At 35.3% G+C, this 288,358-nt stretch overlaps 13 protein-coding genes across 16 annotated transcripts in view; 8 read left to right on the forward strand and 5 right to left on the reverse strand.

The window, feature by feature from the left end:
- Positions 1 to 35,469: 35,469 nt before the first annotated feature.
- LOC101890032 (dnaJ protein homolog 1) lies at positions 35,470 to 171,702 on the reverse strand. Of its 3 annotated transcripts, none has more exons than XM_011293589.3 (8): positions 171,456 to 171,694; positions 167,700 to 167,716; positions 131,271 to 131,289; positions 97,017 to 97,208; positions 96,534 to 96,936; positions 94,022 to 94,250; positions 93,564 to 93,921; positions 35,470 to 36,864 (listed from the first exon to the last, which is right to left on the reverse strand). In XM_011293589.3, exons 5-8 carry the CDS (start codon positions 96,757 to 96,759, stop codon positions 36,637 to 36,639), a joined length of 1,041 nt encoding a protein of 346 aa, XP_011291891.1. In that variant the 5' UTR covers positions 96,760 to 96,936; positions 97,017 to 97,208; positions 131,271 to 131,289; positions 167,700 to 167,716; positions 171,456 to 171,694; the 3' UTR covers positions 35,470 to 36,636. The 3 variants fall into 3 exon arrangements, with proteins under 3 accessions (XP_011291891.1, XP_011291890.1, XP_058980534.1); XM_011293588.3 differs by having other exon boundaries at positions 93,564 to 93,933; XM_059124551.1 differs by lacking the exon at positions 35,470 to 36,864 and adding an exon at positions 89,785 to 89,943 and having other exon boundaries at positions 93,564 to 93,933; positions 171,456 to 171,702.
- A 5,289-nt stretch (positions 171,703 to 176,991) lies between these two features.
- On the reverse strand, positions 176,992 to 186,412 carry LOC101889866 (RNA-binding protein 5). Its single transcript, XM_005182011.4, has 14 exons — positions 186,209 to 186,412; positions 183,247 to 183,328; positions 182,895 to 183,176; positions 182,602 to 182,824; positions 182,477 to 182,546; positions 182,141 to 182,214; positions 180,167 to 180,241; positions 179,932 to 180,090; positions 179,761 to 179,872; positions 179,292 to 179,528; positions 178,723 to 179,229; positions 177,797 to 178,658; positions 177,492 to 177,732; positions 176,992 to 177,424 (listed from the first exon to the last, which is right to left on the reverse strand). Exons 1-14 carry the CDS (start codon positions 186,213 to 186,215, stop codon positions 177,311 to 177,313), a joined length of 3,045 nt encoding a protein of 1,014 aa, XP_005182068.1. The 5' UTR covers positions 186,216 to 186,412; the 3' UTR covers positions 176,992 to 177,310.
- A 1,728-nt stretch (positions 186,413 to 188,140) lies between these two features.
- On the forward strand, positions 188,141 to 190,221 carry LOC101889410 (uncharacterized). The gene is made up of 4 exons (XM_005182008.4): positions 188,141 to 189,149; positions 189,218 to 189,332; positions 189,399 to 189,924; positions 189,999 to 190,221. Exons 1-4 carry the CDS (start codon positions 188,308 to 188,310, stop codon positions 190,157 to 190,159), a joined length of 1,644 nt encoding a protein of 547 aa, XP_005182065.1. The 5' UTR covers positions 188,141 to 188,307; the 3' UTR covers positions 190,160 to 190,221.
- On the reverse strand, positions 189,971 to 191,347 carry LOC101889581 (zinc finger matrin-type protein 5). The gene is made up of 4 exons (XM_005182009.4): positions 191,050 to 191,347; positions 190,768 to 190,926; positions 190,565 to 190,699; positions 189,971 to 190,398 (listed from the first exon to the last, which is right to left on the reverse strand). The coding sequence occupies exons 2-4, from the start codon at positions 190,895 to 190,897 to the stop codon at positions 190,193 to 190,195; spliced, it is 471 nt and encodes a 156-aa protein (XP_005182066.1). The 5' UTR covers positions 190,898 to 190,926; positions 191,050 to 191,347; the 3' UTR covers positions 189,971 to 190,192.
- Positions 191,348 to 191,886: 539 nt separating this feature from the next.
- Positions 191,887 to 193,774, forward strand: LOC101889236 (protein pelota). The gene is made up of 2 exons (XM_005182007.4): positions 191,887 to 192,172; positions 192,330 to 193,774. The coding sequence occupies exons 1-2, from the start codon at positions 192,135 to 192,137 to the stop codon at positions 193,453 to 193,455; spliced, it is 1,164 nt and encodes a 387-aa protein (XP_005182064.1). The 5' UTR covers positions 191,887 to 192,134; the 3' UTR covers positions 193,456 to 193,774.
- A 3,224-nt stretch (positions 193,775 to 196,998) lies between these two features.
- On the forward strand, positions 196,999 to 200,535 carry LOC101889159 (cysteine-rich protein 2-binding protein). Its single transcript, XM_005191909.4, has 11 exons — positions 196,999 to 197,503; positions 197,563 to 197,616; positions 197,673 to 197,770; positions 197,910 to 198,072; positions 198,151 to 198,666; positions 198,738 to 199,328; positions 199,384 to 199,627; positions 199,689 to 199,841; positions 199,902 to 200,037; positions 200,095 to 200,276; positions 200,337 to 200,535. The coding sequence occupies exons 1-11, from the start codon at positions 197,118 to 197,120 to the stop codon at positions 200,508 to 200,510; spliced, it is 2,697 nt and encodes an 898-aa protein (XP_005191966.1). The 5' UTR covers positions 196,999 to 197,117; the 3' UTR covers positions 200,511 to 200,535.
- LOC101888978 (probable ATP-dependent RNA helicase DDX23) lies at positions 200,518 to 203,227 on the reverse strand. The gene is made up of 2 exons (XM_005191908.4): positions 201,338 to 203,227; positions 200,518 to 201,260 (listed from the first exon to the last, which is right to left on the reverse strand). The coding sequence occupies exons 1-2, from the start codon at positions 203,122 to 203,124 to the stop codon at positions 200,597 to 200,599; spliced, it is 2,451 nt and encodes an 816-aa protein (XP_005191965.1). The 5' UTR covers positions 203,125 to 203,227; the 3' UTR covers positions 200,518 to 200,596.
- A 2,755-nt stretch (positions 203,228 to 205,982) lies between these two features.
- On the forward strand, positions 205,983 to 217,180 carry LOC101890737 (solute carrier family 12 member 9). The gene is made up of 9 exons (XM_005192153.4): positions 205,983 to 206,896; positions 209,258 to 209,392; positions 209,460 to 209,797; positions 212,045 to 212,929; positions 212,992 to 213,380; positions 213,443 to 213,634; positions 213,704 to 213,989; positions 214,055 to 214,188; positions 215,868 to 217,180. Exons 1-9 carry the CDS (start codon positions 206,614 to 206,616, stop codon positions 216,064 to 216,066), a joined length of 2,841 nt encoding a protein of 946 aa, XP_005192210.1. The 5' UTR covers positions 205,983 to 206,613; the 3' UTR covers positions 216,067 to 217,180.
- Positions 217,181 to 224,310: 7,130 nt separating this feature from the next.
- LOC131800456 (solute carrier family 12 member 9-like) lies at positions 224,311 to 228,488 on the forward strand. Its single transcript, XM_059124659.1, has 6 exons — positions 224,311 to 224,554; positions 224,617 to 225,005; positions 225,068 to 225,259; positions 225,329 to 225,614; positions 225,680 to 225,813; positions 227,507 to 228,488. Exons 1-6 carry the CDS (start codon positions 224,414 to 224,416, stop codon positions 227,703 to 227,705), a joined length of 1,341 nt encoding a protein of 446 aa, XP_058980642.1. The 5' UTR covers positions 224,311 to 224,413; the 3' UTR covers positions 227,706 to 228,488.
- A 17,280-nt stretch (positions 228,489 to 245,768) lies between these two features.
- On the forward strand, positions 245,769 to 249,050 carry LOC101891087 (basic helix-loop-helix transcription factor amos; the record flags this gene model as incomplete). Its single annotated transcript, XM_005192155.3, has 3 exons — positions 245,769 to 245,795; positions 247,964 to 248,059; positions 248,107 to 249,050. Coding segments are annotated over 3 exons (948 nt in total), but the record flags the coding sequence as incomplete, so codon positions are not given.
- A 22,315-nt stretch (positions 249,051 to 271,365) lies between these two features.
- Positions 271,366 to 280,954, reverse strand: LOC101895805 (regulation of nuclear pre-mRNA domain-containing protein 2). Its single transcript, XM_005191564.4, has 11 exons — positions 280,446 to 280,954; positions 278,512 to 278,638; positions 277,997 to 278,453; positions 277,777 to 277,938; positions 277,613 to 277,715; positions 276,801 to 277,550; positions 276,394 to 276,500; positions 276,212 to 276,337; positions 276,103 to 276,133; positions 275,884 to 276,033; positions 271,366 to 272,750 (listed from the first exon to the last, which is right to left on the reverse strand). Exons 1-11 carry the CDS (start codon positions 280,612 to 280,614, stop codon positions 272,164 to 272,166), a joined length of 2,769 nt encoding a protein of 922 aa, XP_005191621.1. The 5' UTR covers positions 280,615 to 280,954; the 3' UTR covers positions 271,366 to 272,163.
- Positions 272,757 to 275,421, forward strand: LOC131803368 (uncharacterized). 2 transcript variants are annotated; one of them, XM_059124581.1, is made up of 2 exons: positions 272,757 to 275,238; positions 275,310 to 275,421. In XM_059124581.1, the coding sequence occupies exon 1, from the start codon at positions 273,339 to 273,341 to the stop codon at positions 275,151 to 275,153; it is 1,815 nt and encodes a 604-aa protein (XP_058980564.1). In that variant the 5' UTR covers positions 272,757 to 273,338; the 3' UTR covers positions 275,154 to 275,238; positions 275,310 to 275,421. The 2 variants fall into 2 exon arrangements, with proteins under 2 accessions (XP_058980564.1, XP_058980563.1); XM_059124580.1 differs by having other exon boundaries at positions 272,759 to 275,238; positions 275,330 to 275,421.
- Positions 280,955 to 283,872: 2,918 nt separating the features above from the next.
- Positions 283,873 to 288,358, forward strand: part of LOC101889333 (novel acetylcholine receptor chaperone) — a 15,294-nt gene continuing 10,808 nt past the window's right edge. Inside the window, exon 1 of the mRNA XM_059124714.1 lies at positions 283,873 to 284,596. Coding sequence (XP_058980697.1) covers positions 284,477 to 284,596 — 120 coding nt within the window. The 5' untranslated portion in view covers positions 283,873 to 284,476. The remainder of the gene's footprint in view (positions 284,597 to 288,358) is intronic.

Here is a 288,358-nt window from a genome sequence, read left to right on the forward strand (position 1 = left end):
AGATTGTGCATTAGAGTCCTCATAAGTCCCCCTAACCATGTCAGTCTGTTTGTCCGCCAAAAGGTGGACTTGAGAGGGTATTATAACATGGATAAAAATTCTAAAATTTGTAGATATGTTGAAATTTTAGTGTAAGATTTTCACCCCCCTAATACGCATTATTAGCCAAATTCTTTGAAATGTGGTTAAATTAGGAGGTACCTTCTTTATATGGGCACTACTCCGAAACATCGACCTACATTGAAAACTTTCTTCTACCCCTTATAATCCAAGATGACAAATAGAGGCCAAATCAAAAATATAGCAGAACAATATAGCATGTCATAGCATTTCGCGTGATTTAAATAAGTAAAAATAGTTTTATCCACCTCATAATTGAGGGCAGAATGATAAGATGGGAATTAATTTTATTTGCCATTTAAATTGTAAATTGGAGACCCCATAAAGTCCATATTTTTCATCATAGTATAATTCAATGACGATTCAACAAATATTCGGTCCCGTGCTACTTTCTTACATTTGTAATTTCTTCATGTTTTCACAATTTATTTCATATAGATGTACATCCCAAATCTACGTTCCCAACCAATATTCTCTTGGGGGACTTGGGGATACTCCAATGTGGGGACTTTACTTAAATAAATTCCTATGTGGCAATTATCTGTATGATGGTTCCCTACCCCAGGGTGGCATAAATAAAATTTTTTAGCCAAATCAATTGATGAATGTGGTCAATACCAATATGGGCCCTACTCTGAAAATTTCAAATTTTATGCGAAGAGGTTATCTACCCCCTTAGAAACAAAAATGTCAAATAAGGGCCAAAAAATGAAAAAAGTGGCCGGCCAAGACCCCAAAAATAACTTAAATCATAGATGGTTATATAAATATGAAATCGGGTTGTTCCCTTATCTATGAGTTATGATCGATATAAAGACCTGCAAAAGTGATTTTAGGTATTTTGAATGTTTGGGAAGAATTTCTGGAAGGATATAAAACCTTTTCTTACTAAAAGTCCCATTCGCTCTACTATTTTGCACCTTTTATTTCAATATTGGTATATTACTTATTATTCTCCCAAAGAATTTTGCATTTTGAGCTCCCATTGGACGGATCATTGTCACGCTTTGAAATGAGCCCCATTAAGCTTTTTCGGTCATTTTTGTTTGTTTAAACGTGTTCGCATCTTCCAGCTAACCCACGATGTAGGCCCTGGAGTTGAAAGGTAGATGTCAGTTAACATCCTATTTCGTACTTATTCAATTTTTTTAGTGAAAAATTATTCTTTATTTTGTTCACAAAAAAAATTGACAAAAAAAAGAATAACAAATTGAAAAACTCTTCAACTTTTTCGCTGATTTTTTACAGCAAATGTTTTAAGATCCTTCCTTACAAAGTATGTCAATAGAATGTACTATTACTTTAAAATTCGATTCCATTGAAAATGTTTTTTTTTTTGATTTTTGCAATGAGATCTCTTTTTCATGATTTTTCAGCGATTTAGAAAAAGTAATTATCTTTTAACTTTGGTGTGACCGCGTTAAATTATTTCGATATCATCTATTCCGTTTCGCCACCACATAATTCGCTACTACACTTCCATGTAACCCGCCATCAATTTCAGTTCTCAAGAAATCAAGTCAATTAAATAAATTGGTATAAATATTCGAATTCAAAAATAAAATATAAAAAAACACTACAAATGTACATTAGAAAAAAGTAAGTCAAAATGGAAAAAAAATCATGCAAAATAAAACATTACTATTGTACATTTGAAAAATCAAAATGAAAATGTTAATATATCACATTTTTACGCGATTTTTTTGGATATTATCCTTTTCGGAGAGTAGACAGCTCCGAATTTGTGTGAATCGTTAAAATTAATCCAGCGGTTCTTAAGTTATAAGCGTAGTAACTAACACAACTTACATTTATATATATAGATAGATTTTTGAATTCGAATATTTATACCAATTTATTTAATTGACTTGATTTCTTGGCCGGCCACTTTTTTCATTTTTTGGCCCTTATTTGACATTTTTGTTTCTAAGGGGGTAGATAACCTCTTCGCATAAAATTTGAAATTTTCAGAGTAGGGCCCATATTGGTATTGACCAAATTCATCAATTGATTTGGCTAAAAAATTTTATTTATGCCACCCTGGGGTAGGGAACCATCATACAGATAATTGCCACATAGGAATTTATTTAAGTAAAGTCCCCACATTGGAGTATCCCCAAGTCCACTTTCACATCTAATGTGTGGTCAGAAAAGAAAATTTTGTATTCTATTGAATTTATAACCCCCAAGAGAATATTGGTTGGGAACGTAGATTTGGGATGTGCATCCATATGAAATAAATTGTGGAAACATGAAGAAATTACAAATATAAGAAAGTAGCACGGGACCGAATATTTGTTTAATCATCATTGAATTATCCTATGATGAAAATATGGACTTTAAAATTAAATTTAAATTGTAAGTTGGAGACCCCTACTTACAATTTAAATGGCAAATAAAATTAATTCCCATCTTATCATTCTGCCCTCAATTATGAGGTGGATAAAACTATTTTTACTTATTTAAATCACGCGAAATGCTATGACATGCTATATTGTTCTGCTATATTTTTGATTTGGCCTCTATTTGTCATTTTGGATTATAAGGGGTAGAAGAAAGTTTTCAATGTAGGTCGATGTTTCGGAGTAGTGCCCATATAAAGAAGGTACCTCCTAATTTAACCACATTTCAAAGAATTTGGCTAATAATGCGTATTAGGGGGGTGAAAATCTTACACTAAAATTTCAACATATCTACAAATTTTAGAATTTTTATCCATGTTATAATACCCTCTCAAGTCCACCTTTTGGCGGACAAACAGACTGACATGGTTAGGGGGACTTATGAGGACTCTAATGCACAATCTAAGTTGCTAATGGGTTTAAAAATGTAATTAACTTTGGCTATTCTTAAATCATTCAGCCCTCAATTATGTAGTATACAAAATACAGCAAATTCCAAATTACTGCTCATTTGACTGGAAGATTTTGCTACGATTTTTACCATATTAAAAATTAATTTGATCCCTTATATGGCGATAAGATTGATATATACTTTTTAATAGATTTGTATAGCACATCCACACAGTTGAAGCCCACGGTTTAAATATTGAAGCCCACTGGTTAAAAATGGGTACAGGTATTTTAAAACACTTTAAATCGACCTGTACGTGAACACTTATATCAGTCATATCTGTGAATAATTATGCTTGGGAATATATGCATAATAGACAAAAACTACGGGCCGGCAACGCGGACCGGGCCAGCTAGTATATATATATATATATATATATGGGAGCTATATCCTAATCAGAATTCGATCTCGATAAAATTTGGCAGAGGTATTTTCGAGCAGCATCTGATGACCGGTAACAAATATAATTTTTCTGGAGAGCATATTAGGCATGTGAGGGACTTTAAACCCCAAATCGGAGGAAACATACCTATGGCAGCTAATTGGATTTACTTGCTTCTAGACTGAATTCGGTGGGATGTACCAAAAAAAATGGATTTATATTAGCCATTTGGTTCATGATTAACACGAAATCGGTTAAAGATGTATTGTAGCTTTATCTAAATCTGATCTGATTATCACCAATTTCAATAGGGTTCGTCCTTGGGCTAAATAAATACTGTTCGCAAAATTTCATCTCAATCGGATAATAAATGCGACCTGCATTTTGTTTACAAGAATACATGGACGGACGGACAGACAGACTGACATGCATAAATGGACTCAGAAAGTGATTTTATGAAGATCTTCAAATATAACTATGGGTCTATTTCGCTTCCTTCTCCATGTTACAAACAAATGCACAAAGACATAATACCATTACCAATATGGGGTGTAGGGTATAAAAATTACAGTAACTTCAACCTGTAAAGAAAGTCCTAAAGTCGGGCGGGACCGATTTTATGATACCCTACACCACTTTGCTAATTTAGTTGAGCTCCACATAACAATTAAAAGTTTGTATGGGAGAATTCTATCATACTTTGATTATAATTGTAATTTAAAGTTCAAAGGACTAAATGTGCCGAAGCATTTGTATCTTTTAAATTCGGACTTGTATTGCCCATTTGGTGCAAAATTATTTTGAAATCATATAAAGATATATATGGGAGCTATATCCAAATCAGAACCGATCTCAATAAATTTTGGCAAAGATATTTCTGAGCTGTATTTCATATATTTCCCTGAATATCGTTGTTACGGAGTGCATATTATGGCTGTGGGTAACAAATATGACAAATGGGATGAACAGTATATATGGGAGCTATAGCTATATCTGAACCGATCTTCACCAAATTTGACATACTAGCTTCTAGACTCAATTCGGTCAATTCGGTAAGTGCCAAATTTCATCCAATTTGGGCAAATATTAGACGTTTGGTGCACAATCAAAGGTAAATCGGATTATATATGGGAGCTATATCCAAATCTGAACCGATCTGGATAAAATTTAGCAAAGGTATTTCTGAGCTGCATTTGATATATTTCCCCAAAATATTACGGCTGCGGAGGACAAAAATAACAAATCGGATGAACAGTATATATGGGAGCTATAGCTATATCTGTACCGATTTCGATCAAATTTGGCATACTCATGTTTAGGCCTAATTTGGTTCTATGTGCAAAATTCCATACTATTCGGGCTGATATTACACGTTTGGTGCACAATTAAAGGCAAATCGGACGAAGATATATATGGGAGCTATATCTAAATTTTGACCGGTTATCTCCAATTTCAATAGGGTTCGTCCTTGGGCCAAACAAATGTTGTTTGAAAATTTCATCTCAATAGGATAATAAATGCGACCTGCATTTTGTTCACAAGAATACATGGACAGACGGACGGACAGAGGGGCGGACATGCATATATCAAGTCAGAAAGTGATTCTATGCAGATCATCAACATGAACTATGGGTCAATCTGGTTTCCTTTTGCCTGTTACAAACAAATGCACAAAGACATAATACCCTGACCAATTTGTGGTGTAGGTTATAAAAATCAACATATTTGAAACTAATCACTCATTGGAGTTCATCGAAATATTGCATTCTATTTGTACAGCTGATAATTATAAATTCTACACCAAAAGAACAATCAAATGAAAATAAATTATTTGTTTTACCCTTCAGTTCTAAAGGACTTCAGTTTTTTCTCTTTGTTTTGTCTCTTTTTTTCTCCCCTATAATGGTAAGAAAACGTAGCCAAACAAAACCCCGGACCGAACGAAAAACTACGTCAACTCATTAAATAGTAATAAATTTAACACTCTGAAGTCTGAAAAGTTGTTGCCACTTTGCATACCAAAGCAACACGAATTGGAAAATAAAACAAAAACAACGTTCATACCTCCATACACTTCCAATACATTGCAATGTTCTTTTCGACTTCGACTTTGGAGTTTTTTTTTTCGGTTTCATGGACTCAAGTGGAAATCAAAACAAAACATCAAAGTGAAGTTAAACAAAACATCAACAACAAAAGCGAAAACGTAAAATAAATATTAATTTAACAAGACTTTGAAAACTACCAAAAACAAAAAAACAAATCGACCAGGGATGAAGAAGTACTGCTGCAGTAAAGTCCAACAACAACGACATTTATTACGAAAAAAAAGAAAGCTCGGAACATCGAAAAAACTTAGAAAAAATTTACATGTTCGTTTGGGTCTGTTAACAAAAAATCAAATTAAATTTTTTGGCGGTTTCTACATGCTTCGCATACAAAAATGGCATTTTGAAAACGGAGCGTTTTTCTTCATCTTTTTTGTACTCCCAGCCGAAAATTTCTCCTGCCACTTGAAACTCAATATCGAAATTGTTTTCAGTTTTGTTTTGTTAGAAACTGCGCAAAAAACTGCAATTGATACAGCATCGTCAACAAAGCAATCTACCAACCAACCAGCCAACCAGCCAGCCAGTCAAACCACTTCGACTCAGTCAAAACCATAGACATAGTCAAGTATCTAATGGCTAGCCATCATCATTCGCATCCTCTGCCATCCTCGTTATCATCGATGATGCTGCTGATGACGATGATGCGAATGATGTTGCGGCGGCGATGGATATCTCCTCGTCGTTTTTTTTTTTTTTCCTCGAAATTTTCCACTTATTTTAAAGTACATCATGTTATGCATGCTCCTTTTGTTTGCAGCCCTTAGTCAACATTTTCAAGGCTCACACGCTCTTTCCAGCCACATATTGGGCGCAGTACAAAAACAGACATCGCAGCATTTGAGGTTAGAAAAAAACGACTGCTTTACTACACAATACCGTGACCGTGAAATAAATAAGTTTACGATATTGTCTGCCAATCGCTGTTACGTGCCATTGAGTGACAGTCAATTCCGGATTAATGGAAATTGGTTGTGTGAATTTTGAAGTGAAGGTCGGTAAGATATGACAACCTTAAAAGTCATTTGAAAGAAATCCTTATGTGAAAAGTAACCTCACCTTCCGACATCCATTTGGTGGCCGGAAAATAGGAGTGATACCTAATGAAACAACCTTATTCAGATGCGACTGTGTGATATTGAGTTTGGCTTTGAAGTTGCTAACATGATTAGACAAGTTTTGTATCTACTACTCCTTTTTCCAAAAAAATGTTTGTAACGGCATAAAGATGTCGATGCCACATGCAGCAAATCACAGTCAACCAACAAACCGAAACAATCACTGATATTGGCATTGTAAGTGTCATGCTTAGCAATATCATCAATGTTATTCCATGTGACTTCCTGGTACAGTGGTTAAAGAGCAAGGATTTAAAAAGGTATTCTGTGTAAAAAAGGGCAAAAAAAGTGCGGTCGAGTAGACATTTCTATATCCTCCACCGTATGATAACTGTGAGAAGTTTCTATATCTTCTACCCAGTGATAACTTTAATGTTTGTCTTAAAATTCTCAAAATTTGAGACATGCCCCAAAATTGGGGGCTAAAATGTCGGCTATATCTAGCAAATTTTGGTGAGGATGTTTTATAATTTATAAGAAACAAGTAAGCAATGGCTATAATAGTGCAGGGCCGACCATGTGATACCCTACAACACTACAATATGGTAGAAACCCCTTATGTTCAAATACATTTTGGAAGATTTCGCTTTTGAAATTAGCTTATATAGCATTGCCCTCAGCTTTTTGATCAGGGACATTTGCCCAATATTTGCGCACTCCGTCGTGCTGTTAGTTGGTGTGGTCCATTTTACAGCTAAATATAATCCAATCGTCATCCAAAATGCTAGAATTCTTCCCTGTCCTTAACTCTCTTCTCAGGCGTGTCGATTGCCTTAAATTTTGTGATCAGGAAATTGTTTCTGTTTTTGGTTCATTTGAACCCCTAAATATTTTGCCATCATCTCCAAAAGCAAGAGATCCCTCTTTATCAACAAATTTAGACTCATCTATATGATCAGCATAAAAAGCCAGAAGATCGCCTTTTGTGTATTTCGGATATCGCCTGTAAGTAATGTTGGTATTTTTTTCATACAAAAGTAGTGATCCATTCTACCCGCGGTCCTAAACTCTAACATAATGCGAGACTTCGTGTCCTTTGGTTTCTATTTGTGACCTTTATAACGGCTGCAAAAAATATGAAAAAATAAAAAATGTCACAAAAAATCGGTCCAGCCATTCTTGAGATATAAGCATTCCAGCTAATATCCCCTTCCTTAGTATATATACACTGTATATATTTCGCTATTTATATCCGACATATTTACTATCGGCATCAACGTAACGATCAGAATTTTTCTATTTGTACTTTCGCCGACATTAAAAATATTCGCGGTTTAATGAAAAATTTAACTTTTATTTATTCTGGCTCTAAATTTCTTGAATCGGGCCGTAATTGCGACCTGTAGAGTGATTACAAATTAACATGGACAGACGGACATACATAGCTATAACGACTCAGCTCGAGGAGATAGGAAGATCCATATATACTTTCCTATGTGGGAAACCAAATCAAATTTATAATGCCCCCAACACATCGTGTTGTAGGGTATAAATAACATTATCTGTGCACTATAGGAAAACGTGGACCAGGATATTCAATGTTCTGTCACCAGAGCTTGAACCCATTACGAACTACAAATACCAATTATTAGAAAAATCCGTATAAATTTTTCAAAATCATCAACATGCTAAATATCGGGAGGTAACTTTATATAGAGACTATATATACAATGATACGTCACCGGAGGTGAACTACAAATACCATTTCTTAGACAAATCCGTGAAAAATGTAACACAAATTATCAAAATACCGAATATGGGAAGGTACCGTTATATGGAGGCTATACAAAAAACGAGGACATATAAATAAAATGTTCTGCTACCGGAGCTAAAACTCATTTCGAACTACAATTTTTTTTCTAGACAAATGCGAGGAAAAATGTGGCAAAAATCAAAATACCGTGTATCGGGAGTTACCGTTATATGGAGGCTAAACAAAAACGTAGACTTATATATAAAATGTTTCGCCGCAGGAGCTAGAACCCATTATGACCCACAAATACCAATTTTTAGACAAATCTGTGAAAAAATGTGACACAAATTATCAAAATACCGAATATGGGAAGGCACCGTTATATGGCGGCTATATCAAAACTTGGACTCATTTCTCATTTTTAATACCAACAATTCCAGAAACAATACAAATTGTTCTGCCAAATTTTGAAGCTCTACATCAAATAAAAGTGATTCAATGAAGATTCGCAAACGTAACTATGGGTCTATCTCGCTTCCTTCTCCATGTTATAAACAAATGCACAACGACATAATATCCTTACGACTATGTGGTGTAGGGTATAAAAATCGCATGCGATAAAATATGACAAAAAAATTAAAAAATGTAACAACAAATATTCACTTTTGACAATAAGTCATATTTTTCGCGATTTTCATAGATTTTATCCTTTTCGGGCAAGAGACCATTCCGAATTGATGAGATTTGATAAAATCAATCCAGCTGAGAATAGGTATATATTTTAGTATAGTCCCCATGTAACGATACCTCCCAGGTCCAGTAATATGAGCCAGATCTATGAATTATTATGCTTTAAAAAATATGCATTAAAGCGGACCCGGCCAGCTAGAAGAATATAATAAAGAATATAAATCCGAAGTCTTTATACCCTACAACACTATGTGTTGGGGGTATTATAAGTTTGATTGGGCCAAAAATTTTGTAACACCTCGAAATATTGTTTTCCCACATAGGAAATATATATGGATCTTCCTAGCTCGCCGAGCTGAGTCGATCTAGCTATGTATGTCCGTCCGTCCGTCTGTCCACGTTAATTTGTAATCACTCTACAGGTCGCAATTATGACCCGATATTCACGAAATTTAGAATGGAGGTGGGGATAGGGCCAGAATAGAAGCCTATTGCTTTTGGAGATGATCGCATAATATCTAGGGGTTGAAATGGACCAAAAACTAAAAAAAGATTTTGCAGCTGTTCTACAAGTAACATTCATTTCATAAAACACTGTCACCTCCATAGAATCGCCTAGAAAACAAATTCCAAAATGTTGGTGTGTGAATTGAATTTTTAAATGGTTTTCAATACGTTTTTCCATTTTCCCTAAAAAAGAGTCTACCTAAACCGTACATAATAATAACAACTGGAAAACAAGGAGCCATCAATTCTTTACAAAATACATGGAATACCCTCCCACAAGCTACTACAGAATCCTTTTTTTCTTCACTGATTTTCTTTTGCCGCTGTTTTTCGCCAAACAACAAACACGGCGTACGTGCCCAGCTCCATGACTAAAACTTAAAATAACGCGAGCAGCATTTTTGTTCTATTCAAATTCACTTTGAATTGGAAATCTATACGGTTCTTGGGAAAACGATTTGGAAATTCCCAAAAAAATATATTGTCAATTCAAATCACATGCCTAACAACTACAGTTCAATGCAAAATGGCGAAAGCAAAAAATTGTGGATGTTGGCGGGTTAAATGTTTTTACCATTAGTAGGCAGTTTTTATACCCTACACCACATAGTGGTAAGGGTATTATGTCTTTGTGCATTTGTTTGTAACATGGAGAAGGAAACGAGATATAGCAAGCATATATATGTTTCATCCGATTTAGTGTTTTAATCCCTTACATTCGTAATGTTCACTCCACAACCGTGATATTTGGTACCAGGTATTAGATGGAGCACAGGAATAGCTGTTTTAAATTTTATCGAAATCGGTTCAGATTTGGATATAGCTCCCATATATATCTTCATCCTATTTCGGGTTATTGACCACCAAATGGCCGTAATAGCATCAATTTTGGCAAATCCGACCGAAACCAGCTTAGAAGCAAGTACACCAATTTTAGTAAAACTCGGTTCAGATATAGCTATAGCTCCCATATATATGTTTCATCCGATTTCGTCTTTAAATCCCTCACATTCGTAATATGCAGTCCACAGAAATGATATTTGCTACCAGTTATCAGATAAAGCCCAAAAATAGTTGATTTTAATTTTATTAAAATCTGTTCCGATTTGGATATGCCTCCCATATATATCTTCATCCGATTTCGTGTTAATTGTGCATCAAATGGCCAATATCAGCCCAAATGGCATGAATTTTGGCAAATCCGACCGAAACCAGCCTATAGGCAAGTACACACATTTTAGTAAAAGTCGGTTCAGATATAGCTCTAGCTCCATATATATGTTTCATCCGATTTGCTCTTTAAGTCCCTTACATTCGTAATATACTCTTCACAGGAATGATATTTGGTACCAGATATCAGATAAAGCCCAAAAGTAGTCGCTTTTAATTTTCTCAAAATCTGTTCAGATTTGGATATAGCACCCATATGTATCTTCATTCGATTTCGAGTTAATTGTGCAACAAATGGCCAATATCAACCGAAATGGCATGAATTTTGGCATATCTGGCCAAATTCAGCCTAGAAGCAAGGACACCAATTTTAGTAAAAGTCGTTTCAGATATAGCTATAGCTCCCAAATATATCTTCATCCGATTTCGGATTAAATGTGCAGCAAATGGCTAATATTGGTACATCAAATTTAGTGAAAATCGGTCGGATACAGCTATAGCTCCTATATATACCTTTCATCCGATTTGTACTTTAAGTCCCTCAAATTCGAAAAATGTACGATACAAGAATAATATTTGGTATCAGATGCAGCCAAGAAATATCTTCTTTTTCAGTTTTACAAATATCGGTTCAGATTTGGATATACCTCCTATATATATCTTCATCCAATTTCGTGTTGATTGCGCACCAAATGTCCAATATCAGCCCAAATGTCCTGGGTTTTGGCAAATCTGACCGAATTCAGCCTAGAATCAAATACATCAAACTTGGTGAAAATCGGTTCAGATATAGCTATAGTTCGTAAAATGCACGATAGAATTAGATAGATTTTGATTTTGTACCAAATATCTCATAGAGCTCTGAAATGCTCTGTATAAACCTTTTTACGAGAGCTCTACTAAATATGCATAGTGGTGTAGGGTATCATATAGTCGGCCCCGCCCGACTTTTGAGCTTTCCTTACTGGTTCTTTTTAGGCTACCACGATGACACTGGATGAATTCCAAGGCCCTACAGATATTATATTTTCTTTTCGATCGTTCAGACCCTCTAAAATATTTCCTACATAGAAGCCAGTCAAACGATCTCATCGGTTTTCCATAGAAGAAAGGTCTTAATGGGAGTTGCTCTGAATATAGACCTTGCTATCATCACTTAATTCAAGAAATACTTCTTCACCCCATTATTTGTTGCACCCAAAACGTCCGTTTATTTTGCACATTTCCCAGCTAAAATATTTACCGCTCTGATTTGATTAGAATTTGGTTTTTTTGTTGCTTGCTCTTCTTTCGCATTCCAATGGCCACGCTTTGTTTCAAGCTCCCGGGGTTTATTTAGTTTTCAACTTTTGCTTTTGTTCGCATTTGCCACGATTGCCACCAAACGTTTTTGGTTACAGATTTTGTTCTGCTCGAGAATAATAGTAGTTCTCCTTCTTCCATTCGCTGTTGTTTGTTGCACGTTTGTTTTGACAGTGGTTGTATGCGAAGCTTGTTCGTTTGAGTCGAATTTGATTTTGTGGCCAGTGGTATGGCGAAGGATATTTGAATTGTACATATGGTTTACTCTTGGTTCTCTATCTTAACACGTATTCCGGAATTTTACTCACGTACAGGAAGTTTATGCCATTAGCGATAAGCTGGCGCTATTTTTTGTTTTTCTTCAACCCCCCTCCCTCAATAGATAGGACAACAGTTTTACAGGCAAGTGTATAGGAAAAATACCATCTATGCTTTACAAATACATTGATGAACAAACGTAGCAAAGAAATAAAAGATAAGGACAAATATTTGCAAGAGATTGGTATTTTAGTTAAATATTGGAGATAGAAATCTGACTTATGACAAATAATAAATAGCTCAAAACTAAAATTTTAATTCTATTGCATATATATGTGAAAACTATTGTCAGAAGCCCTTAAATGACCACACTACATTATGTAAGTAGGAAAAGTAAAAGGCGCTAATTTTGCCAGACGGAACTTCATGTATCCTTCACCATTTAACAATTAATATTGCGAAATAAGTCCGAAATGTAATGTAATGTAACTATAAATTGAAAAGAAAATAAATCAAATGAAAGTATGGCCAAAATAAGTAAGCAAAGGCTATAGTCGTGCGGAGCCGACCATGTGACACTCTACAACACTACAATATGTGGGAAGCCCCTTTAAGTCCAAATCCATTTTGGAATATTTCGTTTTTGAAATGATGTCATAGAGCCCTACCCAGATGATACTCTAAATTTGCGCTCTCTGTCGTGCTGACAGGTATTAAATACCTGCTAAATATAATCCAATGGTCATTCCAAAATGCTAGAATTCATCCCTGTCCTAACTCTCTTCCCATGAAAAATTCCCAGTCGTTTAGTTTCCAATTGTGATCTGTAGGGCGACTGCAAAATCAGGAAAAGTTTAATTTTTTTGTCCCATTTACATCTTCAAACAAATTAAAAAGCAGTAAGTTCGGCCGGGCCAAACTTTGAATACGTGGAAAGAATTTGGAAATTTGCAAAAAAAAAAAAAAATCCTTAAAAAATTCTGTTAAAATATAAAAATACCACATATAGCCGTTATAATGGGGTCTACACGACGAGGACCTACAAAGGCATTGTTTGTCATAAGCCATTACCATATTAAAATTCGAAACTTGAAATAAACCGTGAATAATGGAGCTTTAATCATCAAAATATCATATAAGGAGGTACCGTTATATCGAAGCTGTGGGAAGGCCAAGACCAGCATAGCCAATTTCCTGTCATAGGCTGAAGCATCCATTAAGAACTTCAAATACGACATCTCAAACAATTTCGGTGGGTATTGTACCTAAACTCGTCAAAATACCGAATATAGGGAGGTACTGATATATGGGGCCTATACGAAGACCTGGACCTGCATAGACAATTTTCTGTACAGATTGTAGTTCCCGTTACGAACTCTTAACATGTAATTTGAAACAATTCCGGTGAATAATGACACTAAAATCATCAAAATACCGAATATAGGAGGTACCGTTATATGGGGGCTATACGAAGACGTGGACCTGCACAGACAATTTTCTGTCTTAGGCTGTAGTATCATTTTGAACTTCAAATAACAAATTTGAAACAATTCCGGTAAATTATGTCGCTAAAATCATCAAAATACCGAATATCGGGAGGTACCGTTATATGGGGGCTATATGAAAACGTGGACATACATTAACCTACTTACTGGAAAAATAAACATGTGTGCAAAATTTTAGTCCTCTATCTCAATTCGTTCGAAAGATAGCGTGTTTACAACAGACAGACAGACGGACATCGCTAAATCGACTTAGAATTTTACGCTGATCAAGAATATATATACTTTGTTGGGTCTGACAATTGTGGCCCGTAGAGCACTCTAAAATCAGGAAAATGTACTGTTTTTGGTCCATTTCAACAACTAAATATTGCTCGATCATCTCCAAAAACAATAGGACTCTATTCTGACCCTAAGCCCACCTCCATTTTCAATTTCATTAAATTGGGACCTGTAGCATGATTACAAATTAACATAGACAGATGGACATACATAGATAGATCCACTCAGCTCGGCGACATAGGAAGATTCATATATACAGGGTGAGATGAAAAACCTGTAACCAACTTCAGACTGCTGTCATTTCTAAGCCATTCTTCCGCCAAGAACGGAAATGTGCCAAAATACCGCAGAGAAACATTGGGCAGCGTGTGAAGGTTTCATTGGCTGCTTGAAGGCCATAATTCGTGCCAAAGGTGTCCAACTCGAACAAGTCTAAACTTATTCTTAAATTTGATGCTTTTTCCGAAATTTTTTGTTTTCATTCAAAAAAAATTAAAAAAAAAAAAGTTAAAAAGCAGTAAGTTCGGCCGGGCCGAACTTTGAATACCATGATTTGGCACGAATTTGGAAATTTTCAAAAAATAAAATCCGTTTAAAATGCTGTTAAAATCTTAAAAATACTGATTTTCTGTCCTATGCTGTAGTATCCATTTCGAACTTCAAATACCAATTTTGAAACATTTCCGGTGAATAATGCCGCTTAAACCATCAAAATACCGAATATCGGGAGGTACCGTTATATGGGGGCTATATGAAAACGTGAACCTACATGACCCATTTACGAACTTAACCTGCCTACTGGCAAAATAAACATTCGTTCGAAAGATTGCGTGAACGCATTTCCACTCATTTTTAATATTTAATATAGATATATTGCAGATTGATCTGGAACTTAAAATAGTCCTTTGACTCTGGCCATGTTCATCCGGTGTAAATTAATAATTATTACAAGTACCTTAAAACACTACTCAAAACACCGGAAATGTGGATGTACCTGAATGTGTCAAAATGGACCGATATCTCCCCCTTTTCAGTATCAAACATCCCAAGGGTAACAATAATGTCTGAGTAAAATTTCACAACGAAAACAATAATTAATCTTAGTTTTTGAGGACTCACTCCGTCGTTAATTCAGACCGAAGCCACACTCTACTCAGAGTTAAGCTCAATTGTTTAGCTAACTAAAGCTCAATATTTTTCACAACTACACTAAAATCCAAAATTCCCATATGACCAATGCCCAGATTCTAGGAACTGGAATTAATCGTATTTGCCATAAACAATTTACTAAACAAAATTCCGATTTATGAAAAATATTTTTATACCCTACACCACAAGGTGGTCAAGGTATTATGTCTTTGTGCATTTGTTTGTAACAGGCAAAAGGAAACGAGATAGACCATAGTTCCTTTTGATGATCTGCATAGAATCACATTATGAGTCGATTTATGTATGTCCGTCCGTCCGTCCGTCCGTCCGTCTGTCTATGTATTTTTGTAAACAAAGTACAGGTTTTTTTGTCCGGATCCAGATTAAATTTTGCACAGATCATTTGTTTGGCCCAAGGACGGACCCTATTAAAATTGGAGATAATCGGTCAAAATTTAGATATAGCTCCCATATATATCTTCGTCCGATTTACTTTTTATTGTGCACCAAACGTGAAATATCACCCCGAATTGTATGGAATTTTGCATATACGCCCAAATTAGGCCTGAAAATAAGTATGCCAAATTTGATCGAAATCGGTTCAGATATAGCTATAGAACCCATATATTTTGTTAATCCGATTTGTTATTTTTGTCCTCCGCAGCCGTAATATGCACTCTGCAACAACAATCTTTGGGGAAATATATCAAATACAGCTCAGAAATACATTTGCCAAATTTTATCGATATCGGTTCAGATTTGGATATAGCTCCCATATATAACTTCGTCCGATTTACCCTATTTTGTGCACCAAACGTCTAATATGTGTCTAAATGGGATGGAATTTGGCACTTACGGCCGAATTGAGTCTAGCAGCTAGTATGTCAAATTTGGTGAAGATCGGTTCAGATGTAGCTATAGCTTCCATATATATTGTTCATCCGATATATTGTATTTGTTACCCACAACCGTAATATGCACTCCGTAACAACGATATTCAGGATTTGGATATGATTTGGATATATATATCAAATGGGCAATACAAGTCCGAATTTAAAAGATACAAATGCTTCGGCATATTTTGTCTTTTGATCTTTATACCCTACAACACTATGTGTTGGGGGTATTATAAATTTGATTGGGGCAGAATTTATGTAACACCTCGAAATATTGGTTTCCCACATAGGAAAGTATATATGGATCTTCCTAGCTCGCCGAACTGAGTCGATCTAGCTATGTATGTCCGTCTGTCCGTCTGTCCGTCTGTCCATGTTAATTTGTAATCACTCTACAGGTCTCAATTATGGCCCGATCTTCACGAAATTTAGAATGGAGGTGGGGATAGAGCCAGAATAGAACCCTATTTCTTTTGGAGATAATCGCATAATATTTAGGGGTTGAAATGGACCAAAAACTGAAAAAATTCCTGATTTTGCAGTTGCTCTACAGGTCGCAATTATAGACCAATCGACTTCGGATGTAGCTAGAGTTTAGGGCGGGGAAGAAGCCTACCAATTTTTGTGGTCATCGGATAATATTTAGCGGCTAAAATAGACCATATATTTTGTGTTGAAAAAATTCAAAAATTTTCTTTAAACCGCGAATATTTTAAATCCTGGCGAAATCACGAAGCCATGACAAGGTTACTTCTGATCTTTACATTGATGTTAAGATCCAACAAATCAGATATATAGCAAAATATGTGCGATATATATGTCTATCAAAGAAGATATGCTTGAAAGATCTCTTATATGTCGAGAACGGCTGAACTGATTTCGACAGTTCTCATTAATTCAGAATGGCCTCTTGGCAGGAAAGAAAAAACGTCTAAAAAATCGCATAAAAATATCTCTCTAAAGATGAAAATATTGAATTTGTAAAATTTTCTCATATTTTTTCAATTTTGTCATATTTTTGGCATATTTTCATTTTGAATTAAACATTTGGTAATATTTCTACAGCTAACAAAACTAAGTAGTTAGGATATCAGGATATCATATACAGATCGCATTTATGGCCCGATCCTTACGAAATTTTGCATGGGGATAAGATGAGGGTCAGAATTGTAGCTTTCTCTTTTTGGAGATGATCGGGGTTAAAATGGACCAAAAAACTGCAAAATTGTCAGCAGGTCGTAACTATCGCCCGATCCTTACGCACATTTGAATGGGGGTTACCGGACATTGCAAAAGCCAAGCAGTTTTGGATGGCCATCCAAAAATATTCATTGTGTGAAATAATTTGCCAACTTTTGTAGACAAAATACGAAAATGTCCATTCCAGTGACTTTTTGGAGAATTCACAAATACAGAAAAGACGCACTTCCGACTATTTCGTTAACGCTGATTTCGTTGAAGAATATAGTCAAATGTCTGTATCTCATATAGATGCGTTTCAGTCAAAAACCAATAATAAATGTTCATCTTTTGCCACTTCTGAGAGATTATAGGTCTTAGGGAAATATTGGTTCCAGATCTAGCAGGACCATTTAAGTGCAACATCTACCAATAAATTGGAAATGAGCAAATAAGTTTAAGTTGCTTTTATTCGAAAATTAGAGAACGAAACCTGATGGTATTCTTTTATTATTTGTCACAATATCTTGTGCAATTCTTTCGAGTATCTCGCCTATATAAACTGTATCGTATCGGGTATTCAACGGTCGGTCCCGCTCGACTGTAGCCTTTGCTTACTTGTTAAATTATGGTTATAATCATAGCGCGTATGATTGAATTCTCCCATAAAAACTTTTAATTGTTATGCGGAGCTCTACTAAATTAGCAAAGTGGTGTAGGGTATCATAAAGTCGGTCCCGCCCGACTTTAAGACTTTCTTTACTGGTTTTAATTGATTTCCGTCTATTATAACCCTTTCCAAAATACGAATACCTTCAGATTCACAACTTCACAAATTCCACTACAAATGATTTATATATACCGCTGTATATTCCACCACAGTTTCATTCTATCGATGTACATATGTCCCCATCACGTTCCAAATGATTATAAACGGATTTCATTGACATGGAATTTATGAGTCCGCATTTGCGCCCACATTCATAACTAAGTTTCGGTTAAATTATTTAACCGTTTCTTGACAAATCGCATGGAGGCACGCAGTATTCACTCGCCAGCATCTATTCGAGGAATTTTGTGTGAGTGTGTGTTGGTGGAATATCATGTTGGCTTTGATGTGCTAATGAGGACGAGGACATTGCTATGTGTATATGTATGTGAGTGTATGTGTGAGTGTGAGTGGATGCTTGAACGGGTGAGTATTTTGATCAACCATAAATATTCAAACATTCATTTCATGCATTTCGTGTTGGTAAAGATGAAATGGGGATGGGGACAGGAGAAGACGAAGTAGAGGAGGAACACATCCCGCCTGATGATGTATGGAGAAATGTGCTGGGGTAGTCGGTGGTGTTAAAGAATGTCAGCATTTGAAATTCAATGAAAATGCTTATGAAGCCACAACTACACACTCGTGCATAGTCAACCAACAAACCAGTCAGCCAGCCAACCCAGCAGTAGATTCGAATGACAGGTATGTGAATTCGAGCGCACACACACACACACGCAAGCTGCTGGCAGGTGTAGATGAATTTTGTTTGCATGTATAAGTAGGCGAGTTAATTAAACTGATACTTAATTAGTTGTGTAATTGTAGTTAATTAACCATATTTTTTGTTGTTGTTGTTACCGCCTATAATTAAATATTAACAAAATGTTGTAATGGGGTTAACAGCTATCATTAGTTGCAAAGCAAATATTCATTACTTGCTGCCGAGGTGGGAATAATATTTTGCAAAATATGTATGTAATGAGGTTTCCATGGCATGCCATAATTAGTCAGATCGAGATCGCAACTATGTTTGACAATTTGACTATGTGCGACTGTTATTAACATTTGTGACATATTTATTTTATGATATATTAAACTATTGGATACAGGTAAAAAATATAGTGTTTTTGGAAATGTGTACTAAGTGTAACCAATGTACTAAATGGTACTAAATTAGAAACAATATGGTTGATTTGGAATTTGATATGGAATTTCAAAATGTTGGTAATGGAATCTCTGCTTGTGGGTAGGGTTAAGATAAAGTATTGGGCTTGGCAATGCATTCAGCAAGCGTACTAAAGGTAGCAAATGGTACTAAATCTGTTATTGCGTGGACGGATACGGGTAAGATGAAAATGAGAGATGAGCTCTAAGATGAAATCTGAAATTGGATTTAGGTGTGTACAGGGTGAGATGAAAAAATTACGAGTGGGCTGTAGTATCCATTATGAACTTCAAATACCAAATTTGAAACAATTCCGGTGAATAATGCCGCTTATATTACCAAAGGACCGAAAATAGGAAGGAACCATTATATGGGGCTATACCTTAATGTGTAGGTTTACGTTTCGGTATAGCCCAAAAGTCCTGCAGATATTTAAGTAAAATTTTATCAACCTACTTCGATTAATTCGGAAGCTAGAGTTATTTCTACAGACGGGCCGTCATCGTTAAATCGACATAGAATTTTATGCTGATCAAGAATATACAGGGCGAGTTGAAAAACTGCAACGAACTTCACAATGCTGTCATGTCTAAGCCACTCATCCGACAACTGTTAAAATTATTCCAGTGACAACTCATTATATTGTTTACAAGCGTACAAAAGCATTCTCCAGAAAAAAAGTTATTTGTGACGGTATTCAAGCGTGATAGTGTGATTTCTTTATATTTGGCTGGAAAACCCCAAATGGCTATCGTTAGAGCACTACAGCATTTAAATATGAATGAATATTTTGAGTCTCGTACCATCACTCGTTACCGTGATACTGGTAGCGTAGCCCGACGTCAAGAAAGTGGACGGAAGAAAAAAGCAACATCAGCAGAAATGGTTCGAAAAGTAAAGAAGCGACTTGATCGAAACCCGCGTCGCAGTGGCCGAAAAATGGCTCGTGAGCTGAACGTATCGCATATATCCATTCGGCAACTATTGAAAAATGAGCTCGGGGTAAAACCATTGAAATTCCAAAAAGTGCAAGAACTTACACCGCAACAGTAAGAAAAGAGACACAAAAGAGTTAAAGAGTTGCTTTGCTTGGCCGAAAGTGGTGATTTACCGAATTTGGTTTTCTCCGATGAGAAAACATTCGTTGTCCAGCAGTTTGTAAACAAACAAAATGATCGTGTTTACTTGTCCAAGAGGTCAGCTGAAAATGTGCACCTTCGGTTGGCCACCAGAACTCAAGCGCCGGCGATGGTCGCTCTCTGCTCGTATTAATCGACAGTGGCATCAGAATAAATGCCGAATAATATCGCGAAAGTATTCTGGAGGGTATATTAAAGCCTTGGATACGCAAACATTTTGGCCGCAGACCTTGGACATTCCAACAGGACTCAGCACCATCGCACTCAGCACGCGCCACCCAAGAATGACTACAAAATGAGGTTCCTCGCTTCATTTCCATCGCACAATGGCCACCAAAATCTCTGGATACCAACCCGTTGGACTATTATGTCTATTACGTGTGGAGTATTTTGGAAAGCAAGGTTGGCACTAAAAAAAACACAAAGTGTCGATCACCTCAAGCAAGCGCTTCGCCGGGAATGGGCCAAAATACCGCAGAGCAACATTCGGGCAGCGAGTGACGGTTTCATTGAAAGTTCGAAGAGCATAATTCGTGGCATAGGTGACCAATTCGAAAAAATCTAAACTCATTCTAAAGTTTTTGGAAATACATATTTATGCAAGATATTGAGTTGGAATTGTAAAGTTTGGCATCCGCATCACCTTCAGTGCGCTTTAGTTAATACATTACGGGGGATTTGGGAATACGTACTAAAAAGTACGTAATAAGTACTAAATAGTATCAACTTTGGAATTTGGGAAAATGTCTTTGATGTTGTGTAGTGGTAGGTTTTGTATTAAGAAATGGCTTTGGAAATGCGTACTACAGGTGCAAGAAAAGTACTAAATAGTGTGATATTTGGTACAATTTGTCATAGGGTGAGCAGATAGTGTTGAAAATCTGAAATTTGGTATTAGAGTCGCTGAATAGTGTGATATTTGGTACAATTTGTCATAGGGTGAACAGATAGTGCTTGAAATCTAAAATTTGGTATTAGAGTCGCTGTTCATTTTGGAATCCCTGGTATTCCATATTTGGTTTTGGGTAAAGATATATATAGATTACAGATGGTATCTGAGTTTGAGATTTAGCGGTGATTTGGAAATGCATCCTATTTTTTGTACGAAAAGTGGTAAATGGTACTATATTTGGTATAGGGTGAAGGGATAGGACTGGAATGCTCTATTTCATATTATGGTCTCTGTTGGTATCGAGAAATGGTATCTGGTGGTATTTTTGCAAATACGTACTATAATTGTTAAAAAAGTAGTGTCAACCGGGCTGAGGATTCCAATGGACTCAGATTTCTTTGAAAGAACTCTACGATATCTGAAGTTGTCACAGATATATTTTACTGACTCAAAAAAAAAAAGACAAAACCCATCGCATTCTTCGCAGTTTTGAGATATAGAAAAGTTATAACGTAAGCTTAGGGGATTTTCAAGCAAGGATTGGGTAAAAGTGATAACGACATTTTGTATGTACAGGGTGAGATAAAAAAACTGCAACAAAGTCAAATGCCATCATTTTTAATTTTTTTTATTTCATTAAATGAAAGAAAAAAATGTTGGAAATAGCATGCAATTTTAGAATAAGTTTTGATTTGTTCGAATTGGTTACCTTTGGCACGAATTATGGTCTTCAAACGGCCAATGAAACCGTCGCACGCTGCCCGAACATTGCTCTGCGGTATTTTGGCCTATTCTCGGCGAAGCGTTTGCTTGAGGTGATCGACACTTTGGTATTTTTTAGATCCAACCTTGCTTTCCTAAATACTCCAGACACAATAGTCCAACGGATTGGTATCCAGAGATTTTGGTGGCCATTATGCGCTCAAAATGAAGCTAGGAACTACATTTCGTAACCATTTTTGCTAAGTGCTATGGTGCTGAGTCCTTTTGGAATGTCTAAGGACTGCGGCCAAAATGAATATTTTCGCGATAATATTCAGCATTTTTTCTGATGCCACGGTCGATTAATACGAGCGGAGAGCGACCATCGCCTGTTATGGGCCGCCATAAAACATCACCATGGCCAGCGCTTGAGTTCTTGTGGCCAACCGAAGGTGCACATTTTCAGCTGCAAGTAAACACGATCATTTTATTCGTTTACAAATTGCTGGACAACGAATGTTTTCTCATTCGGCAGTTCACCACTTTCGGCCAAGCGAAGCAACTCTTTAGCTCTTATGAGTCTATTTTCTTTTCGTTGCAGAGTATGTTCTTGCACTTTTTGGATTCAATGGCTTTAACCTGAGTTCATTTTCCAATATTTACCGAATGGAATATTGCGATATGTTTATCTCACGAACCATTTTTCGGACACTGCGACGCGGGGTTCGATAAAGGCTTTTCGAACCATTTCTGCTGGTTGCCGTTGTTGCTGTTTTCTTCCGTCCACTTCCTTGACGTCGGGCTACGCTACCAGTAACGCTATCACGGTAACAAGCGATGGTACGAGACACAAAAGATTTATTCGCATTAAAATGCTGGAGTGCTCTCACGATAGTCGCTTGTGGTTTTCCAGTCAAATATACAGAAATCACACTATCACGCTCGAATTCCATCACGAATAGCTTTTTCCTGGAAAATTCTCACCAAAATGCTTTTGTACCCTTGTAAACAATATAATGAGCTGGCACTAGAATAATTTTAACAGCTGTCGGACGAGTGGCTTAGAAGTTGAAGTTGGTTGCAGCTTTTTCATCTCACCCTGTATTTCAAAAACCTAATTTTAGGGTACTTTTATTATGCTCCAAGAAAAATGGAGAAGGTAATTATAAAAATTACCCTTAAAATATTGTTGCTCAACATTGTAAAAACGCATTTTAATACTCAATATCCTTGTTTAAAACATATTCCCAAATTTTTCAGTTGCAAAGATTCTAATACATATATTTTTTTTTTTCAAATACATCCTCACACACAGAAAACAGCACAAATTAATAAATTCAATTTTTTTAACAAAATAAAAACTAAAATAAATCCCCCCAAAGAGGCGGACGTTCTTTCTCTCGCTCTCCCACGCTCTCCCATTCTCTCTCACACACACACACACCAACATTTCAGTGACAACACACACGTACCCTATTATCCCGACCGTTCACATTTAAATGCATAAAATCCTTTTGGCGATTTGCGATATCCATGGCATGTTGCAGCTGCACCAGTGACGCCTCCATGCCACGTTTAATCTTCAGAAATTTATAGTTGATGCGACGATTACTGCCGGCCAGTTCATTGGTGCTGCGTCGTTTCAACGGCAATGTGGGATGGAGGCCGGCCAATGATTTCGGCGAGTGCCCACCATCGGCTGAGGCCCGAGCGACGCCTGCCGCTTTATTGATCTGCGATAATTTATTTCGTGTCAGCAATGTAGGTGACTGTGTCGCAAGTAAACTTTCATATTGGGCCCAAATATTGGCCACATAGGCATTGTAATTATTGACAAACCAATCGGTGTTGTAGCGAATATTTAGGCGTCGCACTTCTTTAATCGAGTCGTAGAGGGAGCATTCCAGTTGATGGCAGGATTTCAATGCAGCTTCTAGGACTCTTGATTCCTCCATGGACAGATGAACATAGGGGGATAACCGTTTGACTGCTGCGACGGTTTGGGGGATGCTTTCGGGTATATTTATTGAATGATTGATGTTTGCAATTTATAATTGCTTTTGCGATATTTTAATAACACATTTTCTAGGAGTTTTCGGTTTTTTTATAAAGTTGTAAAAATTATTAGTATTTATTATTGTGACAATTTATTTTTATTTCAAAATATTATGTGTTGATAAGTCCCTAATGAGACAGGGAAAGTCTACGAGAAATAGAATACGTTTTAACCCATTCGTTGTTGATTTTTATTTATTTTTATACCCTACACAATGTTATGGAGTGTATATTATGTTTGTCATTCCATTTGCAACACCTCGAAATATACATTTTAGACCCCACATAGTATATATATTCTTAATCGGCATAAAATTCTATTTTGATTTAACGATTGGGATGTGTGAAATTTGAAGGGAATCGGTAGCTTGCTACGCATTTCAAAGCGTATTGGCTATCCAAAATGTTGGTTTGATTTATTTCATCTTCACGCCAGGTCTTGTGTTAGCAGAAATATTGGGATGTGCTGAGTTTGATTGGATGCTCATTTCGCGTGTTATGAGCTTCATAGTTATTCTGTGAGAAGGAGTGATCTAATATATTTCTTCTTCACACCAGATTATGTGTTGATGGATATATTGTGATTTGTGAAATTTGAAGAGAATCGGATTTATATTTTGCATCTTATAGGAGATATAATTATTAAAAATTTTGACCGTTTGTGTGGGAGGTACATGTTGGAGTGGATCGATCGATACCGAATATAGGGAGGTATAGGAGTTATAAAACGTGGACCTGCACAGACAATTTTCTGTCATAGGCTGTAGTATCCATTACGAACTTCAAGTACCAAATTTGAAACAATTCCGGTAAATAATGTCGCTAAAAGCATCTAAATATTGAATATCGGGGGTACCGTTATATGGGGGCTATACGAAGACGTGGACCTGCACAGACGATTTTCTCATAGGATGTAGTATTTCTGAGCTGTATCTGATATCTGGTACCAAATATCATTTCCGTTTAGTATATATTACGCATGTAAAGGACTTAAAACCCTAAATCGGATACGACATATATATGGATGCTATAGCTATATCTAAACCGATTTTCACCAAAATTGATTGACTTGATTCTAGACTAAATTTCGTCGTATGTGCCAAAATTCTGGTCATTTGGACTTATATTGGCCATTTGGTGCACAATCAACCCGAAATAGGATGAAGATATATATGGGAGCTATATCTAATTTGAACCGATTCTCACCAATTTTAATACGGTTCGTTCTTGGGCCAAACAAATATTGTTTGGAAAATGTCATCTCAAACGGATAATAAGTGCGACCTGCATTTTATTCATAAAAAAACATTGACATGGACGGACATACATACGTATATCGCCTCAGAAAGTCATTCTATGAAGATCTTCAAAAGTAACTATGGGTCTATCTCACTTCCTTCTCCATGTTAGAAACAATTGCCCGAAGACATAATACCCCCATGACTATGTGGTATAGGGTATAAATATAATACCATTTAGTACTTTTTGTACGTTTTTTTTTTAAATCCTCAACTATATATCAACCCCGCCGCAAAATATGATATTATTTCCAAATTTTAGATTTTCAAATCCATTCCCTTCTTTAAATACCAAATGTACTACAATTTAGTACCTTTTCGTACTTCTTTAGTACATATTTCCAAAATCAATCCGAAACCCTAATAGTAGCCCCAATATTTTTTTCCAAATTTCTAATTTCATCCGTTCACCACAATCACAATTGTAACAAGTTTAGTACTATTTTAAGTTTAAACAGCCACCGTATATCGACCGTCTTTCCCCTACCTAATTCTTATATCTAAAGTCAAGATTTAAGCTCTATTGTTCCAATTTCCCAAAACCCTTTACTTCGTACATCCTATACAACATCAAAGACCCTCATTTCAAATTTTTGACATCCAGCTTTGTCTCTTCCCTAAAATGCAAATATACATAATGCCATTTAGTACTTTTCATACTTTCTGTACGTTTTTCCTAAATCCGTCTTCATACATCAAACACGCGCACAAAAAGTGATCCGAATAATAAAATTAAGATTTCAACTCTATTCTCTTCCTAAAATTCCAAATGTGACAAAATTTAGTACTTTTCGTGCTTTTTTAGTACATAGCTGGAATTTATATTGTCCCATGTGTCGACTGGATTATATAGAATTTCATGCATTCATTGCTATTTAAATATTTAACCCCCTTCTTTGACATATCTTCCCCATACTCTTTCATTCTCCATATTTCACAGATAGTTCGTGCCTCTCCCCCTTCATATTTCGTAGATAGTTCGAACCTTTCCCTCTCCACTCCTACTTCCGCCTTGTCATGATATTGCACATTTTGGCAGATTCTGAAGAAGAAAAATCACACCTCAAACCCACAACATCCTCCCTCCCCCAGTGGCAAGCAATTCATTACAAACAACAGTGGAAAATCTTTTGCCATGAAATTTCCACAAACCTGAAGAATAATTCCCGTTAAACGAACGGTAAAATACCACAACAGCCGCGAAACAACCACAGCACAGCGAGGTTTTTCAACCAGCATCGTGTCATTCATTCACTCGTCTCACTCGCAACTCAATTCTCGCAATACTGAAGTGCATGGAAATGATAATTGAATCAATAGCCACAGATTGATGTTGAATTGCATTTTCCGTGAAAAGAGGGAAAATGAAGAAAGGAATCGCCGAGCGTACGTACCAGGAGATGGTAGGACACAAATTGACCCAAAAACGTCAAAATACACACATTTTCTGTGAGAGGAAAAAAATGGCAGAGAAGAGCTCTTTCTTCATTTACCACCGCAGCAGAATTGCCATTCCATCAGGAATTTTCTGCGAAAATTTTGCCAACGCTGCCATAATTTGTCTCTGAAATTTCATTAAATTATAATAAATAAATTCTTTCAATTCTCTCCTCCCACCACCACCTCCGCGACGGCACTTGCCTTCGAGGAAAAGTAATAAAATAACATTGCTGAATAATTTGAGTGTCATCTTCGCGGGGAGAGTTTATTAAGGTTTCGCGTGTCCTTCTCCTCCGTGTAGAGTTTATTAAAGAAGCGAATGGGTGGTGGCAAAATATTTTTCTGGTTCCCTTATTATTAGGTCAGCGAAATGTTCAGCTTATTAAAATATCATCAATCGACGATGTAGCCATTCAATTACTCAATTTCTTTTACATTTCCATCTCCCCTCAAGTATATTGGCAAGAATTTTTTAAATATTAAAGTTATGATAATATTTAATTAGTTTTTATTTAACAAATTTTCTATTAATTTTTTGGATGAGGAAATATTTGTTATGGTCAGAGAATTTGGATTGAAGAAGAAACGGAAGATTTTATATTGCTTATCAGAAAAAAAAAACTTAAAATATTTAAATGTATAAATGGAAGGTATTTCCCACTTGCCAAGCAAAAACCAATGAGATAAAAAAATCGGTGCCAAATCTTGGGCGAATATAATTTTTTTATAATTTTTAAACCCTTAGTCTTGTGGCTACTACCATTTAGTCCAAACTTTGCCAATACTGGCCGTAAAAAGCCAACCGACTTGGTGAAACTTAATATTTTCACCAGGCTAAGGTTCAGTGAAAAACTAGCAATATCGGTCACAAGATGTAAAATATTTGAATAGCTCGTATAAAACTCCAAATGATACCCAGATTTTTTTGCAACTGCAATGTTAAGTTCGGTGTAAAAATTGGATATATCGTTACAGCTTCTGAAACCTGCTCTACGACCATCATTTTATCGTCGAATGTGCCAAATTCCATCCAATGAGGCTGATATTGCACAATAGAATAAGATATATGGGAGGTATATCCAAATCCGAACCAACCTCAATAAAACTAGGAAAAAATACACCTTACGCCTTTTAACAAAATTTGAATGGTGATTGTTAATTTTAAACCCAACAAGTAAAAAAACAACATTAAGTTCGGTCGGGCACAACTATCAATACCCTTTAGTAAAAAATATAAATAAAACACGTAAAAAAACATTAAGTTCGGCCGGGCCAATTTATTTTTAGACAAATCAGTGACAAAAATGTGGCAAAAACCATCAAAATACCGAATATCGGGAGGTACCGTTATATGGGGGCTATATCAAATCATGGACCCACACATGCAATGTTTCGCCACCGGAGCTGGAACCCATTATGACCAACAAATACCAATTTTCAGACAAATCCGTAAAAAATGTTGCAAAAATCATCAAATTACCGAATATCGGGAGGTACCGTTATATGGGGCCTATACCAAATCATGGACCCATACATGCAATCTTTCGCCACCGGAGCTGGAAACCATTATGACCCACAAATACCAATTTTTAGACAAATCCGTGAAAAAATGTGGAAAAAAAAACTAAAATACCGAATATCGGGATGTACCTTTATATGGGGGCTATACCACAACGTGGACGTGGATGCAATGTTTTGCCACACGCTCAGGGACCCGTTATGACCTACAAATACCAATTTCCAGACAAATCCGTGAAAAAATGTGGCATAAATCATCAAAATACCGACTATTGGGAGGTACCGTAATATGGGGACTATATCAGAACGTGGACCGATATATCTAATTTTCAATACCAACCATCCTAGACACAATGCAAATAGCTCTGCTAAATTTTGGCGCTCTACGTCAAATATTGTGGACTGTATCGTGATTTCAACAGACAGACAGACGGACATCGTTAAGTCGACTTAGAATTTTATGCTGATTATGAATATATGTACTTTATGGGGTCTAAGACGAATATTTAAGGATGTTACAAACGGAATGACGGAATGAATGAAGTTAATATAAGTAGACCTTAATCTCAATTTTTTTCCAAGGAGACACTAGACCTACCGAAAACTTCAACTGTCAAGTTTCATATACTTGGGTTGAAAATTGTGGCAGAAATCTTAAAAATACCGAAAATCGGGAGGTAACGTTATACGGGAGCTATATCTAAAACCTTGTCCCCATATATTTGTACCTCCCTATGTTCGATATTTTGATGATTTTAGGGACATTATTCACCGGAATTGTTTTAAATTAAAAAAAAAAAATACCGAAAATCGGGAGATACCGTTAATACCGAAAATGGGCGCAATACTTAAAACCTAGTCCCAAATATCGGTAATTTTTTATATTTTAGGTATATTATTCACCGGAATAGTTTCAAATTTCGTATTTGAAGTTCCTAATAGGCACTACAGCCTGTGACAATAAAAGACCTGTGCAGGTCCAGATCTTCAAATAGCAATTATATATCGGTATTTTGATGATTTTAGCGAGATTATTCACCGCACTTGTTTCGAATTTGAATATTGCAATGGCCTATTCAAAAATGCAGGTCCATGTCTTCGTATGTACTACAATATAAAGGCTACTCCCTATATTCGGTAGTTTTCTGATTTTGACAGTATTTTTAAAAGATTTTATTTATTTATTTATTATTATTATTATTTTTTTTTTTTTTTTTTGAAAATTTCCAAATTCGTACTTAGTACTTAGTGTTTTTTAATTGTTATATAATAGATTTAAAAACTAATTTCTTAGGGTTTTAGAGGCAGTCAACAGTATCTGGTATACTGCTTTTCAAACAATATCTTATTTTTTTTTTATTATTATTATTTTTTTTTTTTTTTTTGAAAATATAACGATTTTAAAGAAAAATCATAAAAAGTGGGCGCACTAAGTTTTTCTTTCCATAACAACCTAAGTTGGGGTATGACGAACATTTAGAAAAAAATATCGAAATTGATTCAGCCGTTCTCAACTGATTCAATTATCCATGAACGTCATTTGTTTTATATATATATATATATATATATATATATATATATATATATATATATATATATATATATACACTGGTGGCCAAAACTAAAGCAACTAAAATAGCAAAGACAATAAATGCCCTGTAACTTCTACAAAAATGAACAAATCGTAATTATTTTTCCAGTTTTAAATGAGGTACTTAATTCACTTTTAAAAGACTAAAAATAAAAACACAAAAATAGTTTTGAATGAAAAATAATATATGGAAAACTAAAATGACCCAATTTTTGCTTGGTCAAAACTAAAGCAACTTTTTGATTTTTTATTTTGAAATAATTAAATTTTGGCTAGTAGTCGATAGCATCCATTATTTTTGATAGCAGCTGCACCCCTACCAGGCATTGAATCTATAACACGCTCAATTTGATCCTTGGGTATGCTTTTCCAAGCACCCTGAATTCTTTAGAAAATGTTGTGTTTATTTCTTTCCGAATCTCGCTTGATCTTCCTTGCTACGGTACTCCAAAGGTTTTCTATGGGGTTTAGGTCAGATGATTGTGCCGGCCATGACAAAACACCGATTTTTGACCACCGCAACAAATCTTTGGCAAGTTTTGATGCATGTTTGGGATCGTTGTCATGCTGAAACGCCCAAAAAAACCAACTACTTTCCTCAGCGGAAGGGAACATCGTGATTTTTAACACATCTTTGTAAACAAACCGATCCATAACTTCCTTTACTTCATGGATAGGCCCAAGTTCACAGAAAGAAAAAAAGTTCCACACAATTTTTGTCCCTCCCTCATTTCACTGTACCCTTGCCACACTGCGGCTCGTAAAATTATTCATGTCTGAGCCTTTAATATTAAACGTAGACTCATCCCAGGATAAAATGTTTTTCCATTGTGCTGGATTCCGATTAATATTATCGTTTCTGAAAGCCATCCTGGCTTTCCGATTTTTTCAGATATAAATGGCTTTTTTTTATGGCTTACGGACATGCAGACCAGCTGCCACCACTCGTCTACGCACGGATCATGAGCTCAAATCCAATGATCTCTCTCTCACCAATCCAGTTGAACTCTTAAATTGTTGTTTTTTATTTCTCTCACAATTTGTTGATCAATACGTGCTGAAGTTTTTCACGGCCTTCATCCGTTATAGACTGTTACTACTGATCCAGTTTCAAAAAATTGACTTAGTATACAAGAAATCGCAGAAATATTTATGAAATATTTCTCGGATATCATTTTCTGTGATAGCTTGTCTTCATAGTCACTGATAATTTGCTGTTTTATTCAAGTACTGTATTTGCTTCTAGCCATTTTTAAACTATTTTTGAACAGTATTTAAAAAACGGAAACAAACACGTGCTGTTGTAGAAAACTTCTCAAATTGTTGAAGGAAGCGAAAAGCTATAAATATAACAGTAAAAACATCTGAAATTGCCGCGATCATATGAATGTACAATAGAGTTGCTTTTGTTTTGTCCACGTCAAAATCGGTTTAATTGACTTTACCATAAATTATTTTTTATATAAAAACTAATTTTGGTTTTATGTTTTAATTTTTTTTAAAGTGAATAAAGTGCCTAATTTAAAACTAGAAAAACTTTCGCTTTTTCTTAAATTTGAAAAAAGTTACAGGGTATTCATTCTCCTCGTAAGTTCAGTTGCTTTAGTTTTGGCCACCAGTGTATATATATATATATATATATATATATATATATATATATATATATATATATATATATATATATATATATATATATATATATATATATATATATATATATATATATATATATATATATATATATATATGTAATAGATTATTTAAATTTATGTTCAACTACACCACGGAATAAAACATTTTTTCTTCAACAAAAAAATATTTAATATGTGCACCATACACTACATAGTAATATATAGATCGGACGAAGATATACATGTGAGCTATATTTGAACCGATTATCGCTAATTTTAATAGGGTTCGTCCCTGGACCAAACAAATGATTTCTGGAAAATTTCATCTCAATCAGACAGAAAATGTGACATAGACAAATTTTTTTATTTATTTACCAATTTTATATCATTTTATTCTATTTACTTATTCATTAATTTATATATATTTTTTGTTAACCATCTTTACGTTAGAACTTTTTGCTTGGTTAACCTACTTTAAGAGGATTTATTTTATGTATTAGTAATTATGACAATTTTTATCCAAAACCAGTGGGTTAACCGTACTGTTAGTCGACTCTCATAAATGTTTTTTTTTTTAACTTTATTTGACTCTGGCAATGCTTATTTGCTTAGGCATTGCCACACACCGATTCAAATATACGGCAATGCCTTCACTTGTAAATTGTACTATTGCGCCTTAAGGTATGTTACACTTTTTATCGGAGCAAGTAGCAAAATAATCTAACCGACATATCACATCTTCAAAACAGATGTTATTTGAACAAAGGCAAATATATGTGCGTAGCTTGCAAAAATTCTTATGAAAGTTATTATGGAGGGTATACTAAGTTTGTCAATACGTTTGTAACACCTCCAAATATACATTTTAGACCGCACAAAGTATATATATTCTTGATCACCATAAAATTCTATGTCGATTTAGCGATGTCCGTTCATCACTCAAGCTTCCGAACGAAATGACAAAATTTTACTCAAATGCATATTACGTCTGCAGGACTTTTGGTATTTAAAATGGGTCATGTAAGTCCACGATTTGGTTTAGTCCCCATATAACGATACCTTCCGATATTCGTTATTTTGATGATTTTAGCGACATTATTCACCGGAATTGTTTCAAATTTGGTATTTGAAGTTTGTAATGACAGAAAATGGTCTCTGCGGGTCCACGTCTTCTTATAGCCCTCATATAACGGTACCTCCCTATGTTTGGTATTTTGATGAGTTTAGCGACATTATTTAACGGAATTGTTCCAAATTTGGTATTTGAAGTTCGTAATGATCACTGCAGCCTATTTTGTTTTACTTGTTTGAAAAAAGAATCGTAAGGAATGGGACAATATTGCCCAATTCGCACCTGCATTATGGGATTTTTTATTTATTTATTAATTTATTTTTTGTTTTTGAGATTCTGGATTTTTGATATTGACCGAAATATTGAGATGTGAGTAGTTTGAAAGAAATGGGACAAAACGTAGCATATTATCAAAATGTTAATCTTTATGATATGCCTGAATATTTTTAAAATTAAATTCGAAGTAACTTTTTTTCTTCAATTCAAAATCGTATTAGTTCTTTTCTAGTTTTAGACCCTAGATCTCTTTGGAACAAATCCGTTTCAGGACATTTGGAGTCGATAAATCTCGAAGTATTATCTCTCTTGTAATATTATTATAAAACATAGATCTGGTGTAAAGATGGGCTATATCCTTCTGGTGACTCCCCCACAGGGCTACTCCTTCTGTTAAAGAGGTCGAAATTTTCAACAAAAAAAAATTTACTGCACAGAAAGGGAAAGCATAATCTGATCTGTGAAATATGATGTAATAATCCGATTGTCTTAAAATTTCACACATCCCCAAATTTCTTTAAACTCAAGTTCAGGCGTTAAGATGGAATATATCGGTCCACTCCTTCCGGTACATCTCCCCCCCAAAGGATCGAAATTTTTAATATCCATTAAGCTCATTAAACGCGAAATTAACATCCGATTCCATTTAGACTTGACACATGGGAATATTTCCATCAACACAGGATATGTTGTAAAAACGGTGGAGATCGGACCATTCGTTCAGAAACATCCCCTACAAAGGGTCAAAATTTTGTATATCCATGAAGGTCATAAAACGCGAAATAAGCATCAGGTTATCTTTATATTTCACACATTCCATTATTTCAACTATCACAAGATCTGTTGTGAAGATGGGATATATCGGTCCACACCTTCTGGTACCTCCACACAATGGTTCAAAATTTTGAATATCCATGAAACTCATAAAAAGCGAAATAAACATCCAACACAAAATCTGTTATAAAGATGGTAGAGCGGACCATTTCTTTTGCTACCTCTCCTGGGTTCAAGATTTTGAAAAACAAAACGCTCAAAAAAAGCAAAATAAGCATTAAGCTCTCCTCAAATTTCACGCATACAAAATATTTTTGATAACACTAGATCTGTTATGACGATAATATATATTGGCGAACCCCTTCTGGTACCTCACCCACAAAGAGTCACCATCTTCAATACTTTTATCTGTCATAACTTGCGAAACAAGTCTGCGATTCTTTACAATTTTCCATATCTAAATAATTCTCTCAAGCAGAAACCAGAGATGTATATGGAATATGATTTCGCATAAAATTGGATATAAATGTTCGATTTTCTTGTAATTTAGTCCATACCAATATTTTTATTTGTATTAGATGATATATAACACGTTAAGTTCGGTCGGGCCGAACATTGAATATAATATATTGAATATAATATAAAATAAAGTCCTTAAAAAATTCTGTTAAAATTTTAAAAATACCGAATATGGCCGTTATATTTGGTTCTATACGACTTGGACCTACAAAGGCCTTGTTTGTCATAAGCCATTACCATATTGAAATTCGAAACTTGAAATAAATGGTGAATAATGTGGCTAAAATCATCAAAATATCGTATATAGGGAGGTACCGTTATATCAGAGCTGTGCGAAGACCTGGACCAGCATAGACAATTTTCTGTCACAGGCTATAGCATCCATTAGGAACGTCAAATACAACATCTCAAAAAATTTCGGTGGGTATTGTACCTACCGAATATAGGGAGGTACTGATATATGGGGCCTATACGAAGTCCAGTACCTGCATAGACAATTTTCTGTCACAGACTGTAGTTTCCATTACGAACTCTAAATACGTAATTTGAAACAATTCCGTTAAATAATCATCAGCTAAAATCATCAAAATACCGAATATCGGGAGGTACCGTTGTATGGGGGCTATACGAAGACGTAGACCTGCACAGATAATTTTCTGTCATAGGCTGTAGTATCCATTTCGAACTTCAAATACCAAAGTTGAAACAATTCCGGTGAATAATGTCGCTAAAATCATCAAAATACCGAATATCGGGAGGTACTTATATGTGGGGGCTATATGAAAACGTGGACCTACATGGCTCATTTACGAACTTAACCTGCCTATTGAAAAAATAAACACGTGTGCAAAATTTTAGCCTTCTATCTCAATTCGTTCGAAAGATAGCGTGATTACAACAGACGGACGGACAGACAGACGGACATGGCTAAATCGACTTAGAATTTTATGCTGATCAAAAATATATATACTTTGTTGGGTCTGACATGAGTATTTCGAGGAGTTACAAACGGAATGACAAAGTTAATATACCCTCCATAGTATGGTGGAGGGTATAAAAACAAAATACTGCGGTCGACTATGTTTGGTACCTCATGCAGATTTTAACATTTTCTACAAATTATCATTTTTCTCATATAAAGTGAAGGAAGTAGTCGATATAGTCCAAACCTGGCACGTCGCAATCTTTATATCATATTTATTTAGGTCCGATACGAAATTGACAATATTGGTCCATTCCTTCGAAACCTTTCCATAGAGGGTCATACATTTGAATAATCAGAACAGAAGTTAAAATATATTTAAATAATCGAACATTGGCCTAGTGTATACATCTGTCGGCAAAACCGACTGATACTTTTTAGCTTGTTTAATATAACCCCAATAATTAATACCAACCCAAATTAAAAGCACACAATTAATTTTCGTTTTTTATTTCAGTTTTTGTTTTTAAACATCTTTTTGTTATTGGCTTTAAATCTTTTTTTATAAAAACGAAAAAAATGTAAAGAAATTGTTTCTTAATAAAAGTTTTTCTTTTATGATCGGCATTAGAACAAAAAAAAATTATATAAATAAGGACAAGTAAAATAATTAAAATTAAACAATAAAAACACATTTAGTATAAAATAAATAAAATTATAAAGTCATCAAAAAGGGCACGGGGGAAAAGTGATAGATAGATTTTCTTTTTATTTTCAATTTTAAAGCAAAGGATACAACTTTTAAATTTTGTTTAAAAAATTAGTAAAATTTGTTTGTCAAATTAGCAGTATTTTTTAGGAGGAAATTAGAGTTTTGTCAAAGGCAAAGGAGTTGGTATAGTTAGATATTTTGTGGTGATGAAAGTGGTTAACATTGTCACATAAAAGTCAAATATTTCCCCCAAAATTTGGAAACTCTGCGGGAGAGAACTATTTTGGGAGAGAATTTTTAATTTTGAGAAAACGTAGACCCCTTCACCTTATAATCTTTCTACACCAATTAGAATCTAGCTTTGAAGACTTTTTAATATCCAAAATTGAGAGAATGGTGGCATAGAAACAAATAGAAAGAGAGCCTATGTTTAAAATTTAAACATTAAAAAAAAATTAAAACAAAATTAAAGGATTTTTTTTTCATTTCCATTCAGTTAGTGAGCATTTTATGATCATTTCATTGCATCATATAGTTTTTGTTGTTGTTGTTGTTTTTGATTTAAGTAATTAATTTGTTTTAATTAGCTTTCCTACTAAGAGATGACCCAGCTGGGGGTTGCCTTCTAGAGAGCGTTACATTGGCTTGAGCTAAATGATTATTTGTTTTTGTTTTTAGTATGAATTGTTGTTTGTTGTTCTTATTGTTGTTGTAGCTTATTAATTAAACAATTATTATTATTATTATTCTGATGTAGGATTATGAATTATTTAAACATTTTATGTATTAGCTGTTTAAAATAAAATAAAAAACAAACACAAGGATGGCTTCGCTGGTCTAAAATTTAGTTATCTTTCATTTTGGGGGAGAAGGGAGTGGGTTTCTTGTGGCATTTTCAAGCTCAACCATCAACTTGAGCCACACAGCTGGATTGCCGCCACACAACTCATCATAACATATCCCTGAGTAGTTCCTTTTGAGCTGCTGTCAATTTCTCGGGGAACTGTATGTCGAAGGCCACCAACAGATCACCCTTGCGCGATGTATCCTTGGGGAATGGCAAGCCATAGCCCTGTATACGTTTCACAGTATTCGGTTTGATGATTTCCTGCATGGTACTGATGCGCAGCTTATCACCGGACATTGTAGGAACTTGAAACACAACACCACATAAGGCCTGGAAAGAGAGGGAGAATTAATTAATTAATAAAATATAAATATTTAATATTTAATATCCATTGCTCAAATGGTTTTTTGTCCACAACTATGGCAGCGTCTCAATATATAAACCCGAGAAAACAAAAGTGATCTCAGTATCAAATTTCACCTCTATCCGCTCAACGAATACCAAATTTAGTAACATTTAGTACGCCTATCCAAAAAATTCAACATCTCTCCATCCTTGACACCAACAGTGATCGAAAATTATTACCATTTAGTACTTTTCGAACAATTATAGTACGCATTTCTAAAACCATCACCAGATATAAGCAGAGACCTCAATATAGAATTTCAGGATTCCGGCAATGCCAAATAACAAATTTAGTAGCATTTAGTACTTTCCGTATAATTTGATACTTTTCGCATAATTCCATATCGCCTTTCCAAATATCAAAAACTTATGGCAATATAAAATTTCACAGTTTCAGCTATATCCCTTCACCTAATATCAAATTTAGTACTTTTCGTACAATTATGGAACACAAATTGAAAACGACGTCTATACTTCAGTTCCAAACATCAACAGAGAACTCAATATTAAATTTGGGGATTTCAGCTCTATCCCTTCATGCAATATGCAATTAGTACCATTTAGTACTACTCGAACAACGCATAGCACGCATCTGAAAAACCACCTCCATATCTCAACACCAGAATTAAAGAGAAACCTCGATATCAAATATTGGGATTCCAGCTCTATCCATTCAGCCAATACCCAATTTAGTATTTTTCGTACAATTGTAGCACATTTCCAAAACCACCTCCTATGTCCTAACAACAGACATCCACAGTGACATCTCTCACAAATTTCAGGGTTTCGTGTCTACACCTTCACGCAATACCAAATTTAGTACTATTTAGTAATTTTCGTACAATCATAGTACACAAATCCAAATCCACCTCCATTTCTCAATGCCAGATACAAAGAGAGACTACAATTCCAAGTTTTGGGATTCCAGCTCTATCTCTTCACCCAATCCCTGATATCAACAGAGACCTCAATATTAAATTTTAGGATACACCTATATTCTTTCACCCAATACCAAATTTAATACTGTTCAGTACTTTTCGTTCAAATAGGACACATCCCCAAACTACCTCCAGGTCCTAAACACAGATACCATCTATAATCCGAATATCAAATTTCGGGATTCCAGCTCAACCTCTTCACTCAATACCCAATTTAGTATCACTTAGTACTTTTCGTACAATTGTAATAACCAAATCCAAAATCACCTCCATATCACAATTCCAGATACCAATAAAGACTTCAATATAAAATTTCAGGATTTAAGTTCTATTCCTTCAACTAAGTGCAAATTTAGTACCGCTTAGTACTTTTCGTACAATTGCACACATTTCCAAAACCAATTCTACATTTCAAATTCAGATACAAACGAAGACCTCAACCTCAAATTTGATAATTCCAGCCTTATTCCTTCACCCAATAACAAATTAAATACTGTTTAGTACTTTTCGTACAAATGTAGGACCCATTCCCACACCACCGCCAAATCTTAAACTCAGATACCATCAGTAATCTAAATATCAAATCAGGACAATTTTATAGAATAAAAAAATTAATCAATATTCCTTCGCCAAATACCAAATTTAGTACCTATAGGTACTTTTCGTGCAATTATAATACACGTTTCCAAAACCACCGCCATATCTTTACCACAGACATCAACTGTGACATCTCTAACAAATTTCAGGGTTTCACCTCTATTCCTTCACCCAATCCCAAATTTACTTCCATTTAGTACTTTTCGTACAATTGTAGTACACAAGTCCAAAACCACCTCCATATCTCAATTCCAGTCACTAACAAAGACCTCATTATCAAATTTGAGGATTCCAGCCCTATCCCTTCATCCGAAAAACAAATTCAGTACCATTTAGTACTTTTCGTATAAATATAGGACATATGCCATCAGTAATCTAAATATAAAATTTCAGAATTATATCTATATTCCTTCACTTAATACCAAGTAAGGTACCATTCAGTAATTTTCGTACAGTTATACACATACACATTTCCGAAACCACTGCCATGTGTCCAGGCTACACATGAACAGCGACTCTAATACCAAATTTCAGATTTTAAGCACTATCTGTGCAGCCAATACCAAAATTGTGGTAAATATAGTACCATTTAGTACTTTCACTTGTAGTACACATTTCGTTCACCCTAAACCAAACTGTTCCTAATTTAGTACCATTCAGTACACGAAAGTACGCATTTTCTAAAATTCCTATATACACCAATCCTACACACTTAAAGTAATCCCCATTTAAAATTTCACGATTCTATCCCTAAAATTTCGCTGAAATACAAATTGTACCGAATTTAGTACCATGTGGTACACATAAGTACAAATACCCAAAATTACTTTCATATTACAATCCTACACTCCGACAGTAATCTTCTTTCCAAATTTCAGGATATCATATCTATTGATTTACCCAAATCCAAATTGTACGGAATTTAGTGCCATTTAGCACAATTAAGTACGATTTTTCATAACTACCTATATTAAAGAGTCCAAATTTCATGATTCCAACTCTACCGGTTCCCCAAAAATTAGAATTGTACCAAATTTAGTATCTTTTAGTACAAATAAGTACAAATTTCCAAAACTTCCTACATAACCTAATTCTATACTCTAACAGTAATCCAAATTCCAAATTTCAGGATTCCAGCACTATCGATTTATCAAATCCAAATTGTACGAAATTTAGTACATTTTAGTATAAATAAGTACAAATACAATTTGTACCAAATTTAGTACCATGTGGCCATTTAGCACAATTAAGTACGATTTTTCGTAACTACCTATATTAAAGAGTCCAAATTTCACGATTCCAACTTTACCGGTTCTCCAAAAGTTTGAATTGTACCAAATTTAGTATCTTTTAGTACAAGTAAGTACAAATTTCCAAAACTTCCATTAAGTATACATAAGTACAATTTTCCATAACTACCTATATCATACAATCCGAGAGAAATCTTATTTCTAGATTTCAGGAATCTTACTCTACTAGTTTTCCCAAAATTAAAATTGTACCAAATTTAGTACCATTTAGTGCATATAATTACGAATTTTGAAAACTTCCTACACAAACCAATCCTAATAGTAATCCAAATTCCAAATTTCCAAGGATTCCAGCTTTATTGCTTCTACGAAATCGGAATTGTAACAAATTTAGTACCGTTTACTACTTTTCGTGCACATAAGTACATATTTCGAAAACGTCTTCCACATCCCAATCCTACACCCCGCCAGTAGTATTTATTTCAAATTTCAGGATTCCAGCTCCATCCGTTTCTCCAAATTCAAATTGTACTACATTTAGTACCGTCTAGTACATTTGCGTCGACTCTACTTCTCAACCTTGATTCTCATTCCAAATTTCATGTTTTTAGCTCTAGCCATTCACCTGATACGAAATGGTACCAAATGTAGTACATTCTTGTACTTTTCGTAAACTTATAGCACGAATTTCCAAATAACTTGTGGTACATCTACCATACACTCTATCGGTGACCCTCAATCCAAATTTAAGAGTTCCAGATCTACTGCTTTCTCAAATACAAAGGGTACAATATTTATTATCTTTTAACACTTTTTGTACAGTTCTAGTACGAATTTGCAAAATCCCAGCCATATTTGGCACCTTCGAACCAAGAGTGAGCCTCAGCCAAAATTTCAAAATTCTAGCTTCAGCCATTTCGTCTGGGCGTTGATGAATCATTATGTCAGTCAGTCAGTCAGTCATGACTTCACTCTTTTATATTTATGGATACATATTTTACATTTAGGCAGATTCCCAATTACGACTCCTTTTTCAGTTTGTAACAAAACTTCATCCAATGTCATCTTGATCTCTTTAATCAAATATTATTGTTGTTGCTGTTGTAGTTCGTCGTATCGGTGACATGGCTGACCCTTGACCACTACTGACAGCTTTATTTATTTCATTTACTTAAGTTGTTGACATATTGTTAAGATTTTATCTTAATGTGTACTTCTTCTTCATCTTCTTCTTCGGCGTCAATATACGCTCCCCTTGCATCCATCACATATGTATATATAAGTTACAAACACATACACACACCCACACATTGTTGATTCCATTTTATTGATTACGCAGTGTTTGTGTTGTTCTTACATGTTAAGGCCAAGTATTACTCGATTGAATGAATGATTCTTATCCTTAATAAATACCATGATACACAGATACATACATACATACATCGATACATGTGTGCGTACATAAAGATATCATCATGTTGATATGTTTACATACTCATGTTCGTTATGTCTTTTGCGGATGTAAGTCGGAATTGATATGAGCTATTGGCAGATAAATTTATTTTCTAGGCGGCGAATTAAATAAAAATGGGAAGAAATTTTAACGGGTTTCTATACCCTACACCACATAGTGGTAAGGGTATTATGTCTTTGTGCATTTGTTTGTAACATGAAGAAGGAAGCGAGATAGACCCATAGTTACTTTTGAGGATCTCCATAGAATCACTTTCTGAGTTGATTTATGCATGTCAGTCCGTCTGTCCGTGTATTCTTGTGAAAAAAATGCAGGTCGCATTTATTGTCCGATTGAGATGAAATTTTTCACATATCATTTGTTTGGCCCCAGGACGAACCCTATTGAAAATGGAGATAATCGGTCAAAATTTAGATATAGCTCCCATATATATCTTCGTCCGATTTGCCTTTTATTGTGCACCAACGTGTAATATCAGCCCGAATAGCATAGATTTTGCACATACAACCAGATTAGGCCTAAAAATAAGTATGGCAAATTTTATCGAAATCGGTTCAGCTATATCTCATATATATTGTTCATCCGATTTGTTATTTTTATCCTCCGCAGCCGTAATATGCACTCTGTAACAACAACATTTGGGGAAATATATCAAATGCAGCTCAGAAATATATTTGCCAAATTTTATCGAGATCGGTTCAGATTTGGATATAGCTCCCATATATATCTTTTTCCGATTTTAAATTAATTAAGCACCAAATGGGCAATACAAGTCCGGATTTAAAAGACACAAATGATTCGGCATATTTAGTCCTTTGAACTTTAAACTATAATTATAATCATAGCCTGTTTGATTGAATTTTCCCATAAAAACTTTTAATTGTTATGTTGAGCTCTACTAAATTAGCAAAGTGGTGTAGGGTATCAAAAAGTCGGCCCCACCCGACTTTAGGACTTTCTTTACCGTTTTTCTTTTCATTTGGAAAGTATATCCATGGTGCATGGATAGTGTGGTTGAGATTATTGCTTCATTTCATTTAAATGGATTAAATGGAAGAGGATTCCAGAGTTGGACCCTTGAATCCAATATAGCTTTATATGAGAATTTAGCTTTGTCAGAACTTTTCTTAATCTTAGTGTCTCTGTCTCATCTGGGAGTCTTGTGTATCGACATATGTATGCAAGTGAATTTACCAAAGCTATTAACAACACTGTGCAACAGAATAAATTTTCCGTAAAATTACAGGAAAACTCAGTAGATTATGAACAAGTAAATAAGCAGCTAACTGTGACCGGGCCGAATATTTAATACCCTTCACCATTCGGAAGGAACTCGAAATTTTTCAAAAAAAACGGCGAAAAATACCGCTAAAATGAAAACCTTTATATGGAAGCTATACAAAGATATGGAGCTGCATAAGTAATTTCTTGTCATAGACTGTGATTACGATTCCGAACTTTAAATACGACATTTGAAACAGTTCTGGTGAATAATATCGTTATCATTGTATGGGGCTATAGAAAGACGTAGACCTTCACAGACAATTTTCTCTAATAGGCTGTAGTATCCATTATGAACTTCAAATACCAAATTTGAAACAATTCCGGTGAATAAAGTCGGTAAAATCATAAAAATACCGAATATCGGGAGGTGCCAATTGGTCCAAACTAAAACATGGACCAGCACAGACAATTTTCTGTCATAGGCTGTAGTATCCATTACTTACATCAAATATAAAATTTGAAACAATTCCGGTATAATGTCGCTTATACGACCGAAAATAGGAAGGTACCATTATATGGGGCTATACCTAAATGTGTAGGTTCACGTTTTGGAATAGCCCAAAAGTCCTGCAGACATAATATGCATTTGAGTAAAATTTTATCAAGCTATTTCAATTCATTCGGAAGCTAGAGTGATTTCCACAGACGGACCGTCATCGTTAAATCGACATAGAATTTTTTGCTGATCAAGAATATACAGGGTGAGATGAAAAAACTGGAACCAACTTCAGACTGCTGTCATTTCTAAGCCACTCGTCCCACAGCTGTCAAATTATAACAGTGACAGCTCATTTATTGTTTACAAGCGTACAAGAGCATTTTGGTAAGAATTTTTCAGAAAAAAGTTATTTGTGATAAAATTCAAGAGAGATAGTGTGATTTTTTTATATTTGGTTGGAAAACAACAAGTGGCTATGGTTAGTGCACTCCAGCATTTAAATGTGAATAAATCTTTTGTGTCTCGAACCATCGCTCGTTACTGTGGTACTGGAAGCCTAGCCCGACGTCAAGGAAATGGACGGAAGAAAACAGCAACATCAGCAGAAATGGTTCGAAAAGTAAAGAAGCGACTTGATCGAAAACAGCGTCTCGGTGACCAAAAAATGGCTCGTGAGCTGAATATATCGCAATATTCCATTCGGCATCTATTGAAAAATGAGCTTGAGCCATTAAAATTCCAAAAAGTGCAAGAACTTACACCGCAAGAGAAAGAAAATAGACTCAAAAGAGCTAAAGAGTTGCTTCGCTTGGCCGAAAGTGGTGAACTGCCGAATTTGGTTTTCTCCGAATAGAAAACATTCGCTGTCCAGCAGTTTGTAAACAAACCAAATGATCGTGTTTACTTGACAAAGAGGTCACCCGAAAATGTACACCTTCGGTTGGCCACCAGAACTCAAGCGCCGTCAATGGCATGGTGAAGAATACAGGTAGTCACATCGACACAGCTGCTGGGACAATGAACTGTCAAACCGATTTTGGAATTGAAAATCTTGAATGTAAAATTATTTAAATTTGTAAAAATTGTTGAAAAATATATATCATTACAACCTCCGATTTGCGTCGTATAAGATAACATATAAAGATCTACTTATTTTTAATAAAACACTCTAAAAAAAATTGACATATTCTTCTACTATGGTCCATGGATATAGTATGGGCCGCCTTAACAGCTGATGGTCGCTCTCCACTCGTATTAGTCGACCATAACATCAGAATAAATGCCGAATATTATCGCGAAAATATTCTGGAGGGTATATTAAAGCCTTAGGCTCGCAAACATTTTGGCCGCAGACCTTAGACATTCCAACAGGACTCAGTACCATCGCACTCAGCGAGCTCCCCCCAAGAATGGTAACAAAAAGACACATTGGCCACCAAAATCTCCGGATACCAATCCGTTGGACTATTTTATCTGGAATGCAAGGTTGGCACTAAAAAATACCCAAGTATCAATCACCTCAAGCAAACGCTTCGCCGGGAATGGACCAAAATACCGCAGAGCAACATTCGGGCAGCGTGTGCCGGTTTCATTGGCCGTTTGAAGGCCACAATTCTTGCCAAAGGCGACCAATTCGAACAAATCTAAACGTATTCTAAAATTTGATGCTATTTCCGACATTTTTTGCTTTCATTCAATAAAACTTAAAAAATATATAAAAATTATGGAACAGTGTTGGCTTGTTTGTTCGGGATACCGTAGTATTATGTTGTTGCAAAATGGTCAGGCTTTATCCCTTTATTGTTGTTTTTAAAAAACAACGTATATTTATAAGTGGAGAACAATGGTAATGTTTACCAGGGGGTAAAGCAGGGAATACCTAGGTTTCGGAAAGAGCAACCAATTCTCATCAGTTCCCTTGTTTTTTGTCTGGGATATTCTCCCCAGAAGCTATTTTAAAAAATAACTTCTATGACAAATAAAATTTTTTACCCAAAGAAAGAATTAAATAAAACTAAAATTATTTTGGAAAGTCTTCTAAATCTTACAACCGCACATATAAACATTTACATCTTTCTCCACTTGTTATGCTTTCGTTCAACCTGAACGTTTGTTTATGGCGTTTGACTTTGTTGCCGTTTTTTTATCTCACCCTGTATATACTTTGTGGAGTCTAAAATACATATTTCGAGGTGTCCCCCTTACTATGGTGGAGTTTATAAAAAGTATACGCCTAAGAGTATGCTATAAAAATGTTAAATGCAAAATAAAAACCAGTAAGGAAAGCTCAAAAGTCGGGCGGGGCCGATTATATGATACCCTACACCACTATGCATATTTAGTAGAGCTCTCGTAAAAAGGTTTATACAGGGCATTTCAGAGCTCTATGAGATATTTGGTACAAAATCAAAATCTATCTAATTCTATCGTGCATTTTACGAAATATAGCTATCTCTGAACCGGGTTTCTCCAAATTTGACGTATTAGCTTCTAGATTGAATTCGGTCTTATGTACGAAAATTCATGCCATTTGATCTGATATTGGCCATTTGATGCACAATTAACACGAAATCGAATGAAGATATATATGGGAGCTATAGCTATATTTGAACCGATTTTTACTAAAATTGGTGTACTTGCTTCTAAGCTGGTTTCGGTCGGACTTGCCAAAATTGACGCTATTACGGCCATTTGGTAGTCAATCACCCGAAATCGAATGAAGATATATATGGGAGCTATATCCAAATCTGAACCGATTTCGGTAAAATTCAAAACAGCTATTCCTGTGCTCCTGTGGTACCAAATATCACGGTTGTGGAGTGAATATTACGAATGTAAGGGACTAAAACACTAAATCGGATGAAACATATATATGGTTGCTATATCTATATCTGAACCGCTTTTCACTAAATTTGATATACTTGCTTCTAGGCCGAACTCGGTTGGGTGTGCCAAAATTCAGGTAATTTGGACTGATAGTGGACAATTGGTGCACATTTAACCCGAAATCGGATGAAGATATATATGGGAGCTATATCTAAATTTGATCCGATTCTCACCAATTTCAATAGGGTTCGTCCTTGGGCCAAAAAAATATTGTTTGGAAAATTTCATCTCAATCGGATAATAAATGCGACCGGCATTTTGTTCACAAGAATACATTGACAGACGGACGGACAGACGGACTGACATGCATAAATCGACTCAGAAAGTGATTCTATGAAGGTTATCAAAAGTAACTATGGGTCTATCTCGTTTCCTTCTCCATGTTACAAACAAATGCACAAAGACATAATACCCTTACCACTATGTGGTGTAGGGTATAAAAAACATTTTACATATGACTCTAACATGATGTGTAAATTAGGCGTAATCTTAGAACGGTGTCGACCTGTTCTAGTAACATTGTCCTTCAATACTAAGAACGTCATCTAGAATCCTTACCTTTGGGATAACCAGAAAGCATTATATTCTATTTTCAAACGGTCTTTGAAGTTCCTTTGACCTAAAATACATGTGAAAAACATCCTATATGCAGTTTTATAGTTACACCATGAAACAGGAAAATTATTAACTATATTCCATCACGGCTATAAGATAGAATACCGCCGTTATTCTCAAGTTCTCGTTAACTTTTCCTGTTATTGGCCCTAGCATTTTGGAGGCAATAATGTTCAAAGGAAACATTTTAGGAGGTTTGTATCCTGCAAACCGTTTACCTTTCACAGAAAATCAAGGTCCATTTTTTAAAATTTTTTCTACGGTTCTAGTCTATAGATAGGAAAATATTGAAATATTTCTTAAAAAATAATTATAGTTTTATAAAATATATTTTCTACACATATACCTTTAAAAAATCTTCTATAGAATATAGTATTAAATGCCTCATATTGCAAATCTTAATAACTTTATGTTTGCCCACATACATACGATATGTATCTATGAACAATAAAATAAATCCGCTTTAACATGTATTTGTAATACAATCCAATATTTCTTAGATCATCACGACCCCTACCTCTCCAAAAATGACCCCATCCACAGAAGTGCTAACAAACTACACATATATCTCTCCCACTTAGTTATACCTACTTTTTTTTTGTTTATATTTCCCTTTGTTTTGATTGTTGTCGCTCCTCTATTCTTCTCCTTCTGATGTTGACATTTTCATTTTTATCTTAAGCCCCCTTCCCAAAATGAAATAAGTTAAAGAAAACAGGCAGGCAGAAGATGCAATAGTCCTTGTCAATTGATTTATTTCTTATTGCTGTGCGAATCCTATCATCTTCACTCAAAGTCATTCATCAATCAAAGGATTTTGTTGTAGTTGTTGTTGTTGATTTTTTTCTTCCTTTCCTGACCAGGCGGCTTTTCATTCGAATATTGATACGAATTGTTTGTTGTTGGCATTAAAATAAAAACAAAGAACCGAAGCCGTCATGTCATCGATAAGGATTTCAACAAGATGTTAAAATGGAAAGAATGGAAAAACCAAAACATTTCAATTGATGTGTCACAGAGGACTAAAGGGGGCCAGTAACATGTTGAATATGGTTTGACCGGAAAAACTCAGCATGATTAATGTTTGGTCAAGTAGAAAGGGCACCAATACATTGTGCGCTTAACATGGAAAGCATGAAGAAGGTTGACAATAAAGTTGACCATTTTATACCAGTCTTCCAATAGCACAATTCCAAATAAATCACATTTGGCTGCTCTGAAAACCTAATCCATTTACTCTATACTTTGTACTATCTATGGTAAGTAGAAAAAAACACCAGTTTCAGTACTTTTTGTACCGTTTTAGTACAATTTTTTTAAAATCTGTCGCATATCTAATTCTTACCTCAATAGTTTTGAGCCCAAAAACGCAGTTTTAAGTACCTTTTAGTACGAATTTACAACTTTCCACCAGCAGGTACCAAATTACGTTTAATTTAAGATTCAAAGCCTAAATCTGTCTGCGGGGCGTTGATAAAACAATCTGTCACTCAAGAGCAAAGTAATTGACTGACTGACTAAACGATGTATCAACGCCCAGACGAAAGGATTGACTCTTGAAATTTGGGGTGAGGGGTCAGATTACGCTGGGTTTTGGAAATTGGTACTAGAACAGTCGAAAATTATTCAAAAATACAACAGATCATCATCGCCCAGACGAATGATGATCCTTGAAATTTTGGTTGAGGGTCACTCTTGGTCCAAAGGAGTCAGATTAAACTGTGTTTTTGAAAATTGGTACTAAAACCAAAAATTATTAAAAATTACTGAAGATGGTACCCTTTGTATTTGAGGAAATAGTAGAGCTAGAGCTCTTTAATTTCGAATGAAGGTCACTGGTGGAGTGTATGATGGATGCACCAAAGGGTTTTTGGAGATTCGTACTATAAGTGTATAAAAAGTACTAAAATGTACTACGTTTGGTACCATTTCGTACCCTTTGTATCTGAGGAAGTAGTAGAGCTGACTTAACGATTCATAATCGCCCAGACGAATGATGATCCTTAAAATTTTGGGTGAGGGTCACTCTTGGTTCGAAGGGGTCAGATTAAACTGTTTTTTTGAAAATTGGTACTAGAACGGTACGAAAATTATTAAAAATTACTGAAGATGGTACCCTTTGTATTTGAGGAAATAGTAGAGCTAGAGCTCTTTAATTTCAAATGAGGGTCACTGGTGGAGAGCATGATGGATGCACCAAAGGGTTTTTGGAGATTCGTACTATAAGTGTATGAAAAGTACTAAAATGTACTACGTTTGGTACCATTTCGTACCCTTTGTATCTGAGGAAGTAGTAGATCTGACTTAACGATTCATCATCGACCAGACGAAACGAGTGATCCTTGAAATTTTGGGTGAGGGTCACTCTTGGTCCAAAGGGGTCAGATTAAGCTGCGTTTTTGGAAATTGGTACTAGAACGGTACGAAAATTATTAAAACTTACTGAAGATGGTACCCTTTGTATTTGAGGAAATAGTAGCTAATAGAGCTAGAGCTCTTCGAATGAGGGTCACTGATGGAGTGTATGATGGATGCACCAAAGGTTTTTTGGAGATTCGCACTATTAGTGTATGAAAAGTACTAAAATGTACTACGTTTGGTACCATTTTGTATCATGTGAACGCTTACAGGTAACAACTTGAAATTTTGAATTGGAAATTAAGGTTTAAGATGTAAGAAGATAGTTCTGGAAGTGTGTACTCATGTACACGAAAAGTACTAAGCGGTACTTAATGTATTACAATTTAATTTTGGAGGTACGGGTGGTGCTGGAATCTTGAGCCGATGGATCCAGGATTCTGAATTTTAAAAATAAGATTGCTATTGCATTCTAGGACTGAAGAAGTAATTTTGGAAATTCGTACTTATGTGTACTAAGTGGTACTTAATTTCGTACAGTTCAAACATTGATAGAACCAATTGAGTTGGAATCCTAAATTTTGAAAATAAGATTAGTATTGCATTCGAGGACTGAGGTATGTAGATAGTTTTGGAAATGCGTACTTAGGTGTAATAAATTGTACTAAATTTGGTACAATTTAAAATTTAGGTGAGCCAGAAGAGTTGGAATCTTTAAATTTGAAAATAAGTTTTCTATTGGACTGCATGACATAGGTAGTTATGAAAATTTGTACTTAAGTGTACCAAATGGTACTAATTCTGGTAGAATTTGAATTTGGAGGAACGGATGATGCTGGAATCGTGAAATTTTAAATCACCATTTGTAGCGGAGTGTAGAATTGGGATATGGAGGAAGTTTTCGAAATTTGTACTTATTGGCACGAAAAGTACTAAATAGTACTAAATTTAGTAGATTTTCAATTTAGGTGACCTGAAATAGCTGGAATTTTGAAATAAGACTACTATTGAATTCTAGGACAGAAGAATGTAGGTAGTTTTGGAAATACGTACTTATGTGTACTAAATGGTACTATATTTCGTTCAATTTAAACTTTGGGAAAACCAATAATATTTGGAAATAACATTTCTATTGGGCCGTATTATGTAGGTAGATATGAAAATTTGTACATAAGTGTACTAAATTGTACTAAACATAGTACAATTTGAATTTGGAGCAACGGATGGTGCTGGAATCCTGAAATTTGAAATTAACATTACTGGCGGAGTACAGGATTGGGATATGGAGGGATATTTTGAAATTTGTACTTTTTTGCATGAACAGTGCTAAATGGTACTAAATCTGGTACAATTTCGATTTGGCAAAACCGATAGAGTTGGAATCCTGAAATTCGGAAATAAAATTATTTTTGCATTTTTGTAAGCAGTTTTTGAAATTCGTACTTTTGTGTACTAAATGGTACTAAATTTAAATTTTAGGTGAGCCGGTAGTGTTGGAATCTTTAAATTTGAAAATACGATTTCTATTGGGCTGTATGTACTTAAATGTAATAAATGGTACTAAATCTGGTACAATTTGGATTTAAGTAAACCGATACGAAAACGTGGACCTATATACAATGTTTCGCCACCGGCGCTAGAACCCATTCCGATATTTTATGACAAATCTGTGAAAAAATGTGTCAAAAATCATCAAAATACCGAATATCGGGAGGTACCGTTATATAGGAGCTACACAAAAACGTGAACCTATACAGGGTTGCCCATATTCGACGGACCCATCTGGCAACGCCATAACTTTTGACAGAGATGTCACATCGCTTAATGACATACCGCGTTTGAAGCGTCAGTCCAAGCAGAGGCCATATAAAAGTCGACCAATGCGATCGGCCGACAATATCGCTGCCGTACGAGCCAGTGTTGAGAGGTCCCCAAGAACATCCCAAAAACGCCGTTCTCAGCAGTTGGGCATGGCTACAAAATTCAACTGACACAAAGAATGAATGACGCAAATGGCCATGCTATTGCCATCAATCAGGAGCGTTATCGCGACATGATGACCAATTTTGTGATGCCAATCGAAAGTGTATGAGGCAGTTCTGGTTTCAACAAGACGGCGCTCCACCGCGCACAAGTCGCATAACAATCGATTTTCTGAAGAATTTGTTTCCGGGCCGTTTGATGTCGAAAAGTGGTGATTTGGACTGGCCACCGCGTTCGCCCGATTTGACGCCGCCTCACTTCTTCTTGTGGGGATATTTGAAGTCAATGGTATACGTTAACAAGCCAAGGACCGTAGACGAGCTCAAGGACAACATTCGTGAAGAAATAGCCGAAATGTTGGCAAAAACGATGGAAAATGCAGCAAAAATGGCACAATACGTCATCAACGCCAGAGGCGACCATTTGAGAGATATCATATTCAAAAATTGGTGTAAACAAATTTACTTGCAACAAATTAAATGATTAATATTGCCAACCGCCAAATTTTTATTTTTTTCTTTGACTTAAAAAAAAACATGGGTCCGTCGAATATGGGCAACCCTGTACATACAATGTTTCGCCACCGGAGCTAGAACCCATTATGACCTATAAATACAGATTTTTAGACAAATCGGTAAAGTATGTGGCGAAAATCATCAAAATACCGAATATCGGGTGGTACCGTTATATGACGGCCATATCAAAACGACGAATATTTAAGGAAGTTACAAACGGAATGACAAAGTTAATATACCCTCTTTTCAAGGTGTAGGGTATAAAAATCATAACATGAACAGTTGGAATGAATCTAAAATTTTCGATGACAAAGTAGAGGGCACATGCTGCTATATAGATGAAGAAATAAATCAGTTTCGCAAATCGATTATCATTATCTCTGCAATACAGAAATATTTATATGTAAGTCCCCTTCTCCAAGCTCTCGTTAAGGAAATCTAAAAAATCATATTTTTTACAAAAAACGACTAAAATTTTGTGTTTAACATTCGGCACTTTAAGTTAATTAATATTTACAAATTACAAGAAAATTGTTGTATTTTTTCAAAACACTCAACATAGCTGAGTGACTGCACCGGCTGTCATGCTGGTAATTTATGATCTGACCAAATATGTCAGGCAAAGCTTTATATGAACATATCCATATGAAAACACATAAAAAGTCATTGCATTTTTTTCAATTCCATACTTAAAAAGTACGATATGAAATATAAGAAAAAAAACTACAAACTATGCCAAAGTGTTAATAAAAATTTCAAATTTTAACGCTTACTTTTTTTGGCACAGCCGAAAATCCCATTCACATGAATTGCCATTGCAACAGAGTTGCAACGACTTTAATTTTTTTATTCGTTATTTTGGAGATTGGTTTCTTTGCCAAAAACTTATGATAACTTAATAAACGTTGAGTGATACCTTAAAAGGTTGGCAAACATAAAAACAGATACAGCACCTCCCCCACCCCCTGTTAAAACCTCCTCATCGGTAATAAAACTGTAATGCAGCTAAAAAATTATGACACGAAATCAAAAACACCAAAATGTAAAACGTACGCAACGCTGAATGTTTGTCTAGGTAGACAGTCGATGGGACAGACAGATATCTAAAGATCAGATCATGCGCATAAAAAATTCTGATCAGATATAAATAAAAATTCAATTCACTTGTAATTCCATAGAGTCAAAAGTTTTCATCACCAGAAAAAAAACGAATTGCATTGGCGTCAACCATCAACGCAATGACTGAAAAAATACGTGAAAAAATTTTGATTTAACAAAAAACAAAAATGAAACTCCTTTTGCAATAGAAGTTACAGACAATGTATATGACGTATTGTAATTTTGCACAATGGGCCGATATGAGTAATTATTTGAATTCCTAACAGAAGAATTCCATAAACATCTACCTTTCGAGACTCCACCTTCAGAGAAATCGACATTTCTAGACTCATACTTAAGATAAATCTAAGTTATAGATGTTCTTTGCATTTGGAAGAGCTTCGTAAAGTCTTCATAAGCCAAGAAATATTAATATGGGTCTTTATGAACTAAACGAGCCTTAAGAGCCCTACTAATGTTTATACCCTACACCACATAGTGGTAGGGGTATTATGTCTTTGTGCATTTGTTTGTAACATGGAGAAGGATGTGAGATGGACCCATAGTTACTTTTGACGATATCCATAGAATCACTTTCTGAGTTGATTTATGCATGTCAGTCCGTCTGTCGGTCCGTCTGTTCATGTATTCTTGTGAACAAAATGCAGGTCGCATTTATTATCCGATTGAGATGAAATTTTCCAAACAACATTTGTTTGGCCCAAGGACGAACCTTATTGAAATTGGAGATAATCTGTAAAAATTTAGATATAGCTCCCATATATATCTTCGTCCGATTTGCCCTTTATTGTGCACCAAACGTGTAATATCAGGCCGAATAGTATGGAATTTTGCACATACTACCAGATTAGGCCTGAAAATAAGTAATAAAGTAAAGTGGGGCAATATATCAAATGCAGCTCGGAAATACCTTTGCTAAATTTAATCGAGATCGGTTCAGATTTGGGCATAGCTCCCATATATAACTTCGTCCGATTTACCTTTTATTGTGCACCAAACGTCTAATATTGGCCAAAATGGGATGGAATTTGGCACATACGACGAAGATAGTATGTCAAATTTGGTGAAGATCGGTTCAGATATAGCTATAGCTCCCATATATATTGTTTATCCGATTAGTTATATTTGTTACCCACAGCCGTAACGATATTCAGGGAAATATATGAAATACAGCTCAGAAATATCTTTGCCAAATTTTATCAAGATCGGTTCAGATTTGGATATAGCTCCCATATATATGAAACGAGCAATACAAGTCCGAATTTAAAAGATACAAATGCTTCGGCATATTTATTCTTTTGAACTTAAAATTATAATTATAATCATGGCGTGTATGATTGAATTCTCCCATAAAAACTTTTAATTGTTATGTGGAGCTCTACTAAATTAGCAAAGTGGTGTAGGGCCCCGCCCGACTTTAAGACTTTCTTTACTGTAGAAAGAACATCTATAACTTAGATACGTGGAAAATATCCTCTAGATAAACTGAAGGCCTTCAAGGGTCCTTCTGAAGATCTTCAAGACGTCTTCTATACAAAAGAAGATAAGAGGTCTTGTATGAGGTTCTGTAAACAAAATACCATCAGAAAATTTTTCAGATACCTTGTAGGTCCACAAGAATATTTCTGAATATGTAGCTCCAAATTGAAATCATATTCAAAAGGAGCTTTCCAGTACACATAAACCTTAAAGAGCACTTGCCTAGACCCAAACCATCGGAAAACAATAAATTTTTTGCTAGTTGATCCATCTCTCCGGAATTATGTAATTTCAAACTACATTCTGGCCACGTCGCTGCTTTTAACAGGTCATCTGTAGACCTTGGAATTTCAAACTACATTCTGGCCACGTCGCTGCTTTTAACAGGTCATCTGTAGACCGAAAATCTTTAATAGAGTTATTTAGAAACAAGAAACTCATGAGAACTTCTACTGACTAAAACCTCATTAAAAGGGATTCAATTAGAGAGAGAGAGAGACCTTCTAGACGACTTCCAACAATTCTTTAGCAGATGATCTTCTGTACAAAGAAAATATTCAGTTTATTGCCCCATTGGAAGTCTTCGATAAAAAAATTCTTAAATAATTTTTCAAGACGTAAGAAAAGAACATGGATTTATTTATGTCCTTGTCCTTGAAGGAAGTGAGATAGACCCATAGTTACTTTTAAGGATCTTCATAAATTCACTTTCTGATTCGATTTATGCATGTCAGTCCGCCCGTCTGTCTGTCCATGTATTCGCATTTAATATTCGATTCGATTTTCCAAACAATATTTGTTTGGCCCTATTGAATATGGTGATAATCGGATCAGATTTAGATATAGCACCCATTTATCGTCAGCCGAATTAAAGTTAATTGTGTACCCAATGGCCAATATTCTAGAAGCGAATTCAGTCTAGAAGCGAGTATATCAAAATCTGTTCAAATATAGCTATAGCTATGTTTCATCCGATTTAGGGTTTTAAGTCCCTCACAAGCGTAATATGCACTCCACAAGCGTGATATTTTGTATCGGACATCAGATACTGCTCAAAAATACTTCTGTAAAATTTTATTGATATCGGTTCAGATTAGGATATAGCTCCCATATATATATATATTTATCCGATATCAGGTTTATTGTGAACCAAATGGCTAATATCAGTCCAAATGAACTTAATTTTGGCAATTACGACTGAACTTAGTGAAAATCTGTTCAGATATAGCAATAGCTCCCATATATATGTTTTATCCGGTTTGGAGTTTAAAGTCCATCACAAGCGTAATATGCATTCTACAAGAATGATCTTTGGTATCAGATATCAGATACAGCTCTGAAATAAGTGTATAAAAAATTTTCTCAAGATCGGAAAATCGGTTCAAAAATAGTTACAGCTCCCATATATAAGTTTCATCCGATTTGGTGTTTAAGTCCCTCAAATTCGTATAATACGTTCGATAACAATATTTGGTATCAGATATCTTATAAAGCTCAGACAGACCTTTGCCAAATTTTATCGAGAACGGCTAAGATTTGGATATAGCTGCCATATATATCCTTAATCCGATTTCAGATTTATTGTGCAAATAATGGCTAACATCAACTCGAATTGAATGCATTTTGGGACATACGTTTCTGTTTTGTGCAACTCGGCACCGAAATATTTTTTTTAATATAACCCTTCTTCAAGTGATATCATGCACTCTATAGCAAACTATAACTGGTCTAAAGCCAAATGTTGGTAGGTGGTATGATCTACTTGAAATAAATAATTTTGTAATGGGAGTGGTGTAGGGTATCATATGTATAGTCGGGCCCGAGGTTTTCAATGATCTTTCTCATGTAGAATATATATAAAGAGATCTTAGCTCGGAAGGCGTGCTTACCAAAGACCAACTCTTCCATTCACGTACAATTTCATGTGACACCTAATAAATACCCAGTAATTATTCGAGATATTTTATTTGGCCATAGCAATTCTACTATGCTGAAAAGCGGGAAAAGTGTTGCATCCAAAACGTCTCCTATTTGTTAAAAAGCAATTGAAGAAGATATCCTCTCACACCCCATTGTTCAGCAACGACGGAAAAATTGTGATGACTATTATGATTGGATTGTGATATAACGATTTGTGTTGTATTTGTTACATTACTGCCAGACAATCACGACTCAATGAATATACAAAGCTGCACTTTGCCGCACCCCCCTTCCCCACTTCCTCTAAACAATGGATGGTTGAATGACTGACTCTTAGGGCGGAGAGTTAGACTACTGCAACAGAAGCAGTAGCTGTAGGAATGATAGCAGTAACACTGCCATCATCATCATCATCATCGGCATCATCGGAATCAAAAAGAAAACAAAACAAAAATCAATAGCTATGGCAATGCAAACGCTTTTGCCATCCGCCCATGTCTGAGTTATGTGTCTATTTGCAATTGTTACTAAAGCTCTAGCTCGTGTAACTACTATCCATGCCCTATTCCCCAATTGATGATGTCGGGAATATTTCGCTTTTTTCATCGAAATATAAAAGAGAGCAATCAAAAGTCTGGCTGACTGCCTCGCCTCTTTGTTGTATGGCAAACAGTAAATGAATGGGTGAAAATAGTGAGGGAATAGGTGGGAATTCGGTATCCACTTCCCCCTAACTCGTTGATGGTATCCATTAAAATGTAAAAATCACAAGTAAAGCCGAAACGTTCCATTTCGTTACGACTGTTTCTACTTTCCAGTCATTTGTTGCAAATAGTCGCGATTTGTAATCTGTTATTGATGCCATTCATTCGATGCATTTCACTTTGCAATCGTCATCGGCAACATTCGGAGCGCATAGAGCTATAAATACCAGGAAAATCCCAGCAGCAGGAAGGGCGAAACGACCATCGACAATGCTCTATGGAGCATTGAAACAGAGTTAGTACTAACGGCAACAACAACAAACAGAAACAAAAAATAAATTACTAAGAGTGATCTAAAGTTAAAGAACTTTGACACCATAACGTACCAGCTTCATTGGAGGTATGAGATTTGATTGTGCCACAAAAAAAGTTCTTATTGAAATTCATTGACATTTTCAAAATAAATATTTTAAATAACAAAATTTAATGTTCCGATATGAGACACTATCATTGCAGAAGACCTTTTTTATACCCTACACCACATAGTGGTAAGGGTATTATGTCTTTGTGCATTTGTTTGTAACAGGCAAAAGGAAACGAGATAGACCCATAGTTACTTTTGATGATCTGCATAGAATCACTTTCTGAGTTGATTTATGCATGTCAGTCCGTCTGTCCGCCCGTCCGTCTGTCCATGTATTCTTGTGAACAAAATGCAGGTCGCATTTATTATCCGATTGAGATGAAATTTTCCAAACAATATTTTTTTGGCCCAAGGACGAACCCTATTGAAATTGGTGAGAATCGGATCAAATTTAGATATAGCTCCCATATATATCTTCATCCGATTACGGGTTAAATGTGCACCAAATGTCCACTATCAGTCCAAATTACCTGAATTTTGGCACACCCAACCGAAATCGGCCTAGAAGCAAGTGTATCAAATTTGGAGAAAATCGGTTCAGAAACAGCTATAGCTCCCATATATATGTTTTATCCGATTTGGTGTTTAAGCCTCTCACATTCGTAATATGCACTCCACAAGAATGATATTTGGTACCAGATATAAGATACAGCCCAGAAATAGCTGTTTGTAATTTTATCGAAATCGGTTCAGATTTGGATATAGCTCCCATATATATCTTCATCCGATTTCGGGTTAATTGTGCACCAAATGGCCGATATAAGTCCAAATGGACTGAATTTTAGTACATCGGACCAAATTCAGCCTAGAAGCAAGTATATCAAATTTAGTGAAAATCGGTTCAGATATAGATATAGCAACCATATATATGTTTCATCCGATTTAGTGTTTTAGTGCCATACATTCTTAATATTCACTCCACAACCGTGATATTTGGTACCAGGTATTAGATGGAGCACAGGAATAGCTGTTTTAAATTTTATCGAAATCGGTTCAGATTTGGATATAGCTCCCATATATATCTTCTTCCGATTTCGGGTTAAATGTGCACTAAATGGTCAATATCAGCCCAAATCACCTGAATTTTCGTAAATAAGACCGAATTCAGTCTAGAAGCTAATACGTAAAATTTGGAGAAACCCGGTTCAGAGATAGCTATAGTTCGTAAAATGCACGATAGAATTAGATAGATTTTGATTTTGTACCAAATATCTCATAGAGCTCTGAAATGCCCTGTATAAACCTTTTTACGAGAGCTCTACTAAATATGCATAGTGGTGTAGGGTATCATATAGTCGGCCCCGCCCGACTTTTGAGCTTTCCTTACTGGTTCTAGCTATGAAAGAATTGTCTTCTAGTTTTCTAGCTACAAAAAATTTGAAGGCCTGGAAAAGGTCTTTTGGTTATAGGAGACATTTAGCAGCTATTTCAAATATTGCAAACACGTAAAGGGTTTTCTAGTAATAGATCAAAATATCTATACAAAAAGCCTCACGACTACAGATGAGCTATAAGAGGTCTTGTAGCTAGTGCAACTCTGTTGAGGTTCTTCTAGCTATGAAAAACAAGAAAAGTGTCTTATAACCATAGAAAACCTGCAGAACATGTTCTTGCTATGGAAGACTAGAAAAATATAATTTGGCTGTTGAAGACAGTCTTTAAGCTATAGGAGATATATAATCTGCATTCTTGCTGCAATAGAAGTCTATGTAGAGGGCGAGATGAAAAAACTGCAACCAACTTCAGACTGCTGTCATTTCTAAGAAAATAGACTCAAAAGAGCTAAAGAGTTGCTTCGCTTGGCCGAAAGTGGTGAACTGCCGAATTTTGTGTTCCCAGATTTGCCATGGCTGATGTTGTGGGCCGCCATAACAGCGATGGTCGCTCTCCGCTCGTATTAATCGACCTTAACATCAGAATAAATACCGGATATTATCGCAAAAATATTCTGGAAGGTGTATAAAAGCCTTGGGCACGCAAACATTTTGGCCGCAGACCCTGGACATTCCAACAGGACTCAGCACTATCGCACTCAGCATGCACCACCCAAGAATGGCTACAAAATGAGGTTCCTCGCTTTATTTCTAGCCCACAATGGCCACCAAAATCTCCGCATACCAATCCGTTGGACTATTGTGTCTGGATTATTTTGTCGATCACCTCAAGCAAGCGCTTCGCCGGGAATGGGCCAAAATACTGCAGAGCAACATTCGGGCAGCGTGTGACGGTTTCAATGGCCATTTAAAGGCCATAACTCGTTCCAAAGGTGACCAATTCGAACAAATCTAAACTTATTCAAATATTTGATGCTATTTCCGATAAAATTAAAAAAAATATATATGTAAAAATCATGGCGTTTGACTTTGTTGCAGTTTTCTTATCTCACCCTGTAAACTTTTATTTTTTACTCGTAGCTCTACTAATAGTGGTAGGATATCATAAAGACGGCCCCTCTCGACTTTTAAACTTTCTTTACTGGTTTAAGTCATAAAAATGGTTATGAAATATTATTAAAAAAATATTTGTTTTTTTTTTTGTTTGAATAAGTCCTGAAAAGTTATTGAATAAATACAATCTCAGGTCCTGAACATTTATTTCAAAATTTACGATCTCAGGTTTTGAGAAAAACTCTGGAAATATATAAATAAAGCCTAGAAAGGTAAGGATTTTAAGAGAATCTTGAAAAATCATCTGAAAACTCTTATTTTGGCCCTTGAAGAACTCCTAAAAATTTATTGAAAAATCTACGATTTTACGTTGTGGAACAATGCCAAATAAATGTTTCAAAATCAATTTTTTTATATCTTGAGGTATTCCAGAAATACAGATGAAAATCACTCGTCTTTAATAGAATTTATTTCACACACGTTTCTAGCTTTTTTGAATGAAAAACAGCAAAAAAACGTTAGTTCTTAGATCCGACATTTTTAAAGCTATGCACTTGATTCTACACCAAAAATTTTATTTCTCAAATTTTACATTTGTGAGTTCCGTTTGAAATATATCATCAAAATATCCATGAAAAATAATGGAGTTTCACAAACACACACACACACACTGTCGCTGCATTTTCCGATAACATCTACATATTGACATTACAAGCTCATGTTCATGCCAAATTTGGTCAAATATTATTTATGGAATGTATATTTTGTTTACAATTTTGGGTTTGAATATCAGTTTTCAATACCATTAAAGACGTGCACACACACGCAGAGACTAACGACATGGTATAATTTTCTAACTACATTTGGCAACAATCTTTCGATATGAGTTTCCATGTACGGAAAATTTTAACAAACCAATAAAATGTGAAATATTTGTAAAACAACAAAAACAGCAACTAAAACATCAGCAAAATTATCTCGCACAAAATTCCAAGTTTTAAACAACTTAAACATGAAATATGCGTAGAGACTCAATAATAAATTGTTGCCTGCTGATACAGTGGTCAGGTCGTTGATGCAATCATTTGAGATTAACTCGAAAGAAGAGATGAGTATCCATTAGTTCAGACATTTTGATTGCATTTTTAAATAAGAAATCGAAAAAAGTGAATTTCTAAAAAACTTGAATTAAAAAAAAACATTTTTCAGGAAATATTAAAAAATTGACATAACACATGGATTTTTGAAATAGTCTCAATGTCTCAAATTTTTAATGGAGCCCCTCATGGCTTAGATTATGGATTAAAAAAAAACGTATTGTTTAACAACAAATACCCAAATTTAGCAAGTTTAAAAGGTTTTGCCGACAGCTTCTTGGTTATTCAAAATGTTGACCCTTTGCGAGGCAGGTACCAGAATGAGTGGACCGATATATCCATCTTCACAGCAGATCTTCTGTTAATAAAAATAATGGGATGTGTGAAATAAGAAGATAACAGGATGATTATTTCGGATTTTATAATCATTTTACGATTAAGAAAATGGTTCGATGGCTCCCATCTTTATAACAGATCTTTCGTTAATGGAAATTTTGAGATATACCAATGCTGAATGCAATCGGATGTAAATATTATAAATTAGGATTTATCGGTTTAACCCTTCCGTTTCTGTGCAGTAATATATATATATATATATATATATATATATATATATATATATATATATATATATATATATATATATATATATGTATATATATATGTATGTATATATATATATATATATATATATATATTTTTTTTTTTTTTTTGTGATCTTGTGTTAATAGTATGAAATATGAAGTACCCGGATTCTTATTTCGGATTTTATAATCGTTTTGGTTATTCAAAACTTTCATCCTTTGTGGGGGAGGTACCAGAAGAAACGGTCCGATCTCTACCATCCTTATAACATATCTTGTGTTGATGGAAATATTTAGCTGTACCAAGTCTGAATGGAATCGAATGTTCATTTCTCGTTTTATGAACTTCATGGAGATTCAAATTCAAATTTGAATCTTTGTGAGAAGGTACATGATGGAGTGCACCGATATTGTCCATTTTCGCCAGACCAGACCTTGTATTAATAAAAATATTTTGATGTCTGTAATTTGAAGACAATCGCACTCTTACATCATATTTTATAGGAGTTATAATTATTCAAAATGTTGACTCTTTGTTGGGGGGGAGGTACTTGATGGAGTGCACCAATATTGCCCATTTGAGCAACTGGCCTATCAGTGATGCAAATATCAGGATTTGCAATGTTGGAGCAAAATCTCTTTTTGTGCAGTGTAAATAAATTTTTGAAAATTTTGACATTTTGGGAGGAGGTACCAGAAGAAGTAGGTCGATATCGTCCATCTCCGAACTCGATCTAATTTTAATAATAATATTGCAATGTACCAAGTTTGGATCAAATCGGAGTTATCGTGCGCATCAGATAGAGGAACGGACAGACGGATATCGCTGGATCGACTCCAAATGTCCTGAAACGGATTTGGTCCAAAGAGACCTAGAGTCTAAAACCGTTATTTCCATGAGACACGTTGAGACAATGAAGACTAACCACAGGTCTAAAATGCAAATTTTATTTTTTTTTCTAGAGCCTTGCAAGGATCAATTCAACATTACATAAATGTATTACCCACATCAAGCAGTAGTGTATTTTAGAAAAACAATATTTTTATTACTTAATGTCTTCCTTAGGTTTTATACATTTTCTGCTTGACATTTACAACGTTTTAGACATCTGTAAAATGCACATATGCACCATATATGTTCCAAAAACAACAACAAAAACAAAGCATATAACTTAACAGCATCTAACACCCATTGCTCGCTGTTACCCTGGTCTGGCCTGACAATTGTCAGTAATGGCAATAATTGATGTTGTCACTGTTGCTAACACCAATCAAACGCTTGAAAACCGCAACAAAATATGGCACATTAACTGAGATTTGTACACAAAAATGAAACAATGATTGCATCAACAGCAAAAAAAAAAAAGAAAAAAACAACAAAACTCAACAACAACAGACATGTTGTTCAACTGTTGCATTCAATTCTGTGTTTGGTATTTGAAATTGCCACCATTGTCGGCAATTATTTAATGCACTCCTGTCAACTGCACCAAAAACTTAATCCAATTAACAACATTTGTTTTTTTTTTTTTTTTTCGTTTATACATTACATTATCTTACAACAATGCCGAAAACGTGATGAAAATACATATTAATATAGAAAATTTTTAAAAAGTTACTTTTGTTTGAAGAAAAAATGTGTTACTAATAGCCGTATAATTCATAGAGGCGAATTATCTGAAAAGTAGAATGTTCCATTATACTCAAAATTACAAAAAAGTAAAATAGATGTATAATTCAGCCGGAACTATATTTGTGTACCCTCCAGTATAGGAAAACTTACATTATATCGATTTGCTTGTAAAATCCAAAAATCTAATGTTACTATTTGGAAATTTGAATGGAGCCTTTAGAATTTCAATAATTGGGAGACTACCAATGTATAGGGGGATATGCCGAGTTAGGCCACATCCGCTTATGTTGGAAAATAATCTTCAAAACACACAAAGTTCGCCATTATTACGCACAACTCGAGTCAAAATTATTATATTCATTTAACGAATCTAAAATTCCGAAATGAAAAAACCCTTTTATACCTTCAGTCATATGGCTGAAGAGAGTAGATATAATTTGATACTGCAAAAATGTGCCTCATCGAAATAACGGATTTTGGAGTCGACCTAGAGATGTCCGTCCGTCTGTCGGGCTCGTTGCCTGTTGTGCACGATAACTCTCGAAGGAAATATTCGATTTGGTCCAAACTTGGTACATCGTAAGATTATTATCAAACTTAAATCGAGTTCGGAGATGGGCAATATCGATCCACTCCTTCCGGTACATTCCCCACAAAAGGATGCATTTTTCAAATGAATGTTTTTACTGCACAGAAAGAAAAAGGATAATCCGATTTTGCTCCAAGTTTGCAAATATTAATACCTGCATCAGTGGCGTAAACTGACAATATCGGTCCACTCCATCAAGTACCTCCCCCACAAATGATAAAAATTTGGAATATGTATAACCCCCATAAAATGTGAAATAAGGTTCCGATTGTCTTGAAATTACACACATACCAAAATTTTTATTAATTCAAGATCTGGTGTAAAGATGGAATATATCAGTCCACTTCTTCTTGTAAATCCCCCACAAAGAGTTAAAAAATTCAAAAAATCATGAAGCTCATAAAACGCGATATTAACATTCTATTTCATTCAGACTTGACACATCTCAATTTTGCAATCAATATAAGATCTGTTAAAAAGATGGTAGAGATCGGAACATTTCTTCTGGTATTTCCAATACAAAGGAAGAACATTTTGAATAACCAAAACGATCAATAGATAAGCGAAATAAGCAACCCGTTCTCTTCAAATTTCACACATGCCATTACTTTTACTAACACAATATCTGCTGTGAAGAGGGGATATATCAGTTCACGTCTTCTGAAACCTCCCCAACATAGGGTCAACATTTTGAGTATCCTTGAAGCTCATAAATCGCGAAATTAACATCTGATTCCATCATATTTATTTAGGTCCGATAGGAAATTGGCAATATTGGCCTATTCATACGGAACTCACTCCATATAGGGTCAAACATTTCAACAATCATAACAGAAGTAAAAATATATTTAAATAATCGACCATTGGCTGAGGGTGTACATCTGTCGGCAGAACCGACTGATTCTATTTAAAAGGCATAAACAACCAGAAACTCCAATTAAATCGGTAGAAAACTTCATCTGAAATCTCCAAAAGAAGTTTGCTAAATAAATGGATCTAAATGGTGACATCGGAAAGTTAGAAAACACGTAAAATTCAGGAAAACAAGTTAGAAAGTAACAGTCGGGTTTGCCGACAGATGTATACCCTCAGCCTATGTTCGATTATTTGAATATATTTTGCCTTGTGTTATGATTAATATTATATAAATATTGCAATGTGCCAGGTATGGACTATATCGGTTTCTTCCTTCACTTTATATGAGTAATGTGATAATTTTTAGAAAATGTTCCATTTTTATTCCATTTCCATTTTTATGCTTCATCTAATACAGATAAAAATATTGGTATGCCAAAGTTACAAGAAAGTCGAACATTTATGTCCAATTTTATGCGAAACCATAAATTCCATATTGATCTCAGTTTTCTGGTTGAGAGAAATATTGAGGCATAGCTAGTTGTAAAGAATTGCTGACATGTTTCGCAAGTTATGACAGATCTTGTGTTAGCAAAAATGTTTGGAGGTGTGGAATTTTAAGAGGGTTGGATGCTGATTTCGCTCTCTTCCTTAGCGTTTTGTTTTTCAAAATATTGAAACCTAGTTCCAGAAAAAATGGCTCAACCTCTGCCATCTTTATAATAGATCTCTTTTATCTTTATAACAAATCGTGTGTTGATGGAAATATTGAGATGTACCAAGTCTGAATGCAATCGGTTGTTAATTTCGCGTTTTATGAACTTCATGGACATTTGAGCCCTTGTGTGGAGGTACCAAAAGGAATGTATTAATATATCCCATTTTCACAACAGATCTTGTGTGGAGGTACCAAAAGGAGTGGATTGATATATCCCATTTTCACAACAGATCTTGTGTTTGTAGAAGTAATGGGATGTGTGAAATATAAACAGAACCTGATGCTTATTGCGAATTTTATAAACGTTTTTGTTATTCAAAACTTTGACCCTTTGTGGGGGAGGTACCAGAAGGAATTGTTCGATATCTACCGTCTTTTTAACAGATCCTGAGTTCGATATAAGTGGAATCGGATATTAATTTCGCGTTTATGAGCATAATGGATACTCAAAATTTCAACCTTTTGTGGGGGAGGTACCAAAAGGAGTGGACCGATATATTCCATCTTAACACTAGGCCTGGGGTTAATAAAAATATTGAGATTTGTGAAATTTGCGATGTACAAAGTTCAGACCAAATCGGGTACTCCCTTCCAGAGTTATCGTGCGCACCAGCTAGACAAACAGACGGCCGGACGGACGGACTAACGGACATCACTAGATCGAATCCAAATGTCCAGAAACGGATTTGGTCCAAAGAGACCGAGAGTCTAAAACCTTTATTTCGACTAGGCACGTTTTGACCGTATCAAATGACATATACCCTCCCTAGCCATAAAGCTGAGGATATAAAAATCGGGAAATCTTTATTTGAAAATTTGCAAATGTGTCCATCCGTTTGATCCGATTTAGGCATATATTCCACGGATAAATACTTTAATCTTGTCTACAAATTGTGTTAAATCACACGATCTACACGATCAATTGACAGGTCCCGAACTTAAAATAAAATTTTAACAAAACTTGCCTCTCAATAAGTCCAATGTTATGTGTGGTGTGCGGCACCATATGCCGAAAACACTATGGACGAATTCTAAAGAGTCTCAGCCCAAAAATATTTAAAAATTTGAAAGTGGGGGAAATTTGCCGCCTTTTTTTAAGTTACTTTACGATGCAACCATTCAAAACGCCGATACACGTGTCTTTTCTCTTCTTTCATAATCTACTGAGTTTGTCCTGTAATTATTTTTGTGTTACAGAGTATAATCAGATAATATGTTGTGATGTCGTAATCGAAGTGCTCTAGTGTTGCTTTGCCCTTTGTCATATCAACATGCGCCAATTTTTTTGACATACTTCCTTAGCTTTAGACCAAATCGGTCCGTCTTATGTTTTTACGAAAGGAGGTGATCATTTCTAAACCGACTGCTACGGAACCAACTATTTATTAGCCCTCGTTTTTAGCCCTTTATCCAGAAGCCGGCGATTTCTGAAACGACCGCTTCATTACATCAGGTTTATCTTTCCATCGAACATTAACAGAGGATTAAAAACTCAAACAAAAAAAAAATCCGTTTTCTCTTTGGGTATTTCCGTTTTCGAGTGGAGTAAATATATATCTGACCATTTTAAACATTTCTCAAATTTTTAATTTCTTTTTTTCTCTCAATTCTGAAAAGATTTTATAATACCCTATACTACAGCATCACCCTTATCATAATTCATCTATGACAATTTAGATGTGTCTGTGTGTGATTTATAACCAATTTACGTGCATTTCAATTATATTTGACACTAAGGACCACTGCTTTCCACCAATCCACTGCCCAATATTATTTCAGCTGTTTGTGTCCATAGCATGATGTTGTTCAGTGATGACGTGCCAAGTACGCACGCAATTCATTTTCAGGTGTGAATTTCCGTCAGAGGAGGAAGAGGGAGAAAATGGAATTCTATTTTCATAACAATTTTTCCAAAACAAAAAAGAAAACCTCTACAAATTTGTAAAAAATTGCCGGCCTTTTTTTAGAGTTTCATAAATAATTTATTATATCAATCACAACAGCAAACAATGAGTCTCCCGAGTATTTCTCAGCTCAGAATAGCCCCTTATGGGGAGGCTTCAAAGAAAAACACTGAAAAATGAATATTTATGAAATTAATTGATTTATAATGGTTGAAAACAAATATTTGATTTTATTTTTCTCGCAGAACATAGCGGCGACTCATTTTGGCATTTGGGGTCATTTGTTGGCTATAAAATATAGATTTTTGTTTTTGTTTTTTTTTTTTTTTTTTTCTTCAAAAACAATTTTTGTATTTTCAGTTCTGAATGCCAAAAAACAACAACAACACAGATGTTTGATGTTATAAATTTGTACGCTCTATAATATTGATCGATCGATGACGTGATCATTACATGCTCTGGGGCTTGTTTTTTTGCTTGCGGCTGATTCCAGTTGTCGTTGTTGTTTGTTTTAATTTATTTTTCGATTTTATTTTTTTGTTGAGTGTTTCAAAATTCAATCCATTTTGAAGTTTATGTTGTCGCTGTTGTTGCTATTGTGAGTTGACTGGTTTGTGGTTTTGATGTTCTTACCATATTCGGAGGCCAAACACAAAAAAAAATCCGATTCGAACTGAAATGTTTGTTGTTACAAATTTTTGGTCCGCACAACTTGAGCCGGCAGTGTGCTGTTTGTGGCCGTAGATATATGTGTGTGTGTGCGGGCATGTAAAACGCTACCGAGCTTAAATTGAATTAGATTATTTGTTGTAAGTGTAGCGAAAACGTGCGTGAGTGCGTGCGAGCTTCGCTCGTACCATAAACCACGTCATAATTAAAATTTATGATTATTTTCATAAATACCTTGTAAATGTTCTTCAAAATAGCCATTGTCACAGCATTTGAATTCATGAATATGTTCCTATTTATGGCCGTTGTTTCACTTTTGGGGCGGGCAATTTAATTCATACAAATGTAATGGCATTATTTTGCAAGATATTCATATATGATTTGTAGTTGGCTGACATGAAGAATATTTATTTAGAAATTGAAGAAATTTAAAGAAGACTAGATTAAAACACTCTCGTACTATTTATTTCTCCAATTAATAATCAAATTTGAAAAACTCAACAGATTACGGAAGTAGACCTAAAAATAGAAGATTCATGTATCGGCTTTTTGTAAATTTACATCGTAAAGGTACTTTAATAGAGGGGACAAAATCTGCCACATTTTCAGAAATATTCAACCCTCGAACGAGTCACCAAAGGGGTACTTTTTTGTCTTTTTTTCATAAAATGGTTAAAAATGGTCCATCCAAGCAAGTCAAAATAATCTACAAAATTATTTGTCACAAAATATCACCACAGGTCTCAGAAAACATCAAATCTTACCTAAACGCGAGGAATTCATATATACCGAATTCATATCGACCGTAGTATTCCAGTTTCATACCTCATCTTATACAGATAAAAATATTGGTATGGACAAAATTACAAGAAAAACGAACATTTATATTCAATTTTATGCGATATCATAAATTCAATATTCATCTCAGGTGGTGGAGTGAAGCGATATTGTCATTTTCGCAACCATATTTAGCACTGATCCAAATATTTGGATTTGAGTCGGATTATTCTTTCTCTTTCTGTTCAGCAAAACTTATTTATTTATTTATTTATTTATTTTTTTTTTTTTTTGAAACTTCGACCTTTTGTGTGGGAGGTACCAGAAGGAGTGGACCGATTTTGCCGATCTCCGAATTCGATCTAAGTTTAATAATAATATTACGATGTACCAAGACACTCCCTTCGAAAGTTATCGTGCGCACCAGCCAGCCAGACAGACGGACGGACGGACTTCGCTAAAACGACTCCAAATATCCTGAAATGGATTTGGTCCACAGAGGCCTAGGGTCTAAAACCGTTATTTCGATGAGGCACGTTTTGACAGTATCAAATAATATATACCCTCTTTAACCATATGGCTGAGGGTATAAAAAAGTGCAAATGTACTGTTATTTCGAGATTAGATCAAAACTTGGACCTATATGGAATGTTCTCTACAAGGATGTTTTCAATTTACAGCAAATTCGGGATATAATTGTGACTAAATCAACCAAAACACCATAAATCTTCCGATACAATTATATGAGGGGTATATCAAAACGCGAAAGTATATAATCCATTTTCAGCATTTTATAGCATACTTTTAGGGGTTAACTAGCACTATTTATCCAAAAAGATATGCTTTACGATATATACCATAGAATATATAACAAGTATAAAAGCAGGTAAATTCGGCCGGGTCGCAGTTTTAATACACTCCACAATTTCGAAAGATTTTGAAGAACTTCAAAAAAATGCCGCTTAAGGAAATACCGTTATGTGGGGGCTGTACGAAGACGTGGTCCTGCATATTAAATTTATTGTCATGCATTGTAGTAGCCATTACAAACTTCAAATACGAAATTTGAAAAATTCCGTGTGCTATACGAAGTCGTGGACAATTTTTCTTCATAAGTTGTAATACTCCTTACGGGCTTCAAACTTTAAATTTCAAACAAATACCGAATAACGGGTGGTACCGTTATATGGGGGTATACGATATCATAGGCCTATATAGACAATTCTCTTGCCGGGGGGTAAGTACTCAGAAGGAACTCCTTTCGTTGATTTTGAGACAATTCCATGGACAAATTTTTCTAAAATCGGAGGATACGATTTCGTGGACAAATATAGCCCATCTTCGAACTTTACCTGCCTGCAGACAAAAGCTTTTAGCTACCTATCTTAATTCGTTTTGACTCTAGCGGAACAGACGGAAGGACAGGGCAAAATATACACTTTCTAAAGTCTAGTTACAATCGGAATGACGAACTTAATACAACCTCCATATTATGCATGGAGAAGGATATAAAAGAGTAAAATTTAATTAAGAGCAATGCATAGCATAAAGTTTATATATGGTATAGCGTTACTTTTAACTTTAACAATTGCTGGCAGCTCAAGATATGCTATAAAAATTTAAATATTAAATGTAAAAAAGTCATCTTACTCTAACATAGTGTGTAATCGGGACTTTACTGAACAAATTCTCAGTCAACATTATTGCCAAAATTTCGCTCTTCACTGGTTCATTGAATTTTTATGCAACATCCAAAAGAATGAGGTTCTACGAATATCATATTCCTTACTGGTGTCCTAAAGAAAAAAGATTTTATATATTTTTCCTCGAAAAATTTGGTGCCTATTTCTTTAATATACACTATTTTATCCCCAAATGTCCATAAAACATTTAAATAAATTCTCTAAATTTAATATCCCATCTTTAAATTTTTTTAGCCACATTTCAATTCAAAAACAAAAAAAATCTTTCTTTCCCAATGACCTGTTTTGCCATCTAATGAACGATGACCATTCGTTAACCTTTTACACCTTGATGACAGCTAAATTGTGCAGCGGCGCAACAAAAACCATAACAACAGTGCCAATATAAAAAAATCACACAACACCACCAACAAAAAACAAGGTTTAAAACTACTGCTGGTCACTCAGTCGAGCGTTTATGTAAAGAATGAAATATTGCGGCACTAATTGCTTGAATTGGCCAAATAAAAATATGAACATTATTGGTAAATAACAAATAGGGCCAACGGACAGCAAAGCAAACGAACAGACATACAGTCATACAAAAACAAAACGACCATAACGGTTCATAAACTAAAAGTTAATTTGGTTATCAAACAAACAAAAAAAAATATTGTCAATTTTTTCATAAACACGAATATAAGTCGAATTTTTTGTTGTTGTTTAAATTTATTTTAACTTCTTTTTTTTGGGCGGCGAGATCATTTTAATGGCAAGGTAAATATGTGTGAAAAATGTAACACCTTGAACAAACAACAGATGGTGACACAACAGCGACAGCAGCATGTACGGAAATATTTATAACCAATATGATTGGGTGGGTTGGTGGGTAGGTTCAGGTAGGTCATGGCACAGTGGGCGATGGGGTATGAGCATTTAATTCTTAAAGAACAACAAGTAAAAAAGTAGAAAGTTTGGCCGGGCCGAACTTTGAATACCCTCCACTATTTGGAACGAATTAGAAAATTTTCAAAAAAACAAAAATAAAATCGATTAAAAATTCTTTTAAAATCTTTAAAATGTCTAATATAGGAAGGTGCCGATATATGGGGGGATATACCATATTGTGGACCTATAAAGACAAATCTATGTCTGCGTGTAAATTACTCACAAGGAACTCCTTGTGTGGATTTTCAGATAATTCCATTGGAAAAAGTGGCTAAAATCATCAAAATATCGAATATAGGGGAGTACCGTTATATGGGGGATATACGATATTGTGGACCTATATAGACAATTCCGATTCAGGGGTAAAGTGCTCACAAAGAACTCCGTGTGTGGATTTTCAGACAAATTGATTGGAAAATGTGGCTAAAATCATCAAAATACCGAATATCTCGGGGTACCGTTATATGGGAGCTATACCTTATCGTTAACCTATATAGAGAATTCTCTGTCGTACAAAGAACCCCTTGTGACCATTCCGTTGAAAAATGTGGGTAAAATCATCAAAATACCGAATATCGGGGGGTACCGTTATATGGGGAATGTACGATATCGTGGACCTGTATAGACAATTCTCTCTCAAGGGGTAAAGTACTCGCAAGGAACTACTTGTGTGGATTTTCAGACAATTCCATTGAAAAATGTGGCTAACATCATCAAAATACCGAATATCGGGGGTACCGTTATATGGGGGCTATACGATATCGTGGACCGATATAGCCCATCTTCGAACTTGACCTGCCTGCAGGCAAAAGAGAGATCTGTGCAAAATGTTAGCTTCCTATCTTAATTCGTTTAGACTGAAGCGTGATTACGTCTTAGAATTTTTCGCTGATCAAGAATATATATACTTTGTTGGGTCTAAAATGATTATTTCGATGAGTTACAAACGGAATGACGAACTTAATTACCCTCCATACTTTTTTGGTGAAGGTATAAAAAGGATATAGACACAGATTACACAACACGTTAGTGTCATATGCAAAGTGACTTTTTATGGCATACTTTTAGGAGCTCCTCACAAGTTCTAATCCCAAAGGTACGCTTCATAGTACACAAATTATTAATTAATATGAGAATCAACTCCCAGACGAAACGGCTGAAGCTAGAAATCTTAAAATTTTGCACGAGGGTCAGTCTTGGTACGTAGGCGTGTGATGAGGTCGTCTTTGGAAATTTGTACCAAAAGGGTACGATAAGTACTAAAATGTACAAAAATTTGAATATATTATATTGAACAAATGTAATGAGGGTCACTGATGGAGTGCAGGATAGATGTTTCCAAGGGTTTTTGGAAAATCGAACTTTAAGGTAACGAAAAATTCTTAAATGGTACTGAACATCTGACAATTTGGTATTATGTGAACGTATAAAGCTAATAACTTGAAAATTGGTATGAGAATCAAGGTTGCAAAGTAAGTTTGATACATTAAGGTGGTTTTGGAACTGTTTACTAAGTGTGGGAACTGTATTAAATGGTACTAAATTTTTATTTTATATTGGGGTCCTGGGCCTCAATTCTTGTTCTATGAAAAAGTGAAATGAAAATTTTTATAAAGGAAAGAAATGTCAAATTAAAAATTTTATAAAGACAATATTGTGATGAAGAGATGATTTCGGAACTGTGTTCTACAAGTGCACGAAAAGTACTTAATTGGGCACACTTTGGTATTGGGTTAACATATAGGTCTTGTAAACTATTAGTGTCGCTGTTTATGTATAGCCCTGACATATAAAGGTGGTTTCGGAGACGTGTACTATAATTGTACGAAAAGTACTGACTGGTACTACATTTAGTGTTGGGTGAAAATAACTAAAAGGTACTAAATTTGGTATTGGGTGAAGGAATAGAGCTGAAATCCCGAATTATCAATTCAGAAAAGTTTGGTTAAAGATAAACGGCTGAAATTTTGAACATTTTTATTGTGGTCCTTGTTGGTAGGGGGCTTGGAAATGTGTACTACAATTGCACGAAAAATACTAAATAGGACTATATTTGGTACAATTTGATATTGGGTGAACACTCACTACTTCCATTCTGAAATGGTAGAATTTTAGTCAATTAAGAAAAGTTTGGTTAAGGATAAACGGATGAAGCTGGAATTTTGAAATTTTTTTGGGGGCCTTGTTGTTAGGTTTTGTTTGGAAATGTATACTACAATTGCACGAAAAATACTAAATAGTACTATATTTGGTACAATTTGATATTGGTTGAACACTCACTGCTTCCACTCTGAAATTTGGTATTAGGGTCGCTGATCATGAGTAGCATAGACATATGGGTGTGGTTTCGGAAAAGTGTACTATAGTTGTACGACAAGTACTGGTACTACATTTGATGTTGGGTGAAGGGATAAGGTGGAATCCTCAAACTTGATATTGGGGTCGCTGTTGGTATATGTTTTTGAGATTTGGCGGTTGTTTGGAAATATCATTTGTATATTTATACAAAAAGTACTAAATTGTACTATATTTGGTATTGGTACTAAATAAAATACTAAATGGTAATAAATTTGGTAGTATTAAATGGTACTATATTTGGTATTGTGTGCAGGTATAGGGTGATATTGAGGTCTCTATTGAAATCTGGAATTTAGATATGGAGGTAGTTCTGAAAATGTGTAATATAATTGTACGAAAAGTACTAAATACTACAACATTTGGTATTGGGTAAACAAATAGGGCTGAAATCTTAAAATTTGGCGGCGGTTTTGGAAATGTTTACTATAATTTTTCGAAAATTACTAAATGGTACTAAATTAGGTATTAGATGAAAGGATAGAGCTGTAATACCGAAATTTAAATTATAATTAATTTAAATTTAAATACGCAGGTTTTTCTTTCCATATCACTTTTTGCATTGGACCGTACATCTTCAAAGATACTTACGTAACTTTAAATGGTGAGTGCTACCGTGATATCCAGTTTTTTTTTTTTTTTTTTTTTTTTTTGCAAAAAATGCAAAAGCTTAATTTGCGTGACATGTGCATTCCTTCACAGCATGCGTTACAGTGGACTTATTGAAATGCGAGTTCGGTGAACATTTCATTTCACGTTTGGAACCAATCAATTGGCCGCCTTTATTGTGCGATTTAACGCCTTTAGACTTCAATTGACGCATTGAAAAACAACGTTGAAGTATTTAATCGTAAGATATTGGCCGAAATGTTGTAGTGTGGTAAAATTTGAGTAATATATTAGAAATTCAGTCGAGGTCAACATTTGCTTGAAATAATCTTCAAACATTAAATTTATAGACCGTGCTAATTTATAAAATTTCCTGCATTTTATGTGCTTTTTAATTTTCTCATAGCTCTTAAAATATCAGCCTTTAGTATAGTATAGTAAAACCCCTAGAACTCCCTACTCCACAATATGAACAAAATACCAACATTTGGCGAAAAATGGACACGACCTGATCCATTTTTTAAGCCAATAGCTCTTGAAAAAATCCAAAGCTCACTGTACTTTTTCAAAACTTTATATTAAATATTGCGATATATATTTCAAAAATTGAGATCCCTTTACATAAGGTCAAGGCTATATAAAGCCCTTAAAAAGTTTGGCTTAGAACCAGGTTTTTTATAAACCGAAATTGAAGAAATTTTTGTAAGGTACACATAAGATTTACAAATTTCCTTTGTTCAGAGACTCACAAGTAAATTTGATCTAGAAGTTTATAGATAGACTAGCTGAACCCGGTGCGCTTCGCTACCCCTTTTGATTTTATATGCTTTCAAAATTTTATTTACAAATTAAAAAAAAAAAAACAAATTTAAATTTAATAAACAAAACCATTAGCAAAGCTGTAACATTATATGCATACACGAAGGGTTTGTCCTTTGGATTTATTTATTTCATAGCAAATACCAAACGTGTAGGAAACTGCAATTTTTTGAAGTTGAGTGGCATTTCTATTGCAATTAGTGAATTCGAGGTAGCAACATACTTCCCCGTAATAAGCGTATTTCAAATCAATTGCTGTGTTGTTTTTTAGTGTTAGCCTAAAGCATTGTGGGTCAATGTTTCTTATTAAAATCATATTCCAATCTGATTCGATTTAAATATAATTTTAAAAAATTTACTTTTACACCAAATTCCGCCACAACTTTCATATTTCATTGAAATTGGTTCGTCAAGTATGTGAAATCGGCCGAGAATATATATATGGGAGCTATATCCAAATCTTAAATAATTTCCAATTAATTTATCACATTTATTATTATAACCAAATTCCGCCACACATTCTGAATTTCATTGGAATCGGTCATATATATCGTGATTGGTGCATAACATGTATGAAGTCGGCCGAAATATATATGTATGGGAGCTATAATCAAATCTGAGCGAATTTGAATATAATTTGTCAAATTTATTTTTGTACCAAATTTAGTCACTCATGGCGAATTTCATTGGAATCGGAAATACGTATCGTGTTTTGTGCATCAAATATGTGAAATCGGCGGAAAATATATATGGGAGCTATATCCAAATCTGAACCGATTTCAATATGATTTGACAAATTTATTTTCGGATCAAATCCCGTCACTCATTCCAAATTTCATTGGAATCGAACATACATATGGTGTTTGGTGCATCAAATAAACGAAATCGGTTGAATATATATATATATATATAGGAGGTATATCCGAATCTGAACCGATTTCAATATGATTTGACAAATGTATATTCGTTTTAATTTCCGCTACACATTCCAAATTTTATTGAAATTAGAGATACATAGCGTGTTTGGTGCATCAAATACATGAAATCGATCGAATATATATGGAAGCTATATCCAAATCTGAACCGATTTCAATATTATTTTATAAATATATTTTCGGATCAAATCCCGTTAAACATTCCAAATTTTATTGGAATCGAACATTCATATCGTGTTTGAGGCATCAAATGAACGAAATCGGTCGAAAATATATATGGAAGCTATATCCAAATCTGAACCGATTTCAATATTATTTGGGAAATCAATTTTTTAGATAAAATCCATCACACGTTTGAAATTTCATTGCGTGTTTATTGCATTAAATGCTTGAAATCGGCCGAAAATATATATATGGGAGCTATATCCAAATCTGAACCGATTTCAAAATAATTTGGCAAATTTATTTTTGTTCCAAATTCCATTGCGCATTCCAAATTCGGAGGCTGTATCTGTAATCGATCAATAGATATGTGCATACAAAATCTAAATTTTTGGGAGGTACCTCCAATTCTGATGCTATATCTCCACTTCCAAGTGGAATTTCAAAAATGTATATAGCCTATGTTACTTTCAGGCGATGTTTCAGTATACAAACATACAAACATTTTCCTCTTTTATAGATATAGATATTGATTCAGATTAGAAATGTAGGAAATTATTAATCAAATCATTAAACGTATAATATCCACTTATAATACTCACATTTCGAATGTAATTTTCTTAAAAACAATTATAGCTCTATATATAGTTTATTTTGGGACTTATAGTGAAATTTGGTATAGATTATTTTTTCTTTTTGACACTCTCTGTCTAAACCGAATTTTTATGTTACATTTACACATCGATTCCAAAATAGTCCGAAGAATAATTCATAGAAATTGGAAATATTAAATATTTTGGAGTTTTTTGACTCTTTTGAAACCAAAATTTTCTTAATATATAATAGAAATAGAGATTTCTCTTCTGTGGTGAATTATAGTGAAATTTAATGACAAATATTTCTTCCTTTGACACTTTGCCCAAAACATGAAATATTAAGGGAGATTTTGGCTTAGAATGGAAACAAGTTAAATTAGCAGATAAAAAAAAACGTAAACGTGTAATTTTCACTTGTAATATATGAATTTGGGATAAAATTTCCATAAAAAATATCACACCCACTGTGCCAACGAACTCCGTTCATTTTTAACAAATATTTGTTGGTAAATGCCTGCAGTTGGTTGGACACCATAATGAACACCAATAGATTGGCCAACAGCATACCTACATACATGGCTAAATTGGTTGGTTGGCTTTGCTTTATTGGTTGCATGTTGTTCTGGTCGTACATTGGATTGTTTGTGACGCTTGTCGGTCAGTCACCAAGTCATGTTTGTATTGAGTGAGTTTTTGGCCAATGGACCAACCGACCGACCGACCAATGTTTGTTAAAGGGTTGGATTTTTGAAATCATTTTTTTTTTTTTTTGGAAATCTATAGACTCCGCTAAACGTCACAAAACATAACAAGCGAACATAACTGACTGACACCAAATGAGGACGAGGACAAAAACAAATCCACCTAAAAATCAAACAAAAATTGATTGGTTTATTTTCCTCCACGAACTCCAACAACCACCAAAGAACAAACTCATCAAACATATCGCTACAACAACACAAAAATTTCAAATTGTTAAAGGCAGTTTTTTGTGTTTTTTGATGTGACAACAACGTCAAGAATGACAACAAAATGTTGATATCAGTTTTAGTCCAGTCCAGTCCGGCAACCCAGTACCGTTCGTCCAGTTTGTTGGTCTTCACAAAAATGGTCAAGTGGACACGACATACTCTTCATGTCATTACCAGCTCCAAAACAACTAAATAATATAACAACGACTGACAACACAGAAAATTTAACTTTGGCAGAAAATAAAACAAAAAAAAAATAATGGGAAATTTTTCACATGGAGACACAACCACACACACATCTATATACGCATGTATGTATTTGATAAACTCAACTCTCGAATGGTTGGTTGGTGGACAAGTTGTTTGGGTCCCTGGATACTAAGACCCAATGTAGAGTTTGGACACAAATCACTTTTTTGCCAAACTCTCTCACACACACACAACCATACATGATGATGACGTTGCTATCTCATCAATATATCTGGCAGAGTTTATGTGTGTGTATGTGTTTAGGTTAAGTGGCTCTATATGGCATGGTTTATGGACACTAAAATAAACTCCATCATCAACTCCAAACTCAGCATCAATATAAATATTCACACACACACACACACAAACATACACATGGACAGACACTGTGACACAAACAAATAAAACTTTGATTGGCTGACCATAAAAACATTTGAAAAATTGTATACACTCACACACAAGCACACACACCTTGATTTTATTTTTATAGCAAAGGGTTATCCCGAAGACCTATAAAATAAATTCAATATTTGGTTCTTGCGATTATAGAACACATATGGTTCTTATTTTTCAAGGAACCAAAAAGGTCTTCCATGGATAGAAATGCCTTGATTGGTTCTATATTCGTGGAAAGATTATGAGAGGTGTTCTATTCAAAGAAAGCTCCTGAAAGAAATCTTCTGAAATATATTCTATTAAATGGGGCTTATATTCACAAAAGTGGTTTTCTCTCTCTCTGAGTCCATTTTTGAAAGAACACCCCTGAAAGGTCTTCTATTAATGGAAGACGAATAAATGGTATTCTTAAAAGGTTTTCTTTTAATAACGGGTTCTTAAAACTTATTCTATAAATATCTGACACCTGAGGTATTCTACAGATACAAGACTCACAGAAAAGAGTCCTCTGTTGGAAGGATATTGAAAATAAGGCTCTTGAAAGAAGAGTATAGAAAGAAGACCCCAGAATCTCTCCCATTTATAAAAACAAGTTAAGAAGTAGCTTAGTTCGGGCGGGCTGAACTTTTAATACCCTCCATCATTTAAAGGGAACTTGCAAAATACTGAAAAATGTCTCTATAGTTTTAAAAACTCCGAATATCAGGTTTAACGGTTATATGGGGCTATAGAAAAACGTGTACTTTTGCAGCCAATTGTCTGCCAGATAAAGAGAAACTGCAGCTTAAATCATCAACATACCGAATAGTAAGTGGTGCCGTTATATGGGGGATACACGAAAATGCGATTGTATGGGCAATAATTCTGCTGAAAGGTGTGGCAAAAATCGTCAAAATACCGAATATAGGGAGATGCAGTTATATTTGAGCTGTACGAAAATTTGGACCTGTATAGGCAATTTTTTATCGTAGGAGGTTGTGTCCATTATAAGCTCCAAATACCTAATTTGAATCAATTCCAGTGAAAAATGTGATACAAATTATCAAAATAGCGAATATCTGGGGGTACTGTTACGTCTACGCTAAACCGTGGACCTCTACAGCCAATTATTTGCCAGAGAAGGTGGAGATTATACAAATACCAAGTTTGAAATAATTCCGTTGAAGGTACCGTTATATGGGGGCTATTCGAAGGTGTAAACCTGTACAGGAAATTTTTTCTATCATAGGAGGTAGTACCCAATATACCGAATATCTGGAATTAAAGTTATATGGGGTCAATACCAAAATTTCGACCTGTATTTACAATTCTCTGCTAGAATATTTCCATTATACTGGGAACACATGCTTTCAATTTACAACAAATTCGATTTGAAATTGTGGCTAAAGCATTCCAAAAAACTTACATTTGCCGGTACAGTTATTTGGGGCCTATACCAAAAATAAAACTTTGGTTTGACTCTCGAAACAGCTGAAATCAAGATGTATCTTCATAGGGGCGCTTCTCCAAACCATTGATCTACATTGGGCATTTTCCGCAAAGAGGTCAAAGCAATTGAAAAATGTGGTCATGACTCCAGATATAGCTAAAATCAGCATTGATCTACATTGGGCATTTTCCGCGAAGAGGTCAAATCAATTGAAAAATGTGATCAAGACTCTAGATATAGTTAAAATCAGGGGATATCTTCATATGCGGGTTATACCGAAACGTGAGACCTATTTTTGTTTTTTACTAAGAACTCACATTACAAAATTTGCCGACATTAAAATGAACAAGTAACAAAACAGCCGAACTTTTATGCCCTCCACCATTTGGAAGGACCTTGAAAAATTTCAAAAAATTACGAAATATACCGTTGTAATTTTATTCGGGGCTATACGAAGACGTGGAGAATCATAAGTAATTTTGTCATAGGCTGTGATACCCATTATGATCTTCATATACGAAATTTGAAACAATTCAGGTAAGTAATGTCTCTAAAATCATCAATATAAAAGGAGATACCGTTATATGGGGGCTATACGAAAACATGGACCTGCAAACTAAATTTTAAGGCATAGGCTTCGAATATAAAAATTGAAACAATTCATGTGAATTAAGTCGCTTAAATCATCAAAATACCGAATATCGGGAGGTACCGTTATATGGGGGCTATACGAAGACGTGGACCTACATTGCTCATTTTCTGTCTAATGCTTTAGTATCCATTACGAACTTCAAAAACCAAATTTGAAACAATTCCGGTAAATAATGTCTCTAAAATCATCAAAATCCCGAATATTGTGGAGAACCGTTATAAGGGGGGCTATACGAAGACGTGAACCTACATGGCTCCATTACGAACTCCAAGTATTAATTTTAAAACAATTCCGGTAAATAATGTCGCTAAAATCATCAAAATACCGAATATCGGGGGTTACCGTTATATGGGGGCTATACGAAGACTTGGACCTACATGGCCCATTTTCTGTCTAATGCTTTAGTATCCATTACGAACTTCAAATACCAAATTTGAAACAATTCCAGAGAATAATGTCGCTAAAATCATCAAAATACCGAATATCGGGGGGCACCGTAACATGGGGTTATATGAAAACGTGGACTTGCATGGACCATTTAACCTGCCTACTGGCAAAATACACATGAGTGCAAACGTTTAGCTTTCTATCTCAATACATTCGAAAGTGTGATTATGGCTATATATAGTGGATCCTAAAAAGTTTGGCCTAGGAACCCTAAACTTAGAATTTCCCTGGTCCATCTGGTCCGTGGGAGTCAAGACTTTTGGCAGCCTAGACAAATTAGGCCGGTGTGGTGTGTAGCCCTTTTATTTAAATTGGGAGCCGATTGATTGATTTTGATTTGGCATTCAAAGTACTCACAGGATATTAACAGTCACTACAGTAAACGTTCAATACCGGTCCACTATTTGGTCTAGACCCCGTATAGTGGACAATATTGGTCAACTCCATCAAGTACCTCCCTCACAAAGGGTGAAAACGTTGAATCATAACTCTCATAAAATGTGAAATAAGAGCCTGATTATATTCAAATTTCGCACATTTTAATATTTAAATTCAATATATGTTGGATCACTCCTTCTGGTACCTTCCCCACACAGGGGTCAAACTTCTCTTCAAACTTCACACATCCCAATATATTTTCTAACGAACGATCTGATGTCGGTACACCTCGTGGGATACCTCCCCCACAAAGAGTCACGATTTTAAATAATCAACGTTCTCTTCAAACTTAGTGTAGCTGTGCTTATATCTCAACCATAGGTCTGAAGTGAATATGAAATTTATCGGTACCACAAATGGTTAAAATTGAAAATGAATGTTAGATTTTCTTTAAATTTTGCACCTCTCAATAATTTTATACAAGGTTGCCCATATTCGACGGACCCATCTGGCAACGCCATAACTTTTGACAGAGATGTCACATCGCTCAATGACATACCGCGTTTGAAGCGTCAGTCCAAGCAGATTTTTACCATGAACCAATACACGCCACGCGAGCGCTCCGAAATAGTTGAAATTTACATTCAACAGAAGAAGTCAATTGTGAAAACTCAACGTGCTTTTAAAACATTAAAAAATGTGAGAAGTGCGCCTTCTAAGAACACCATTAAGCGTTTATACGAAAATTTTTCGACTGGTAAGGCTCTTTCTAATCCGAAGAGGTCATATAAAAGTCGATCAAGGCGATCGGCCGAGAATATCGCTACCGTAAGAGCCAGTGTTGAGAGGTCCCCAAGAACATCCCAAAAACTCCGTTCTGAGAAGTGGGGCATGGCTCGGTCCACTTTACAACGGATTATTCGCATTCCCGTACAAAATTCAATTGACGCAAAGAATGTTGCCTGCGGACAAGCCTCGTCGATTGGAATGGGCCCAAAGAGTCCAAAGGTCCGTCGAATATGGGCAACCCTATAAGCATTAGATGAAGTGAAATTACTTGGGTCCACTATATCTGGTACCTCACTCACATTTCAATATCTTCCAAAAAAATATCACATTACTCATATAAAGCAAATAAAGTAGTCGATATGGTCACATATGAAATTGACAATATTTGTCCACTGCTTCGAAACCCTTCCCATGTGGGGTCAACTGTTTGAATAATCATAACGCAGGTCAAAATATACCTATACCTGAGGGTATACAAATGTCGGTAATACTTCTGATACTTCTTAATTAGCTGGGCCGGTCCAGGAAGATGTGCTGTATTTTTAGCGTCTAATGCATATTTTGAATACCATAGTAACTTTATCATTAACTCAAATCATTGAGGTCATATAATTCTTAATATTATGACTTCTCTGTTTAGTTTACTTCAGAATCATAATTCTAGCTCTATCCCTTCGACCAATATAATGGGTTCGATTTTTAGTAACTTTTAATACGTTTATAGTCCGAATTTCCAGAAACCCAACCTTATCTCACCACTACACACCATCTTTGATCCACATGCAAAAATTCAAGATTCCAGCTTCAGCGGATTCACCTGGGCGTCAGTCACTTGGTTACTGAAATGTTTTCAAAATACATTTTTTAGTGTAAATGTAGGCTCCCAAATATTAATATTTTGAAGGCCCGAACCAGAATTTTTTGGGGATAGGTCTCGATAGAGGATCCGACCCGGGGCACTCTAACCTAGCCAGAAATTTCGAGAAAAAATCGATAGTGTGTAAACTTAATTGGAAATATTTCATTACTTTGGACTCATAATGGGTAGAAAATCACCTTGCAAGACATCCAGTAGCTTCAAATTTTTGGGGTTTTAAAGCCATTGAATCTGGTCATAATTTCAATATTTCATGCGGCAGTGAATTAAAAGCTTGTCTCAGCCAAACTTGTACATCTAACTATTTCAAATCCGAATATTTCCTATTTCTCGACAAGAACCCTTTCTTCATCGCCAGATCAAAGACCAAACATAGAAATAGTCAACAACAACAAAAACAGAAAAACGGTTTTGCAAAAAAAAAAGTGTCATTGATTAATTTGGGCAAAACTGCCTTTAAAATGATTGATCAAATTAATGAATGGATGAATGACTGTGCATGGACGGATGGATAGATGGATGGATGATTTGCTCGCTCGTTGGTTCACTTGCTGGCTAGCTGGCTGGTTTGGTTTAGTTAGATGATGGCCAATAGTTGATGTTGCTGCTGCGTGCCACTGGTTGTGTTGTTACTGCTACTGCTGCTGCTGATGCTACATTGGCTAATATGGTAAATAGCCATTTATACACTAAATTAACAATTTGTGATTTGAGAGTGAATCAGTGTGTGTGCAACTCTGTGTGTGTCTGATTTTCTAATTTTTAACCCCAAACTGTGAGAATTTTTCCAATTTTCATTAGTTTTTTTTACGCTTGGTTGTGATTGTGTTTGTCCCATAAACTCTGTAGCTATCTGCATTGGGCCATCGTGCATTCAATTTAGCGAAAAGTGGATGACGAGTGAAATCAAACGAACAACTTGGCGGCTATTAGACATTCAGTCGTCCGCCATCCATTCGTTTTTGCGTAATTTCATTATTGAATGGGAAATCATGTCATTATAATGCAACGTCGTCGTCGTATTCTATTAAAGGCTAATGACACAACCAAATACATGGTGAGAGAGCAAGCAGCGAGGGGAAAACATGTCGAAGAACAAAATTGATCTCAAATCGTTTAATTGTGGTGATTGATTTGTGAGCATTGATACGGGGCTGAATAACACAAATGAACGCTGCTTTCCCGATATGGGGCTGTAATGCCTTTAAGGGGTTAACATTTATTGTGAGAACTAATCTCTTGTAAATGATATTGGGCGATTGGTAAATTTCCGATTTCTTATTATGGATAGGCGAATGATTAATAAAATAATTATATGTCAAAGAGAACAACAATTATGTGACAGATATAAGTGATCTGTAGGGGGAATGTTGTTATTTTTTTGGAAGTTTTCGTCGCAAAGTAATCTAAAACCAGTAAGGAAAGCTCAAAAGTCGGGCGTTGCCGACTATATGATACCCTACACCACTATGCATATTCAGTAGAGCTCTCGTAAAAAGGTTTATACAGGGCATTTCAGAGCTCTATGAGATATTTGGTACAAAATCAAAATCTATCTAATTCTATCGTGCATTTTACGAACTATAGCTATCTCTGAACCGGGTTTCTCCAAATTTCACGTATTAGCTTCTAGACTGGTGATTTGGGCTGATATTGACCATTTAGTGCACATTTAACCCGAAATCGGATGAAGATATATATGGGAGCTATATCCAAATCTGAACCGATTTCGATAAAATTTAAAACAGCTATTCCTGTGCTCCATTTAATACCTGGTACCAAATATCACGGTTGTGGAGTGAATATTACGAATGTATGGGACTAAAACTCTAAATCGGATGAAACATATATATGGTTGCTATATCTATATCTGAACCGATTTTCACTAAATTTGATATACTAGCTTCTAGGCTGAATTTGGTCCGATGTACTAAAATTCAGTCCATTTGGACTTGTATCGGCCATTTGGTGCACAATTAACCCGAAATCGGATGAAGCTATATATGGGAGCTATATCCAAATCTGAACCGATTTCGATAAAATTACAAACAGCTATTTCTGTTCTTATATCTGGTACCAAATATCATTCTTGTGGAGTGCATATTACGAATGTGAGAGGCTTAAACACCAAATCGGATTAAAGATATATATGGGAGCTATATCCAAATCTGAACCGATTTCGATAAAATTTAAAACAGCTATTTCTGTGCTCCATCTAATACCTGGTACCAAATATCACGGTTGTGGAGTGCATTGTAGGAATCTGAGGGACTTAAAGATCAAATCGGATGAAAGATATATATGGGAGCAATAGCTATATCTGAACCGATTTTCTCCAAATTTGATATACTTGCTTCTAGGCCGAACTCGGTTGGGTGTGCCAAAATTCAGGTAATTTGGACTGATAGTGGACATTTGGTGCACATTTAACCCGAAATCGGATGAAGATATATATGGGAGCTATAGCTGTTTCTGAACCGATTTTTTTCAAATTTGTTGTATTTGCTTTAAGGCTAATCTCGGTCACATGTGCCAAAATGCGGGCCATTTGGGCTGATATTGGCCATTTGGTGGTCAATTAACCCGAAATCGGATGAAGATATATATGGGAGCTATATCCAAATCTGAACCGATTTCGATAAAATTTAAAACAGCTATTTCTGTGCTCCATCTAATACCTGGTACCAAATATCACGGTTGTGGAGTGCATAGTAGGAATGTGAGGGACTTAAAGATCAAATCGGATGAAAGATATATATGGGAGCTATAGCTATATCTGAACCGATTTTCTCCAAATTTGATATACTTGCTTCTAGGCCGAACTCGGTTGGGTGTGCCAAAATTCAGGTAATTTGGACTGATAGTGGATATTTGGTGCACATTTAACCCGAAATCGGATGAAGATATATATGGGAGCTATATCTAAATTTGATCCGATTCTCACCAATTTCAATAGGGTTCGTCCTTAGGCCAAAAAAATATTGTTTGGAAAATTTCATCTCAATCGGATAATAAATTCGACCTGCATTTTGTTCACAAGAATACATGGACAGACGGACGGACGGACAGACGGACTGACATGCATAAATCGACTCAGAAAGTGATTCTATGAAGGTTCTCAAAAGTAACTATGGGTCTATCTCGTTTCCTTCTCCATGTTACAAACAAATGCACAAAGACATAATACCCTTACCACTATGTCCTTGTCAGACATAATACCCTAACCACTATGTCCTTACCACTAAGTCCTTGGAATCCGTTGATTTTAGGTATGTAGTATACTCGACAATATTACTAATAACAATATGAGTATTATTTTGGTTAAAAATGTTAACCCTCAAGTGGATCATCAAAGTGGTCCTTTTGGTCCTTTTTTCAAAAAATGCTTAACAACTCCCTATAAACGGAATCGTGGCAATTCAAAATATTCTTTTTTTTTTTTTTTTTTTTTATTTGTTCTTTATTTGCAATCTATTTGTATAAAAATAATAAGCAAATTTGATAATACTTGAATAATAACAGAGTTGTTACAATCCATTGATCATAACGTATAACAATTTAAAATTCTGAATATATTAATACGGGTACAGTATATATAAATATTGTTATCTATGTCATAAAAGGAAGATCTAAAATATGATTTCTTTTTAACCGTGTGATTTCATTACTATCATCTAAGAGAGATATGGCTAGGGTGTTTGTGTGGTTGCTTAACCTATTGAGATAGTTGTTACTGCGTATTCTTATTTCGTCCTTTACATTTCTGACGCAGAGATCCCTGTGAATACAGTTATTGTTTAAAAACCAAGGTGCATTTGATAACAATCTCAGTGTCTTTGATTGATATCTTTGTAAAATTTCTATATTCGAGTTGCTCGCAGTTCCCCACAATTCAATTCCATATGACCATGTTGGTTTTAAAACTGTTTTGTAAAGCCGAACTTTATTCTCCAAACTGAGCTGTGATTTTGGACCAAATAACCAAAACATTTTCTTTGTCTTCATATTGACTTCTTTTCTTTTCATTTGAATATGTTCCTTCCATGTCAGTCTGCGGTCTATTCTAAATCCCAGATACCTAACGCAGTTGGAGGTAGGAATTGTCACTCCATTTAGGGTGAGAGATGGACAGTTCCCCTTTCGGAGAGTGTATGTAACTTGAATAGACTTATCAGGATTAACTTTTATATTCCATTTGTTAAACCATAGCTGAAGTTCATCAAGCTGTTTTTGGATTGATCTTGAAGCTTCGGTAGGATTTGAGCTAGATGCCAAAATGGCAGTATCATCGGCGTACGTAGCAATGTTTATATCAGAGTTTACAGGCATATCAGCGGTGTATATTGAATATAGAATAGGACCCATTACGCTTCCTTGAGGCACACCGGATTTAATATTTCCAATACCAGATTCATCGTTGTTTACCGACACATAAAAACTTCGTTCACTTAGATAGGATCTAAGCAACAGGTAAAAGGGGGTTGGTAACTGTTGTTTTAGCTTATAAAACAGTCCGGTATGCCAGACTCTGTCAAATGCTTGCTTTATGTCCAAAAATGTAGAACAGCAATACATTTTCTTTTCTAGAGTTTCTCTTATAACCTTCACAACCCTGTGACATTGCTCTGGTGTTCCATGGTTATTTCTGAAGCCGAATTGATGATCTGGTAGAATATTTAGATTTTCAATTATTGGAGCCATACGCTTTTTGAAAAGTCTTTCAAACACCTTCGACATTATAGGCAGCAAGCTTATAGGTCTATACGAGCTCAGCTTATTTTCAGGCTTATTTGGTTTTGGTACCATTATAATTTTGGCATGTTTCCACTGAGATGGATAGTGGGACAATCTCAGTATAGAGTTGAACAAGGTTGTTAGAAAGATTATTCCTTTTTTTGGTAACGATTTTAGAATTCTGCCGTTAATGTCGTCGTACCCAGGGGACTTCTTGCTGTTCAATTTGTTGGTTTCCATTAAAACTTCCTGAAACGTGAAAGGTTTAATAGGGAGAAACATTTGACAAGGAATATCAAGAAAGTCGCAAATTTGTTGCTCATCATCAGTATTGCAAAAAGAGAATGGTTTAACTGTCTCTTCGAGAAGTTTCTTGTATGCTTCGGCTGTTTCGCTATCAGATTTGCACCATGATCCATCTTCTTTTTGTATTGGAATATTTCTTTTCTGAGGCCTTTTTAAGTACTTAGTACAATTGTATAAGTTGTGTTCGTTATTATTCAGAGGACTTAATTCAGATAAATATCTCCCTGTAGCTTCATCCTTCATTTCATGAAGTCGTTTTTTCAAGATTTGGACAGCTCGATTGAAATTCCTTTTATCTTCCGGATGGCGACTTCTTTGCCAAACTTTTCTTAATCGCCGTTTTGATTTAATTAGATTTCTAATTTCAAGTGAAATTTTCAAGTTCGAAGTATTATGACAATCGTTCTCTGGGGTAGACTGACACGAAGCTTCGTGGATCAGTTTTACGAAATTTTCAACTTCATCATCTATTTCGCTGCCACATTTAAGGGATTTATTAAGGTTAATTCGAGTATTAATCCAATCTTGAAAGCTATGAATATTTGTTTTTGATGAAAACAGAGGCTTGGGTTTTTCTATTGTACACGCATATGCCTTATAATTTAGCAACAAAGGAGTATGATCAGAGCTTAAGTCATCACAATGTTGAATATCCAACTGATATTGAGATATTCCAGAATAAACAAAAAAATCTAACAAATCTGGAATTTTACCAGGATCTGAAGGCCAATATGTAGGTTTTCCTGTGGAAAGTGTTTTAAAGTTGTTGTGAACAATACATTCATATAATTTTTTTCCTTTAGGATTACTTAAACGGGATCCCCACCAGGTGTGTTTGGCGTTAAAATCGCCACCAACGATAAATTTGCTGCCGATGTTTTTAAAAAACCGTTCATAAGTAATGCAGTCTATGTTGAATCTGGGTGGAAAGTATACCGAGAAGATAGATATAGAAGTGTTATTTTGTAATTTAATTTTCACTCCAGCAGCTTGAAGGTAGTTTTCTGCAACATTATCACAAATTTCATATCTGAGACCTCTTCTTATAAGAATAGCTGCACCGCCATGAGCTCGGTCATCTGGATGATTAGAAATAATTGCATCGTATCCTTTTATGTTTAGATATGATTTAGAGGTTAGATGTGTTTCACATATCAAAAAAACATCTATAGTATAAAGTTCTAAAAACATTGATATTTCATTAACATGACTGGTAATACCATTAGCATTCCATTCCGCAATTATTAAATCTAATTGCATATTTTAGACATTAACATAGACATCATATTAATGAGTGTATTTGTCAGTTCTATTTGTTTTTGAAGCATATTTTCTATTTTTTGTAACAGAGAATTTTCATTGTCTACTGTTCCACGCACAGTTTGAGAGAACGTTACATTATTTGACATATTGTTTTGATTTGCTTCGTTGATGTTATTGATAAAAGTAGGTGGTTGCTTATTTGTTCTGAAAACTGTTGATTTCCGTTTGTTAACTAGGTTTTGGTAAAATTGACAACCTTTGTAACTGGCAGTGTGATTTTGTAGACAATGAATACATTTTGGCGGAGCTGTGGGTGATTTAGTGCATTCCAACGTTGAGTGACCAAGAGCACATTTAGCACAATTAAAAGGCTTGCGACAATAAGATTTGGTATGTCCAAAATCCTGACATCTAGTGCATCGGACGATGTCATTAGTCTTTTTTGCGGGTTCAATTTTAATTATGGCGTTTTCAAAAGTACGGATGTTATAGATTTCCTTGTTGTTTGGACTTGGATCAAGATCGACAAAAAACATCGGCAATGGTTTTTTAGTTGCGCTACTAATAATATTTGTAACGTTACGTACTTGATGTCCGTGACTCAATAATAATGCCTTTATGTCGGTAATGTTAGTGGTATGGTGAAGGTTTTTTACTACCACCCGAAAAGCCCGCTCACGTTTTAATTGATACGTATGAAAACTTTTACCAGTCGATTCTAGATGTTTTATCACCTTTCTGTAGTTATCGACAGTTTTAATAACTACTCTAACCTGACCATCTCTTAAAGATTTGTAGTGGAACTCAGAAGTAGATATTAATTTAGTTATTTCAGACACCATTTTATTTATATCTCCAACATGTGGAATGAATATAGGCGGAGGCTTGGGTTGAACCTCAATTTTATTGCCTTCATCTGTTTCAATATCATCGTTTGCTAAGGCGCCGAATTTGTTGGACGTCTCTGGTTCAATATTATGATGCGGTCGCTTTTTCTTAAAAATTTTTGGCGATCCACTATTTCTTCTTTTACTAGGTACCTGCTGCCAGTTCAAATCATCATCGCTGCTGTTATCAGCACTCAAATCAAGTTCATTGTTCATTGCATCGGTCGTCATCATGCGTAGTTGTTGTTAGAAATTGTAAAGTGCAATATGCAAGTGCATCAATTGCGATCACAACTGATGCACTGCAACCGTCGATCCAAAACTTTTGTTGTTGTTTTGAGTCGTTTCAATGACCATAAAATTAAAGGTGAAGTAATTGTTTGTGTATTTTTTTGGAAGAAAAAAAAGAGGAAAATAATAAAACTTTCGGTTGGTAAAACTCCGCACAATACGTGTTGATATGTTCACTTTTCAACAAAGACTCAAAATATTCTACAAAATTATTTGTGATAAAATTCTACCATAGGTACTAAAAGAAGTCAAAAGACTGTATCCTACATGAAGGCCGGGAATTCATAAATATTAAAAACATATTTTAAATTTAAAGTCGTACTTCATATGTGTTTACGTAAAAATCTCCTACAAATCATCATTTTCGAAAGACCACTTCAAAGAAAAAATGTTCATCAACTTTCACTATAAGGCCCTACAGAAAATTTACCTCTATTTCCTTTATATATCAAGAAAATTGTTGCTTCAATGTTCACAAAAAAAAACCGAAAATATTTCCTAATTTTTTCTCGTCCTTTTTTCGAGTTGACGCCTGAAGTAGCCAAAAATCTCCCATAAAGCATCATTTTTTAGAATAATGACGTCAAAGACAAAAATATTCTCCATCAAATTTCACTATAGGATGAGAAATCAATAGTTCCATTATATATCAAAAAATATTTGTTTCAATGTTGCCAAAAAGTGCGAAAATAATTGCAATTTTTTCATTGATTTTTTGGGTAATTTTTCTAATTCAAACATGAAAGCATAAAACATCCATGTAGACAGCATGTGTCAAAAGAAGATATACTCTACTGAAAATTTTCCTACGAGTCCTAGAATACACTATGTATCTAGTTATATCAGTTCTTAAGAAAGTCATGTTCGAGATTTTTTGATAGCAAGTGAAAATTATATAACGTGCACGTTTTTGTTTGTTAATTTAATACGTTTCTAATCTGAGTCAGAATCTCCCTAAATACTTCATATTTTAGATAAAGTGTCGAAGCAAAAAACATTCCTTATAAAATTTCACTATGATTCACTAAGGAAAATAAATCTCTATTCCAGTTATATATCAAGAAAATATCGATTTCAATTTTGAAAAAAATCGAGAATATTTTTTTATATTTCATGGATTTTTCTTTGTCCGTTTTTCAGTCGATCCATGAAAGTAGCATAAAACTTCATTTTAGACAAAAAGTGTCAAAAGCGGAAATATTTTATACCAAATTTTACTATAAGTTTTAGAATAAACCATATATGTAAGTACAAGAGTTTGTAAGAAAATTATATTTGAAATGTCTGCATTACAAGGGGCAATTATATGTGAGGGTTTTTGGGCTGTTAATTTTACACCTTTTCAATCTTAGTCAAAATCTCCTATAATACTTAATTTTTTTGAGAATGTTTCAAAGGAACAAATATTCCTCATCAAATTTCATTATAAGCCACCAAAGAAAAGAAATCTATATTTTCATTATATATCAGGAAAATATATGTTGCAATCTCGCCAAAAGAGCGAAAATATTTTTTCATGGATTTTTTCGGTATTTTTAAGTTCAAGCCTGAAATTAACATGAAACCACATTTTAGACAAAAAGCCAATAGAAGAAATATTCTACATTCAATTTCACTACAAGTCCCCAAATAAATGATATATCTAGGTATAATAGTTATTAAGAAAATTACATACGAAATGTATATATTACAAGTGGAAATTATATGTAAAAGTTTTCTTCGGTTAATGTTATACTTTTCTAGGCTGAGTCAAAATCCCCTTTAAAACTTCTTTTTTGTGTAAAGTGTCAAAGGAAAAAATGTTCCTTATCCAATTTCACTATGACTTACCAAAGAAAAGCAATCTCCGTTTTAATTATATATCAAGAAAATGTTTATTTCAATGTTACCAAAAAATTCAAAAATATTTCCTATTTTTTGCATGAATTTCCCTTTGGCCGTTTTTCGAGTTGGCCCATGAAAGTAACATAAAACTTCCGTTTAGACAGAAAGTGTTAAAGCAGGAAATATTCTACACTAAATTTCACTACAAGTCTCAGAATAAACTATATGCATAAGTTCAATAGTTTCCAAAAAAATTACATATGAAATGTATATATTTAAAGTGATATTACACATTTAAGTTTTTTACTGCTAATTTAACACATTGTCATTCCAGGTCAAAATCTCCCATAATACTTAATTTTTTGGGTAAAGTACCAAAGGAAAACATGTTCCTCGTCAAATTTCACTGTCAGTTACCAAAAAAATTAAATCTCTATTTCGTATTATATAACAAGAAAATATTTGTTTCAATTTTGCCATAAAAAATGCGAAAACATTAGCTATTTTTTGCATGAATTTTTCTTTGGCCGTTTTTCGAGTTGGCCCATGAAAGTAACATAAAACTTCCGTTTAGGCAGAAAGTGTTAAAACATGAAATATTCTACATCAAATTTCACTGTTAGTCTCAGAATAAACTATATGCCTAGGTATAATAGTTTACAAGAAAACTACATTTGAAATTTATATATTTAAAGTGAAATATACATGTTGAAGTTGTTTACTACTAATTTAACATGCTGTCATTCTAAGTCAAAATCCCCCTTAATATTTAATTTTTTTTTTTAGAAAATGTCAAAGGAAAAATATTCCTCATCAAATTTCACAGGAAAATAAATCTGTATTTCCATTATATAGCAAGAAAATATTTACTTCAATGTTGCCCTAAAAAACGCGAAAATATTTCTTATTCTGTCATGGATGTTTCTTTGGCCGTTTTTCGAAGTAAGTAGCATAAATCTTCGGTTTAGGCAAAAAATGTAAAGAGAGAAAATATTCTACACCAAATTTCACTATAAGTCTCAGAATAAAACATATATCTAGTTCCAATAGCTTCCAAGAAATTCACATTCGAAATTTATATATTAAACGAAGGATATTATATGTACGCATTTTTGATAGATAACTTAATATGTTTCCAATCTGAATCAATGTCTATCTTAAAACTGCACTTTTAGGAGAAAGAATTAAAGAAATAACTATTCTAAATCGAATTTAACTATGAGTCTCCGAACGAAAGAAATGTGTAAACTTTACATGTACCATAATAAAATATCAGCAATTTTGATATATAAAAAGTCGGGTTATTACTGTTGACAAATTTGACAATTTTTTTCGAATTCGCTTTAAATTTCCAAAAAAATACGTTATTAAACTGGCATTTTGGGGTGTGAGAAAGCCCGAGTGGATTTAGCAGCAATCCGTTTTAAAATCAAAATCCAAAAAAAGTTTTGGGTTCTCAGGCCTGACTAGTATAAGGGGCCTTTTTATAAAGCCTTCGCCACACACAAAGTAACTCCAATTTTTTGGCGCTATATTTTGTAAAACCCAATGTAGAGCTTTGAAATTTGATGGAGAGCTACGAATTACTTTTAGAATTATTGATTTAAAATATGGGACAAATCGGGATACTTCTTGGTACAGGGTATAAGGGTAAACTTCGCTTTCAAATATTTTTTGCCTTCTAGTCCCATTGTAATTTATGATTTTCGAATTTTCTTCAAAACTACATTTTTGCTGTTAAATTTCATTTTTATATTCCCATGAAATTCTGTTCTCTCTCCCCTTTCTTTTTATGTAAAAAAAACAACTGCCAAAATTCCCACTCACCTGTTTCAATGTAAGGCGGGCTGTATATCTCAGATCGCTACCCTCACGCTTGAACATGGCATGCGGTTTGTCGCGTATTATGAACACAATATCCGATGGTATTTTGCCCGGTGTCTGATCGCCCTCCTTTTGGAACGTCACCTTTGTACCCGATTTCCAGCCGGGCTTTATCGATATGCTCACATACTTGTCCTCCTTCTTCGACGAACCGTCCGGCTGTTGGACACGCCTTGAGATTTTCATTTTCTTTACACAGCCGTGATAGATTTCTTCCAATGAGACATAGAGATCATGTTCGACGGGGGGATCTTGTTGTTTCTCCTTTTTGAAAGGTGTGTGCACGTTGAACGAATGTGATCTGAAAGAGGGTCTTCACTGGATTATTTAAAGCAAACCACACAAGGCGTTGCAGGCTTGGAGATAATACGGATGTAACAACCACGAAAATATCGACTTACCTAAAGGCACCCCCAAGACCATGACGTGAACCCAAACCCCCAAAGGGTGATGAGAAGAAATCATGTTCTGTATCCAAATCGAAAACGTTCTTGTCGAAGAGATTATCACCCATGTCGAAGAACGAGGCAAACGGATTGCTGGAACCGAAGAACTGTGCGAAGGTAGCCCGTGGATCACCATGGAACTGATATGTAAATGTATTATTCGAACTTGTGCCATTGCTTCTGCCTGAGAAGGGGGTAGAACGAAATACGTTAGGTAATTAATTTGTATTTAATCTGAAATAAATTTATCTAAATGGATAAATAAGACTGTGCAACATAAAACAATTATTTCGGGCAAAATTCAGCAGATTATGAAAGTAAAGCTAAAAATGGTAGACACGTGTATTGGAGTTTAACATCGCAAAGTAACCTTAATAGAGGGGACAAGTTCGCCCCTCGGCAACAATGATTGAAATTTTCTGTTTAAAATTCCTTGAAATCTCTTAATTTTAGGTATCTAGTGTCTTCGGTAATATTACAGTCCGCAATACGAGGATTATTTTGGTGAGAAATTTTAGCCGTTAAGCTAGTCAAAAAGGGTCGTTTTGGTTCTTTTGTCACAATTTTGTTAAAAACTCCCTCTCAACATAGCCGTATCTTGTCAAAATATTCTCCAAAATTAATTGCCATAAAATTCTTCCAGAAGCCCTAGAAGACGTCAAAAGTCTAAGTCTTGCCTAAATGCCAGGAATTCATATATACCCAAAACACATTTTAGGGTTAAACCTTCACTTTATGTGAGTTTATACAAAAATCTCCAACAAATCATCATTTCAGAAGGATGACATCAAATACAGAAACATTCTCCATCAAATTTCAATATAAGTCACCAAAGAAACGATATCTCTATTGTCATTTTATATCTAACAAATATTTGCAACAATGTTGTCACAAAAACTTGAAAATATTTCTTAACCCTTTCAGTGTTTTTGTCAAATATATTTGACATTTAAAAGTACTCTCTTTCTTTGACATTTTTTGTTTTTCTTACGAACCGTTATTTTTGATATTTTTTAATAACAGACACGTTCGCTATTTAGAAATATTGCAGTTCTATTCTATTAGTTTCGTTTTCGAATTTCTGAGCACATTTTAGTAAATTAGTACGGAATTTCAGATTTTTATCTCGACAAAAATTTTCATTGACACTGAAAGGGTTAATTTTTTTTATCAATTCTTCCTCGTTTTTTTCGAGTCGATGTACGAAAGTAACCTAAAACTTTAGTTAAGGCAGCATGTGTCAAAAGGAGATATGTTCTACAGCAAAAAATGTCAACATATAATTTTCACTTGTATTGTATATATTTCGAATTTAATTTTCTAAGAAACTATTATAGCTAGATATAAGGTTTATTCGGGGACTTGTAGTAAAATTTGGTGTAGAATATTTTTTCTTTCCAGACCTTCTGCCTAAAACTAAATTTAATGTTACTTTCAGGTGTCAACTCGATAAAAGGCCTAAGAAAAATTTATAAAAAATATTATAAAATATTTTTACATTTTTTTGTTAAAATTGATGCAAATATTTTTTGGATATACAGGGGAAATAGAGATTTCTTTTCTTTGGCAACTTATAGTAAAATTTGATGAAAAATATGTTTTGTCTTTGATGTCATTATTCTTAAATGATGCTTTGTAGGAGATTTTTTCATCAACTCGAAAGGAGGGCGAGAAAAATGTAATAAAAAATTAGGGAATATTTTTCGCTCTTTTTTGTGAATTTTGATGCAGATATTTTTGGATATACAATGAGAATAGAGATATCCTTTCTTTAGCAACTTATTAGGATATTTAATGAAGAACATTTTTGCCTTTGATGTCATCCATCTAAAATGATGCTTTGTAGGAGAATTTTGCACAAACTCACACAAAGTACGGCTTTTATACTGAGATGTGTATTTAATATATATGTAATCCTGGCCATTGAGTAAGATTTATACTATTGACGTCTTCTAGGACCTATAGTAAAATTTTATGGCAAACTATTTTGTAGAATATTTTGTCTTGACCATATTTATAAAAAATAACCAAAAAGACTTATTTTTACTAGCATGAGGGTGTCTACCAAAACAATCCTCGTGTTTATCTACAATATTGCCGAAGACACTATATGCCCTAAAATGCACAGATTCCGAGGAATCTTAATCCAAAAGTGTGAAAGAGGTGGGAATTGCCCCTCAATTTAGGTTACTTGGAGATGTAAACTTTCAAAACGCCGATACACGTATCTTGTTTTCTAAGCTCTATTTTCATATTCAGCTGAATTTTCCCCATAGTTTTTGAAAAAAATGAATTTTGCCGCACAGTGTAATTATCAAACGTGGATAAATAACTATCGGATGGATCCACAGTGGATAAATAAGTCATGTATCTTCATTGGGTTATTTATCCGAATTGTATAACTCATCCGTATAACTAATCCGTTAGCTCTTTCTCATTACGATGCATAATGATCTTCCTTACTCACCACCAGATTTGAGTCCATCTTCACCATATTTATCGTAAACTTCCCGTTTACTTTTATCCGAGAGGACTTCATAGGCTTCGGCCACCTCTTTGAACTTCTCTTCTGCATTCGCCGCTTTATTTTTGTCCGGGTGATAGCGTAACGCTAATTTCCTGTAGGCTTTTTTGATTTCATCATCGGTGGCAGTTTTCGGTATGCCCAATATTTTGTAATAATCTTTGCCCATTTTGTGTGTGTATGTATGTCTGTGTTTATGTATGTGTGGGTGGTTGGCTGGTAATTTAGTAGGAATTTATATGATGGATTCCGAATCTATTAATGTTATGTGAGTAATAAGTTTTGTAAATATTTCAAATTCCGCAATTAATACTAATTTGTAACAAATTTAATAATTTGTTGTTGGCTGAAATGGAAAAGAGAGACGGGAAATTAAAGAAACTTCATTCGAATAGGCTTAGAGTAGTGGGGGTTGACTTAACTTACCACTTGAGATGTGATTTTGTAGTCAAATATTTTCTCTTGAATTTCTAACTTCAAACGTCTGCAATTTGCTGCTGCCTTATCAGAGTCTCCGAATGTTGGCATAAATTGTTCATCTTTTAACGGACATTGGACGGAATTGGAAAATATCACGTAGATTTTTGTGGTGAATAGCGCCAATGACGTAGATACAAACTGCAAGATAAATTTCACAAAAAAACACAAAAATAAATATTTTCAAAATTTAAATCTCTCAAAAGACAGAAAATAAAATACAAATAGATTGTCAAAAAGAAATGCAAATAAATTAAAATAACAAATTCAAAAAAAAAAAAAAAAATTTGAAATTCCAATAAGACTCAGAGAGAAATTAGGTGGGAATTTTTAAAAGTTGTCTTTCTCATTCTAAATATCTGCAGAGATGGGATGGCTAGATAGATATATAAGTATACAAATTACAGTGCATTTCTTTACAAAAAGTCAACACAGGTTCCCACAGGTGTTCCACTGTATAATATTTCCCCCCAAGCATGACCTACGGGAAAAAATCACAGCTGACTTACTCTCCAAATGGGCCATAGACAAAAGAAATGCAATTTTATGCTAAAACGCCGAATACACCATCGCCATCGAGGCAAATTTCAATTGTCATGGCATCACACAAAGGCCATGGTAGTAGCCCACGTCGGTGTGTGTTGTTGTTATTTGCCGTTTAAGAACGACCCACGCGAATTTTTTAAATATTGTTTTTATTTTTATTTTAATTTTATATTTTTTCATTCTCTCTTTGTTATGTTATCGTACAAATTGTTTGGAAATTAATTTTGTTTCTCTTTTTTTCAGTTTTTTTGCTGACGCAGTCTTTTCTATTGAATTTTTGGCAATTTGTTGGCTTCGTAACAACAATTGGAATTGTTAAATGATATTGAAATTTTTTTCTTGTGCAAATAATTTGTTAGAAATCATATCAGTTGACTGTCCATATTTGGACAGTGTTTAAAACCTTGGATAGAAACTCTATCCATTTTTCAGATGCAATCCGAAACATATTAGCACAAATTCGAGAATTACTATTCAAATTCGAATTATTTCCTTCGTAATTCGATGTTTTCTACATTAATTTAAATTACTCCATTTGAAAATTACATTAAATTTTCGTATTCGTTTTTTCGAATTACAAATAAAATGATTCGAAATTGAAACGGAATTCTCGAACTGTTACGAATTACCACTAAAATGCTTGAAATTTCATATCAACAAGTGAACCGCCCTCCAGGGATGAAAACATTGCAAAAGGTGCTAAAATGCGAAAGATCATGTAATAATTCAATGAAGTAGTACAAAAGAAGTAAAAGTATCAAAAAATATCAAAAATATGAATTTTTTGTTGGGGTTTTCTTATGAAGTGAAAATTGGCACAAAATTGGTTGCTGATTTACTTCGGTACCAGTTTTCTTTCATTGCCTTAACTTATGACCTAATTGACTAGCCTCCTAATCCCTATAATTATATTGAACATTTTTTAGGAGAAATCAGTCTTCCCACAAAGAGAACGAAATATAGAATTACATCTAATTTGATTGGAAATAGGCTCCAAAATTTTAAATTGAAGCCTATTTGGAATTTGGTCTAAAACCTTCAAAAATTAAATATTTTTGAGAGGAGAGAATTTGATCTACCCACAAAGGGATTCTAATATTAAAGTACATCTCGTTGGAAACAGCTGATCTGAAAGCTATTATCGAAATTTTATATTACAGCCGATTTGGTTGGTATTTACGGTCGAAACTTTAACAAGTAAAAAAAAACGGCAGGGCCAAACTTTTAATACCATCCAGGGTAAAGGAAACATTAGAGCCTATGTACCAATTTTTAGACATATTCATGGGAAAATGTGCCAAAAGTCATCAAAATACCGAATATGGGGAAATACGGCTATATGGGGCTATACAAAAACGTGGACCTATACATACAGTGTTTCGCCAAAAGACCAAAAAAATACCAATTTATAGACAAATCTGCGAAGAAATGTGGCAAAAAAAAACATCAAAATACCGAATATCGGGAGGTACCGTTTTCTGGGGGCTATACCAAATCGGAGACCTATAAATGCAATGTTTCGCCACCGGAGCTGGAACTTATTATGACCAACAAATACCAATTTTTAGACAAATCCGTGAAAAATTGTGGCAAAAATCATCAAAATACCGAATATCGGGAGGTACCGTTATATGGGGACCGATATATCTCATTTTCAATACCAACCATCCTAGACACAATACAAATTGCTCTGCTAAATTTTGGAGCTCTATGTCAAATAATGTGGGCTGTATCGTGCTTTACAGACATGGAGAAGGAACCGACCTTCACAGAATCACTTTCTGAGTCGCTTTGTGCATGCCAGTCCGTCTTTCCACGTATTTTTGAGAATAAAATGCAGGTCGCATTTATTATCTGATTGAGATGAAATTTTCCAAACAATATTTGTTTGGCCTAAATATTTGCTTTGAAGAACCCTATTAAAATTGGGGAGAATCGGTTCAAAGAAAAAGAAAAAGGAGAAAAACGGTTTGGATATACCTATAGCTCCGACTTCTGTAAAATTGATCGAGATCCGTTAAGATTTGGATATATATACGTTTATCCGATATCAGGTTTTTTGTGCAACAAATAGCTAATATCAGCTCAAAATTGTTGCACTTTCGACCGAATTCAACCTAGAAGGCAGTACATCAAATTTGGTGAAAATCGGTTCAGAAATAGCTATAACTCCCATATATATGTTTCATCCGATTTGGGGTCTTAAGTCCCTCACATTCATAAAATGCATATCACAACAATGATATTTGGTACCAGATAACTTATAGAACTCAAAAATACCTCCGTCAAATGTTGTCGAGATCGGATCATATTTGGATATAGCTGCCATATATATCAGGATTATTATGCATCAAATGGCTAATATCAGCCCAAATGAAATGAATCTTGGCAATTCTGAGTTTATTCATCCTAGAAACATGTACTTCAAATTTGGTTAAAATCGGTTCTGATATAGCTATAGCTCTCATAAATATGTTTCATCCGATTTGGTGCTAAAGTCCCTCACATGCGGAATATGCACACCACAACAATATTATTTGGTACCAGATATCAGATACAGCCCAGAAATATCTGTGTCAAATGTTATCAAGTTATTGTGTACCTGAATTTTGGCACATCCGACAGAACTCGGCTACGATATATATATATATATATATATATATATATATATATATATATATATATATATATATATATATATCAATACCACCTATCAATATTTTGATTTAGAGTAGTTATAATTTGGTTTCAGAGGGAACTAATACATATCCATTTCACTAAATTTGACGGAGACCCTTTTATCTTTTATACCAAATAACTTTGCTATATATATATATATATATATATATATATATATATATATATATATATACCACCAACCAAATTATAACTACTCTAAATCAAAATATTGATAGGTGGTATGATCTACTTCTAATTAATTCTTTTCTTACGGGAGCTCTACTAAATATGGATAGTGGTGCAGGGTATCATATAGTCGGTACCGCCCAATTTTTTACTTTTCATTACTGATTCCGTGTATAGAAATTTTTTTCAAGGCATTCCCTTTCTAGATCCAATATGTTAAAAGTTATCTATTCAGAGAAAGCATATGGAAGATTCTCTGCAAGTAGAAGTGCTCTTGATAGTTATATTTTTTTCAAGTCTTATATCTATAACCAAATCTATGTGATTTCGTTAGAAATTGTATCAGAAACCTTCAACATACCCGAAATCTCGCGGTATCGTTATATGAGAGCTATTTCTAAATCACTATATCCCATTTTCAATACCAATCATCCTGCATTTAATATAGAGCTTTTTGCCAAATTTCAAAACTCTAGATTAAATAATGCGAACTTTGTCTTGGTTTCAACAGACAGATATACAGACATCGCTAAATCGCCTTATAATTTTATTCTGATCAGGAACATATTCAGGGTGAGATGAAAAAACTGCAACCAACATCAGATTGATGTCATTTCTAAGCCACTCGTCCGACAGCTGTTAAAATTATTATATATTATATTGTTTACAAGCGTACAAAAGCATTTTCGTCAGAATTTTCCAGAAAAAAAAGTTATTCGTGATAGAATTCAAGCGTGATAGTGTGATTCCTTTATATTTCGCTGGAAAACCACAGGTGGCTATCGTTAGGGAACTCTAGCATTGAAATATGAATAAATCTTTTGTATCTCGTACCATCGCTCGTTACCGTGATACTGGTAGCCCGATGTCAACAAAGTGGAAGGAAGAAAACAGCAACATCAGCAGAAATGGTTCGAAAAGTAAAGAAGCGACTTGATTGAAACGCGGGCAAATATTAGACGTTTGGTGCACAATCAAAGGTAAATCGGACGAAGTTATATATGGGAGCAATATCCAAATCCGAACCGATCTCGATAAAATTTAGCAAATGTATTTCTGAGCTGTATTTGATATATTTTACCAAATATTGTTGTTACGGCTGCGGAGGACAAAACTAACAAATCGATTGAACAATATATATGGGAGCTATAGCTATATCTGAACCGATTTCGATCAAATTTGGCTTACTTATTTTCAGGTCCAATAAGATCGTACGTGCAAAATTCCATATTATTCGGACAGATATTACACGTTTGGTGCACAATAAAAGGCAAATCGGACGAAGATATATATGAGAGCTATATCTGAATTTTGATCAATCATCTCCGATTTCCATAGGGTTCGTCCTTGGGCCAAACAAATGATTTGTGCATAATTTCATCTGGATAGGGCAATAAATGCGAACTGTACTTTGTTTACAAAAATATATGGACAGACGGACGGACGGACATGCAAAAATCGAATGTGATTCTGTGCAGATCATCAAAAGGAACTATAGGTCTATCTAGTTTCCTTTTGCCTGTTACAAACAAATGCACAAAGACATAATACCCTGACTACCTTGTGGTGTAGGGTCCAAAAATAAACTCAAAATAGCTAAAGAGTTGCTTCGCTTGGCCTAAGTGGTAAACTGCCGAATTTGGTTTTCTCCGATGAGAATTCATTCTTTGTCCAGCAGTTTGTAAACAAAGAAAATGATCGTGTTTATTTGCCAAAGAGGTCAGCTGAAAATGTGCACCTTCGGTTCGCACAAGAATTCAAGAGCCGGCCATGGTGGTGGTCGCTTTCCGCTCGTATTAATCGACCGTGGTATCAGAATAAATGCCGAATATTATCGCGAAAATATTATGGAGGGTGTATTAAAGCCTTGGACGCGCAAACATTTTGGCCGCAGACCTTGGACATTCCACGGGGACCCAGCACCATCGCATTTGGCACGCGCCACCCAAGAATAGTTACAAAGTGAGGTACCTTGCCTCATTTCCAGCGCACAATGGCCACCAAAATCTACGGATACCAATCCGTTGAACTATTGAGTCTGGAGTATTTTGAAAGCAAGTTTGGCACTAAAAAATACCAAATTGTCATTCACCTCAAACAAGCGCTTCGCCGGGAACGGGCCAAAATACCGCAGAGCAATATTCGGTCAGCGTGTGACAATTGCTTTGGGTTAATTCGTGCCAAGGGTGACCAATTCGAACAAATGTAAACTTATTCTAAAATTTGATGCTATTTCCGACATTTTTTGCTTTAATTCAAAAAAATTTAAAAAAACGGGTTAAAAAGCATTAAATTCGGCCGGGCCGAACTTTGAATACCCTCCACTATATGGAACGAATTTGGAAATTTTCAAAAAATAAAGTCCTTAAAAAATTCTGTTAAAATTTTAAAAATGCCGAATATAGCCGTTATATTGGGGTCTATACGACGTGGACATACATAGGCATTGTTTGTCATAAGCCATTACCATATTCAAATTCGAAACTTGAAATAAACGGTGAATAATGTAGCTAAAATCATCAAAATATCGCATATAGGGAGGTACTGTTATATCGGAGCTGTGCGACGACCTGGACCAGCATAGACAATTTTCTGTCACAGGCTATAGCATCCATTACGAACGTCAAATACGACATCTCAAAAAATGTCGGTGGATATTGTTCCTACCGAATATTGGGAGGTACTGATATATAGGGCCTATACGAACCCCTGTACTTGCATAGACAATTTTTTGTCACAGACTGTAGTTTCCATTACGAACTCTAAATACGTAATTTGAAACAATTCCATTAAATAATGACGCTAAAATCATCAAAATACCGAATTTTGGGAGGTACCGTTTTATGGGGGCTATACGAAAACGTGGACCTGCACAGACAATTTTCTGTCTTAGGCTGTAGTATCCAATTCGAACTTAAAATAGAAAATTTGAAACAATTCCGATGAATAATGTCGCTAAAATCATCAAAATACCGAATATCGGGATGTACTTATGTATGGGGGCTATATGAAAACGTGGACCTACATGGCCCATTTACGAACTTAACCTGCCTACTGGAAAAAAAACACGTGTGCAAAATTTTAGTCTTCTATCTCAATTCGTTCGAAAGATAGCGTGATTACAACAGACAGACAGACGGACATGGCTAAATCGATTTAGAATTTTACGCTGATCAAGAATATATATACTTTGTTGGGTCTGACATGAGTATTTCGAGGAGTTACAAACGGAATGACAAAGTTAACATACCCTCCATAGTATGGTGGAGGGTATAAAATGTAAATAATATGGCGTTTGACTTTGTTGCAGTTTTTTATCTCACCCTTTATATACTCTTGTCGAGATGTTGCAAACGGAATGACAAATTTAATATGTCATCCATTGTATGGTGGAGGGTATAAAACGTGAGAAAATCATGTCATCCTGCTTTATTATGTATTTCATTGAAGAAACCCTTTTATGGGTCTTCAATACCGTAGAAAACCATTTAACAAATCAAAAATTCCTAAATATCCCCATCATAATCTCATTTATCAACATTGGTAACAATAAAAAAATGTTCAAATTTTTCCATTTGATTCGTATCCACAAATATCCTCTGTGTTATTGCCATTTGTCGATTGATTGTAACTCCTTTCTTTTATGATGTCGAAAAAAACTTTTATTATTGCCAATACATATTGTGATTTCAAGCTGTTCAAACAACAACAAGAACAACAATAGAATAGTTGTTATTTACAATTCATTGTCTTCCTACATCCGTATGTCTTCAAATCCTTTCCCTTCTTGCGATCATTGTTAACTGATAACTCATCTCAGTTGCTGCCATTAAATTGTAAATCTTTATAACTCCTTCAATTGCCACATAAAAAAGCATAACAATTTTTTTATTGCCATAATAAATATTGAGCTACCACAATAAACTGACGCACAAGGAGTGGCAACAAAACGTATCGGAAAGCACTTGAAACGAGCAGCAGTGTTGCTCTTTAAAGATTGGGTTAATTGAGTGGGTGGGTGGCTAGCGGGTTGGTTGCTGGCGCACATCACGTGACACATAAAATTATACATAAATATGCATAAGTACCAACAGCAATGACGACAATAAAAAAACGAACTGAATTTATATTATTTCCTTTATAACATAAATTGATTGTTTTAAAAATGTGTAATTATTTTATGTTGCTGCAATGACAGACAGAGCAGGAGATATCGAACAATGTGTGTTATTAATGAACGGTGGTTTAAAATAAAATGAGATGTAATTATTTGTAGCAACAGACCACAAAATTTTAATAATATCAAAAGCCTGTCGGATGGAAGGTTTCCTAACTAATATCCAGTCATGGACCCATAAAAGACAGTTTATGTTGCAGAAAATATATAAATTAAATAATGTAGAGGATGTAAACAATATTTGAAAAATCTAATACTCCCATTTTCAACGGATTGTTTTTACATTTTGCAATTAAGAGAAGTTTACATAAGCTTTAAAGGGAGTTCTTAACTGTACAGGGTTGCCCATATTCGACGGACCCATCTGGCAACGCCATAACTTTTGATAGAGATGTCACATCGCTTAATGACATACCGCGTTTGAAGCGTCAGTCCAAGCAGATTTTTACCATGAACCAATACACGCGAGCGCTCTGAAATTTACATTCAACAGAAGAATTCAATTGTGAAAACTCAACGTGCTTTTAAAACATTAATGTGAAGTGCGCCTTCTAAGAACACCATTAAGCGTTTATACGAAAAATTTTCGACTGGTAAGACTCTTTCTAATCCGAAGAGGCCATATAAAAGTCGTCCAAGGCGATCGACCGAGAATATCGCTGCCGTACGAGCCAGTGTTGAGAGGTCCCCAAGAACATCCCAAAAACGCCGTTCTCAGCAGTTGGGCATGGCTCGGACCACTTTACAAAGGATTATTCGCATTGATTTGCATTTGTTCCCGTACAAAATTCAATTGACGCAAAGAATGTTGCCTGCGGACAAGCCTCGTCGATTGGAATGGGCCCAAAGAGTTATCGAAATGACCGAAGATGGCGAGCAATTTCGGAACAAAATTATCATGTCCGATGAAGCCCATTTCACATTGAATGGGACCGTAAATAAGCAAAATTGCCGTTTTACGCCACTGAAAATCCTCAGGAGATTCAAAAAGTGCCTCTTCATGACGAAAAAGTCACACTTTGGTGCGGCGTTAGTGCGAAAACGGTCGTTGGGCCGTATTTCTTTCAAAATGAAAATGGGCATGCTGTTACCACGGAATATTGGGAGGTACCGTTACAGGGGAGCTATACGAAGCCCTGAACCTGCATAGACAATTTTCTGTCACAGGCTGTAGCATCCATTTCGAACTTCAAATACAACATCTTAAACATTTTCAGTGAGTATTGTACCTAAAATCATCAAAATACCGAATATTGAGAGGTACCGTTATATGGGGGCTATATGAAGACGGTGAACTGAACAGACAATTATCTGTCAAAGGCTGCAGTATGCACTACGAACTTCAAATACGAAATTTGAAATAGTACCGGAAAATAATGTCGCTAAAATCATCAAAATACCAAATATCGGGAGGTACCGTTATATGGGGGCTATACGAAGACTTGAATCGGCACAGACAATTTTTTGTCTTAGGCGGTAGTAACCATTTTGAACTTTAAATACGAAATTTGAAACAATTCCGCTGAATAATGTCGCTAAAATCATTAAAATACGAAATATAGGGATGTAACGTTATATGAGGGCTATACGAAGGCATGGACCTGCACAGACAATTTTATGTCTTAGGTGGTAATATACATTTTGAACTTTAAATACGAAATTTGAAACATATCCGGTAAATAATGTCGCTAAAATCATCAAAATACCGAATATCCGGAGGTACCGTTATATGGGGGCTATATGAAAACGTGAACCTATATGGCATATTTTCTGTCCTAAGCCGTAGTATTTAAATACCAACTTTGAAACAATTCCGGTAAATAATGTCGCTAAAATCATAAAAATACCGCATACCGGGAGGTACCGTTATATGGGGGCTATACGAAGACGTTTACCTACATATACAATGTTCTGTTCTAGGCCGTAGTATCTATTACGAAATTTAAATACCAACTTTGAAACAATTCCGGTAAATAATGTCGCTAAAATCATCAAAATACCGCATACCGGGAGGTACCGTTATATGGGGGCTATACGAAGACGTTTACCTACATATACCAAAAGTCCTGCCTACTGGCAAAATAAACATGTATGCAAAATCGCTAAATCGACTTAGAATTTTACACTGATCTTGAATATATACACAGGGTTGCCCATATTCGACGGACCCATGACTCTTTGGGCCCATTCCAATCGACGATGCTTGTCCGCAGGCTACATTCTTTGCGTCAATTAAATTTTGTACGGGAACAAATGCGAATAATTCGTTGTAAAGTGGACCGAGCCATGCCCAACTGCTGAGAACGGCGTTTTTGGGATGTTTTTGGGGACCTCTCAACACTGGCTCGTACGGCAGCGATATTCTCGGCCGATCGCCTTGGACGACTTTTATATGGCCTCTTCGGATTAGAAAGAGCCTTACCAGTCGAAAATTTTTCGTATAAACGCTTAATGGTGTTCTTAGAAGGCGCACTTCTCAAATTTTTTTTTCACAATTGACTTCTTCTGTTGAATGTAAATTTCAACTATTTCAGAGCGCTCGCGTGGCGTGTATTGATTCATGGTAAAAATCTGCTTGGACTGACGCTTCAAACGCGGTATGTCATTAAGCGATGTGACATCTCTGTCAAAAGTTATGGCGTTGCCAGATGGGTCCGTCGAATATGAACAACCCTGTACTCAGTTGGGTCTGAAATGAGTATTTCTAGGAGTTACAAACGGAATAATAAAATTAATATACCCTCCATAGTATGGTGGAGTAATATTCCTGAAGACTCTATATTCCTAACAAGCACGGATTCCAGGAAATCCTATTTTTTGGCGATGATCTTATTTTGTTATTCTCTTTTTTGCACAAACTTCTTATTCTCGGTTTTTAGCATCACTTGTAGTTTCAACATTTGAGCCCACTGTTTTTTTTTTTTTTTTTTAATCACCGACCTTGTATGGTACACTTTGTGTAATTTATTATCACCAATCGTTGGAAGGCACTCGCATATTTAAAGCCACATTAATATAAATAAAGTAAGCGAGTACCGCATGGTGGTTGGTCGGGCCGAACAATATATACCCTCCCCTCCATCATGGAAACAGCGCACAGCACAGCGGCCTTCAGAAATAACTACTTTATTTCCCATAAAAAGAATTACTGACTAAAAGAAATGGTCCGATATGCTTTCAATTTTTATTACATAAATGTTAATCTGTATATAATCGGTAGAAAAAAATCAGGGTTTCGCAGTAAGGACAGTCTTTTACATTTTTTCACGACTCCGATAATATGGTTTTTTACATAATGCCGAATAAAATGTAGAATTAATTCTTCCAAATCTGAAAAAAAACGGTTCACGTGCAGCTATAATACCCATATATAGATGTTAGCCATTTTGACTTGGATCGAAGCTGTAAGCCAAAAAGCATAATATGTGCCCGACAACAACGGCATTTGGTACGATATAATTTTATGACATTTTATTTAAATCAGTTCAAATAAGGAATCCGTAGATTTCCGCATAAGTAGAAGGTATGTTCTGCGTCGTCTAAATGTCTTCTTCTTCGTACAAACAATAAGGGAATCATCCTTCCCGTGCTTAAACAGCTATTTACGGAAATACCCATGTTCGGAAAGCATCTGTGTTATGTAATAGTTTACATTGCCGTGCTTTCGTTTTGACCATTCTTCTATGTCTGGGATGACCCTAGCTGTCCATCTTCCATATGTCTCTCGCTGCCAGCGTTTCTGCCATTCTTCGAAACAATGCCATTCTTCGTGTCTGTCTCTTCTGCCGAATATTATCGTGAAAGTATTCTGGAGGGTGTATTAAAGCCTTGGGCACGCGAACATTTTGGAATGGGCGAAAATACCGCAGAGCAACATTCGGGCAGCGTGTGACGGCTTCATTGGCCTTTGACGGCCATAATTCGTGCCAGAGGTGACCAATTCGAACAAATCTAAACATATTCTAAAATTTGATGCTATTTCCGATTTGTTGCTTTCATTCAATAAAATTTATACAAAAATGTAAAAGTTATGGCTTCTGACTTTGTTGAAGTTTTTTATTCCACCCTGTATTTTGTTTTTTGATTTAACTTTAGCTTTGTTTTTATACCCTCCACCATAGTTGGAGGGTATATTAAGTTTGTCATTCCGTTTTCGAAATATACATTTTAGACACCACAAAGTATATATATTTTTGATCAGCATAAAATTCTATGTCGATTTAGCAGCTTCCGAACGAAATGAAGTAGGTTGATAAAATTTTACTCAAATTTGTATTATGTCTGCAGGACTTTTGGTAATGTATATGTAGGTCCACGTTTTCATATAGCCCCCATATAATGTATCACCCGGTATGCGATATTTTGATGATTTTAGCGACATTATTCACCGGAATTATTTCACATTTTGTATTTGAAGTTCGTAATGGATACTACAGCCTATGCCAGAAAATTGTCTGTGCAGATCTACGTTTTATAGCCCCCATGGTATCACCTTATATTCGGTATTTTTATGATTTTAGCTACATTATAAACAGATTTTTTCAAGTTTCGCATTTGAATATTGTAATAGCTTGTGACAAAAGTTACCTATGCAGGTCCACGTCGTCGTTTAGACCCTAATATACGGCTACATTCGGTATTTTTAAGATTTTAACAGAATTTTTAACGGATTTCAGTTTTTTGAAAATTGCCATATTTGTACCAAATGGTGGAGGGTATTCAAAGTTCGGCCCGGTCGAACTAACAGCTTTTTTACTTGTTTAAGCCTACAACTTTCTACGATTCAGTTTAAAGGGATGTTTCAACCATATGTTTTTGATGTACCAAAAAAAAAACCCCTTTGGTGGCTTGCTTGAGGGTCGCAATGTTGAAGACACCTATACCTAAAATCAACGGATTCCAAATAATCTTAAATCGAAAATTTAAAAAAAAAAGTGGAAGAGGATCAACTTTTTCGCTTCCGAATGTCTTCTGCTTTTAGCTCTACTCTCATAATCTGTCGGATTTTTCCTGTAATTATTGAAGAAAATTCAATTTGTCGCACAGAGAAATATTCAATTCTGTTACCTATTTTTGTTTCAAACGAAATCTAAATACCATCACCACGTAGAGTGCCAAAAGTATAAACGTTAACCATGGTCAGGTCGTACAGGTTTTTTTTTCGCATTCTCTGCTGTGAATCAAATCAAAACTTCACCGCACCGTCGCATCAGCACCGTCTAGGCATGACGATGACGAAACTTTTGCCGTTTTGTATAGCGCGGTCAGTCTCATTGATAATGATGACGAGTGCGACGTGCATTGCAATGCAGTGCAGTGGTGATACACACATATACGTATACACGTGTGAATGTGCGTGGTGAGTGCGTACATACGTATGTTTGCCGCCAGAGACCCAACCAGAGAATGGAATCTTTATTTAATTAAGTAGCAGTGATCTCATTAAATGATAAAAATGCAACAATAAAAACAATAACACGCACACACACAAATACGCATACGTTAAAGTTTTATTTATTAAAGACTTGAACGTTACTGGCATCCGGCTGCTATTTTTATTTCGGGATACTATTGTTGTAATCAGTTCCAGCCAATCCATTTGTGGCTGACTTTAACCGCCACTCCGTTCTGGAGGTGAAAACAAGGACTACGGTTGATTGAATTTTTTTCTTCCGATTACCGTGGGTGGATGAGAGATGTGGACATGAACTACATTGTTCGCATCTCTTCTTTCGTTTGGAATCCCTCCCCCGATTCTGGGAGGGAGTTAAAAATTTAATTAAAAAATCTGTAATTTGTAATTTGCAATTTTAATGAATTCATATCGCACACCCCTTTCACTGTGTTGTTGCTGCTGTTGTTGTTTTAAAACGTGAAATGAATTTCCCTATGGGTACTAATATGACACAAAAGATTGCAATCTTAACAAATTGTAATTGTTAAATGACTTAATAGGGAAATTTGTAGATATTTCCATATAAGTATGTAGATGGGAGAAGGTGAAGATGGTCGATATAGGCCAATAAATTATTTGATGGTGATTAGATGAATATTTGTGAATACGTTTTTAAATTGCAATGGATACAAATGTTTTACAATCCACCAAACCCTGAAGATTGAGATGGCTGGGAGCTATCTTTTGCTACCCGATTGCAGAAAGCTATATTTTGTCTGCAGGCAGGTCAAGTTCAATGATGGACTACATTAGTACACGTGTTCGTATAGCTTTCATATAACGCTATCTCAAGATAGTAGCTAACGTCCATTATTGAATAGAAACTTTGAAAATGAAGATGGCGCCCAATGTTTCTTAGGGGACACTATCCACAGAAAATGAAATAGGAAAGACATGGCTATCTGGAGTCTTGATTAAATTTCCAATGGATTTTTAGGAAAATCACAATGTGAAATTACTATTACAATTGCGCACATTCAGAGTTAAAGTGGCGTCCAACGTTTCTTATGGATTGTAGTTTGATTACAGAATAGTTTTTCTGTAATTGATTGAAAGAATTGGGGAATCAGGAATTCAATAACTCCGAAACTTGGAATCTACGAAAGATGTAATAATAAAGCATAGTTATCTGGGGTTTTGATTAAATTTATGGATCTATGGATTCTTGGGAAAATCGCAATGGACCTAGTTATAGTAATGGTGGCGCCCAACGTTGTTTTTTATTAACAAAAATTTATGATATTTTTCTATTGCAAACTATTTTACCTAGATGTATGTTTTTTTCTGAGAACTGTAGTGAAATGTTGTGTAGAATATTTCTTCTTTTGACATCTTTTGCCTAAAACGAAATTTTATGATACTTTCAGGTGTCAACTTGAAAAAAGTCTTCTTTTTTTAGGTCTACTTTCAGATTTTTTCTCTCCATAATTATTGGAAATATTGGATTTTGTCGCACAGTGTCATTGGACTGGGCCATCCTTACACTACACATCTACTTTATTCATAACTCAGCTCAGAGTCAAATTTATTTTTAGAAAATTCCCTCAAGCTACATGAAAATCATTTCTATTCTCCCACCCTTCCCATGTTTCCCACTCCCCCTCAGCAAATTTCATAAAATACCCGGCCTTTGTTCGGCTTGTAAATATAATAATATCGCACAAATAGGAAATTAATTCTAAATCTGCACATCTTTATGTACAGCCATTGACATTAATCAACGCCAGTAATGGTCATATTGTCAATTCGTGACAACTGACAAAATTATTGATATGTTCGATTTCAATTCAATTTCAAGTTTTCCAGACAATTAAAGATTTACATACACGACATACATACACGTATGTATGTGTGTGAGTGACTTCATTTTGATAGATCGGAGTGGGGGGGTCTCGTTTGCATCTATTTTATGTATTTACATTAGTCTACATCCATGCAAACGTATGCCTATTGTTTTTATTAGTAGTTGACAATCTGTTTGTCGACAAATAGACAGACAGACAGCCAGCCAGCCGGTCCGCCAACCAGTCAGACCGAAACATTACAAGTGTAGACATATTTAAAAATATAAAAACAATTTATTTATGAGTTTCACCACGAATTGTAAATTATGGCCATAGCTGAGTGATTAGTCATTAAATTTAACTTGCGTCGCCCATGTATGGTATGGTGTATGTAATAATATTGAATTTATGAGGTCGAAATTTTTGTTGCATACACATGGAGACCAACTCACAAAAACCCACAATATACAAAAACTATGCTTAAATTATGCGATAGTTTTTATTCCCTTCCCAGAGAAGAAGAGTGGAATCGGACGAATTTCTATACTTAGAAGGGGACACACAAAATATGGCACAACAATCATTTGAGATGAGACAAATTAAGCCCGATATGTAGACTTAAATATAAAAACTATCGAAAAGTATATATCGTAGCTATAGATATAACCGGACATAGTTTCGTTATATTTCCTATATATGGGTTCTATTTCGAAATTTGAAGTAATCTCCAAAAAAATGTTGCCAATGTATTTCGAGACCGTATCTGATATCCCGTACCAAATAACATTGGTATAAAGTGCACATAACGACTATGGGGGGTTTAAATGTCCAATCGAATGAATCCTCAAACCCCAAAGAGAAGCATAAAGTTGTGGGTACATAAGCAGCTTGGCACCATGACTAGTTATATTAATGCCAGAATTCGAGTGCGGGGATGCCACAGAAAATATATATCTTATACCCTCAGCTATATGGCTAGAGAGAGCATATATCATTTGATACGGCCAAATCGTGCTTCATCGAAATAACGGTACCTTTGGACCAAATTTGTTGATCTAGCGATGTCCGTCCGTCTGTCTGTCTGTCTCTCTGGCTGGTGCGCACGATATCTCTCAAAGGGAGTATCCGATTTTATCTAAACTTGGTACATCCTAATATTTTTGTCAAATATAGATCGAGTTCGGAGATGGGCAATATCGGCCCACTCCTTCTAGTACCTCCCCCACAAAAGGTCGAAATTTTTTTAAAATATATTTTCTGCACAGAAACTATAGTCCGATTTTGCTCCAACTTTGCAACTCCTAATATTTGCGTCAGAGCTAGGTCAGGTGCGAAAACGGACAATATCGGTTCACTCCATCAAGTACCTCCCCCACAAAGGGTCAAAATTTTGAATAATTACAACTCTTATAAAATGTGAAGTAACCGTTCGATTGTCTTCAAATTTCACACATCCCAATATTTTTATTAACCCAAGATCTGGTGTTAAGATGGAATACCGAAGTATGTCCACTCCTTCTGGTACCTCCCCTACAAAAGGTCGAAATTTTCAAAAAATATATTTTCTGCACAGAAAGAGAAACGATAATCCGATTTTGCTCCAACTTTGCAACTCCTAATATTTTCATCAGTGCCAGGTCAGGTACGAACATGGACAATATCGGCCCACTCCATCAAGTACCTCGCACACAAAGAGTCAAATATTTGAATAATTACAGCTCTTATAAAATGTGAAGTAACAGTTCGATTGTCTTCAAATTTCACACACCCCAATATTTTTATTAACTCCAACTTTGCAAACATAATATTTGCGTTAGTTCTAGTTCAGGTGCAAAAATTGATAATATTGGTCTACTCCATCAATTGACTCCTCCACAAAGGGTCAAAATTTTGAATAATTACAACTTTTATAAGATGTGATGTAGGAGTCCAGTTGTCTTCTAACTTCACACACTCAATATTTTTGTAAACCCATGATCTGGTGTTAAGATGGAATATATCACTACACTCCTTCTGGTAACCCCCCTCCCCCACAAAAGGTCGAAAATTGGAATATCCATTAAGCTCATAAAAAGCGAAATTACAGTCCGATTCTATTTACACTTCGCTCATCTGAATATTTCTATGAACACAGGATCTGTTATAAAAAAGATCGGACCATTCCATCTGGTACCTCCCCCACAAAGGGTCAAAGTTTTGAATAACCAAAACATTTATAAAATCTGAAAAAAAAACAGCAGGATCTCTTTATATTCCCCACATCCCATTATTTCCCCAAAAAAAATCTGTTGTGAAGCTCATAAAAAGCGAAATTAACATCCGATTCCATTCAAGACTTGGTACATCTCAATTTTTCCTTCAACACAAAATCTGTTGATGATAAATGTTCGATTTTCTTGTAATATTGCCTATACCAATATTTTTATATGTATTAGATGAAGGATTAAAATGGAATACTTCGGTCGACTATATCTGGTAAATTACGCACATGTTAACATCTTCTAAAAATTGTCATGATGTCACGTAGAGAGAAGGAAGTTACCAATATAGTCCAAACCAGGCATATATTTATTTCGATCCTATAAGAAATGAGATCCTTCCTTCGAAACCTACCCCATTAAGGGTTAAACATTTGAATAATCATAACAGAAGTCAAAATATTTTTATACCCTACAACACTATGTGTTGGGGGTTTGATTGGGCCAAAAATTATGTAACACATCGAAATATTCGTTTCCCACATAGGAAGGTATTTAATGGATCTTCCTATCTCACCGAGCTGAGTCGATCTAGCTATGTATGTATGTCCGTCCGTTCGTCTGTCCGTCTGTCCATGTTAATTTGTAATCACTCTACAGGTCACAATTATGGCCCGATCATCACGAAATTTCGATTGGACGTGGGGCTAGGGTCAGAATAGAACCCTATTTCTTTTGGATAAGATCGGATAATATTAAGGGGTTGATATGGACCAAAAACTGAAAAATTCTTGATTTTGCAGTTGCTCTACAGGTCGCAATTATAGACCAATCGAAGCGGAAGTCAGCCTGGGGCTAGAGCTTAGAGCTGGGCAGAAGCCTTCCAATTTTGATGGTCATCGGGTAATTTTTAGTGGGTAAAATAGACCATAACATTTGTGTTAAATAAAAGTCAAATTTTCCATCAAACCGCGAATATTTTTAATTCCAGCGAAATCAGAAATAACCGAACAGGTCAATTCTGACCGTTACGTGGATGCCGATAGTAAATATATCGGTAAATATATATAGCGAAATATATACAATGTGTATATACAAAGGAAGGGGATGTTAGTTAGAATGCTTATAGCTCAAGAATGGCTAGACCGATTTTGACAAATTTTGTCAATTCAGAATGCCCTCCTGTCATTAAAGTATAAAATCTAAAAAAATCGCAGAAAAATATGCCAATAATGATTTTAATTTAGATTTTGTAGTATTTTGTAACATTTTTTTTTATTTTTTCATATTTTTTATCGCATGCGATTTTTTCCATTTGACTTATAATATTGAAGTGTATATTTTGTAATATTTTTTCACCTTACAACACAGGTTGGGGATATTATATAAGTATTGCAAATATCGTCCGATCCTCACGAAAATTTTTACAAGGGTAGTGTTGGGCTCAGAAGGGCTAGGCCTATTGTTTTCGAAGATGTTCGCAATATATTAGGGGTTAAAATGGACCAACAACTAAAAATTTTCCTGATTTTGCAGCCGTTATAAAGGTCACAAATATTAACCAAAGGACACGAAATCTCGCATAAAGTTAGAGTTTAGGACAGCGGGTACAATGGACCACTAATTTTGTGTGACACAAATATTGTGTGCGATATCCGAAATACACAAAAGGCGAACTTCAGGCTTATTTATGCTGATTTCGTTGACGAATTTAGCGAAATATCTTAGACAAGCAAATCATATAGATGAGTCTAAATTTGGCGATACGGAGGGGCTTCTTGCTTTTGGAGATGATCGCAAAATATTTAGAGGTTCAAGTGAACCAACAGAAAAACTTCCTGATCACAAAATTGAAGCCAATCGACACGCCTGTGAAGAGAGTTAAGGACAGGGAAGCATTCTAGCATTTTGGATGACAATTGGATTATATTTAGCTGTAAAATGGAGCACAACAATTAACAGCACCACGGAGTGCGTAAATATTGGGCAAATGTCCCTAGTCAAAATCCTAATTTCAAAAGCGACATGGACATAACATATTGTAGTGTTGTAGGGTATAACATAGTCGGCCCCGCACGACTATAGTCTTTGCTTACTTGTTTATTAATACCATATTGACATATTATTACTTCGTCAATACCTCTTCAATATCGATACCTCTTTGATAATTCAGTAATAGCTCGTAAATAATATGTCGATTGATCCTCGAATCTGTGGATATCCTTTGAATTTACCATTGGCTTGGCAAAGGTACTAAGTTTTATTCCTCAAAGAAGTGACAATATGCAATCCGCTTGTCTTCCTTTCTAGAATTCTCTCTCAAAGCTTTTTAAAACTCCAAAATAAATACAACCAAATGGAGCTATCAAACCTTTCCTAGTCTCCAAAATTAACACATCGAAACGGATGTCTTTAAATTAAGTATTTTCGCTTCGGTGGTGGCATATCTTTGAACCAAACCCGAACACTTCGAGCTTTAACTTTTTTCGTTCAATGACCTTTAACAAATGTCAAAAAAAATGTTCAGTGACCCTCTATAATTAGCTCTTAATTTTAATGAACTCGTTAGGATGTAAACAACAAAAAAAAAACAAACTCCCAAATAAAATCTACCCCATCTTAACATAATTTTTAATCATTTAAAAATGGAGGGGCTAAACAGCCGATGTTAATCATGACACAATTTCATTTCGAGGTTATTAAATGGTCCAAACAACAACAAAGAAAGGCCAAGAATTTTATGGCAAATTGCATGGCCTTAAAGTCAAAAATATCGTGTAACGCAGTACAGGGTCTATTTTTTGGGTCTCCATGGCTCTCCCACTCTCTTCGTCTCTCCATAAAAATCTGATGGATATAAAACACATTGTTTGGCGGACACATACGACTTGTGCTTTTTGTGATTTTTTTCCTCTTTTTTATTATTTTTGTTTTTGCTGGTCCATATTTATTATGGCTTGTTGTTGTTTGTGATTATTCTCATTCCTCTTCTCCTTCTCTTTTTCTGTTCTTTTTTTGCCTTTATAAATATTCTCGAAAATTAGCCAAGCAATTAATTCGAAAACACCATCATCATCAAAGGCATGTGGGGGCAGTCAGGGGCCATGGCGCTGCTTGCTGGTGATGATGCTGGTGATGGTGGCAATGATAGCGTCTATGTTGTTCTTGGCCATTTTCCTCTGTAGGTGGATAAGAGGAGCGTACAAAAAAAAGCATGAAAAATTAAACGAAAGAAAAAAAACATTGTCCATTGTCAAGTTTATTTTTAACTGACAGTTATGGGTTAAGGTCTGTCTATTCCATAGCCTTTTATTTAAACACAATGCTGAGATGTGTCGGTGTGAATGTATGTGTGTGGATTTTTGTGTTGTTGCTGTGAAAAGTGATGATTTCTTTCTTCAAACTAAATAAATAATTCAAAGTCGTGATATATCTTCGGCATGGGACATGTATTGGGGTGGACTGAGGATATTGTTGCGGCATGAAGAAGCACCACAATCACGATTCTATATTTTTTGTAAAAAAACATAAAATTTATATTTCTCAATTATATATCTCATAGAAATTCTTCAGAGAAAGTATATTTTATCTGGTTCCCCCCTAATAAACACGTACACACCAACAGAGACCAATTAGTAAACTAACCTAAACTAACGCCGAAATAAAATAAACAACTGAGTCATTCCTAAATTGTAAAATGATTAAGGAAATACTTTCGTCTACCATTTCGTGGGGAATGGGGGGGGTTACTTTTGCATAGATGAAATCTCATTTCTAATCTTTTCTAAATTGATTTGTCTCCCCCACAATCTGACTTTGAATCGGGAAAATTCGGTAAATTTCGAAGAAAAAACAATAAATTATCACAGAAGACTTTTTCCAATAATTCTACCAGGAGGTAGAAATTTATGTTTTTTTTTTAGCGAGGAATAGAAATATTTAAATTCGTTAGTGATGTAGAACAAAAGTTGGGAAAATACGCTTGTGAAATACTCAAAGCAACTATTCAGGTCAAAGAAGCGAAATGAGTTTAAACTTTTCATATCGTAAAATTTGATTTCATTTTAGATCAGATGAGGGGTGAAGATAGAAAATATAGTTCATCTCCAATTGAAATTTCGCCCCATAAAGGGATATAATTGTGAATAATCATAAACGTGTGAAAATTTAAATAGGACAAGTAAAAAAGCTGTAAGTTCGGCCGGGCCGAACTTTTAATACCCTCCACCATTTGGTACAAATTTGACAATTTCAAAAAAGAAAAAAAAATAAAAATAAAATCCGTTAAAAATTCTAAAAAAATCTTAAAAATACCGAATGCCTATACGACGACGTGGACCTGCATAGGCAACTTTTGTCATAAGTTTTTACAATATTTTAATGCGAAACTTGAAGAAAAATCTGTTTATAATGTAGCTAAAATCATCAAAACACCGAATATAGGGGGTACCGTTATATGGGGGCTATACGAAGACGTGGACCTGCACAGACAATTTTCTGGCATGGGCTGAAGTATCCATTACGAAATTCACATGCGAAATTTGAAACAATCCCGGTAAATAATGTCGCTAAAATCATCAAAATACCGAATATCGGGGGGTACTGTATATGGGGGCTATACGAAGACGTGGACCTACATGGCCCATTTTCTGTTTTATGCTGCAGCATCTATTACGAACTTCAAATGCCAACTTTGAAACGATTCCGATAAATAATGTCGCTAAAATCATCTAAATACCGAATATCGGGGGGTATGGTATATGGGGGCTATACGAAGACGTGGACCTACATGGCCCATTTTCTGTTTTATGCTGCACCATCTATTACGAACTTCAAATGCCAACTTTGAAACGATTCCGTTAAATAATGTCGCTAAAATCATCAAAATACCGAATATCGGGGGGTTTGGTATATGGGGGCTATATGAAGACGTGGACCTACATGGACCATTTTCTGTTTTATGCTGCAGTATCTATTACGAACTTCAAATACCAAATTTGGAACGATTCCGTAAAATAATGTCGCTAAAATCATCAAAATACAGAATATCGGGGGGTACCGTTATATAGGGGCTATACGAAGACGTGGACTTACACAGATTATTTTCTGTCTTAGGCTGTAGTATCCATTACGAACTTCAAATGCCAAATTTGAAACAATTCCGGTGAATAATGTCGCTAAAATTATCAAAATACCGAATATCGGGAGGTACCGTTATATGGGGGCTATATGATAACTTGGACCTACATGACCCATTTACGAACTTAACCTGCCTACTGGCAAAATATACATGTGTTTTAGCCTTCTATCTCAATTCGTTCGAAAGATAGCGTCATTACAACAGATAGACAGACGGACAGACAGACAGACAGACAGACAGACGGACATGGCTAAATCGTCTTAGAATTTTACGCTGATCAAGAATATATATACTTTGTTGGGTCTGACATGAGTATTTCGAGGAGTTACAAACGGAATGACAAAATTAATATACCCTCCATAGTATGGTGGAGGGTATAAAAATAGATTACGTCCCAGCGAAAAGTGTCATTACCAAATAAATGGTTTCCTAATCAATTTTTGACAATCCTTAATATAGGCTGAATTTATATTTAACAAGTTAAAAAGTATCTGTGGGTTTTGCCGACAGATGTATACCCTCAGCCAATGTACGATGATTTAAAAATATTTCGACTTCTGTTATGGTTATTCAAATGTTTAACCCCTTATGGAGTAAGTTCCGAAGGAATGGGACAATTTTAGGCATTTCGCATCGGACCTAAATAAATATGATATAAATATTGCGACGTGCCAGGTTTGGACTATATTGGTAACTACCTTCACTTTACACTTCCTTCACGTTAACATGAGCGTGAGGTACCAGGTATAGTCGATTTGCATGCTTCATCTAATACTTATAAAAATATTGGTATGGGCAATTTTACAAGAAAATCGAATATTTATATCCAATTTTTGGAAAATCATAAATTCATATTCATCTCAGGTTTCTGGCAAAGAGAGATATATGTGGATATAGCAAGTTGTAAAGAATCGCTGACTTGTTTCGCAAGTTATGACAGATAAAATTATTGAAAATTGTAACCCTTTGTGGGTGAGGTACCAGAAGGGGTTAGCAGATGTATATCATCTTCACCTCTTCTAGTGTTAGCAAAAATACTTGTGTGTGAGAAATTTGATGAGGTAGATGGATATGGATGCTTATTTCGCTTTCTTTGAGCATTTTCTGTTTCAAAATCTGAACCCTATGTGGGGGTACCTGAAGAAATGGTGCGATCTCTACCATCTTTATAATAGACCTTGCTTTGATGGAAATATTGAGATGCATCAAGTTTGAATGGAATCGGAAGTTATTTTTGCGTTTTATGAGCTCCATGGTTACTCAAAATTTTGAGCCTTTTTGTGGAGGATGTACCAGAAGGAGTAGATCGATATATTCCATCGTCACACCAGACTTTTGGCTAGTAAAAATATTGTGATGTCTGTAATTAGAAGAAACTCGGATGCTTATTTCGGATTTTATGATCGTTTTGGATATTCAAAATTATAACCCTTTGTTGGGGATGTACCAGAAGGAATGGTCCGATCTCTACCATTTTTATAACAGATCTTGTGTTGATGGAAATACTTGAGATATGCCAAGTCTGAATGGAATCGAATATTATTTTCGTGTTCTATGAGCTTTATGAATATTCAAAATTATCACCCTTTGTGGGGGGAGGTACCAGCAGGAGTGGACCGATATATCCCATCGTCACGCCAGACCTTAGGTTAATAAAAATATTGGGATTTGTGTAATTTGAAGACAATCAGACTCTTACACCACATTTTATAAGAGTTATAATTATTCCAAATTTTAACCGTTTGTGGGGGAGGTACACGATGGAGTGGACCGATGTTGTCCATTTTTCCACCTGACCTAGCACTGATGCAAAAATTAGGATATGCAAAGTTGGAGCAAAATCGGATTATCCTTTCTTTTTCTGTGCAGCAAATTATTTTTTTTTGAAAATGCTGACATTTTGTGGGGGAGGTACCAGAAGGAGTGGACCGATACTGCCCATCTCCGGACTCTATCTAAGTTTTATAATAATATTACAATGTACTAAATTTGGATCAAATCGGATACTTATTTTGAGAGTTATCATGCGCTCCAGGCAGATAGGCATATTTTTCAACGGAAGTACATATCTCAAAACATGTATTTGGGGGTCACAATATTCTCCGCCTTCTCTGGCAGATGTAACTAAACATAATCTGTATTTTAATAATGTTAGCTATATTTTTCGATAGAATTTCCCCCTTCTCTTCCATATGATGACCGAACTTCACCGCATTTTTACTTTTTATAATAATTATTATTTCGTATAATTACATTAATTTTTATGCGAATATGTAACGAAATTAAAGCGAATTCTAATACTTGTCAACTATCGTACATAAATAATATTGAAAATAAAAAAAAATGAATAATACAGGTTATTACCATGAATTCGTTAAAAAAAATATTGAAGCTGCAGTTGTAATTTTTATATCCTACAACACTATGTGTTGGGGGTATTATAAGTTTGATTGGGCCAAAAATTATGTAACACCTCGAAATATTGGTTTCCCACATAGGAAAGTATATATGGATCTTCCTATCTCGCTGAGCTGAGTCGATCTAGCTATGTATGTCCGTCCGTCTGTCCATCTGTCCATGTTAATTTGTAATCACTCTGCAGGTCGCAATTATGGTTCGATCTTCACGAAATTTAGAATGGAGGTGGGGCTAGGGTCAGAATAGAACCCTATTTCCTTTGGAGATGATTGCATAATATTTAGGAAAATGGACCAAAAACTGAAAAAAATCCTGATTTTGCAGTTGCTCTACAGGTCGCAATTATAGACCAATCAAAGCGGAAGTTAGCATGGGGCTAGAGCTTAGGGCTGGGCAGAAGCCTTCCAATTTTGATGGTCATCGCGCAATATTTAGTGGGTGAAATAGACCACAAATTTTGTCAATTCAGAATGCCCTCTTTACATAAAAGTATAAAATCTAAAAAAACCCAGAAAAATATGCCAATAATGATATTAATTTAGATTTTGTTGTATTTTGTGACATTTTTTTATATTTTCATATTTTTTATCTCATGCGATTTTTTCAATTTGACTTATAATATTTTGTAATATTTTTTCACCTTACAGCACAGGTTGGGGTTATTATATACAGATTGCAAATATCGTCCGATCCTCACGAAAATTTTCACAAGGGTAGGGTTGGGCTTAGAAGTGCCAGGCCTATTGTTTTCAAAGATGTCCGCAATATATTAGGGGTTGATATGGACCAACAACTAAAAATTGTCCTGATTTTGCAGCCGTTATAAAGGTCACAAATAGAAACCGAAGGACACGAAATCTCGCATAAAGTTAGAATTCAGCGGGCATAATGAACCACTAATTTTGTGTGAACGAATGGTAGCATTACTAACAGGCGATATCCGAAATACACAAAAGGCGAACTTCTGGCTTTTTTATGCTGATTTCGTTGACGAATATAGCCAAATATCGTAGACTAGCAAATCATATAGATGAGTCTAAATTTGGAGATACGGGGTGCTTCTTGTTTTTGGAGATGATATTTAGGGGTTCAAATTAACCAAGAACAGAAATATTTTTCCGATCACACAATTGAAGCCAATCGACACGCCTGTGAAGAGAGTTAAGGACAGGGAAGAATTCTAGCATTTTGGATGACCGTTGGAATATATTTAGCTGTAAAATAAACTACAAAAACTAACAGCCCGACGAAGTGCAGAAATATAGGGCAAATGTCCTTAGTCAAAATCCTAATTTCAAAAGAGAAATCTTCCAATATGGATTTGGACATAAGGGGGCTTTTAACATATTGTAGTATTGTAGGGTATAACATAGTCGGCCCCGCATGAAATTGTAAGTTGTAAATTTTTTTTACACACATTTCTTCCATGAAATTTATATTTTTCAAAAGTCAAGATTACTCTCGTTGACATTAAATACAATTGAATATGTCCTTGCACAAAAAATTATTGTTATTGTTATTATTTTCTCTGGCAAAAATACTCGTGTTTGTGTATTTTCTTCACACATTTCTCATGATGATTTTGTCTGTCAACAGCGCCGGACATATTTTAAATATTATTTTTACGCATTTTTAAACAAACATAAATGCCGTACACGATGTACAATGTCAAATGGACATGGTCATCACAGTTGATGTGGCAATCATCGGTACAAGTAAACGAACGACACCCACATTGGGGTTTGGATTATTTTAAAATTGTCGTTTTTTTTTTTTTTTTTGTTTGCTTGCAATTGAGAAAATTTATAAAAGAAAATAAAGTAGAAGGAAATATTTGCAAAAAAATATGGGAGAAATTTTAATTTCAATTATGGTTAAAATATCAGTAGACATGAGGGGCGTATAAATATTATTAATTAGCGTACTATGTGACGTATGCTGCATTTTATGAGTTTATATAAGTCATACTCATTAAACCCTCAGCAATATGACTAGAGAGGGTATATATTATTTGATACGGCCAAAACGTGCCTCATCGAAATGATGACCCTAGGTCTCTTTGGACGAAATCCGTTTCCGGTGATTTGGAGTCGATCTAGCGATGTATCCAATTTTATCCAAACTCGGTACATCGTAATATTATGGTAAAACTTAGATCGAGTTCGGAGATGGGCAATATCGGTCCACTCCATCTGGTACCTCCCCCACAAAGGGTCAAAATTTTAAATATCCATGAAGCTCATAAAACAATTAACATCCGATTCCATTCAGACTTGACAGATCTTAATATTTTTATCGGCACAAGATATTTTACAAATATGGTAGAGATCGGTCCACTCCTTATTGTACCTCCCCCACAAAATGTGAAGATTGTCAAAGAAAATAATTTACTGCCCAGGAAGAAAATGGATAATCCGATTTTACGTCAACTTTGCAAATACCAATTTTTGCATCAGTGCTGGGTTAGGTGCGAAAATGGACAATATCGGTGCACTTCATCAATTAACTCCCCCACAAAGGGTCAACATTTTGAATAATTATAACTCTTATAAAATGTGGTGTAAGAGTACGATTGTCTTCAAATTACACACATAACAATATTTTTATTAACCCATGGTTTGGTGTGAAGATGGAATATATCGGTCCACTCCTTTTGGTACCTGCCTCACAAAGATGTAAGAGATCGGACCATTCCTTCTGGTACCTACCTCGCAAAAGGTCACAATTTCCAATCTGTCATAACAATATAGATGATGGTGAGATGCAACCAACCAACTTCAGACTGCTGTCATTTCTAAGCCACTCGTCCGACAGCTGTTAAAATAAATCCAGTGACAGCTCATTATATTGATTACAAGCGTTCAAAAGCATTTTGGTGAGAATTTTCCAGAAAAAAGGTTATTCGTCATGGAATTCAAGGGTGAAAATGTTATTTCTTTATATTTGGCTGGAAAACCACAAGTGGCTTTCGTTAGAGCATCCAGCTCTAATGCAGCATTTAAATGTGAATAAATCGTTTGTGCCTCGTAAATCGCTCATTACCGTGATACTGGTAGCGTAGCCCGACGCCAAGGAAGTGGACGCAAGAAAACAGCAACATCAGCAGAAATGGTTCGTAAAGTAAAGAAGCGACTTGATCGAAACCCGCGTCGCAGCGGCCAAAGAATGGCTCGTGAGCTAAACATATCGCAATATTCCATTCGGCAAACATTGAAAATGAGCTCGGGGTAAAGCCATTGAAATTCCAAAAAATGCAAAAACTTACACCGCAACGGAAATAAAACAGACTCAAAAGAGCTAAAGAGTTGCTTCGCTTGGCCGAAACTGGTGAACTGCCGAATTTGGGTTTCTCCGATGAGAAAACATTCGTTACCCCGCAGTTTGTAAAAAAAAATATATCGTATTTACTTGCCAAAGAGGTCAGCTGAACATGTGCACCAGAACTCAAGCGCCGGTCATGGTGATGGTGTGGGCAGCCATAACAGCCGACCATCGGCTGTCCGCTCGTATCGTATCGGCTCTCATATTAATCGACCGTGGCATCAGAATAAATGCCGAATATTATCGCGAAAATATTCTCGAGGGTGTATTAAAGCCTTGGGCACGCAAACATTTTGGCCGCAGACTTTGGACATTCCAACAGGACTCAGCACCATCGCCCTCAGCATGCGCCACCCAAGAATGGTTACAAAATGAGGTTCCTCGCTTCATTTCCAGCGCACAATGGCCACTAAAATCTCCGAATACCAATCCGTTGGACTATTGTGTCTGGAGTTTTTAGGAAAGCAAGGTTAGCACTAAAAAATACCAAAGTGTCAATCACCTCAAGCAAGCGCTTCGCCGGCAATGAGCCAAAATACCACAGAGCAACATTCGGGCAACGTGTGACGGTTTCATTGTCCGTTTGAAGGCCATAATTCGTGCCAAACGTGACCAATTCGAACAAATCTAAACTTATTCTAAAATTTGATGCTATTCCCGACATTTTTTTGCTTTCATTCAAAAATTAAAAATTTAAATTAAAATTCAAAAATTTAAAAAAAAATGTAAAAATTATGGCGTTTGACTTTGTTGCAGTTATTTTTTATCTCACCGTGTACTATGCGGTTGAGATGAAATTTTCCAGAAAAATATTCGTTTGTCCCAAGGACGAACACAATTGAAATTGGTGAAAATCGGTCCAAATGTATATCGTTATCCGATATCGAGTTTATTGTACACCAAATGACTAATATCAGTCCAAATGATCTGAATTTTGGCATCTTCGACCGAATTTAGTACAGAAGCAAGTACATTAAATTTGGTAAAAATCGGTTCAGATAAAGCTATAACTCTCATATATATGTTTTATCCTATTTGGGGTTTAAGTCCCTAACATTTGTAATATGCATTCCACAACAATTATATTTGGAACCAGTTATCTGATACAGCCCAGACAAATTGCACAATCAACTGATTTCGGGCCAATTGTGCATCAAATGGCTAATATCGGGCAAAAAGTCCTGAATTCTGGTACATCCAACCGAATTCAGTCTAGAAGCAAGTACATCAAATTTGGAGAAATTTGGTTCAGATGTAGCTATAGCTCCCATATATATGTTTCATCCGATTTGGTGTTTAAGTTCCTCACATATATATCCTTAATCCGATTTCAAGTTTATTGTGCAAATAATAGCTAATAACAGCCCAAATGGAGTGACGTACGTTTCTAATTGTTTTCGGAACGTACGTTTCTATTTTTTGCAACTCGGCTCCGATATATATATTTTTTTATATATAATTCTTCTCCAAGTAATATCATGCACTTTATAGCAAATTATAACAGCTCTAAAGTTAAATGTTGATAGGTGGTATGATCTACTTGAAATTCATTAATTCGGCACTGCCCGACTTTTGACTTTTCCTTACTTTTTTTTGGCTTGCAATTGAGAAAATTTATATGAAAAAAAAAAAGTAGAAGGAAATATTTGCAAAAAATGGGAGAAATTTGTATTAGAACTGATTTAATGCAGATTCAATGTCAATGGACATATGGGGCGTATAACTATTATTAATTGGGGGACCATGTAACGTATGATGAATTTTTATGATTTTATAAGTCATACTCATCTTTATTCCATATTAATTTTCCATTTTCTTCCAAAAATATTGCTGCTGCAGTATGCCACACATTCCCTGAAGCATTTCAAGTACTTGGACCTCTAAATAAAAAAAATTGAAAATATTGCCATGGTTGAATTATTAAATGTTTGGAGAAGTCATTGATCTTGCAATTTGGAACATTTTAACCAAAAATTTAATATCTTAAGATCCTCCTTCCATTGAATAATTTGAAAAAAAAAATAAATTTCCATTTGCAATTTTGGATCAACGAAGAACGCAATATGTCATTGTCTGGTCACTGTCAGATATTATACGCTTAATTACCAAACATATGTTTGTGGGGCTAAGTAATTAAAATATTTTAATAAAAAAGAAGCAATTCTAAATAACAAAAAAAAACAAAAATTAAATAAAAAGAAAAGCCAATGACATTCCCCCAAAACCAAAATAAAAACCACCCGTCTTTAATCTTCTTCGGTATTCACAACAAGACATACTTATTTTGCATTTAATCATCATCATCATTTCAAAACAACAAAATTCAATCTCTTCAATGCTTTGTTTTCATCCGAATTTGCAGTTATTGACGCACTGCACCCAAAATGGTTGGCAATTTTCAAAGTCAAAGCAAAGAGGCCGTCAACATTGCAAACATTCAAAATTGACAGCTAATAAAGCAAAGTAACCCCCCAGAACGCTTCTTCTCCTTGCGCTGATATAATTAATTTAAATGCTCATTGTAGTTGCCTCATCCAATCCAAAAACAGCAGCTGTTTGTTTTTTCTTTCTCCTTTTTTTTGTTAAAAATAAATTGAAAATTGAAAAAAAAAAAACAAAGAATTAATAAAGCTTCAAGTGATTTATAGGATCAAATGTCATTTAGTGCAGTAATGTTTCCTCATTTCGGGAGAGTTTGGGGAGAAAATAATTTATTCCGTTTTTTACAATTTATCCTGGCATTTGACATGAGGAAGTTATTTATGAAATTAATTGTAGTCTAAAAAAAAGTAGCAACAACAAGAAAACACGAGGAAGTAAATTAAATTAATGATCGATGACGGTAATTAAGAAAAATTAAAGAAATTTAAGTTTGGGAGATAAAACAGGTCCAGGTCATCGTATAGGCCCCATATAAAGGTATCTCCGTAATTCAGTATTTTGATAATTTTAGCTACATTATTCTCCGGAATTGTTTCAAATTTCGTATTTAAAGTTCCCAATACGGACTAAAACCTGTGACAGAAAATTGGTTATGCAAATCCACGTCTTCGTGGACGGTAACTCCCCATATTCGGTATTTTACAGATTTAAACAGATTTTTTAACGGATTCTATTTTTTACATATTTTTAATTTGCCAAAATTTTCCTAATCATGGGGTTTAAAATCTTACAAAGGATTTGTAAACGTGGACACCTGGAAGTTTCTCTACTTTCCGAACGAAATGAAAAAAGTTGATAAAATTTTACTCAGATTTATGTTTAGTTTCAGGATTAGAACAGTCAATATAGGTCCAAATTTTGGTATGGTCCCCATATACCTGTTCCTTCAAATATTCGGTATTTCAATACTTTGTATCGGCCTTTCCACCAGAATTGTTGCAAATTTGAAATATTTCCCCATATAATGGCAGCTCGCAATATTCGGCATTTTGAAAATTTTAGCGACATTATTCAACGGAAGTATTTCATCTATATATACTGAGAATCAACGCCCCGACGAAACGGTTAAAGTTAAAATCTTGAAAATGTTAACGAAGGTCAGTCTTAGTATTTAAGCAGGGATAAGGTTGGGTTTTTGGAAATTCGTACTAAAAGGTTACGAAAAGTACTAAAAAGTGTCACTAATAGAGTAGACTGGATAGATGTACCAAAGAGGTTTCGGAAATTCAAATTTTAAGGATAAGAAAAAGTCCAAATTAAGGTGGATTTCAAAATGTATACTAAGTGTGCGAACTGTACTAAATGGTACTAAATTTGGAACAGTCAGGTTTATAGTGAACGGATGGATCCGAAATTTCGAAGTTCCGGCTTTGAGATCCCGGTCGATGGTGGGTATGTGATAAAGAGGTGATTTTAAAAATGTGTACCACAAGTGCCTGAAAAGTACTAAATAGTTCTGTATTTGGTACAATTTGATATTAGATGGACAGATAGTGCTTTAAATCTGAAATTCGGTATTAGGGTCGCTTTTCATGTGTAGCCTGGACATATGGCGGTGGTTTCAGAAATGTGTACTACAATTGTACAAAAAGTACTAAATGGTACATTATTTTGTCAATCCTCAAATTTAATGTTGATGTCTCTGTTGGTATCTGAAATTGAGATATGGAGATGGTTTTGGAAATATGTACCATAATTGTTCGAAAAGTACTAAGTGGTACTAAATTGGGTATTGGACAAATGGAAATAGCTGGAATCCTGAAATTTGTTATTTAGGTATCTTTTTATACCATCCACCATACTATGGAGGGTATATTAATTTTGTCATTCCATTTGTAACTTCTCGAAATACTCATGTCAGACCCAACAAAGTATATATATTCTTGATCAGCGTAAAATTCTAAGACGATTTAGCCATGTCCGTCTGTCTGCCTGTTGTAATCACGTTATCTTTCGAACAAATTGAGATAGAAGGCTAAAGTTTTGCACACATGTATATTTTGCCAGTAGGCAGGTTAAGTTCGTAAATGGGCCATGTAGGTCCAAGTTATCATATAGCCCCCATATAACGGTACCTCCCGATATTCGGTATTTTGATGATTTTAGCGACAATATTAACCGGAATTGTTTCAAGTTTAGCAATTAAAGTTCGTAATGGATACTACAGCCTAAGACAGAAAATTATCTGTGCAGGTCCACTTCTTCGTATAGCCCCCATATAACGGTACCCCCCGATATTCGGTATTTTGATGATTTTAGCGACATTATTTAACGGAATCGTTACAAATTTGGTATTTGAAGTTCGTAATAGATACTGCAGCATAAAACAGAAAATGGGCTATGTAGGCCCACGTCTTCGTATAGCCCCCATATACCGTACCCCCCTATATTCGATATTTTGATGATTTTAGCGACATTATTTACCGGGATTGTTTAAAATTTCACATGTGAAGTTCGAAATGAATACTTCAGCCCATGCCAGAAAATTGTCTGTGCCGGTTCACGTCTTCGTATAGCCCCCATATAACTGTACCCCCCGATATTCGGTATTTTGATGATTTTAGCTACATTATAAACAGATTCTTCTTCAAGTTTTGCAATTAAATATTGTAATAACTTATGACAAAAGTTGCCTATGCAGGTCCACTTCGTCGTATAGGCATTCGGTATTTTTAAGATTTTAACAGAATTTTTAACGGATTTTATTTATTTATTTATTTATTTTTTTTTTTTTTTTTTGGAAATTGCCAAATTTGTACCAAATGGTACAGCTTTTTTACTTGTTATACATTCAGATACGACGGTTGTTTTGCAAATGCGTACAATAATTGTACGAAAAATACAAAATAGTACTAAATATGGTATAGAATCAAGGGATAAGGCTGGAATCCTCAAATTGGATATTGTTATCTGTGTGTTGAGCTTTGGCGGCGGTTTGTACGAAAAGTACGAAATGGTACTGAATTTTGTAGTGAGCGAAGGAATAGAATATTGAATCCTGAAATTTGTTATAGTTGCTATCTGGTTTTGAAATCTGGTGGTGGTTTCGGAAATTTTTATTCATTTCTGCCATAATTTTACAAAAAGTGCTAAACAGTACTAAATTTAGAATTGGGTCAAGTAATAGAGCTGAAATCCTGAAATTTGATATACATGTCACTGTTAGTGTTTGTGGTTGAGATTTGGAATGGTTTTTCAAATGAGTGCTAAAATTATACGAAAAGTACTAAATGTTTTTAATTTTTGTATTGGGAGAAGGGATAGAACTGAAATTCTGAAATTGGATATTGAGATAACTGATGGTTATAAGGGTCTAAAAAATTGAGATGTTGAAATAGGTTTGGAGAGAAAAAATTGGATGTTGGTCTATTATGCATTGGTTTTACTAATAAACTTCTCGGAAAACTTCAAAATGCAAGATTTTCATGTTATTCTTTCTGAAAAAGGAATAACTTGAACAACATATTCAACCTTGAAAGTCTGAAAAAAGTTTTGATTGAAAATTGTGCATTTTGAGTTACCAAAAAGGCCTAACACGAACTGTTGGAACGTATCTAAAATTTTAAGGTAGAGCGTTTTGCTGACGAAGCAGGTGCTCGCTGCTAGTATTTTAAAGTACATGAGTACTTACATTAATTTTTATTTTTAAAGTCGAGAAAATTTCCACGCAAAATGTCTATTTCATACTCTAGTCAATCGATTAATAACAGTGAGAATTTCCGAATTTTCGCACCATTTAAATGGGATTGTCCATAACAAGACTCATATTATTGCAAAAGTTCTAGTTCATAAATATCGTTCAATTCAAACCTTACATTGATATATCTTTAACGAATAATTGCTCATAATTAACTTACCTTATTACAAAATTATTATCTGAAAAAGAAGAAATAAAAACTAATTAATATATTTTATTAAATTCTAAATAATTAGCAAAAAATAAGTCCACTTGATATACAGGATGAGATGAAAAAACTGCAACCAACTTCAGACTACTGTCATTTATAAGACACTCGGCCGACACCTGTTAACATTATTCCAGTGACAGCTCATTATATTGTATAACAAGCGTACAAAAGCATTTTTGTGAGAATTTTCCAGAAAAAAAGTTATTTGTGATGGAATTCAAGCGTGATAGTGTAATTTCTTTATATTTGGCTGGAAAACTACAAGTGGCTATCGTTAGAGCACTTCAGCATTTAAATGTGAATAAATCTTTTGTGTCTCGTACCATCATTCATTACGGTGATAGCGTTACTGGTAGCGTAGCCCGACATCAAGGAAGTGGACGGAAGAAAACAGCAACATCAGCAGAGATGGTTCGAAAAATAAAGAAGCGACTTGATCGAAACCCGTGGCAGTGGTCGAAAAATGGCTCGTGAGCTGAACATATCGCAATATTTCATTCGACAAATATTGAAAAATGAGCTCTGCGTAAAGCCATTGAAATTCTAAAAAGTTCACGAACTTACACCGCAACAGAAAGAAAATAAACTCAAAAGAGCTAAAGAGTTGCTTCGCTTGGCCGAAAGTGGTACACTGTCAAATTTAGTTTTCTCCGATGAGAAAACATTCGTTGTCCAGCAGTTTGTAAACAAACAAAATTATGGTGTTTCTTGCCAAAGAGGTCAGCTGAAAATGTGCACTTTCGGTTGGCCACCAGAACTTAAGCGCTAGCCATGGAGGACTCAGCACCATCGCACTCAGCACGCGCCACCCAAGAATGATTACAAAATTAGGTTCCTCGCTTCTTATCTCCGGTTAGCAATCCGTTGGACTATCGTGTCTGGAGTATTTTGGAAAGCAAGTTTGCCACTAAAAAATACCAAAGTTTCGATCACCTCAAGCAAGCACTACGCCGGAAATGGGCCAAAATACCGCAGAGCAACATTCGGGCAGCGTGTGACGTTTTCATTGGCAGTTTGAAGGCCATAAATCGTGCCATAGGTGACGAATTCGAACAAATCTAAACTTATTCTAAAATCTGATGCTATTTCCGACATTTAAATTTAAATTTAAAACAAGTAAGAAAAGGCTATAGTCGTGCGGGGCGACTATGTTATACCCTACAACACTACAATATGTTAGAAGCCCCCTTATGTCCAAATCCATATTGGAAGATTTCGCTTTTGAAATTAGGATTTTGACTAGGGACATTTGCCCAACATTTATGCACTCCGTCGGGCTGTTAGTTGTTGTAGTCCATTTTACAGATAAATATAATCCAATAGTCATCCAAAATGCTAGAATTCTTCACTGTCCTTAACTGTCTTCACAGGCATGTCGATTGACTTCAATTGTGTGATCGGAAAAACATTTCTGATTTTGATTAATTTGAACCCCTAAATATTTTGCAATCATCTCCAAAAGCATGAAGCCCCTCTGTATCTTCAAATTTAGACTCATCTATCAGAAATTCGCCTTTTGTGTATTTCGGATATCGCCTGTAAGTAATGCTGGTACTTTTTCACACAAAATTACTGGTCCATTATACACGCTGTCCTAACTCTAACTTTATGCGAGATATCGTGTCCTTTGGTATTTATTTGTGACCTTTATAACGGCTGCGAAATCAGGAAAATGTTTAGTTGTTGGTCCATTTCAACCCTCTAATATGTTACGGACATCTTTGAAAACAATAGGCCTAGTCCTTCTGAGCCCAACCCTACCCTTGGGAAATTTTTCGTGATGATCGGACGATATTTGCAATACTTATATAATATCCCTAACCTATGTTGCAAGGTGAAAAAATATTACAAAATGTACATTTCAATATTATAAATTGAAAAAATCGCATGCGATAAAAAATATTTAAAAAAAATGTCACAAAATACTACAAAATCTATATTAACATCATTAGTGGCATATTTTTCTGCGATTTTTTTAGATTTTTTCCCTTATGCCAAGAGGGCATTCTGAATTGACAAGGTTTGTCAAAATCGCTCCAGCCATTCTTGAGATATAAGCATTCTAACTAACATCCCCTTCCTTTGTATATACACATTGTATATATTTCGCTATATATAACCGATATATTTATTATCGACATCTACGTAACGGTCAGAATTGACATGTTCGTCTATTTGTTATTTCGCCGGAATTAAAAATATTCGCGGTTTAATGGAAAATTTGACTTCTATTTAACACAAATGTTGTGGCCTATTTCACCCACTAAATATTACCCGATGACCATCAAAATTGAAAGGCTTCTGACCAGCCTAAAGCTCTAGCACCATACTAACTTTCGCTTCGATTGGTCTATAATTGTGATCTGTAGAGCAACTGCAAAACCAGGCAATTTTTCAGTTTTTGGTCCATTTCATGTGATATTCTAAATTTTGTGAAGATCGGACCATAATTGCGACCTGTAGAGTGATTACAAATTAACATGAACAGACGGACGGACAGCTCGGCGAGACAGGAAGATCCATATATATTTTCCTATGTGGGAAACCAATATTTCGAGGTGTTACATAATTTTTGGCCCAATCAAACTTATAATACCCCCAACACATAGTGTTGTAGGGTATAAATACGACGTTTGACTTTTTAAATTTGGGACAATTTGGAATATTGGAATTAAGAGTGGTATTTCAGGAAATGTGTACAATAAGAGTAAATGGTATCATATTTAGCATATAATATAGGAATAGAATTGAAATGAGGCGAACTTTGAAAATTATTAAAAGTATTTATTAAATGGTACCAAATTTAATATTGATTGTAGTAAAATGATTAGAATTGTAAACAATGAGTTAGGGATCATTTTAAAACGGATGTTATTTATTCTAAAGAAAAATGTGCAAACACCCCTTTTGATGTTTTATCTGACCTTAAGTATCCGCATTTTCTGTTTATGCTATGGCATAGATATATCCATGCACCAATTTGGATTTTCTGATAAAAATTCCAATTTGAAATAGAAATAAGTTACCCAAACATTAAAATATTATTCACGTTGCTGGTAAAATTCCACAGATACTGCAAAATTGTATAAGCGTCCTCTTTCTTTGAAAGTTTATTTATTTCCCTCTCAATGACGTTTAATTTAATCGCAATATCGATGTTATCTTATCGATTTCTGATAATACTTGTCTCATTGTGACGTAATGTATACAAAAGAAATGTCTTTCATTTGCAAATTTATTTTACTTTTATTCCATTGTGCATAATTTGGAATTCATTACTACAATTTTTTTTGTTTTTCATTATTTATGCATTTTGAACAATTTACCTTGACCCAAATATAATCTCCACATTGCCTTCACATTATCTTTTTTTTCTTTCAAAATTGTTGTTAGACTTTTAAATGCAAATTCACGAAGAAAAAATCATAAAACTTCTGACATCAAATATCCATCATCATTATTTCTTTTTTAAAAATTTATTCTCAATAAGAAATTTCGAAATCATCCAAAAAAGAAATATGGCTATTCACAGAAATAAAAAGAAACTATGCAAATTTCCGTTCTCTGCATTATGACACACAACAATTAAACGGAAACGAAATTCCATAATTCCATTCATTCAAAGGTATTTGAATTTGTCAAACAGCGGAAAATAGAATCAATAACCACAAACACTTCAAAGATGCAAAGAAATAAAACAATTTTAGGAATGTCGAATGAGATGATATAAAGATTATTTTTGAGATGTTTCCAGACAAAAACCAGTAAGGAAAGTCCTAAAGTCGGGCGGGGCCGATTTTATGATACCCTACACCACTTTGCTAATTTAGTTGAGCTCCACTTAATAATTAAAAGTTTTTATGGGAGAATTCAATCATACACGCTATGATTATAATTATAATTTAAAATTGAAAGGACTAAATATGCCGAAGCATTTGCATCTTTTAAATTCGGACTTGTATAGCCCATTTGGTGCGAAATTAATGTGAAATCGGATAAAAATATATATGGGAACTATATCCAAATCTAAACCGATCTCGATAAAATTTAGTGAAGATATTTCTGAGCTGTATTTGATTTATTTCCCTGAATATCGTTGTTACGGAGTGCATATTACGGCTGTGGGTAACAAATACAATAAATCGGATGAACAATATATATGGAAGCTATAGCTATATCTGAACCGATCTTCACCAAATTTGGCATACTACCTTCTAGACTAAATTCGGTCGTATGTGCCAAATTCCATCCCATTTGGACAAATATTAGACGTTTGGTGCACAATAAATGGTAAATCGGACGAAGTTATATATGGGAGCTATATCCAAATCTGAACCGATCTCGATAAAATTTAGCAAAGGTATTTCTGAGCTGCATTTGATATATTTCCCCAAATATTGTTGTTACAGAGTGCATATTACGGCTGTGGGTAACAAATACAACAAATCGGATGAACAATATATATGGGAGCTATAGCTATATCTGAACCGATTTCGATAAAACTTGGCACACTTATTTTCAGGCCTAAGTTGGTCGTATGTGCAAAATTCCATACTATTCGGGCTGATATTACACGTTTGGTGCACAATAAAAGACAAATCGGACGAAGATATATATGGGAGCTATATCTAAATTTTTACCGATTATCTCCAATTTCAATAGGGTTCGTCCTTGGGCCAAACAAATGTTTTTTGCAAAATTTCATCTCAATCGGATAATAAATGCGACCTGCATTTTGTTCACAAGAAGACATGGACAGACGGACGGACGGACAAATGGACTGACATGCATAAATCAACTCAGAAAGTGATTCTATGCAGATCATCAAAAGGAACTATGAGTCTATCTCGTTTCCTTTTGCCTGTTACAAACAAATGCACAAAGACATAATACCCTGACCACCTTGTGGTGTAGAGTATAAAAAGCACAAAGAATACGTATAAGATTTCAACTAGAATTGTGTCAGCATAGTTCCAGTACACGAGTTTCTAAACGTATGAGTGATTTCATATATTTCACATCACTCATACGCAGAGTTTTCAGATAAACGAATTGAGTAAACGAAAGTAGATAAAGATCTAGTTCCTTCGTTCGAAGTATTGATTTTATTCCATTTTTTCTAATTTCAATTATATTTCAAGAACACAGTAAAACACAAAAAATAATTACAGAATATAAAGCGACAGATATACAAGGTGAGATCGACAATTTGGTATTTTTAGTGCCAAGCTTGCTTTCCAAAATACTCCAGACACAATAGCCCAACGGATTGGTATCCGGATATTTTGGTGGCCATTGTGAGCTGAAAATAAAGCGAGGAACCTCATTTTGTAAACATTCTTGGCTGGTGCGTGCTGAGTGCGAAGGTACTGAATCCTGTTGGAATGTCCAAGGTCTGCGGCCAAAATGTTTGCGTGCCCAAGGCTTTAATACACCCTCCAGAATATTTTCGCGATAATATTCGGCATTTATACTGATGCCACGGTCGATTAATACGAGCGGAGAGCGACAATCGGCTGTTATGTCGCCCACACCATTAACATGGCCGGCGCTTGAGTTCTGGTGGCCAACCGAAGGTGCACATTTTCAGCTGACCTCTTTGGCAAATAAACACGATCATTTTGCTTGTTTACAAACTGCTGGACAACAAATGTTTTCTCATCGGAGAAAGCCAAATTCGGCAGTTTACCACTTTCGGCCAAGCGAAGCAACTCTTTAGCTCTTTTTAGTCTATTTTCTTTCTGTTGCGGTGTAAGTTCTTGCACTTTTTGGAATTCCAATAGCTTTACACCGAGCTCATTTTTCAATATTTGCCGATTTTTCGGCCACTGCGACGCGGGTTTCGATCAAGTCCTTTCTTTAATTTTCGAACCATTTCTGCTGATTGCTGTTGTTGCTGTTTTCTTCCGTCCACTTCCTTGACGTCGGGCTACGCTACCAGTATCACGGTAACGCGATGCTGGAGTGCTCTAACGATAGCCACTTGTCGTTTTACAGTCAAATAGAAAGAAATACACTATCACGCTTAAATTCCATCACGAATAACTTTTTTCTGGAAAAATTTCACCAAAATGCTTTTGTACGCTTGTAAACAGTATAATAAGCTCTCACTGGAATAATTTAACAGCTGTAGGACGAGTGCCTTAGATATGAAAGCAGTCTGAAGTTGGTTGCAATTTTTTCATCTTACCCTGTAGATTTCTTCTCTTTTGAGACTTTTATTGAAATTAGATGGAGAATATTTTTGTTTTTTGACGGAGAATTTTGCATATACTGAAATGAGGTATAGTCTTTTTATACATATGAAGTCCTGGTAACTTTATACAAATAGGTACGTTTAGGTACTACGATTTAATCGTCTGACGTCTTCAAAGACCTATAGTAGAATTTTATTATAAATAATATTTCGACATGCTACGACGGCATTTAAAGCCATATTTTGAAGGTTTTAAACAATATGTTAAAAAAGGACCAGAAAAAATGGTCCTTCTTCTGACCCTCTTAAGAGGACTCAACTTGGACTCAAAATTGTATTCCATTGGCGTTTTAATTTAATTAAAAATTGAATTTTCTGTTAAAAATACTTGGTACATCCACCTGGTGCCAGTATTTAGACTCTGACTTGATCCCATGCCTTTACTTCAATTTCCGATATCGACATCCCTAAAATATCATCATCACATTCTTGAAATGTTAATGACAAAGAAACAATCATAACACACACACACACACACACACACATCCTCCACATCAAACAAAAACTACCACAAAACGAGATTTTAAACATTTGGTGTTTTAAAATGAAAGATGCATGAATTTGCAATATATTTAAATATGATGACTAAAATTAATTTAAATATCGACATCATTTACCTACCGTTGACTGATATTTCATCACAAACAAAAGAATGTCCAAGAAGAATAAAAAATGGAGAAAAAATAAAAAAAAATAATTGGAATCAATTCAAATATAATGCTGACAGATTTCATCTCCAGGAATAAGGACACTTCCTTTAAGGAGAATAAACGTCAGCAAGTTCGGAAAATGATTGAATTGAAGCGTTTTTTAAATTTAACAAGTAAGGAAAGGTCAGAAGCCGGGTGGGGCCGACTACATGATACCCTACACCACTACACGTATTTAGTAGAGCCCCCGCTGTATAGTGCATGGTATGACTTCCATAAGGATTATATTAAAAAACAAGTAAGCAAAGGCTATAGTCGTGTGGAGCCGACCATGTGATACCCTACAACACTACAATATGTTATGAGCCCCCTTATGTCCAAATCCATTTTAAAAGATTTCGCTTTTGAAATTATGTCATGAAGCACTGCCCAGATATTACCCTTAGCTTTTTCACCAGGGACATTTGCCAATATTGACGCAATCCGTTGTGCTGCTAGGTGTTGTGGTCCATTTTACAGTTAAATATAATCCAGTGGTCATCCAAAATGCTAGACTTCTTCCCTGTCCTTAACACTCTTCTCATATTCGTCAACGAAATCAACATAAAAAGAAGTTCGCCTTTTGTGATTTCGCCTGTAAGTTATTCTCTGCCTTTCAATAGAATGGAAATGTTGGTATTTTTCTCACACAAAAGTAGTGGTCCCTTCTACCCGCTGTCTTAAACTCTAACTTCGTGCGAGATTTCGTGTCCTTTGGTTTCTATTTGTCCCCCTTATAACGGCTGATTTTGCAGCCATAGAAGGGGGGGGGGGGGGGGGGGGGAATATGAAAAAATAAAAATTTGTCACAAAATACTACAAAATCTATATTAACATCATTATTGGTATCTTTTTTGCGAGGGCATTCTAAATTGACAAAATTTGTCAAAATCGACCCAGCCATTCTTGAGATATAATCATTCTAGCTAACATCCCCTTCCTTTGTATATATACATTGTATATATTTTGCTATATATATCCGATATATTTACTATCGGCATCTACGTAACGGTCAAAATTGTCCTGTCCGTCTAATTGTGATTTCGCCGGGATTAAAAATATTCGCGGTTTAATGGAAAATTTGACTTTTATTTAACACAAATGTTATGGTCTATTTCATCCGCTAAATATTACCCGATGGCCACCAAAATTGGAAGACTTCTGTCCAGCCCTAAGCTTTAGACCCATGCTAAATTCCGCGTCGATTGGTCTATAATTGCGACCTGTAGAGCAACTGTAAAGTCAAGAAAATTTTCAGTTTTTGGTCCATTTCAACCCCTAAATATTAGACGATAATCTCCAAAAGAAATAGGGTTCTATTCTGACCCTAGCCCCACCTCCATTTTCAATTTCGTGAAGATCGGGCCATAATTGCGACCTATAGAGTGATTACAAATTAACATGGACAGACGGACGGACGGACATACATAGCTAGATCGACTCAACTCGGCGAGACAGGAAGATCCACATATACTTTCCTATGTGGGAAACCAATATTTCGGGATGTTACATAATTTTTGGCCCAATCAAACTTATAATATCCCCAACACATAGTGTTGTAGGGTATAAATGTAATATTGGAGCAATAGGTATACCGAACAGAATTTCACCAAATGGTAAAATTCTGTTGAATATGAAACAAGTTAAAAAGCAGCAAATTCGGCCGAGCCGAACTTTGAATACCCTCCACCATTTGGAACGAATATGGAAATTTTCAAAAAATAAAGTCCTTAAAAAATTCTGTTAAAATTTTAAGAATACCGAATATAGCCGTTATATTGGGGTCTATACGACGTTGACCTACATAGGCCTTGTTTGTCATAAGTCATTACCATATTCAAATTCGAAACTTGAAATAAACGGTGAATAATGTAGCTAAAATCATCAAAATATCGTATATAGGGAGGTACAGTTATATGGGGGCTATACGAAGACGTAGACCTGCACAGACAATTTTCTGTCATAGGCTGTAGTATCCATTACGAATCTCAAATACCAAATTTGAAACAATGCCGGTGAATAATGTCGCTAAAATCATCAAAATACCGAATATCGGGATGTACTATATGAAAACGTGGACCTACATGGCCCATTTACGAACTTAACGTGTCTACTGGAAAAATAAACACGTGTGCAAAATTTTAGCCTTCCATCTCAATTCGTTCGAAAGATAGCGTGATTACAACAGACAGACGGTGAGAAATAACCGCAAAATGAAGATATGTATCGAAGCTATATAAAAATCTGAACCTATATAAAATTTGGCAGGGGTATTTTCTAGTATTTCCCGTATGAAATATCGTTGTCGATGAGTGGATATTACGCATGTAAGGCACTTTAACGCCAAATAGGATTAAACATAAACACTTTTAGGCTAAAAATTCCGTCGGAAATGCCAAAATGCAGGTCATTTGGACTGAGTTTGGCCATTTGGTGCACAATCAACCCGAAATCGGTTGAAAATATATATGGGAGCTATATCCAAATCTGAACCGATCTTGACCAAACTTTAAACACTTATTTCTGAGCTGTATTTTATATCTGGTGCCAAATATCATTCTTGTGGAGTGCATATAACGCATGTAAGGGACTTAAAATCCAAACCGGGTGAAACATTTATATGGAAGATATAGCTATATCTGAACCGATTTTCCCCAAACTTGAAGTACTTCATTCCAACCTGAATCCTGTCGCGTGCGACAAGATTCAGGACATTTGGCCTGATATTGGCATTTGGTGCAAAATTAACTCGAAATCGATTGAGGATATATATGGGAGCAATATCTTAATTTGATATTGCGATTCTCGCCAGCACGTAACAATAAAAAACTACATTTCCTATTTTGTTGTTTCAAAATACAAAAAGTATAAAAATGTGTGAATAGTAACCATCCCGGAGGAGGCGGCACCTACGTACGTCTGCGTGCCAAGTTTGGACGAAATTGGATACTTGCTACGAGAGTTATCGTGCACCAGTCAGACAGACAGACGGTGACAAATAGATCGACTCCAAATGCCCTGAAACGGATTTCGTCCAAAGAAACCTAGGGCCTTAAACCGTTATTTCAATGAGACACGTTTTGGCCGCATCAAATGATTTATACCCTCTGCAGCCACATGACTGAGGGCACATACATTTTTAACAACAAACAAGTAAGCAAAGGCTACAGTCGAGCGGGGCCGACCGTTGAATACCCTACAACACTATAATAAACGATACAGTTTATATAGGCGAGATACTCGAAAGAATTCCACAAGATATTGTGACAAATAATAAAAGAAACCCATTATGTTTCGTTCTCTAATTTTCGAATAATAGCAACTTAAACTAATTTAAATGGTCTTCCTAGATCTGGAACCAATATTTCCCAAAGACCTATAATCTCTCAGAAGTGGCAAAAGATTAACATTTATTATTGGTTTCTGACTGAAACGCATCTAAATCTAAATAAAAATATAGCGATCATCTCCAAAAAGAGTAGACTTCTATTCTGACCCTCATCTTATCCCCATGCAAAATTTCGTAAGGATCGGGCCATAAATGCGATCTGTATATGATATCCTGATATCCTAACTACTTAGTTTTGTTAGCTGTAGAAATATTACCAAATGTTTAATTCAAAATGAAAATATGCCAAAAATATGAAAAAATATGAGAAAATTTTAAAAAAACAATATTTTCATCTTCATAGAGATATTTTAATGCGATTTTTTTAGACGTTTTTTCTTTCCTACCAAGAGGTCATTCTGAATTAATGAGAACTGTCGAAATCAGTTCAGCCGTTCTCGACATATAAGAGATCTTTCAAGCATATCTTCTTTGATAGACATATATATCGCACATATTTTGCTATATATCCGATTCGATGGATGTTAACATTAATGTAAAGGTCAGAAGTAACCTTGTCATGACTTTGTGATTTCGCCGGTATTTAAAATATTCGCGGTTTAATGAAAAATTTTGAATTTTTTCAACACAAAAGGTATGGTCTATTTTACCCGCTAAATATTTTCCGATGACCACCCAAATTGGTAGGCTTCTTCCCCGCCCTAAACTCTAGCTACATGCGAAATTCCGCGTCGATTGGTCTATAATTGCGACCTGTATAGCTACTGCAAAATCCGACATTTTTTCAGTATTTGGTCCATTTCAACCCCAAAACATTTGACGATCATCTCCAAAAGAAATAGGCTTCTATTCTGACCCTAACCCCATCTTCGTGCAAAATTTCGTAAGGATCGGGCCATAATTGCGACCTGTAGAGTGATTACAAATTAACATGGACAGACGGACGGACGGACATACATAGCTAGATCGACTCAGCTCGGCGAGCTAGGAAGATCCATATATACTTTCCTATATGGGAAACCAATATTTGGAGGTGTTACATAAATTCTGGCCCAATCAAACTTATAATATTCCCAACACATAGTGTTGTAGGGTATAAAAAGTTCAAACGGTGTTTTGAGATTCCCAATCCTCCACCATAAATTTGGCCAATATTTATAAGAAAATAGCAGTGAAAATAAAAAGCTCCAGTGTATATCCAGTCTGATGAAACGTTCAGCGCCAGTAATGCTATTTTAAAGTTCCTATTTTGCCTATCGAAGACAAAAAACTAATTCATAAATATTCTCCACATATCTTAACGATCCAGATCACTGTCAACTAAAACACAAACATTTCAACTAAACGCAACAATTGTTTTATTTTTTTTTTGTTTTGTATAAATACGGTTTGTAATGGGAGCAGTAAACAAAAACAAAAACAACAACAAAACCTAACAATGTGAAAAGAAATTTGCATATCAAAACATTAGAGCCTTTGACTTGGGTGTTACGATGTCTGCCGGTCCGAATATCTTCCCAACACTCCCCACGAACCGGCCAGACTAACTTTTTGCTTAAACCAATGGAACGGCTATTTATTGAAGAGCCATCAATAAATGTAATGACAATTTATTTGTTTACTTCGTCGTCTATGAAAACGACAGCAACAACAACACCAGGCCAGCACTAAAAGCAATAACAATTGAATAGACTTATTATCATCATGATGACTGATCTCTGTCTCTGTCCGTCTCGCTGACTGTTTGCCGTGTCTACATCTGCAAAAATGTAACATTCAACGAGTTTTTTTTTTTTTTTTTTAACAGTAAAATGTAGATAACATGGACAGAGAGTTAACATTTTCGGGTACCAATTCTTAATTGAGATAAATTTTTAAATTTCTGCACCTTGGTATGTCTTAACATTGTTCCACTTTATAAATCAGCTTTTTCATGTGATTCTTTTCGCATAGCATTTACGTGATCAACTAGCCCACTGTCTGTAAGTCCATTGATATTCCATGTGAATATTTTCATGAAAACGCTCCCCATTTGCTACCACGGCAAGGCTGTTGACACACCCAAAGGTCGTTTGGAAAATGTTTATTTGATTCAATTTAAAGGTTTGTAAGAGAGCGTTTAACTAAAGGGGATTTAGAAAAAAGAGTGAGGAGTAAGGTGCAGGTGCAATAAATAATCGACAAGAAGCTTTATTATTATACCCTCAACTATATGACTACATAGAGTTTCTATATCAATTGTAGGTCTCTCGCGGCGAAATCCATTGGAGGACTTTTGGAGTCGATATAGGGATGTCCGTTCACTCCTTCTAGACCACTCACACAAAATATCATCCTCATATAGGTATATTACATATGATATGTCACAAATTATGCCAAGCGAAGACGTCAAACTGCTAATGTACCCACACCTATATTGTTTTATTAAATGCGTATGGGTGAGAGTACCTAAAAGGTTTTTTTGACTTGCTTAAGTCATTTCGCGGCTTCTTCGTTGCGGAACAAAGGAGTTTTAGGTTATGTGTTTGTGCATTGGTTTGTAACATGGGAAGTAAGCGAGATAGTCCCATAGTTCCTTTTGATGATCTGCATAGAATTACATCCTGAGTCGATTTATGCATGTACACCCGCCCCTACGTTTGGTGTTAAAGTGTCTCACGTGCATAATATGCACTCCACAACATGGAAATTTAATACCGGACATCAGTTACAGCTGCCTGCCAAATTTTATCGAGATCGGTTCAGATTTTTTTATACCTTCGATATACATCTTCATCCGATTTTATGGTTATTGCTCACCATGCATGTCATATCATGCCAAATTGGATAGATTTTTTCATATTTTACCGAATTTTTCCATTTGGTCAAACTCGGTCCAGTATATCTATTGCTTCAATAAATATTTGTTTAATATAATTCATATCGAAGTCATGTCATGCACTATATAGCAATGTTATTTGGTAGTAGAGGGACAAAAACCTCTGTTGAAATTCATTTCAGAGTGGTATATAGTTCACAAATTGTGTCTACTATAAAGCTATGATACTCATTCACATAAGGTTCATAGTTGGTATGATCTACTTCTCATAAATATACACTTTTTGTACCCTCCACCATACTATGGAGGGTATGTTAATTTTGTCCATCCGTTTGTAACTCCTCGAAATACTCATGTCAGACCCAACAAAGTATATATATTCTTGATCAGCGTAAAATTCGAAGACGATTTAGTCATGTCCGCATGTCTGTGTGTCTGTCTGTCTGTTGTAATCACGCTATCTTTCGAACAAATTGAGATAGAAGGCTTAAATTTTGCACACATTTATATTTTGCCAGTAGGTAGGTTAAGTTCGTAAATGGGCCATGTAGGCCCAAGTTATCATATAGCCCCCATATAACGGTATCTCCCGATATTCGGTATTTTGATGATTTTAGCGACATTATTCACCAAAATTGTATTAAATTTGGCATTTGAAGTTCGTAATGGATACTACAGCCTAACACAGAAAATTATATGTGCAGGTCCACGTCTTCGTGTAACCATCATATAACGGTACCCCCCGATACTCGGTATTTTGATGATTTTAGCGACATTGTTTACCAGAATCGTTTTATATTTGGTATTTGAAGTTCGTAATGGATACTACATACTAAGTCAAAAAATGAGCCATGTAGGTCCACGTCTTCATATAGCCCCCATATAACGGTACCTCCCGATATTAGGTATTTCAAATTTAAGGGATTGTTTCAAATTTCAAATTTCAGCCCATGCCAGAAAATTGTCTGTGCAGGTCCACGTCTACGTATACCCTCCATATAACTGTACCCCCTATATTCGGTATTTTGATGATTTTAGCTACATTATAAACAGATTTTTCTTCAAGTTTCGCATTTACATATTGTAATAACTTATGACAAAAGCTGCCTGTGCAGGTCCACGTCGTCGTATAAGTATTCGGTATTTTTAAGATTTTAACAGAATTTTTAACGATTTTATTTATTTATTTATTTATTTATTTTTTTTTTTTTTTTGGAAATTGCCCAATTTGTACCAAATGGTGGAGGGTATTTAAAGTTCGGCCCGGCCGAACTTACAGCTTTTTTACTTGTTTTTTAATACGGGAGTAACAAAAGTCGGTCCGGCCGACTTTTGACATTTTCTCACTAGTTTTGACATATTTTAGATCCTCTTGATACAAACCTCTATGCTAGCTTGATTATTTAACATCAGTATGTTTTTTTTTATTGTCAGCCGAAATTTCGGTGAGTGGTAAGAACCACCTCTCATCCGACGAGCCATAGCATATTATATAAGCGTTCCCTATGTATCCGAACTATAACACAATTTCTTCACACACCTCTTTTCTTCTGGAATCCGCCTCGCGACTCCTGTCACTTTTGTGATTCTCTATTCTAGTCGTTTTAATTACTTTGACAAAAAAAAGAACGAACAACAACAAAACTATGTCGACAATGCAATTGCTGTTTTTTTTAATTGGTTGCAATTTACACTCAATTCTATTTGGTTTTTTTTATCATTGATCGTTTTTTGTTTTTAATTTGACACCATCACACAAAGGCTTTATGTGATATAAATAATTTATTGAATTGTTTGGGGGAGGGGGAAAACGCTAGTTAATGGAGCATTAAAGTGTTGTACATTATGGGCTTGTGTTGTGTTGTTGATCTTTATAGGTATGTACAGACATATGTATCTGGCTGCATTGATTTATTTATTTGAAAATGTCAAGACATCAATGAAATCAATTAGCAGTTTTGAAAATTGTTGGCGTTGCTATTTGTGTCTATGTGTGGGTGGGGCGGGGAAACTTTTGCAAGTTGGGTCCACAGCAGCTTCACCAAAGCATTGTCTTTTAATCTAAATCTAAATCAAAAGAGATTTTCAAAATTTTTTTGAACTATTTTTCGTAGAAGGCAAATTTAATTTTTTTTTCAAATACCAATTCCCACCAGTTACTTACGTATTTTTTTCATCAATCAATAATCGAAGTAGTCAATCATTATTGTGCATCTGCCAATTTGTGAAGCCATTTGTTTGTTTTGTTTTTCTTTTTTCGCCTTTCATACATTTACTTTCTCTTTTTTATATAGATTTGCTTTATTTCATAATCACTTCTTTTATTTATTAAATTATTTTTTGTTGCTCCAGGCCAAAAAAAAATCAACATTTCATAATTTCTTTAGAGTTGTGTTGTGTGAATGTTTAACATATTTACCTTACATTCACCATGATGATGATCATCATGGTGATCTCTTTGATCATAATGAGGATTGATATGAAGATGATGATAATATGTGACCAATATTATGAAAAGTCGGCTGGGCCGACTGTATGATACCCTACGCCACTATACGTATTTAGTAGAGCTCCCGTAACAAAAAAGTGTATATTGGCAATTTATGTGAAGTAGACCAACTATGAACCTGATTTGAATGAACAATTTGGGAACTATATCCAACTCTGAATCGATTTTTAACAGAGGTTTTTGAACCTCTATACCAAATAACATTGCTGTATAGTGCATGACATGACTTCGATCCGTATTATACCAAAAAATATTTATTGCAGCAATAGATATACCGGACCGTGTTTCACCAAATGGAAAAATTCGGTTGAATATAAAAAAAAACTGTCCAATAATATTACATACATATATTTAGGAGCTATAGCTATATCTGAACCGATTTTCACCAAATTTGAAGTACTTGTTTCTAAGATGGATTCAGTTTGAATTGCCAAAATTCAGTTCATTAGCCAGTTGGTTAATTTTGGAGCCTGAAATCGGATAAGGATATATATGGGAGCTATACTCAAATCTGAACCGATCTTGATGAAATTTAGCAGAGGTATTTCTGGGCTGCATCTGAATATGGGGTACTTAAAATCCCAAATCAGATGAGATACAGGGTTGCCCAAATTCGACGGACCCATCTGCCAACGCCATAACTTTTGACAGAGATGTCACATCGCTTGATGACATACCGCGTCTGAAGCGTCAGTTCAAGCAGATTTTTACCATGAACCAAAACACGCTACGCGAGCGCTCTGAAATAGTTGAAATTTACATTCAACAGAAGAAGTCAACAGAAGTCAAATTTACATTCAACAGAAGAAGTCAATTGTGAAAACTCAACGTGTTTTTAAAACATTAAAAAATGTGAGAAGTGCGCCTTCTTAGAACACCATTAAGCGTTTGTACGAAAATTTTCGACTGGTAAGGCTCTTTCTACTCCGAAGAGCCCATATAAAAGTCGACCAAGGCGATCGGCCGAGAATATCGCTGCCGTACGAGCCAGTGTTGAGAGGTCCCCAAGAACATCCCTAAAACGCCGTACTCAGCAGTTGGGCATGGCTCGGTCCACTTTACAACGGATTATTCGCATTGATTTGCATTTTTTCCCGTACAAAATTCAATTGACGCAAAGAATGTTGCCTGCGGACAAGCCTCGTCGATTGCAATGGGCCCAAAGAGTTATCGAAATGGCCGAAGATGACGAGCAATTTTGGAACAAAATTATCATGTCCGATGAAGCCCATTTCACATTGAATGGGATCGTAAATAAGCAAAATTGCCGTTTTTACGCCACTGAAAATCCTCAGGAGATTCAAGAAGTACCTCTTCATGACGAAAAAGTCACAGTTTGGTGCGGCGTTAGTGCGAAATCGGTCATTGGACCGTTTTTCTTCCAAAATGAAAATGGCCATGCTGTTACCATCAATCAGGAGCGTTATCGCGACATGATGATCAATTTTGTAATGCCAATTATTCGGCGAAAGCGTATGAGGCAGTTCTGGTTTCAACAAGACGGCGCTCCACCGCACACAAGTCGCATTACAATCGATTTTCTGAAGAATTAGTTTCCGGGCCGTTTGATGTCGAAAAGTGGTGATTTGGATTGGCCACCACGTTCGCCCGATTTGACGCCGCCTGACTGCTTCTTGTGGGGATATTTGAAGTCAAAGGTTAACCAGGCAAGGACCGTAGAAGAGCTCAAGGACAACATTCGTGAAGAAATAGCCGCTATTCCGGCCGAAATTTTGGCAAAAACGATGGAAAATGCAGCAAAAAGGGCACAATACGTCATCAACGCCAGAGGCGGCCATTTGAGAGATATCATAGTCAAAAATTGATGTAAACAAATCTACTTGGAACAAATTAAATGATTAACATTGCCAACCGCCAAATTTTTATTTTTTTCTTTGATTTAAAAAAAAAAAACATGGGTCCGTCGAATATGGGCAACCCTGTATATGACATCTATACCTATATCTGAATAGATTTTCTCCAAAATTGATGAATTTACTTCAAAACTAAGTTCGGCCAGATATGCCACACTTTACTCCATTTGGGCTGATATTAGCCAAAATCTGGAAAATCTGGAATCGGACAAAGATATATTTGGGAGCTATATGCAAATCTGAATCGATCTTAGCAAAATTTTAGGCACTGAGCCGATTTTCACCAAATTTAAAGAAATTGTTTCTAGGATGAATTCAGTCGGAATTGCTAAGATTCAGTATATTTCGAAATCCGTTGAAGACACATATAGGAGCTATATCCAAATCTGATCCGGTCTCGATAAAATCTGGTATTTTTTTCACAAAAATACATGGACAGACGGACTGGCATGCATATATCAACTCAGAAAGTGATTCTATGAAGATCCTGAAAAATAACTATGGATCTATCTCGCTGTAGGGTAAAAAAAAAGTAATATCCTGTAAATTTTCGTCGGGAAATTGTGGTTGTCATTGTGTTCCATAACTTTTATTTTCCACCATTTTGGTAAGATTAATAATCAGCTGTTTGTTTCGGAATGGTTGACAATATTTTTCTTCCTCATATTATCACTTTTATATGATTAACCCTCTAAGAGGCGCCTTCCACACTTTTTTACTGGTCAAAATTAAGTTACTCCCCATAATAACCATTGTGCCAGGTCTCAATTTAAGTTTGAAATTAAATTCTAATTTATCCAAAAACTTAAGAAGATCTTCACAAAATTTGAACTCTCCCGCAGTGGATTTATAAATTTTTCGATGTTTGTGGTTGGCGGAAGTAAGGTTTATTAAATTATAATGTGTTAATTTTTTGATAAGCCATACTGATCTCATTTCCATATTACAGATCCCCTCACTTCACCCACATATTCTACATTTCTCCATCCAAAGTGTAACATAATTATACCCTACACCACATAGTGGTAAGGGTATTATGTCTTTGTGCATTTGTTTGTAACATGGAGAAGGAAACGAGATAGACCCATAGTTACTTTTGAGAACCTTCATAGAATCACTTTCTGAATCGATTTATGCATGTCAGTCCGTCTGTCCGTCCGTCCGTCCGTCCGTCTGTCCATGTATTCTTGTGAACAAAATGCAGGTCGCATTTATTATCCGATTGAGATGAAATTTTCCAAACAATATTTTTTTGGCCCAAGGACGAACCCTATTGAAATTGGTGAGAATCGGATCAAATTTAGATATAGCTCCCATATATATCTTCATCCGATTTCGGGTTAAATGTGCACCAAATATCCACTATCAGTCCAAATTAGCTGAATTTTGGCACACCCAACCGAGTTCGGCCTAGAAGCACGTATATCAAATTTGGAGAAAATCGGTTCAGATATAGCTATAGCTCCCATATATATCTTTCATCCGATTTGATATTTAAGTCCCTCACATTCCTACTATGCACTCCACAACCGTGATATTTGGTACCAGGTATTAGATGGAGCACAGAAATATCTGTTTTATATTTTATCGAAATCGGTTCAGATTTGGATATAGCTCCCATATATATCTTCATCCGATTTCGGGTTAATTGACCACCAAATGACCAATATCAGCCCAAATGGCCCGAATTTTGGCACATGTGACCGAGATTAGCCTTAAAGCAAATACAACAAATTTGGTTCAGAAACAGCTATAGCTCCCATATATATCTTCATCCGATTTCGGGTTAAATGTGCACCAAATGTCCACTATCAGTCCAAATTACCTGAATTTTGGCACACCCAACCGAGTTCGGCCTAGAAGCAAGTGTATCAAATTTGGAGAAAATCGGTTCAGATATAGCTATAGCTCCCATATATATCTTTCATCCGATTTGGTGTTTAAGCCTCTCACATTCGTAATATGCACTTCACAAGAATGATATTTGGTACCAGATATAAGATACAGCCCAGAAATAGCTGTTTGTAATTTTATCGAAATCGGTTCAGATTTGGATATAGCTCCCATATATATCTTCATCCGATTTCGGGTTAATTGTGCACCAAATGGCCAATATAAGACCAAATGGAGAAACCCGGTTCAGAGATAGCTATAGTTCGTAAAATGCACGATAGAATTAGATAGATTTTGATTTTGTACCAAATATCTCATAGAGCTCTGAAATGCCCTGTATAAACCTTTTTACGAGAGCTCTACTAAATATGCATAGTGGTGTAGGGTATCATATAGTCGGCCCCGCCCGACTTTTGAGCTTTCCTTACTGGTTTTAAACATGGCACAAAAATAAAAATTTCCCATATTTTGTTCGTTCTTAATTATTCATTCACTGACATCAATCAAAAGCACCGAATCAACGGAACCAAAACAGATTTCACGTTTTCTGTTTGTTTAGCTTCCTACCTCACACTACTTTTTAATTTTGCTTTACATTTGTCGATGTTCATTTATGGTCATGGCAACTAAGTAACTCTCACGCAATTTTCAAGTATCACCAACCAAAAATGTTTTCAGTTTTTTTTTTCTTCTTTTCTTTTTTCAAAGATCAACAAACGGACTCTTTAACACCTTCGCAAGTTGTGGCGTTTGTAGCAGCAAACATCATTATCGTTTTCACGATCATGAATAAGACAAATACATATATGTATGTTTTGAAGTAAAGTATGAATGTATGTGCCTAACACATAAGTATCTGTCTTTAGCTTGCGAAGAAATGAAAACAATCTTTAAATTGTTCCGCATGCGATCCGACTTCTATCCAAAACTAAAAACATAAAACAAAACACAGTAAGACAATCAAACAATTTTGCAAATACCTAACTAGGTATCAAAGATTATGACAGCAGCAGCAACAACAAACTCAAACCAAAATCTCTGTTAACTGAAATTGAACTTAACAACCAACGCATTTTAAAATACAAAACTCCCAGTCATTGTTAGCGTCGTCGTCTCTCAATGTGACGTATATTTTAATATTTATACCCTACACCACATAGTGGTAAGGGTATTATGTCTTTGTGCATTTGTTTGTAACATGGAGAAGGAAACGAGATAGACCCATAGTTACTTTTGAGAACCTTCATAAAATCACTTTCTGAGTCGATTTATGCATGTCCGTCCGTCTGTCCGTCCGTCCGTCCGTCCGTCCGTCCGTCCGTCCGTCCGTCCGTCTGTCCATGTATTCTTGTGAACAAAATGCAGGTCGCATTTATTATCCGATTGAGATGAAATTTTCCAAACAATATTTTTTTGGCCCAAGGACGAACCCTATTGAAATTGGTGAGAATCGGATCAAATTTAGATATAGCTCCCATATATATCTTCATCCGATTTCGGGTTAAATGTGCACCAAATATCCACTATCAGTCCAAATTACCTGAATTTAGGCACACCCAACCGAGTTCGGCCTAGAAGCAAGTATATCAAATTTGGAGAAAATCGGTTCAGATATAGCTATAGCTCCCATATATATCTTTCATCCGATTTGATCTTTAAGTTCCTCACATTCCTTCTATGCACTCCACAACCGTGATATTTGGTACCAGGTATTAGATGGAGCACAGAAATAGCTGTTTTAAATTTTATCGAAATCGGTTCAGATTTGGATATAGCTCCCATATATATCTTCATCCGATTTCGGGTTAATTGACCACCAAATGACCAATATCAGCCCAAATGGCCCGAATTTTGGCACATGTGACCGAGATTAGCCTTAAAGCAAATACAACAAATTTGGAGAAAATCGGTTCAGAAACAGCTATAGCTCCCATATATATCTTCATCCGATTTCGGGTTAAATGTGCACCAAATGTCCACTATCAGTCCAAATTACCTGAATTTTGGCACACCCAACCGAGTTCGGCCTAGAAGCAAGTATATCAAATTTGGAGAAAATCGGTTCAGATATAGCTATAGCTCCCATATATATCTTTCATCCGATTTGGTGTTTAAGCCTCTCACATTCGTAATATGCACTCCACAAGAATGATATTTGGTACCAGATATAAGATGCAGCCCAGAAATAGATGTTTGTAATTTTATCGAAATCGGTTCAGATTTGGATATAGCTCCCATATATATCTTCATCCGATTTTGGGTTAATTGTGCACCAAATGGCCGATATAAGTCCAAATGGACTGAATTTTAGTACATCGGACCAAATTCAGCCTAGAAGCAGTTTTATCAAATTTAGTGAAAATCGGTTCAGATATAAATATAGCAACCATATATATGTTCCATCCGATTTAGAATTTTAGTCCCATACATTCGTAATATTCACTCCACAACCGTGATATTTGGTACCAGGTATTAGATGGAGCACAGGAATAGCTGTTTTAAATTTTATCGAAATCGGTTCAGATTTGGATATAGCTCTCATATATATCTTCATCCGATTTCGGGTTAAATGTGCACAAAATGGTCAATATCAGCCCAAATCACCAGTCTAGAAGAAGAAGAAGAATACGTAAAATTTGGAGAAACCCGGTTCAGAGATAGCTATAGTTCGTAAAATGCACGATAGAATTAGATAGATTTTGATTTTGTACCAAATATCTCATAGAGCTCTGAAATGCCCTGTACAAACCTTTTTACGAGAGCTCTACTAAATATGCATAGTGGTGTGGGGTATCATATAGTCGGCCCCGCCCGACTTTTGAGCTTTCCTTACTGGTTTTTTTTTCAAAATCTGAGTTCAACTCTCTGCACAAAAAATTAACTGTTCACAGCGATAATGAGGTTCAGTGTTGACAATATTGTTAGCATTGAAAATCACAACTTTTAACTTCACGATCTAGAAATAGAACAGAAATCTATATTTTATGTAGGAAATATATTGTGTTTGGAATGCAGATATATTTTACCGTTACGTAATCGCGTTAGTGCTATGACCTTTTTTTTATACCCACCAAAAGTGTTGCCAGTATTTTTCTGTCTCTCGTCCCCAAAATCAAAAAACGTTGGGGAAAACGTCTCCTCAAATTTGATTCAATTTTCTCAACAAAAAAAATCCCCAAGCATTTAACAAAAAACAAACAGAGTAAATTTATTTAAAAAAATATTTATGAATAGAATTCAATTCATAGACAAGTTTATCTTGCATATTAAATATGTAAAATAATATAAAAAAAGAAAATAACAAATAAATAAAAGATTTTAATTTCATAGACTAGAGTTTTCAAAGTTGCAATGCAACCACGTCAAAAACTTCAAATTCCAAATCGTCAGCATTTTCAGTATCATTTGGTTTATATAAATTCTTATAATTAAAAAGCTTTAACATTTCTTTGGTAGGCTCAAATTTTTTGCAGCAAATGGAATTATTTGGAGATTGAGTATTTATTCTCCAAAAAACTTCCAACAAATCATACTGCTTTTTATACCCTACAACACTATGTGTTGGGGGTATTATAAGTTTGATTGGGCCAGAATTTATGTAGCACCTCGAAATATTGGTTTCTCATATAGGAAAGTATATATGGATCTTCCTAGCTCGCCGAGCTGAGTCGATCTAGCTATGTATGTCCGTCCGTCCGTCTGTCCATGTTAATTTGTAATCACTCTACAGGTCGCAATTATGGCCCGATCTTCACGAAATTTAGAATGTAGGTGGGGCTTGGACCAGAATAGAACCCTATTGCTTTTGGAGATGATCGCCAAATGTTTAGGGGTTAAAATGGACCAAATACTGAAAAAATGTCGGATTTTGCAGTAGCTATACAGGTCGCAATTATAGACAAATCGCGGAATTTCGCATGTAGCTAGTGTTTAGGGCGGGGAAGAAGCCTACCAATTTGGGAGGTCATCGGATAATATTTAGCGGGTAAAATAGACCATATCTTTTGTGTTGAAAAAATTCAAAATTTTTCATTAAACCGCGACTATTTTAAATCCCGGCGAAATCACAAAACCATGACAAGGTTACTTCTGATCTTTACATTGATGTTAACATCCAACAAATCGGATATATAGCAAAATATGTGCGATGTATATGTTTATCAAAGAAGATATGCTTGAAAAATCTCTTATATGTCGAGAACGGCTGAACTGATTTCGACAGTTCTCATTAATTCAGAATGGCCTCTTGGCAGGAAAGAAAAAACGTCTAAAAAATCGCATAAAAATGTCTCTCTAAAGATGAAAATATTGAATTTGTAACATTTTCTCATATTTTTTCAATTTTGTCATTTTTTTTTTTTTTTTTTTGCATATTTTCATTTTGATTTAAACATTTGGTAATATTCCTACAGCTAACAAAACTAAGTAGTTAGGATATCAGGATATCATATACAGATCGCATTTATGGCCTGATCCTTACGAAATGTTGCACGGAGATAAGATGAGGATCAGAATAGAAGCCTACTCTTTTTGGATATGATCGCCATATATTTAGGGGTTGAAATTGACCAAAAAACTGCAAAATAGTCAGCAGGTCGTAATTATCGCCCGATCCTCACGCACATTTGAATGGGCGTTACATTGCAAAAGCCAAGCAGTTTTGGATGGCCATCCAAAAATATTCAATGTGTGAAATAGTTTGCCAACTTTTGTAGACAAAATAGGAAAATGTCCATTCCAGTGACTTTTTGGAGAATTCACAAATACAGGAAAGACGCACTTCTGACAATTTCGTTAACGCTGACTTCGTGAAGAATATAGTCAAATGTCAAATGCCTGTATCTCATATAGATACGTTTCAGTAAAAAACAAATAATAAATTTTAATCTTTTGCCACTTCTGAGAGATTATAGGTCTTTGGGAAATATTGGTTCCAGATCTAGGAAGACCATTTACGTGCAACATCTACCAATAAATTGGAAATGAGCAAATTCGTTTAAGTTGCTATTATTCGAAAATTAGAGAACGAAACCTGATGGTTTTCTTTTATAATTTGTCACAATATCTTGTGGAATTCTTTCGAGTATCTCGCCTATATAAACTGTATCGTTTATTATAGTGTTGTAGGGTATTCAACGATCGGCCCCGCTCGACTGTAGCCTTTGCTTACTTGTTATTTCTAAGTTTGGTTTTCACTGAGTTCATAACTGAAAACAAATAAAAAAGCTGAACTTTGAATACCCTCCACCATTTGGAACGAATTTGGTAATTCTCAAAAACAATAAAATACTGTTAAAATCTGTTAAAATCTTAAAATTGCCAAATGTAGCTGTTATATTAGGGTCTATACGATGGCATGGACCTGCACAGTCAATTTTCTGTCATAGCCAAATACATCAAATACCAATTCCGGTAAGTTATGTCTCTAAAATCATCAAAATACCGAATATCGGGAAATACCTTTACATGGGGGCTATACGAAGACGTGGACCTGCACAGACAATTTTCTGTCTTAGACTCTAGTATCCATTTCGAACTTTAAATACCAAATTTGAAACAATTCCGTTGAATAATGTCGCTAAAATCATCAAAATACCGCATATCGGGAGGTACCATTATATGGGGGCTATACCAAAACGTGCACATACATGGCCCATTTTCAATACCAAAAGTCTTGCAGACATAATATGTATTTGAGTAAAATGTTATCAATCTACTTCAATTCGTTCGGAAGCTAGAGTGATTTCCACAGACGCACGGACATCGCTAAATCGACATTAAATTTTATGCTGATCAAGAATATATATATACTTTGGGGGGTCTAAAATGTATATTTCGAGGTGTTACAAACGGAATGACAAACTTAATATACCCACCATACTATGGTGGAGGTTATAGAAAACTCGTTCTACACATGCGTTGGCACCTTCTCTGTAAAACACTCATGCACCTTTTAGCACTTTCAATGCAAATATCAATGTAACTGTTCTACAAATATACCTTTTTTGACATCACTGCAACCGAGACTCTTTTTCCAAATCGCAATGTGTATGTGTTATGGGCAAACACAGAGTATGGAAATGGAGATAACTAGATAGCAAATCCATTTCTTATATCTGATGTAAATTATAACAACTTGGTCTGGTTAGTGGGGAACGTATTTTATTGATGCGTTACGCATGTGTAACATAAATGTAAATATCAAAATAAGTAACGTAGTTAGAATTTTTATTGCAAAAAAAAAATCCTCACAAATTCCGCAATTTTTTAGAAAGATCCCCACCAAATCCTTAAGTCCCCAACTTGAATTTTTCTTCCCCAATTTGAAAAAATTATCCCCTTTTTGGGGAAAATTGCTCAATTATGGCAACACTGCCCTCCACCTTGAAAAGGAGTGTATATTAACTTTGTCATTCCGTTTGTAACATCCCAATTATTCATCGTAGCACAAAAGGTGGTGGCACAAAAATGATCCTCTATCAAGAAATCCTATAAAATTTACGATTGGCTCATAAAGTCTTAATTACAGACAAAAAAATTCGGAATGTCTCTCAAGTACATATGCATGTACAAGGTGGCGCAAAAGTAAACTTTCGATGTTTTTGGGTCGATTTTGATTTTACTATTGCCACATACTCCAGGGATTTTGCAGAAAGATGAAGAAAAAGAGGAAGAAGAAAACTTGTGAAGCTTAATGCACCAGAGGTGGACTGAAGCGGACCAACTAGAATTAAATTATTATTTTTATTTTACTTTCACATTTTCAACAATGAATTGTATGCATTACAAAAATTAACAAAAGAAGAAGCAGATTGTATTAGCTGTCATTGTTTATGCTTCTTCCTATTAGGAGAAAAATATAGCTCGTCGGCAATATGTTGACAAATGTCTCATATGTCCTAGCATTCCTTCTGGCTAACTAACCAATTTTATGTAGGTGTCAGCATATGGGAATGTTGCACAAAAGTAATCGTCCTATCAGAAAATGCTACAAATTTTACGATTTGCCTCTAATGTCAATTCTGTTTTGACATTTTTGTAGTACAGGGTTGCCCATATTCGACGGACCCATCTGGCAACGCCATAACTTTTGACAGAGATGTCACATCGCTTAATAACATACCGCGTTTGAAGCGTCAGTCCAAGCAGATTTTTACCATGAACCAATACACGCCACGCGAACGCTCTGAAATAGTTGAAATTTACATTCAACAGAAGAAGTCAATTGTGAAAACTCAACGTGCTTTTAAAACATTAAAAAATGTGAGAAGTGCGCCTTCTAAGAACACCATTAAGCGTTTATACGAAAAATTTTCGACTGGTAAAGCTCTTTCTAATCCGAAGAGGCCATATAAAAGTCGACCAAGGCGATCGGCCGAGAATATCGCTGCCGTACGAGCCAGTGTTGAGAGGTCCCCAAGAACATCCCAAAAACGCCGTTCTCAGCAGTTAGGCATGGCTCGGTCCACTTTACAACGGATTATTCGCATTGATTTGCATTTGTTGCCTAAAAAATTCAATTGACGCAAAGAATTTTGCCTGCGGACAAGCCTCGTCGATTGGAATGTGCCCAAAGAGTCATCGAAATGGCCGTCCGTCCGTCGAATATGGGCAACCCTGTATACACATGCGAAATACACGAAATAACAATGTTACACTACACTGCTCCAGAACGCGGAATATTGGTGACTATTTATTTGACAAATAACTGACTTTGTGACTTTGGCATAACGTGAATTTCGTCGCAAATTTCCTGGCCGTCCAACACCTACTAGTGAAACACGTTTGATGCTGCCAGGCGTGGCAGACCTCGGAGTATCCGTTCTGCAGAGAATAATGCCGCTGTAGCCGAGGATGTCCTGGAAGCGCCGCCGACATCGACCAGACGAGATACCACGCAAATGGGTATCCGTTGACGGTCTTTACAGCGAATTTTAAACAAGATTTGAAGATGTATTCGTACAAAGTCCAGATGCTGCATCAGCTGTTAGCTACTGACCTCCAATCGCGTCTAACATACATTCAAGCCATCCTTAATGACCACCAAGAAGAAGATGATTTTTCATCAAAAATAATCATGCCCATTTCCACCTTAGCGGGTACGCAAAATAAGCAAAATTTACGCTTCTGGGGCACTGAAAATCCGCGTGTAACTCATGAAGAGCTTTTACACCCGCTCAAGTCACTGGAGGAGTCATCGGACTTTTTTCTTCGAAACTTCTTTTATTTATTTGCAACTGTAGAGATTTTAACCAACAACCTAATCTTTTGTAGTCGATTCACTATTGATTGTGCATCGATTTTGCCAAAAAAAAATCCATGATAACTTGTTTATTCTTTTCAGCTAAGACTAGGTTTTTGCCGATAAAACAATAAAAACACCACATTGGCATCACCAGAGAAACCCCCAATACATTCTCTCACTCTCTCTTTCTCTTACCCAAATTATGTTTTGGACGGTCAACAACAACAACAATTTTAAGAGTTTATTTTCGTTGTTGCCTTTGTTTTGGTTTGGCGGTTCACTACTCTTCAGCCAACAAACGAGTGAGCGAACAAACGAACGTAAAAGTATGCGTCATTTTTTAAAAATACTATTCAATACAAAACAACAAAAACAAAATCCCCCCAAACACAAGCAGCAAAAACCAAGCACAATAACAACAACTAGTTGTAGAGGAAAAACTAAAGAAAATAGCTACAATATTTACGTAAAAACGAAAGCAAAGACACAATAATAACAACAATTAAATTGAAAAAGAACAACACAAAAATGAGAGAAGAAGAGACAATTCATTGGCAAGTGCACAAAAGCGAGGGCGTGCTGATGTCGCATTGCTGAACGAACTGAGTCGAAGGGTATAATCAATTTTTTCAATAACGATGAAATTGAAAGCTCCTGAGATTTTGTTAAGTTCAAAAGACCAATTTCTTCCATAAATCTTTTATAGCAATACGGGAAGAGGAGGTATTTTTTGGTCTTATATTCCAAGAAGAGCGATAGGATGGTTGCTATCTATACAAACTCGATTTAAAGGGTTTTCCTATTTTTTCTATTTCTTCTTTTTTCTAGGCTTTCTATAGCCTTTATGAGGAATTTTATATGTAGAGGACCTTTAGGCGGTCTTCTATCTATAGAAGACCTTTAGGAGGTCTTTTATCTATAGAAGACCTTTAGGAGGTCTTTTATCTATAGAAGACCTTTATCTATAGAAGAACTTTAGGAGGTCTTCTATATATAGAAGAGCTTTGGGAGGTCTTCTATCTATAGAAGAACTTTGGGAGGTCTTTTATCTAGAGAAGACCTTTGGAAGGTGTTCTATCTATAGAAGGCCTTTAGGAGGTCTTTTATCTATAGAAGACCTTCAGGACGTTTTTTACCTATAGAAGACCTTTAGGAGGTTTTCTATATAAAAAAGACTTTTAGGAGGTCTTCTATCTAGAGAAGACCTTTAGGAGATCTTCTATCTAGAGAAGACCTTTAGGTGATGTTCTATTTATGGAAGGCCTTTAGGAGGGCTTTTATCTATAAAAAAACTGTAGTAGGTCTTCTATATATAGAAGAATTTTGGGAGGTCTTCTATCTAGAGAAGACCTTTGGAAGGTGTTCTGTCTATAGAAGACCTTTAGGAGGCCTTTTATCTATAGAAGACCTTTAGGAGGTTTTCTATATAAAAAAGACTTTTAGGAGGTCTTCTATCTAGAGAAGACCTTTAGGAGATCTTCTATCTATAGAAGACCTTCAGGACGTTTTTTATCTATAGAAGACCTTTAGGAGGTCTTCTATCTAGAGAAGACCTTTAGGTGGTGATCTTCTATTTATGGAAGACCTTTAGGAGATCTTCCATCTATAGAAGACCTTTAGGAGGTCTTCTATCTATAAAAGGCTTTTAGTAGGTCTTTTACGTAAAAAAGAACGATCGGAGGTCATCTATCTATCTTTTACTATTTTTCGTTTTGAGCGGAAATCTTCAAGTACCGTATTGTGGCCATTTATCAGGTACATATACTTTCATTGATAATTACTTTTGTTGTTGTATGTATTTCTCTCTCACGAAAAAGTAAAACAAAACGTTGTTTATTTTGACTTTGTGTCTCAAAATATTTACCGAAAATCCCAGATAATAGAAAGCACTCGGTTCATCGTGTTTTGTTATTATTATTTTTTTTATTGATACAAATATGTACCTCCAGATAAGATCAAATTTCTCTACCCTTTAAGAAGAGAGAGACAGTGGGAGAGAGAGATTTGCAATGCCCACTCATTCTCTCACTACAGTAAGGAAGTAAGAGATGGAGTAAAACGGAAATAAATTCAATTCTTTATGCAAATCTCTAAATTGTCTTGAAATGTCGACAAAACAGCTGATAAATGCACACGATTTAAATTGTGTCTGTTTGTGTGTTTGCGTTTTTGTTAGGAATCTTAAAACTTGTTATGCGAGATGATGATTCAGTTAATTCCAAAATTCAACATGTGTATTTTCAAAATATTTCGTAATTAATATAAAACATTGACTTTTTACAGATTAATCATCTGAAATATTCCATTGTTTATGGTGAAGTGAGTACTGGGTGGAAGGAGTGTAAGAAGCCCTGACGATAAACATAAACGCATAAAATGCATTTTTACCCGTTCCCGACCGTCCGAATTGGAAGTTCAGTTAACTACGCACCAGTAGAATTGTCCACACTTTCTGAGAGAGTAAGTTTTACTCCCTTTACAAGGACACTTTGAAATTCAATCAGCTGATTTATCAAAACCAAAACAGACTATATGATACCCTACACTATGCATATTTAGAAGAGCTCCCGTAACAAAAAAATTATTTGAAGTAGATCATATCACCTATCAACATTTGGCTTTAGAGCAGTTATTGTTTGGTCTCAGAGGAAACTAATATATGCCCCTATCCAATTCTGAATCGATTTTCAATAAATTTGACGGAGACATTTTTATATTTTATACCAAACAACATTGCTATAGATATCACTTCGAAAAGGATTATATTAAACAAATGTATCGGAGCCGATTTCCACCAAATGGAAACGTACGTCCAGATATTCGCTCCATTTGATATTAGACATTATTTGCACAATAAACCTGAAATCGGATTAAGGATACATATGGGAGATAAAGCTATTACCAAACCTATTTCCAAATTTGATGTACTTGCTTCCAGACTGAATTCGGTCGGATGTACCAAACTTCAGGTAATTTGAACCAATATTGGCCATTTGGTGCATAATAAAACTGAAATCGGATTAAGAATATATATGGGAGCTATATCCAAATCTTAGCCGATCTCGATAACATTTAGCGAAGGAATTTCTGAGCTGTATTTGATATATTTCCCCAAATATCGTTGTTTCAGAGTGTACAGGGTGAAATGAAAAAACTGCAACCAACTTCAAACTGCTGTCATTTCTAAGCCACTCGTCCGACAGCTGTTAAAATTATTCCAGTGACAGCTCATTATATTGTTTACAAGCGTACAAAAGCACTTTGGTGAGAATTTTCCAGAAAAAAAGTTATTCGTGATAGAATTCAAGCGCGATGGTGTGATTTCTTTATATTTGGAGCACTCCAGCATTTAAATGTAAACAAATCTTTTGTGTATCACACCATCGCTCGTTACCGTGATACTGATAGCATAGCCCGACGTCAAGGAAGTGGACGGAAGAAAAGAAAAATCAGCAAAAATGTTTCGAAAAGTAAAGAAACTTGATCGAAACCCGCGTCGCAGTGGCCAAAAAATGGTACATGAGCTGAACGTATCGCAATATTTCATTCGGCAAATATTGAAAAAGGAGCTACGGGTAAAGCCATTGAAATTCCAAAAAGTGCAAGAACTTACACGGCAACAGAAAGAAAATAGACTCAAAAGAGCTAAAGCGTTGCTTCGCTTGGCTGAAAGTGGTGAACTACCAAATTTGGTTTTATCCGATGAGAAAACATTCGTTGTCCAGCAGTATGTAAACAAAGAGGTCAGCTGAAAATGTGAACCTTCGGTTGGCCACCAAAACTCAAGCTCCGGCCATGCTGATGGTTTGGGCCGCCATAACAGCCGATGGTCGCCCTGTGCTCATATTAGTCGACCGTGGCATTCGCGAAAATATTCTGAAGGGTGTATTAAAGCCTTGAGCACGCAAACATTTTGGCCGCAGACCTTGGACATTCCAATATAACTCTGCACGCGCCACCCAAGAATGGTTACAAATTGAGGTACCTCGCTTTATTTCCAGCGCACAATAGCCACCATAATCTCCGGATACCAATCCGTTGGACTATTGTGTCTGGAGTATTTTGGAAAGCAAGGTTGGCACTAAAAAATACCAAAGTGTCGATCACCTCAAGCAAGCGCTTCGCTGGGAATGGGCCAAAATACCGAAGAGCGAAATTCGGGCAGAGTGTGACGGCTTTATTAGCCGTTTTCAGGCCATAATTCGTGCCAAAGGTGACCAATTCGAACAAATCTAAACTTATTCTAAAATTTGATGCTATTTCGGATTATAGCGTTTAACTTTGTTGCAGATTTTTTTATCTCACCCTGTATCTAGGAATTTTATGATCGATGCAAAGAAATTTCTTTTATTAGTTCAGGATGTTTAAGATAAATTTCTAGATTTGAATTTGGAGCAACTTTATTCAGTCTGTATGCTCTGAAAATTTGGTACTGATCAGGCAAAATCACAGTTGGTTGAAGCCAAAATTTTAAATTTTATAATTTTTTTAAAGCGTTATTAACAAATCACTCTTTATATGGGGACCTTCCTTATATGGAGTGGTTTTTCTTATGCTTTTTATATATACTTTCCCTCGGTACACATGTCTTTCATGTTTACATCTATTTTCATAATCTACGGGGTTTTCCTGTAATTATCGAATAAATTATTTTTTTTTCGCAAAATGTTATCTAAACGTAATCAAACAGTTTTTTTATATTCCATCCTCCTTCCAAAATATTTTGACATAGATAATTTCACAAAAAAAAAAAAAAATCCATAAATATATTCATAGCTTTAGCCTTTAACATTAGCAATTTTTTTTTATTTCTATCTTTTGTCGATCATTTCATATCGTCGTTTTCTTGGGAAGAAGAAAAAACAAGAAAAATTGAAAATTTGTTTTCATGGTTTCATATCTTGAAATAAGTTTTTATTTTTAGCAGATATTTAGTTATTTTCGTGTGTTCTAATATTTTTTGCTGTCGTTGTTGGGTTTTTGCTTTCATTACGTTACGTTTTCTTCGGCAATGCTTGGCTGTGGTTTTGCGTGTGAAAATTTTGAATTTATGTAGCTATTTTTGATTTTCTTTCGGTTTTCAGAATTCATTTTTTCATATCATTTGTTTCATTTGTTCTGTTACTTTTCGGATAAAATTTTTTTCCGATTTTCTATTCACCCGTAAGATTAAAAAAAAAAAAACAAAGAATTGATTGGTCGGACATTTATTATGAAGGTGAGTGTTTTGAGTGCGTTCCAGAGAAAGTGCAAATATTTTAGAATTTTTAATTATTTTGGTTTCCAAGAATTGGTTTTGTATGCTAAAGAAGTGAGAAGTAAAATGCCAAATTTCATGGCTCTACGGGTGGGGAATAAAAACTTAGAGGTGGAGGGTCTGAAAACGTTCTGATGATATATAATTCCATAAAACCTAAGCCGTGTGTGGACATTAGAGGTGATCGCAAAATAAATATGAAATTATAGGGATTAAAAACAGATTGTTCCGATTAGCAGTATAAATCACAAAATGATCTGGAACTTTGTCCCACCATTTTAAATGGCCATCGGATTATATTTAAAGGCTTAATTGAAATGTACCATAACTTTTGTGTGAAAATATTCTGTTAAACCCAAAATATTTTTTTATCCTGTATGCCATTGTACCCATTGAGCAAACAATGAACTGGAGACAAGTTTTTTGATAACAAGTAAAAAAGCAGCCAAGTCAGGCCGAACTTTTCAAATTTCGTCAAATTTCAAAACAGTTCCGGTGAATAATGTTGCTAATATCGTCAAAAAAATAAAGAGAGGTACCGTTATATGTGGACTACACGAAGAAGTGAACCTGCATATGCAATTTTCTGGCATAGGTTGCAGAACTTATTGCGAGCTTCAAACTTTTAAATAGAACATTTGAAACAATTCCCCAAATATTTTTTTTATCCTGTATGCCATTGTACCCATTGAGCAAACAATAAACTGGAGACAAGTTTTTTGATAACAAGTAAAAAAGCAGCCAAGTCGGGCCGAACTTTTAATACCCTCCACCATTTTGAAGCATTTTGAATAATTTCAGAAAAATGCCACTTAAATGAAAACCGTTATTTGGGGATATACAAAGACGTGGACCTGCATAAGTATTTTTTGTCATAGGCTGTAGTATCAATTCCGAACTTTAAATACGAAATTTTAAAGAGTTCCGTTGAATAATGTCACTAATAACGTCGAATTTCAAAACAGTTCCGGTGAATAATGTTGCTAATGTCGTCAAAATAATAGAGGTACCATTATATGTGGGCTACACGAAGAAGTGAACCTGCATAGGCAATTTTCTGGCAGTACTCTGGTTGCAGTACTCATTGCGAGCTTCAAACTTTAAATAGAACATTTGAAACAATTCCGGTCAAAAACTTGGCTAAAATCATGAAAATACCGAATATCGGGAGGCACTGTTATATGGGGGATGTACGATATTGTGAACCTATACAGGCAATTCTCTTTCAGGGGGTGAAGTACTCAGAACCAACTTCTGGTGTGGATTTTTAGACAATTCCATTGAAAAATTTCGCTACAATCATCAAAATACCGAATATAGGGAGGTACCATTATATGAGGACTATACGATATCGTGGACCTGTATAGACAATTCTCTTCCAGGGGGTAAAGTACGCAGGAGAAACTCTATGTGTGGATTCTGAGACAATTCCATTGAAAAAATTAGCTACAATTATCAAAATACCGAATATCGGTAGTTACCGTTATGTGGGGGCGATACGATATCGTGGACCGATATAGCCCATATTTGAAGTTGACCTGCCTGCACACAAAAGACTGATCTGTGCAGAAGCTAGAATTCTATCTTAATTCGTTTTCACTCCAGCGTGAATACAAAAAACGGACAGATGGACGGACGGGCAGGGCTAAATCGTTTTTGAATTTTACAGGGTGAGATAAAAAGAACTGCAACAAAGTCAAACGAATGAAAGCAAAAAATATAGCATCAAATTTTAGAAAAAGTTTAGATTTGTTCGAATTGGTCACCTTTGGCACGAATTATGGCCTTCAAACGGCCCATGAAACCGTCACACGATGCCCGAATTTTGTCCCATTGGAATGTCCAAGGTCTGCGGCCAAAATGTTTGCGTGCCCAAGGCTTCAATACACCCTCCAGAATATTTTCGCGATAATAACCATCGGCTGACAGGCGGCCACACCATCACCATGGCTTGAGTTCTAGTGGCCAACCGAAGGTGCAAGTAAACACGATCATTTTGTTTGTTTACAAACTGCTGGACAACGAATATTTTCTTATCGGAGAAAAATAAATTCGGCAGTTCATCACTTTCGACCAAGCGAATCAACTCTTAGCTCTTTTGAGTCTATTTTCTTACTGTTGCGGTGTAAGTTCTTGCACTTTTTGAAATTTCAAGGCTATACCACGAGCTCATTTTTCAATATTTGCAGAATGAAATATTGCGATATGTTCAGCTCACGAGCCATTTTTCTGGCACTGCGACGCGGGTCTCGATCAAGTCGCTTCTTTATTTTTCGAACCATTTCTGCTGATGTTGCTGTTTTCTTCCGTCCACTTCCTTGACTTCGCTATCAGTAACGCTTTCACGATAACGAGCGATGGTACGAGACACAAAAGATTTATTCGCATTTAAATGGAGTGCTCTAACGACCGCCACTTGTGGTTATCCAGCCAAATATAAAGAATTCACACTATCACGCTTGAATTCCATCACGAATAACTTTTTTTCTGGAAAATGCTCACCAAAATGCTTTTGTACGCTTGTAAACAATATAATGAGCTGTCAGTGGAATAATTTTAACAGCTGTCGAACAGATGGCTCTGAAATGACAGCAGTCTGAAGTTGGTTGCAGTTTTGTTAGGTTTAGAATTATTTTTTTATTTTTTCTTACAGCTTAGTTGGCGGTCGAGGATAGTGCCGAGGTATTTAGCTTCAGAGGAGAGGCTTAGCGTGACCCTATCCAGCATCTGTGGTATCAATAAAACACATTTACGTTTCCTAGTAAAGAGGACGAGCTCTGTCTTTGATAGCTTCACGCCTATATCAGATCATTGTATATGAAATGAAACAGTTAAAGAACTTTGTTAAGGCAACTGAATTCCAGATATTATAAATATATAAGATAAAACTGCCTATCTTCTATAACTTTCTTTAGCCTAGAACGGACAACAAGCCTATACTGGCTTGAGTCTAGAACATGTGGCGATTTTCGCCCTTCTTTTCAACCTAATCTAACAAGGAGCTGTAACGGATGGCGCCCAACGTGGGGCGCTGTAACATGGAACAGACGTCTGACCACAGAGTAAAATATTTGAGATATTGTTGATTAATCTGAATACAGACGCTATCATCAAATAAAAAATATAGCCTGCTTTACCCTGAGGCATTGACAATCTAAATACCGTGTTTAACAAAACATGTAATTAAGGTTTTATAAGTTGGAAGAAGTTACGGGTCTCCCTTTATTGCACCTCTCTCATCCACAAACTGATAATGATCATATTTTAATGTGAAGATAACTACATATGCAGGGCATGCGGGGAAGATGAATAAACATTGGAGCGATCCAATTCTTTGCATGAAGCTTTAAAAGATGGCGCCCAACGTGGGGCTGTAACAGTATGCAGAGGAAGCAATGCGCCGGTTCCAATCTTCTTATGAACGATCGGGTTTAGGGTACTCTGGACTTTCACATACAAATAATTTTAAGTACTATAATAAATCTTACCCTATTAAAGTCTGATTCTGTTGTAGATATGTAGAAATATGTAGTTGATAATATGTTCCATTTTGTAGCACCGGTAAAATGTGGAAAACATTTGGGTTTGTACAGAGCGCCAAACCATAAAACACGAGAAACGAGGAAATTTTTTATTTGTTTTGTTTAACATTTGGTTGTTGTTGTTTTTGTTTTATTTATTCAGTGAAAATTTATTTTTAATGTGGCACAGAGATCGACCGAAGACGAAACAGACCGAAAGAAAAGATGAAGAAAAATTAAAGAATAATTAATTTTATTTCACACACACACACTCGTTTAGATTATTTGTATTAAAAAAAGAAAGAAGAAGAAAATGAATAGATGGGAAAAAGTCAAAAGAAAATATTGTTTTATAAACACTCAACATTTCTTGTGATTATGTCTATGTTAACTATCCAATAATGTTCAGGTGAAACAAGACACACAGAGAGAGAGAGAGAGAGATAGGGAGCATAGAGCTACTTATGTTTTTGTGTTTGTTTTGTTGTTGTTATATTCTCATGGCTGTAATTTTGTATTGATGATCTTAGCTTTGCTTAACTTTTTATTTTATTTTGTTTTGTTTCGTTCTTTTTTTTTTTTTTGTAATTTAAATTTCTTGTTTTTCGTTGATATTTGTTTTCTTTTCTTTTTTTGGTTTTGTTTTTTGCTTCAAGATTTTTATTTTAAGACTTTACACTATTTCTTTTGACCACATATGGCAGACACAATGACGATGACGACAACATCTACGACGACGACAACAAGATCTTGATTTTAGATTTATTTTTTTCTGTTTCTTTTTTTAAAAAATACGAAAAATGTATTTTCAATTCATTGTCGATATGTATGCCGAGCGACAACCGTACATAAATATTTTATGCTGCTGTTGTTGTTGTATTTTCAACGTATGTATGTATGTATATTTGAAGGTGAAATAATAATACTTCCAAAAAAAGATACAAAAGTATCGCAAATATACACATATATCCACCAACATCTATCTATCTGTACGTATGGATGTATACATTGACAACAGTGGGTCCATACCATAATATCATGGTACAAATTCAATGGGATGTATTGGAATGAAGACAAACCGATTTCAGATGACAAGTATCAAATATTCGACATGGAGGATTAATGCTGGAAGTTATTTTGCTGATCTAGATATAGGTGATGGTGATTTAAACAATGACCCACGTTTGAGAAAAACTCATAATTTTTATACCCTCCACCATACATAGAATAGAGGGCATAGTAAGTTCGTCATTCCGTTTATAACTCATCGAAATAATAATTATAGGCAGGGTGAGATGAAAAAACTGCAACCAACTTCAGACTGCTGTCATTTCTAAGTCACTCGTCCGACAGCTGTTAAAATTATTCAAGTGACAGCTCAGTATATTGTTTACAAGCGTACAAATGCAAATGTGAACATATACCAGAAAAAAAGTTATTCGTGATGGAATTCAAGCGTGATAGTATGATTTCTTTATATATGACTAGAAAACAACAAGTGGGCAATCCAGCATTTAAATGCGAATTAATCTTTTGTGTCTCATACCGTCGCTCGTTACCGTGATACTGATAGCGTAGCCCGACGTCAAGGAAATGGACGCAAGAAAACAGCAACATCAGCAGAAATGGTTCGAAAAATAGAGAAGCGACTTGATCGAGAACCGCGTCGCAGTGCTCGAAAAATGGCTCGTGAGCTGAACATATCGCAATATTCCATTCGGCAAATATTGAAAAATGAGCTCGTGGGATAGCCTTGAAATTTCAAAAAGTACAAGAACTTACACCGCAACAGTAAGAAAATAGGCTCAAAAGAGCTAAAGAGTTGATTCGCTTGGTCGAAAGTGGTGAACTGCCGAATTTGGTTTTATCCGATGAGAAAACATTCGTTACCCCGCAGTTTGTAAACAAACAAAATTATCGTGTTTATTGCCAAAGAGGTCAGCTGAAAATGTGCACATTCGGTTGGCTACCAAAACTCAAGCGCCGGCCATGGTGATGGTGTGGGCCGCCATAACAGCCGATGGTCGCTCTGTGCTCGTATTAATCGACCGTGGCATCAGAATAAATATCGAATATTATCGCGAATATTTTCTGAAGGGTGTATTAAAGCCTTGGACACACAAACATTTTGGCCGCAGACCTTGGGCATTCCAACAGGACTCAGCAGCATCGCATTCAGCACGCGCCATCCAAGAATGGTTACAAAATTAGGTTCATCGCTTCATTTCCAGCGCACAAAATCTCCGGGTACCAAAACTTATTCTAAAATTTGATGCTATTTCCGGAATTTTTTGCTTTCATTCAATAAAATTAAAAAAAAATGTAAAAATTATGGCGTTTGACTTTGTTGCAGTTTTTTTTATCTCATCCTGTAAAATATAATAACATTACTTTTTCCATTTATGAAAAAGCAAGTCGGATGATTTAAGCCAGTCAAAAAAGACCTTGAGATACCCGCCGAAATCTTGGAAAAAGTATGCCGAAATTGAAATAAGCGTATGGACCATCTAGCATATTGTTTCAGCCCCACGTTGGGAGCCATCTGTTATAGCACTCTGTTAGACGGCGTTAAAAGTGAACTTCCGGCACTAGTGGTCTCTTATGGGTCTGGTCCTAAATCGTTTGTTCACTTATGAACAAATGTTGGAAAGAGCATACCAAAATTGGACTAAGCGTATTGATCACTTGAGGCACAGTCACGGTCATTATTTGCATGAAATAATCTCCAAACATTAAATTATTATTACTATAAATTCAAATAAAGATGTCATGAAATTTTCTGTACTTTATGTGTTTTTCTTAACATTCCTATAGGTCTTAAAAATCACCCTTAAATATCCAATTTTCGAGTTTTTGTAATTAACGGTTTCTTGTCGTGTTTTAGATGGCATCACTGTTTAATAGCTCACTTTTCCGCTTGCTCTCGCACAATTAGTTTCCATTTTCACAAAATGTTAATAATTCTTTAATAAAAAAAAATATAAAACTCTTATGTCATTGCTCTCTGTTTCTCGCTCTCTCGCTCTCTTTATATCAATAGCTCCTACCAGTCCAATGGCAATGTATGGTAGATACCACACTCGCACAAACACATGGCAAGTTTATATTCATCACAACAATAACAAAAAAGAATTAAATAAAATACAAATGTTTTTCATTCATTTGGCGAAAAGAGATCATAAAATATTAACACTTTATCATTTATATTTATTTATATAGGTATACGTATATGTTTGGTGTGTATGTGTGTATTTTGGGTGTTCTTCTATAGCTTGGACTCTTTTCTTTTGCGTTTTTTTTTTTTATTTGGCCACTTCAGGAAAATTTTCACACTAACTATAATTAAATATTTAGGCAAAGCACAAAAATCAAAAAATGAAAATGTTGAGTTTGGTTTTTTCATTTGTGGAAGGGAAAGAATTTGCTCTCGTCAATGTTAACGTTGGTTGAAACGAAGACGACTGTGATCAGCACACGTTTTTTTTCTCATACATTTCACACCGTTATTTTCACACACTTGGCCCAAAAGAAAATCGTAAATATTCTATTAAAATATTCTAGGAAAATAATAAATTCAAAAGAAAAAATGAAACTTTTATATACGTAGGTATGTGTTTTGGCACTAATATATTCTTTTATTTAACACATAAACACTTGATTCTGAAAAATATGTTGTTATTATAATAAATATGTTATTATTAATAAAACACTTTTTTTAATTACATTTTTGATCACAAAATATCTGAAAAGTTGTCGCTTCAAATTTAAATTTTAGTCAACGCAGTCCGCGAAGAGGAAAAAGGGGGGCTATACAACTGCTGCTTTGGCGATGATGATGACGACGGTGATGGTGAATACCAATCACTAAAAAATTAACACAAGACTACAATCTGCAGAATACAGAAAAAAGAAGAGGTTCGTTTGTGTGGAGAGCGCGCACGGTTCTGACGCAAAATGAAAACCATACAAGTAAGTTATGTCAACTGCCCGCCAACTTGTGTACAGCAAAAACAACAATAAAATAACCTGATATATACTCACAATATCAAAGGGGCACTCTCTCTCTCTCTCTTTTACCTCCACCAACAACAAGACAAACAAAATCAAAAATTACGATTAACAGCTGTTTTCTTATTAGGGAAAGATAAGAGTTTTTTTTAAAAAAAAGCTCTTTGAGAGACATGATCGATTTTAAAATGTTACTCTTTTCATGTGGCTCTTTCGTGCATATGCACAACAGGTGCATATACAAAACAGAGGGGAACATTCCCAAAAGGCAAGCCGAAAAAAATGGTAAATGAGAAGACATTAAGAATCTGTAAAAGTGATCGTTGGAGAATTAAAAGGGAATCAGAATCAGATGGGAGGTATCGTTATATGGGGGCTATACGAAGACGTGGACCTACACAGACAATTTTCTACCTTAGGCTGTAGTATCCATTACGAACTTCAAATACCAAATTTGAAACAATTCCGGGGAATAATGTAGCTAAAATCATCAAAATACCGAATATCGGGAGGTACCGTTATATGGTGGCTATACCCATATACATGGCCTATTTTCAATACCAAAAGTCCTGCAGACATAAAATACATTTGAGTAAAATTTTTTCAATCTACTTCATTTCGTTCGGAAGCTAAAGTGATATCCACAGACGAGCAGAGTGAGAGACGGACGGACATCGCTAAATCGGCATAGAATTTCATTCTGATTAAGAATATATGTATACTTTGTGTGGTCTATAATGTATATTTCAAGGTGTTACAAACGGAATGACAAACTTAATATACTCTCCATACTATGGTGGAGGGTATAAAAATATATACCGGAGACGAGTTTCACAAAATGAAAACGTACGTCCCGAAATTCACTCCATTTTGGTCTGATATGGGAGCTATAGCTATGTCTAAACCCATTTGAAGTATTGATTTCTAAATTTGAAGTACTGGTTTCTAAGATGAATTCAGTCGGAATCGCCAACATTCAGTCCATTTGGGCTGATATTAGACATTTGGTGCATAATAAACACGATATCAGATAAAGATATATATGGGAGCTATATCGTAATCTGATCCGATCACGATTAAATTTGACAGAGGTATTTTCTAGCTGTATCTGATGCACGGTACCAAATATCTTTCTTGTGGAGTGCATATTACGCATGTGAGGGACTTTAAACCCCAAATCGGATGAAATATATATGGAAGCTATAACTATATCTCACAATATCAAATGAGTACTCTCTCCCTCTCTCTTTTACCCCCACCAACAAAGAGACAAACAAAACAAAAATTACGAATAACAGCTGTTTTCTTATTAGGGAGAGATAAGAGTTTTTAAAAAGAAAGCTCTTTCAGAGACATGATCGATTTTAATTTGCTACTCTCTTTCCATGTGACTCTCTCTTTGTGCATTTGCACAACAGGTGCATATACACAACAGGGAGAACATTCCCAACAGGCAAGCCGAATAAAGACGGTAACGATTTTCACTAAATTTGACGGAGACATAATCTATTATACAAAATAACATTATCACTTCGAGAAAGATTATATGAAAAACAAGTAAGCAAAGGCTACAGTCGAGCGGAGCCGACAGTTGAATACCCTACAACACTATAATAAACCATACAGTTTATATAGGCGAAATACTCGACAGAATTCCACAAGATATTGTGACAAATAATAAAAGAAAACCATCATGTTTCGTTTTCTAATTTTCGAATAATAGCAACTTAAACGGATTTGCTCATTTCCAATTTATTGGTAGATGTTGCACGTAAATGGTCTTCCTAGATCTGGAACCAATTATTACCAAATGTTTAATTCAAAATGAAAATATGCCAAAAATATGACAAAATTGAAAAAAATATGAGAACATTTTACAAAATCAATATTTTCATCTTTAGAGAGATATTTTAATGCGATTTTTTTAGACGTGTTTTCTTTCCTGCCAAGAGGCCATTCTGAATTAATGAGAACTGTCGAAATCAGTTCAGCCGTTCTCGACATATAAGAGATCTTTCAAGCATATCTTCTTTGATAGACATATATATCGCACATATTTTGCTATATATCCGATTTGTTGGATAATAACATCAATGTAAAGGTCAGAACTAACCTTGTGATGGCTTTGTGATTTCGCCGGGATTTAGAATATTCACGGTTTAATGAAAAATTTTGATTTTTTTCATCACAAAAGATATGGTCTATTTTACCCGCTAAATATTATCCGATGACCACCCAAATTAGTAGGCTTCTTCACCGCCCTAAACTCTATCTACATGCGAAATTTCGCGTCGATTGATCTATAATTGCGACCTGTATAGCTACTGCAAAATCCGACATTTTTTCGGTATTTGGTCCATTTCAACCCCTAAACATTTGGTGATCATATCCAAAAGCAATAGGGTTCTATTCTGGTCCAAGCCCCACCTACATTCTAAATTTCGTGAAGATCGGACCATAATTGCGACCTGTAGAGTGATTACAAATTAACATGGACAGACGGACAGACGGACGGACGGATATACATAGCTAGATCGACTCAGCTCGGCGAGCTAGGAAGATCCATATATACTTTCCTATGTGGGAAACCAATATTTCGAGGTGTTACATAATTTTTGGCCCAATCAAACTTATAATACCCCCAACACATAGTGTTGTAAGGTATAAATATGTATCGGAGCCGAGTTCCACAAAATGGAAACGCACGTCCCGAAATTCACTCCATCTGGGCTGATATTAGCCATTATTTGCACAATAAACTTGAAATCGGATTAAGTTCCTAATATAAGGGGGCTATATCCAAATCTGAATCTATCTCGATAAAATTTGGCAAATGTATTTCCGAGCTCTAGAAAATATCTGGTATCAAATATCATTGTTGTCGAATGCATATTACGAATGTAATATGATATTGATCATTTGGTGCACAATTAACCAGATGGGGCTGAGTCCTGTTGGAATATCCAAGGTCTGCGGCCAAAATGTTTGCGACAATATTCGTCGATTAATACGAGCGGAGAGGGACCATCGGCTGTTATGACAGCCCACACCATCACCATGGCCGGCGCTTCAGTTCTGGTGGCCAACCGAAGGTGCACATTTTTAGCTGACCTCTTTGGCAATTAAAACGATCATTTTGCTTATTTACAAACTGCTGAACAACGAATGTTTTCAAATTCGGCAGTTCACCAATTTCGGCCAAGCGAAGCAACTCTTTAGCTATTTTGAGTCTATTTTCTTTCTGTAAAAAGGTAAAAGGTTTATTCACATTTAAATGGAGTGCTGGAGTGCTCTAACGATAGCCACTTGTGGTTTTCCAGCCAAATATAAAGAAATCACATTATCACGCTTGAATTCCATTACGAATAACTTTTTTTCTGGAAAATTATCACCAAAATGCTTTTGTACGCTTTTAAACAATATAATGAGCTGTCACTGGAATACAGTTATCGGACAAGTGGTTCAGAAATTATAGCAGTCTGAAGATGTTTGCAGTTTCTTCATCTTACCCTGTATGGGAGCTATAGTTATATCTTAACCGATTTTCTCCAAATTTTATGTACTTGCTTCTAGACTGAATTCGGTCGGATGTGCCAAAAGTCATTTGGACTGATATTGGTCATTTGGTGCGCAATTAACCCGAAATCGGTTAAAGATATATATGGGAGCTATATCTAAATTTGAATCGATTATCACCAGTTTCAATAGGGTTCGTCCTTGGGCCAAAAAAATATTGTTTGCAAAATTTAAATTTAAATTAAATTTATTACAATTTGAATTTGGAGGAACGGATGGAGCTGGAATCCTGAAATTTGAAATTAACATAATTGGCGGAGTTTAGTGTAGGCAATGTAGGAAGTTTTCGAAATTTGTACTTATATGCACAAAAATTACTTAATCGTGCCAAATTTAGTACAATTTCGAATTCTGAAATTTAAAAATAAGATTGCTATTGCATTCCACTACTGAGGAATGCAGATAGTTTTGGAAATTTGTACTTATGTGTACTAAATGGTACACATTGTTAAATTTTTCATCGATACCACCATTCCAGACGATCAGGGTTTCCCGCAGTCGTTGCCTTTTTCCTAAGGAACTTCAGCTACGTCCTGATAAGTTTCAGTTCCTGGATCCCCAATCTACGGTAGTTTACTGTTCTTTGATTTTTCATTGTTTTGATACTAATTCTGACATTACAAGCCAGACAGGTAGACCTCTATACTTCCAATTTTTTCAAAGTTGGCCTACCTTCTCTTTATTGTACCATGATGTGTACTAAATGGTTCTATATTTGGGAGGACCATTTGATTTGAAACCTTGAAATTCGAAAATAATATTACTATTGCATTGTAGGACTGAGGTATGTGGGTAGGTTTGTAAATTCGTACTTATGTGTACTAAGTGGTACACATTGTTAAATTTTCCATCGATACCACCATTACAGACGATCAGGGTTTCCCGCAGTCGTTGCCTTTTTCCTAAGGAACTTCAGCTACGTCCTGATAAGTTTCAGTTCCTGGATCCCCAATCTACGGTAGTTTACTGTTCTTTGATTTTTCATTGTTTTGATACTAATTCTGACATTACAAGCCAGACAGGTAGACCTCTATACTTCCAATTTTTTCAAAATTGGCCTACCTTCTCTTTATTGTACCATGATGTGTACTAAATGGTACTATATTTGGGAGGACCATTTGATTTGAAACCTTGAAATTCGAAAATAATATTACTATTGCATTGTAGGACTGAGGTATGTGGGTAGGTTTGTAAATTCGTACTTATGTGTACTAAGTGGTACACATTGTTAAATTTTCCATCGATACCACCATTACAGACGATCAGGGTTTCCCTCAGTCGTTGCCTTTTTCCTAAGGAACTTCAGCTACGTCCTGATAAGTTTCAGCTCTTGGATTCCCAATCTACTGTAGTTTACTGTTCGCCGATATGCCGTTTTAGACCTCCTTGCATTTGGCCTTGTACCAATTCAGATCTAATGTTTATAACAGACATAGTCAGGTATATTTTTAGGAAGTTTAGCGTGACAATCTCATTTGTTGTAATATATTACTGATGTGAGTACAAAATACATCTGTCTTGCATTGCACCCAATCAGAAATGGGAAGCAGTGGTCCATGCAGTTACTTGTGATGAACCAAATAATAGAAGTGCATCTTCTGGACATCCTTGAAATAATTGAGCCACAACTTCAAGATTTCTAATAAAATTAACCACCCACCATAGCTACAAGATATACTTTTTAATGTCAATTTTATTAAAATTTGTTGCAATTGACTGAAATGTTACAAATATTTGTATTTATCTATACGTGTAGTAAATAACTATAATTTTATAATTCAGGGATTTTATTGAATATTATATTCAAGAAAATTATTCTAAGATTTTGTTCTAGGAAGAAATTTAGATGTTTTAAAACAAACTAAAGACTACGACACTACATAATTGTTATTAGAGCTTACGTGAAGAAATAAAACAAATAAAATCAATAAAAAAATTGATGGTGATATCTTGAGATACAGTATAAAACATTGTACGGATGGGCAAAGGCAGGTTCATACGGATTCATAACGCGATTTCATCATTTTCTTTATATAAGTCTTGTAATCATCATTGGGTCCGGCACCTGAATGAACACCTAAACCAGCTGTTGAATTACGGGTATTCGCCTAAAAGAAAGATTCAATGAATGAATTGTATTTCGAAATGCCTTCGTTATTTTGCCCATATATTCACCTCAATAATATTTGTTCGCCCTTGATTTTTGCGACCCAACCCCTGGCCTTCGGACCAACCCATTTTCTGCAACAGCCGATTGCCTACGTTGTTCGAACCAATTGGCATAACGGGGGCTGCTTCCGATGTACGCGACGTTAAACTTTTTATTTCTTTTTCAAAGAATTCTCTGCTGGGATTTGGTGGTGGTGGATCATATTCACCATACTTTTGTCTTCTTTCTTTGGCTCGATCTCGATAACTATAGACGAAAACAAATCAAATCAAACTATAAAAACATTGCTTGTTTTGAAAAAAACACTTACGACAAAGCCGCTGCCAATGAATCCTTATCACCATCCATGTGCATTGAACTTCCGGCACCACCGCCACCTCCCGCACCCCTCGATGAATTCAATTTAGCCAAATTCTCCTTATGTAAATTGGACATTTTTAAATGTTTCTGCAGGATTTCCAACGATTGGAATGCTCTTTTACATAGTAAACATGTAAGTTTTTGGAAATCAACATAATCCTTTTCGCTCGCCTCTCCCACTGCAGAAGGGCCCTTATGTGACATTGTAGGCGGTACATCCTCTTCCGAATCGGAACCATATGCTGGTATAAGTTTGTTTGGTGCACTCAGTGTCATAGGTGACATAAAATTAGGTGACAACTTGTTGCTGGCCTTCTTTTCTAATATGGAGAAACCCACATCGGCATAACCACTGCCACTACCGCCGGAACTTGTTGATGTTCTGGCAGCATCAATGGAAGTTTGTGTTGGCTGGGGCGGGGCTATGGGTACATAATCCTTCTTTTGATTCAACTGTTTGGCCCATTTCTCCATGTCTTTTACAATCTTTTTGGCGACTTTTACCTTATCGTGTTTGTTGCCGCTGCCTTCTTTTTTCTCTTTCTTGGTTTCGCCTTCATCGGCGGTAGCGGTTGAAGCCGAATTTGAAGTATTAGCTTCAGTTTCTTGCTGAACTGCGGCCTGTACGGAGGCCGTTACTGCAGCAGGTGTTGCCAGTGTATAGGTACTTTTACGTTGATCCCAATATAGATAGGCTCCAGTTTCGTTATTGTAATAGTATTGGGAATGAGCATCATAATATAATCCAGTTGTGGGATCGTAATAATAACCAGAGGTTTCATCATATTGATATAGTGATACATCGGGAGTGGCTGAAATAAAAATCATTTCGGTGTGGCAGAAATGCATTCGACTCTAGACAATTGCAAGACTTACGATATATTTTGCCATCATTGCCTTTTGGTGTTACCACTGCCGGTCGTAGGGCAGAGGCAGCAGCTGCTGCTGCAGCCGCGGCAGCCGCCGCCGCAGCTGTTGCCGTTGTTTCAATGCTATTCATTTTGGCCTGTTTTCTCTTAATGGCCGAAAGAGCAACAGCAGCTCCGGAATTTGCTTCGGTAACCTGACCATCGGTCGGCAAATTCGAATAACAGCCACTACTAATTTCGGACATATAATATTCAGTATAATATTGTAAATATTGAGCATGTTCTGCTGGTGTTGTAGCATAGAGGGAAGCACTATATTCAGCTAAACGTGGTACATCATCCAGCGTATATTGAGCTGCCACCGAGGAAAGAGATGCTGCCGCATTACTCTCAGCAGCGGTCATTGGTCCAATCACTGACTGCGAAGATTTTCCCCCTGAGCCGTCTGATGATTCGGTTTTCTTTTTAGGTACAATCTGGCGATTTTCATGATCCACACAATATGTTACAAGAACTACAAAACAGATCAGTGATAAGCCAACTTTCTAAGCATAGGTTCAATTCATTTGTACTCACCCTCTTTTTCGTCAATTGTTAGAGGCGGTTCCAATGTACTCAACAAATTGTGCATATTCATGGAATCGACCAATGTATCAAAATTTAGATAGCATATTCCCCGTGATGTTTGTGTAAGGGCATCACGCGACACAAGAACCTTGGTTATTTTCTTGGCCAAATCAGGTGCATGTTTTGTGATGGCTGTTAAAACCCCCTCCTCATTGGTCAGCACATCCAAATTACGTAACATAATTTCTGCATTGAATTGGTAGAAGTAGGGAGGAGTTTCATTGTGATTAACATTTTTCGATTAACAACTTTTACAAAGGAACAGAACAATAGGACAAAAAAATGTGTATCTCTTCAGATATATAGCATTTTATCTTTTGTGAAATTATTGCAAATTGGTTAGATGCCTGTTTCAATAAACTAGTATTTTTGTAAACTGTTCTTAAGAATAGATGAAAAATTTTGTGAATATGTATACTTTTGGTAAGAATGTTGCTTATTTCATCGCTGCCCTCGCCGTATGAACTGTCGCCACGTGAGGCAAGGCATTTGTAACAACTGTCGCGGCGTCGGAAGTTAAAGACGTTGCACTGCAAGGGAAAGCACATTAATATAAATTGTTTTCTTTTTTGGTTTAAATTTTTCTTACCTTGCCACAATACCATTCGCTGCGCTTTGAATTGCTATCTTTTGAGTTATGGCCAAGCGACATATCTTCATCATCAACTGAGCCAGATTGTTCGCCTTCATCGCGCGAAGCATGACATCTGAAGCAATTTCCACGACGTTTGAAATTAAAAAGACCACACTGTAATAAACAAAAAAATTAGTTTTTGCGTTGTTTTAAATCCTTAGTTTAGAAATATTATGAGCATAACACCAACCTTGCCACAATGCCAATCCTTTAGAAGACTATATTGCAATGTAGCACGACATGTTTCGTTCAGTTGCAAAATACCCTATAATGGGGAGAGAAAGAAAAAAGAAAAATTCCACATTAGTTCAACATTATTCAAAAGTCAACATTCCACAGACTACACAAGTCACCGGTATGATGGATATCATTTCAACGTTTCGCTTTGCTTTCACAAAGTAGTGCCTTTTGTTTGTGGGTCGGCTCTTCTAAGTTTTCTTTTTTGGTTATTTGAAGTGTCTCACTCGCATGGTTGGAAGGTGGTTTATATCCATAAACACTCACACACATATACGATAATTTCCCTTTTATGATGGTGATGTATGGTCGGTCAGACGTCTGCCAAAAAAATGTCACGATTCCTTCGTTGGGTATGTCTATATTTTAATGGACTTTTGAATGAGTCAGTGTCAAGAGATCACGACTTTTTCAGTTTTCCTCTCATCTTAATGAAACCTATTTAATCTTCCCGCTATAAAATATCTTTGAAATCATTTTATATTCGCGGAAGTCTTCTAAAAACTATCTATGGAATCCTTTGTGCAAAGTCTACTCTTAAGGAAAAACCTCCGGAAAGACTCTCAAGATTTTTATAGAGTTTAGTTTAATTCATGGCGCGATAAAACATTTGAAAATTGGTTTCGTAAAAATCCAGAAAGGTCAACAAAGGTCATTCCATTTGTAATTCCTCGAAATACTGATGACAGACCCAACAAAGTGTATTATTCCTGTTCACCGTAAAATTTTAAGTCGATTTAGGGATGTCCCTCTGTCAGTGTTTCTATCTGTTGTAATCACGCTACCTTTAGATCGAATTGAGAAAGAAGTCTAAAACTTTGCACACATGTGTATTTTGCCAGAAATAGATCCACGTTTTCACATGGCCCGAATATAAAGATACCTCCCATAGCCCCCATATAAAGGTAGCCCCCATAGCCCCCATATAAAGGTAGCCCCCATATAAAGGCATTATCTTGGGAAATTTCAACAGAACTGGCTAACTGGAAGAGGATGTAATGTCTCCAAGAAGATTTGGCCGGTGAACTCCGAAAGAAGATCTAGATCACCCATATCATTGACGAAGCTGGACTTGAAGCTTGTGGTGGACATAATTACAGGAGTCTGCAACATAAATGCCATGACATCCAAATGGGGAGTGGGGGTGACGACACTGAATACTGCAGGCTTTGTCAGGACGAGGAAAAAACTGAGACGGTGGAACACTTACTCTGCCACTGCCCAACTCTTATAGGAGTGAGACAGAGGCTACTGGGTAAGCAAATTCTGCCAGACTTGTCCTAACTCTCCGACATCGAGCCAGCAGTCATTCTTCAGTTACCCAGAAGGCTAAAATGGCTAAGGACGATAAGCTGATATACCATGGATGCAAACCTACTAACTTCTCCACTCTTTATTTAGATTCTCACTTCTTCACTATCCGCTTTTATTTTCCTTCCCTCTATTATATTCTCCTATCTTTTTAAATTAGGATGAACACAATGCACCAATAGCTCTCCCAATGGAGTGGTTGTATATACAACCTCGCATCCTTTAACCTAACCTCGTAATGGGTACTACAACCTGTAACAAAAAATTACTTATGATGGAACACGACTGGGTCGAACTTTTAATACCATCTACCATTTTGAAGGAATTTGAAAAATTAAAAAAAACCCTTGAATAATACCTCTCAAATTAAACGCCTTACATGGGGGGACTATATAAGGCGAACTTGGATGTTTTTTTTTTTACTTCTTCTTTCACGATGTTGAAAATTCTAACGAAATTTGCTCCCAGTCATTGTCCTTGTTAAGAGTCCAAAGGTATTTAGTCCGTCCGTAATAACCATCATCATTACTTTATTATTATTTTACTTTACACCTCCACTTCATTTCATAACTCTTTTTGTTTGTTTTTTGTTTGCTTTTAATTGTGTTGTTGATACCTGAGTATACTCCATCCAGTGTGCTGCTTCTTTAGTCGTATTAAACTCGACGAATGCAAAACCACGTGATGCACCTAAATAATTTGAATAAGAAGCAAATACAAAATGTTTTTGTAAAATAATCAACAAATTTTTGTTATGTATGAAGTTGGAAATAGAAGGTAGGGAAATAGGTTTCTGTTTTGTTTTTCTTTTAATTTTTTCTTAATTTCTTCTGGCAGAATTTGTTTTGCTTCATCCTTTGCATATACTTACGCTTTGTTGGTACTTTTCGTTTGTTTGTTTTTTTTTTTTTTTTGCTGTAAGTTATCTTAAGTTTTTGATAATGAAACCTACCTGTTGTACGTTTACGTATGAGGCGTATAGCGGCTGGGGCCATTTCTGCTTTAATCAATAAGCTCATGATCTGAAAAATGAAGATATTAAACTATTATCACACACACTGAAAACCGACAACATACATCTGCCTCGGTGATATGTGGTTGCAGACCAAATACAATGATGGTGTTTGAGGGCTTTTGATTTTGACTGCTATAATATTGGGCACTCATTGTCTCGTCACTTTCATCGCTGTCACGGTCGTCGGTGTTATAACGACGATTGTTATTGTTACTGTTATTGCCATTGCCACCTCTTGAACCTCCATAATTTTTATTATCCCTATCACCGCCTCCATCACGATCTCTGTTAAGGATAATATAACATCATAACATTCACTTTTATTTTGTATTTTATTTATGTAACCGAATCATACCTTCTATCTCGATTGTCATAATCACGATCACGATTTCTTGATCTGTCATTGTAGTAGCGTTCCTCGGCATCATAGTAATCATCCTCATTTCCACGAGAACAAAATTTACTATTTCCCCGTGAATTACCACCCGAGTTTCTATCATCCTGATAGTCTTGATTGATTATATCACGATACAGATCGTTATCGTTGTTATTGTCATATCTGTAACCACCACGTTCACGTGAACGCGATCGAGAATTACGTCGATTCATGCGATAGTTTTGTTCCCGACCACGTTCTCTATATATTTTGAAATAATAATTTTGGTAGTTAAAAATAATGCATTATTATTATTTAGGTTTCCTCTTACCTTGATCTTGAGCGAGAACGACTGTAACGGCGATAAGTACCACGACCGCCGTTGTTGTTATTTCCTCCATTACGAAAACGTTCTAGAAGTAGATAAAATAAAATCGTGGCTTTTAATTTTTTGGGGTTAGTATGTCTTTGTGCATTTGTTTGTAACATGGAGAAGGAAGCGAGATAGACCCATAGTCTCTTTTGAGGATCTTGATAGAATCACTTTCTGAGTCAATTTATGCATGTCAGTCCGTCTGTCCATGTATTCTTGTGAACAAAATGCACAATCGGATCCGATTTAGATATATCTCCCATATATCTTCAATCGATTTCGATTTTAATTGTGTACCTAATGGCCAATATAAGTTCAAATTACCTGATTTGGCACCTCTAATCGAATTTAGTCTAAAAGTAAATACATCAAATTTGGTGAAAATCGGTTCAGGTATAGCTATAGCTTCCATATACAGGGTGAGATGAAAAAACTGCAACCAACTTTAGACTGCTGTCATTTATAAGCCACTCGTCCGACAGCTGTTAAAATTATTCCAGTGATAGTTCATTGTATTGTTTACAAGTGTAGAAAAGCATTTTGATGAAATTTTCCAGAAAAAAATTATTCGCAATGGAATTCAAGCCTGTGTGTGTGAGTTCTTTATATTTGGCTGGAAAACCACAAGTGGCTATCGTTAGAGAACCCCAGCATTTAAATGTGAATAAATCTGTTGTGTTTCGTACCATCGTGATACTGGTAGCGTAGCCCGACATCAGCAGAAATGGTTCGAAAAGTAAAGAAACGACTTGATCGAAACCCGCGTCGCAGTAGGTGGGTAAGCCATTGAAATTCCAAAAAGTGCAAGAACTTACACCGTAACTGAAAGAAAATAGACTCAAAAGAGCTAAAGAGTTGTCTCGCTTGGCAGAAAGTGGTGAACTGGCGAATTTGGTTCTCTCCGATGATAAAACATTCGATGTCTAGCTGTTTGTAAACAAACAAAATAATCGTGTTTACTTTCCATAGAGGTCAGCTGAAAATGTACAACTTCGGTTCGCCATCAGAACTCAAGTGCCGCCTATGGTGATGGTGTGATCCGCCATAACAGCCGATGATCGCTCTCCGCTCGTATTAATCGACTGTGGCATCAGAATGAATGCCGAATATTATCGCGAAACTATTCTGGAGGCCTTGGGCACGCAAACTTTTTGGCCACAGACTGTGGACAGGACTCAGCACCATCGCACTCAGCACCCGCCTCCTAAGAATGGTTAAAAATGAGGTTCCTCGCTTCATTTCCAGCGCACAATGGCCACGAAAATCTCCGGAGACCAATCCGTTGGAATTTTGTGTCGGGAGTATTTTGGAAAGCAAGATTGGCACCAAAAAATACCCAAGTGTCGATCAGCTCAAGCAAGCACTTCGCCGGGAATGGGCCAAAATACCGCAGAGCGACATTCGGGCAGAGTGTGACGGTTTAATTTCAATTCGTGCCAAAGGTGACCAATTCGAACAAATCTTAACTTATTCTAAAATTTGATGCTATTTTCGACATGTTTGCTTCCATTCAATAATATTAAAAAAAAGTGCGTTTGCCTTTGTCGCACTTTTTTATCTCACCCTGTATATCCGATTTTAGGTTTATTGTGCAAATAATGGCTAATATCAGCCCAAATGGAGTGAAATTCGGGACGTACGTTCCCATTTTGTGGCTCCGATATATATTTTATAATACAATCCTTCCCGAAGTGATATCATGCTCTCTCAAGCAATGTTTTTTAGTATAAAAGATTAAAACGTTTCCGTCAAATTTAGTTAAAATCGATGCAGAATTGGATATACCTCCCACATATTAGTTCCCTCTGAAACCTAACTATAATAGGTGGTATGATCTACTTCAAATAAATTATTTTGTTACGAGAGCTCTACTAAGTGGTGTAGGGTATCATATAGTCGGCCCCGCCCGAATTTTGACTTTTCCTTACTGGGTTTAAATTAAGAACAGGTAGCGACAAAATTGTTTTTTTTTTTCATTTTTCCAAATCAACAGTATTCATTGTTTTTATGTTTCACCGAGAAATCTTTTGATGGGCTTTTAATTTTCCGAAAAATTATATGATTATAATATGGTTAAATAGTAGATTTTACGACGAATAATTTATGCTTATAATTTATGCGTAGTTGATATAGATCTGCCCATTTAATTAAGAGAAAGAATCTTAGGTCCCTGTAGAAGGCCGGGAGAATTCAGTCGAAAATGAATATTAAAGGTGGTTTTGGATAAGCTTAAGACTATCACCTCTGTCTATAGGCTTTTCCAAAATCTAAAGCTTTGGACGAAAGCCTGCAATCCAGGAAATAGTTATTTATTGAATACTGATGCCTCGCAAAAAAAGGACATCCCCTAAATAAAATATACCTACATTGTAGGAAAATGAAAACATTCAGCGATAATTAAAAAAATTCAAATTTTCCCATGTAGTTCGGTTAAAGTAAAACCTTCACCTTTCCTCTTGATCCTCTTGATTGGAGGACCATAAATAATTTTTGCCGGTTCGAATGGACTCATTCCCACAAAAATGTGTTATCCCAATCCTTCTGCTGAAAAATATGAATCCAAACAAGTTTTGTCCATCATTGAATATTAATTTCTCTTGACTCACATCATTTTATGTGAAATATTAATTTTTATGTATCAACCTCCATGATTAGAATTGTTCCATGCCCCCAATTTAAAAGCGACAACACAGCATTATACATGTGTACATACACACATTCTTGGAGGCACTACAATTGCAACACAACCCCTTCAAATATCAGATATATAGAATATATCATAAAAACCACATAAATAAACATGAAAAAGCACAATTTTAAATGCAGATATATCTATACTGCCGGCAAATTATCTTATTTTATGTAGAAAAGAGAAAATAATAAAAAATTTCATGGCGAAGAAAATATGGCGACAACTTACGATCCATACTGCGAAAAATTGTTCAGTATTTTACAAATGTGCGTTTTAGGTAGATATCGATTTTTAATTATCTTTCTTTTTTACACATTTACTGGATAGTTGTATAATTTAGACAATTTTTTTACTGTATTATATCTTAAAAAAAATCAAATCTACGAACAATGTAGAAAACTCCGTAAAAATTCTCAAAGTGAAGAACCATAATAGGGATCTACAGTTGGAATTTTAACAATCGATAAATTTTTCATTAGAAAACGATAGCTGAATATAGATTTACAATGCTCTAGTGATCAATTAGCTGTGTTCCTTCATTTATCTGTGTTAACAGAAAAACTCATAGAAGAACTTTTTTCTCTGGCATAAGCCACAGAATGGATTTCGTAAATAAATTAGGGAAAACTAGTTTAAATTATGAACAAAAATTTAACTTACTTATTTCAAGACTCCTTTGTTCTTTTACGAAAAAGCCACCTGATGACATAAGCCAGTAAAAAATCTATTTACGTAGCTACAACGCTACGCCCAAAAACACTTATTACATCACCCCCTCGCCAAAAACGAATGACATCATTAAAATTCGCGGAGCAAAAATGTGTGATTTTTAAAGAATAACAGTAAAACTATTTTTTTTTGACTGATTTAAGTCATCGGCTGTCTTCTTCCTAAAAACAAAGGAACTTTAAGGTGCAAGTACATAAAAAGCTTGAAGTCATGGCTAGGTATATCAATGTCAAATTATAATGGAAGACGATGGCAGGATTTTAGTGCGGCTCTGTGATCTCTTTATGAAATGTCACAAAATATATCTACCCATGACCTCAAGCTTCTTATGTACTTACACCCTTAGTTGGACTTACTTCCATTTTGGGCCATAATTTACACTTGTTAAACATACGCTCCTGTTATTTTACTAAGAAACCAGCCGATTACTTAAGTCAGTCAAAAAAGTGTTTCACGTATTCTCAACTTTAATGCGCATTTAATTTTTGTCCTTAAGGTGGGAATACATAATGCACTTATCTGTCTATCTTAAGTCATCGGCTGGCTTCTTCGGAAATGAACAGAGGTGCCTAGGGCCAAAATAGAATTAAGTCAACCTATAACTCCTTTGTTCATATACGATGAAGGCAGTCGATGACTAAAGCCAGCCACATATGCGCTTTATGTATTTGCACCCTTAAGGCGGGAATAAATAAAGCGCTTATCTGGCTGGCTTAAGTCATCGTCTGGCTTCTTCGGAAATGAACAAAGGAGCCTTAGTCCAAAATCAAACTAAGTCAACCTAAACTCCTTTATTCATCTACGAAGATGCACTTTATGTATTTAAACCCTTACAGACGACAGTATCTGCAATTACGTTTCGTTCCGCCCAAAGATTCAATAAAATCTCAGGGTCTCTCTGGCACCAGACGCGTCCCTTCATTTTTTCTGACATCTGGAAATGAAATAACAATGGTGAGGATACATAAAGCGCATATTTGGCTGGCTTAAAATATCGACTGGCTTCTACAATCTTTGAATCTACTAGTTTTGCAATTTTTTTCGATATCATAAAGGGAAAATCGGTTATCATAGTAACAAGATTCACATTATTGCAGTTCTGGAACAGATCAACAAACGAGCATATTTGACTGGCTAAAGTCATCGGCTGGCTTAGGAGCGTAGGGCCAAAATCGAACAAAATCAACCTGATCCTGATCCCTGAATCCCTTTGTTCCTCTACGAAGAAGACATCCGATGTCTTGAACCAGTCAAATAAACGATTTATGTATTCATATGCATACATGTGTTTTAGTTACGAAAAACGTCGACTTAGTACGTCAAATTTTAGGTAACGCTATAAAGAGGAACTTTTCCTTCACAAAGAGGTCGGTTACACGAACTCATAAATCGATTTTCTGTTTTCGATTTTTTTTTTCGTAAGTTCATTTAACGTCAAGTCGAAAGTCGACCTAAACAACCCTAGAGGAGAAATATGGGGAATTACAAGAATTAAAATAAAAATATTGAGTTGTTCATTAAAATACAAAGTTTTGATACAAAACTGCCATTACGTTGTCGATAAAACAATAGACGGAATACAAAGTGCATTTAAAGCAATGCCAAACATTAAACCAACCACCGAAAAAGCTCCAGGTGCTTGCAAAGATATTTCAATTGTTGTTGGAAGTCCATTGCCATTATCTATTACAACCGAAATGGCCAAGAAATCCATATCGCGTGCAACAGTTATGGTTAAAAATGAAATGATAGGGGTACCGACGTCAAATGCCCCTGTTGTGGTTAAAAATGAAACGGTAAAAGTTCCAACGCCAAATGCTACAGTTATTGTAAAAAGGGAAATGAAACCGCCCATTCAAAATGACATGGAACAAAAACCATCGCACATCTACCAACAGCGGAAATATATGTTAAACGAATATAAGGAGCTATTCAGTGTTCTTATGCGATTCTCAGATAAAGAAATATCACAAAAAGTGGTTCGTTGTCTTAATGCCAAATATGCCAATAAAGAAACGCAGACTGATCCAGTTGAAATATTGGAAACCAGCAGTTCAAAGGAATTAGTTCCACCAGTAAATACTAATACAACAGAATCAACACCAACATCGCCAAACAACTCAAGACCGCCAACACCTAAGAAACGAAAACGTAGACGTAAAGTGGCAGAGCCACAGGCTAATAAAGAATCTCGTGTTGCACAGCGGTCATTATTGTCGGAAAAAAGCGTACAGCGAAAACCGTCATCACAAACACCGGAGATCGCCCAATCAAATAATGACTGCCCTGCGAAACGGCGGCGATCGAACTCGGTATGTTCAAACGATTCAACTCTTTTTAATATGATCACTGATATGGATTTAAGTAGAAAAGACGAATTGTATGAAAGTTTTATTAAAGACTGCATAATAGCTGATGTACCGTTGGAAAATGGCTTGTTGTATGTATAAAATTGTGAATACCCCAAATTGATTTACACTCTGAACTATAGTCTTTACTTATTTTTAGGCCTATTTACGATTGCATTGTGAGAGATCAAGATAGAACTTTAAAAACACAAATCCTCATTTGGAAAGAATATAAACGAGTAGACTTAAATGAGCTAATAACAGACGATGATGAGGTACGAAATCTATTTATTTATATATGTAAATAATATGCTCATTATATTTTGTTTTCTCTTTTGAAGGATTTGTTACAATTAGCCATCAATAACAATCGCTCACCCCCAATTATAAAACTTTTGCTGACCAATGGTTTACGTCCTAATAGTGTTGATTGTCAGGGCAACAACATTATACACTTGTGCGTTTTAAATGATTTAGTTCCCGACTCTATGGATCATTTAATGTCACATATAGACTTGAAAATGCTGCTTGAATTGAACAATGATGGCTATACATGTCTGCAATTAGCAGTGCGACAAGATAATTTTCTATTGGCCGAATGTATATTGAATGGAGTGGATAAACGGTTGTCTGGAAGTATATTCTATACGCGTAACTACAATAAAATTGAATCAGATGAAAAAACTATGAAGCTGGATTTTAAGGATTATTATAAAAAAGTCTGCCAAGATATGATTGTGGAGGATAATGTGGCGTCCGCTAATGGAAACATTATAAAGAATTCTGATTTAAAACAAAAGTTATTGCAAGTTACTGATGTGCGTAGCGGCTCCACAGCGTTATTCTTTGCCATTGAAAATCAATCGGGTAAATACGAGTAATCGGGTATAATTACTGCAGAAAATATCTAATATTTTTCCTTTTTTTACTTTTTATTACAGAGCATTTAATATATTTTCTTCTGGCACATTTGAGTGATCCACGAACAGAAAATCTTAGTGGTCAAGATTGTAAGACATTTTTCAATGAATTTGGTAAATCATTAAAGTTAAGCTTAGATATAGATAGTGCAATGGAAAGGGTTATACAATTATTGTCATAGTAAAATTACAAAATTACGAATCTAATAAGTAAATTAACCCCATGAGTTGCTGTCGTTTATGATTTTTTTCAATTTCTTCAAATTTATTGGCCTTAAGGATGGCGGTAAGTTTTTCTTTGTTCGTTTCTTTTTTTGCAAAACATTTTCCGTCCATGGCAACCAAGGGTTTAGTATTTGCTGCGAAGTTATGCCACTTACATTTGTTCTAGAATTATTTTCTTTCTTTTCCAAGCTAGTACCTGTAACGGAAATTTTAAAACATAATATTAGATCGGACGATTTGACTAATGCAGTTGAATACAATAGCACCAAATATAGCTCTTTTAAACAAATGGGTAGAATATATCCCGTTGTCTTGAATACATTTTAATTTACATATCTGTCGATGTACATCCTTCTATTTACCTAATAGTCTTAATTCATCCAGTTCCTTTTGTGTATAATGTGAGGATTGACAATACAAATCGAAGCGACAATATCCTCTTAAGAAGTGTCGACACGTTGGTTTTGCAATTTCTTCTTCGTAAACTTTACGCGGATCTAGATGAAAATAATCAAACCAAAAAATTGCAGCCAGTACTTTAGTAAATTGCAAATATTCTCCATACCATCAAATTTCCGCATGCATCGGATTTTGTTAGTCTTATGTGACACGGAATCATTGTGCGTTTTTCGAACTTTAATATCGTTAATCATAAAGCATTGGCAATAGTCACAATAATAGCGTTTTCCACCCATTCTGTTCTATACACATTACCAATTCCTAGCTGTAAAAAAAAGAAACAAGACAAAAAGAAATTGGAGGTCGAATCTGGCAAACTTATTTCGTGAACACAATTTATTGGGTGAGTGTTAGGGGGAGAATTGACACAGAATTCGCGTAGACTTACTTTATGTCCATTCTACCTATATATATCTCTTGGGCATTTAATTATAATTATATTGCGTGAATGTTTATAGAATTGTCCCAGCACTAGGTTATGAAATCTTTCATTAAATGATTAAAATTCACCACCTATGTTGCAACCTTTGGTGCAATTAAATGAATCATGAGATATTTAGGGTACGGGTTTCTCTGCGTCGGAATTTCACAGTTTACTGACCAAATATTTTACAAATGCCTTTAATTTATGATATTTTTTAATTTCTCACTGTTTGTTTACATTGAAGGGATACTGTGATCGACTTTGATTAATCGATATCAAAAATGCGCAAATATCGGTTGTTCCAAAATCGGTTTGACAGTTCATTGTCCGAGCAGCTGTGTCGATGCGACTACCTATATTCTTCTACAATGGGTTGAACACTAAGTTGTATTAATGGAAGAAGAATACCAAGATTGAAATTGAAATTTTTAAAAATTGTTGAAAAATTCATGTTATAACAAAATCTGATTGGTGTCGTATAAGAAAACATATACAAATCAACTTATTTTTTTAAAAAAATCATAAATGTTGACATATTAATGTTTCCAAGTGTTGATGCTTCTACCTATATTCTTCTACCATGGTTGTATCGTTTGTGACCGAAACACACAATTTGAGTACTCTCCAAGTTGTACAACCAGTTGTATCGTGTGTGGCTTGAATTATATTACCATTAACAATTGGTCTTTTCCAGAACTGCAAAAATGTAAAAGTCTTCACTTAAGAAAAATTTATAATATATTACTTCCATCTCTGGAAAAAAGATATTTCATTAAAATAACCTGTGGCAACTCTCTCACGCTGCTGAAAGAAAAAAACATATGTTGGCTGTTGATGTGGAGTGGCTGTTTGGTCCGGTCGATTCAGGTGGAACTTTACCTTGGTTTCCAAAAATCCAGTTTCTACATAAATGAACATGGTGAAAATCTCGAGTCTTTCAAGAGCTGTGGAACTAAGAATATAGTAAAAATCATTTTAATTGCCTGATTATCGGATCGTTGGATAAATAATAATATTGGGAACGAATTTCAAGAAGTCAGCAATTCATCATGAAGCTGGTTAGCAAAAATGTGGACAAGGGTCAGGGGTAAGTGACAAGTATTCAATAATCTTTAAATCAGAAAAATTTTTGAATTTAAGAAAATATTTCACTAACAAAAAAATGTGCATGTGTGGTATTCTTCCATACACCATTTCCTTAAAACAAATATTGTTAATGTCATGTGCTCATCCTTTCTTTTTAGCACCGTCGTTCTAATACCCGAAGAATCAGAAGATATGTGGCATGCATATAATCTCATTGCCGAGGGTGATAGCGTCCGCAGCACAACAATACGCAAAGTTCAAAACGAAACAGCCACTGGTTCCAGCACAAGCAGCCGTGTACGAACTACTTTAACTATTACAGTGGAGACAATAGATTTTGATACACAGGGATGTGTTCTACGTCTGAAAGGACGTAACATTGAAGAGAACCAGTACGTTAAAATGGGTGCTTATCACACATTGGATTTGGAACTAAATCGTAAATTTGAATTGCGTAAGCCAGAATGGGATTCTATTGCATTGGAGCGTATAGAAATGGCCTGTGATCCAACGCAATCGGCCGATGTGGCAGCAGTAGTCATGCAGGAAGGTCTGGCTCATGTTTGCCTTATAACACCCAGCATGACATTGGTGCGCAGCAAAATCGAAGTCAATATACCACGCAAACGAAAGGGAAATATTCAACAACATGAAAAGGGCCTCATTAAATTTTATGAAAGTGTTATGCAGGGTATTCTGAGGCATGTCAATTTCGATGTTGTCAAGTGTGTACTGGTTGCCTCTCCCGGTTTTGTAAAGGATCAGTTTATGGAATACGTATTTCAACAGGCTGTTAAGCTAGATATTAAGTTGTTGCTGGACAACAAGAGTAAATTTATGCTTGTCCATTCCTCATCTGGATTTAAACATTCACTGCGAGAGGTAATGCAAGAACCATCGGTTATGTCGAAAATTTCCGATACGAAAGCAGCTGGAGAAGTTAAGGCGTTGGAACAATTTTACACAATGTTGCAGTGTGAACCATCAAAGGCCTTTTATGGTAAAAAACATGTAATGGCAGCTGCGGAAGCTCAGGCCGTTGAAACTCTACTCATATCGGATAATCTGTTTCGTTGCCAAGACGTTAATTTGCGCAAAGAATATGTACAGCTTGTGGAAAGTGTCCGAGACGCCGGTGGTGATGTAAAAATATTTTCCAGCATGCATATTTCGGGTGAACAGTTATCCCAATTGACCGGCATTGCTGCAATACTACGTTTTCCCATGCCTGAACTGGAAGAGGACTCGGATGGCGATGAAAATGTTGATTCGGATTCAGACTAGACAGACAGTTGATTATAGATTTAGAGTGTTATAGGCAACGATTTATAAAGAAATACAAACGAACTTTTTTTATAACAAATCACTACTGTAAAAATGCTCGCTTAGTAATTTCAGCGTTTCGAAATAGACATAATTTAGCTGTAAAGGTAACGTAAATAAAGTAACGGTTCTTATACTTATTTCAGACTGCAATAAGACAATTCGATTTTAAAGATATACATGAATTACAAGTTTTGAAGTTACAATAAAGTAAACACTTGAGAGTACCAAGGGCTGAGGCAAATATTATGTCGCAGTACTTCAGTATGGAGGGGATATATTGAGTTTCTAATTTATTATGTCGCAGTACTTCAGTATGGAGGGGAGGGTATATTGAGTTTCTAATTGCGTTTGTAACGCATCGAAATATACATTTAAGAACCTACAAAGTAAATATATTCTTTATCAGTATAAAATTATATGTCGATTTAGCAATACCCGTCCGATTTTTCGTCTGTGGAAATCATTCTAGCTTAGCACAAAACTAAGAATGAAGGCATCATTTACCGACAGATTTAAGGTGTTTTGGTTGTTTTAGTCAAAATTGCAAACAAATTTTGTTGTAAATTTGGATTATTTGTTCCCAGTATGTATGAAACTTTCGGCTTAACTCTAGTTTAGTAAAAACTCTTCAATTTTTTCGAAAATTTTTTCAGTGGTAGGTATTTTAACCATGATCCCGGGAAACTATTTTTTTCTTGGGGGACGGACCTGGGACCCCAGATTTTTGACCCGTAAGTCCGGGTTCGCGTTAGCCGGTGTGGGACATACCCAGAGGAGAAAATCTCAAGTCCCGGCCGAAGGCCGGCTATTTACAAAAAGTGTCAAATTTAGAAAACTTTGGTTCGCGTTAGCCGGTGTGGGACATACCCAGAGGAGAAAATCTCAAGCCCCGGCCGAAGGCCGGCTATATACAAAAAGTGTCAAATTTAGAAAACTTTGGTTCGCGTTAGCCGGTTTAGGACATACCCAGAGGAGAAAATCTCAAACCCCGGCCGAAGGCCGGCTACTTACAAAAGGTATCCAATTTAGAAAACTTTGGTTCGCGTTTGCCGGTGTAGGACATACCTAGAGTAGAAAATCTCAAGCCCCGGCCAAAGGCCGGCTATTTACAAAAAGTGCCGAAATTATGAACCTTTTGTTCGCGTTAGCCGGTGTCGGACATACCCATAGGTGAAAATCTCAAGACCCGGCCGGAGGCCGGCTATTTACAAAAAGAGCCAAATTTAGAAAACTTTTGTTATTCCGACGACTGCTACGCGAAATAAACACTTTTTTTATTAAAAACATCATTTTAATGAACTGGTTTGAATCGGGTTATGCGGATGGAAAGACCCATATCTCTGGACCCGAAAAAGGTATTAGCACAAATTGTAGCATTTTTGAACGGTAAGAGTGTCAGCTATAATTTGGAAACAATTTTGTTGACCCCCATAATGGGCCCTTTTTTGACTTTTTGGGGGTTTCATAAAAAATCCGGGTCCAAAAAATCGATAATTTGACTATAACTTCCGAACCATGACAACTTACCCCTTCATGTGACCACTTGTTGGATAGGTATTTCCATAAGCTTTCCATCGATACCCATATTGTCTATATCGGGTAAGTGGATCCGGGTCCAGGTGGGGTCTTGATCCCGGACTTTCGGGTCAAAAATCTGGGGTCCTGGGTCCGTCCCCCAAGAAAAAAATAGTTTCCCGGGATAAGGGTAAAAATACCTACCTCTGGAAAAAATTTCGAAAAAATCTAAGAGTTTTTACTAAACTAGAGTTGTTCCAAACTTTCTTGCAGAGAACTGTACATATAAATCCAAATTTTGGCATAGACCCTATATAAAAGTACCTAAAGATATTCGACATTTTTATGGTTGGTGTAACATTTTTCAACGGAATTGTTTTAAATTTTGGTGTTTGGAGTTCGTAATGGCTGCTACTTCTTATGGCAGAAAATTTGCTCTACAGTTCCACGCATACGTATAGCCATCATATAACGGTACCTCAAGATATTTGGTATTTTGATGATTATAGCTGCATTTTTAAACAGATGCTCTGTTCCAGAAGTTGCAAGAATCTAATATTTTTGCTAATTCTTTTCGATATCATAAAAGGAGAATCAGTTATTGTAGTAAACATTTTTCCTTTTTTCAGTTCGGGGTATACCAAGAATTATCTCAAACTTGGTATTTGGAAATGGTAGAACTAGAAGGTAGTCATGCAAACATTTGTTTACAGTTTTTTTTTTTTCAGAAGTATACCTTTCACAATACTTTTATTCATAAATCCATTGCAAGGTCTACATAAGGTCGGCCAGAAAGCTATCTAACAAGCGCTTGCTGTCCAAAAAAAAAACCGCTTGCTGTCAAAATCACAATTTTGATTTGAAATTCAAAGAGAGTCAAATCACAATAGTGCAAAAACTACTAAGTTTATTGACAACAGTAGTATTCCTGCTTGACCTTATGTAGACCTTGATTCATTTTAAATAAACAAATCAGAGATGGGAACTTGTTAAATTTGACAAGGTAAATTACAGAAAATGCAAAGGTATTTGGCATGGCACAATTACAGAAGGTAGAACAAAGCTAGCCCAAAAATACATTTTTTTCTTTCGGAGTCCTTATTTTGTAAAAAAAAAATAAAAAAATTATTTCAAATTATTTCAAATTTAAGGACAACAGAAATACATATTTGCCAATTGTACAATTTTGTGACTAAACTGTATTGTCCTACTATTTTAGATTTCATCTTTTGGGATAACCCCGAAATCCCATTCTTGTTTCGCAGTTTTTTTTCCAATATAAGAATTTTATTAAAAAAATAAAAATAAACAAAGCCAACTGTTGCATATTAAAAAGTCTATTTGACACTATAAGACTACAGCACAGAGTTGCATTTTTCTAGTTTCCTTGAAGTTGATCAACCTTTCTTATAGAGCCCATGGCACAATTACAGAAGGTAGAACAAAGAGACCCCCCAAATACAATTTTTTCTTTTCGGTGCCCTTATTCTGTCAAAACATATACACATTTGGTGTATGTGTGTGTATTGTTATAAATAAATAATACGATAATTTGAAATTATTTCAAATACTGTTGCAAAATTAAAGCATATTTTCGACGTTGATGGTCAACACATTGTACAACTTTGGGATAAAAATGTATTGTCCTACTTAATGTATTGTTTTATATTTTATATTCAATCTTGTGGAATAACCCCAAAATTCCATTCTCGTTTCGCGGGTTTTCCCCAATATAAGAATTTTGTCAAAAATGAAAAATAAAAAAAAAAAACCAACTGTTGAATATTTAAAATTCTTTTGGACACTATAAAACTCCAGCACAGAGTGGCATTTTTCTACTTTCTTTGAAGTTGAGCAAACTTTCTTATTGAGCCATATTTTTGGTGTTTGCAGTAGGCGAATTGAGGCCCTTGTCTTTATACCTCATGAACTTGATGTATTGCTATGTGATATGTTGTCGTGCTTCTTATCGATAACATTTATCGAACCACTGGCAACACTACATACAAAAATAAACAAACAATACGGCGTGTGATTTTTTTGTTGTTAAAACGGAATCATTATTTAGATGTGAAAAGAAAATTAAAAATTTTAACACAAAACCGATGACAACGTTACAATGCTCCTATTGTTCATTGAACATAAATGATGACGACTATTTGCATTGCGGAGAATGTGGCGGTGATGTGCATGTGAAGTGTCTGAGACGCTCTAGACCAGGTGACTTAATGGGTGATGTCTTTTTTGATTTTACCTGTGCCAAGTGTATGCAATTACACTACGAAGGACCATCCACATCTAGTGAGGTCATCAATGGAACACATGAGAAATATGTGCGCCAACGTATGCCTTGGCTAATGGTCATAACATTAACGCTGTACAATCTTTCAATCAAATCGAAGGGCTTAAGTCGTCATGGATATTTCCATTGGAGAACACACATTGTCAATTTCATAGATAAAAATTGGGATTATTTATTTGATCCAACTATGTGGGTAGACTTTCAACCTATATTTAAGGCTATAATAATAACTTGTTTTGATTCTTTAGTAAAAGACGTAAAAAATGGACAGGATCAATATCGGGTGCATTGTCGCACAATAGGTGAGCGAGTTGAATAAAAAAGTTTGTTTGAAATTGCATCTATTTTCTCTTTAAAGTCCCAAGTATTTTACTTCTGGCCAGACACTTTTTGAAGAAACAGGATGGTGGAAACTCACCCTTGACAACAAAACCCCAAAATACATTTTCAGTATATGTAAGTGAAAAAATTGACTTATGCTTTTCTCGGGTTAGTGATTTTTTACATTATGAGTAAATTTAAATTACAAAGATTCCTCTGTAGATAGGGGAAATCAAAAACCTTTTTTTCACTTTATATAAAATATATATTTTAGATGAACAGCAATGCTTGGAGCGCCAACAAATACGCAACGATAAACGCCAAAAAGAAGAAGACTATGGAAGCGATACATCAAATAATGAACAGGATTCGAAGCGTATTAAAAGTGCCGACTCAGAGGACGAGCTAATAACCAAGTACACATGCAGTCGTATGATGTAGGGTTTTATTGCGTTTAAAAAAGAAACTAACCTAGCTTCATGTAATTAAAATAATAACCAATTACAATTTTGCAGGCCTTACATGGGTCGTAAACCAAAAGTGGCCAAACAATTAGATGTTTTAGACGACGATCATTTGTTAAACAAAATAAACAACCCAAATAACCTGTTACCGCTGGAAGACCCATCAATGCCACTGAACACCGTCCAGTCAAGTTTAATGGATTTCCTAGCCGAAAGTTTAGCCAGTGATGACTTAAATATGTTCAATAGTCTGCCAAATATTGCTCCCGAGCCATTAGTTGAGTGTGCGGGAAAGAATGATATGATGCCATTACTGGAGGCAAGTACGGATAATGCTAATTTTCTTGAAAGCATTCCGGCCTCGGTTAAAACTGGATCAATGGATTTAAATGGGCATTTGTATAGTGATTTTAATGTTCAGCTATTACTTAACGATAAATTAAATAGTTTCTTTACAAACACACAATTTACACAACCCGAAACAGAGGCAACATCAAATATTTATACGGAAAATTCCGAAATTGGTTTTGGAAAAAATATCAATGCTGCGGGAGCTGATATGTCACTGTAAGTAATACATATCAAAAACAGAGCATATCTAAAACCCGTTTTACTTTTTTTACGTTACTTCCTTCCAGTCATCATTCGCCTATACAAGATTCAGTTAATTTCCAAAATACCCAAATTGAAACATCTAATTTTGATACTGAAAACACAGATTCATCTAGTATGGTAGCAAGTCTTACATATTCCGAAACAACAGAACAAAAACTTGAACATCATCCTCTGACACAAAAGCAAGAAGAAAATAATGATGAAGAAGAATCCGATGATGACAATGAAGAATTTCAACCACGCATCGTTCAAGTTACAAATTTCCAGCAACTGATGAATGATGGTAGTGAAACTAAAACAGGCTCACATAGTCCTAGGAAGCTTGGGAAAATAATAAAAGAAGAAAAAGAAATAAGATCGGATGGCGAATTAAACGATAATTCTAAAATTGTTGATGAAAAAACTCAAATCAGTGATGATGATGAGGAAGATAACGAAGATAGATGTAATGATGAAGATGTACAATCACTATTAAAAGACTGCAAACCTAGTTTATTTACCAAGCAACCAAGGCGACAATGGCCATGGTTGGTGGAAAGACATACAGGAGATTCTGATGAAGAGGAGAAACTAACTGAAGATGGGTCAAATGAATCGCAACAAAATAATATGGAGTAAGTCGATAAGATAGTTGTTTTATACTTTGTAATTGAGTGTTTTTCGTTATAGTTTAACACGTATGAGTGAATACGAAGAGAAAGAACTGTTGCGAAAATTGCGACGTATCTTTTCATTGGAAGACAAATGTAAGATTCGAATACCATCATTTGTCCGGAGATTTTATCGAAAACTTTGCATAAGGGAATGGAAAAGAGCCCATGGCAAACCCTTGTTTAATTTGGATGATTTTGTTAATGGTCGACATTTGACCAAGGTACAAAATGACAAAACAAGACATATAGATCGCTATCAGGTAAAGAAAATCATTAAAAACAAAATTTACAAACCATATAATGTTTTGTTTCCAATTTCAGTTAATTTCTTTGTCATCAAAGGATCAAAAACGTTCATTTCATGCTCGTATTGCAGGGTCATTCGAATGTGAATTCTTTGAATCACCATATACTCAGAGGATTTTACATCCATATATATTTCGTAATAGCAAATATTTTCCACCATTTTTAAAAGTATGTATAGCTGGATTTATGTTTCGGAAAGTTTTGAATACTTTTATTCTTTTTTTACAGCTTATGTGTGAACTACAATATAAAGTCAATAACAAATATCCATCTCGTGCCCCCATAGACTTTTGCTATGTGCGGCCAAATCATATAGCCGCTGTTAATTCGTTATTGCAAACAGAATTTTGGCCAGGAATTGATAGTAAATTTTTAATTCATTTAAATCCATATATATTTTTAATTAAATTTTTCTTTCTAGTGTCCGAATGTTTGAGCTATCCAGATTACAGTGTAGTAGCTCTATATAAGAAACTTGTCATTGGCTGTGGTTTCCTTGTGCCCGATGTCGGTTTTAATGAGGCTTATATATCCTTCATGGCCGTTAGACCCGGTTGGCGCCGTAGCGGCATAGGAACGTTTATGCTATATCATTTAATACAGGTTGGCGAAAATATTTTGATTTTCTAACTATTAAACTCATCTCATATTCCCTTTTTTCAGACATGTATGACCAAAGATATAACGCTACACGTGTCTGCCACAAATCCTGCAGTTGTACTCTATCAAAAATTTGGGTTTAAAATGGAAGAAGTGGTATTGAATTTCTACGATAAATACTTACCATTTGAGTCAAGAGACAGTCGACATGCCTTATTTTTAAGATTAATAAGATAATAGAAAATTTTGTTTAAAAAACAAATTCTCTGTGTTTGATATCATTTTTATTGGTCGATTAATATTTAAAATGCCGACAAATATTTTTATGCGAAAATTTTTTCTTCTCTCCTCTTTTTGGTAACCACGGTACCCGGTTTGTGTTGGGCATCAGGGTGGTTCATTAACTCTGGAGGGCAAACTGAAACCGGACTGGCCATTACCACCTGCTTCAAGTCATAGAATAGAGCACTATCATCCTTTGTAACAAACGAAATAGCCACACCATTTTTGCCTGCTCTGCCAGTACGACCAATACGATGGGTATAATCCTCAATTGTTTTGGCCATATCATAGTTAATAACCAACGAGACATCTTTAATGTCGATACCTCTGCCAGCCACATCGGTGGCCACCAATATATCCTTGCTGCCACCCTTCAAAGAAGCCAAAGCGTATTCACGCTGTTCTTGGCCTTTGCCACCATGAAGCGTACATGCATTGTAGCCCAATTTTTCCAGGCCTTTGGCCAAAACATCGGCACCCTTCTTTTGATTGACAAAAATAATGACTGGTGGATCAACACCTCTTTTAAGAATTTCGATGAGTTTCTTGCGTTTGTCGTTTTCGCCCATCATGTAGACAATTTGTTCTGTACGTTCGGTTGGCTTACCAACGGAACCGATGTACACAGTGGCAGGACGTCTTAAGTAAGAGCGTGCCAGTCGTTCAACTGCGGGTGGCATAGTAGCTGTAAACATCACAGTTTGTCTGAAAAATGAAGCCGAGATAGAGTGTGTGGAAAAGTTGTAAATTTTCGAATGGTTCTGAACTATTCCCAAACATACCTGTATTTCTTTTTAGAATAGAAATTTTCCATCAATTTGCAGGCATCTTCAGCTTCTTCTGTATCTGGTTTAAGATTTGTCACCGGCATATATTCCAAAATTTTCTGGACATCTGGTTCGAAACCCATGTCAATCATACGATCGGCTTCATCCAATACAATGTAGGTACATTGATTTAAAACCAAATAGCGATTTTCCAAAACATCAATGAGACGACCAGGTGTAGCAATAACAATTTCACAACCCATACGCAAGCGGAAGCCTTGCTCTTCACGCGATAGACCACCCACAACAACAACCGTCCTAATGCCCAATGGTTGACCGAACTTTACTGTTTCCTCTTCGATTTGTTGAGCCAATTCACGCGTGGGAGCCATGATAATAGCATAGGGACCCTGATCGGCATCCTCAAGACGTTCGATTTTCGGCAAAGACTGAATCCAGGCCAGCAATGGTATTAGAAAAGCCAGCGTCTTACCCGAACCTGTTTCAGCAACACCAATTATATCACGATTCTGTAAACCAATGGGTATGGCCTGTCTTTGAATGGGTGTTGGTTCTTTGTAGCCGACACTATCGATGATTTCCAAAAGTTCTTTGGGGAAACCCGATTCTTTCCAACTCCTAATGGGGTTAGGTATTTTGCCGCCTTTTATTGTTATATTGTAATCTTCACGGAAAATACGCCAATCGCGTTCGGTCATTTCATCAATGTCTTTTTCGGACCAATGGCGATCATCCCATTTCTGTTTTTCTTCTTTACGCTTTACCTTAATGAGACGAACTTTCTCTTGTTCTTTTTCTGCCTCGGTTCGACGTTTTTCCAAAAGATCACCATAGAACTGACTTTGCATTCTTTTCTGTTCCTTAATATCTATACCGGCAACATTACCGCGTCCATAGAACTGCACGTGGTGACGTTCCTTGTAGAGATTATTGTAATCAACCGATGTGTCCTCGGCTGCATCCCAATCAAAAACAAATTTGCGGTCGTTCAAGCGTCTGACCCTTCTTTTCTTCTTAACAATACCCAAATAACGTTCTCTTATGGCTTCCAATTCCTTTTCTTTGTCTTTTTGTGAGAGATCATCTGCCCGTCGCGACTCGCGTTCTCTGTCTCGTTCTTTTTCTCTTTCACGTCCAGACCCTCGTTCACTTCTATCCACTCGGCGGGCAGAGATACTAAAACTGTTATCAACAGCACTGCTGGAGGATGACGCACCGGAAATTCCAGGTCTACTGCCACTTGCTTGCCCTGCTCGCATTGCTGCCACTTCTTCCTGTCTGCGTTTTAAAGCCTCGGCGGCTCGTTGTTCTTTGGTCAAGAATACAGGCTTGCTTCGAGCTTCTTCTTCTTTCTTTTTTCTTTCCAATAGCTCTTCCAAAGATAGTGGTTCAACCTTTTTGGGTTTCTCCTTCTTATCTTCTTCAGCCGCCAGTTCATCATCGTCGATTATGATTACATCCTTAGATGGTCTTTCGCTCCTGTTCTCATCGCGTCTCTTGTCATGGCTTCGTGATGACTCGTAATCCCTTTGGCGTTCTCGCGACTTAGACCTATCCCGATTCCTATCGCGATTTGAAGATCTTTCAGGGGACCTGCCGGAACCTCTGCCACTAGTGTAACGTTCCTTAGAACGGGATCGAGAATATCGGGTTGTTCTCCTATCACCGCCACCACGAGAATCTCTTGCGCGTTCACGTTCCCTTTCACGTGAACGATCTCTTTCACGCGATCGTTCTCTTTCGCGTGAACGGGAACGATGCTTTCTATCACCGCCACCCATTTATATTTAATTAAATTGTTTTTTTTTAGAAAATACTTGGAACCTCCGAAAATTATATGGTAAACGTTTTCTCTGCTAATATTCTGCTGCTGCTCTGCCGTAGTGATATATAGTTCAGGAATCAACCAGCTTTGTTGTAAGATTCACTGAAAAGAACAAGTGAGCTAGTGTGGGAACAACAATCATTAGTAAATGCCCATGGTACAATGAAATAATGCTAGGAACACAATTGGAGCGAACGACGAATTTTTTCGCGGCGTATGTTCGTCGTCAAAAATAAAACACATATGTGTATATGGAAGTGCACACAATCACGGCACCGGCGAAAATTTCGTCGGTCGCCGCGAACTCAATTAGCTTTATTTCTATTTCATACGCCGGCGACCGGCGAACAAAACAGTACAAGGTGGCCATACTTGTACGAATTTTATGTGTTTTAGTAAATAAAGTTACATTTTACTTTAAAATTTGTTATGGTCACTCTACTATCTGTTACTCGTATAAAAAAAACATAATTAATTTGTTTATTTATTTGTGTACTTGCGCCTGAGTGAAGATGGATATCAGTGAATTTATAATAGAGAAGATGGACATAAGTGAAATTATAATAGAGAACGTAAAGAATTATGTGTTCTTGTATAATTCATTGTAGTCAACAAATGAGCAAAAAGTAAACAACTTCATCAGCTGTTTTATAATTTCGTCGGTATTGTGTTCCATACGACGAATTTTCGCGGCTTATTTTGTCGCCGCGTAGGGCGAAATTCGTCGTTCGCTCCAATTGTGTTCCTAGCATAAGGTGGGCACATCTACAAATAGATTGTATTTTTATATCCTCCATTATAGGGAGCATGGTAGAAGAATGCCGGTAGTGGCATCGACACAACTACTGGGACAATGAACTGTCAAATCAATTTCGGAATTAAAAATGTTGAATGAAAAATTAATGTAAAAAATGTAGAAATTGTTGAAAAATATATCATACAAGCCATTGATTTAGGTCGTATAAGAAAACGCATAGAAATCAACTTATATCATAAAAACCTTTGATTTGGGTCGTATAAGAAAACGCATAGAAATCAACTTTTTTCCAAAACATCTTAAAAACTTCATAACTTTATTTTGGCTTAAGGTCAATTTAAAACATATTTTTTTTTTAATTTTGATTTTTATCATGGTACAATAAAAAGGTGAGGTAGAGCTCCCAGCTGATTACAATTTTTTTATAAGTGTGCCCGACTTCTGCCAATTTTGTGTATGTTTTTGTTGTTTTGAAAAATAAAAACAAAATATTTTCACATCGTAGAACTAAGAAGATAGAGTCATGCAATCTTATGTCTACAATTTTTTCAAAGTTCTACCTTTGGCAACATCTCATTGTCAATATCTATATTCATATATCCATAGTATATACATAAAATTGGAGATGGAAACTGTTCTCTATGCAGTGAAAATTGAGAAGGTAAATACAGAAAATGCAGAGCTGGGAATGCTTATTAGAATTGAGGTTACCTTTATTTCATTGTACCATGATATTTTCAAAATCAGTAATTGGAAGAAACTTAAACTGGGAGTAACTTAAAGCGAATCTGCAATAAATTTCGTGAAGTAAATCTTTAATCAAGTCTTCAAGATAAAATAAACGATTTGCGTTGTCCATTTTTTAATATAAAATATTGCAACATGAGTCAATACACTTTACATTAAAAGATAAAGGGAAGATGTTCTGACCTTTTGCTTATCGGACAGTTCATATTTACATGAAACTTGTAATAATGACAAATGATATTTTTGTCCGCCAAAATAATTTTGTTATCTATCGGAATGATATAATAACCAGCCATAATATATGTCGATGCGATTACCTGTATTCTTCTACCATGAGATTAACCCCATGGTAGAACAATTCAGGTAGATGTATCAACGCTTAGGAACATTGATATGTCAAAAATGTTTAAATGTCTTTTCAAATATAAGTAGATTTTTATATGTTTTCTTATACGACGTCATTCGGAGGTTATTATAATACGCGTTTTTCAATTTGTTCTACATTTTTCATTCAACATTTTTAATTCCAAAATTGGTTTGACAGTTCATTGTCCCAGCAGCTGTGTCATGGTAGAAGAATAAAGGTAGATACATCAACGCTTGGGAACATTGATATGTCAAAATTTTTAAAATGTTCTATGAAAAATAAGTGGATTTTTAAATGTTTTTTTATACGACGCAAATCAGAAGTTGTTATAATATGAATTTAAAACAATTTTTACAAATTTCTACCATGATCTGTGTCGATGCGTCTACCTATATTCTTCTACAATGGATGAATGCCATGTTTACGTTAGAACTATTTGTAGGGTTAACCTACTTTGAGAGGATTTATTTGAAGTAAAAGTAATGGATATGACAATTTAAATCCAAATCCAGTGGGTTAACCCTCATATACATAAACGTACTGTAACCCAGTGTATCTAATAAACACTGTGGGTTAATCTTCAATAGTATAAATGTGCCATTAGTCCTATTAGAAACTCGACATTCTTAAAAATACGTGACGTTCAATTCATTTTTTGCTAACATTCAAACATAAAGAAGAGTCAACTTGCATTACCTTGTACTCATTGTATGAGGATTGCTATTAATTTATTTCCCGGCCAAATTTGTTTAGTAGTGTAATCTCACACTTTAGTGATGTACTGTACATTTTGATACTGTACTGTGTATATAAAACCACTTATGTTTACTGAGTACATCGAATTACATAACGCCGACGATACTAAATTCATAGCTCCGGCCGCCGTCTCGTAAATAAAAGCAGCATTGTTTTCTGGCCCCAAAAATCTCCGCCGCCAACATTTTAAGTTCAGTCTTTTTTCATTCTTATTAGACTTCACATATTTGCGGGCGTCGTTGTTTCTGATCAGAAAATAAACAAACGGATGAGATGACGCATTGACAAAAGAAATATAAAAACAATTTTAACCGTGGAAAATAGAACAATTTTCAGTAAAGACACGAATATGGTGGAGCAGTGAGAAAATAGAAGTAAAAGAAAAATAATTGGCCAAAGCAGCAGCTTTCTCCTGCTTAAACCAAATTACATGCCAAATTAAAATTGTTACTGTGCATTGCAAGCTTAACCCAGCTGTTCGTGTTGTTGTCTTCGGTTGTTTGTGTATGTTTGTGAATTATTAATCAGCCAAAAATTAAAACAAAAAGAAACAGCATCATTCGCGATATCTGGTATCCAAATAAAAAAGTGGTGACGGCAGCGTCAACAGACCTACTGTTGTCGTCATCTACAAAAGCTATTGTATTGTAAATTTGCATTAGTGGGCGTCTTGTTTTTATTAAAAAAGGGAAAAAGTCAGCCACCGATACTTTACTTGAAACTACTTCGATCTGGTTCAGTGCAGGCAGCGGTTGTCGAGATCCAACTGTCCGGCGGCGGCCTTTGTTATTGTATGATTGTAAAACAAAAGCAGAACAATGAATTCACAGACCAGTATAAATGGTGATCCAGAAACGGCACCTATTGCTGCTCCTCGAACAGCCGGAAGGGCATCATCGATGATGCGTTCATTTGGAACACTTTTCGGTTCGAATAATAGTGTTGAACGCAGACCACCCTCACAGAATGCCAACGAACATGGCTATGTGGAATTCGGCATGCAAGATCCCGACCGAAGTGGTCGAACGCTGGGTACATTCGCTGGCGTATTTAGCCCTGTAGCTTTATCTATGTTTAGTGCTTTGGTATTTATTCGTGTCGGTAAGTTATATTTAAGATTTTTTGTTTAATATTTGTATTATATCTTATTCCTTTTTGAATTGTTACTTTTTTATTATTTGTTATTGCGTTTTCGTAGCTGCTAATGAGGTTGATGTTAGTCATTCATATTCATTGATTGATGACACTGAGGTGGGTATTAGCCTATTATGTACATATGATGGTATTCTGCTACGACGTTGTTTAAAAAAGTTGGTCGACATCGAAAGGAATGAGTTAAGTGATGGCTTGTTACCTATCCGTTAGGTTTTTTTGGAAATGTAGCAACGATATCACAAGTATTAGTTTTGAATTATCAAGAATATTTAAAATGTTTCGAAATCGGTACAAGCTTTTTTTTTACAATTGCCGAGGTACTAAGAACGGTGTCTGTTGGATAGGATAGGGCAATAATACGACCTTAACTTTTTATACTTCCACAAAAAAGTTAAAGATCACTAAAAGACAGAGGCATACGGGGATGCCCCTATCCATATAAGACGAGAGTGTCACAGTTCGCCAGACATAAACATAGTGCCACGTCGTTTCTTTTGGGTCAGACCATATCCCCATAATTCTCTCTCAGATCGCACGATTTTATAACCTCTTAACGCCACATTTTCCTTAACCATGGGAAAGACCACTGGTCAGAATTCAGAAAGTTCACCAAACTTCGTTGCAAAGTAATGTCCAACACTTCTGACATTTGGTTAACAGAAAAGATTTTCCGGACATCATCAAAGCTGTACCCGAAATAAAACTTAATTTCCCAGCAAAGGTAGCGCGACTTCGTCAAACCTACTGATCCAAGAGTCAGTGAACTGACAGTTGAAGTCAACAGGTTTGTACAGAAGCACAAGCAGAAAAAGCGGCAAGACCATCTAAAGCGTTGGAACAAATATGAATACACTGTGGGTAACGGCTAAGATACTCTCGAACAGAAGGAAAATGGATGATAGGACTGACGAAAGCCACCCACATAGTTCCCTATGGTTTCTCAGTATGTTGTTTAACTCTTTTCAATACAGGTCCACCTTTTGGTAAATGTTCCCTACCGATTTTGTCATTTTGTCGGGATCAACTTCAAGTGGGTACCTCGTTTTTTTTCTAAAGGAAGTATTATTTGTTAAACAATGATGTATTTAAAAAATTTGGGCATCTATAAATTAAAACTTTTCTCATTCATTAGACAAAGAAGTTGATTTTTGTTATTTTTAGTAACCTTTAATTATCCTCGATTCCAGGACCCAAAAAAGTACGTCTATTTAGATTTATATTTATATAGAAATTTGTTTTTCTTTTCCAACTCACTTCCGATCTAACGCATTTTGGAACTTTTCAAAGCCTTCAAACGGCCAATAAACCCTCGCACGATGCCTGAATGTTGCTTTGCGGTATTTTGGGCCATTTCAGGCGAAGCGCTTGCTTGAGGTGATCGACACTTTGGTATTTTTTAGTGCCAACCTTGCTTTCTAAAATACTTCAGACACAATAGTCCAACGGATTGGTATCCGGAGATCTTTGGCAATAAACACGATTATTTTATTTGTTTACAAACTGCTGGACAACAAATGTTTTCTCATGGGAGAAAACCAAATTCGGCTGTTCACCACTTTCGGTCAAGCGAAGCAACTCTTTAGCTCTATTTAGTCTATTTTCTTTCTGTTGCGGTGTAAGTTGTTGCACTTTATGAAATTTCAATGGCTTTACCCCAAGCTCATTTTTCAATATTTGTCGAATGGAATATTGCGATATGTTCAGCCCACGAGCTATTTTTCGGCCACTGCGACGCGGGTTTTGGTAAAGTCGCTTCTTTACTTTTCGAACCATTTCTGCTGATGTTGCTGTTCTCTTTCTTCCACTTCCTTGACGTCGGGCTACGTTACCAGGACCAAGGTAAAGAGCGATGGTACGAGACACAAAAGATTTATTCACATTTAAATGCTGGAGTGCTCTAACGATAGCCAATTGTGGTTTTCCAGCCAAATAAAAAGAAATCAAACTATCGCGCTTGAATTACATCACGAATAATTTTTTTCTGGAAAATTCTCACCAAAATGCTTTTGTACGCTTGTAAACAATATAATGAACTGTCACTGAAATAATTTTAACAGCTGTCGGACGAGTGGCTTAGAAATGACAGCAGTCTGAAGTTGGTTGCAGTTTTTTCATCTCACTCTGTATTTAGAGTATTATGGTATTATTTATGAAACATTTTATATTATCATTATTTTAATATGGCCTTACAATAACGTGTTCTATATGATAAATACATATATTATAAATGGACTACACATTCATACATTATGAAACAAATTATCAGTTTTATATTAACTCAGGCTTATAATCTTCTTATTTTTTTAGGTTTTATTGTGGGCAACGCCGGTTTATATGTAACACTTTTGCAATTTGTAATCGCCTACATTATATTACTCTTCACAGTGGCTTCTGTGTGCGCAATTTCCACTAATGGCGCCATTGAAGGCGGAGGTGTATATTGTAAGTATTTTCTTTTTTCAAACATGCCATTGTGTTTCACATAATATTCCAAATTTTGTTCTTTCAGTTATGATAAGTCGAACGTTGGGCCTGGAATTTGGTGGTTCAATTGGTACATTGTTCTTTTTGGCCAATGTTGTTGGTTGTGCTATGGCCATATCGGGTTGTGTTGAAGGTATCATGAATAACTTTGGACCCGGTGGCTATTTTTCTGGAGCCGAGGGATTTTTACCAGATGGATCATGGTGGCGTTTCCTATTTTGTACTCTAATAAATACCTCAATGCTGTTGGTATGCCTTATCGGAGCTTCGCTTTTTGCAAAAACCTCGGTATTAATTTTGGGCATTGTCACAGTGTGTTTGTTGGCTACATACATAAGCTTTTTGGCTGAAGGTCCAAAATTGGTAAGTCATTGCTTGCTTGTATAAAGCAGGGATTTTATTTTTAGTTTACATTTTTTCTTCACAGAATGTTCCAAGAAAAACCAACAAATAATGTGTATATTTTTTCACATAGAAATTAACATTTATATTTTACCACTTTGTTATCACATTTGTAGACTTTTGTTGGTCTGTTTGTCTATCATTAATGCCCAGTAGCTTATCGTCAATAACTGCATACATGGAAAAAATTGCTTTGATTCTATGCCTGTTACCGAACAGAAGACGTGTATGCTATCCATTAACACATATGAATATGATAGATATATTGCAACCAAAACAATTGATTTTGTTACTCATCGTTTTTATCTTCTTTTTGTAATTTTACAATTTCTATTTCTGGCTCATGTTATAACACTTATGACGCCCAATTATTGCATTTGTTGATTTCTTGACCAAAATTTCTTATGAAGCATGAATTTTAAAATTAGATATGAGGTCACATATTGATATCTATTTAATTATCAGTTAATCCCTTTCAAAAATATCAGTATGGATTTCAAAAGTTATGAGTCAGTGTGAAAAAGAAGGAAGTAATTTGTTATGATTTCAAAAAAATATGTTAGTATGTAGATTAAATATAATTTAGATACTGATGATGATGATCAAGTCATATTATTTAAATATTTTCCAGAAGTTCGGTTCCATATGACTTTTCTATTCACTATGATTCCAATAGCCACTAAAAATATAGCGGAAAATCAGATACCTACCTAAAAATTGTTAGTATACCCTCAGCCATATCATTTGATACGACCAAAACGTGCCTCATCGAAATAACGGGTTTAGACCCTAGGTCTTTTGGTCCAAAGAGTTTCAGAACGTTTGGAGTCGAACTAGCGATATCCGTCCGTCCGTCTGTCTGTCTGGTTGGTGCGCACGATAACTCTCAAAGGAAATATCCGCTTTGGTCCAAAATTTGAACATAGTAATATTATTTTCAAACTTAGATCTGTCTGGTTGGTGCGCACGATAACTCTCAAAGGAAATATCCGATTTGGTCCAAAATTTGAACATAGCAATATTATTGTCAAACTTAGATCGAGTTCGGCGATGGGCAATATCGGTCCACTCCTTCTGGTACCTCCCCCACAAAATGTCAACATTTTCAAAGAAAATAATTTATTGCACAGAAAGAGAAAGTATAATCCGATTTTGATCCAACTTTGGAAATTCTAATATTGCATCAATGCTAGGTCAGGTGCGAAAATGGACAATATCATTCCACTCCATCCAGTACAAAGGGTCAAAATTTTGAATAATTATAACCCTTATAAAATGTCATATAAGTGTCCGATTGTCTTCAAATTACATACATCACAATATTTTTATTAACCCAAGGTCTGGTGTATTGATGGAATATATCGGTCCACTCCTTCTGGTACCTTCCCCACAAAGGGTCAAAATTTTGAATATTCATGAAGCTCATAAGACACGAAATTAACATCCGATTCCATTCAGACTTGGCACATCTCAATACTTCCGTCAACACAAGATCTGTTATAAAGATGGTAGAGATCGGACCATTTCTTCTGGTACCTCCCCCACATAGGGTTCAAGATTTTGAAAAACGCTCAAAGAAAGCGAAATAAGCATCCAACTCTCTTCAAATTTCACACGTGCAAACCTTTTTGCTAACACAAGATCTGTTGTGAAGGTGATATATAACTGCGAACCCCTTCTGGTACCTCACCCACAAAGGGTCACAATTTCCAATACTTATATCTGTCATAACTTGCGAAACAATTCGGCGATTCTTTACTACTGGCTACATCTAAATACTTATCTTAACCAGAATATCGAAATTTATGATTTCCTTCAAATTTTGCACATACCAATATTTTATCTGTATTAGATGAAGTATGAAAATGGAATACTTCGGTCCGCTATATTTGTTATCTCACGCATATTTCCACATTCTCCAAAAAATTGCACATATCTCAGAAAAAGTGTAGGAAGTGGTCGATTAGTCCGAATCTGGCACTTTTTGATATTTATATCAGTCTTAGGCCAGATACGAATTGGTCAATATTGGCCAACTGCTTCGGAATGGTGAACTGTTTGCAGAATCAAAACTCAAGGCTGGGGTATACATCTGTCGACAATACCGACTGATACTATTTTACTTGTTTTTGGTACATCCTTTTGTATTTCTCAGACATGTTTTATTGGCCTGCACCTATCAATATTTTGACCTTTTTTTCTTTTTAGGTTCCTACTCCAGATGAAAATACAATACTACCGAACACAACTCAACTAATATACACTGGCCTAAATACTACAACTTTAACCAATAATTTAGGTGAAAGTTATACCCAGGATTATACGTCAAAGGGAAAAATGGTGGATTTTGCAACAACTTTCGGTGTATTGTTTGCTGGTGTTACTGGTATTATGGCTGGAGCCAATATGTCAGGTGAACTAAAGAGTCCATCGAAAAGCATTCCGTTGGGAACATTGTCGGCTGTGGCATTTACATTTGTCTCTTATGTAATCTTATCGTTCTTAATGGCTTTCACCACTCCCCACGAAACCATGCAAAACAATTATCTCTTTTTGCTGTATGTCAACTTTTGGCCCCCCTTCACAGCTATTGGCATATTGACGGCCACATTTTCGACAGGCCTGAGTAATTTAATAGGTTCCAGTCGTATTTTGGAGGCATTATCAAAAGATCAAGTGTTTGGTTCATTTTTGAATTTCATTCTGAAGGGAACATGGAAAGGAAATCCTATTGCTGCTGTAGTGTCCAGTTGGGTGTTGGTAGAATGTATTTTGTTGATTGGATCATTGAATATGATTGCCCAAATCAATTCAGTGTTGTTCATGTTGTCATATTTAGCCACCAACTTAGCTTGCTTGGGCATTGAATTAACGGGAGCACCCAATTTCCGACCATTGTTTAAATATTTCTCTTGGCACACATGTCTGTTCGGCTTGATTGGTACACTGGTGATGATGTTTGTTATCAATCCCATATATGCTTCATCAAGTATTATTTTGTGTTTGCTGTTGGTTATTGCTCTGCATCTCTTTTCGCCAGCCACACAATCGGCTCAATGGGGCTCAATTTCGCAAGCTCTAATGTTCCATCAGGTATGTGATATTACACCGAATTCCAACGATAAATTTGTAATATATCTCAAAATTGTTCTTAGGTCCGTAAATATTTGCTAATGTTAGATCCACGTAAGGATCATGTGAAATTTTGGCGTCCACAAATGTTATTGCTGGTATCCTCGCCGCGTTCCAGTTGTCCTTTGGTAGACTTTGTCAATGATATGAAGAAAAGTGGCTTATATATCATTGGACACGTACGCGTGGGTAATCACACCGATCTGGATGATGCAACCATAGAAGATAATAAACAGTGGCTATCGTTTGTCGATCATATGCGTGTTAAGGCTTTTGCCGAAACTACTCTGGCCAATTCGGTGCGTGAAGGAGTGCAACATTTGATACGTCTATCCGGCATTGGTGCCATGAAGCCAAACACCATAGTACTGGGCTTCTATGATAACGAAGCACCCAAAGATTTCTTTCAATCGTAAGTTAAATAGTGTGCATAACTAACATTGATTTCTCATTTGATTAATCGTATTTTTTCAGATCAACATCTCCCTATAAAACAGATGGCTTCAACACGGGTGATATGCAAAATTTCCCCATAAGACGTGATGGTGAAGAAAAGCATATTGACGTTACGGAATATGTGGAAATCATTAGTGATATTTTGCGAATGAAGAAAAATCTATGCTTGTGCAGACATTTCCATCGCCTGGATAAACATTTTATATCAAAGTAATTTGAAAATTTGAAACAAAGTAAATTTAATTTTTTTGTTTTAAAAAATACATTTTCTCTTTGCAGGAGCAAACATGTCAAATATATTGATGTATGGCCAATTAATGTGTTCGATCCTAAAACTGAAAATCCTTTCGATGTTGTATCACTGTTTATGATGCAATTGGCTGTTATTATGTTGGCCAAATGGAAACATTTGACATTACGTGTATTTTTGTGTGAAACCAATGATACAAATTCAACGGCACAATTTGATACTCAGGATCCAAACCTGCCACAAATGGAAATATTCTCACGCATGAAATTGGAACAAACGCTAAAATCACTGAGAATTAATGCCCAGATAATGGAGGTATGCTCACAATAAATCTTAACTTATTTAATTTATAAATACTGTTTATATATTGTGTGTTTTAGATTCAAGAATGGGCACGTGATACTGAATTTACTCGACATTCTCGTATATTGAAGCAATTTACACAATCAGCTGAAGCCACAGAAGGAAGTGTTACAGAAGATAATCTCAATCGTTCATTGTTGTATATGCAAAGGTAAGAAGCGTTACAATAAAAACAGGGTCATTAGTTTCTTTTTCGCCGTTCCAGTTCACAGTTTGTCACTTAGTCACTTTGGAGTTCCATTGTTTGCCATCTACATATAGCATAGTGGCTTATGTTGGTTCTTGCAGTTGCTGCATTATTTCAGACATTCACCATTGTGGTAGGGGCCGGTCAGTCACTTATTTGGTTTTTGTATTCGATATTCACGCTCGTGTTTTTTTAAGTATAAACGAATTGACATAAAAAATAACACTAAACTATAGGGTGAGATAAAAAACTGCAACAAAGTCAATTTTATTGACGAATTTATGAATTATATTGAATGAAAGCAACAAATGTCGAAAATAGCATCAAATTTTAGAATAAGTTTACATTTGTTCGAATTGGTCACTTTTGGCCTTCAAACGGCCAATGAAACCGCAACACGCTGCCCGAATGTTGTTCTGCGGTATTTTGGCCCATTCCCGGCGAAGCGCTTGCTTGAGGTGATCGACACATACCCCATACACAATAGTCCAACGGATTGGTATCCGGAGATTTTGGTGGTTATTGTGCGCTGGACATGAAGCGAGAAATCTCATTTTGTAAACATTTTTGGTCGGCGCGTGCTGAGTACGATGGTGCTGAGTCCTGTTGAATGTCGCGTGCCCAAGGCTTAAATACACCCTCCAGAATATTTTCGCAATAATATTCGGCATTTATTCTGATGCCACGGCCGATTAATAAGAGTGGAGAGCGACCATTGGCTGTTATGGCAGCACACACCATCACCATGGCCGGCGCTTGAGTTCTGCACATTTTCAGCTGATCTCTTTTACAAGTAAACACGATAATTTTGTTTGTTAACAAACTGCTGGACAACGAATGTTTTCTCATCGGAGAAAACCAAATTCGGCAGTTCACCAATTTCGGCCAAGCGAAGCAACTCTTTAGCTCTTTTCAGTCTATTTTGTTTCTGTTGTGGTGTAAGTTCTTGCACTTTTTAGAATTTCAATGACTTTACCCCGAGCTCTTTTTTCAATATTTGCCGAATGGAATATTGCGATATGTTTAGCTCACGAGCCATTTTTGGCCACTGCGACACGGGTTTCGATCAAGTCGCTTCTTTACTTTTCGAACCATTTCTGCTGATGTTGCTGTTTTCTTCCGTCCACTTCCTTGACGTCAGGCTACGCGGTAACGAGCGATTTATTCACATTTAAATGCTGGAGCGCTCTAACGATAGCCACTTGTGGGTTTCCAGCCAAATATAAATAAATCACACTATCAAGCTTAAATTCCAGCACGAATAACTTTTTTTCTGGAAAATTCTCACCAAAATGATTTTGTACGCTTGTATAAAATATAATGATCTGTATCTGGAATAATTTTAACAGCTGTCGGACGAGTGGCTTAGAAATGACATCAGTCTGAAGTTGTTTGCAGTTTTTTCATCTCACCCTGTAAGTTATACGTATCGTCGAATCAGCATGCCTAAATTTAAAGTGATTCTTAATATATATTTAAACAACATATGCGTAGTATTTTTCATTTTTTTTATCAAGTTATAACAAAGTTGACGCTCAAAAAACTTGTAAGAATTAGTAGATTATTCCAGGTCCTGGAACAGAGCATATATCTTGTGCCATAAAATTAATATTTATCTCACTATTCCTACCTTTTACTTTCAGAGCAAATCAAATTATACGGGAACGTTCCGATCAAACAGCTTTATCGTTTATATATTTAGCTGCCCCACCACCAATTGATTCTCCGGATTTCCGAGAAATCAGTGCCCGTTATATGGAATTGTTGACAGAACTAACAGCTGAATTGCCGCCTACCATTTTAGTGCATGGTGTCAGTACGGTAACATCAACAACCCTGTAAATGTTTTATAGACGAATGTTTAGGAGTGGCAATTGCAAACGAACTATTTATATATAAAAAATTAAAGAATAATTATTTTCCTTTTAATTTAATATAAATATCTTCGCTGAAACAACAAAGAAACAAATGTAAAGAATATCATGTTTAAAATGTTTGTATTGGTATTAAACAAAAGTCAGCATTTTTATTATTACTATTATCTACACAAACATATATCAAATATTATTGTATATTTATTAATATTTACACCAATGTTTTAATTTAGGAAAAAACAATCGTTTTGCAACACTACACCACCATATGTTTAAGTAGAACATTTTATTTTTGATCTATTTTTTTTTTATAATTTGTTAACAGATATCATATTTATAGTAGTATATACATATTTCACATATTATTGATAATCATATCACAAAAAATAAACAAATAAAAGAAATCTTCCCAACAAAAACCACAAATATATACAAAACTCCAATAAGTCTGCAATGATTTGAGATTTCAACTTTTTAATATCATCATATATATATACATTTAAGTAACAATACAAATTTGTGTTATTGCGAATGTGAACAATTTATTTTCTTTTTTTTTGTGTTGAAAACATCAATTAGTACGTTAGTATGTGCCTGACCTAAAAGGAAAGCCAAAAGATGCAACCATTAATGTTTTATTTATTCCAGTTGATTAACACTAGATTTAAAAATAAACTGGCAACATTCATGACGTTATTGTGTGACTGTTTTTTGTTTCTGTAAACACTCAAAACATAAATAAAAGAATTAACATGACAAATCTAGTGTTCATTCGACTGTTTGGTTTATGATTTTTGAAAAGCATATGTGATTATTACCTATTTGTATTTGTTGTTCACTTTGGCTTATTAAATGTGTTGTGAACTCATTTTAAACACGCAAAATATCACTTTTTTTAGTTATACTCGCAAATGTTCAAAATGTAAAATTAAATATTCTGCAATTGTTTGAATTAATGTGATTTTGAACATGAACAATTCCTTAAAAATATATATGTGTATCTTTCGTCTAAGACTAAGTTTCATATTACTTTAACGAATTAACTTGAAAAAGAAAACAATAAAAACATTTTAGACAAAATATGAGTGTCTTTTCTTTTGGCAAAATTGATACATATACAGGGTGAGATATAAAACGCAACAAAGTCAAACGCCATAATTTTTAAATTTTATTGAAAGAAAGTAAAAAATGTGGCAAAAAATCAAATTTTGGAATAAAAATTAGATTTGTTCGAATTGCTCACCTTTTGGCCTTCAAACGTCCAATGACACACGCTGCCCGAATGTTGCTCTGCGGTATTCTGGCCCATTTCCGGCGAAGCGCTTGCTTGAGGTCATCGACACTTTGATATTTTTTAGTGTCAACCTTGCTTTCCAAAAAACTCCAGATACCAACGGATTGGTATCCGTAGATTTTCGTGCCATTGTGCGCTGGAAATGAAGCGAGGAACCTCATTTTGTAACCATTCTTAGGTGGCGCGTGCTGAGTCCTGTTGTAATGTCCAAGGTCTGCGGCAAAAATGTTTGCGTACCCAAGGCTTTAATACACCCTCCAGAATATTTTCGCGATAATATTCGCCATTTACTTTAATACCACGGTCGATTAATACTAGCGGAGAGCGACCATGGCTGGCGCTTGAGTTCTGGTGGCCAACCGAAGGTGCACATTTTCAGCTACCTCTTTGGCAAGTAAACACGATCATTTTGTTTGTTTACAAACTGCTGGACAACGAATGTTTGTAAACAATAATGAGTTGTCAGTGGAATAATTTTAACAGCTGTCGGACGGGTGGTTTATAAATGACAGCAGTCTGAACTTGGTTGCAGTTTCTTCATCTCACCCTGTATTTTGTTGATATTTAATGTTAAAATAGATTTTATTTCCAGCGACTTGTAGTTAGAGAAAGAGCGCAATTTTAGCGCTAAAACGTGTTGAGTTGGCCAAAATTTCTAACACCTCGAAATATTGGTCCAAGACCCACCATGTAGTATAGACTTGCATAGCCGTAGGGTAAGGATCAGAATAAAACTGTTGTTGAGAATTCTAAAATTTGGAATGAGAGTCACTGATAGAGTGTAGGATAGATCAATCAAAGGGTGTTTGAGAATTCGAACTTTATGGAGACGAAAATTTCTAAAATGATACTGAACTACTAAAATAGTAAATTTGGTATGAAAATTAATGTTGGAAAGTAAGTTTGATACATGAAGGTGGTTTTTGAAATGTGTACTATGGGTGCGACCTGTAATAAATGGTAAAAAAATTGGAACAGTTTGGTTAAATGTAAAATGATAGAAACTGGAATTTTTATACCCTCCACCATACATAGTATGGAGGCTATATTAAGTTCGCCATTCCGTTTGCACCTGATCGAAATAATAATTTTAAATTGGTGATAATCTGTTCAAATTTATTCGATTTGGGGGTTAAAGTCCCTCACATTCGTGATATGCATCCGACAGTAATCATATTTGGTACCAGATATCAGATACAGCCCAGAAATACCACTGCCAAATTTTATCAAGAACGGTTCAGATTTGGATATAGCTACCATATATATCTTCAACCGGTTTCGGGTAATTGTGCACCAAATGGCCAATATCAGTCCAAAAGTCCTGAATTTCGGCACACCCGATCGAATTCAGTCTAAAAGCAAGTATATCAAATTTGGTAAAAATCGGTTCAGATATAGCTATAGCTCATCCGATTTGGTGTTTTAGTCTCTTACATTCATAGCATGCATCCCACAAGAATGGTGTTTGGTATCAGATACAGCACCGAAATACATCTGCCAAATGTTATCAAGAACGGTTCATATTTGAATATAGCCATATATATCTTCAACCGATTTCGTGTTAATTGTGCTTTTAGACTGAATGAAAATCGGTTCAGATATATCTATAGCCCCCATATATAGGTTTCATCCGATTTGCTGTTTAAGTCCCTGACATTCGTAACATGCATTCGACAACAATGATATTTGGTACCTGATATCTTATAGAGCTCGGAAATACCTTTTCTAAATTTAGAGCTAGTATCAGCACAAATGGATTGAATTTCAGGACGTACGCTTCCATTTTGTGGAAATCGGCTCCGATATATATTTTATAACATAATCGTTCTCGAAGTGATATGTTGATAGGTGGTATGATCTACTACAAATAAATTCTTTTGCTATGGGAGCTCTACTAAATATGCATAGCGGTGTAGGGTATTATATAGTCGAAACCGTCCGACTTTTGATTTTTACTTACTGGTTTTATTTACATCTTTGTAGAATAAAGAATGCCGCACAATTATGAATTCACTACTTTCCCCTCAGACAAAGGAAATACAAATGCGCAACGATTTTCCAGGGAATTCCATTGTTGGCACACACAGACATTGTAACGCCAACCATAACTAAAATATACAAATGATTGTACATTTCACACGCAATTTTCTCAAAGCAAAACACCAAAAACTAGATCAACTTCAAAAAAAGAAACACCAACAACCTTTGGTGCCGAACAATGCAATGCACAGATGATGCACTTCATCAAATGCCGGCCGGCCGGCACAATGACAATGATCTCTTGTTTTGATCGATGGTATGATGTCAATAATGCCACGCGACTAATGTCGCTTTATATAAAAAGTTTCTTTCCTTCTCTCCTCCTGAGAGAAGAAGGCTACCGAAATGGTGAAAACAATACAATGAAAGAACAAGAGAACGATTCCAAGACAATGAGATGAAGAGCAAGGTTTTGAGTGATAATTATAGGTTAGTTAAACATTGGCAAACGCCCCTCTATGTGATGGACAATAGTGACAAAAGATAGCTATAGCGATGGGAACACAAATATTCTCTCAGAGTTCATAAAAATTCTAATTAGCGGCATTTACAAGTAAAAGTGTATTTTTATTGTCCTGTATATAATACAAGGCAAAAAGAGCGAAAGAGAGAGGGAGATAGAGAGTTTGAAAAATTTTACCTGTTGTGTGTAGGGGGGTTGTCATCATCAATCTGATGTTGGGCAGACATGAATTCAACCATGTCCACGCAGTGACAATAGATGAGTACATTTGAAATGAAAGATCCTGGCTTGCATGTACGCTTGCCCATCTACTTACAAGGCGTGTTTGATTGAAATTTTGACTTTTTGATTTTCTACATTTCAGTTCTGCTTTCAATTCTTCTATTGTTTCATTGCATTTTCTGCAATTGTTGTTCGCTCTCTTCAACAATAGGCCCTCTAATGCTAATCCTTAGGTCAGTGCATTGTTTTATTTGCCTTACAATGGACCTTCTGCAAGGAGAACGGGTGGCGCTAATTTGGGAACTGTGCGGAGGAAAACTAGGAAAATAGTATTTCTTTCTCTTCGTTAGCTCACTCCCCTGTAAGTTTATCACAAAAGGAACAATTCCATTGTTAGTTCTTTTGTTCAATTTTTATGTGTTTTTAAAAAATCCAAAATCCTTGCTAATATTGTGAATACACAATAGGGTTTTTTAAATATTATTAGCAAAATTTGAATGTCCATTTATGCGAAAAAGTAGTTCAATATTGCATGATTTGTTTGTCTGTTTGTTTGTGGTTTTCCGGTCATATTTAATGGCATTAAGGCAAATTTGCATTGTTCAATTCTTTGAAATTTTTGTGTTAGTGGGGGATCTTAAAATAATATTTGTATTTGTGTTACTATTTTTAAAAGAATCCATTAGAATACTTTAGACTTAATTCGAAATTTCTTACCGCAAGCCTTAAGATTTCCACGAAATAGCCCACACATTTTCTTTTCCGTTTTGTATGGTAGTTCGAAACTCGGAATTAAAATAGGTATGTGATGGAAACAGATTCCAGTCGATTATTGATTAACAGATATTTCTCCGGAAGAATTTTGTTGAAAATTACATTTATTTCTGAGCTGTATTTGATATATTTCCCCGAATAACGTTGTTACGGAGCGCATATTATGGATGTGGAGAGCAAATATAACAAGTCGACAATACATATGGGAGCTATATCTATATCTGAACCGATTTTCACCAAATTTGACATACTTGTTTCTGCACTTATTTTGGTCGTAAGTGTCGTCGTTTGGTGCACAATAAAATGCAAATCGGACGAAGATTCAAATCTGAACCGATCTCGATAAAATTTATCAGAGGTATTTCTGAGATGTATATCGTTGTTGCGGAGTGCATATTACGGATGACGAAAAAAAACCGGATGAACAAAATATATATATGGAGCTATAGCTATACATGCAAAATTCCATACTATTAGGGTTTATATTACCATTTGGAGCACAATACAAGCCAAATCGGACGAAGATATATATGGGAGCTATATCAAAATGTTGACCGATTATCATCAATTTCAATAGAGTTCGTCCTTGGGTTAAAGAAATGATTTGTGTAAAAGTTCATCTGGTTCGGGTACCTCCCCCATAAAGGATCAAAGTTTTGAATAACCAAAATGACTATAAAATCCAAAATATGCATCCGGTTCTCTTTAGATTTTACACATCACATTATTTCTACTAACACAAGATACGCTGTGAATATAGAATATATCGGTCCACTCTTTCTTGTACCTCCCTCACAAAGGGTCAACATTTTAAATATCCGTGAAGCTCATAAAACGCGAAATTAACATGCGATTACATTCAGACTTGGCACATCTCAATATTTCCTTCAACAAAAGATCTGTTATAAAGATGCTAGAGATCGGATTAATTCTTCTGGCACCTCCCCCACATAGTATTCAAGATTTGAAAAAACAAAACGTTGAAATGAATATGGAATGTATGATTTGAATTTATGATATGATTCTAAAAATTATTATTAGTAACTAATACCAGTAACCAACCAAACCTGTCACCATATTTATTTAGGTCCGATACAAAATTGACAATATTGGCCCATTCCTTCTGAACCTACTCCATAGAGAATCAACAATTTAAATAGTTATAACAGATGTCAACATTTATTTAAATAATCGAACATTGGCTGAGGGTATACATCTGTCGGCCAAACCGACTGATACTTTTTAAACTAGTTTGATATGAAAATTCAATTTGAAATTTTAGAAAAATTTTGGAAACTTGGCATTGTGTAGTGAATTGGCCTAAAATTTGGTATTTGTTCTTGGCAATTGGTAAAATAAAATAGTTTAGACTGGATAAAATGCATTTAAAAAAGCAGTTTATGGAAAACATATGTTAAAGCACTGCCCACAACAGAGGCTCGCTAATATTGACAAATAATCTAAGTTTGGCCCTTCCGAACCTTTAATATCCTCCACCATTTGGAAGGAACTTGAAAATGTTAAAAACGCCCGTTGAAAAATGTCGAAAAACTTAAAAATTCTGAATATCAGGTGTTACAGTCAGACGTCCTGTAATCTCACTCGAATTCGAGAGGGAGCGCTCTTGGGAGCAGAAAAAGTCGATGAAACTTGTTGTTGTATTTCAATGTATGTGTTTTGTTTCTGTCCCGCTTTCTGTTTTATGGTAACAGTTATGTGGAGCTATAAAAAAACATCTGTCTATTACGAACTTCGATTGCCAAGCTCGAGATAATTCTGTGGAAAAATGCCCATTATAAGGCGATACCGTTAAGTGTGGGCCATACGAAGACCTTGATCTGCTTAGGCAATGTTCTGTCATAGGAAATTGTATCCATTTCGAGCTCCAAATTCCAAATCTAGAAGGTACCGTTATATGGGACCCGGCCGAATTTACTGCATTCGAACTTTGAATACCCTCCACAAATTGGAACGAATTTGAAAATTATCATAAAAACCGTTAATAATACTGTTAAAATCTTAAAAATACCGAATATAGCCGTTATATTGGGATCTATACGAAGTCATAAGCCATTATAATATTCAAATACGAAACTTGGAAAATCCAGTGAATAATGTAGCTAAATACCAGATATAGGGAGGTACCGTTATATCGTTATATCGTTATATCGGACCTGCATAGACAATTTTCTGTCACAGGCTGTATTACCTATTAGGACCCAGGGTACAATGAATTCAAGGTAGGGCAGAACAACCATATGATTTCAATTTTTTTTTATTTTTCTGGCTTAATATGTCAACTTCATTTGTTTATGTGTGTGTATTGTTTCAATAATAAAAAATTGTTCAGCAAATATTCAAATTTGGGTGTTTTCAAAATGCTTATTGCAACGTATACCTCGACAAAATCTACAGTTTTTGTCGCGAAATAAACCATAAGAGATATATAGAACATGATTTTGAAAAGAAATTTTGACCTTTCATTCATTTTTCGCGGTTTGAAATTATTTATTCAAAATAAATGCAACAAGTTGTTTGATTTTTTATTGTTTTGATAGTAATTCTGACATTACAAGCCAAACAGGTAGACCTCTATACTTGCATTTTTTTCAAAGTTGACTTACCTTCTCTTCATTGTACCATGTTAGGACCTTTAAATACGAAACAAACAATGTCGGCTAAAATTGCACCTTAAATCGTCAAAATACCGAATATAGGGAGGTATTGATATATGGGGCCTATACCTGCATAGACAATTTTCTGACATATACTGTAGTTCCCATTACGAACTCTAAACATGCAAATTGAAACAACTACGGTGAATAATGTTGCTAAAATCATCAAAATACCGAATATTGGGAGGTAACGTTATATGGAGGCTATACGAAGACGTGGGTCTGCATACGCCATTTAGGTTGTAGTACCCATTACGAATTCCAAATACGAAATTTGAAAAATCTCCGGTGAATATCGGCAGGTACCGTTTTATGTTGGCCTACGTGGACCTATGTAAACATTTCTCTTCCAGGGATAAAGTGCTTAGAAGGAACTTTTAGTATGGATTTTTAGACAATTCCATCGAAAAATAAGCTAAAATCATGAAAATACCGAATATAGGGATTTACCGTTACATGGGGGATATACAATATCGTGGACCTATATAGATAATACTCTTCCAGGGAGTAAAGTACTCAGAAGCAAATCCTTTTGTGGAGTTTCAGACAATTTCATTGAAAATAAAGTACTCACAAAGGACTCCTTGTGTCAAATTTCAGACAATTCCATTGAAAAATCAATCATAAAAATCATAAAAATACGGAATATCGGGGGGTACCGTTATATGGAGTCTATACGATATGGTGGAGTGATATAGACCATCGATGAACTTGACCTGCCTGCAGACAAAGGACTGAACTGTGCAAAAATTTAGCTTCCTGTCTTTATTCTTTTTGACTCTAGTGTGATGGACGGTCGGACAGGTCTAAATTGTCTTGTCTGTTCGGCTTGATTGGTACACTGGTGATGATGTTTGTTATCAATCCCATATATGCTTCATCAAGTATTATTTTGTGTTTGCTGTTGGTTATTGCTCTGCATCTCTTTTCGCCAGCCACACAATCGGCTCAATGGGGCTCAATTTCGCAAGCTCTAATGTTCCATCAGGTATGTGATATTACACCGAATTCCAACGATAAATTTGTAATATATCTCAAAATTGTTCTTAGGTCCGTAAATATTTGCTAATGTTAGATCCACGTAAGGATCATGTGAAATTTTGGCGTCCACAAATGTTATTGCTGGTATCCTCGCCGCGTTCCAGTTGTCCTTTGGTAGACTTTGTCAATGATATGAAGAAAAGTGGCTTATATATCATTGGACACGTACGCGTGGGTAATCACACCGATCTGGATGATGCAACCATAGAAGATAATAAACAGTGGCTATCGTTTGTCGATCATATGCGTGTTAAGGCTTTTGCCGAAACTACTCTGGCCAATTCGGTGCGTGAAGGAGTGCAACATTTGATACGTCTATCCGGCATTGGTGCCATGAAGCCAAACACCATAGTACTGGGCTTCTATGATAACGAAGCACCCAAAGATTTCTTTCAATCGTAAGTTAAATAGTGTGCATAACTAACATTGATTTCTCATTTGATTAATCGTATTTTTTCAGATCAACATCTCCCTATAAAACAGATGGCTTCAACACGGGTGATATGCAAAATTTCCCCATAAGACGTGATGGTGAAGAAAAGCATATTGACGTTACGGAATATGTGGAAATCATTAGTGATATTTTGCGAATGAAGAAAAATCTATGCTTGTGCAGACATTTCCATCGCCTGGATAAACATTTTATATCAAAGTAATTTGAAAATTTGAAACAAAGTAAATTTAATTTTTTTGTTTTAAAAAATACATTTTCTCTTTGCAGGAGCAAACATGTCAAATATATTGATGTATGGCCAATTAATGTGTTCGATCCTAAAACTGAAAATCCTTTCGATGTTGTATCACTGTTTATGATGCAATTGGCTGTTATTATGTTGGCCAAATGGAAACATTTGACATTACGTGTATTTTTGTGTGAAACCAATGATACAAATTCAACGGCACAATTTGATACTCAGGATCCAAACCTGCCACAAATGGAAATATTCTCACGCATGAAATTGGAACAAACGCTAAAATCACTGAGAATTAATGCCCAGATAATGGAGGTATGCTCACAATAAATCTTAACTTATTTAATTTATAAATACTGTTTATATATTGTGTGTTTTAGATTCAAGAATGGGCACGTGATACTGAATTTACTCGACATTCTCGTATATTGAAGCAATTTACACAATCAGCTGAAGCCACAGAAGGAAGTGTTACAGAAGATAATCTCAATCGTTCATTGTTGTATATGCAAAGGTAAGAAGCGTTACAATAAAAACAGGGTCATTAGTTTCTTTTTCGCCGTTCCAGTTCACAGTTTGTCACTTAGTCACTTTGGAGTTCCATTGTTTGCCATCTACATATAGCATAGTGGCTTATGTTGGTTCTTGCAGTTGCTGCATTATTTCAGACATTCACCATTGTGGTAGGGGCCGGTCAGTCACTTATTTGGTTTTTGTCGATATTTTGGTTTGGTCGATATTCACGCTCGTGTTTTTTTAAGTATAAACGAATTGACATAAAAAATAACACTAAACTATAGGGTGAGATAAAAAACTGCAACAAAGTCAATTTTATTGACGAATTTATGAATTATATTGAATGAAAGCAACAAATGTCGAAAATAGCATCAAATTTTAGAATAAGTTTACATTTGTTCGAATTGGTCACTTTTGGCCTTCAAACGGCCAATGAAACCGCAACACGCTGCCCGAATGTTGTTCTGCGGTATTTTGGCCCATTCCCGGCGAAGCGCTTGCTTGAGGTGATCGACACATACCCCATACACAATAGTCCAACGGATTGGTATCCGGAGATTTTGGTGGTTATTGTGCGCTGGACATGAAGCGAGAAATCTCATTTTGTAAACATTTTTGGTCGGCGCGTGCTGAGTACGATGGTGCTGAGTCCTGTTGAATGTCGCGTGCCCAAGGCTTAAATACACCCTCCAGAATATTTTCGCAATAATATTCGGCATTTATTCTGATGCCACGGCCGATTAATAAGAGTGGAGAGCGACCATTGGCTGTTATGGCAGCACACACCATCACCATGGCCGGCGCTTGAGTTCTGCACATTTTCAGCTGATCTCTTTTACAAGTAAACACGATAATTTTGTTTGTTAACAAACTGCTGGACAACGAATGTTTTCTCATCGGAGAAAACCAAATTCGGCAGTTCACCAATTTCGGCCAAGCGAAGCAACTCTTTAGCTCTTTTCAGTCTATTTTGTTTCCGATGTGGTGTAAGTTCTTGCACTTTTTAGAATTTCAATGACTTTACCCCGAGCTCTTTTTTCAATATTTGCCGAATGGAATATTGCGATATGTTTAGCTCACGAGCCATTTTTGGCCACTGCGACACGGGTTTCGATCAAGTCGCTTCTTTACTTTTCGAACCATTTCTGCTGATGTTGCTGTTTTCTTCCGTCCACTTCCTTGACGTCAGGCTACGCGGTAACGAGCGATTTATTCACATTTAAATGCTGGAGCGCTCTAACGATAGCCACTTGTGGGTTTCCAGCCAAATATAAATAAATCACACTATCAAGCTTAAATTCCAGCACGAATAACTTTTTTTCTGGAAAATTCTCACCAAAATGATTTTGTACGCTTGTATAAAATATAATGATCTGTATCTGGAATAATTTTAACAGCTGTCGGACGAGTGGCTTAGAAATGACATCAGTCTGAAGTTGTTTGCAGTTTTTTCATCTCACCCTGTAAGTTATACGTATCGTCGAATCAGCATGCCTAAATTTAAAGTGATTCTTAATATATATTTAAACAACATATGCGTAGTATTTTTCATTTTTTTTATCAAGTTATAACAAAGTTGACGCTCAAAAAACTTGTAAGAATTAGTAGATTATTCCAGGTCCTGGAACAGAGCATATATCTTGTGCCATAAAATTAATATTTATCTCACTATTCCTACCTTTTACTTTCAGAGCAAATCAAATTATACGGGAACGTTCCGATCAAACAGCTTTATCGTTTATATATTTAGCTGCCCCACCACCAATTGATTCTCCGGATTTCCGAGAAATCAGTGCCCGTTATATGGAATTGTTGACAGAACTAACAGCTGAATTGCCGCCTACCATTTTAGTGCATGGTGTCAGTACGGTAACATCAACAACCCTGTAAATGTTTTATAGACGAATGTTTAGGAGTGGCAATTGCAAACGAACTATTTATATATAAAAAATTAAAGAATAATTATTTTCCTTTTAATTTAATATAAATATCTTCGCTGAAACAACAAAGAAACAAATGTAAAGAATATCATGTTTAAAATGTTTGTATTGGTATTAAACAAAAGTCAGCATTTTTATTATTACTATTATCTACACAAACATATATCAAATATTATTGTATATTTATTAATATTTACACCAATGTTTTAATTTAGGAAAAAACAATCGTTTTGCAACACTACACCACCATATGTTTAAGTAGAACATTTTATTTTTGATCTATTTTTTTTTTATAATTTGTTAACAGATATCATATTTATAGTAGTATATACATATTTCACATATTATTGATAATCATATCACAAAAAATAAACAAATAAAAGAAATCTTCCCAACAAAAACCACAAATATATACAAAACTCCAATAAGTCTGCAATGATTTGAGATTTCAACTTTTTAATATCATCATATATATATACATTTAAGTAACAATACAAATTTGTGTTATTGCGAATGTGAACAATTTATTTTCTTTTTTTTTGTGTTGAAAACATCAATTAGTACGTTAGTATGTGCCTGACCTAAAAGGAAAGCCAAAAGATGCAACCATTAATGTTTTATTTATTCCAGTTGATTAACACTAGATTTAAAAATAAACTGGCAACATTCATGACGTTATTGTGTGACTGTTTTTTGTTTCTGTAAACACTCAAAACATAAATAAAAGAATTAACATGACAAATCTAGTGTTCATTCGACTGTTTGGTTTATGATTTTTGAAAAGCATATGTGATTATTACCTATTTGTATTTGTTGTTCACTTTGGCTTATTAAATGCGTTGTGAACTCATTTTAAACACGCAAAATATCACTTTTTTAGTTATACTCGCAAATGTTCATAATGAAAAATTAAATATTCTGTAATTGTTTGAATTAATGTGATTTTGAACATGAAAAATTCCTTAAAAATAAATATGTGTATTTTTCGTCTAAGACTAAGTTTCATATTACTTTCACGCATTAACTTGAAAAAGAAAACAATAAACATTTTAGAAAAAAATATGAGTGTCTTTTCTTTCGGTAAAATTGATACGCATACAGGGTGAGATAAAAAGCCGCAACAAAGTCGAAAGACATAATTTTTACATTTTTTTTAAAATTTTATTGAAAGAAAGCTAAAAATAGTGGAAATAGCATCAAATTTTGGAATAAATTTAGATTTGTTCGAATTGGTCACCTTTGGCCTTCAAACGGCCAATGTCACACGCTGCCCGAATGGTGCTCTGCGGTATTTTGGCCCATTTCCGGCGAAGCGCTTGCATGAGGTCATCGACACTTTGGTATTTTTTAGTGCCAACCTTGCTTTTAAAAATACTCCAGATACCAACGGATTGGTATCCGAAGATTTTCGTGCCATTGTGCGCTTGAAATGAAGCGAGGAACCTCATTTTGTAACCATTCTTTGGTGGCGCGTGCTGAGTGCGATGGTGCTGAGTCCTGTTGGAATGTCCAAGGTCTGTGGCAAAAATGTTTGCGTACCCTAGGCTTTAAAATACCCTCCAGAATATTTTCGCGATAATATTCGCCATTTATTTTAATACCACGGTCGATTAATACTAGCGGAGAGCGACCATGGCTGGCGCTTGAGCTCTGGTGGCCAACCGAAGGTGCACATTTTCAGCTGACCTCTTTGGCAAGTAAACACGATCATTTTGTTTGTTTACAAACTGCAGCACAACGAATGTTTGTACACAATAATGAGCTGTGACTGGAATAATTTTAACAGCTGTCGGACGGGTGGTTTAGAAATGACAGCAGTCTGAACTTGGTTGCAGTTTTTTCATCTCACCCAGTATTTTGTTGATATTTAATGTTAAAATAAATTTTATTTCCAGCGACTTGTAGTTAGAGAAAGAGCGCAATTTTAGCGCTAAAACGTGTTGAGTTGGCCAAAATTTCTAACACCTCGAAATATTGGTCCAAGACCCACCATGTAGTATAGACTTGCATAGCCGTAGGGTAAGGATCAGAATAAAACTGTTGTTGGAGATGTTCGCAAATATTTAGGATTTTTTTTTTTGATTTTGCGGTAGCTCTATTGGTCGCAATTAGTGACCAATCGATGGTTGAATACCTTGTATCGGACAAACGGAATGAGCGAGAATTCTAAAATTTGGAATGAGAGTCACTGATAGAGTGTAGGATAGATCAATCAAAGGGTGTTTGAGAATTCGAACTTTATGGAGACGAATTAATGTTGGAAAGTAAGTTTGATACATTAAGGTGGTTTTTGAAATGTGCACTATGGGTGCGACCTGTAATAAATGGTAAAAAATTTGGAACAGTTTGGTTAAATGTAAAATGATAGAAACTGGAATTTTTATACCCTCCACCATATATAGTATGGTTTGCACCTGATCGAAATAATAATTTTAAATTGGTGATAATCTGTTCAAATTTATCCGACTTGGGGTTTAAAGTCCCTCACATTCGTGATATGCACCCGACAACAATGATATTTAGTACCAGATTCAGATACAGCCCAGAAATACCACTGCCAAATTTTATCAAGAACGGTTCAGATTTGGATATAGCTACCATATATATCTTCAACCGGTTTCAGGTAATTGTGCACCAAATGACCAATATCAGTCCAAAAGTCCTGAATTTCGGCACACCCGATCGAATTCAGTCTAAAAGCAAGTATATCAAATTTGGTAAAAATCGGTTCAGATATAGTTATAGCTCATCCGATTTGGTGTTTTAGTCTCCCACATTCATAGCATGCACCCCACAAGAATGATGTTTGGTATCAGATACAGCACCGAAACACATCTGCCAAATGTTATCAAGAACGGTTCATATTTGAATATAGCCATATATATCTTCAACCGATTGCGTGTTAATTGTGCTTTTAGACTGTCCGAATTCGGTCAAGTACATGAAATTTAGTGAAAATCGGTTCAGATATATCTATAGCCCCCATATATAGGTTTCATCTCTGACATTCGTAATATGCATTCGACAACAATGATATTTGGTACCTGATATCTTATAGAGCTCGGAAATACCTTTTCTAAATTTAGAGCTAGTATCAGCACAAATGGATTGAATTTCAGAACGTACGCTTCCATTTTGTGGAACTCGGCTCCGATATATATTTTATAACATAATCGTTCTCGAAGTGATATGTTGATAGGTGGTATGATCTACTACAAATAAATTCTTTTGCTATGGGAGCTCTACTAAATATGCATAGTGGTGTAGGGTATTATATAGTCGAAACCGTCCGACTTTTGACTTTTCCTTACTGGTTTTATTTAAATCTTTGTAGAAAAAAGAATGCCGCACAATTATGAATTCACTACTTTCCCCTCAGACAAAGGAAATACAAATGCGCAACGATTTTCCAGGGAATTCCATTGTTGGCACACACAGACATTGTAACGCCAACCATAACTAAAATATACAAATGATTGTACATTTCACACGCAATTTTCTCAAAGCAAAACACCAAAAACTAGATCAACTTCAAAAAAAGAAACACCAACAACCATCGGTGCTGAACAATGCAATGCACAGATGATGCACTTCATCAAACGCCGGCCGGCCGGCACAATGACAATGATCTCTCGTTTTGATCGATGGTATGATGTCAATAATGCCACGCGACTAATGTCGCTTTATATAAAAAGTTTCTTTATTTCTCTCCTCCTGAGAGAAGAAGGCTACCGAAATGGTGAAAACAATACAATGAAAGAACAAGAGAACGATTCCAAGACAATGAGATGAAGTGAAATATAGGTTATAGGTTAGTGATAATATTAGGTTAGTGAGTTTTGAGTGATAATTATAGGTTAGTTAAACATTGGCAAACGCCCCTCTATGTGATGGACAATAGTGACAAAAGATAGCTATAGCGATGGGAACACAAATATTCTCTCAGAGTTCATAAAAATTCTAATTAGCGGCATTTACAAGTAAAAGTGTATTTTTATTGTCCTGTATATAATACAAGGCAAAAAGAGCGAAAGAGAGAGGGAGATAGAGAGAGAGAGAGAGTTTGAACAATTTTACCTGCTGTGTGTAGGGGGGTTGTCATCATCAATCTGATGTTGGGCAGACATGAATTCAACCATGTCCACGCAGTGACAATAGATGAGTGCATTTGAAATGAAAGATCCTGGCTTGCATGCACGCTTGCCCATCTACTTACAAGGCGTGTTTGATTGAAATTTTGACTTTTTGATTTTCTACATTTCAGTTCTGCTTTCAATTCTTCTATTGTTTCATTGCATTTTCTGCAATTGTTGTTAGCTCTCTATTCAACAATAGCCCTTCTAATGCTAATCCTTAGGTCAGTGCATTGTTTTATTTGCCTTACAATGGACCTTCTGCAAGGAGAACGGATGGCGCTAATTTGGGAACTGTGCGGAGGAAAACTAGGAAAATAGTATTTCTTTCTCATCCTTAGCTCACTCCCCTGTATGTTTATCACAAAAGGAACAATTCCATTGTTAGTTCTTTTGTTCAATTTTTATGTGTTTTTAAAAAATTAAAATTTCAAAATCCTTGCTAATATTGTGAATACACAATAGGGTTTTTAAATATTATTAGCAAAATTTTAATGTCCTTTTATGCGAAAAAGTAGTTCAATATTGCATGATTTGTTTGTTTGTGGTTTTCCGGTCATATTTAATGGCATTAAGGCAAATTTGCATTGTTCAATTCTTTGAAATTTTTTGTGTTAGTGGGGGATTTGAAATTAATATTTGTATTTGTGTTACTATTTTTGAAAGAATTCATTGGAATACTTTAGACTTAATTCGAAATTTCTTCCCACAAACCTTAAGATTTCCACGAAATAGCCCACACATTTTCTTTTCCGTTTTGCATTGTAATTCGGAACTCGGAATTAAAATAGCTATGTGATGGAAACAGATTCCAGTCGATTGTTGATAAACAAATATTTCTCCGGAAGAATTTTGTTGAAAATTACATTTTCAGAATTCAACCAAAAAAGGAATAGTCAAATTTATGGTATAGTAATTCAAATTATGCCAAAGAAGTTGAAATTGTTTTTATCACAGTTTCCGACTTCCATTTGCCTAAAAATCGTTAATTACGAAATTATAAGCATTTTAATTTCAAATATTTTTGTCGGTAACACAAACCAGCAAAGAAAGTCTTAAAGTCAGTCGGGGCCGACTTTATGATATCCTACAAAAATTTGCATATTTAGTAGTGCTTCACATAACAAATCATACCAACTATGATTATAGTTTAATTTATCGGAAAATATATATATGGGAGCTATATCCAAATCTAAACCTATCTCGATAAAATTTGGCAAAGGTATTTCTGATCTGTATTTGATATATTTCCCAGAATATCGCTGTTACGGAGTGCATGTTATGGCTGTGGAGAGCAAATATAACAAGTCGACAATACATATGGGAGCTATATCTATATCTGAACCTATTTTCACCATGTTTGACATACTTGTTTCTGCACTCATTTTGGTCGTAAGTGTCGTCGTTTGGTGCACAATAAAATGCAAATCGGACGAAGATTCAAATCTGAACCGATCTCGATAAAATTTATCAGAGGTATTTCTGAGATGTATATCGTTGTTGCAGGGTGTTATTATTACTGAGTTATTACGAAGGACGAAAAAAAAACCGGATGAACAATATATATGGGAGCTATAGACAACAACAAAGACAAAAGATCTGTTATAAAGATGCTAGAGATCGGATTAATTCTTCTGGCACCTCCCCCACATAGTATTCAAGATTTGAAAAAAAAAAAAAAAACAAAACGTTGAAATGAATATGGAATGTATGATTTGAATTTATGATATGATTCTAAAAATTATCACGTATCTCATATAAAGTGAAGGAAGTAACCAACCAAACCTGTCACCATGTTTATTTAGGTCCGATACAAAATTGACAATATTGGCCCATTCCTTCTGAACCTACTCCATAGAGAATCAACAATTTAAATAGTTATAACAGATGTCAACATTTATTTAAATAATCGAACATTGGCTGAGGGTATACATCTGTCGGCAAAACCGACTGATACTTTTTAAACTAGTTTGATATGAAAATTCAATTTGAAATTTTAGAAAAATTTTGGAAACTTGGCATTGTGTAGTGAATTGGGCTAAAATTTGGTATTTGTAAAATAAAATAGTTTAGACTGGATAAAATGCATTTTAAAAAGCAGTTTATGGAAAATATATGTAAAAGCACTGCCCACAACAGAGGCTCGCTAATATTGACAAATAATCTAAGTTTGGCCCTGCCGAACCTTTAATACCTTCACCATTTGGAAAAAACTTGAAAATGTTAAAAACGCCCGTTGAAAAATGCCGAAAAACTTAAAAATTCCGAATATCAGGTATTACAGTCAGACGTCCGGTAATCTCACTCGAATTCGAGAGGGAGCGCTCTTGGGAGCAGAAAAAGTCGATCAAACTTGTTGTTGTATTTCAATGTATGTGTTTTGTTTCTGTGCGCGATTGCAACCCCACCTCCCGCTTTCCGTTTTATGGCAACAGTTACGTGGAGCTATAAGAAAACATCTGTCTATTACGAACTTCGATTGCCAAGCTCGAGATAATTCTGTGGAAAAATGTAGCTAACATCATAACAAGTAAAAAAGCATTAAGTTCGGTCGCGCCAAACTTTAATACCCTCCACCTTAAGGTAAAGGAAACATTAGAAGAAATGTGGCAAAAACCATTAAAATGCCGAATATCGGGAGGTATCCTTATATGGGGGCTAAACCAAATCGTGGACCTACACATGCAATGTTTCGCCAACGGAGCTATAACCCATTATGAGCTACAAATACCAATTTTCAGACAAATACGTGAAAAAATGTGGCAAAAATCATCAAATTACCGAATATCGGGAGGTACCGTTATATGGGTGCTATACCAAAACGTGGACCTATAATTACAATGACTCGCCACACGAACTGGGACCCATTATGATCTACAACTACCAATTTTCAGACAAATCCATGAAAAAATGTATCAAAAATCATCAAAATACCGAATATTGGGAGATACCTTTAAATGGGGACTATACCAAATCGTTGACCCATACATGCAATGTTTCGCTACCGGAGCTGGAACCCATTATTACCAACAAATGCCATTTTTTAGACAAATCCGTGAAAAAATGTAGCAAAAATAATCAAAATACCGAATATCGGGAGGTACCTTTATATGGGGGCTATATCACAACGTGGACCTATACATGCAATGTTATGCCACACGTATAGGGACCCGTTTTGACCTACAAATACCAATTTTCAGACAAATCCGTGAAAAAATGTGGCATAAATCATCAAAGTACCGTATATCGGGAGATACCGTTTACAATTCCAAAACGTGGACCGATATATCTCATTTTCAATACCAACCATCCTAGACACAATACAAATTGCTCTGCTAAATTTTGGCGCTCTACGTCAAATAATGTGGGCTGTATCGTGATTTCAACAGACAGACGGACAGACAGACAGGCCATATGAAGACCTTGATCTGCTCAGGCAATTTTCTGTCATAGGAAATTGTATCCATTTCGAGCTCAAAATTCCACGTCTAGAAGGTACCGTTATATGGGAACCGGCCGAATTTACTGCATTCGAACTTTGAATACCCTCCACAAGTTGGAAGTAATTTTCATAAAAACGGTTAATAATTCTGTTAAAATCTTAAAAATACCGAATATAGCCGTTATATAGGGGTCTATACGAAGTTTTGTCATAAGCCATTATAATATTCAAATACGAAACTTGGAAAAATCCGGTGAATAATGTAGCTAAATACCAGATATAGGGAGGTACCGTTATATCGGGGCTATACGAAGACGTGGAGCTGCATAGACAATTTTCTGTCACAGGCTGTATTACCTATTAGGACCTTTAAATACGAAACAAACAATGTCGGCTAAAATTGCACCTTAAATCGTCAAAATACCGAATATAGGGAGGTATTGATATATGGGGCCTATACCTGCATAGACAATTTTCTGACATATACTGTAGTTCCCATTACGAACTCTAAACATGCAAATTGAAACAACTCCGGTGAATAATGTCGCTAAAATCATCAAAATACCGAATATTGGGAGGTACCGTTATATGAAGGCTATACGAAGACGTGGGTCTGCATACGCCATTTAGGTTGTAGTACCCAAATACGAAATTTGAAAAATCTCCAGTGAATATCGGCGTTTTATGTTGGCCTACGTGGACCTATGTAAACATTTCTCTTCCAGGGATAAAGTGCTTAGAAGGAACTTATAGTATGGATTTTTAGGCAATTCCATCGAAAAATATAGCTAAAATCATGAAAATACCGAATTTAGGGAGGTACCGTTACATGTGGGATATACGATATCGTGGACCTATATAGATAATACTCTTCCAGGTGGTAAAGTACGCAGATGCAACTTCTTTTGTGGAGTTTCAGACAATTTCATTGAAAATAAAGTACTCACAAAGGACTCCTTGTGTCGAATATCAGACAATTCCATTGAAACATTTGGCTACAATCATAAAAATACGGAATATCGGGGGGTACCGTTATATGGAGTCTATACGATATGGTGGAGTGAAATAGACCATTGATGAACTTGACCTGCCTGCAGACAAAGGACTGAACTGTGCAAAAATTTAGCTTCCTGTATTTATTCTTTTTGACTCTAGTGTGACGGACGGTCGGACAGGTCTAAATTGTCTTGGAATTTTACTCTGATCAAGAATATATGTACTTTGTTATGTTTAAAATTATTATTTCGATGAGTTACAAACGGAATGACGAACTTAATATACCCTCCATACTATGTATGGTGGAGGGTATAAAAAGATTGCAGTTAACATTTTATTGATCTTTAGAACTTGGAGTTAACGGTTGAAATTTCTTAATATGCCTGGGATGATTTGTAATTATTATACCCTACAACACTATGTGTTGGGGGTATTATAAGTTTGATTGGGCCAAAAATTATGTAACACCACGAAATATTGATTTCCCATATAGGAAAGTATATATGGATCTTCCTAGCTCGCCGAGCTGAGTCGATCTAGCTATGCATGTCCGTCCGTCCGTCTGTCCGTCTGTCCATGTTAATTTGTAATCACTCTACAGGTCGCAATTATGGTCCGATCTTCACGAAATTTAAAATGGAGGTGGGGTTAGGGTCAGAATAGAAGCCTATTTCTTTTGGAGATGATCGCCAAATTTTTAGGGGTTGAAATGGACCAATTACTGAAAAAATATCGGATTTTGCAGTAGCTATACAGGTCGCAATTATAGACCAATCGACGCGGAATTTCGTATGTAGCTAGAGTTTAGGGCGGGGAAGAAGCCTACCAATTACGGTGGTCATCGGATAATATTTAGCGGGTAAAATAGACCATATCTTTTGTGTTAAAAAAATCAACATTTTTCATTAAACCGCGAATATTTTAAATCCCGGCGAAATCACTAAGCCATGACAAGGTTACTTCTGATCTTTACATTGATGCTAACATCCAACAAATCGGATATCTAGCAAAATATGTGCGATATATATGTCTATCAAAGAAGATATGCTTGAAAGATCTGTTATATGTCGAGAACGGCTGAACTGATTTCGACAGTTCTCATTAATTCAGAATGGCCTCTTTGCAGAAAACAAAAAACGTCTAAAAAATCGCATAAAAATATCTCTCTAAAGATGAAATTTTTGATTTTGTAAAATTTCCTCATATTTTTTTTTCACTACTAAGTAGTTAGGATATCAGGATATCATATACAGATCGCATTTATGGCCCGATCCTTACGAAATTTTGCATGGGGATAAGATGAGGGTCAGAATAGAAGCCTACTCTTTTTGGAGATAATCGCCATATATTTAGGGGTTGAAATGGACAAAAAAACTGAAAAATTGTCAGGAAGTCGTAAATATCGCCCGATCCTCACGCGAATTTGAATGGAGGTTACCGGACATTGCAAAAGCCAAATAGTTTTGGATGGCCATCCAAAAATATTCAATGTGTGAAATAGTTTGCCAAATTTTGTAGACAAAATACGAAAATATCCATTCCAGTGACTTTTTGGAGAATTCACAAATACAGGAAAGACGCAATTCTGACTATTTCGTTAAGGCTGATTTCGTTGAAGAATATAGTAAAATGTCAGTATCTTATATAGAAGCGTTTTAGTCAAAAACCAATAATAAATGTTAATCTTTTTGCCACTTCTGAGAGATTATAGGTCTTTGGGAAATATTGTTTCCAGATGTAGGAAGTCCATTTACGTGCAACATCTACCAATAAATTGGAAATGAGCAAATTCGTTTAAGTTGCTATTATTCGAAAATTAGAGAACGAAACCTGATGGTTTTCTTTTATTATTTGTCACAATATCTTGTGGAATTCTGTCGAGTATTTCGCCTATATAAACTGTATGGTTTCTAGTGTTTATAGTGTTGTAGGGTATTCAACGGTCGGCCCCGCTCGACTGTAGCCTTTGCTTACTTGTTTTTAAATTAAAATAATGTTTAAAACTAAGTTGATATTTGTCTTTCTGACATCTGCACGCACCAGCCAGAAGTGCATGAAAGGTGTGATGTGTATGACACCACTTTAGATAGACATTCCATTATCAGAAAAGTATTTAGCTCGCGCTGATATCAGCAATCCGCTATGGCAGCCGGCTATCATTCTTTTGTTTTTACCGCTATTTATCTAGCAATTCCTAATTGCAATAGTTGTCATATCGGCCCACGGATAATAATAATATAAATTCTCAAAACAGTAAGATGTCCAAAATTAAGGACAAACATCTTCATTGTGGATGATATGACATAAAGCGTCCTTGTTGTTGCTGTGCGTTCGTACGTGCTTTTAATCCCGCTGCTAAGAATCATTAACTTCTGGTTAAAAAGGTCAAAAGGTAAGTGTTAACAGTCCTACAGGTAGGTGACATAAAAAGGTACTACATACGATAGGGAAACAATACAGTGTAAAGGATGTTATGTGTGTCCTTGATATTTGTCTACGCATATATCTATTGGGCAATTGCGTATCATAAGTAGTCATCACATAAATATTGAACGATCAAAGATTCATTTGACATTTATGACTTCTTTTCTTCTCCGTCTTCGGGTGTTGTGTCAACCTTGATGATGATGATTATCCTCAAGCCATTGGTGGCAGTGTCTTATCTTAATGAGGTCGTAACATGTTGAGACATTGTTTCTTGAGTTGGTAGCCCATTGAATGAACTGTGACCTAATTTCATGGAAATCATTGTTAAATCTGAAAAAAAGATCAAAGAGCGGAACGAATTGTCTGGTGACAAAACGATTTAGAGTGTTTTGTAAATAGTATTTCATTGAGATAAGTACTGAAGTAATAAACAAACTGAAAACACATTGTATTAAATTGAAATAAGTAGCAACATCATCTGTAGAATTATTCTATATAAGTTCGGATGGAGTTAATAGTACATGGAGAAAACCTTAAAAAGGATCGATGGTGTTTAGACCAAAATATGGTTATGGTACTTTGATTTTTAATTGGCATTTTATGGCTGAATTGCAAAATATTAAAACAAGATGTGTCTGTGTTGACTATAACTTAAATAACATATTTATACCCTACACCACATAGTGGCATCGAACAATAATAAGGTAAGTTAGAGCTACCACCTGATTATAATTGTTTTCTATGTTTGCCCGACTTCTGTCAATTTTGTGTATGTATTTATTGTTTTGAAAGAAAACAAGTTAAAAAGCAGTAAGTTCGGCCGGGCCGAACTTTGAATACCCTCCATCATTTGGAACGAATTTGGAAATAAAATCCTGAAAAAATGTTGGTAAAATTTTAAAAATACGGAATATTGCCGTTATATTGGTGCCTATACGACGTGGACCCACATAGGCATTATTTGTCATGAGTCATTACCAAATTCAAATTCGGAACTTGAAATAAACGCGAATAATGTAGCTAAAATCATCAAAGTATAGAATATAGGGAGGTACCGTTATATCGGAGCTGTGCGAAGACCTGAACCTGCGTAGACAATTCTTTGTCATATTCTGTAGCATCCATTACGAACTTCAAATACGACATTTCAAACAACTTCGGTTAGTATTGTACCTAAACTCGTCAAAATACCGAATATAGGGAGGTACTGGTATATGGGGCCTATACGAAGACCTGGACCTGCATAGACAATTTTCTGTTACAGACTGGAGTTTCCATTACGAACTCTAAATGCGTAATTTGAAAAAATTTTGGTGAATAAGACGCTAAAATCACCAAAATATCACCGAATATAGGGAAGTACCGTTATATGGGGGCTATACGAAGACGAGGACCTGAACAGACAATTTTCTGTCTTAGGCTGTAGTTTCCATTGCGAACTTCAAATACCAAATTTTGAACAATTCCGATTACTAATGTCGCTAAAATCATCAAAATACCTAATATCGGGAGGTACAGTTATATGGGGGCTATACGAAGACGTGGACCTGCACAGACAATTTTCTGTCTTAGGCTGTAGTATCCATTTCGAACCTCAAATACTAAATTTGAAACTATTCCGGTGAATAATGTCGCTAAAATCATCGAAATACCGAATATCGGGAGGTACCGTTGTATGGGGGCTATACGAAGACGTGGACCTGCACAGACAATTTTCTGTCTTAGGCTGTAGTATCCATATCGAACTTCAAATACCAAATTTGAAACAATTCCGGCGAATAATGTCGCTAAAATCATCAAAATACCGAATATCGGGAGGTACCGTTATATGGGGGCTATATGAAAACGTGGACCTACATGGCCCATTTACGAACTTAACCAGCCTACTGTAGAAATAAACCTGTGTGCAAAATTTTAGCCTTGTATCTTAATTCGTTCGAAAGATAGCGTGATTACAACAGACAGGCAGACGGACATCGCTAAATCGACTTAGAATTTTACGCTGATCAAGAATATATATACTTTGTTGTGTCTGACATGAGTATTTCGAGGAGTTACAAACGGAATGACAAAGTTAATATACCCTCCATAGCATGGTGGAGGGTATATAAAAAAGCAAAATATTTTCAAAAGCAATGATTGGGAAAAACGCACATTGCAGCACGCAAAATTAAAGGTAATAACCATATGCCATGGAATTGAGAGATTGATTAAGTGGGATAATATTTTTCAAAAGCTTTATAATCAATATTCAAAATAAGGGAAAGATTGAATAAATTAAAACAATCAGTTAATTCTAATTTTGAATAATTCTCACAGAAAGCGGCAATAGCTCCAGGGGTGTGTTTCTGTACTTTTACGAAGCGGTTCTACCTCCTTATTGTATCATGCATAGTGGTAAGGGTATTATGTCTTGGTGCAATTGTTTGTAACATAGAGAAGGGAGCGAGATAGACCCATAGTTACTTTTGAGGATCTTCATAGAATCACTTTCTGATTCGATTTCTGCATGTCGGTCCGCCTGTCCATGTATCCTTGTGAACCAAATGGCCAATGGCAGTCCAAGTGATCTGAATTTGGGCACATCCGACCGAATTCAGTCTAGAAGCAAGTACATCAAATTTTGGTGAAATATATACTTGTAGATATTTCATGCGATATGATGTTTAAGTCCCTCACATTCGTAAGATGCACTCAACAACAATGACAAGAATGATATTTGGTACCAGATATCAGATATAGCCCAGAAATACCTCTGCCAGATCGGTTCAGATTTGGATATAGCTCCCATACATACCTTTACCCGATTTCAAGTTTATTGTGCACCAAATGGCTAATATCACTCCAAATGATCTGAATGTTGGCAATTCCGACTAAATTCATCCTAGAAACAAGTACTTCAAAATCGGTTCATATATGGCTACAGCTCCCATATATATGTTTCATCCGATTTGATTTTTAAATCCCTCCCATTCGTAATATGTACTCAACAACAATGATCTTTGGTACCAGATATCAGATATAGCTCAGAAATGAGTGCCTAAAAATTGTCAAGGCCGGTTCAGATTTCGATATTTCTCTCATATATATACCTTTATCCGATTTCAGGTTTATTGTGCACCAAGTGGCTAAATATCAGCCGAAATGTAGTGAATTGTGGCAAATACTGCAAATTTGGTGAAATCGGTTCAGATGTAGCTATAGCTTCCAATTATTTTGTTTCATCCGATTTAATTTTTAAGTCCCTCACATTCGTAATATGCACTCAACAAGAATGATATTTGGTAACAGATAACATATGTAGCCCAGAAATTCCACTGCCAAAAAATTCTAATACTGGTTCAGATTTGGATATAGCTCTCATATATTTTTATCCAATTTCAGGTTTTTTGTGCCCCAAATGGCTAATATCATCGCTTCGAGTATGGTAAAAATCGGTTCAGATATAGCTCCAATATATATGTTTCATCCGATTCAATGTTTAAGTCCCTCACATGCGTAATATGCACTCCACAACAAAAATTTTTGATACCGGACATCAGATACTGCTCGAAAATACCTCTGCCAAATTTGATCGAGATTGGTTTAGATTTTTATGTAGCTTCGATATATATATATTCATCCGATTTATCGGTTTTTTACTCACCATATATGTAATATCAGCCCAAATTAAATAGGTTTTTTCATATTCAACCGAATTTTACCATTTGTCAACCGAATTTTACCATTGGTCCGTATATCTATTGCTTCAATAAATATTTTTATATTTTTTTTGATTGGGCCAAAAATTATGTAACACCTCGAAATATTAGTTTCCCACATAGGAAAGTATATATGGATCTTCCTATCTCGCCGAGAAGAGTCGATCTAGCTATGTATGTCCGTCCGTCCGTCCGTCTGTCCATGTTAATTTATAATCTCTCTATAGGTCGCAATTATGGCCCGATATTCACGAAATGTTAAGTTAAGGTCAGAATAGAACGCTATTTCTTTCGAAGATGATCGCATAATATTTAGGGGTTGAAATGGACTAAAATCTTGATTTTGCAGTATCTCTACATGTCGCAATTATGGGCCAATAGAATAGAAGGTGGTTATTGGGTAATATTTAGTGGGTGAAATAGACTATAACATTTGTGTTAAATAAAAGTCAAATTTTCCATTAAACCGCGAATATTTTTAGGCCTGGCGAAATCACAAATAGACGAACATTGATGCCGATAGTAAATATATCGGATATATATAGCGAAATATATACAATGTATATAAACAAAGGAAGGGGGTGTTAGCTAAAATGCTTATATCTTAAGAATGGCTGGGCCGATTTTGACAAATTTTGTCAATTCTGAATACCCTCCTGGCATAAAAGAATAATATCTAATAAAATCGCATAAAAAGATGTCAATAATGATGCTAATATAGATTTTGTAGTATTCTGTGAAATTTTTTTATTTTTTCATATTATTTATCGCATGCGATTTTTTCAATTTGTCTTATAATATTGAGGTGTACATTTTGTAATATTTTTTCACCTTACAACACAGGTTGGGGCTATTATATACAGATTGCAATTATCGTCCGATTATCACGAAAATTTTCAAAAGGGTAGGGTAAGGCTCTGAAGGGCTAAGCCTATTGTTTTCAAAGATGCCCGCAATATATTTAGGGGTTGAAATGGACCAACAACTAAAAATGTTCCTGATTTTGCATACGTTATAAAGGTCACAAATGGAAACCAAAGGACACGAAATCTCGCATAAAGTTAGAGTTTAGGACCGCGGGTGGAATGGACCACTATTTTTGTGTGAAAAAATACCTACATTTCCATTCTACCGAAACACTGAAAATAACTTACAGGCGAAATAAAAAAAAAAAAACAGAAAAGACGAACTTCTGGATTTTTTATGCTGGTTTCGTTGACGAATATAGCCAAATATCGTACATTTGGAGATGAAAGCAAAATTTAAAAAATAAATTGAAACCAATTGACACGCCTGAAAAGAGAGTTAAGGACAGGGAAGAATTCAAGCATTTTGAATGACAATTGGATTGGATTGTATTTATCTGTAAAATTGACCACAACAAGTAACAGCACGAGGAGTGCGTAAATATTGGGCAAATGTCCCTGGTCAAAATGCTAAGGGTAATATCTGGGCAATGCTCAGTGATATAATTTTAAAAGCGAAATCTTCCAAAATGGATTTGGACATAAAGGGGCTTCTACCATATTGTAGTGTTGGAGGGTATCACATGGTCGGCCCCGCACGACTATAGCCTTTGCTTACTTGTTTAATATAATTCTTATCGAAGTCATCACTAGAGGTACATAAGTCGTGTAGGGTATCATGTAGTTGGCCCCGCCCGACTCTTGACTTTTCCTTAATGGTCGTTTTGAATATAAAATATTTTTGTTTCAGACACGTGTCTAAAACATTCCAGATATAATTCACATAATATTCTTAACCAAACAATTCAACAACAATATCAACACAATTTTCATTCCGCTCCAAGCAATTCGGGATGTGAGATGTGATTTTCTCGAAACAGGTAAATGGCGTATGGAACACTGAAGCATGACACCAACACCGACGATGACGACGATATGTAAATGAATTGACCTGTCTGCTTTCGTGTGAAATACCTAACTTTCAATTTTACAACAAGGATTAAAAAATTGTTTTTCGTACCGAAAATTGTAAACATAAAATATGGGTCAAAGTTATCACAAATGGTGAATTGCGGTAGGAATGTTTTGTTTTGAAAACCACAACCCCAAACCACCAACATGCAAATTCCAAGTACACAGTTTTATTTTTGGGGGCATTGTTGAAGAAGATAACAAACAACGTAACTAGCTGTTAATTTTCTTATTGAATTAACTGGGTTAGGATGAGGGACGACGAAAATCTGACACGTGTGAAGAAAATTCTTCAGGCTTGGGAAAGAGAATAAAGTCTGGCTGTACAGCAATTCGATAACACGTTTGTTTACAACAAGGCAAAAATATATGTATGACAGGAAGAACTTAAACGAACTTTTATTCAAGGAATCTTTTGGTTTTAGCATCCTAACGAAGAGGAATGAGTAATTGCAGCTAGTTTGAAAATATTACACTTTTTCACTTCAACACGTATCAGGCCTAGTTACGATGTCATTAATATGAATGCTCTGCCATGGTGTTCCTTACAGTCGGGAAGCTAATGTAATGGTGGTATCCACTCCAATGCTAAAAATTCGTGTAGGGGCTATAAAAGATAAGTTATAAGAACTAAAAACGCGCTAGGTTACATGAAGATTGAAAAGAAAAACCAGTAAGGAAAAGTCAAAAGTCGGGCGGAGCCGACTATATGATACCCTACACCACTATGCACATTTAGTAGAGTATTTATTTGAAGTAAATCATCCCACCTCTCAACATTTGGCTTTTGGTTTGGTTTCAGGGTAATTCTGAATCGATTTTCGCTAAATTTGACGGAGAAATGTTAATCTTTTATATCAAATAACATTGCTATAGAGTGCATGATATCACTTCGAGAAGCATTATACATATACCGGAGCCGAGTTCCAACAAATGGAAACGAACGTCCCGAAATTCATTCCATTTGGGCTGATATTAGCCATTATTTGCACAATATACCTGAAATCGGATTAAGGATATATATGGTAGCTATATCCAAACCTTAGACGATCTCGATAAAATTTGGCAAAGGTATTTCCGATCTCTATAAGATGTCTGGTACCAAATATCATTGTTATCGAATGCATATTACGAATGTGACTGACTTAAAGACCAAATCGGATTTTCACCAAATTTTATTTACTTGCTTCTAGGCATAATTCGGTCGGATGTATTCAGGTCATTTGGACTGTTACTAGCCATTTGGTGCACAATTAAGCCGGTTGGAGATATATATGGGAGCTTTATCCAAACCTTAGCCGATCTCCATAAAATTTGGCAAAGGTATTTCCGACCAAATAAAATTGTTGCAGAGTGCATATTACGAATGTGAGGGACTTAAAGATCAAATCGGATGACTCAAACGCCTTATTTTTTTATTTTTTTTTTAAATGTTATTGAATGAAAGCAAAAATGTCGGAAATAGCTTCAAATTTTAGAATAAGTTTAGATTTGTTCGATTTGGTCACCTTTGGCACGAATTATGGCCTTCATAGGTCAATGAAACCGTCACACGCTGCCCGAATGTTGCTCTGCGTTATTTTGACCCACACCCCTGAAACAATAGTCCGACGGATTGGTATCCGGAAATTTTGGTGGCCATTGTGCGCTGGAAATGAAGCGAGAAACCTCATTTTGTAACCATTCTTGGGTGGCGCGTGCTGAGTGCGATGGTGCTGAGTCCTGTTGGAATGTCCAGGGTTTGCGGCCAAAATGTTTGCTTGTCCAAGGCATTGATACGCCCTCCAGAATATTTTCGCGAAGTGTGTATTTTGTAATATTTTTTCACCTTACGGCACAGGTTGGGGCTATTATATATTGCAATTATCGTCCGATCCTCACGAACATTTTCACAAGGATAAGGTTAGAAGGGCTAGGCCTATTGTTTTCAAAGATGTCCGCAATATATGTCTTGATTTTGCAGCCGTTATAAAGGTAATAAATAGAAACCGAAGGACACGAACTATCGCATGAAGTTAGAGTTTAGGACAGCGGATAGAATGGACCACTACTTTTGTGTGCAAAAATACCAACATTTCCATTCTACCGAAACACCGAAAATAACTTACAGGCGAAATAAAAAAAAAACAGAAAAGACGAACTCCTGCATTTTTTATGCTGGTTTCGTTGACGAATATAGCCAAATATCGTACATTTGGAGATGATAGCAAAATTTAAAAAATAAATTGAAACCAATTGACACGCCTGAAAAGAGAGTTAAGGACAGGGAAGAATTCTAGCATTTTGAATGACAATTGGATTGGATTGTATTTATCTGTAAAATGGACCACAACAAGTAACAGCACGACGGAGTGCGTAAATATTGGGCAAATATCCCTGGTCAAAATGCTAAGGGTAATATCTGGGCAATGCTCAGTGACATAATTTCAAAAGCGAAATCTTCCAAAATGGATTTGGGCATAAAGGGGCTTCTACCATATTGTAGTGTTGTAGGGCATCACATGGTCGGCCCCGCACGACTATAGTCTTTGCTTACTTGTTTTCATCTGTATTAGATATAGTATGCAAATGGAATACTTCGGTCGACTATATCTGGTACTTCACGCACAACTTGTTGGTTAGTGATTTGTTACAACCTTATAAACCAAAACAATAACTTAAAAGTAATATCTTTTTGCGGGTGTAGTTTGACCTCCCTGGTATGAATCGAGCACCACAATGTTGGGACATATGATTTGATAAATAATATTTGCGGGTGTAGTTTGACCTCCCTGGTATGAATCGAGCACCACAATGTGGGACATACGATTTGATAATAATGTAATGTTTCACGTGGTGGAGGACATAAACATTTCGGACCTGTTGGGCTTAAACCGATTTTACTTGTCCTATCTTCTACTTAAACATTTGAAAAATGTGGAGTGGAGATTTACTTTTTGTTTTTTTTTTTTCAAAATTCGGCTTATTACTTATTTACCTTTGTTTGAACGAAGATTCGAAACCCATATTAAAATATTCAAGAAAAATTCCCATCTTTCACATTGACCTTGCCAAATTCAATAACCTATCATTGAACGACACTGTCAGGAGCAACACAAATGTTGGACAAATTTCAAAATTACAATACCCGACAATAATTCTTTTCATTCGGATAATTTCAGATTATAAAAGAAACGGAAAGTGATAATTTCTTTTGTGGAATAAACAGAAAAGCCACAATAATTATTATAATTGGATATGTATGTAACGTTTTGTATAAAAATATGTAGTGCGTTGCAAAAACGAAGTTTTACAAAAATTTGTTGAAAAAAACACAGTTTCTAAATAAAAGATTATTTAAAGGCAAAAAAATCCTCGAACAAAATAAAGAGAAATATTTAAACGTTTTGACCACAAGTCAATATTTGTAACAATAGCCTAAAAGACGGAATAGGGCAACAACAACAAACACTCAGCACATGCAACACTTAATGTAACAACAAACAACAACCACAAGCTATGAGGCAACCTTTTTGTTTTGTTTTGTTGCACGTAACACGATCATGGCTAGTTATGAAGTTAAGAGGATTTAGGACAGCAACAACAGACAAGGAACATCAACGAATCAGAGTGCCGGACAACAGGTAAAGACACTTACCACATTTACCATGGCCAATCAGAATCAAGTGGTAAGATTCCTTGGCAAGTGTCCTAAGAGTATAAAAGGTGAACACAGGATGCTGTTGTAGCAACAGTTTCAAAAAATCCTCTCAAGGAACAATACAACATCAAGAACAATACAACTCAGCCATCCGACCTAAAGAAGCAATTTTTAAAAATGTTATCCAACGATTTTAGCGAACAATTTTATTTTCCCCAATACTTGTCATCGACGGCTCCAAGTGAAAATCTCAATTCTTCGACCATTGGAAGCAGTTTTACAGCCTACGATCAAAACAGCGCCGGGAATTATAATTCGATTGATATGAACTTCTGCCAGCTGGACACTGTGGACCTGCATAATAATGATTCAATGTCCGATTCAAATACCAGCAATGAATTTGGATTGGAAACCCCCATACCAACCTCCACATATGAATTGGAGCATTTCTACAACACCTATCATCAGCAACGCAATGATCATCAACAGCATTGGAACAATACAGGCCTCGGCTTTTCATCCTCCTCATCATCATCATCATCCCCAGAAACATCTAATCGCCACAATTTGACCACCACCACCGGGAAATCATTGCGATACGCTCCATCCAATATTGAAAATAAATCATATAAATCTTACACAAAAATCAACAGAAGCTCATCTTCGTCCTTGGCATCCACATCGGGCGCCATGTGCTCCCAGGAAGTTTTGCGAAAACGTCGTCTTGCCGCCAATGCCCGAGAACGCCGACGCATGAACAGTCTCAATGATGCATTTGAAAAGTTGCGCGATGTTGTACCCTCACTCGGTCACGATCGTCGTCTATCTAAATATGAAACCCTGCAAATGGCACAGGCTTACATTGGAGATTTGGTTAAATTATTAACGCGAGATTATTAGAAAATATTTTCCGTTGCATAATATTTGTACAAAGTTTTATTTATTCGAATTTAAGTGTTATAGATTTTAGTTTAAATAATGTGTTAAATATTTTGTTGAAAATAAAAATAATATTTTAATATTGGAAGAAGAAGAAGAAACTTGTTTTTTTGGGTCCCTTTATTCAAATTTGAAAAAATCAAGATAAAAAGTATCAGTCGGTTTTGCCGACAGATTTATAGTCTCAGCCAATATATATTGACTTCTGTTATGATTATTCAAATTGCTGACTCTCTATGGAGTAGGTTTCGAAGGAATGGGACAATATTGTCTATTTCATATGGAGGCTTATTTCGTTTCTTTGGGCGTTTTGTTTTTTTAAATCTTGAACCCTATGTGGGGCAGGTACAAGAAGAAATTGTGCGATCTCTACCATCTTTATAACAGATCTAAGATTGACAATAATATTACGATGTACCAAGTCTGAATGGAATCGGATATTAATATCGCGTTTTACGAGCTTCATTGATATACAAAATATTAACCTTTTTTGGGGGGGGAGGTACCAGATGAAATGGTCCGATATTTACCAGCTTCATAACAGATCTTGTGTTGATGGAAATATTGAGATGTGCCAAGTCTGATTGGAATCGAATGTTATATTCGCGTTTTATGAGCTTCATGGATATTCAAAATGGCGACCCTTTTTGGGGGAGGAGAAGAAGGAGAGGTCCGATACATTCCATCTTCACAGCAGGTCTTGTATTAGTAGAAATAATGGGATGTAAGAAATATGAAGAAAACCGGATGCTTATGTCGGATTTTATGATCGTTTTGGTTATTCGAAATTTTAACTCTTTTTGGGAGAGGTACCACAAGGAATGTCCGATCTCTACTATCATTATAACAGATCTTGTGTTGATAGAAATATTTAGATATGCCAAGTCTGAATGGAATCGGTTGTTAATTTCGCGTTGTTTGAGGATATTCCCACTTTTTGGGAGTGGACCGAAACATTCCGTCTTCACACCAGACATAGGGTTAATAAAAATACTGTGATGTATGTAATTTGATGATAATCGGACTTTTACAACACATTTTATAACAGTTATTATTATTAAAAATGTGGATCCTTTGTGGGAGGTGCTTGATGGAGTGGGCCAATATTGTCCATTTTTCCACCTGATCTACCACTGATGCAAATATTAGGATTTGCAAAGTTGATCCTTTCTCTTTCTGTGCATTAAATTTTTTTTTTTTAAATTTAGACCTTTTGTGGGTGGGGGAGGGGGTGAGGGAGTCCGGAAGGAGTGGACCCATCTCCGAACTCGACCTAAGTTTGACAATAATATTACAATGTACGAAGTTTGGATCAAATCGGATAGTCAACTCGTGAGTTATCGTGCGTACTAGCCAACCAACCAGAGAGACAAACGGACGGGCGGACGGACATAGCTAGATCGACACCAAATGTACGTTATTTCGATGAGCCACGTTTTGACCGTATCAAATGATATATACCCTCTCTAGCCATATGGTTGGGACAGGTACCAGAATGATTGGACTGATACTGTCCATATCCGAACTTGATTTATATATGTACCAAGGTTTGACAAAATTGGATACTCCCTTCGAGTGTTATTGTGCACACCAGCCAGCTGGACAGACAGACGGACGGACACCCCTAGATCGACTCTAAATGTCCTGAAACGGATTTTGTCCTAAGAGACCTACAATTGAGATAAAAAACTGCAACAAAGTCAAACGCCATAATTTTTACTTATTTTTTAAATTTTATTGAATGAAAGCAAAAAAATGTCGGAAATAGCATCAAATTTTAGTATAAGTTTAGATTTGTTCGAACTGGTCACCTCTGGCACGAATTATGGCCTTCAAACGGCCAATGAAACCGTCACACGCTGCCTCTTTTAGTGCCAACCTTGCCTTTCAAAATACTCCAGACACAATAGTCCAACGGATTGGTATCCGGAAATTTTGGTGACCATTGTGCGCGGGAAATGAAGCGAGGAACCTCATTTTGTAACCATTCTTGGGTGGCGCGTGCTGAGTACGATGGTGTTGAGTCCTGTTGGAATGTCCAAGGTCTGCGGCCAAAATGTTTGCGTGCCCAAGGCTTTAATAAGCCCTTCAGAATTTTTTCACGATAATATTCGGCATTTTTTCTGATGCCACGGTCGCTTAATACGAGCTGAGAGCGACCATCGGCTGTTATGGCGGCCCACACCATCACCATGACCGGCGCTTGAGTTCTGGTGGCCAACCGAAGGTGCACATTTTCAGCTGACCTCTTTGGCAAGTAAACACGATCATTTTGTTTGTTTTCAAACTGCTGGACAACGAATGTTTTTTCATCGGAGTAAACCAAATTGAGCACTTCACCACTTTCGGCCAAGCGAAGCTTTAGCTCTTTTGAGTATATTTTCTTTCTGTTGCGGTGTAAGTTGTATCGGAATGATTGTTAAGTAATGTAGAAAACCAGTAAAGAATATGACTTCGAGAAGGAATATATTAAAATGTATATATGAAATCAATAGATATATGGCAATCAAGTATGGAGGAATATTATATATACGACGTGCTTTAAAATTGAAATCGAACGAAAATATATATGGGAGCTATATATGCAAATCTGATATTACGCACTTTGTGCACAATACTTTTGGAATCATACGACACTATATGGGAGCTATATCTCATTTGGATCCATTTATCACCAAATTCAATAGGATTCTTGGGTCAAACAAATAATTTGTGTAAAATTTCATCTTAATTAGACAATAAATGCGACTTGTAAATTGTTTACAATAATACATGTACAGACGGACGAACAGACAGATAGATTATCAAAAGTAACTACGGGTCTTTCGGTATATTACAAATAAATTCACAAATACATAATACCCTGTACCACAGTGTGACGTAGGGAATAAATATGATAAGATATATGAATACCAAACCGATTTCGGAAAAAAAAACTATTCTGTTCTACAATTATACAGGTAAACTCGAACAGAAACAAAACAAGTAAGAAAACTGTAAGTTCGGCCGGGCCGATCTTTGAATACCATCCACCATATGGAACGAATTTGGCAATTAAAAAAAAAATAAAATCCGTTAAAAATTCTTTTAAAATCTTAAAAATACCGAATGCAGCCGTTATATTATGGACTATATGACGACGTGAACTTCCATAGGTAACATTTGTCATAAGCCGTTATAATATTCAAATGGGAAACTTGAAAAAAAAATTCTGTCATAGGCTGTAGTATTCATTACCAACTCCAAATGCCAAATTCGAAGCAATTCCGTTGAATAATGTCGCTAAAATCAAAACAAGTAAGCAAAGGCTATAGTCGTGCGGGGCCGACTATGTGATACCCTACAACACTACAACATGTTAGAAGGCCTCTTATGTCCAAATCCATTTTGGAAGATTTCGCTTTTGAAATTATGTCACTGAGCATTGCCCAGATATTACCCTTAGCATTTTGACCAGGGACATTTGCCCAATATTTACGCACTCCGTCGTGCTGTTAGTTGTTTTGGTCCATTTTACAGCTAAATATAATCCAATGGTCATCCAAAATGCTAGAATTCTTCCCTGTCCTTAACGCTCTTCTCAGGCGTGTCGAATTGCTTCAATTGTGTGATCAGGAAGTTTTTTCTGTTTTTGGTTCATTTGAACCCCCAATATTTTGCGATCATCTCCAAAAGCAAGATGCCCCTCAGTATCTCCAAATTAAGACTCATCTATATGATTTGCTTGTCTACGACATTTGGCTATATTCGTCAACGAAATCAGCATAAAATAGCCAGAAGTTCGCCTTTTGTGTATTTCGGATATCGCCTGTATGTAATGCTGGTATTTTCTCACACAAAAGTAGTGGTCTATGGTACCCGCTGTCCTAAACCCTAACTTGATGCGAGATATCGTGTGCTTTGGTTTTTATTTGTGACCTTTATAACGGCTGCAAAATCAGGAACTTTTTAGTTGTTGGTCCATTTCAACCCCTAAATATATTGCGGACATCTTTGAATATAATAGGCCTAGCCCTTCTGAGCCTAACCCTACCCTTTTCGTGAGGATTAGACGATAATTGCAATCTGTATATAATATCCCCAACCTGTGTTGTAAGTTGAAAAAAATATACCAAAATATACACTTCAATATTATTAGTCACATTGAAAAAATCGATTGCGATAAAAAATATGAAAAAATAAAAAAAATGTCACAAAATACTACAAAATCAATATTAACATCATTATAGGCTTCTTTTTATTTTTTACTTTTATGCCAAGAGACCATTCTAAATTGACAAAATTTGTCACAATCGGTCCAGCCATTCTTGAGATATAAGCATTCTAGCTAACATCGTCTCCTTTTGTATATACACATTGTATATATTTCGCTATATATAGCCGATATATTTACTATTGGCATCTACGTAACGGCCAGAATTGACCTCTTCGTCTATTTGTGATTTCGACGGAATTGAAAATATTCGCGGTTTAATGGAAAATTTGTCTTTAATTTAACACAAATATTGTGGTATATTTCACCCACTAAATATTACCCGATGACCATCAAAATTGGAAGGCTTCTGCCCAGCGCGTATCCCTAGGTGCCGTGCTGACTTTCACTTCGATTGGTCTATAATTGCAACCTATAGAGCAACTGCAAAATCAGAAAATTTTTCAGTTTTTGGTATATTTCAAACCCTAAATATTATGCGATCATCTCCAAATACAACAGGGTTCTATATTGGCCCTAACCCCACCTCCATTTTCTATTTCGTGAGGATTGGGCCATAATTGCGATCTGTAGAGTGATTACAAATTAACATGGACTGACGGACATACATAGCTAGATCGACTCAGCTCGGCGAGATAGGAAGATCTATATATACTTTCCTGTGTGGGAAATCAATATTTCGAGGTGTTACATAATTTTTGGCCCAATCAAACTTATAATACCCCCAACACATAGTGTTGTAGGGTATAAATACCGAATATCGGGAGGTACCGTTATATGGGGGCTATACGAAGGGATGGACCTGCACAGACAATTTTCTGTCTTAGGCTGTAGTGTCCATTACGAACTTCAAATACCAAATTTGAAACAATTCCGGGGAATAATGCCGTTAAAATCATCAAAATACCGAATATCAGGAGGTGCCGTTGTATGGAGCCTATACAAAGGCGTGGACCTGCACGAACAATTTTTCTGTCATAGGCTGTAGTATCCATTACAAACTTCAAATACCAAATTTGAAACATTTCCGGTGAATAATGTCGCTTAAATCACCGAAAATAGGGAGGTACCATTATATTGGGGGTTATACCAAAACGTGGACCTACATAGTCCATTTTCAATACCAAAAGTCCAGACGGACGGACATCGCTAAATGGACATAGGATTTTATGCTGATCAAGAATAAATATACTTTGTGGGGTCTAAAATATACTTTTTCGTATACATAAAAGCCGCTTTTCACCGAGACTTAATTGATTTATTTTCCGAAGAAAGTATTGAAACTCTAAAGTATTATATCCAGTTTCCATTTTTGTCATCCCGCAATGAAGAATGTCTCAAAGGAACCAAGATATAGGGAGTCCATTATTATGTACATTCCAATGTCATTTTAAAACTCTTTCATTTCGTTTCATGCCGCCCGATGTAATTAGTCATTTGTAACTAGGCTAGTAATTGCATTAGCAATAGGAAACACGAAATTCCCAAGTTAATATGTGGCCTAAATGCGGAAATTTAAAAAAACAAGTCAAAAAATAGTCCGTCATCAAACCATTTGTGCGTTTCCACATCATGTAGACCTGTAGAGTGAGCGGCACGTATCAAATTAGCAGCGCGGCATTTGTTTACAGATCATAGGGGTTTGTTTTGATTGTTTTTCTAACGCCCACCACTTAATTATTCTTCAAGGCTATGATGTTGTTTTGGCAGTTCTCATCAATGTGCTCTCTGTTTGAAGACTAAACAAAAACAACGAAGAGGAAATGAAAAAGGTGACGCCGGTTCGAATTTTGTTGTTTAACGTAAGTTAGGATGTAAAACAAGAAAGGGGTGTCACTTTTCCATTTATTTCCGATTATTTACATTTATAGTACGTTGTATATCAGAAATAGGGTATAACTAATGGACCATATTAAATAAAATCAATTAATTTCTAGAGAAAGAACTTGGATTCACCACTATAAGGGACAGGATTTGGATTTTCATTGAAAAAAATGCAATATCTTCAAAAACAGGGAATAACTCCACAAAGACTAAGTGGATTTCTAAAACTTCAAACCCAGGGGGATAACATAATGAAAAATGGTTTCAAGATATGAATTAAATCTGCACAACTACTCGATGTTAACTATATGTGGGCCTATATCAAAATATTACTATTTTTGCAATTTTTTACTAGATGTCATTCCTTACCCCATAAAATAATCAAAACTTGTCTATCCATTAAATATGTCAAATCGTGAAATAGGGCAAGTTAAAATTTTTATTGTTGTTTTTATAAAAATAATATTTGTTTATCAATGGAGAAAGATGGTAATGTTTTTACTTTACAAATTTGTATACCCTACAACACTATGTGTTGGGGGTATTATAAGTTTGATTGGGCCAAAAATTATGTAACACCTCGAAATATTGGTTTCCCACATAGGAAAGTATAAATGGATCTTCCCATCTCGCCGAGCTGAGTCGATCTAGCTATGTATGTCCGTCCGTCCATCTGTCCGTCTGTCCATGTTAATTTGTAATCACTCTACAGGTCGCAATTATAGTCCGACCCTCACGAAATTGAAAATGGAGGTGAGGTTATGATCAGAATAGAACCCTATTGCTTTTAGAGATGATCGCATAATATTAAGGGGTTGAAATGGACCAAAAACTGAAAAATTTAATGATTTTGCAGTTGCTCTACAGGTCGCAATTATAGACCAATCAAAGCGGAAGTTAGCATGTGGCTAGAGCTTAGGGATGGCTAGAAGTCAGTCTGACCGTTACGTAGATGCCGATAGTAAATATATTGGATATATATAGCGAAATATATACAATGTGTATATACAAAGGAAGGGGATGTTAGTTAGAATGCTTATATCTCAAGAATGGCTGGACCGATTTTGACAAATTTTGTCAATTCAGAATGCCCTCTTGGCACAAAAGTATAAAATCTAAAAAATCGCTGAAAAATATGCCAATAATGATGTTAATATAGATTTTATAGTATTTTGTGACATATTTTTATTTTTTCATATTTTTTATCACATGCGATTTTTTCAATTTGACTTATAATATTTTGTAATATTTTTTTCATCTTACAACACAGGTTGGGGATATTATATAAGTATTGCAAATATCGTCCGATCGTCACGAAAATTTTCACAAGAGTGGGGTTGGGCTAAGAAGAGCTAGGCCTATTTTTTTCAAAGATGTCCGCAATATATTTAGGGGTTGAAATGGACCAACAACTAAAATTTTTCCTGATTTTGCAGCCGTTATAAAGGTCACAAATAGAAACCAAAGGACACGAAATCTCGCATAAAGTTAGAGGTAGGACAGCGGGTACAATGGACCACTAATTTTGTGTGAAAAAATACCAGCATTACTTACAAGCGATATCCGAAATACACAAATGGCGAATTTCTGGCTTTTTATACCCTCCACCATACTATGGAGGGTATATTAACTTTGTCATTCCGTTTGTAACTCCTCGAAATACTCATATCAGACCCAACAAAGTATATATATTCTTGATCAGCGTAAAATTCTAAGTCGATTTAGCGATGTCCGTCTGTCTGTCTGTCTGTCCGTCTGTCTGTCTGTCCGTCCGTCTGTCTGTCTGTTGTAATCACGCTATCTTTCGAATGAATTGAGATAGGTGGCTACAATTTTGCACACATGTTTATTTTTCCAGTAGGCAGGTTAAGTTCGTAAATGGGCCATGTAGGTCCACGTTTTCATATAGCCCCCATATAACGGTACCTCCCTATATTCGGTATTTTGATGATTTTAGCGACATTATTCACGGGAATTGTTTCAAATTTGGTATTTGAAGTTCAAAATGGATACTACACCCTAAGACGGAAAATTATCCGTGCAGGTCCACGTTTTCGTATAGCCCCCATATAACGGTACCTCCCGATATTCGGTATTTTGATGATTTTAGCGACATTATTCACGGGAATTGTTTCAAATTTGGTATTTGAAGTTCAAAATGGATACTACACCCTAAGACGGAAAATTATCCGTGCAGGTCCACGTCTTCGTATAGCCCCCATATAACGGTACCTCCCGATATTCGGTATTTTGATGATTTTAGCGACATTATTCACGGGAATTGTTTCAAATTTGGTATTTGAAGTTCAAAATGGATACTACACCCTAAGACGGAAAATTATCCGTGCAGGTCCACGTCTTCGTATAGCCCCCATATAACGGTACCTCCCGATATTCGGTATTTTGATGATTTTAGCGACATTATTCACGGGAATTGTTTCAAATTTGGTATTTGAAGTTCAAAATGGATACTACACCCTAAGACAGAAAATTGTCTGTGCAGGTCCACGTCTTCATATAGCCCCCATATAACGGTACCTCCCGATATTCGGTATTTTGATGATTTTAGCGACATTATTCACCGGAATTGTTTTAAAATTGGTATTTGAAGTTCGTTATGGGAACTACAGTCTGTGACAGAAAATTGTCTGTGCGGGTCCAGGTCTTCGGATAGCCCCCATATAACGGTACCTCCCTATATTCGGTATTTTGATGATTTTAGCTACATTATTCACCGTTTATTTCACGTTTCGAATTTGAATATGGTAATGGCTTATGACAAACAATGCCTATGTATGTCCACGTCGTATAGACCCCAAAATAACGGCTATATTCGGTATTTTTAAAATTTTAACAGAATTTTTTAAGGATTTTATTTTTTAAAAATTTCCAAATTCGTTGCAAATGGTGGAGGGTATTAAAAGTTCGGCCCGGCCGAACTTACTGCTTTTTAACTTGTTTATGTTGATTTCGTAGACAAGCAAATCATTAGATTAGTCTAAATTTGGAGATACTTCTTGCTTTTGGAGATGATTGCAAAATGTTTACGAGTTCAAATTAACCAAAAACAGAAATGTTTTACCGATCACACAACTGAAGTCAATCGACACGCCTGTGAAGAGAGTTAAGGACAGGGAAGAATTCTAGCATTTCGGATGACCATTGGATTATATTTAGCTGTAAAATGGACCACAACAAGTAACAGCCCGACGGAGTGCATAAATATTGGGCAAATGTCCCTAGTAAAAATGCTAATTTCAAAGGCGAAATCTTCCAATATGCTATGCTATGCTTCTAACATATTGTAGTGTTGTAGGGTATAACGTAGTCGGCCCCGCACGACTATAGCCTTTGCTTACTTGTTTTTTTTTTTTTTTTTTTTTTTGAAAATTCGAACTGTAATTGTTTTTAATGGAATTAAAAGTCAAAACCATTGTATATGCCAAACATATAGCTGATAGGGTGTAGGTTAGATGTTCCAAAGTGTTTTGAAAATCCGAACTATAAATGTACACGAATCACTAAATTTGGTACAACTTTGTATTATGTGAACGGATAGAGCTAAAATGTTGGCATTCGGGAAGTAGAGTTGATATAATGTGTTCTAGGTGTAATAACTGTACTAAATGCTATTAATGTTGCTACAATTTTTGTTTGATCGAAGCTGGATGGAGCTGGAATTTTGAAATGTTGATATTATGTAAGGGCGTACAATTAAAGTACGAAAAGTACTATATTCAAAATAAAGCGAATTATGAATTTAGTTATTATCATCACTGCGAATGCGAAGCATTTAAAAAAGAAGGCGAATTTGAAAATATATATATATATAACGTGTGAGAAAAGTACTAAATGGTACAAAATTTCTTATTGAGTGTAGAAAAAGAGTTAGAATTGTGAATATGAATAAATCACTGTGAGTGTATAGCATTTATATAAAGAGGTGAATTTGTACGAAGAGTCCTAAATGGTAATAAATTGAGTGTTGACCTTTGTGGGGGTAGGTTCCAAAGGAGTGGACCAATGTTGTGCATTTCGTATCTGACATTTGTCTTATAAAATTATGCCAGATGTTGATATAGCCCAATATCGACTACTTCATTCGCCTTTACATGAGAAATGTAATAATTTTTTGGAAAATTAAGAAATGTGCGTGAGATACCAGATATAGTGGTCCAAAGTATTCCACTTCATCTAATACTGGAAAAATATTGAGATGATTATTACTTTCATATTTGTGCGAATGATTATTTCCAAGTTTATGCGAATAATTGATCGAAATTTAAACCTTTTGTGCGGGAGGTACTAGAAAGAGTGAGGTGATAAATTCTATATCCACATCAGATTTCAGGTTACCAAGTTTTAAAATTAAAATATAAGATATATAAATATTGAAAATTGTGACCCTGTTGGGGAGGTACTAGAAAGGGTGGGCTGATATCCATTATCTTCACACCAGACCTTGTGTTAATAGAAATGTTAGGAAGTGTGAAATTTGAAGGGAATCGAATACGTACTACGCATTTGAAAGCATTTTGGTTATGCAAAATTTTGATTCTTTGTGGGGGAGGTAGCAGAAAAGTGAACCGATATATTCCATCTTAAAACCAGGCCTTGTGTTAGTAGAAATATTGGGTGTGTGAAATTTGAATAGAATTGAATCTTTATTTCGAAAATTATTGTGGATATAATTAGTCAAAATTTTGACAAGTTTAGGAGAGGTACCAATATCAGTAGTCTGATATATTTTATTTCCCTCCCAGATTATGTGTTGATTGAAATATTGGGATTTGATTCGCTTCTGTTGTCACAGAAAATAATTTTGATCTTTTTTGGGTGAGGTATCTATCTCCAAACTCCATCTAAGTTTGACAATAATATTACTATGTACCAAGTTTGAATGAAATCGGATGATCCCTTCGAAAGTTATCGTGGGCACCAGCCAGCCAGACGAACGGAAGTACACCTCTAGCTCTACTCCAAATATCCTGAAACGGATTCGGCCCAAAGGGACCTAGGCTCTAAAACCGTTATTTCAATGAGGCACGTTTTAGCCTTATCAAATGATATATACCCTCTGTGACCAGATGGATGAGGGAATAAATAAATATCTTATATTTAAAACATAATATTTAGGGTAAAGTTTCTCACATAAATGCACTTAATATATATTCCGTTTTCCTCATAAAAAAGTATCGGACACATATAACAGTTTTTTTTATAATCCAAGGTGCCACTGTCAAAAAACTGATCTCAATTTGCCACCGAGATCCTGTGATTTAATGCCTTGCGATTTCTTTCTTTGGGTCCACTCTAAAGATACGATTTACATCAGCAGCCCAGCTTGGATTCCACCCCTCACAGACAGATTTTGTGCAACTATCGAGCACTTTGCAATTGGAAAAGGATATGGTCCTGTAATTGTGCTCGAGGTGGCTATTTGGCTGATACAGTTTAGAATTATTAACGGCATTACATCACCCTTTCATTACTGTTTGTATACAACAATAAAACATCATTGGAAATACCCTTTACATTCCAACAATGTTAGGAAAATAATTTGAAAAGTGTTAGCTGTATTTTCCACCTAAGACTTCATTTAATATTATTTTTAATTAATACAATTTTGTTTTCTTTTTAAAAACCATGAGAATTTTCCACTATATTTAGGAACGAAAACATTTTTTTTTTTTTTCAAAGAAAAACTTATATGATGGAGTGTTTTTTTTTACAAATGTAATCAGAATTAGAAAAAATATTATATACAAGTAGAAAATAGAAGTAATAATATAAGTACATATTAATGACTAGTTCTACAACTTAACAATAAAAATATATATTCGAGGTTATCACAATTATAATACTATAATGCATACATAAACTCATTTCATTTATAAAACCAAAAAACAACCCATTACATATTATCCACTTGAAGAGGCAGATGCTTAGAGTCTTGAGTTTTTAGTTTTGTAGCTACGACAAGTTTATTCGTTTCAATCCAGGAAAAGTTCAGTTATGAGAGTCGCTGTTGGTGTGCATAGGTTTTAGGTCTGTGCGATAACTAGTAAAAATTGCTTAGCAACATGGATTGTTAAAACTTGAATCTTGCAAGACAACAGCTGTCCACAAAATTAATGATCGTTGAGAAAATCGAAAACATTTCATTTCAATTGCTGTGTTTAAAAATCATTATTTTGTTGCTCTATTTCAGAACCTGCAAGAATCTACCAGTTTTGCAATTTTTTTCGATATCATAAAAGGGAATCTTGCAGTTCATGAACAGACCAAATGTTGAATGCAAATTGTTTGTTAAAAAAAGTAGTACAATTGTTCCAAACAGAATTTGCAAACTCTCACATACTAAACCGTCAAATCGCTCTCTTCACTCGCTCTTACTGGATTATCGAACATGTTGTGCCTTTTGAGACTTATATTACTATTAACCAACAACAGGATTTGCTATTTCATTATTTGAATATTATAAAATGTTTTTCTATAACCCCTGCAAGGTTTTTGAAGTGGTCGATACTATTTTTACTAAATTCCTAAACAGTCTTCTGATTTGAATTTACTAAACGATATTATTATGAATCTGTCGAAAGGCTATAAAAAGCGTGGGATGTGAACTTTTACAGATAAATTTTTGTCATGGGAGGCTGTACTCATTACGTTTTCGTATAGCCCCCATATAACGGTACCTCCCGATATTCGGTATTTTGATGATTTTAGCGACATTATTCACGGGAATTGTTTCAAATTTGGTATTTGAAGTTCAAAATGGATACTACACCCTAAGACGGAAAATTATCCGTGCAGGTCCACGTCTTCGTATAGCCCCCATATAACGGTACCTCCCGATATTCGGTATTTTGATGATTTTAGCGACATTATTCACGGGAATTGTTTCAAATTTGGTATTTGAAGTTCAAAATGGATACTACACCCTAAGACGGAAAATTATCCGTGCAGGTCCACGTCTTCGTATAGCCCCCATATAACGGTACCTCCCGATATTCGGTATTTTGATGATTTTAGCGACATTATTCACGGGAATTGTTTCAAATTTGGTATTTGAAGTTCAAAATGGATACTACACCCTAAGACAGAAAATTGTCTGTGCAGGTCCACGTCTTCATATAGCCCCCATATAACGGTACCTCCCGATATTCGGTATTTTGATGATTTTAGCGACATTATTCACCGGAATTGTTTTAAAATTGGTATTTGAAGTTCGTTATGGGAACTACAGTCTGTGACAGAAAATTGTCTGTGCGGGTCCAGGTCTTCGGATAGCCCCCATATAACGGTACCTCCCTATATTCGGTATTTTGATGATTTTAGCTACATTATTCACCGTTTATTTCACGTTTCGAATTTGAATATGGTAATGGCTTATGACAAACAATGCCTATGTATGTCCACGTCGTATAGACCCCAAAATAACGGCTATATTCGGTATTTTTAAAATTTTAACAGAATTTTTTAAGGATTTTATTTTTTAAAAATTTCCAAATTCGTTGCAAATGGTGGAGGGTATTAAAAGTTCGGCCCGGCCGAACTTACTGCTTTTTAACTTGTTTATGTTGATTTCGTAGACAAGCAAATCATTAGATTAGTCTAAATTTGGAGATACTTCTTGCTTTTGGAGATGATTGCAAAATGTTTACGAGTTCAAATTAACCAAAAACAGAAATGTTTTACCGATCACACAACTGAAGTCAATCGACACGCCTGTGAAGAGAGTTAAGGACAGGGAAGAATTCTAGCATTTCGGATGACCATTGGATTATATTTAGCTGTAAAATGGACCACAACAAGTAACAGCCCGACGGAGTGCATAAATATTGGGCAAATGTCCCTAGTAAAAATGCTAATTTCAAAGGCGAAATCTTCCAATATGCTATGCTATGCTTCTAACATATTGTAGTGTTGTAGGGTATAACGTAGTCGGCCCCGCACGACTATAGCCTTTGCTTACTTGTTTTTTTTTTTTTTTTTTTTTTTGAAAATTCGAACTGTAATTGTTTTTAATGGAATTAAAAGTCAAAACCATTGTATATGCCAAACATATAGCTGATAGGGTGTAGGTTAGATGTTCCAAAGTGTTTTGAAAATCCGAACTATAAATGTACACGAATCACTAAATTTGGTACAACTTTGTATTATGTGAACGGATAGAGCTAAAATGTTGGCATTCGGGAAGTAGAGTTGATATAATGTGTTCTAGGTGTAATAACTGTACTAAATGCTATTAATGTTGCTACAATTTTTGTTTGATCGAAGCTGGATGGAGCTGGAATTTTGAAATGTTGATATTATGTAAGGGCGTACAATTAAAGTACGAAAAGTACTATATTCAAAATAAAGCGAATTATGAATTTAGTTATTATCATCACTGCGAATGCGAAGCATTTAAAAAAGAAGGCGAATTTGAAAATATATATATATAACGTGTGAGAAAAGTACTAAATGGTACAAAATTTCTTATTGAGTGTAGAAAAAGAGTTAGAATTGTGAATATGAATAAATCACTGTGAGTGTATAGCATTTATATAAAGAGGTGAATTTGTACGAAGAGTCCTAAATGGTAATAAATTGAGTGTTGACCTTTGTGGGGGTAGGTTCCAAAGGAGTGGACCAATGTTGTGCATTTCGTATCTGACATTTGTCTTATAAAATTATGCCAGATGTTGATATAGCCCAATATCGACTACTTCATTCGCCTTTACATGAGAAATGTAATAATTTTTTGGAAAATTAAGAAATGTGCGTGAGATACCAGATATAGTGGTCCAAAGTATTCCACTTCATCTAATACTGGAAAAATATTGAGATGATTATTACTTTCATATTTGTGCGAATGATTATTTCCAAGTTTATGCGAATAATTGATCGAAATTTAAACCTTTTGTGCGGGAGGTACTAGAAAGAGTGAGGTGATAAATTCTATATCCACATCAGATTTCAGGTTACCAAGTTTTAAAATTAAAATATAAGATATATAAATATTGAAAATTGTGACCCTGTTGGGGAGGTACTAGAAAGGGTGGGCTGATATCCATTATCTTCACACCAGACCTTGTGTTAATAGAAATGTTAGGAAGTGTGAAATTTGAAGGGAATCGAATACGTACTACGCATTTGAAAGCATTTTGGTTATGCAAAATTTTGATTCTTTGTGGGGGAGGTAGCAGAAAAGTGAACCGATATATTCCATCTTAAAACCAGGCCTTGTGTTAGTAGAAATATTGGGTGTGTGAAATTTGAATAGAATTGAATCTTTATTTCGAAAATTATTGTGGATATAATTAGTCAAAATTTTGACAAGTTTAGGAGAGGTACCAATATCAGTAGTCTGATATATTTTATTTCCCTCCCAGATTATGTGTTGATTGAAATATTGGGATTTGATTCGCTTCTGTTGTCACAGAAAATAATTTTGATCTTTTTTGGGTGAGGTATCTATCTCCAAACTCCATCTAAGTTTGACAATAATATTACTATGTACCAAGTTTGAATGAAATCGGATGATCCCTTCGAAAGTTATCGTGGGCACCAGCCAGCCAGACGAACGGAAGTACACCTCTAGCTCTACTCCAAATATCCTGAAACGGATTCGGCCCAAAGGGACCTAGGCTCTAAAACCGTTATTTCAATGAGGCACGTTTTAGCCTTATCAAATGATATATACCCTCTGTGACCAGATGGATGAGGGAATAAATAAATATCTTATATTTAAAACATAATATTTAGGGTAAAGTTTCTCACATAAATGCACTTAATATATATTCCGTTTTCCTCATAAAAAAGTATCGGACACATATAACAGTTTTTTTTATAATCCAAGGTGCCACTGTCAAAAAACTGATCTCAATTTGCCACCGAGATCCTGTGATTTAATGCCTTGCGATTTCTTTCTTTGGGTCCACTCTAAAGATACGATTTACATCAGCAGCCCAGCTTGGATTCCACCCCTCACAGACAGATTTTGTGCAACTATCGAGCACTTTGCAATTGGAAAAGGATATGGTCCTGTAATTGTGCTCGAGGTGGCTATTTGGCTGATACAGTTTAGAATTATTAACGGCATTACATCACCCTTTCATTACTGTTTGTATACAACAATAAAACATCATTGGAAATACCCTTTACATTCCAACAATGTTAGGAAAATAATTTGAAAAGTGTTAGCTGTATTTTCCACCTAAGACTTCATTTAATATTATTTTTAATTAATACAATTTTGTTTTCTTTTTAAAAACCATGAGAATTTTCCACTATATTTAGGAACGAAAACATTTTTTTTTTTTTTCAAAGAAAAACTTATATGATGGAGTGTTTTTTTTTACAAATGTAATCAGAATTAGAAAAAATATTATATACAAGTAGAAAATAGAAGTAATAATATAAGTACATATTAATGACTAGTTCTACAACTTAACAATAAAAATATATATTCGAGGTTATCACAATTATAATACTATAATGCATACATAAACTCATTTCATTTATAAAACCAAAAAACAACCCATTACATATTATCCACTTGAAGAGGCAGATGCTTAGAGTCTTGAGTTTTTAGTTTTGTAGCTACGACAAGTTTATTCGTTTCAATCCAGGAAAAGTTCAGTTATGAGAGTCGCTGTTGGTGTGCATAGGTTTTAGGTCTGTGCGATAACTAGTAAAAATTGCTTAGCAACATGGATTGTTAAAACTTGAATCTTGCAAGACAACAGCTGTCCACAAAATTAATGATCGTTGAGAAAATCGAAAACATTTCATTTCAATTGCTGTGTTTAAAAATCATTATTTTGTTGCTCTATTTCAGAACCTGCAAGAATCTACCAGTTTTGCAATTTTTTTCGATATCATAAAAGGGAATCTTGCAGTTCATGAACAGACCAAATGTTGAATGCAAATTGTTTGTTAAAAAAAGTAGTACAATTGTTCCAAACAGAATTTGCAAACTCTCACATACTAAACCGTCAAATCGCTCTCTTCACTCGCTCTTACTGGATTATCGAACATGTTGTGCCTTTTGAGACTTATATTACTATTAACCAACAACAGGATTTGCTATTTCATTATTTGAATATTATAAAATGTTTTTCTATAACCCCTGCAAGGTTTTTGAAGTGGTCGATACTATTTTTACTAAATTCCTAAACAGTCTTCTGATTTGAATTTACTAAACGATATTATTATGAATCTGTCGAAAGGCTATAAAAAGCGTGGGATGTGAACTTTTACAGATAAATTTTTGTCATGGGAGGCTGTACTCATTGCAAACTTGAAATACTTATTAAAAATTTCAAAAAATACCGTACAGTTATAAGGGAGATATACGAAAATTGGGGCCCATAAGACAATTTTCTTTCAGAAAATATAGTACCTCTTACCAACACGAAATACAAGCTTTAAAATAATTCCGTTTAACAATGTCGCAAAAATTATGAAAATACCGAATATAGGAAGTTATCATTTCATGGAGGCTCTACGAAGCCATGACAATTATCTGTAATAAGTGTAAATATCCATTGAGAACTCTAAATTCTTAATTTGAAATAATTCCGTTGAAAAATGCTGATTAAATCGTGAAAATACCGAATATCAGGAGGTTCAGTTGTATGGGGGGCTATACGAAGGCTTGAACCTCTATAAGCAATATTCTGTCATAGGAAGTAGAACCCATCACGATCACCAAAAACCAGATATGAAACAATTTCGGAGAAAAGTGGTACAGTTATATGGGGACTACACCAAAAATTGGACCTATGCAAGGATGTTTCCTACATACTGGATTTACAAACTGTCAATTTACAGCAAATTCGGTTTAAAATTGTGACTAAAACGCCCGGTACATTTATATAGTGGCTATACCAAAACTTAAACCTATATGGCCAATTTAAAAAAATCTTGCAGACCTAAAATACACCTGAGTTAAATGTTATCAACCTTTTTCATTTCGTTCGGAAAATCGATTGATTTCACCCAGACGTACAGACAGGCAGACGGACAGCTCTAAATCGACTAAGAATTTTATGCTGATTGAGAACATATATACTTGAAGGATCTAACATAAACTGAATATACCCTTCACAGGTTGATCAGTCAACTGTATCTATCAAGAGGAGACCACATTTTTTCCACTGTTTACCATATGCCCCAAATATCGGTACTTTCACATTGGAAGTACTATCAGTTTATATATTGCGACATAAGTCCCATAATATCGACGATAAATTTAAGATGTTTTGAAAGTCCTGGCCATATTGTCAAGTCGAAGTTCATTTGCAATTTGACAGTTCGAAATCTTAATGGGTGCAATACTCATAATTTAGATCCAGGTTTAAAAAAAGTCACCTACATAACGATATCCGTCAATTTTAATTTTTTCAAAAATGTCGGGAAAATCCAGCTAATTATGCAAGTAGAGTCAAAAATAGCACACACGTGTATCGGTTTTTTGAAAGTTTACATCGTAAAGTAACCGAAATAAAGAAGGAAGTTTCCCCTCTTTCACATGTTTGATTTTTTTGGATTCATATTACTTAGAAACCGTTGATTTTAGGTATATAGTGATTTTAATAGGTTGTACTTATTGCCAAGGAGTGATCTAGTGAAGAAAATATGGTAAAGACCCTCACAATAACTGAAATCAGCGGTTATCTTTATGTAAGGGCTTTAACAAATTTATTTATCATATTTATAATTTATTTATCATATTTTTTTGTTAATAGCATTTCTACATAATGAGAACCTATAACGCCGAATTTTATCGAATTTAAATGTAAACAAGTAAGCAAAGACTATAGTCCCCTTAGGGTCAAATACATTTTGGTTGTTTTCTTTTTGAAATGCAAAACAGTCCTGCAAAAATGATGCGTTTGGATTTTGAACGGTGGCATCTGTGTTCTAGTCGGTGTCCAAAACAATTTCACACAAAAGTTGTGGTCCATATTACCCGCTTAATGTAACGTAATGGTCATCCAAAATGCTAAACTTCTGTCCTGTCCTAAATTCTAGCCTCACGCAAAATTCCGTGTCGATTTTGATTTTAATTGTGACCTGTATAGCGACTGTAAAATAAGGAAAATTTTAAATTCAATTCTGACTCTAACTCCATGCAAAATTTCATGAAGATCGAACGATATTTGCGATCTGTACATAATATCCTCAACAACTAGTGTTGTAGTGTGCAAAAACAATTTCACAGATCAAAATTGAATTTCAAATTAAAAAAAAAAATGCATGCAAAAAAAAAAAAAAAAAAAAAAATGCCGAAAAATATCGCAAAATATAAAAACAAAATATTTACTTTTTTGCCAAGAGCGTATTCCGAATTGATGACAATTGTCAAAATCAGTCCAACGTTTCTCAATTTATAAACGTAGTAACTAGCATCAGTTTGTCTTACAAACATACTGCACGTATTTTGCAATATATCCGATATCTTGGCTATCAGCATCCCTATAATGGCCAGAAATAACCTTTTAATGTATTTGTGAAAATATTTGTGGTTTGGCGGAAATGTCTATTTTACCCACTAAATATTGTCCGATAACCGAACAAAGGCCCTGTCCTAAAATCTAGCCCCATGCTAAATTCGAAGTTGATTGGTTTATAATTGCGACCCGCAGAGCAACTGCGAAATAAGGAAATTGTTATTTTATATTTCAAGCCCCAAATATTTTGCGATCTCCATAAGCAATAGGCTTCTATTCTAATAACCCATAACATAACCCCACCTCCTTGCACAATTTCGTTAGGATCAGGTCATGATTGCGTTCTATGTACAGGACCAATATTTCTAGGTGTTACATAATTTTTGGCCCAATCAAACTTATAGGGTATAAATATTGTTACAAAAACGGGCTGATAGAATTTTTTGGTGATTAAAACCAAATTTTTCCTTATAGGGTCTCAGATGAAAATTTCGCGATGTACTACTGAAATTATATATTTAAAATTGTCTGAGGTATAAAAGGGTAATATGAATACACAGCATACCGAAACTTTAGAAAAGCACAACTGGATGCTATATCAAAACATGAACCTACATAGACAATTGGTTGTCATCTATTGCGAGTTTCAAATACCAAATTTGAAAAAAAAACCAACGAAAATGTGTTACAAATCAAAAAAGTCCAAAAGTCCACCACCACAAGCTAAAAGCATCACAAACTAGTATGGTGTGACTAGCGTGTGACACAGGCCTGCAAACAACACTTCATATTGTTTGCCAAACCCAGTCAATGCACTGTCCTCTGTGGCTACAGCCTTTTTCAAAATAGTTTAGTTTTAAACTTTCTCTAAAAATGAAAAATTTAATATTACATGAATTTTGGACTGTAATTCTGATAGCTTTTATAGCTTATATAATTTTTCAGTTATAAAATTTAGAAACTATATAAAACCATATATGCTCTAATTTTTTGTCTGTTAGAATCTACAAATACCAAATTTCAGACAATTTCGTTGGAAAAATATAGCTAGACTTCAAAACACCTAATTATCGAAATTGTTTAAAGTGCAGATCAAAGACAAGTGCAAACAAAATTACAGCTCTCTTGTTCAGTTAGTTTGGAAGTGAATATGATTACAGCGTGTCAAAAATTTACTCTGTCTAAAAACTTATATTTTATGGTCTCTAATATGATTTTTTCGAGAAGATGCAAACGAAATGCCGAGATTGATATTTTGGCGAAGGCTACAGCCTCAAATTCCGTCAAATCAAGTCTTGTGAAAGAATGAAAGAAGTACGTCAGACAATTATCGGCCGGTCACAGACGAGCCTTTAGTATTCTCCACCATTTGGAAGAAACTTACAAAGTTTCAAATAATTACGTTGAAAAATTCTACTAAATTGATTATTCTAATCAAAGTGAAAAGTGGGGGTTGTAATTTTATGGGGCCATTCGAAAACGCGGACCTGTATATCTAATTATCTGCCAGAGAAAGCGATCCATTTGTGAACTCAAAATTCCAATTTTAAGATAATTTCGTAGAAAAAAGTGGCTAAAATCGGTAAAATAACGAAAATAGCAATACACTATTATATGTAGCCATACAAAGATGCGGACCCTTTACGAACTCCAAATACCAAATTTGAAACAATACCGGTGAAATGTGTTATATGGGGATAAGCAGACGAATGTGGGATAGAAAGTTCTTAATAAAGATACTTTAAAATCATCGGCTAAGGAAGCAAGAAGACTTAAACATTTGATGCAGAGTTTACATTAGTTATGTTCCTGATGGTAGGGATATTTTTGCAAAACTTCCCACCCCTCATATTGGTATGGCCATCCAAAAACCTGATTAAATTTTCAAGGTTCGAACCAGCCGAACATAACATTTCTATTTAATGGTGTGTTAAATGATTTTTTCGAGTAGGTGCAAACGAAATGCCGAATTTAACATACTCTCCAAAGTATTATAGAATGTAAGCGGTACGTCAGGCTATAGTCAGCCGACCCCGGGTGAAACTTTAATATCCCCCACCATTTGAAATCAACTTGCGAAATTTCAAATAAGTCCGTTGAAAAATGCTACTAAAATAATAAGAATAGAGGGTGGTGAAATGTTATGAGGCCAGTATATCTAATTATCTGGCAGAGAAGGCTATCCATATTGTGAACTCCAAATTCCATTTTTAAGATAATTCCGTTGAAAAATGTGGCTAACCTCGGTAAAATACCGAATATAGGAAGATATCATTATAAGTAGCCATACGAAGATGCGGACCCATTACGAACTCCAAATTTGAACAATGCCGGTGAAATGTGTAATATGGGGATAAGCAGACAAAAATGGGATAGAAAGTTCATGGAAACATCATCAACAAATAATACTCAAAACATAAATGTTTTTCCCTTCAGCAAAAATTTTGAGTAGGTTTTAACTCAATTCCGGTCTTAAGGAGATAGAAGCCCTTCTTGCCAAAACTATCCATCAACAAGTAGGAAGCAAGAAGACTTAGACATTTGACACAGGGTTTACATCAGTCAGGTTCCTAGTTGTAGGGAAATCTTAGAAACACTTCCAACCCCTCATTTTGGTATGGCTATCCAAAAATATGATTTCAGTTTCAAGGTTCGAACCAGCCGAACTTAACATTTCTATTCGTTTACATTAAATGTTTTCCGATATCACTAGATTGATTAATTTTCTTTTAAGTTGGATATAATTCTAAGCTTTTTATTTAAACATCTTGATTTTGCAGGATTTTTTTTTTTTGTTTGTTTTATATTTTATGTGGGTGTATGTATGCATTATGCAAAGGGGGTGTGTAGCAGTATCTTTATATGTATGTATCTATATATATAATATAACATTAAAAATCTATTTCAAAACGGTTTCTCCTTCATTGTTATCTTTGTTTGTTATATTTTTGTGGTCATTAAAGATAGTAATAATAGATTTTGGAACTAATTACATAGCTTAATTCACATATAACTTGATTTAATTGATTTGAAAATGAAAATAAAACAAAAAATTAAATGTCGGTGTCTAAATGACAACTGGGCGGGGAAGATGAAGGCTAACGGTTTTAGTCATGTCTGTCGAGAATTCAAATCAAAAATTTAAATTAAAAAGAGAAGTTGTAAAGGTAGAATATTTTCAATTTTTACAAAAAACAAATATTGAAATTGTATTCTTCCTTGTTAGAAATCATAAAGGGTACTTAAACTATATATTTAAGTTAATGATAATTATAGTAATAACAACAATGTTATTAAGAAGTTTCTGAGGACCCTAATTACTAACGAATGAGGGAAAATAAGTTTAATTATTGTTTAATTTTGTAAAAGTGTTTTTCTTTGTTATACAAATTGCTTCATCATTTTGCATTTTTTTGCTGTCCTAAAATTTAAAAGGTTACTTTACACATTTAATTGTTGGTTTTTTTATTGTATAAATCTAAAATGTCCTACTAATTTGGAATTGTATTAAAATGTGTGTTCCTGGAGAGAAATTCCGCGAAAAAAAACTTATTTTCCCCCGATATAACTATACTTGTGTTAATAATATTGATTTTTGTATTTATTCTATGTACAGATTGTTAGAAATTCATAACTTTTGTTTCCAGTTTAAACAGTTAATTTATCACTTATTACTACTATATTAGTAAGTTTAAATTACGTTTTGTGAATTTAAATCCAATTATTTTTTCCACGAAATTTGCCGCGGAATCCCTGTCCGGGACTGCCGCGCATCATCATCGGGCTACCGGCTCCTCGATTACCTCGCCCACGATTGAAAAACGGCGAACCACCACCCATGCTACCGCCTCGTGGAGGTCTGGGGAAATTACGAAATTGATTTTGTGGCGAACCATCCCAAGCGCCACGTCCACGTCCAATTGTTCCTGGAGCGAAACCACCACGTGCCGGACTGCCACTAGGGACAGCAAATGGATTGTTATCGTTGCCCGCCACACCACCATATGGGAATTGCATACCATACGGCGGTCTAGGTGGTGGTGGCACACCATGTGTTCCACCGGTCAGACCTCCACGGTTATTTTGCCATGACATGGCAGACATTTGTTGAGACCAATCTTGACAATCCCAATTGGTTTGAGGATCATATTCAGCCGGCGTTTCGAGTAGCGGTGGTCTTTGATATGGTAAACCATCCGTTGTTTCACCTGCTTCCGTATCTCCACCATTTGTTTCACCGCTTCCGGCGATATCCTTATTATTTTCAGCCGATTGTTCTGCCATTTGTTCATTTACCTCTGTTGTGCGTAAAATAATGGAAGGTATATTGAAAATATAAGTTTTGTTTTCAATTATTCTTTGTTTCCTAAATTTGTATTTAATTATTTGTAGCAATAAGGGGGTTTGTGGGTTGTTTGCTCACGCCAAGATTTTTTTTAAATTATGTTCGAAATCAACGATAGGAATAAAACTTTTGAGGTTTGAGAATCGTTAAACGTTTTCCATGAGACATATATCTTAAAATATTCTTAAAAAGAAATATAAATGGTCGGTTCCAGAACTGCAAGAATGTGAAAGTTTTTACTTTGACAACCGATTTTCCCTTTATGATATCGATAAATATAGCAAAAATAGCAGATTCTTGCAGGTTCTGGAACAGAGCAAAAGCTGCTTGGTTTTAGAAAGGAAATCCCCTTTCTCAGATATTTAAAAATAAATATTTTGTAAACAAAACAAACACTCAATTCCCCGATGACGTGAAATGGCTTCTTTCGCTTGGAGAGAAATTTGGACTTCCAACAACAAAATCACAATTCCCACTATTTAAACTAATAGCAGACGGCGAAGACGTAATACAAACATGGAATGACAAAGAACAACAAGAAATGATGAGGACAAAGTTCACAACAATGATAGACACACATATGAATAAGATGAAAGAGAGTGAACGAGATAAATTTATCAACAGCACAGTGGGCCGCACCAAAACTTTTTTGAAACAAAATAAAAATATATTAATTTTAAATGCTGACAAAGGAAATGTTACGGTTGCAATGGACATTAATGACTACAAACAGAGGATGAACAGTATTATTTCAGATATGATGACATATCAACGGGTGAACAAAGATCCAACAACAGGTTTGATAAAAAAGAATAATGAACTGGTGGAGGAGCTATACAAAAACAACATTATTACGACAATGGAAAGGAAAAAACTCAGAAGTGACGTGGCTACAGCTCCAAGATTGTATGGACTACCAAAAATCCACAAGGTAGATTTCCCGTTACGCCCGATCTGTTCTTCAATCAATTCTCCGTCGGAAGAACTGTGCAAATATGTGGTTAAAATTTTAAAAAATCTTACCAAATTCTCCAAATATAACGTTCAAGACTCAATGGCGTTCAAAAACAAAGTTAAAAATATGACGATTAAAGAAAATGACAGGATGGTTTCGTTTGACGTAGTATCACTCTTCCCAAGCATACCGATAGATCTTGGTATTCGAATAATCGACGAAAGGTGGGAAGAACTAAAAGAATACACAAATATGACAAAGGGCCTATTTTTAAGTATTCTAAAATTTTGCATTAAAGACAACCGATATTTCAAATACGACGACAAGATATATAAACAAAAGAAAGGACTGCCAATGGGTTCACCAGCTTCTCCAGTTGTGGCGGATATAGTCATGGAGAAACTCTTAGACACCTGCATGGAAAAACTGACAACAAAACCCAAAATATTAACGAAATACGTGGACGATCTTTTTGTGATAACTGGGGAAGATGCAATCAATGATACATTGAATATACTTAACAGTTTCAGCAACAATATCAAATTCACCATGGAGGATGAAATGAATGGATGTTTACCATATCTAGACACAATAATATATAGAAATAAGGACAAATTAGAATTAGACTGGTATCAGAAACCCACGGCATCGGGAAGAATTATAAATTTCTTTTCGAAACATCCCAAGCAAATGATTATAAACACTGCAAAAAATTTAGTACATAGAGTAATGAGCATTAGTGACGAGAAATTCCATAACAAGAACAAACACAAAATCCGAGATATTCTAACAAACAACAATTTTCCAATAAGAATAATAAATAGATTAATAGGACGACGGAATACTACTAGAGAAACCCAAAAAGATGAAAAGATATATAAATCTATGATTTACGTACCAAATTTATCAGAACGATTCCAGAACTCAAATTTATATGACAAGAACAAATATATAATAGCCCAGAAAAACAACAACACTCTCAAAAAGCTATTTAGCCATACAAAAGACAAAATACAAAATCCTGATAAACACAATGTGATATACCAAATACAATGCGATGGCAACCCTAACGAAAAATGTGGGAAATATTATGTTGGTACCACAAAAAATAAATTGAAAACTAGACTATCAGCCCATAAGTCTGATTTAAAAATGAGAAACCAAAATTACACACAAAAAACAGCGCTTGCGGAACACTGTATATCAAGCAACCATCAGCCAAACCTTGAACAAGTAAAAATACTGCAAACGGAAAACCATTACCACAGAAGACTCACATTAGAAATGTTACACATCAACAATCTACACACAACAGAGAGAATAAATTTTAAGAGCGACACAGATAACGCAGCTTATTGCTATAGGCATTTGACACAAAAGAAGAGATCGTGCAATATGTAAACAAAATCAGTGCAATATTAACAGCCGACGATGATAGTGCATTCTATCGTAGTTATTAAGTTAACTTGACGATTATTGTTTACAAGTAAGCGATTTTTGTGTAATAACATTGTGTTTGTTTCTATTTTTAATAAATGCTGTGATAGTAATATTAAGAATATTATATTATCTTGTAGATCCCCTGAAGATGCAATTTATACAATTGCGAAATATCGGAGATCAAAAATGAAATAAAATAAAAAACTGGCCTAAAGCTCAAAAAAACTCATATTATTAAAAAAAAAAACATAATTATAACTTTTAGAATTCTCTCTAAAGGGAATTAATAAGCCACGCCTTTCTAGTCTGTTCTTGAAACAAATATTTTTAAAAACTTCTCAATTAGTTGTCCAAATTGTTCTTTAAAATTAAAAAAATTAAATTGAAAAAAATTACTAAATATTCAATATATAAAATCTTTCACGCCGACTTTGTGAGGATCTATTTCAGTCCCTGATTTAATCCGTTACCAGTCGAGTGCTTCGACATTGTATGTGTTGACGGATGTGGAACGCACTTCGTATACAATCTACACAAACAACCCACATTATAAGATACATAATGTAAAAAATGCTAGAATTTGTGAAACATAAAATTTAAATAACAAACGAAAAGAACGCTTAATTGTAACGAAGGAGATATCAACTGAAAAATAAGTAATAAAATTAAAAAACAAAAGTAGTAAGCAAACCTCTAAATATATCATCAAGATCCTCATCAGACATATCCATATCAACCACCATGTCTGTTGGATCATAACCACTCGTACCTCCACCGTCTCCTTCGGTTTTTTGTTGCTGTTGTAAACCTGCTACATCATTCTGGGATTCTTTTGTGGGGCCTTTAAATAAATATCATATTGTAGATACAAAAAATTATTTTTAAAATCAATTATGCAGTCTGGACTTACTTTCATGCTTTTCGGCAGATATTTTGGAAATCTTCAATATGAAACAAATTAAAAAAACAGAAAAACAGTTATTGGTTAGCAAATTTTAAATGTACTATGTATGACATACATTTCCAGACTCGTCAGCTGATACCGATGATATTGAGGATGTATCATTAAAAGCTGCAGGCAGTATTGTAGTTTCAATTGTTTTAATAGCTTGCCCAAGTATACGGTAATCAACATCGCTAGTTGCCTACAATGAAAAAGTTATTGTATCATTCTGGGTCTCATTAAGACAAGTAAACTTACCTCATTGCTAGATTGATACCAGGATTTCTTATCGTTGTCATTTGCACCCGGTGAACCAGTTAATGATATTAGATTTCGATGATCAATATCCAATTGACGGGTTTTTTCTAAAACGAAAACAGAAGTTGGAAATAAAAATTGTAAAGCAATTCTAGACGGATTAACAAATCAAACATGTATATTAAGGTTTTCTAAAAAAGAAGGAGGAAACAATACACAAGTAGTAGAATTTCACATAAATTATTTCAGCAATTAGCACATTATGTTATGTAAAGGAGAGTACAATGCTATCCGTCTAATCCTACCTAGCTGGATAGGCATTACATTTTCTGCTCCCACATTACTTCATAACATAACAAAGCAATACATGTCTCATAAGATATTAAAATAGCCTCAAAATAACTAACCTTTACTCAATCCCAATTTAGGACCAATACCAAAAGCGGGTAAATGTAGCTGGCGATGATCAACATCTTGAGCTGATGACAAGCTCCCATCATGTTCTGTATATTCTAAGGTAGCTGAACTGGCATTATGGGCATCTACATCGAAATGAGGCGGTGAAAGCGGCGTATCTATCGGCGTATTACCATATGATGATGTCGATGCACTTGAACTGTCCATTGCATTGTTCCACGGCATACCCATATCCCAGCCAGAATTAAAACTAGAACCATTACCATTTTCTGTACTATCAATTGATCCCATTGATGGTGGCATTGGTGGTGGTGGCATAAGCGGTTGTGGTATAACTTGAGAATTTGCACCCGGCACTCCACCTCTACCGACAGGAGGGCCATTATTCGTTAACGGTATTCGACTGTAGGCATTCGGATCATAACTTTCATTGCTGTTATATGTACGTGCATTCATTGGCGCATAACCGGAATTCATGGTCGGATGTAGGCTATTTTGCATCATATTGCTGCCTCCAAACATTGGAGGATTTGGAGGTGGTGGTAAAACATCATTATATTGTTGAGATGATCGTGCCAAAGATGTGTAACCACCAGATGGCACCGGCATGGGATTTAAACCTGGTATCATTACATTATCATTTCCGGGATAAGCACTTATCGATTCAGGTTTATAATATTCGGTAGTAGAATTGAAGCTTTCATCATCAGATCTTGAACCAATAACTTCAATCGGTTGACCTTAAATAAATTAATATTTATACAAGTTATTTAAGTTTTTTACAAACGAATGAGTAACATACTTGAGGTTTTAGATGAGGTTTCATCAGACTTAAAATCGTTTATATCAAAAGGCAAATTTCCATCCAAATAGCTGCTATAGCCATTCATGTTTTTGAAAAAACTCTGAAATATTTGGGAAAACATGTTAGGGAATTTTTTATCTTATAATCTTTTTTAAGGTTACCATTGATATCGGTGATTGATCATCTGGTAGTTGTAAATCTGCATCTGGTTCTGGCGATGGTGCATTTATGTCTGGTGAAGGTATGGGACTCGGTAAAGTTGGTGTTATTTCATCTAGTTTCTTTTTAACCAATTTAATGCGACTGCCAAAATTCTTATAGGCCTGAAAAGAGCGTCCATTAAATTCCCATTCTATAGATATTGAAATATTGAATACTTACACTAACAACAACTTTCACTTCTCCCCTTTGATTGGCATAAAACTTAACAGCCGTGTCCAAATTGGCCAAAACATTTTTGCGACTTTTTATTTCAGCTTGTAGATTTTTATTAAATGCCTCTATATAGGCAGCATAACGTTCTAACTCCTTTTCGACGTCATCTGAATGACTTTTATCTTTTAAATGTTGTTTGATATTCTCTATATCACAATTGGGTGCTTTTGGCATTTTCTTAAAGCTTTTATCGGTTAACTCTGACAGTTCCACACATTCTCGAATGCTTGTGATGAGACTGGCATTTTGAAAGTCCTCCGAATCAGCAATGGTTGAGTGGGTTTTCTTTGGCGGTGCTATATTCAATAGACCACATAGGTCTGTGAGAAATTCCTCATTGTAGATTTCACGTTGTTCCCAAATACTAAAGATTCGAAGGATTTTATTTTTGACTTTTTCATCTCTGCAAAGAAAAAACGTTTCAATAATAAAAGGTAATAAAACGAAACACATGTTCTTACCTAACCATTGTCGTTGCCTTTTGTAGAGCCGTGGCCCAACTTTCAACAAATTCCAAGCGTTTTCGTTTACTGTACTGAATGACATCGTTGGCTAGATAGAATAAAACTAAACGATGTTCGACGCGAACTGTAAGACAAGATAAGATGTCAAAAGCATTTCGAATTGAAGATTTTAATGCAAAGGTCAAATAAAACGAGCCTTATGTTGAGAAATTTTCGCAGTTTACCTATTTGGTATAAAAAATATTAAATTATTAGATACTCTGTTTATTAATTTCGCAGACAATGATGTTGCTATTCACTTCGTTGATACACAATTCACAAAAATCAATATCAATAAGGAGGTCCGCCATTTCAAATTTCCTGTTAACATCATGCCCATATTTCTAATAAAGGCAACGAGAAACTAATGGTAGAAGCAAGAGTATAAAAAGGGAAAAAACCACCGTGTTTCAAAATAGGAGAATGTGGAAGATTTAGATCATTTCCTTATAAAAAACTGGCGTTTTAAAGAGATGTTCCTTTTTTAACCAAAAGGTCAGAAGAACAAAACCTCAAAGTTTCGCTGCAGTAACTGGCACAGTTGGAGACATCCCAACCATTATATGGTGGGTGAAATTCTCCAAGTCAAACGTTTAGGGAAGGACCTGCAAAATCTAGAGCGGGAGGTACCAAGATATAAGTGAGACTCTCTTCAGCAACAAAGAAAGCTAAAAACATCGGCTGCTTAGACAAATCAAAGTAGTTTTGGCTTAATTACTTTTAGCATTTAGTGGTTGTCTTAAGATAGTCTGAAAGGATACGAAGTGCATTGTACGAAGAAGAAGTACGTACCGATTAACCTCTCCAGTTATCTAATAAAAATCCGATACTTTGGAATTAGATCCACAAAAACGTCCTTGAAAGATATCGTTACACAGAAAGAAATTGCGGAATGGATTGAAAGAATGCTGAAGAACAGAGTTATCAACTCTAGCAATGGAGAAGGCTTCGCAAGGAAGTTCACGTGTTTGATAAAGCTCAAAGTGTTTGATAAAATTAGATAACGTAGGATGACGTTGTCAGAAATTACTGTCACTCTGGTCTCATTGCAAGAAGGTTACAAATTTGCCACCAATCTGGTATATTGTGGAATTGCAACTCTCTAGGGAAGACATTGGGGTGGTAGTACGTATCCAGCAATTACGATAGGAAATAAACACTGTACAAGTAGTGATATGATTACACTATTCTATGTAAAGTGAGGTTCAGACCTGGTTCTATAGCTCTGTGGTACCTCGCTTAATAACAGATGGATGTCTGGATCGGCGATAGGTAACAGAAACATAGGAGCATCGGGTGCTTATAAATCAAAACTAACCAACGATATTTAAGGAAATCTTTTGAAATATAAATGAATTTGGGTATAATCTGGATATCCAAGTTGAACTAACAATAATTTGAACATGCATCGAAAGCGTCGATTTGATACTTTTGAAGGCAGTCATTTGTAAGTATTTTCTTAGCAGAATCACTGTTAGCACTTTAAACCTACAATCGCCTAAAAATATGCTCAAACATTTCTGTGAATAAAGTGAGCTTTTGTTCTTAATGTTTGTGTTCGAAAATTCGCAAAAACAGTTTCTCGTGGGGTTCCATTCCATGGAAAACTGTAGGTGTTATCTGTTGGAGACCACTAGCTCATTAAAGGACGGATCTATTATATTGTGCACATCAAAAATATCACTTCAACTATGTTCCACTGTATGCCGATAGGTCATGGAGGCGTTCATATTTTACCGGTAAACTCAAAATTATATCGCGATCTCCCCACTTCAGTAAGGCGTTCTTTTTTTGTAAATAAAAACAAACACTTTTTATGGCTGTTTCTGCCAATCTTCGCCTCCGCTTTACAAACACACATACACAACGACACATATATAGCCACAACATACCTCTTTTGAAAACATTTAGCCAACAGGCAACGATTTTCTTGTGATGTGCACGCTGTTTTAAACACCACGCTGACATTTGCTGTATACCATCCTGTGTATCTTTGAGGCCTTCCAAACGCGTTTCGAACAGTTCCACATCGAATTCCTCCGATGTGCTGTTAGAAGCCATAGCTTTTCGCTAAAAACAAAAACCTTAGCGAATTTGATTTCTGCTAAAAAAAAACTTCACACAATCTTCTTTGCCTTTTTATGTTTGTTGTTAGAGGCGATGGACGACTATAGAACGTTTCTTGGCCGACAAACATTCAATTTACGGCACAATTTCGTTTCACTTTCGGTAACTCGATACGTTAAACGATTGTCGCAAACTCATAATATGTTTTTGGGGAAAATTTTTTTATAAAAATGCATTTTATTATGCAAATTTTAGTAAAAATAAGCGCGGAAGCTAGTATTTTAAGTTTTCTTCACTTCTTATCTTCTTCTTCTTTTTCAGACTAGAGATATATAGTTTGTGTGTGAAGCAATTGAGTTAAACGATTCACCGGAGAGAGCACCTGAACCAGTTCAATTAGAGTTACACCTTTCTGCATATAAAGCAACGTTTATACTATAGCCCTTTTTATGTTATAACTAATGGAACACCCAAAAATTTAGAAAATTGTTAAATTGTTGTTGTTTATTATGCACGCGTTACCCAAAACAAATTTGAAAGGTCGAATTCATGGCCTGTATAATATCGGACAGGAAGATTTCTTTTGACAGCAATGTAACATTATAAAAATAAGTTTTTACTCCATTGTGATTTGACTTTCGTTGAGTTTTAAATCACAATAAGTACAGTGACAACAAACTTATTTGCCAGATAGGGTTGCTGGCCGTCCGCATAAAGGAATTTTTTGTATCTGTTTTGGGTTTTACTGCTAGAATTTTCAGAGACAGGAATAAATTAAAGAACAAAGAGAAGATTGACGCAAAGAAAGAATACATGCTCTGCATTTTCACATCTCTGCATTTTTTGTAATATACCTTGCCAAATTTCAATGCATAAAAAACTGTTCCCATCTCTGATTTTGTGTGTATACAATGGAGTTATGAATATGACTTTACCTTCTTGGTTCTACCAGGGAAAGAATATAAAGCTTAAAAAATAACTTGAATAAAAAATATTTCATTCATTTTATTACGACAGCAAAAATAAGTCGTATCCCTTGAAAAACTGTAGATTTTAAGTTGAATCAACAAAAACGAGAGTGGACTTTTCATTTTTGCTAATAAAACTTGAAAATCTTAAGGGGACGTTTATGTACAACATCTGTACTGGGGTTTACGTTGATAAGTATATACACAATAGAAAACAAACAATTAAAATACAGTAGAACTTCGATAATTCGTAAAAATTTGCTGGTCCTTGAATTACGAATTATCGAAGTTCTACTGTATTGTGATTGATAAATTTTCAATTATTAGGTAAATGTATTATAATGATCTGTTCCAGAATGTGCGAGAATGTAAAAATGTCACTACGATAATCGACAAGGGTTTTACATATGTGGGATCACTTTTATTATCCATGTGTATTTCGTGTGTATGTCAAAATTGCCATTTCACATACATTATGGGGCTAACAGTACGTTTACATATTGACGGATTAAACCACTGGATTTGGATTAAAATTGTCATATCTTTTATCAAAACTTCAAATAAATCCTCTGAAAATAGGTTAACCCTACAAAAAGTTCTAACATAAACATGGCATAATATGTTAGTTTCTTGTTTAGATTATATTCGGCCTTCGTTTATTGTCAAATTTATATTTTGAGATACTTCCTTAGATTGAGCGTACAATTTACATTTATTTCGAATACAATGTTTTGTAATTTTCAAGCGAGAGATTACCTTTTAAGTTGTTCCTTGGTTTTATCCCAATATGAAAATATGTGCTTCGATATCATAAAGAAAAAATCGGTTGTCGTCGCAATAATTTTTACATTTTTGCAGTTCTGGAGCAGAACAATTAATTTATTTTACAACTGAATTTGAAATTATTAAAAATTGTATTTTCTATGGCATAATTACAGAAGTTAGAAGAAAGCTAACTCATAAATGCATTTTTTTGGTGCCCCTATCCTGTCAAAACATATGCAGAGTTTGTATATGTATCTGTATGGATTGGCAAAAATTAAAACTATTTCAAATTTAGGTGCAACAGAAATGTATATTTTCGACCTTAAACAGTCCAATTTTCATATAAAACTGCATTGTTCTTCTATCGTAGATTTAATTTTGTGGAATAACCCCAACATATCTTTAATGTTTCGTAATTTTTCCGCAATATAAGAATTTTGTAAGATATAAAATTTTGAAAGAAAGAAAAAATATAAAATAAACAAAATCAATTGTTGTATATTTTAAAGTCGTTGCATATTGTTGTCAATTGTTGCATAAAGACTTCGGTACAGAGTTGTATTTTATATTACATTTTACATCTCTTGAGAAAATACTTTTAGTATTGAAAATGGAACTCCCGATATTCGGTATTTTGATGATTTTAGCTACATTGTTACCAATTTTTTTTAAGTTTCGCATTTGAATATTGTAATGGTCTATGACAAATGTCACCTTTGCAGGTCCATGTCGTCGTATAGACCCTAATATAACAGCTACATTCGGCATTTTTAAGATTTTATAATTATTTTTAACGGATTTTATTGTTTTTGAGAATTGCCAAATTCGTTCCAAATGCTGGGGGGTATTCAAAGTTCGGCTCGGCCGAACTCACAGCTTTTTTACATGTAACTATTGTGATATAGTTTAAGCGCCATTGATATGGCACTATGTGTTACAGCGAACGCCATCTTCATTTCAAATTAAATGTTATTCTTTGTTGCATTTAAAAAAATGTTGCATACTGATAGGCGTTAAGATAAATTATGAATAAATTTTCATCTAAAAATTCATTTTTTATGGTTTTGATGGAAATGGTCAAATGGCAATGCCTTTTCGGAATCATATATGTACATTGATATTATTCTCTCATCAGAAACAGTGGAGAATCACTGCGTGATTGCTGCAGTAGAACATTTAACCACCGGCAAACAACCCTCTTTAACAATTCCCAGATGCGACTTAACCACTAAAGCAAAAAACAAACCAAACAAAAATATACAAATGTACATTGTACACGACGACACGATTTTGCTCCCCTTTTTATGAAATTTAGCACATGGGTGGTGGTTGTGTTATTGGTTGGTGGGCATAAGGCCATGAGCAAAAGAACCCGACCAGAAGGCAAAACAACAAGATATTTTGCTCACCGCACATCATAATGCTTGTTGTTATGTGTTGAGTACAAGCGAAGAGAGCCAGCCGTTTGTAAACGAAAAAATCTGGCACGAGAACATAGATGAATGTGAAGGTACATTGTTTTCGGGATGCTGCCTACCTAACATCTGGTCGTCGCTGGTCTGCAACTTTCGAACAGCTGAACTTGACTATCCACGGCAGTCTCTTACGAACGCGAGTGCCGTTAAAATCAAAACGCTAACAGGAGGGTGCGTTTGTTGCCTCCGAATCCGAGTACATATTTCTTAATTGTGTTCACCATCCTCATCATCATCATCGTATCGTCGTCATATACTTATATATGCGAATGATTTTTCATTTTCGTGTATTTTGAAAAAAAAGAAAAAACAAAAAAATATAATACTTAAATCATATCTACAACAAACAACACAATATTCTAAAATTAGAACAACGAATGAAACCAAATTTCTAATATATGACAAAATAAAATAATAAAAAAACGGAATTTTAAGGGAATGGAAAATATTGTTTTTCATAGTTTATAACCTAGAAGAAGCATAGTCACCACTTCAAGGATTCGTAGTGTGCTTGAATTGATTACGCTACCTTGAGATTTGGAATAATCAGAATAAAGTGTTCATAGCGAGCTTCTCGAAACCGCAAAATCCTTTTTTCCAGCCCAAAATAAGAAAAAAAAAAAAATCAAAATTGATCTAAAACTCAAAATGCCCGCTTCAAATACAATTGTTTTGAAAAGTTTATCCATACTACTGGGTTTGTTTTTCGTTTTTGTGGGCACCCTTAAGTTAACGCCTCACATTAGCAAGGATTTATACAAGGATTTGGTAAGCATAAATACAATACATATACACTGTGAAAAATCAATATCTCATAAAGTTTTGCATATAACTAACCCATAAAGAGAGTGTGAATGTTTATCTACGTGAAATTTTGCACACTCATATACATATATCATAAGTATATACATATAAGAGCAAAACATTCATATCTATTTGTATGAAGGTGTGTATTTTGGCAAAGTTTTTCTTTTCTTCCAAATGACGTGTTATTTATGAATCCCTCATATTTGTTTTCGTGTTTGTTTCTTCTGCTCAACATAACTCTCACGTGAACTCTTTTATGGTTTTCCTGTCACAATTGCTTTTGGTGTCATTTAAACGAAATCGATTTGCTTTCGATTACATTGTTTATAAATTTTTTTTCTATTTCGAAAAATTATTGCAGGTTTTATTATTTATTTTTAATATTTTTTTTCTTTTTTAAGCATTGACCTCCGCATGACGAGGCAATGACATTCATGTGTGTGGAGAAAAATATCGTAAATGAAAAATTAAATAAAAAATATGGGAGAAAAGCATTTAATTTGGTCACGCCATAATGATTACAGGGTGAGATATGAAAACTGCAACATAGTCAAACTTCAACATGAATGAAAGCAAAAAAATTCGGAAATAGCATCAAATTTTAGAATAAGTTTAGATTTGTTCGAATTGGTCACCTTTGGCACGTATTATGGCCTTCAAACGGCCAATGAAACCGTCACACGCTGCCAGAATGTTGCTCTCTTTTAGTGCCAACCTTGCCTTTCAAAATACTCCAGACACAATAGTCCAACGGATTGTATCCGGAGATTTTGGTGCCATTGTGCGCTAGAAATGAAGCGAGGAACCACATTTGGTAAACATTCTTGGGTGGCGCGCGCTGAGTGCGATGGTGTTGAGTCCTGTTGGAATGTCCAAGGTCTGCGGCCAAAATGTTTGCGTCCCCAAGGCTTTAATACACACTCCAGAATATTTTCGCGATATGATTCGGCATTTATTCTGATGCCATGGTCGATTAATACGAGCAGAGATCTACCATCGGCTGTTATGGCGGCCCACACAATCACCATAGCCGGCGCTTGAGTTCTGGTGGCCAACCGAAGGTGCACATTTTCAGCTGACCTCTTTGGCAAGTAAACACGATCATTTTGTTTGAGTAAAAAAGCAGTAAGTTCGATCGGACCGAACTCTGAATAACCTCCACCATTAGGAACATATTTGAAAATTTTCAAAAAAATAAAATCCGTTAAAAATGCTGTTAAAATCTTAAAAATATAATATAGAATATAGCGTAATATTGGGGTCTATACGAAGACATTGACTTACGTAGGCAACTTTTGTCATAACAATACTCAAATACGAAACTTGAAAAAAATCCAGTGAATAATGGAACTAAAAACATGAAAATACTGAATATAGGGAGGTAGACCCGTTATATCGGGGCTATACGAAGACCTGCACTAATTAGGAACTTCAAATACAAAATTTGAAATAACTTCAAATACCATATTTAAACATTTCGGGTGAATAATGTCGCTTAAATCGCCAAAATACCGAAAATAGGGAGGTACCCCTATATGGGGGCTATACAAAGACGTGGACTTACATGGCAAATTTTCAATACCAAATGTCCAGCAGACATAATATACATTTCAGTAAAATTTTATCAACCTACTTTATTTCGTTCGAAAGCTAGAGTGATTTCCACAGACGATTAGATAGACAGACGATTATACAAACAGACGGGCGGACATCAGTAAATCGACATATAATTTTATGCTGATCAAGAATATATAAACTTTGTGGGGTCTGAAATGTATATTTCGAGGTGTTACAAAAGGAATGACAAACTTAATATACCCTCCATACTGGTAGAAGGTATAAAAAGTAATTAAATAATGACTGACTGATAATAAACTCCCAAACGAAAAAGCTGAAGTTAAAATCTGGAATCTTAAGTTTGGGTTTTTGAAAATTCGTACTCAAATAATACTTTGTATTGGACAAACGGAATAAGCTAGTATTCTGAAATTTGGAATGAGAGTCACTGAGATGTATGAAAGACTATTTGGTTACTAGTTCTAAAACGGTACCATATCTGTTTAAGGATAGAGCTAAAAACCTGTAAAAAGGAGGTGGTGTTGGAAATTTGTACTATAAGTGCACGAAAAGTACTAAATAGTACTATATTTGATACAATATGGGATTGGGGGAACATATAGTGCTTAAAATCTGAAATTTGGTATAAGGGTCGCTGTCCATGTGTAGCCTGGACACATAAAGGGGTTTTGGAAATGTGTACTATAATTGTACGAAAAGTACTAAATGATACTAAATTTGGAATGTTATTGGATGGAGGGAAAAGTACTAAATGATACTAAATTTGGAATGTTATTGGATGGAGGGATAGGGCTGGGCTCCTCAAATTTAGTACTGAGATCTCTGTTTAAATTTAGCATATTGTGTAGGGGTAGAACTGGAACTATGAATTTTGGTAATAGGATCGGTGTCTGGTCATAATCCCCATAATAAAGTGTGGATCACGTCCGTTTTGGAAGCAATGGACCATTTACTTGTGGGGATTGTATCCCCGGAAAGAATATAAGGTTTAAGTTGAGTTTAGGGGTTATGCTCAGATTGACCTGATATTTTTTTTATCACAAGTAGGTATTTTTATAACGGCAAAGTTGTTTTCGTGAGGGATATACCCGGTTACTCGGTTATTCGACCGGAAAGTTCGAATCGATTCTTCACAATTGATATGTAATGGGTATCCTTTGAAAGCTTATGGAAATACCGACGCCATAATAAGTTTTATCTTCGCAAGCGTTTTGGGTGAAGACATGGAGATAAAATTCTGAAAATTGATGTTTAGATATGTGGTATCTGAGGTTGAGATTTAGAGGTGGGTTTGGAAATGTGTAATATATTTGTACGAAAATATTGAATGGTACTATGTTTGGTATTAGGTGAAAGGATAAAGCGGAAACCCTGGTATTTTATATTGCGATAACTGTTGGAGTCTAGGATTGAGAGATGAAACGGTTTTGGAAATGTTTTCTATATTTTTTACTAAGTGGTACTGAATTGGGTATTGGTCTCTATTGGTGTGTGGTGGTGGTTTTGCAAATGCGTACTATTATTGGAGATATGTAGATTGGTTGGTCGATTTATGCATGTCAGTCCGTCTGTCCATGCATTTTTGATAACAAAATGCAGGTCGCATTTATTATCCGATTGAGATGAAATTTTCCAAGCAATATTTGTTTGACTCAAAGACGAACCCTTTTGAATTTGGTGAGAATCGCTTTAAATTTAGATATAAAGCCCATATATATCTTCAACCGAAATCAGTCTAATTTTAGTTATTTATTACTTACCAAAAAATATTGTATCTGTGTACGTAGTCGTCTGACAGTAAAAAAAATAAATGGGTATATTGTCTTAAAAACAACTCTGATTGAAGACAAATTGTCCTGCAGAAAAAACGTAAACACATAAGGTAGGGAAAAGTACTCAGTAATGTTTACTGAGAATTTTTTCACAACATATAGTAAAATCTTGCTAGAAACCAGCTGTTTTGAACAATGAATGCGTTATATTTTTAAATTGTTGAGAAAATGGAATCAAAATGGTAATTTTTGTCGTGAAAAAATAAATTGTTATTAACTGAAAAATAATATGTAATTTATTGCCTGAAAATTATAAATATTTTTGCATCAGTCACAATGCAGCTTTTTTTCAATCAACTTGTGTTACTGGATA

This window comes from Musca domestica, unplaced genomic scaffold (genome assembly GCF_030504385.1).
Source record: "Musca domestica strain aabys unplaced genomic scaffold, Musca_domestica.polishedcontigs.V.1.1 3, whole genome shotgun sequence".
Classification (NCBI taxonomy): Eukaryota; Metazoa; Arthropoda; class Insecta; order Diptera; family Muscidae; genus Musca; species Musca domestica.

Excerpts from the sequence above, each read along its gene's own strand:
- LOC101888978 (XM_005191908.4), bottom strand. The coding sequence starts at position 203,124 with ATGGGTGGCGGTGATAGAAAGCATCGTTCCCGTTCACGCGAAAGAGAA. Across the intron at positions 201,261-201,337 it reads TATTCTAAAAAGAAATACAG|ACAAACTGTGATGTTTACAG; the intron begins GTATGTTTGGGA and ends TTCATTTTTCAG.
- LOC101890032 (XM_011293588.3), bottom strand. The coding sequence starts at position 96,759 with ATGGGCAAAGATTATTACAAAATATTGGGCATACCGAAAACTGCCACC. Across the intron at positions 94,251-96,533 it reads AGATGGACTCAAATCTGGTG|GCAGAAGCAATGGCACAAGT; the intron begins GTGAGTAAGGAA and ends CCCCCTTCTCAG. Across the intron at positions 36,865-93,563 it reads CCCGCCTTACATTGAAACAG|GCCTTATGTGGTGTTGTGTT; the intron begins GTGAGTGGGAAT and ends CTCTCTTTCCAG.
- LOC101889410 (XM_005182008.4), top strand. The coding sequence starts at position 188,308 with ATGCCAAACATTAAACCAACCACCGAAAAAGCTCCAGGTGCTTGCAAA. Across the intron at positions 189,333-189,398 it reads TAATAACAGACGATGATGAG|GATTTGTTACAATTAGCCAT; the intron begins GTACGAAATCTA and ends TCTCTTTTGAAG. Across the intron at positions 189,925-189,998 it reads TGCCATTGAAAATCAATCGG|AGCATTTAATATATTTTCTT; the intron begins GTAAATACGAGT and ends TTTTTATTACAG.
- LOC101889236 (XM_005182007.4), top strand. The coding sequence starts at position 192,135 with ATGAAGCTGGTTAGCAAAAATGTGGACAAGGGTCAGGG. Across the intron at positions 192,173-192,329 it reads AATGTGGACAAGGGTCAGGG|CACCGTCGTTCTAATACCCG; the intron begins GTAAGTGACAAG and ends CTTTCTTTTTAG.
- LOC131803368 (XM_059124581.1), top strand. The coding sequence starts at position 273,339 with ATGATGAGGACAAAGTTCACAACAATGATAGACACACATATGAATAAG.
- LOC131800456 (XM_059124659.1), top strand. The coding sequence starts at position 224,414 with ATGATGTTTGTTATCAATCCCATATATGCTTCATCAAGTATTATTTTG. Across the intron at positions 225,260-225,328 it reads GATAAACATTTTATATCAAA|GAGCAAACATGTCAAATATA; the intron begins GTAATTTGAAAA and ends TTCTCTTTGCAG. Across the intron at positions 225,615-225,679 it reads TTAATGCCCAGATAATGGAG|ATTCAAGAATGGGCACGTGA; the intron begins GTATGCTCACAA and ends TGTGTGTTTTAG.
- LOC101895805 (XM_005191564.4), bottom strand. The coding sequence starts at position 280,614 with ATGGCTTCTAACAGCACATCGGAGGAATTCGATGTGGAACTGTTCGAA. Across the intron at positions 278,639-280,445 it reads GCTAAATGTTTTCAAAAGAG|TTCGCGTCGAACATCGTTTA; the intron begins GTATGTTGTGGC and ends CTTGTCTTACAG. Across the intron at positions 278,454-278,511 it reads AAGGCAACGACAATGGTTAG|AGATGAAAAAGTCAAAAATA; the intron begins GTAAGAACATGT and ends TTTTCTTTGCAG.
- LOC101889159 (XM_005191909.4), top strand. The coding sequence starts at position 197,118 with ATGACAACGTTACAATGCTCCTATTGTTCATTGAACATAAATGATGAC. Across the intron at positions 199,628-199,688 it reads GACATATAGATCGCTATCAG|TTAATTTCTTTGTCATCAAA; the intron begins GTAAAGAAAATC and ends TTCCAATTTCAG. Across the intron at positions 200,277-200,336 it reads TGCTATATCATTTAATACAG|ACATGTATGACCAAAGATAT; the intron begins GTTGGCGAAAAT and ends CCCTTTTTTCAG.
- LOC101890737 (XM_005192153.4), top strand. The coding sequence starts at position 206,614 with ATGAATTCACAGACCAGTATAAATGGTGATCCAGAAACGGCACCTATT. Across the intron at positions 206,897-209,257 it reads TTTGGTATTTATTCGTGTCG|GTTTTATTGTGGGCAACGCC; the intron begins GTAAGTTATATT and ends TTATTTTTTTAG. Across the intron at positions 214,189-215,867 it reads TCATTGTTGTATATGCAAAG|AGCAAATCAAATTATACGGG; the intron begins GTAAGAAGCGTT and ends TTTTACTTTCAG.
- LOC101889581 (XM_005182009.4), bottom strand. The coding sequence starts at position 190,897 with ATGGGTGGAAAACGCTATTATTGTGACTATTGCCAATGCTTTATGATT. Across the intron at positions 190,700-190,767 it reads ATGCATGCGGAAATTTGATG|ATCCGCGTAAAGTTTACGAA; the intron begins GTATGGAGAATA and ends ATTTTCATCTAG. Across the intron at positions 190,399-190,564 it reads GGATGAATTAAGACTATTAG|GTACTAGCTTGGAAAAGAAA; the intron begins GTAAATAGAAGG and ends TTTCCGTTACAG.
- LOC101889866 (XM_005182011.4), bottom strand. Across the intron at positions 182,547-182,601 it reads CACATATCACCGAGGCAGAT|ATCATGAGCTTATTGATTAA; the intron begins GTATGTTGTCGG and ends TTCATTTTTCAG. Across the intron at positions 178,659-178,722 it reads CAATGATGGCAAAATATATC|CCACTCCCGATGTATCACTA; the intron begins GTAAGTCTTGCA and ends TTTTTATTTCAG.